At 45.6% G+C, this 230616-nt stretch overlaps 11 protein-coding genes and 1 non-coding gene across 13 annotated transcripts; 6 read left to right on the forward strand and 6 right to left on the reverse strand.

The window, feature by feature from the left end:
* Positions 1–12185: 12185 nt before the first annotated feature.
* Positions 12186–30686, forward strand: ZNF598 (zinc finger protein 598, E3 ubiquitin ligase). Its single transcript, XM_033168056.1, has 12 exons — positions 12186–12486; positions 19165–19277; positions 20371–20500; positions 20601–20812; positions 21924–22141; positions 23010–23127; positions 24229–24407; positions 24531–24615; positions 25070–25833; positions 26005–26140; positions 27937–28081; positions 29525–30686. Exons 1-12 carry the CDS (start codon positions 12298–12300, stop codon positions 29882–29884), a joined length of 2649 nt encoding a protein of 882 aa, XP_033023947.1. The 5' UTR covers positions 12186–12297; the 3' UTR covers positions 29885–30686.
* Positions 30687–38351: 7665 nt separating this feature from the next.
* SYNGR3 (synaptogyrin 3) lies at positions 38352–62306 on the reverse strand. Its single transcript, XM_033167171.1, has 4 exons — positions 61941–62306; positions 44232–44469; positions 41279–41421; positions 38352–39015 (listed from the first exon to the last, which is right to left on the reverse strand). Exons 1-4 carry the CDS (start codon positions 62037–62039, stop codon positions 38806–38808), a joined length of 690 nt encoding a protein of 229 aa, XP_033023062.1. The 5' UTR covers positions 62040–62306; the 3' UTR covers positions 38352–38805.
* A 7895-nt stretch (positions 62307–70201) lies between these two features.
* GFER (growth factor, augmenter of liver regeneration) lies at positions 70202–75108 on the reverse strand. Its single transcript, XM_033167394.1, has 3 exons — positions 74881–75108; positions 71619–71827; positions 70202–71190 (listed from the first exon to the last, which is right to left on the reverse strand). The coding sequence occupies exons 1-3, from the start codon at positions 75076–75078 to the stop codon at positions 71028–71030; spliced, it is 570 nt and encodes a 189-aa protein (XP_033023285.1). The 5' UTR covers positions 75079–75108; the 3' UTR covers positions 70202–71027.
* A 9543-nt stretch (positions 75109–84651) lies between these two features.
* On the forward strand, positions 84652–92398 carry NOXO1 (NADPH oxidase organizer 1). The gene is made up of 8 exons (XM_033167982.1): positions 84652–84900; positions 85407–85487; positions 85625–85700; positions 86769–86949; positions 89434–89627; positions 90364–90468; positions 90933–91050; positions 91704–92398. The coding sequence occupies exons 1-8, from the start codon at positions 84811–84813 to the stop codon at positions 92383–92385; spliced, it is 1527 nt and encodes a 508-aa protein (XP_033023873.1). The 5' UTR covers positions 84652–84810; the 3' UTR covers positions 92386–92398.
* Positions 92399–94617: 2219 nt separating this feature from the next.
* TBL3 (transducin beta like 3) lies at positions 94618–120199 on the reverse strand. The gene is made up of 22 exons (XM_033167087.1): positions 120058–120199; positions 119425–119476; positions 119225–119320; positions 118701–118748; positions 118060–118201; positions 117778–117862; positions 116054–116224; positions 115191–115266; positions 114297–114393; positions 112157–112365; positions 110749–110890; positions 110496–110554; positions 109364–109467; positions 106656–106749; positions 104620–104934; positions 103059–103129; positions 102239–102395; positions 98189–98247; positions 96543–96646; positions 95816–95887; positions 95270–95428; positions 94618–94828 (listed from the first exon to the last, which is right to left on the reverse strand). The coding sequence occupies exons 1-22, from the start codon at positions 120093–120095 to the stop codon at positions 94713–94715; spliced, it is 2466 nt and encodes an 821-aa protein (XP_033022978.1). The 5' UTR covers positions 120096–120199; the 3' UTR covers positions 94618–94712.
* A 2067-nt stretch (positions 120200–122266) lies between these two features.
* LOC117057236 lies at positions 122267–122398 on the reverse strand. The gene has a single exon (XR_004427820.1). It is a non-coding gene; the product is annotated as a small nucleolar RNA ACA64 (small nucleolar RNA).
* A 1274-nt stretch (positions 122399–123672) lies between these two features.
* RPS2 (ribosomal protein S2) lies at positions 123673–128848 on the forward strand. Its single transcript, XM_033167390.1, is given in 10 exon segments — positions 123673–123782; positions 124744–124844; positions 124847–124929; positions 125549–125610; positions 125612–125636; positions 126585–126692; positions 127352–127525; positions 127634–127793; positions 128349–128440; positions 128721–128848. Coding segments are annotated over 10 exon segments (1014 nt in total). The 3' UTR covers positions 128820–128848.
* A 2737-nt stretch (positions 128849–131585) lies between these two features.
* NDUFB10 (NADH:ubiquinone oxidoreductase subunit B10) lies at positions 131586–136000 on the reverse strand. Its single transcript, XM_033167692.1, has 4 exons — positions 135781–136000; positions 134347–134479; positions 132649–132788; positions 131586–131879 (listed from the first exon to the last, which is right to left on the reverse strand). Exons 1-4 carry the CDS (start codon positions 135914–135916, stop codon positions 131773–131775), a joined length of 516 nt encoding a protein of 171 aa, XP_033023583.1. The 5' UTR covers positions 135917–136000; the 3' UTR covers positions 131586–131772.
* A 5130-nt stretch (positions 136001–141130) lies between these two features.
* Positions 141131–149439, forward strand: RPL3L (ribosomal protein L3 like). Of its 2 annotated transcripts, XM_033167542.1 has the most exons (10): positions 141131–141245; positions 141743–141933; positions 143090–143258; positions 144213–144348; positions 144474–144660; positions 145557–145717; positions 146509–146610; positions 146823–146918; positions 148127–148246; positions 149296–149439. In XM_033167542.1, exons 2-10 carry the CDS (start codon positions 141894–141896, stop codon positions 149350–149352), a joined length of 1068 nt encoding a protein of 355 aa, XP_033023433.1. In that variant the 5' UTR covers positions 141131–141245; positions 141743–141893; the 3' UTR covers positions 149353–149439. The 2 variants fall into 2 exon arrangements, with proteins under 2 accessions (XP_033023433.1, XP_033023434.1); XM_033167543.1 differs by lacking the exon at positions 141743–141933 and having other exon boundaries at positions 141227–141245.
* A 1765-nt stretch (positions 149440–151204) lies between these two features.
* LOC117056594 (testis-expressed protein 2-like) lies at positions 151205–180385 on the reverse strand. Its single transcript, XM_033167091.1, is given in 15 exon segments — positions 151205–152090; positions 152093–152150; positions 153613–153733; positions 154081–154293; positions 155331–155353; positions 155355–155469; positions 156687–156819; positions 157730–157829; positions 158120–158172; positions 158175–158265; positions 159654–159925; positions 161261–161549; positions 162772–162972; positions 166268–167637; positions 180302–180385. Coding segments are annotated over 14 exon segments (3078 nt in total). The 5' UTR covers positions 167612–167637; positions 180302–180385; the 3' UTR covers positions 151205–152025.
* Positions 180386–183433: 3048 nt separating this feature from the next.
* On the forward strand, positions 183434–191224 carry MSRB1 (methionine sulfoxide reductase B1). Its single transcript, XM_033166527.1, has 4 exons — positions 183434–183618; positions 187439–187581; positions 188324–188438; positions 188544–191224. The coding sequence occupies exons 1-4, from the start codon at positions 183564–183566 to the stop codon at positions 188570–188572; spliced, it is 342 nt and encodes a 113-aa protein (XP_033022418.1). The 5' UTR covers positions 183434–183563; the 3' UTR covers positions 188573–191224.
* Positions 191225–197030: 5806 nt separating this feature from the next.
* Positions 197031–225709, forward strand: LOC117056981. Its single transcript, XM_033167693.1, has 20 exons — positions 197031–197107; positions 198220–198368; positions 199545–199668; positions 200420–200513; positions 201299–201449; positions 207348–207510; positions 208223–208348; positions 208864–208926; positions 210152–210274; positions 212217–212372; positions 214128–214181; positions 214888–215140; positions 216731–216904; positions 217557–217667; positions 218610–218699; positions 219548–219655; positions 219917–220038; positions 221120–221242; positions 223922–223964; positions 225401–225709. The coding sequence occupies exons 2-20, from the start codon at positions 198272–198274 to the stop codon at positions 225536–225538; spliced, it is 2313 nt and encodes a 770-aa protein (XP_033023584.1). The 5' UTR covers positions 197031–197107; positions 198220–198271; the 3' UTR covers positions 225539–225709.
* The last annotated feature ends 4907 nt before the right edge of the window (positions 225710–230616 follow it).

A 230616-nucleotide genomic window follows, 5' to 3' on the forward strand; every position in this document is an offset into this window, starting at 1 on the left:
CCGTCACTGCAGCTGTGCCAAGAAAGGATGATGGATCAGTTGGATTTCTGCCTGTCGTCAGCCCAAGCTCCTAAACATCATGACTTGGAACTCTCAGCAGCAAGGGACGTCTGGGGCCCTCCCTCCCGAGGAGGAATATTTGCAGCATGCTTAGATAGCTGGATGCAAACTCCCGGTAGAGCTTATAGAGCTGGGGGGAGGTAAGGAGGGGATTTATCAGGGGAATAACAAATTTAAATGTGGCTTCGCTTTCTGCAAAGAGCAGGAGGCTCACGGGATGGGAGGTTGTTGCAACTTTGGAGCAGAAACAGGAATTGGCCTTGGTCACATCATCTCCCTCTCTGTGTGGTGGATGGCCCTTGCTCCGAAAAGCGTGGTCAAAATGAAAGGGTTCAGGAACAATTACCAGACCAAATTTCATAAAATCATACACAGACTTTACTAAAACAAAACTCTACAAGGGAGGAAAAACTCCAAATAATTACACAGATTAAAATAGCTCAAAAGGTAAGAAAACAACCAACGCTAATTTATCCAGCTAATGAACATCAACGCTTACACTTAAATCTCAGTAGGCTGAGCAACAGAAGAAGATGCTGTCAAAAGCCCAAATAGACACTGACCTCGGATTAGCTGGCTGCTGAGAACTCCTGCCAATCCAGGTTTTATGGGAACTTAGACCATGGGCATTCACCTCTTCCACTCAATTACCTTGTGACACCGGCCTGGAAGCCTTAATGGAAGATAGCTGTATGGAAGCTCATTATTTCTGAGGTGCTAACCCATTCCCATAAACCAATCCTAAAGGGGTGATATCACCACACTCTCTCTCTCTCACAAACACACACCCTGCCCCATGTTGATGAGTCCCCCACAATGGGGAGGAGGGTGAATGCACTTGTGGGCTCACCAGCTTCACTAAGGGAAACAGGGGGAGAAATAAGATAAGTGAACATCTGTTAAGAAGACCATCCATGCCCAAGATCCATCTTGGCCCAGTTTGTGGTGTGTGTGTGTGTGTGTGTGTGTTTGTGTGTGTGTGTGTGTGAGAGAGAGAGAGGGAGAGGGTGCTCAGCACAAGTCTGCCTTTGCTCTTGCCCCGGAGGAATTGGGGAAACGGGGATAAATTGCAGTGATTCAAAGCAAAATGAGCCCTGAGTGAGATCTAAAACGAGCTTCGGAGTTTGTTCCATGGAGCTGTGTTCCCTCTCATCTTTCTGCTGAGAAATGATGCTAGCAGAAGCCACAGAGATTTTCCTTTCCCAGCTCCCACATTTCCCTTTGCTCCTCAGTATTAGAATCATAGAATAGTAGAGTTGGAAGGGACCACAAGGGTCTTCTTGTCCAAATCTTTGCCTGATAAACAAAGCAATTGAGGGGTGTAGCCTGGGAGAGTTCTAAGGGCCAGACGGGGAGCCCACAGGGCCACATTCAGCCCCACCTGCTGTTCCACCCAATTAATAAATGCTCTGTAATTTCTCAGAACTAAAAACCCCTAAATGTTAGCCTATCTATGTAGTGAAGATGCTCTGACCCTCTCAACCATTCGGGTCATAAGAATGCTGGATCAGGCCAATGGCCCATCTAGTCTAGCATCCTGTTCTCACAGTGGTCAAACAGATGCCCCATTGGGAAGCCCACAAGCCAGACCAGAGCGCAAGAGCCCTCTCCTTTCTTGTGGTTTCCAGCAACTGGCATTCAGAAGCATTGCTGCCTCCGACCGTGACTGGTAGGCATTGATAGCTTCCTCTTTCCTCCATGAATTTGTCCGATCCTCTTTTAAAGCCATCAAGTTGGTGTCCATCACTCTTTCCTGTGGGAGCGAGTTCCTTAATTTAACTACGCACTGTTTCCCTGTGCTGTTTTCACCTTTGTGACATCTGTGTTGATGGAGACAAGGTTACTCTAAGGATCCTGCTTCTAAGGAAATGAGTGGCAACCACCAAGAAGTTCAAACATGAAGCCTCCTATGTCTTTCCTCAGCTCAAATCTAATTCTGAGTTGCTTCCCCCCCCCCAAGTGAGAACTCAGTTGCAGCCCCTAAAGGCTGGAAAGTAGCTATAGGCTGTTCATCACCCACAGGATAATAATCCCGAAAATTAAACTGCATTTTTCTCCAACACAGACAACAGCTTTTGCAAACATAGACAGGCGGGAGAAACATCTCACAGCCTGTTGGGTTTGATGCCTGACGATCGAGCAGCCTCATTAGCTGAACCTTGCCAGGCGTGTGGAAGAGATTTGCTGTTGTGATTTTAATTCATGTGTGATTAAACAAGGGCAGATGACTAGGGTCTGGCGCACGCTGTGTGACAAGAGTGCCCATCACTTTCCCATTCATTAGGAATAGGGAAGACAGCAGAGCAAGTTACGTACTAGAGTACAAACCTAACAATATGAATGGGAATCGGTTGGCTGGAACCAAAAGGGAAAGAGGCAGAGCAGATCAAATGCAAAATCTTGTTGGATCTATTAGGCTGGTGCAGAAGCTGCCTGATATCAAGTTGCAACTTTGGTCCTCCTACTTCATTATTGTCCTGGGTTTCAGGCGGCGGGGCAGGAGGGTCTGTCCCAATACTACCAGGAGATGCCAAGGAATGGACCTGGGACCTTCTGCGTGCAAAGCAGGAGCTATGCTCCTTCCCCTAAAAAGAAAGTAAGTTTCTAGTCCTCATGGTTCTGAATAAAGGGCTGATTTAAATAGGAATGTAGAAAGCTCTGACTTGTATTTAATCAGGTCACTGATCCATCTTGTTGAGTGCTGTGTAAAGGTAAGCTAATGGTAAAGGACCCCTGGATGGATAAGTCCAGTCAAAGGTGACTATGGAGTTGTGGCGCTCATCTCACTTTCAGGCCAAGGGAACAAGTGTTTGTCCACAGACAGCTTTCCAGGTTATGTGGCCAGCATGACTAAACCACTTCTGGCGCAACAGAACACTGTGGTGCAAACCAGAGTACATTTACCTTCCTGCTGCAGTGGTACCTATTTATCTACAGTACTTGCACTAGCATGCTTTCAAACTGCTAGGTTGGCAGGAGATGGGACAGAGTAACAGGAGCTAACTCGGCACAGGAATTTGAACCGCCAACCTTCTGATCAGCAAGCCCAAGAGGCTCAGTGGTTTAGACCACAATGCCACCCATGTCCCAATAAGTACTGTACTGTGTACAGTGACTTAGAAAGTATAGTTGTTTAATTGCACACTAAAATGGAAAATGCCTGTAAGTATATTAGACATTTATTGCTGAAAGGATTTAACACTGGAAAATTCCACTGGGCCATACTGAAGTTCTCTAAGCTTCTGAGTTAATGATTAACATTTGATGCTCTCTGCTAGCACTCGTGTGAGTGTTTAACCTTAGTTCACATGAGGGTATTCCATTGCAAATCTCCATCTTTAATGGAGTTCCCTGTTAGTCTTTCTCTGGATGCCACAGAGACAACAAAGGATGTGATAATAAAGCCTTTCCAGGAGCTGCATAGCCTTAGGCTGAATGCAGGCTAATGCAAGCTATGGAAGAGACAGATTAGATTTTTACTCTGATCATAATTATGTTATATATTTTTAAGAAAAGCTTATGCTTGAATAAGCATATGCTTTATGGTATTATCTCAATGTATGACTGATGTTTTTGGACCTGTTTTGAAGAAGTCCTGGTTAGCAATGCTTTGAATTATAATTATGGGTCTGGATCATTTTTATTCCAAAAGGAGCCAGCCTTTATGCACCCAAATGCTTCACGATGCACAATATTAATATCTGCAATATGGCTGGCAGTAGCTGTCCAGGATTTCAGACTAAGGTTGCACCAAGCCCTACCTGCAGATGCCAGGGAATGGACCTGGGATCTTCTGCATGCAAAGCAGGTGTTATCCCACATTCCCAGCGAGCAATGGCCCTTCTCCCACTTCAGCCCAATGTCTGAAAGGTGTGTGTGCATGGATGGGGTGGCAGGGCCCCCTGTACTTCCCCCCAGTGCTCACCCACCCTATGGCTTCCTGTGGCCACAGCAAAAAGGAGAGGGAAGTTCAGATGACCCGCTGCCACCAGTAATCCCAGGGATTCCAGCACACAGAACCCTGCCCATCCTTGCAACACCATGTATATTTGATGCAAATATGATAAATGAATTGCTTTGACTCATGGGAAGAGATTCATAAATGAAACAAAATGGATATGGAATAAATAATAAATGGCTGGCACAAGCACGGCAGCATTTCATTTCATATTTACACCACTCACTTTCATTTCCCAAAAGAAACCTAGAAAAGTTAATGAGAAAGGAAAATAAAGACAGCAATTTAGTTATACAACATATCATATTTATACGTGCATTTCATTTTCCTATAGCATGACAGCATACATTTAAAGCAAGTTCCTTCCCCCAAGGAATCCTGAGAACTATAGTTTACCACTACTACAATTCCCAGCACTCTTACACTAGAGTTGTCAAGATTCTCTGGGGGAAGCAATGTGCTTTAAATGTACAGTGTGTATGTGTCCACAGAAAATCTAAAAGCATAACATGTGGAATTGGCTGTCTTGCATTGGCTCAAACCAATGACGGGGGATGATGGGAGTTGTAGTCCAAAATTTCTAGAGGGCACCAGGTTGGCAAAAGCTGCTTTAGCCTGACAAAGGGAAGAGATATTCCTTGGAGTTCAATAAATGCCTTTTTCCATGACATACTTATGAATGTTCCCTTGCTCTGGAATTGCGTTTTATCTCTGAGCTGCAGCATGGAGATGAGGAATAAATATCTAGGGTGCCTGCCTACACACACACCAATCCCACTGCCCCACCCCAGAACAGGCCCTGACTCAGCAAGAGCCAAAAAGGGGTGATTCAGCATCTGAGATAAGAGTTGACATCAGAGGGGGACCTCCCCATGGAGAGATCCAGGCTTTCAGCCCCCTCTGCTGCATAATTCCCACTTGCTCTCTACTAACAGCTTTGTGTAAATGCTATGTTGCCTGACAAATGCCTTGTTTAAAGGAAATGAGCCAGAAACGCTGGCAGAGCAGGCCATGAGATGATGGTGGGTGGTTTTCTGCCTCTTAAAAATGCTATTGTCATAGAGTTCAGAAAAGCTGCATAAAGTCATCACTTCCTTTTCACAAACGCCACCCATTTGGATGTGAAGACATAATTGTGTTGGAAATGGATGAATGAGGGGCTTGCTTGTTCCTTAACCTTCAAACATCCTTTCTTTTAATGCATTTTCAGGTCACCTCTGCTTTCTTCAGAAGAGTAGTTATGTCAAGCTCATGGTGCCCAAAGCTTTTAGCAATAAATTGTAATTATTAGGTCTTTCTGGGATTTTTCCTCTTCCTCAGGGCTGTTGCCAGACAAAATACATTCTTAACTTTTAGATTAAGGGTGCTGATGGTCCTCATTAAAAAAAAACAAGAAGCAGTCCTCCAGCTCATCTTGGTCTGTGTGTTGACTTCTAAGAGTCCTGCTAAGATTATTCCGACAACTTGTGGTTCCTTCAAATGTTCTGGTTCCTTCAGCATTCTGATTTGCTTGCCCAAAGTTTATGCAACAGTTAGACTGTGTCCAGCCTTTATGCAGCATTTGTTCTGATTTTATTGTGAGACAATTATTCTGCATTCATTCTGATTTGCTTGTGAGGTGTTTATCTGTCCTCCTGTTGAGTCATTCATTTACCCCCACACTTTTAAATATGTTTCTCTGCCCCTTTCAAACCACAAAAGTCTGGTATGGTGCGTTTTTTTAAAGTGGATTGTTGGTTGTTGTTTTTTTTTTTTTAAAGGAGACAGAGCACTTTGATCCACTTCAACTTTGCATACCTTAAGTTCTGGTATTTATTTTTTGCTTGTTATCCATGCCAAAGGTCTCCAAGTAACTTACAACAATATTAAAAGAAGTCACACAAAACACCTATAACTTATACAAGCAGCAGCAACAACTGAATACCCCTTCACAACCAAAAGACACTTTGGTTTGACATGCTCAGGCAAAATACTGACAGTGTGGAGGAAATATTGACTGTTCTCAAATAATGGCTGATCTATTTTAAGGGAAAGATTTAATTGCCTTCTTTCCACTTTGGGGATATATTTCTTGCAACGAACAGTTCTTTCCCTGTGAGGACAGAGCAACAGAAAGACTAATTCATGTTCTTTCTGCACGCACCTTTTTCAGAGATGAGCAAAAGGGATAATTTGCTCCTGTTTTACTAAAATACCCATGAAATTATTTATTGTTGTACCTACTTATTAGCCAATATGAGTAAAGCAACAATGAAAACAATAGGCTCCCCCCTTTTTGCTGCAAAGTTTTGTAAAGGATACGGTCAGCTTTTTTAATATATATTTATTAATTGTATTATTACAGTTACCTTTACACCCCCAAGGAGCTCAAGGTGGCATATATGGGTCCCCCACCTCTCCACTACAACCCTGTGAGGTAGGTTAGGTTGAGACACTCTAAGTGGGGATTTGAACCCTGGTCTCGCAGGTCCCAGTCAAACCCCCTAACCACTACAGCATGCACGATACAGCTTAGCTTGTTTTATATTAGAAACTGAACAGTCACTTTGGTGTTTTATCTTGTTTTTAAGTGGCCACCTCATAAAAAATGTGATTCACTGATTGAGAAAACTAGGTGGTAAGAGGAAGGAAATTGGGTTTTCTGGAGGAGGGCATGGCTACTCAGGAGCACTCATGTTAAGCAGTGAGGAAATGTGCTGCAACACTCGGTTGTGGTTCCCACTTGTACATAATTGCAACTCGCTGTTTTCCTCTCCTCACCCCACACCCCACTCAATGCTTCTTAGAAAGGGCTATATAGACACAGATGCCCCAGGTTATGAATGAAGAATGAAGTGAGTCAGCCCTCAAAGAGGATGGCACAGGACAATCCTCTTTGGCTTTTAAACTGTGAACAACACCAAGTCTAAATTTGGGGTGATTCATTCAGGCAGTTGATGGCTTGGGGGAATGAGAGGGAAGGAGGAAGAGAGATTAGCTATCATCAGCCAATGTAGGCTCCCCCCCCCCCCCGCGCAATGTTCTTTCCAGGCTACCTGCCACTCTACTTTCTGCCCCTCCTTCACATCTCTCCTCAAACCGTAGTTGCCAGGAGGAATAAACAAATCAAAAAGTGAAATGCTTCTATGGGCCTTTCTTAGCACTGCTGCTAGGGAGTCAGCCAGCTGACTCGCTGCATTGAGCACAGGTTGATCAATCAGTCAATTTCCTCCATTCTGGAGATGCTGCAGAATTGTCCACCCTTCAAGGAGACTGCCTGCTGTTTCTCTGTATGAGTCACTGCTTTGCCTTTGCCTTCTTCCAATCAGTCAGCACTGCAAGTAGGTACCTCTGCATGGATTGGAGCAGTCACTCATTGCCAAAGCAGAGAGGCTGAAGAATTACCTGATTGCAGAGGAGGGTGCCTGTTGCACTTCGGCATATGTCGCTGCCCTGGCCTTGCATCCTTCTGGACAAAAGGGAAGTTCAGATCAGCAGCGTGTGCAGAAACCCAAGGGGGGGGGTGGAGCAAGGTCCTCTGAGGGCAGGTAATTATTAATCTTTTACACTCTAAAAGTAGTAAACTGGGGGTGGGGGTGGGGTGGAGATGTAAGAAAAAAGTGTACCTCTATTTTAATGCAGAAAAGGTGTGCTTTGGTTATCTGGAATCTGGGAAATCTAGAGCAGCATTTGTCAGCTTTTAGAAAAAAAATTATTTTCAGAAAACATAATTTGCTTAAAAACAAACCATCATATTTTGCATACCAGAAAACCTGAAACTAGCCTTTCTTACTGGCACCAATAGTTGCTACTATCAAAATATACCATCAGGAAGTGCTGCTGTTACAAAGTGACAGCCTACTACATTGATATCAAATGGATACATAATTAAGGATAGAACAAAAACACAGCTTGTATATATGTAAGCAAAGGTAATCTTTATAATTTCAAAGACAAATTGCATTTGGAAACGTTTTTAATAAGAGATTTGTGCCTGCCTTTCAGGTAAGATCTTATCTTAAAAGTCTGGCAGTCACAAAAGACTCATTGCCAGCAAGAAATCTGGATCTAACTACAGAGAGTTTTCCTGTATTTACGTGTTAAATCTGCTGCAGCAAAAACAAGCAAGGGGTGTATCCAACACTGGTTGTGCTCAAGAGTAGCCCCATTGCCCCGTTCCATTTTTCTTTTTCATTTTTTACTCTGAGTAAAACTTACTCCCATACAACCCAGAAAGTCTTGTGGCATCTGAAAGCAGGGGGGTGGGGGAAGACTGAAGGTTGCTATTGCTCACCACCCCAATCCCCGAGTTCTGCGAGATTCCAGGGAATCAATAAACTGTAGGCCACAGCCCTCACTGCAGGCTTTGCCAGCTTGGGGGCCTCCATATCTTTTGGACTACGATTCCCATCAGTGCCAGCCAGCATGCACTGGCTGTGGCTGATGGGAATCAGAGTCGCAAACATCCGGAGGGCCCTAGGCTGGCACAGCCTGCCTTACTGAGACAGCATAATGTCACCAAGTCAGTGTCTAGCTGGAGGTGGCGGCAGTCTGTAGTTCTGCTCAATTTGCTTGTTGGAGTGACTGAGACAAGTAGCATTGCTTGTGTGTGTGTGTGTGAAGCTTCATTATGATGGCATATTTACAATGCCCCGTTCGGCAGGATACATCACTCGAGTCCTTGTGCAGTTTCACAGACAAGTGACACTTAAGATGGCCTATTACAGTCAGCCGCTGCCGTCTCATTTCGCACTAATTGCTTTCCCAAATTGGATGGGCGCTTCTCTGACATGGAAAACAGTGGCAGAAGTATCATTAATCTGGGACAGAGGCTGGGGGCAGGGGAAGGAGGGGATAATTGCTAGCATGGAGTGCTTTATGGAGTAATTACAACTCTCATGCAGGCAGTCATTCCTAATCATCTCTCCGCCCCCTAACACTTTCCTTTACACTCCAGTTGCCCCACGCTCAGAGCCCTGTACGCCTGCGAGCCTCTGAAAGCATTTTCAAAAAGGGCAAATATTATTCTGCATTTTGAAATGGTTTTTGAGGTGCTAAAACATTTCCACTTTGCACTGCTCACGGTTCTTAATGCGGTAATTTATTGGTTTTCACTGACTTGGTGTTGTCGTTGTTGTTCTTGTGGGTTTTTGGGGTGTGTCTGGATGAGGCCATGAGGCCCTTCCCATTCTTGGGGTCCTGCACCCAGTGAAGGTTAGAACCTGACAAAGGAAGTTGCGGAATTAGTCAGACAAGCTTCTCTGTAGGACAGTGGCCTTAGCCAGGCTTCCTCAACCTCGGCCCTCCAGATGTTTTGAGACTACAATTCCCATCATCCCTGGCCACTGGTCCTGCTAGCTAGGGATCATGGGAGTTGTAGGCCAAAAATATCTGGAGGGGCGAGGTTGAGGAAGCCTGGCCTTAGCTGTCCACTGAAGTGTCCTCATTGGCATCCCAAGAGCTAAATGGCAAAAGCTACAAATAAGTGGCAGGGCCCTCCAGGCTTTCACCACCACCTCTCCTAGCTGCTAGGTAGGAAAACAATGGGAGAATGTATGTGAGCTGAGTTTTGTAAGCAAGCTGGAAGAGGGACACAGAGATGTGCTTGCTCTGTGCTACATCCCAAGCTGTGACTAATGAAGAAGCAAGATCAGTTGGGATGTTATTACTGTGAGACCCTCCATCTTATGCTCAGGTTGTCTCTATGTGTAAGTAATGCCATATATCCTAAAGACTCCACAATCTCTGTTGACCTTCATTCCAAGGAAACTGAACCAGGTATAAGCACCTAGAATCAGGTGCAGAGGAAGCCTCCTCACTACCCGGGGCGGCGAACGGAGGCACCCCCTGGGGGCGGGGCATCCTGATGTTGCATCGTGATGTCACGACGCAACATCTGGACGGAGTGAGCATGCACCAAATCTGGCGCAAGCTCACTCCGCCGCCGGGCCAATCGCTCAGCGGCTCACACAGTCACCGCAGGAGCAGATTTCAAGGTAGTGCTATGAATTTTGCCTACCTGAAACCCTGCAGAACTGCTGCCAGTCAGTGCAGACAATGCTGGTCTAGATAGACGAATGATCTGGCTTAGCAAAAGGCAGCTTCCTCTGTTCCTATTATTAAAAATGAGACAAAAGTGAAATGCAAACAAATTTATAGTGATAATGATGCTTATTATGCCACACTAGCTGAAATGATAGAAATGCCCTAAAGCAGAATTTGCATGGGAAAAATGAGGACACAATCTCATACATGTACATTTCATGTCAGTGACACACCCCAAACGATGATGCAACTTCATACCAGGTCAGAGGCTAATGTGCAATAAAAATAAGCTTTGGGCCAGCACAAATGTCCTCTACAAAATGGCAGTTCAAACCCAGGCCTAGTAATGTACAACCATCCTTTCTTTCACCTTGCTTGAACTTTACAGATGATTCATTCTTATTCTTATTTAGAAAAATAATATTTTTGCCTTTACTCCCAGACAATATTCCATGTAATCCTCAGAACAATTCTGTGAGAATAAGCTAGGCAGTGAAGTAGTGACTGTTTCAAGGCCACCCAGTGAGCTTCATGGACAAGCATGGATTTGAACCCAAGTCCCACTGCAACATTCTAACCACAATACATTCGTAAACCTTGCAATACATTCATAAACCTTGATAACTGTGGAGTTATATATTCTTCACTTTAGATCAATTTAACTGCCATGACCATTTCCCAAAGACTCTTGGGAAATGTAGCTTTGAGTGAGTGTGCCCGTAGATTTCTCTGTTAAATAGCCATACCTTCCTCTCATCAAACTACAGTTCCCACAGCTCCTTAGGAGGAGAAAATAGCCGCAAAACGAATCGTAGTCTGTGAAGCAAATACAGTTGAGTGCCTGAAGGGGGCGTTCTACAATATTTTGATATAGCGGCCGGCCTGAATACTGTATACAGCTCTATGGGTGGGGACGCTCCAAACTAGAGAGAAAGAGAAAGAAGCTCGCCGTGCTAGAGCGTCCTTTTAGGTGGAGGACATGGTGCACGAAGTATAGAGATAAGAAATAGGGACTAATCCATCGATCGAGAACTTCCTGGTTTACACTGAAAGACATTTCAAAATTTGCAATGGAAGGTTGTCCAATATTTAATTCAATGTTAAAATTATGATTCTAGTGTACCCGTGTTTAGCCTAAAAAAAAAAAAAGATAGCGGCCAAGATGGGTGTTTGCCTTAATTTTTAAAACGACCTGCTAGCCAGATCAAATGCACATGTCAATATTGTGCGTTATCCCCATTTTGCTGCTTCTCCTTGAACTGTTCCACCCCAGCTAATCATTAGTGAGCTCCTGTTGCTCGGTCTCAGCTCCTGCCCACCTAGCAGTTCGAAAGCACGTCAAAAGTGCAAGTACAGTAGATAAATAGGTATAGCTCTGGCGGGAAGGTAAATGGCGTTTCCGTGTGCTGCTCTGATTGACCAGAAGCGGCTTAGTCATGCTGGCCACATGACCCGGAAGCTGTACGCCGGCTCCCTCTGCCAGTAATGCGAGATGAGCGCCACAACCTCAGAGTCGGACACGACTGGACCTAATGGTCAGGGGTCCCTTTACCTTTTTTACCTGAGTTTTATGTTTCTCCTCCTTCCTCCCAATCACTTTTCCTTTTGTGCCTTGTCTTTTTAAGAGCATATACCTGAGAGCAGGGACTCTGACAGCTTCTTTTGACCAAAGACCTGACAAAAAAATTATTTATGTAAATAAGCGCAGAACGAGCCTTGTGTTTCACGGACTTACAGACATCTGCCCTTTTAAATTTTGTGCATGTGTTTTCAAGGCCCGAATTAGAAAATTTCCAGAAGGAATTAGAAAGAAGAGCATCCGCTCCAGTCTTATTAAAGTTACTGGTGGTGGGAGGATGAAACACAAACCGCTGTAAAGTTGCACCTGTGCTGAAACCCTTTATCCATTGGTTCCTATGGGAAGCTCGCAGTGTCGTCGTCCCCGGGAAAAGGGAAGCGGAGAAGATAAATTTAGAAAGGCGGGAGTTGCTCCCCGTGTGTCAGTCTACACATTCATTAAGTCTATGCGATGCAGGCGACGGCGCCGCTTTCCGTCAAAAGACCTCGGCGGTGACGTGGAGCGTGTGTGTGCGCGCGCGCGCGCTCGCTGATAGGCGGCGCTGCCGCCGACGCTCTAGGCCGACGTCTCTGTGCGGGCGAGGGGGGCGGTTGCTAGGCTGCGGTCCGGGCCTAGTAGGCCGCAGGGGCGGCGTGGCCGGCCAGGCAGGCAGCCGAAAGGACGGCGAGGGAACGCCATGGCGGCTTCGCCTCGGCCGGAGCCGCGCGGCTCGGAGACACCCAGCAGCTGCGTGCTGTGTTGCGGAGAGCTGGAGGTGGTGGCGCTGGGCCGGTGCGAGCACCCCATCTGCTACCGCTGCTCCGTGCGGATGCGGGCGCTCTGCGGGGTGCGCTACTGCGCCGTCTGCCGGGAGGAGCTCGCCCAGGTGAGCGTGGCCGGGGAGCCGGTGCTGGGAGGGAGGGAGGCTCCCTCTTCTTCGGAGGGCCGCGGCCGGCTCTGGCTTTCAGTTTTACTTCTTGTATCTGTTACCTGCCCTTCCCCGACCCCCGCCCAAGGGTCCCAAGGCAGGTTACACAAAAAGACAAATAATACTATATATACATACAGCCCACTACGCAAATGCTTCTGAGATACCTCTAAAAGGGGGAAATATATAGATATCTGTATCTCTCTCTCACTCACACACACACAGAATAAGATCTAAAGAGATCTGAAAAAGAGAAAATGCCTTTATTTTCAGAACTGCTAAACTGATAATAATGTAAATATGTTTGTGTTATGAGCACTCATTATAAATATATCCATATATTTCTACTTTAATTCATATATTCTAGGCATTTGTTACTTCAGTTTTGTACTATTGAGTGTATTATAAGTAAGTGTAGAATATATATAAGCACTGTGGATGGTATCCAGCATTAGTCATACCCAGAGTAGACTCGTTTAAATTAATGGACATAAAGTACCGGTAACTGGTTAATTGGTTTTACTGGGTCTGCCCAGTGTAGAACTTAGTTTGGTACGGCCCAGTATCTGACATTACGGGTGGGGGTGGGGGTGAAATCAACCCATCATTATTGCAAACAGACCCCACAAAATCAGTGGGCAGTATTAATAATTAGGCCTACCAATTTCATTGGGCCTGATCTGTTGTTTATCACCAAAGTGAAAAAATGAACAGTGGACTTTTGTTAATGTTACCTTTATTTGAAAAAGTAATATTATTATCATCAGTTGCTGGGGATCAACAGTGAGAGAAGGCTCTTTGATCCAGCAGGTCTCTTCTTATGTTCTTAGCTGTTAACCATAATAGGTTGATAAAACCTCCAAGCTCAGAGGCAGTCAACCTCTGAGTATCAGTATCTTAGGTGATGAACAGCAGGCCTGTGTTGTTTATGTGAGGGATCTGTTCTATGGCACTTGCTGTTTCATTTATGCTCCAAAGGGTTGAGTTGCCACCTCTTAACCTACCAAAGAGTATTTGTTGAGCCACAAGCCCCTTCTGTGTATGGGATGAGTTTGAAGTGCATGGACAGCTGCTGAAATCTGTAACTGGGTGGCCGGTCACTTACACATCTCTTCTGTTTAAATGTTCATACAACTGTCTTGTGCAGTCCTCTGGTTTGGAATACTGTACTGTATATAAACAGCATGTTCTTGTAAGAGCCTTGTGACCTTCACAAAGTATTTTCCTTTTATTGTTTTGGAAGGAGAAGCTATGAAGGTCAGTTATTTCAACAGAATAGGATACTTGTGAGCTCTGCATGGGATGTATAACAAACACGTATACACACAGGGGTGGAGTTGCAGACTCACCCTTTTTTGCTTATTTAACACCTCCTAATTCAAGACAAGCCAAACTTTGCAGTAAAGCCTGTTTGGCTTCTCATTCTTCTGGTGCTGCTAACATCATAATTTGGGCATTTAAATGCGTCCAGGCCACAGAAGGCTATGGAGACATGTTGTCTCCTCCTTGCCAACTGATAGGAGTTTTTAATAGGGAGAGTTGCATTCAACCCTGAGGCTGGCCTTGGGTATCTACATACCCTTTGACTTTGAATTACTGTGCTTCTGCCTGTGTAGCTTTCCCTCAAAGAAAGCTTGTATCTGGTTCTCAGGTGGTCTCCAGTATTTCTCTGCCATTTGCTGCGCTTTCGACACTACTTTAAAGCTCCAATTCTGTAGGATTCATGCAATTTAACTGAGATTTGTCCCTAGTTGTGCTCTCTAATGGACAGTTCATACTTTGATGGATGTTGTGGCATCTTGTGCTGGGTAGTACTAGTGTGTTATCGTCGCTTCTCAGCCTATTGGCTAAGATCAAATATAATTGTGGTCCATCTGATTCAAAATCTTTGTACAGTTTCCTGGAATTCTGCTAAAACTGGTTTGACACCATTTTCTTTGTTTCTACTCGCCAGTACCTAAAGCTTCTAATGCAGGGTTAGCCAACAATATGACCTCCAGAATGCTGGACTAAAATTCCTCATTGACCAGCATGGCAAATTGTCAACAGTGATTGGAGATCTGTTGTGGGAGGGGATATGTTTACATGTTCTTTTTTACTGAAAATCAATTAAAAGTATGTTTGTTTTCTTATAAAAAGAGGGTGGTCCAACAACACCTGGAGGGCACCTTTGCTCTTCCTGCTCTCTTGGGTAGTTCTACTAGCCCAGTTTTAACAAATTTCCAGTCCTCCCTTGCTCCTTGCCGCTCCCCTTTCTTGCCAGGTTACATTCAGAGAATCCAGGCTGCCTGAGAGTTGTTTTGAGGTTTCTCTCTGCTCATCTGGCAAAATTGTGAGACAGAAGAGATTCAGTGTGTACATTCTGCTATTGCTCCCTGACCATTGCTGTGCCTCACTGTTCTTACTGATCCTGTTGCTTCAATGCTCCCCTGAATGCTACCAGTGAGGAATAGACTTCATTAGTATCAGGTGCCACATCTTGATTAATCAAATTCTGTATTGGTTATGTACTTAACAATGTGTAGTGAGCCTTTGGGAACCAGCAGTCTCCCTATGGGGATGAACACTAAAATGGGACAGACCTTTAGTCTGGAGGGTGCTGGGTGGGCAATGGCTGCTCTAGTGCAAAGGTGGGAAAGCCATTGACTTCCCTAATCATTGGCTATGCTGGCTGGGGCCGATGGTAGGATTCAACAACACCTGGGAGACCACAAGCTCCCCAACCCTGCTCTAGTGATAAGCAAGTGAATATTCAGGATCCTCCATAAGGAAAAATCCAAAAAATGTTTTAATCTAGGTGTATCTGGTGCATTTGGGGACGTAAGTGAATCTCCCAGTAACAGAACACCACTGGGTGTTCCAGCAGGGAGCTTATTTTGTAGATATGCCCATAAGGTGCCTACTGTTTTACATTCAAGAACGAATGGCTGCTCTCTTTGTCCTCCTTGGCTTCAGTCCAGCAGCAAGTGATATCATTTTTGTTCCAGTTGCAGGAACAGTGTGTTTGCTTAAGGATCAAGGTTCAGTGAGATCATTCTTCTTGGGAGTACCGGTAAATCTGTTGTAGGCATTAGCATTTCCAGCTTATTCAGGTCCTGTACTTTGGGAATGTTTGGGGGGGCAAGGGGAAATGGGACATGCAGTAGTCCAAAAGATACTGACATGGGGTAATAAGCAGGCAGGGGAGAGAGAGAGAGAGTATACCTTGCCCAGGAGGTCATTGCATGACATTGTTGACTTCCTTGTGATCACCCTATTCCATGTGCCCATTCATAAGTTCAGTGGCAGGGAGCTTCAGGGTGTGCCTGTGTCTGTCATAGTTACTTACAGAATGAGAGTATAATACAAAGTACAGTGCTCACTCTGCCATATTATTTCCATGTCTCAGGCAGGTTATTGGTAGTAGAGCCCCTGCTTTGCATGCAGAGAGACCCCGGTTCAATCCCTGATGGCATCTTTAGGTAGGGGCTTGGAATGTCCCAAGTCTCCCTTGGAGAGATGCTGCCTTTCAGTGTGGACATTACTGAGTTAGATGGGCCTGTGTCTCAGGATAAGGCAGCTTTCTGTGGACCTCTCTGCTTGCTTATATGGCATCTTGTGCTAAGTTTCACTTTACATAAAAAGGCTATACCTCTGCCTCTGCTAAAACTAATTTCCCCCAAGAGAGTTGGCAGGTGTGAGAGAGAGTTAACAAGTAAACAGAGGACAAAAATGTCACTGGGCACTTTGTAAAAAGTGAGACGGAAGGAACAGGGGCATGTGGATGGTTATTCCGAGGGCACTAGTACCATACTGAGGAACCCACCATAGCAAACGACCCAGACTTCCTTCTGTGTTTGCCTCTGCAGTGCTGGCAATCTGCCTTGTTCTTTTTTCCTCATCACACCCTATTTTGCCTTCCTCCATGTTCTTAGCAGTGCAGCATCCTGTTACAGCTGCTGCCAAGTACTGGAGTAGATCACTGTGATTCTTTTACCTCGTCAAGCTGTCTGTGCACTGAAAGTGGCTCTTTTGGGCTTGGAATAGAGGGAACCAGAGTGAGATGGCAGGCAGGGTTAGATTGGTAGACTTGGGAGCAGGGGGACCTCTCTCTGTTGCACATTGGCAGCCAGTCCTACCTTGGACATTGGGCAGTATCTATAAAGCTCTGGAATGCTCAGGCCTCACATGTGGGAAAGGCAGCTCCTCCAGTCTCTTCTGCTGAAGACTTTGAGGTTCTCTGTAGATGGTCCCCTGGTGATGACATCAGTGGCAGCCTCTCCTTTATTCAGGAATATTGTTTTGCATCCTGTCCTTTCTCTAGAGAGCTAAGAATAATATTGATAATGATAATTTTATTTTTTATACCCTACCCATCTGACTGGGTTTCCCCAGCCACTCTGAGCGGCTCCCAGCAGAATAGTAAAAACATGATCAAACATTAAAAACTTCCCTAAACAGGCTGCCGTCAGATGTCTTCTAAAAGTCAGGTAGTACCGTAGTTTATTTCCTTGGCATCTGAAAGGAGGGTGTTCCACAGGGAGTTCCTTGTAACTTCACTTCTCGCAGTAAGGGAACTAGCAGAAGACCCTCAGAGGATGATGGGGGTGGAGACGTTCCTTCAGGTATACAGGGCTGAGGCCCTTTAGGGCCAACACTTTGAATTGTGCTTGGAAAGCAACTGGGAGCCAATCCTTTAGGACTGTTGTTATATGGTCCCAGCGGCCACGCCCAGCCCAGTATAATTCAGAACAACCATTGGTGTTTAAGAAGCTTCCTCATACCAGGTCAGACTATTGGGAGCACATGGAGCCCTCTAGCGGTTTTGGACTACAACTCTAGCCAGCGTGGCTGCTTGTCAAGAATGATGGGAGTTGTAGTCTGCAATGTCTGAAATTGACACTGACTTGCAGTGGTTCTCCAGAGTCTCTCCCATCATCTCCTACTTCAACTTTTTAACTGCTAAGGACTGAACTGGGAACCTTTTGCATGCCTAACATGTACTCTGTCACAGAACTATGGTCAGATGGAATCATGGTGGTTAGGTTAAGCTGACAAATAAGGAGTGGCTGAGAAGTATGGACCAAGCCATAGAATTCAGTAACTACATAGACATAGGAGATATTGAAGATTCAGCATTTCGAAAGAGGCATTTCTGTCCCTTGTGGCCACAAAGAAAAACCTGTGGGCAGTTTCTCTTAGTGACAGTGTCTCAGTGGTGCGGTGTAGCTGGCCAGAATCTTGGGACTTGCCCTTGAGTTGGCTCTCCCCCTCAGTAACTTGGTTTGTTCATGAGAACAACCCCCCCCCCCAAAAAAAGCGTTTTCAACAACAATCCTGGTTTATGACTTGCTTGCTTGGATTTTTCTCATGCCCAGTGGAGATGATGCATTCCATTTATTCTTGGAATGGTGTATCACCAGCCAGAGGCACTTCCTCTTACATAATGTTTAAATTGCGAGGAAATGAAAGCTCAGCCGACCGCGCCAGTCCCTGAGGGAGGGGTGAGCAACACACCAATAATCTTTGAAACTGTTTTTTTAAAAGTTCAACTGGAACTGCTGGATAGTAAACTTGACTTATATCATGTGAGCATTTTAGTCCTTCAGAATGGTGGAAGTACCTATGTGATTGGTCAAGTCCTTCGGCAACTGCCTAGTGCCCCCCCACACCCAGTTCTGGGTATTCCTACAAGGAAGTGGTTGCTTAAGTTCTTGGTTTTTGCTACCCACAAATGCAGGACCAGGCAATGAGTTTAGAGAGAAGACTCCCCCCCCCAGCCCCACAATGGCAATGTACCCTCATGGGCATTGTTCTGGGGGCTGCACGCCAGTGGTGGGCAGCGCCCAAGTCAAAGATGGACGTGGTAACTGTTGACTCTTATCATTGTGTAGTGGGCTACTTCTCAGCCATTGAAAAGCCATTGAAAAGGTTTGCCTGTGTGTGCCACACACCTGTGTGTATATACATGTTGTATGTGTAAAGAATATACCCACCCATCCCTCTTCATTCTTATTCTAGTCAAGCAAGCAGCATAGTCACAGTTCAAGGACACATTCCAGCCAGGCAAAAGTCCTTGAGGCAGACACAGAGCAGAACCAATGAAATATGTGAGCTGAATGGAGTCTGCGGTCTGCAAACTACTCACCCCTTTTAAAGGCTGTAATAAATTTGGGACTTGTTTTGGCTTGTGACTTCGTTGAAGCTTTTTTCACACATCACAGCCCCATGTCCAGCCCCTCTTGTTGTACACATGAGGGATTAGCAACCTACATGTTTTGAAAGCGGCAGCTAAATTTCTCAAGGAGCTCATATAGCTTAACTAGCTCATCTGGGTAAAACTATTGATATATTCTCTTCTTTCCTGCTGTGTTCCACTGGCTCATGGGCAGCGATGGTTAATCCTTGTTTAATGTCTCTCATGTGAAAGAGTTTAGAATGTGAGTGCATTCAGCTAAGATTCAAATCTGTGTCTTCCTCATCAAGACTCCACACTTTATCCACTGGGTGTTATCTGCATCCACTGATCACCACTCCAAAATCCACCCTATGGATATCAGCTTTTAGGACTGGGCCGACGGAACAACATCGCTCTGTATGTATCATCAGTCATGGGGACAGCAAGCCCTCTAACTCTCCTCCTTGTGTTCTCTGTAGGTGGTCTTTGGGAAGAAGTTGGCATCCTTTTCAACTATTGCACTCAACCAGTTGCAGCATGAGAAGAAATATGACATCTATTTTACTGATGGAAAAGTTTATGCTCTCTATAGGTAAATCTTCTGCAGTTTACTCCCCTTAGGTAAATTGGGCAAAGTGTCCCATCCCAAAAAGGAGCACCTAGAACAGGGGTCAGCAAACTTTTTCAGCAGGGGGCCGGTCCACTGTCCCTCAGACCTTGTGGGGAGCAGGACTATATATTTTTTTGGGGGGGGGGAATGAACTCCTATGCCCCACAAATATCCCAGAGATACATTTTAAATAAAAGGACACATTCTACTCATGTAAAAACACGCTGATTCCTGGACCATCCATGGGCTGGATTTAGAAGGCAATTGGGCTGGATCCGGCCCCTGGGCCTTAGTTTGCCTACCCATGACCTAGAAAATAGCCATCTATATACATTGGTTTCCTCTTGAGGAATCTCTGTGGCAAATCCTGATTCATGGCACCATGGGGTTTATTCATGTTTCTCTTGCTTGGAAACATTGGCCTATGTGGTGGATGATTCAAGATAGTATTTAAAAGTGCATCTTGGTCAGCCTTAGTCAAGTGGACACCTAGCAGATATTTTGGACTAGAGCTTCCATCTGCCCTAGCCTCTTGGAGTTATAGCCCCAGACCCCTGAAGGGGACCAGGTTGGTGAAGTCTGCCCTACCTGAGAGACTGAGGGCAATATCTGATGAAATCTCAAGAAACCAGAATGGGAGCTCAGTTGGATTTCCATGGCCAGGGGGTGGGTTTTCAATTCCTAAACAAGAAGGGCAAACTATGCAAAACAAGCATTTTAGATTTTCTTGATGCTGAGTCTCTGTGTGTGTGTGTCTGTGTGTTCGTAAGTGATTTATATTGAACATTGCAGAAGTATGCACTAAGCTATTTTGGATGCAGGGAACCTTTGGCCCTCCTGATATTGCCCAGAATCCCTGCCCATTACCCAGAATCCCTGCCCATTACCCATTCTTGCTGGGGCTGATGGGATTTTTACATCAGCCGCATCTGGAGGGGTTCTCCACACCTGATGTATACAGTGCCTTTCTCCTCCTGCTGGTGCATTAATTAAAAGGACAATGTGCAAAAGGGGAAACTAGGGAATAGCTCCTGGAGGAGCTAAATTGTGTCCTCTTGCCTTTTTTTTCTTTTAGAAAGCTTCTGCAGCACGAATGCCCACTGTGCCCAGAGGCCAAGCCATTCGCCACCATTGTCGACTTGGAGCAGCACATGAGGAAGCAGCACGAGCTCTTCTGCTGCAGACTGTGTGTGAAACACCTGAAGGCAAGTAGTTGAGAGTCCTCCAGGGTCTTGGCCTTCCCAGTGACATTGCTCTTATTTGAGGTCAAGGAGTTAACAACAAACATGTTTCCTTGCATTCTAGATCTTTACCTATGAGCGCAAGTGGTATTCACGTAAGGACCTTGCCCGGCACAGAATCCACGGGGACCCCGATGACACGTCTCACCGCGGCCACCCCCTGTGCAAATTCTGTGATGAGCGCTACTTGGATAATGATGAGTTATTGAAGCACCTGAGAAGAGACCACTATTTTTGCCACTTCTGTGACTCTGACGGGGCACAGGAATACTACAGGTTCGTGGGCACAGCTAGAGCGGAGCCCCAGATGGGAGTTTGCCTGTGGCTAATCAGTCTTAAGGTTCTTGATGCAGCTGGCCAACTCAGAACCAGGTGCTTGTGCCCAGGTTCATAAGAAGAGACAGTGGTCAGGTTTGGAGGGCTAGCAGCTGCCGTGAATTGTAGATTCTTTTGACAGATGACTGCTCCTGAGGCAGCAGGAGAGGTTGGGGATGAAACTAGCCTACCCTGCACTTCAGTTACAGAACCCTTGACTGAATAAAATGGGTGAGGGTTTACATGTTCTCTGCTTCATAAGGAGTCAGGTTGAATCAAGCTTGGGAGTCAAGCCAGCTTCCACCTCCCCTGGTGAAAATGCAGCTAGAGACAGCTGGAAAAGTTCCTTCCTTCCTTCCTTTCATGAATCACTTCCAAGAGAGCACCCTAAAAATAAGCATTTACTCTCTCCTCATCACTGTTGAAGGTTGACCACAGTGCTGGTTCTTTCCTTACCACACTGCGGTCACCTTCAAAGGACACAACTAGCTTTGCTCACAAGCAGTGTAGATAGCAGTCAAGTTGTCATTCTTGAGGTTCAGAGCTGGCTTTCTAACGTGCTGGAAATTTACAAAGCTGGGGCACACAAGGAGAACTCTTAACACTTTAGGCCTGGCTGTTGACTGATCATGCATATGTATCCTTTGAAAAGTCTTGCCCTGTTAGAGCAATGTTCTCTTCACTCAGCATTCTCTGCAGGAATCCCAGTAACCAGTTCAGTGCAATGTCGTCCTCCTAGAAATTGCCCAGGGGTATAAATCCTGCCCAGCCCAATTTAGAGTGTTTCCATTTTCTCATCTGTATTTGTCACCACAGACTTGGGTCACATCCACACCATACATTTGAAACACAGGGCTTCTTTACACACACACACGCACACAGCAAATAATCCTGGGAGCTGTAGATTACCCCTTACAGAGCTACAATTCCCAGCATCCCTATACTATAGTTCCCATTATTTTTTTAGAGGAAGCAATGTGCTTCAAATCTGTTATGGTATGGACTTTCCAGGTACTGAACGGAGTCCACAGATAAGCTCACAGTGCATGCCTCTCCTCTGCCCTTTTTGCAGCGATTATGAGTACCTCCGGGAACACTTCCGCGAGAAGCACTTCCTCTGCGAAGAAGGCCGGTGCAGCACCGAGCAGTTCACTCATGCCTTCCGGACTGAGATAGACTACAAAGCCCACAAGACGGCCTGTCACAGCAAGAACCGGGCAGAGGCCAGGCAGAACCGGCAGATTGACCTCCAGTTCAACTATGCGCTGAGACATCAGCGGAGAAATGAGGGTACGCTGGACTGGCCAGGCAGGGAAGGGCTGGCTGTTTCAAAGGACAGAGGCAAATCGCTTTGGTGTTTTTCAGCTGTGTAATTATCATGGGGTGTTTGCATATTCTCTTCTAGCCTAGAAAGAAGCACTGGAGGCAAAAATCATGTTGGTTTTTTTGGCTGTGATTTTGTAGGAAAACGGCATTCCATTGCAGAGGTGTCCCTAGCAGTGAACTAACCGGCCAAATTTTGGAGGCATCCAAGATGAAGGGGGGGGGGGTGGAGGCTGGCTTTAGGCTTGTGTTCTCTGTTTCTGTCAGCTTTTGGGCTAATTAAGTGCAGAGCTGATCTGATAGAGGTGGATGTGTGGCCATGCAGCAGAGGCAGAAGCATATCCACCACTGGCATTTTCCAAGCAAGTGCCACTAGCAGGACTAGGACAGAGCACAGAACAGGCAAGAAGTATAACACTTCAGCATCCCTTGCCCAAAGCATGGTGATTGGAAGAGCCCTGGTAGTATCATTGCCTCCGATTAGAAACTAGACCTGTAAGTCACAAAATACCTCTCCCTACATTGACATGTCAAGCCTAAGGAGCACCATTTCAGTTGCAGCAGACACATGGCCTGGATTTATAAAACTAAAACAAAAACCCCCCAAATCTCCCCAAATTGGTTTGAATGTCCCTAATTTGGCTGGGGGCAATTAGCAAGGCTTTGGCTGAGACAAGCCTATGATCTATCTGATGCTTGTTCCTAGCACATCACCTCCATTGTAGCCTATCCTATTCTATCCTGTCCACACACACATTCACACTGGTGACTGATCCCATACAAGGTGGAAAATAGCAGTTTGAAGCTGACTGGCCCCGTATCTTCCTTGTCCTAGGTGTCGTGGGTGGCGAGGACTATGAAGAGGTTGACCGATACAACAGGCAAGTGAGGGGAGGCCGGTCAGGGCCACGAGGAGGGCAGCAAAACCGGAGAGGCAGCTGGAGATACAAGAGGTGAGTGACCTTCAGCCGGCCTTTGGGTGTCATCTCAGGGTGAACAGGGGTGTAAATCAGGATGTGACATGTACTGTCCCCTTAGTTTAAGGATGCAGTCAGAGCTTGCTGCCAGAATTGGACCACTGTCACGCTTAGCAAAAACCAAAGACTCAGGCCCAGGCAGGAAAGGTCAGTGCAAAGGAGGGTGTGTTGCAAAACCCTTTTTTCCTATTTATAAAATCCACGTTCTGCTTTTTCTGTTTTAAGATACCCCACATGCAGCTTACGATGAAAGCAGTGGAACATTGCAACAACCTATTGTACTTCTATAACACACCTTCTATACATAAAACAACTTATAAAAATGCCTGTCTAAGAAAAAGAAAAACCAATAGAAACCATGTGGGTTTGTTTAGGTGTTAAGGACAATGAGCTGTGCTGAGCATTCTATTTGCGTGAGGCTTTGGAGATGTGTTGCTTTTGCCAGCAGGTGGCAGCACCAAGCTGCCTCTGGCTTTTATCTCCCCTGGAGAAAGCCCAGATTCTGCCAGTCCTTCCGTTTTTCCAGACTTCAGTATGTTATCTCAAAATCTAGCATAACTTGTACACCATCTTCTACGAGAACAGTATAGCATGATAACCTTTGCAGCAGCCTTCACCAGCCAATGAGGCAGTTCTCTCCCCTGCTCCTGTATGGACCAAGCTTGTTGGGTGGGCGGGGCCAGCTTGCCAGTTGCCATTTGTCACTATGACAAGTGACTCATTTCCATCCATGTGGTTTGGAATTAAACTCTCCAGGTGCAGCACTTGAAGCGTGGACAGTCAGCTGGTTGTTGGGTATGCAAAGCAGTGCATGGAGCTGTAGGCAAGCACCAGCAATCAGTGCATGGGTCTTTGCAAGTGCCACTAATCAGCTGATTGGCAGTGCCTGCAAAGCCCTTTTAACTCAGCCTGAATGGCAGGTGGGCATGGCTTGGCTTCATGGGCCAAGAGGGGAGGCTCTGTTGGCCTGATTAGCCCCATGGGCTGGAGGTTCCCAACCACCTGGTTTATAGAGGCAGGAGACATGCCCCTTTAACTCTGGCCTTTCTTGCGCTGCACTGTTCAAAACCCTTGCAGGGAGGAAGAAGACAGAGACATTGCAGCAGCTGTCAGGGCATCCGTAGCCGCCAAAAGGCAAGAAGAGAAGAAGCGGGGGGAGGACAAAGAGGACGGCTCCCGTGCCAAAAAGGAAGATGCAAAAGATCTGGACATGAGCACCTCCAAGCGGGGACCAAAACCTCCAGCCGATGTGCCAGGTGAGAGCGGCCTCTGAGGGCCGGGGTGGGCTCAACACCAGGCAGAAGAGGGGCCATATCTCAGGTTGCTTGCTAGAATACAGTCTCTTAAGTTAGGCCTGCCTTTCTGTTTTTCCTCCCAAGCTCCCAAGGAAACTGCTGCAAAGGCTGTTTTGAGCCAAGATGACTTTCCTGCCATTAACTCGACAGCAGTGGGCTCTGTGCAGAGGTGAGTTTTTGATGTAGTTGGATGACAGAGTTGGAAAGGGCCAAAAGGTCAGGCATATCACCTAGTTTAAGAGGGCAGGGGGTCTCCATCCAAAGCAAATCCCTTTTCCTCATTCACCAGTTACAGAATCATGGAATTGTAGAGTTGGAAGGGACTACGAGTGACATGTAGTCCAACCCCCTGCAATGTAGGAATCTTTTGCCCTAGGTTGGCCTCTGCCTCTATGTCTTGTTTCAGCTTGATCTGCAGGCTGAAGAGAGTCTCACTCCCCTGTTAGCATCCAAGGCTCCCAAATAAGTTTCCCATTCTATCCTTGGGGCTCCCCATATCCTTCATATATCAAATTCTGTGTGGTTTCAATGAAAACAGTTCAGTAGACCACCTCTTTCTTGGTGGGTTTTTTGCTGCATGACGGGGGAGGTTTGCTTTTCTATACGTGGCTTTCTTCTTGCAGCTCGGCCCAGCCAGCCTCGGTGAAACTAGACGAAGAGGACTTCCCAAGTCTCTCTGCCTCCTCCTCGACTGCCCCCACGGTCTCATCGGCCATGTCCTTGACCTACACGGCCACAGCCAGGAGGTCGGCCTTTCAGGAGGAGGACTTCCCGGCCTTGGTGTCCAAAGTGCAGCCAAACATCAAGGCGGCCTCGACCCTCACCTCCGCCTGGAACTGTAGCTCAGGCAAGAGCATGGTGAAAGCTGTGCCGACCAGCAACTCCAGTGCCAGCCAACCGACCAGGAAGGCAGTCCCCAGCAGCAGCGGCAAAGCCAGCAAAAAGAACAAGGCTGCCCTTTGCAGTGACGACCAGGAGAGCGGCAGTGGCCTGACTAGCCAGGAGATCCGCAGCGCTCCGACCATGGTCGACGTCTCCTCTCTGCTGGTGGCCTCAAACTCTCAGACTTTTGTCAAAGTGGGCAAGAAGAAGAAAGTTGGGGCCGAGAAGCTGAGGGTGGCCTCTCCCTCCATCTTGCAGGAAGCACCACCTCCTATCCCTTCTGCGGAGAAGGCACTGGAAGCTGAGCAGGTGCCAAACTTGCCTGCCAGCGCTGATGTATCAGCTATTGTGAACGGTCACTCGGAGAAGTGTGTGGGCACTTGCAATGCTTCTAAAGAGCCCCCTGGTTTGAATAAGCCCCCAGCAGCCAGCCAGACCCTGCTGCCTCAGGAAGACTTCCCAGCCCTCGGAAACTCTGGACCACCCCGAATGCCTCCACCCCCAGGTAAAAGGCTGCAGGCTTCATTCTCAGGTTTTGAGAAGAATTGTTCCTGGGGTGGGTGAGTGTACTGGGTGTGTGGGTGTGTGAACAATCTGTGTACTACAAAAGAGCTGGCTATGTATGCCATTGGTACAGGATCTGACTTGTTGTTGTCTCCCCCACTCCCCTTTCCAGGCTTCAACTCTGTGGTGCTGCTTAATAGCCCCCCACCACCTCCGGGACTGTCAGTGCCTCTTAGCAAACCACCCCCTGGCTTCACTCCTATTCCACCCACTAGCATCTCGGAGTCTGCCCCTGTTCCTGTGAAAGAGTAAGTAGTTGGCTCTTGTGTGTTGTGGTGTTGCTGACTTTCATCTTTATGGAGTGGCTGTTACATAGGTCTTCAGGTGTCCCCACCCACCCTCTGGTATAGGATGAGGCCTGCAAAAGAAGAGGGCCTTCTCTGATGTCACCTCCATTATGGGAAGCTCTCCCCGCAGAGGACTTCCTGCCACCTTTAGTTTTTCCAGGCTTTGTAGATATAGGCTTGGTTTGCACATAACATTAAACCACAGTTTAAGTAAATATTGGTTAATAAAACATGGTATGGTGTTCTGTGCAAATCCAGTCTAGTGCCTTAAATATAGTTTATCATTGTTGTTTTATTTATATGCCACTTAATACCATCGTTTCTAGTTATATTAACTATAAACTATAAGCCATGGCTCGTTGTTAGCTTACTGTTGTTGCCTCTGAATCTGGGCAGTATTTTAGTTTCATACACTTGAAAAAATCTGGCTTTTAAGTCCTTGTTGCCTTTTTATTTATTATGTTCTTATTATGGTTCTTTAGACTTCTGTTATTCCTTTTTTTAGTTGTGTTTCGGGGTGGAGGTGGCATGTTCTTATGCAAACTGTCCTTGGAGTTTTTATGGAACGACACTAAAAATATTTTGCCATAAATAAATATCCAAGGTGGCGGTTCCATAGAGGTTAGGGACTCTTTCTCAAACTTTTGATAGTTGAGGCACATGCTTTTCAAATTCAGAATGAGGGCGTGGGTAGGGTTCTTCCTCTTCTTGCATTTGAAAAGTGTTACTGTCTAGAGCCATCTGTCCAAAACTGATGCGCTAGCAGATGGGGCTGTTGAATCTTATAGTCCAAAAGGGGACCAGGTTGGGGGATACTGTTCTGTTGTGTGTAAGGTAACAGCCACACCATAAAGCAGTATTACACTATTTGAAGAGTCATGGCTTCTGTCATCTTGGGAACTGTAGTTACCCCTCACCATTCCCTGCAGCAGCCTTAACAAACTACAGTTCCCAGCATTCTGTGGGGGAAGCCATGTGCTTTAAATGTATGGTGTTGATGTGACCTTAGAGTTGGAATTGGCCCTCTCCCCCTGTGCTTCTGCTGCCTCTCAGGAAAGTGGGATTGTGTGATTCAGGCACACCTGATGCTCCTCAGCACAGGCAGCTGAGAAAGGTATGTGTGCCGGAAGAGGGAGAATCAGACCAAGAAGAGACAAACTCCAGTGCTTACGGATGAAAGCTATCTATCCTTGTTCCTCTATGCATTTCGGAGTACAAAACTCCAGGAGCTTTAAAAGCTTGCAAATCCTTTAGAACCAGAAACAATTTTTTTCCTCCCTGTGTTCATTGCAAAGATGCAAGGAAAAATGTGTTTACAGCTGTTTTTTTTAGTTCCGGTTTACAAACAGGGTGTTTCTGGTTCTAGGGAATTTGCAAGTGTTTCAGGCTCCCTCCTGAAAAAAGAGTTTTGTGCTCTAAAATGCATAGAGTAACAGCAATATTTCATCCGTAAGCACTGGAGCAGAAAGTCACACAGGGCTGCAGCTGGCAGCTTTCTCTATGGGTTGATAATTTAGTCCTGTTTTTCACAGTAGAGCAGCAATTTTGCCATGTTTCAGGAATTTGCTGTGGCACACCATTTAGGAATTACTGTGGGGAGAGGGAAGCCTCAAAGGGGGTTTGTGGTGTCATCAGAGCAGTAACCATAAAGGAGTGTGAAGAGCTTCTCCAGGGAGCATCCTCAACAAGACATGTTTGCCTGTTAACATCCAAGGATCCAGCTCAGATCTTGCATTTTTCCTCCCCTCTCAAAACAGGCCAAAACCTTGTCAGGGACCCTATTTGATCCTGGATAACTTCCAGCAGCGGAACATCCATCTAATCCAGTCAATCAAGGAATTTCTGCAAGAAGATGAATCCCAGTTCAACAAATTCAAGACATATTCTGGGCAGTTCAGGCAGGTGAGCAGCTGGGAGACCCCCTTAGATACACTTGCAAGACGATTCTACTGGAACATCCAGTGGCACATAGTTCTTCCCATGAGTGGGCCTGGGCTTGATGTTAAGCTTCTGCATGTTTTCTAGCACTGTTTGGTGAAGTCATTGGTGGCTTTTTGTGGCTTATGGTGGGGTAGTGAGGTCAGAAAGCAGTGTCTTGTATCCACTGGAATCTGAAGGCTGCTCAGTGACATTGCCCTGGGCTCCTTTGGGAGGAAGGGTGGGATATACATGTATCATTCATAATAATGATAGTGCCAGCACTTTGCTATCCCTAGGAAACCTGGATTCTGTGGTGAATCCCATAGCAAAACTACAGGGAACCAGGCAGAGGGCCTTCTCGGTAGTGGCGCCCGCCCTGTGGAACGCCCTCCCGTCAGAAGTCAAGGGAATAAACAACTACCTGACATTCAGAAAACACCTAAAGGCAGCCCTGTTTAGGGAAGTTTTTAATTTGTGACTCTGTATTGTATTTTGATATTTGTTGGAGGCCGCCCAGAATGGCTGGGGAGACCCGGCCAGATGGGCGGGGTATAAATAATAAATTATTATTATTATTATTATTATTATTAGATCACTTACCTCTTGGTCACCCTACCCAGGTTGTGGAGTAAGTTAGCCTAGTCCAGGCATAGGCAACCTTCGGCTCTCCAGATGTTTCGGACTACAATTCCCATCATCCCTGACCACTGGTCCTGTTAGCTAGGGATCATGGGAGTTGTAGGCCAAAACATCTGGAGAGCCGAAGGTTGCCTATGCCTGGCCTAGTCAAACATGGGGAGACACTCCCTCATCACCTGAAAAACAAGACCAATGTACTTTTGGTGTACCAAAAGCAGGCCTGGAGAGCTGTTCTGGACCTGCTGCTTTTGAGCAAGTTTGTTTATATTAATCTCCCAGGGCAGTGGTGGAGGCTCTCCAGCAAGGGAGCTTCCTGTGGTTCTCTAGGAAATGTACTTTCATGTTCCCAGATACTGGAAGCACTGCCAATAAGATCTGCTTATAGGAGCAGTCGCTGTCAACGTTGCATCTTCTTTCATGCTCCAAGGGGTCCCTATGAAGCTGGGGTTGGGGAAGATCTCCCTAGTGATTTATGTGGTATCTGCAGGGGATTAACTATTTGCACAAACATTTTGCTCAGTCACCTTTTCAGCAGGGACTTCAAGGGATCTAGGTGACTCTGCAATGTCTTGATGAGCATGGGGTTCTAGTAAATCATGAGCAGACTTGGGCTTGTGATTTAGTACATTTTTATAAATGTTCGCGGGGGGGGGGGCGGGCGGCAGGATTTGATAACTTTTTTGCCTCCATTCCACACATCATTTGCATGAGGGCTGTTTTCCCAGCCTCCTCTTGTTTTCTGATTGTCCAATGTCCTTCCCTCCTTCCCCGCCTTTCCAATCCAAGGGTCTGATTTCTGCAGCTCAGTATTACAAGAGTTGCCAGGAGCTGCTGGGCGAGAACTTCAAGAAGATCTTCAACGAGCTCCTTGTGCTGTTGCCGGATACGGCCAAGCAGCAGGAACTGCTTGCCGCTCACAATGACTTGAAGGCCAGGCTGGGCTCCTCCACTTCCCCCATTGGTAGATCCAGGAAGAACCGGAAGAGCGCCTGGCAGACAGACTTGGGCTCCGACCTCGACTGTTGCGTCTGCCCCACATGCCAGCAGGTGCTGACCCAACAGGACCTCCTTTCCCACAAAGCCTTGCATATGGAGGAGGAGGAGGAATTCCCCTCCTTGCAGGCTATCAGCAGGATCATCAGCTAGCTGTTCCAGGCAACTAAATAAAGCCAGTCTCCATCTTTTAAAAATGGCATTTCTTGGAAGGCAGGCTCTCAGAAGAGTGTAAAGCAGCCGGCTCTGTGGGCAGGCAGAGGGAGTTTGTGGAAGGTACTGGCAAGCTAAGGGGGTTCCTGGGTGACAACGGGCCTCCTGCCACAAAAATGGGCTGGAATTGCAAGTTCCCAGTGGGTGGAGCCTAGTTTGCCACCACTGTTGATGAATTAGCTAGTTTCTGACCTTGGCACAATACGGAAATATGGGCAGGGAGGGGTTGTCTTCATTTGTAAAAAATAAAAAAATGGGAAGGTTACCATTTTGGTTGCAGAAAGCCATTGAGAATGGCTCAGAAGCAGTCACACATAAGATGTAAGTTGTGTAGGCCACACAGGATGGGTGTTGGGAATGTAGAGCTGGGCAAAAGTGCCATGGCAAGTATGGATTTGGGCCTCTCTCTGGCCCACTCTTGTCTCCCACCCCAATTCAGCTCTTTGGATGAGTTTCTTCCATCGACAGGGATGGAACTTCTTAAGAAAATATCTGCATCTAGACTTCAAAGCATTTTTTCTGTCAAGCTTAAATGTTTCTCTCCAAGGAAACCCAGATTTGTTCTGTTAAAACTGCATGTAGGTTTAAAAAATGGTATTCAATGCTTTTTCTTCTCTGTGTAAAATGTGCATTTCTGCCTTTGTGATGCGAGTTCAGTTATTTCCATTGTCTTTGAGGAATCTGTGCTGGCTTAGATCAGCCAGTGGTTGGCTCATTAAATGCTGCTCCACATTGACCACCATCCTATGTTGCCATCTGATGCCTTGAAATGCAAGCTTCCTATGAGTTTACCTAGAAGCAGGTAGGAGAGCGCTGGCCAGGATCTAAATTCCACCCTGTTGCCAGGGAGAGCTTCCTCCTTTACATTATCTCCACAGGGTAAGCAACCTCAACAGCTCCTTGCAGAGACCTTTCCTAGTGGGCTACCTTGTAAGTGAAATACACTCACCAAGACCAGAGAAAGACCAGCTGAGAGTGTGCAACCTCTTGTTCAAGTCCAGGAAGAGAAATTGCAAATACCGGTACTTTGGCAGCAGGTAAAATCTATCCCACCAAAAAACAACCCTTCACATAGGAATCGGTACATGAGGACAGCTAGTTTAGAACTTTCTCCCAAATCCAGGTTTGCAGGAACATTAATTTTGCATTGTGGGTGGGAGAGGTTGCAAATCAGTCATGCCATTTCCACCAGCCTGTGGTATGAAATGGAAGAGTCCGACCACCTGCTGAACTGCTTTTCCAAACAGAGATGTTTTTTCTAGTTTATCTGCCACCTTGTTGTAATTGCTCAAGGCTTGATGTAAGCAGCCTTTCACTTCAGTATTTTCAAGTAATTATTGTTTTAAAGATCTTGTGTCAGTATGTCTTTACTGAATCCACCTGGCTCTTGAATAAAAAAAATGCTTGGCACAATTTAGCAGCAGTTCTGCACAAGCACTGCTGAAATGGGGGGTGTTACAAGAACTCTGTTTGCTTTAGAGGGGTGGAAGAGATCTAAACCAGGCTTCCTCACTCGACCCTCCAGATGTTTTGAGACTACAATTCCCATCATCCCTGACCACTGGTCCTGCTAGCTAGCAATCATGAGAGTTGTAGGCCAAAAACATCTGGAGGGCCGAGTTTGAGGAAGCCTGATCTAAACCTTGGATCATTCCAACAGTTTTAAGAGAAAGTTGCCTAACTGTTACACATCCAGGCATGGCCCCAGAGATCATCGTTAAGTCCTGCATGACTGAGTCAAGATTATCTTGAGGTGGTTTTGTTAAGTACTACTTGACTAAAACTAAGAATATAGGGTACTTTGGACCTTTCCACCACATGTACAGTGTACGTTGGAAAGGAAGGCAGGGTCATGTTTCCTGTGGCCCCAGCAAACACAGGAAACAAATACACACACTTCCCACAAACATGGGAAACCTGCAGAGTTAAGACTCCTCCTGGTTATGTGGGAGACCTATGGCCCCTTTTGGACGAAACCAGAACGGCTCACCAAATGTTCTCACTGATCCTTTGATACATCTAGCTGTATGTCTGTGCTCATTGTGCCCATCAAGAAGAAGTTTGGGAAGCCCCATGTAGCAGGTAGAGTGCTCTCCCCCAGAGCAGTTCTGTCTGCACTGGCTTATTGAGGGCAACCACAGGCATCCCACCTGAGTCCCATTGGAAAGAGTGAAATAAAATCAGGCAGCTGTTCTTGGCAATTGTCTTCCCCTCTTTTTCTGTTTTAAAGTGCAGAAATAGTGTGAAATTGAACATACAACTGGCTCAGACTCACAAATAAGTTTCCAGCTCATGATAGATTTTGCTAGCTGGTCTGCTGTGCTTAAAACTTCTCAACTGTTGGTGGCTTTAAAAAGCCAATGTCTGCCATGTGTCACCCTGCCTGGTTTAGATTCTTACTATTTCTATCAGCTATTTATAAGCATCCTTTAGCTGTTTCAGTCACCCACGGGTCTCTCTCTCCCTTCCCCCTTTACACTTGATCCAGCAGAATGTCAAGAGGTCTAGAGCTGTTCATTTTTTAAATGTTTATTGAAAAATAAGTTGCAGTTGGTATACAGACAATTAAAATAACACAGTCACAGAGTGATGCTTTGTCTTTCCAAAATGTTGTATCTATCTATCGTTATATATACAGACAAAAATAGAACTGTAAACATTGAAAGCCCCTATGTTCACACAGTTCACTTTTCTACCACAGTGCACGTTGGGTCACTAACAACTGCAACTTTTTGTTGTGTGTTTTGAAGCAGTCTGCTTTTGAAGGGAGGTATCTGTATGTTTGGTATCCTATTAAAAACGATGAAAACAATGTGAGGTCAAACTGCATACTTGCAGCAAAATGAAAGGAAGGCTTCTTTCTCTCTCTCTCTGTACTCAAAAGGTATTATTGGGCCTTGTTCACCCTGAAAGGCTTTCTCTCTGTGTGGTGGCCTCTACAGTCTATTAAAGGCAAATGAGTGAACCTTTGAGCAAAATGAGTTCCCCTGCCTGTATATTGCAGGACGTCAAAAGAGGCGAAGGGGTTTTCATAAAGATGCTCTGTATTGGAATGGAAGGAGCAAAGGGCTTATAGGTAGCTGGAGTTAGCCTGATGAGAGTTAACCTGTTTCTACTCCTGCAGCATATAAAGACTTGGCAAACATTAAGTGATCGACTTTGCCATTCTGTGAAGCACTTGGAGGATTAGGTGATGGTGTTTCCTCATGGGAAGAAGGGAGGGGAAAGGGTGTCTGAGACTGTAGTAAGGCTTATGACAGCCACACAGGAGAAAGGACAGAACTGGGTTAAGCCACACCATGATTATTTCCTTAAGAATACGATGGAAGAGGTTGCTGCGCTCATCTTGACAAGCATGGTTTAGAAGATGTGAGATGGTTTTCTACGGCCGCAACCAAGCGTGACAACTCTGCTCCCGGCGTAATTAGAAACTTGGGGCATGTTACTCATATTTTGCTCTAGCATGCTGGTTGCAGGATGCTCAACCAGGTGACTGCAAAGCCAGTGTGGTGAGCGGTTAGATTGTCACACTAAGATATGAGAGGCCAGGGTTCAAATCCCCACTCAGTTACACAGCTCACTGGGCGACCTTGGGCCAATCACTGTCTCTCAACCTAGGGGGAGGACTATGTATGCCACCTTGAGCTCCTTGGAGAAAAAGGCAGACTATAAACGTAATCAGTCAATCACCTGTGGGTAGCACCACATTGCGGTCTTTCAGCAGACTGATGTGGGCCTCTTCTAGCCTGAAGCAACTGCATGTTGGGCTTGCAGCGGTCAGGACCAGAGCTCTGGCTCTATCTGGATTTCAGAGAAGGATGAGGTCAGCCTGCCTTCCTCCAATTGCACTTAGCAGGCATGTGCCATAAAGCATGGAACCCGTTCCCAAAGCCTGCTTTCTTTGCCTGTGTGCAGTAGGGCTGGCATGTCATTAAATGTATTTCCTGCACTTCACCCGCAGTGCTGGGTTACAACAATTTCCATACTCTGAGCCAGTGTTTTTCAACCACTGTTCCGCGGCACACTAGTGTGCCGTGGGAAAATTACTTTATATATAGTCAATATAGGCACAGAGTTAATTTTTTTAACATTTTCTAATGGTGGTGTGCCTCGTGATTTTTTTCATGAAACAAGTGTGCCTTTGCCCAAAAAAGGTTGAAAAACACTGCTCTGAGCTGTTGTGCATGAAGAGCACTGATGGCAGTGCAAGGCAGGCATTTCCAAGTTGCAACCAACCCATTTGGGCACACCAGAAAGTTATTTTGACACATTTTGAATGCCTGGATGAGCATCACAAAAGCAGCACAGGTGCCGAGGACTGATGGAGTTTGACCAGCTCCACACACCTTTGCGAAAGTGCCCCCCCCCTTTTAAGCCGTGGGTTAATGGTCTCTTCCAGAATGTTGGAAGAAAGATGGATGGGGGAGAAACACTGAGCACTGATCTCAAAAAAACAAACAAACAGGAATGAGGCAGGGGAAACTAGCAGGACAACTTATCAACAGCTCCTACTCATTACCATGTAATCTGTAAGAATGTATTTTGGTTAGAGCTGTGCACACAGTTCCTCTGACAAGTCCCTGTTACATGACTTGAGTTGCAAAACACTGGCTGAGTGCTGATAGGAGCACATGGAAACAGGGAGAGCGAATGCTTTTAATGCCTCTGGCAGCGGCTTTCTGCTTTAATTGCAGAGTGGTGGCAACAGGCCAAAGTCTCATTGGCTGGTTTACTTAACTTGGCAAACCTACACAAAGGTTCAGCACGATCATTTGAAAGACTTAAGGATTTTGAAGCCCAATCACACCCAACTAGTCAGCTCCCTGCCTTTTCTCCAGTGGTAGGAAACAAAGCAAGTTATTTCTGGATGTGCAGTTTATGAGCCTCACCTTGATTCGACAGATCCTTGCTAACCAATTCACCAAGTGGATGCCATTTTCACCACCCATTTAGGGGCCCCTCAGCTTTCTCTACTGGCTTGTGGCAACTATTTCCCCTTTACAATGCCAGGCAGGAAGACCATTTGGGTGCTGGGCTTGGGTACCAGCAACTGCCATCCGCGATAAATGCATGCATGCCACCTGATCTCTTGCAAGGTATCGACAGGTTTGCCTATCCCATCATCTACCTAGCACTGCCTTTAAAGCAGAGGCTGTCCTGGTTGGTGCAAATAGAATGTGTCATCCCAAAACATCCAGGTTGAGGAAGCTAGAGCTACAGTTACAAGAGAAGCACCATTTGCATTCAGGGGATAAATTTAAGTAGTTGCTACACCTTTTTACAAGCAGGGGGTGGGGAGAGAATAAGTCTATTAGAATTACGGTAGTGGCAAAAGAATTCAAAGGAGAAGCACAACTTGCCAGCAATATTTTTCCTGGCAAAAGCAGGTGAGATCAGCTCATTGATCTATTACTTCTTGGCTTGGATAATTTGCCCACACAATAAAAAACGGACTGGCCAATATATAACTTTAGCCAAGTATATATTATTTTCATGCTCATCTATCCCTCCCCCAAAAAGATGAGCTTGTAGACTATCTAAATTTACCCCAAATGCTAGTCCCCTCAAGAGTCCTTCCTGTTGGCCCAAGCAGCAAGTACCTTTGCCACTCCAAACTGAGAACCCCAAATCAGCTTTCAGATAGATGGAGCCTGAGCTTCACCAACCCTGCTGACTTCTGCACACCTTTTTCCAAAGTATGCAGGTGAACATGCAAACATAAGAAGAGCCTGCTGGATTAGGCCAATGGCCCATCTAGTCCAGCACCCTGCAGCCTCTTCTCACAGTAGCCAACCAGATGCCTCTTCTGGGAACCCTGCAAACGGGACCTGAGCACAACGGCAGCAGCTCTCCCCTCCTGCAGTTTCCAGCAACGGCCATTCAGAAGCGTTGCTGTCTTGCAACCATGAAGGCAGAGCTTAGCCATCATGGCTAGGAGCCATTGATAGCCCTCTCCTCCGTGAAATTGTCCAATCCTCTTTTAAAAGCCATCCAAGTTGGTGGATGGCCATCACTGCCTCCTGTGAAAGGAAGTTCTATAGTTTAACTATGTGCTGGATGAAGAACGTAGGCATTTGTCTTTAACCTAAAGCAGAGTTAATGGAAGCAGTGGCCCTGCAGATGCTGTTGGACTCCAACCCTCATCAGCCCCAGCATGACAGTGGTTAGGGCCTTAACGTTAGCCTTCTCCAACCTGGTGCCCTCCAGGTGTTCTGAACTACAACTCAGCCAGACAAGAATGGGCAATGGGTATTAAGGTTTTTGAAGAATCTACTCCACAGTGATGCTGGGCCTATATCTTACCCAGAGCTTCCCAAATACAGGAGAAGGTGGGGGGGGGAGTATTTTGTATGTTCCATCAATGGCCCCAAAGTCTCTTGCGCTTGTCGTTAGTCCTGTCTGAGTGACACAGCTTTGTATAAACCGCAGTGCTAATCGTGGGGAGGTCAGGAATGGGTTGGAAAGGAAGAGAATACAGATGTAGGCATTGAGGTGCATACATTCAAAATTGTAATATATAACATTAACACTACTGACCAAGGCAGTTCTACTAGTCAGACAGAACGTAATCTCTTTCTTTCTCTTTACAATTAATACAAGGATACTCTGAATGAATTTCTTTATAGTTAGAAAAAATACACTTTACTGAACAGACATTTATTTCACATATACAATCGATTTAAAGAAACATTTAAATGTATTATACTTTTGTGACTTTGAGTGTGTGTGTGTGTGTGTGTGTGTGTGTGTTTGTCTGTCTGCCCGCCCTCCCTCCCCCTACCCCGAAAAAATATTTAGACACAATTTTGTATACTGCTAAAATGCCAGTGTTCTCTCTAAGGAAAATATTGCTACAGTTCTATGTGTACCCTGTATTAATAGCATTCTCTGTATCAGTGTAAACCCTATATAGGTCTTTGTCCACAAGACTGATGGCCTTCCATTGTAAAATCTGAAAGACTGAAATGGGACACTCTTAGTTCCAGCCAATTTGGCCACCTCCACGGAAATGTTGTGTATCAAACTGTTAAGGGCATATGTCCACAAAAGCTTCCTTGCACATGCAGCTCTCTTACATGGTGGGATTTCAGAGATCAGATTTCTCCAGAATTACAGCTGAATGAGAACGGCAGATTATCGGGATCCACCTTAATATAAAATAATTTACATCTTGCTGCTGAAATCACTTTAAAAGGCAGTGTCATTATATTTCAGTTCACTTACCCATCTTCGCATAGTTTAAATTTCATTTAAGCCCACTTTCTTTGTAACCCTTAAGCATTACTACATCTTCATGGGAATTTAGCCTTCTCTCTCTTGTTTCCAACTTTCAACTGTCTTTTTGTTTTCTCTTGTCTGCCACAGTGAAACTTTTTGCCCAAACTTTCTTTACAGAATAAGGCTGGAGCTATTCCCAACAAATACTGTGATGCATGTTATTCCACTCTGTGTTCAAAATAAAATGGCCTCTACCAGACACAACCATTTTAAAGGGATAGAGTGGATAATTTTTGGTACTGAAGGGGCTGCCAAAATGGCTGCATACTGATGGCGGTGGAATTTTTATTTAAAAAAACGAATTAATGGATGCCATCTTGAGGCCAAACATGTCGAAAACGGTCTGTCACAAAAGCCTCCACTCTTGCTCCTATTCCCTCAACAGACATATTTCTTCCTTTCTGCTTCCATATTTTTCCAGGCTGCTTGAAATGTGTCCTCCATCTCTGAGGCAGAATTGGTGGGCTGGATCACACTCCTCATGAGGAAACGATGAGGACCCTAGCAGTTAGCAAGCCCTATTTTTAGATGACAGCTGAGCTACTGAATGCTACATTTTCCCACTGCTAGGAGACTCTTGAAGGCAGATGGCCTGACAGTGTGACTGTTTCCCCACCCTCACCCCAGAGGAATAATTTTTGTGTAAAAGGTGTACAAAAAAGATCCTTGCATCAAAGCCATTTGGAAAAGAAAGAAAAAAACTACCTGTGGTACTAGAATCACAAAGCTAACACAGCTAATACAAAAGGTTTTTCACTCATTTAGCACAGGAAATATGCCAAGTACATACATACAAACACACACAAGTGAAATCAACACAACCATTATTTTTGGTTTTAAATTTGGCACATTCCTTTTAAAAACAGTCTTCCCCAACTGGGTTCCCTCCAGATGTTTTGGACCACCACCACCCCCAACTCCCATCAGCTCCCATGGAATTATGAGAGTTGGAATCCAAAACAACGGGAGGGCAAGAAGGCTGCTTTAAAACTACTTTTTTTTCTAGGGCTATAGAGCAAGGGAATAAAAAAAATAGGAGAGGATGTTCTGGAAGGTTCCTAGGATGAAGGCAGTGGGAGCAATTTTCTGGATTAAGCCCTGGAAGCACAAAATAAAGCATCTACTTATCTGTGTAAGGAGTGGGACGTCTCTTAACAGGCTGCGCTATTGCCAGCTTCTGTGTGCGAATTGAGAAAAAATGCCACAACGAGCCAAGATCGCAGGGATGGCTCACAAAGATGGGAGTTGGTAGCAACCATCCTAACGTTTCATGCTTAGAGGGAACACTGTTGTTGTTGTTTTAAAAAATAAATCAAAAAATATCCTCAGACAGGTAAGACAAGAACCAATACCACTGTAGAGAATTCACTGCACCATTAGCTAAGAGTAAGTTGAACCCAGTTACGTTAACTTGCCACATCAATTTTTTTTTGTTTTTAAAAAAGAAAAGGTACTTTAGAATACACTTGCAACCAACCAGCTGACTATACTGCACCATGAAAGGGAAAGTTGGCCCATTTCTGTGGGCCGGGTTCCCATTTGCTATACAACCTTGAGGGAGGGAGAGGACTCCTTCCTGCCCTTCAGTAAGCCGGCACCTGGTAGCCCTTTGGACTGGTGTCTAGGGTCTCCGAGAAGGGGGGGCTCTGGTAGGTTTCTGTGCTCTCCACACCACTGCCGGTAGGGTAGCCTGGGTAGGCCGCGCTGGGGTCGGTGGGGAACTGGTCCGTGGCGAACAGCGACATGTCGGTTCCCAGCCGGTATCTTTGGAGCGCCTTGAGGGCCAGGGCAACCTTTCACAGGGAAGACAAAGGTTTACGTCAGCAGCTCCCAAAACGTTCCCTCAACTCATCCCTAGTAACCCTCAACCCTGTAATATATATATAAAAAGGGTTGTTCGGATTGGTGGTTTGCACAACCCACTAAGGAAGATAAGGACACAATAAGGTTCAAAAACAGTAACAAGCACACATCTATTCAAAATCCAATTAAAATTATTTAGTGCCATCAATTCAGCAAAACTGACAAACTTGACCCAGCAACACCAGCTTTTCAAACTTGGATAGTCGTTTATGTTGTGAACCGCTGTGGGATCTATGGATGAAGGGTGGTATACAACTTGTTTATACAAGTTGTTGTTATTATTTTATACCTCTGGTGCCCCCCTGCCTCTTAGTGCCTCCTTAAGTAATCCCACTGCTACCACCCGCTTTGGGAAGCACTGAGTGAGTTTTCTCAAAGGCAAGGGGGCTGTTGACTCGATATATTTATTGAAACATTTATAGACCACACTTTTCATTTAAAATAGAGCAGTGTGGACTACAGAAAGCAAAATCCCAGAAACTTGTAATATAACGTCAATAAAAACTGGTCATTGCCTCCATCATGCCCTCCCTTGCTGGCCTCTTCTCTCAACTTAAAAACAAACCAACCCAGACGTAACATTTGGGCCAGATGCGGAGAAACTTTGGACCTCTGGATGTCACCAAACTACGTAAGGACCTAAGAACCTGCTGGATCAGGCCAATGGCCCATCTACTCCATCATCCTGTGATCTCACAGTGACTGCCTCTGAAAATGGAGGCAAAACATAGCCAACTATGACAACTCCCATCAGCCCTAGCTGGTATGACCAACGGTCAGTGATGGTGGGAGTTGTAGCTCAGAAACATCTGGAGGGCCCAAGGTTCTCCCCACACACCAGTTTTAGGCAAAAACTGACACAACATGGACATGGGGGGGCAGTGTGATGTATCTAGGAGGCTCTGCTTAGCCAGGAAGGCAGAATCCCATCGCGTAATCTGCAAGGTGGGGTCTAGCACAGGGCAGACTGGAAGGACCTTTGCCAAGAATGTTCCGCATCTTTTTCTTTTTGAAAGGATGCATGTTTAAAACGCAAACCGTGCGAGACACAAATGCTGCAATGCTTCCTTTCAGATCAGAGCATTCTGTTAACATCTCCCTTAGTAGCTCCTGACAGTATGAAAGGGGAACAAATCTGAGAGCGTTTGCTGTTAACTGTCAACACCCCCTTGGAGTGGCTTGAAAAGGCAGGCAAAAGCGGGAAGAGGATCTTGAAAGGCTACATGCCACATCAGATCAAAACATGGACTTCTGCACCGCATTTGGCACCTCCTGTGGAATCCGGAACATTTTAGGACAGAGGAAGCCATGCACTCTGAAGGTGCTTGAATGTCTGGTATGGATGTGACCCATGTCTGCTTGGCCTGGAGAAGAGAGGATTGGCTTATGGAGGGAGGGGGACCACTAGTCCCTGACCACTAGTCCTATTAGCTAGGGATGATGGGAGTTGTAGTCCCAAAACAGCTGGAAGGTTGAGTTTGCCTATGCCTGCCCTAAACAGCCTCGGCCTAGTACAGGCATAGGCAACCTTCGGCTCTCCAGATGTTTTGGCCTACAACTCCCATGAACCCTAGCTAACAGGACCAGTGGCCATGGATGATGGGAAATGTAGTCCAAAACATCTGGAGAGCCGAAGGTTGCCTATGCCTGGCCTAGTATACCTGAAGGAGCATCTCCGCCTCCATCATTCAGCCCAGACACTGAGGTCCAGCGCCAAGGGCATTCTGGCAGTTCCCGTACTGCGAGAAGTGAGGTTACAGGGAACCAAGCAGAGGGCCTTCTCGGTAGTGGTGCTCGCCCTGTGGAACGTCCTACCGTCAGATGTCACAGAGATAAACAGCTACCTGACGTTTAGAAGACATCTGAAAGCAGCCATGTTTAGGGAATTTAATGTTTGAAGTTTTATTCTGTTTTTAGTCCTATGTTGGGAGCTGCCCAGAGTGGCTGGGGTATAAAAAAAATTAAAATTAAAATTAAAATTAAAATTAAAATTAAAATTAAAATTAAAATTAAAATTAAAATTAAAATTAAAATTAAAATTAAAATTAAAATTAAAATTAAAATTAAAATTAAAATTAAAATTAAAATTAAAATTAAAATTAAAATTAAAATTAAAATTAAAATTAAAATTAAATAAAAATAAATAAAAATATTACGCACATCACAGGGTCGCCACTCGACACCAAAGCTTACCCAGGAGATGATGGAGAAGAACGAGAAGGCAATGGCCGCCCTGGCCGCATCAGCTGCGTAGTGTGCCGCATTGCTCCATGGTGTCCTCTGCCACTGGTTGGCCAGGAAGCAGAAGCCCACAAACCACAGGAAGGACCAGAACCCTTTTTTGGGGGTGGGGGGGGGGAAGCAAAATAACACATCAGGTCACCCCAGTACCACCAGAGCAACAAGAGTCACTGTTCTCTCCCTCACATGCACAATACACCATTGGCACATACCCTTGCCAAATGTTAAGCATTATTATAGTTCATGTATCTCCACCTTTGGTGGTGTACGTGCTTATTCCCTTCCTCGCAACGACCCTGCGAGATAGGAAAGCTAAAGCCAAGTAAAGTAAGTAACTAAGGCTGAGGGACGAGGACAGGGTTGAGGTTCATGGCTGAGCAGAAATTTGAACCGGGTCTCCCAAGTCCCAGTTTCGGCATCTTTAACCGTTACACCTCTCCACAGGCTCTCCTCATCCCTGTCTGGGTCTTCAAGCACAGTGCCTTTTATTCGCATTTTGATTATTCCATTATGCTGTCTGTATCCTTATGCTATAAGCTTCTCTGGGTACACAATCACAGAATGACATACACATAATAAATTATCGCAGTTAACAGCTGCAGGACAAGGAGCTTTCCACAGCATGGAAGTTATGCAATTTGTAAAAGGCATAGGAGCTCCCTGAGGAAAAATAAGTTGGCTAAAGCACAGTGGTAATGCATGCTGGATGTCCTGCTCGAATCCTGGCCATCTCCTGTGAAAGGATCGGTTGGCAAGCCCTAGGAATGGGCAAATCTGTCAATTTCAGCTTCTCAATTTTCCAGCCTTAACTTCAGTTCTTCACATTTCCATATCCATTTGCAGTTTTCCCTGAACTCCTCCAGTATTTAAGTATCCTAATATACACATGTTTATGTGTGATTTTCCCTAAAACCCTCTTGTTTGCATTGCAACGTTCCCTAGTATAATGCATTTCTGCATGTTACCTGCTCTAATATATGCATTTTCAGGCACACTTTCCCCAACCTAGTACAAGCACTTTTGTACACAACGCTTAGCAGGAGAACTGCACTGCAAAATTTGGAGAAGTATGAATTTCAAAGGATGGCTGGGCTTCCGTTTATTGTTTCAGGAAGTGAGAATCAGGTAGGTTTGTCTTTTTCTTTATTTATTTCCTAAAACTTGCATAGTGCTCAATTAAATAAAAAAAAAGACATCGAAGTGGTTTATGAAAAGAACAATGTAATTATAAGTGAAAAAAGAAAAGCAACTATTTAAATCATTCAAAAAACACTAAGCTAAAACCAGCTAAAAACACCTGCCAACGTTCTACACACCTGGATGGGATTGCTGAAACAAAAATGTTTTTAGCAGGCGCCGAGAAGAGTATAATGAAGGCCATTGCTTGATGACAACAGGCAGAGAGTTCCAAAGTTCGGGTGCTGCCTCGCTAAAAGATGGATTTCTTACGAATGCGGAACGAGTGTTTCACAGCGCTTCAAATGCGAACTGAATTGAAATACTCCCCCCATGCCTAGTGAGTAATGTTGCCCCTTTCTCCCTGAGCCACCGGGAAGCTGCTTCCGAACAGATCAGACGATACTCTGCTGGAGACGTCCGTGGTGTGATAACCGTATGGCCATTTCATAATACCTTACTTGTACGTTACAGCATCACCCTCCTGGGTACAGTTAGCTGTGAAAGCGACGTCTCTGTTGGAAACACCGACACTTAAGCTTGATTTAAGGAACAGCAGAGTCAGTTAAAGAGCACCAGGCTGCGTGCGTATGCTCCACCTTCACTACAACTGGCTTTGTGCTGTGGATTCAGCACTGTGAAGCCACCACAGTTAGGAGGAGTTTTTAAAGACCTGCACCTCAAAAATCAGGCTGCAGCTGCCCCTGCAAGGGAATCTGGAGGGAGGGAGGCGGGGGTGTTGACTTGCCTTGTGCTTTAGGGTATTACGAGGCTTCCGTAAGCTGGTGCCCTCCAGATGTTAAAGACCACAACTAGAGATTGGGGGGGGGGGGAGAGAATTTGATTTGCGTCACTGAGCCTCTTGGGCTTGTCGATCAGAAGGCCAGCTGTTTGAATCCCCGCAACGGGGTGTGCTCCCGTTGCTCGGTCCCTGCTCCTGCCAACCTAGCAGTTCGAAATACGCCCCAAAGTGCAACTAGATAAATGTGTTTCCGTGCGCTGCTCTGGTGTCAGTGTTCCTTTGCGCCAGAAGCGGCTTAGTCTTGCTGGCCACATGACCAGGAAAACCTGTCTGTGGAGCGGACAAACGCCGGCTCCCTCGGCCTGTAAAGTGGGATGAGCGCCGCAACCCCAGAGTTGTTCGCGACTGGACTTAACTGTCAGGGGTCCTTTACCTTTTTTATATATATAATTCGTAGTTTCTGAAACAAGGTGAGAACCACAACAGAGCCACCCTTTGAAATTCGCACTTCTCCAAATTTTGCAATGCAGTTCTCTAGCCAATTAGATGTGCACAAAGAGTCAAATACTAGGGGAAAACATGCGTCAAAATGCTTGTTTTAGAGAAGATAACATGCAGAAATGCATTTAGAGAAGGTAACATGCATCAAAATTCTTATTTTAGAGAAGATAACATGCAGAAACTGCTTTGCAAAAGAGGCGAGTTTTAGGCAAAATTGCATGCAAGCAAGTATAAAATGTACCCTGCTTTCAGCTCCTTGGAGCAAGGAGGGATATAGATCAAATAAAGGAATAAAGAATCAAGCAATAAGCAATAATAATAATAATAAAAGCAATCAACAATTGTGCTGGTAAGAGCTGATAGAAGATGGAGTCCAAAGTGGCCGTGCTAGGTGGGGACTGATGGGAGTTGTACTCCAAGACATCTGGAGGAGGGGCTCAGATTGGGGAAGACTGTCCTCAACAAATCCCACCCCACAGGTCCTACCTGAGAAGCCAAGGTCAAAGAGGACAACACGCTTCCTGTCCTTCACGCTGCTGATCTGCTGGAAGTAGAGGTCCACTACCAAGAAGAAACTGCAGGCTAAGAAGGCAATGAGGCCAATGGCGATTCCATAGTAGCAGGCGTCATCGTTGTTGTTGTAGACGCAGTGCAGCACCGAAGTGCTGCCATCGTTGACGTAACCCTCGTTGATGATGGAGCCAAAGACAACGATGGAGAAAACCTGAATGGAAGATTATTATTTTGTTGTGGGGGAGGAAAAGGAGGAACGCTATTCAACTGAAAGCTCACCTCTCCCAAGATCAACCATTTCAGGCCCCTACAGTTGGGAGGGGAAACCTGTTGGTGACACCGCTGGGTGTGATCCATGAAAGGGACTACTTGGTGGTGGTTCCCTGTTCACAGAATGCCCTCCCTGGAGGGCTGCACCTGTCCCCTTTCCTTTGGGCCCTCTGATTTTCGGTACTTTCCCCACTCAGCATTCCGGCTCTTGGCCTGCATTGGCCGAGCAGCTGCAGTGTCATGGAATGCCCACAAATATTCTAACTTCTGAGTGGCACACAGACAGTTACAAAACAATGCAGCTTCTGTGACAATGAGAACAAAAAAGGCTGGTTTATTTCATCCAAAGCCCCCAGGCCTGCAGCGGTGGGGGGCGGAATATGCTTTTCCAGTGGGATGGAAGAGTGAGGGCTTGAAAGCTGCATAGGAAAGGGGCCTTAAAGGGTAGGTAGTCAAGAAACTGAGGAAAGTTCCTCAGGGGGAAAAGGGCCAATGAGAAAAATGGGAGGTGGGTTTAGGGGGAGGAAACACACAGGCGCTGAGGACAGGAGTAACAAAAGTTGTTGGCAGGAAGGAAGAAGAGGATGGGAAACTATAGAGAGCAAAGAGACCATAGTGTGCATGCAACTGGGGTGCAAAACACTGGTGTGCATGATGTTCATGAGAACACCAGAAGAGCCTGCTGGATCAGGCCAAAGGGGCCCATCTAGTCCAGCATCCTGTTCTCACAGTGGCCAACCAGATGCCTGTGGGAAACCTGCAAGCAGAATTCAGTTATCAGAGCCCTCTCCCCTCCTGTGGTTTCCAGGAACTGGGTTTCAGAAGCATTGCTGCCTTTGACTGTGGTGGCAGAGCATAGCCATTTTGACTAGTAGCTGCCGACAATCCTCTTTTAAAGCCACATGACTGGCTCCTCCGGAAGCAAGTTCCACAGTTTAACTACGCGCTGTGTGCAGAAGGACTTTCTTTCAAGCTACAGTTAGCGAGGAAGGGGTCCTTTTTTCCTGTATGGCAAAGTAAGTCAAGCCCCTGAGTCTGACACTTCCTGCGCTTTATCATTTCCTGCTATCATGCTCTCTGCCTGCGCGCAGTCAGTCTGGTTCGAGCAACGTTATCAGATCCATCATTGCAAGATGCCGCTGTCCCGACCTGCAAAGTACTTCCATCTGAACAGAGCCCAGCAGAGACAACAGCAGCCTTGGTCAACCTGGGGTCCTCCAGATGTTTTGGACTACAACTCCCATCTGACATGTTGGCTGGGGCTGATGGGAGTTGTAGTCCCAAACCTCTGGAGGGCCCCAGGACAGCGAAGGCTGCAATAAAGCACAACCGAAGACTTACAACTGCAGCACCAGCGAGAGCAAGGAGGATCTCGCCAAAGCTGTGAGGCTGCCAGAAGGTGTAATCTCAGCACTTTGTGTTGATGGGTTTTTTCTTTTTCTTTCTTTCTTTCTTTCTCATTTATAAATAATGCAGGAACATATCCCCCCCCCTCCTTTTTCGCTGCTGGAAATACTGACAGCCACTTAAGGGAAACATGCGCAGCGTGCCAAAAAGGAGGGCATGTTTGTGCGGCCTGAATAATGGAGAAGGTTCAGTGCCACGCGGGGTTTCACGGCCAGTGGGTCAGTGGGTGGAGGGCACCCTTCCCACCTGCCACCCCATTGGCTCTAAATATCCTTGCCACTCTCTTGCTTTGCCGGAGGGACCATAAGCAAGAGTTCTCTGTATCTGCAAAATGCCAGCTTAACAATTTATTTATTTCTATTTCTTTTTTAAAAAAAAAAAATGCATGATTTTGGTAAAGCAAAGCAAACATAAGGTTGAATGCTGTTATTTCAAAACGTCGCAAATATAACCCATCTTTCTATAAACACAGAATCAGAGTTGGAAGAGATGACCCCAAGGGTCATCTAGCCCAATTGCCTGCAATGCCACCCAGCCTCTATTTAAAGGACAGTCCATCACCTTCCAAAGGAATCTGTTCCACTGTCAAATGGCTCTTACTGTCAGAAGGATTAGTAGGAATCGCCCTTCTTGTCATTCCAATCCACTGTTGTTCATTACTCCTTCTACAACATTGCTATTTTAGATAGCATTATTACTCTGATCCATTAGAGACCTGGCGGCAGTTAAGGAACTGAATGACCATTTCCAAGCCAACAGCAGTAATTAAACCCTTTAGTAAACCCAACAGTAATTGTAATGGAGAGCTGAGAGTTCGCCATCCCTCTCACAGCACAGAGACCAGGTAGAGATCTGGTCTCCCCAGAACTGAAATTCGCTTCCCCTCATCCTCCTATCTCTAGCCTTGAAGGGAGGACCATTCTCAGTGCTTTGGGTGCTGAATCTTACTTCCCATCTACACTATAAAGCACTCTCATACCCCTCTCAACCGTCCCGATTTGAGTGGGATATCCTGGAATTACAGAACCCATCTCTGCTTCTGACTGGATCCAGGGGTGTCCCGTTTTGGCTCCCACACTCTGGTGTAGAACAACCGGCACCCGCCAGGGCATGGCCTTTGTTGAGGTTGTCCAGTGGGAAAGGGGGGGCACCGAGAAGGGGCAGGGAGGCGTTGACGGGATGATTTTAAGTGTGTTGAGGGGCCGAGTCGTGTCCCAACTTTCAGCAGCGGGACGTTAGAGGGTATGCACTGGCATACCACAGTTAATGAATCCTGAGAGGTGCAGTTTGTTAAGTGTGCTGGCAGTGGTTAGGAGACCCCTCACAGGACTACAATTCCCAGAGGGAAGAGGGATTGAATCCTAAACCGCTCTGAGATTTGCAGGTCAGTGAGGGGGACTAGGGGTCTCCTACTAATCCTCAGCACCTTGAACAAGCTACAGTCATCAGGACTGTTTTGAGGAAGCTAAAGCTAAAGGTATATATATGGCAGCTTCCTAAGTTCTTATTTAATATAGCCTTTATTTAGCTAGGAGGACTAGAATCTTACTTTATTTTTACACCGCATGCAGAAGGTCACTTACTCAATTCCTCACATCTCCAGGTAGGGGGTACCCCCTGCCTGGAACCCTGCAAATCCGGTGACAGTCAGTGCAGACAAAACTGAATTAGATGTAGCAATGGCATGGTTCAGTATATGCAAGGATGTTTCCTCTGTTCCACAGAAAAGCCGGAAACTGAGTGCACGCAGATCTTTCCCCCCTCCTAGTGCTTCCTCCTCCCCAAGGGAAGCAGAGTGAGCCATGAAGACCAAGAGTTAAGAAGCATTTGAATGGGTGGCAGGATGAGCGGTAGAAGTGTGTTTTCATCCTCTTACCAGCCTTTCAAAATTTCAATAGCACTTTTCAACACACTGAGTGCTTACAACTCTTTATCTCCAGGAGAGGGAAGACTCCCAGGTGATCTTGTTTAAAAACCTTTGGTGCAATACCTAGAAAACTGACGTTATTTGTTTGCTTGCTTTGGTTAGCCCTGCAAAAGGGCTGGTGCATCCAGATTTGATGCTGCATCCTTTTAAAATATATTTTTTAAAAAGTTTACATATAAAAACTGGATTTTACAACCATCAAGCTTTTTTTAAAAAAAGAAATATGTGTATTTATATTGCAATTCCGATAACCATCAGATAAAGAATGGAGTTTCTAGGACAACTGGTGGACAAAGGGTAGATCAAAATCAGGCCTGAGTGGTCTATAATAGATCTCCCAATAGTACAGTGTATCATATAGTTTTTGCACAGCTCTACCCAATCCCTTCTACCGAATCCCCGCGACGGGGTGAGCTCCCGTTGCTCGGTCCCTGATCCTGCCAACCTAGCAGTTCAAAAGCACGTTAAAGTGCAAGTAGATAAATAGGTACCGCTCTGGCAGGAAGGTTAACAGCGTTTCTGTGCACTGCTCTGGTTCCCCAGAAGCAGCTTAGTCATGATGGCCACATGACCTGGAAGCTGTACGCCAGCTCCCTCGGCCAGTAAAGTGAGATGAGCACGGAGTATGTAACCTGAAGCGTATGTAACCTGAGGTACCACTGTATATTACAACCTGAGCCAGGGGCGTAGCAAGGGGGGTCCTTGTTCCATAATGGAGGGGGTGACAAATTATCAAGGAACAATTATTGCCCTACTAGGGCGGTTCATAAAAAAAACTTTTAAAAATAAAATAAAATGCCTGCTCCAAAGGTCTATACTAGGGATTATATAGCTATATATGAAATTTCATGCATATCAGTTAATATCTTGACCCTCCTCCACCAAAATAGCTGTTTACTTGGCTGTTTTCCTATGTCGTGAAGGCTGAAATTTCAGTTCAGTGGAGCACTTACTGTTCCCAACCCTAACCCTGTGGAAAGCCATCTAATTAAACTTTAATTTGATTTTGAGATGTTTTTAGGAGGTAATTTAATTATTGTTTGATTTTATACCAATGTTATGTATCTGATGTTAGCCACCCTGAGCCCGACTTCGGCCAGGAAGGGCGGGATATAAATAAAAGTTTTTAATTATTATTACTTGTAAGAAAATATGAAATAACGTAAAACCATTTTTGCGGGGGGGGGGGAATCAATGGGGGTGGTGGTGACAAGAACTTTTTCTGCACCAGGTACCACCTGGCCTGCCTACGCCTCGGGGGGGGGGGGTTGACAAAAATTTTTTTGCCTCCAGGTACCAATTTACCTTGCTACACCCCTGACCTGAGCATATAATGGACTCACAGCATTAACACCCCAGAAGGTCTTGCTTCTCCCATAGCCACAGCCCTGGATTACAACAGAAATCAGGCATGGCTCTCACTCTCTGGCTTCTGTCTGCTTCTAGCCCAGCTCTCCCTCACACAGACTCATCTCTGGCTTTTGTCCCTCTAATCACCAGCCAGGCGAGGGAGGGCACCCACCCATTTGCCCTCTGGAACAAAGCCACTTTCTTGGTTATACTAACGACCATGCTTAGGCGATTAACCCAGGAACAAAATGGGCTGGCTAGTTCAACAACCGAATCCTCCATTATATTTGAACCCTTGCTGGAGCCAGGACCCCAAGAACTGCAATGGATTCGGACATTATGCTGGCTAACCACACCCCCACAACATTATATCACTGTTTTATTTGATTTTATTTTTTTACCCATCCTTTCACCCTAAGGTCCCGGGGGCAGCTTACAGCTATTTGAAATTCAATATTTAAAACACTGAAACAAACAACAATCGCAAGAATAAGGAGGTTGCACACACACGTATAAGTTCTAGGAATTCAGCAGTCATTGCCTACCCTCCTTTCAAGTTTATTTTCACCGCCGTTGTGAGTACTAGAAGTTTGCTTTTAAAATAAATAAAAGTGCGGATTCTCGGGAAGCTGGCTTCTGCATCCAGCGACACATCGTGTGCTTCTACAGAATTGCAGCACTGCTTATGAGTGAGAATCAGAAGGTTAATGAGGATTCTAGTCCGCATGACACATCCATGACTTCAATATGGAGCCGTTACCCTTGCAAAAGGAATTGGGGCTATGATGAAAACTAGTGGGCTGTTATTTCAACAGAATGGAAAAAGGAAGAGGTAGCTTGCAAAGGGAGGAATAGCGGTGGCAGGGTAAGCCTCTCAACAACAACACTCTGATGCCATGATAAATAAATGAATGAATGCTGTAACGTTTAGGGGGAAAAGTACAATAAAACAACAACAACAACAACTTAGTTATACCCCACCCATCTGGCTGGGCCTCCCTAGCCACTCTGGGCGGCTCCCAACAGAATATTAAAAACACGATAAAACGTCAAACATTAAAAACTTCCCTAAACAGGGCTGCCTTCAGATGTTTTCAAAAAGTCAGATACAGTGGTACCTTCGTACTCGAATGGCTTGGCTCCCAAACAAATCGGCTCCCGAACGCCGCAAACCCAGAAGTAAATGTCCTGGTTTGCAAACGTTTTTCGGAAGCCGAACGTCCGATGCAGCTTCCGATTGAGTGCAGGAAGCTCCTGCAGCCAATCGGAAGCCACGCCTTGGTTTTCGAACCGTTTAAGGAGTCGAACGGACTCCCAGAATGGATTAAGTTTGAGAACCAAGGTACCACTTTATTTCCTTGACATATGATGGGAGGGTGTTCCACAAACTAAAACTACCACCAGGATGAAGTCCAGAAAGGTAGTAAACCATAGAAAAAGGCAAAGTATTATCAGCACAAGCATCGATTCATCAACAGAGACTTTTAAGAGCAATTGAACATTAAAGGGCCTGCCAGTTGGCTCTTGGGGATGAGCCATAGCTCAGAGGCAGTGTGTGCGCTTTGGACGCAGAAGGTCCCAGGTTCAATCCCCAGCCTCTCCAAGTAGGGCTGGGAGAGACTACTGTCGGAAATCCTGGAGAGCCACTGCCAGTCAGTGTAGACCAGGTGTCCCCAAACGTTTTAAACAGGGGGCCGGTTCACTGTCCCTCAGACACTGTTGGGGGCCGGACTATAATTAGAAAAAAAATATGAAAAAATTCCTATGCACACTGCACATATTTTATTTGTAGTGCACACAAAAACAGGAAAAACAATACAATATTTTAAATGATTAAAACGATTTTTATCAACATAAACCTATAAGTATTTCAATTTTAAAAGCTATAGAGAGCTTTTAGAGAGTACAGTAATTCTACACACCAGTCATGCACTGGTGTGTGTGGGGGGGGTAGATATGCTGCTGCATATGTATGTAGCCCAGGGAGATCAGCAAATGCAGAAACTAAAAATGGAATACACCCACCCCCAATCTCCTTGAAAACCACCAACTGGACAGCACCACTGGAAGTCCAGCAATCCAATTGAACTCATGACCACAGGGGCGGAATCCCAATACACACCCCTGCACCACCTCATTCTGCCAACCCCTTCAGGAAGGGGTTCAAATGCCCTTATCTGTTCACAGCCACGGTTTTGTAGCACAGGATTCTTAAGGGAGGGAGGCAACTTATCTCAGCATAAGGCCTCTTAGCACATAGGTATCTGAGCAGAATGCCTGCAAAGACCATAAGCAGCCCTCCTGGATGAGGGTTCAAGACACACCCAGGAGGGGTCAGTAGTAAAAAGGAAGGGGCCAGACAAAGGAAGCCAGAGACACAGCAGAAGATGAGTTTGAGCCCTGGAATAGGGTAACATGTTCACATTCACAGAACAGATGCCTAGCAAAAACAGTGGATGAATGGGACAGAAGAGCCTGTGGGACTTGCACAGGTCAATGAGCTCTTTCTGCCCCCAGCTCCCACCTCTGGGAACCAATGGGACCAATCCTTCCCTTTTATGTAGCCTAAACAACAGGGGCATACCCAGGGATTGGCCCCAGTAGAAGGTCCAGACCCACAGGAGCGCAAAAATTGCACCTCTCTATTCTGGCTCAGCTCCTCTGGCAAGGATGCAAGGGACCTGTACATCTCCTTGCCATGGGTGCAAGGGAGCCTAAGTACAGCCTGCATAAAGCGACTGACAACTGTAATAACAGAAATAATAATAACAATGCTGTGAGTCACAGCTCAGGTGTCAGCCCAGTCCCACCCCATCAGCTCCAGTGGGTAAGCAGCATTGAAATGCCAATTTTGCATGCAGAAAATCCATCATCCTAACATGGTAACATGATCCAAATCATGTTCAATAAGAAGCACATGAGCATGTTAATATAACTCTGTTATCCACTTTTAAGTTAGAAAATCTAGGAAGCAGCTGAAAACATTTAAAGAGGGACAAGAGATTAATTTTCTGTGCCAAGATGACCACATGAGAACTTTTAATGGCACATGAACACAGTGGGGTGGGTGCTCTGTCCATCCAGGAATCTGCAAAGCCTATTTTTTATCCTAAATTCTGCATTAAAAAACAACAAACTACCACCTGTGTAAGTAGTTCTGATATTCTAAGACAAAAATATTGCATTTTCTGGGATGAATCACTTTCCCTTGGAATTTTAACTATTCTGGGGAGAACTTGGCCACAATCACAGCACACATTTAAAGCACTATGATACCACTTTCAACAGTCATAACTTCACCCAAAGAATTCTGGGAGCTGTAGTTTGTTAAGGGTGCAGAGTTGTTAGGTGCTCCTTCCCCAATTCCTTTCCATGAGCTACAAATCCCAGAGTTCCCTGCAAAGAGGGATTGATTGTTAAACCACTCTGGAAATTGTAGCTCTAGGAAGGAAATTGGGGGCTTCCTAACAACTCTTGGCACCCTTAAAAAACTGCAACTCCCAGGATTCTTTAGGTGAAGAAGAGACTGTGCATCCCAGTGTTTTCAATGCAGGGTGTGAATGTGGCCTTAGTGGGAACAATTCATGTTAAGTCAGTGGCCGCTGCACATGATCTGTGGCAGTAAGGTGTCAAAACACCCTTTGAGCACCCTATGAGAAGAATACTCAATAAACTACTATCAGCAGGTGAGGCTATTTCGGTTTAAGAACGGACTTCCGGAACAGATTAAATTTGTAAACTGAGGTACCACTGTACTTGTAATTGCTTTAAAAAAAGAAAGCCTTTACATTTTTCAATTAAAAAAAAAGCTTTTGAAGGTAATTGTAATTCCTTTCTAACTGCAACTGCTTTTAGATGTTTTTAACTGTAATTGTTGCTGGAATGCTTTATTCCGTTTTAGAACGTCCCTGCTTTGTTTTTAAACTGCCTATCTGTTTGCCACCCTGAGTTCCTTGGGGGGCGGGGGATATAAATTCAATAAATAAAATAGATAGATAGATAAACAAATAACACCCCATGAGCAAATTGGAATAAATGCTCAGATAACCTTCCTGCAATCAAATCAGCAGAAACGCTCAGTAAAACTGGAGACAACTCTGAGCCTCCATGTAAGTTTTCTACCAATGCATCAGGAACTCAATAAGCCAGTCATCTGGAAGAGCTCTAGGGAAGGCAGGGCTCCTTCCTAGAGGACTGTGCTGCCTGTACTGTACTTGCTCCTCTTTCTCAGCCTGAAAAAATAGCAAAATAAACGAAAGCTGACGAAGTCATCCTGACGGTTCACTGCTAGAAAAATTCAACCCTGGTTTCCTGAAGCGCAAAGCCAGTCCCTCAAACAGGAACACACAAATCCAATTTGCAGCCACTTCTTAGGAATCTCTGCCTTATCCCGAGTCAGACCACTGGTCCAGCTGGCTCACTGTTGTCTGCACTAACTGGCAGCAGGCCTGCAGGTTTCAGACTGGAAACATTCCTAGCCCTACTCGGATATCTTAGGGATCGAACCTAGGGCCTTCCACATGCACAGCAGATGCTCTGACACTGAGATGCAGCCTTCTCCAAGTTCCTCAAGTGCCCTTCCTTCAATGCCTCATTTCCCGCCACCCCACACTATTCCCTTATTCTCTCTCTCACGACCGACTTGATTTCCACCCATTTTCTAACCTGCATCACAAGCAAAGACGACGACTAGAGGCCTGTTCCTTTAAAATCAAAGTTCTCAGCAGTTCAAATACGTGCCCCCGATTCAAGGCACAATTCAGGACGGAAAAACTTTGCTTGGATATAAGGCACCAGTGCCGGATCACCTCATTTGCCTCCTGAGAAATCTCTATGTGGGACAAGAAGCTACAGTTAGAACTGGATATGGAACAACTGATTGGTTCAAAATTGGGAAAGGAGTACGACAAGGCTGTATATTGTCTCCCTGCCTATTTAACTTATATGCAGAATATATCATGCGAAAGGCTGGACTGGATGAATCCCCAACCGGAATTAAGATTGCCGGAAAAAATATCAACAACCTCAGATATGCTGATGATACTACCTTGATGGCAGAAAGTGAGGAAGAATTGAAGAACCTTTTAATGAGGGTGAAAGAAGAGAGCGCAAAATATGGTCTGAAGCTCAACATCAAAAAAACTAAGATCATGGCCACTGGTCCCATCACCTCCTGGCAAATAGAAGGGGAAGAAATGGAGGCAGTGAGAGATTTCACTTTCTTGGGTTCCATGATCACTGCAGATGGTGACAGCAGTCACGAAATCAGAAGACGCCTGCTTCTTGGGAGAAAAGCAATGACAAACCTAGACAGCATCTTAAAAAGCAAAGACATCACCTTGCCAACAAAAGTCCGTATAGTTAAAGCTATGGTTTTCCCAGTAGTAATGTACGGAAGTGAGAGCTGGACCATAAAGAAGGCTGATCGCCGTAGAATTGATGCTTTTGAATTATGGTGCTGGAGGAGACTCTTGAGAGTCCCGTGGACTGCAAGAAGATCAAACCTATCCATTCTCAAAGAAATCAGCCCTGAGTACTCACTAGAAGGACAGATCCTGAAGTTGAGGCTCCAGTACTTTGGCCACCTCATGAGAAGAGAAGAATCCCTAGAAAAGACCCTGATGTTGGGAAAGATGGAGGGCACAAGGAGAAGGGGACGACAGAGGATGAGATGGTTGGACAGTGTTCTTGAAGCTACTAACATGAGTTTGGCCAAACTGCGAGAGGCAGTGAAGGATAGGCGTGCCTGGCGTACTCTGGTCCATGGGGTCACGAAGAGTCGGACACGACTGAACGACTGAACAACAACAACAAGGCACCAGTGCGGATTGGAAACAACTTTCCCACCCCTCTCTCCTCAAAATGAAGAAGAGGAAAATTGTTTTCTGCTGCTCCAGAGGGTAAGACCCAAACCAATGGATTCAAAGGACTAAACACGAGGAAGAACTTTCTGAGGGTTAGGAGCTGCTCAACAGTGGAACAGACTCCCTAGGAAGGTGGTGGACTCTCCTTCCTTGGAGGCTTTTGAACATAAATTGGATGGTCATTTGTGAGGGATTCTTTAGCTGCGATTCCTGCATTGCAGCGGGTTGGGCTAAATGACCCTTTGGGGTCCCTTCCAACTCTGCAGCTCCATGATTCTATGACCATGTGGCTGGCTGGCTGTAGATGCCTGGTTTTGCTGCCCATCTGTTCAAGCTCCAGCCCTGCTTCTCCCCACCCCCAGCCCACCACCCCCGCCACCTAGAAACATCTTGTACTGAACACAACCCCCAGGGAGATAAAACACCCTCAATCATACTTAAAACACAAAACAAACTCACGCTGACAGCAGCGGGGGAAGGAAAAGCAATTCTCCTAATGGGTGGAACTGTCTGTTTTCCTTTATTGTCAAGTATCAGAGGACAAATAAGGGAGCAACTTCCCGCCTGGCCAGGCTCCTCGGTTGCTGCCTGTTATTTGCTGCTGGTTGGCAAATAAAGGTGCCGGTCCTAAGAACATGAGAGTCTGCTAGATCAGGCCAAGGGCCCAGCATTCTGTTCTCACAGTGGCCAACCAGATGCCCGAGGGAAGCATGCAAGTACTGTAAGACCTGAGCATTCTCCCATCCTGCCATTTAAAGCAACTAGTATTCAGAAGCATGGCTGCCTTTGACAAGGGAGGGAGAGCAAGCCATAGGAACACCAGAAGAGCCCTGCAGTGCTGGATCAGGCCAAACGGGGAAACATCTAGTCCAGGAACCTGTTCCCATAGTGGTAAACCCACAAGCAGGATTCAAGCACAAGAGCCCCCTCCCCCTCCTTTGGTTTCCAGAAACTGGGATTCAGGAGTGTTGCTGTCTCCATCTGTGGAGAAGGAGCCACTATCATGGGCAGTAGCTGTCAATCACCATCTCCTCCGTCTTTTAAAGCCATCTAGGTACGTGGCCATCATTTCCTCCTGTGGAAGGGAGTTCCATAGGTTAACTATGCGCTGCCGGGCTTTCTTTCTTTCCAACATTCAGCTTCATTGGATACCCATGTATTCCAGTGTTAGGAGAGAAGGAGAAAAACCTTTCTCGACCCACCTTCTCCACACTGTGCTCAAAGCTTAAATGGTGGTTAGACTACGGATGTGTTCACATGACTGCCTTTGAGCACAGATAAGTTCAGGGGGGGGGTGCATTTCGCAGCTCCCTCAGACCAGCCGTTCACATCAGCACAGCTTCATTAGTGTTAGATTCATTTGTACACAGAGCGGGTGGCTGTTCACAGCTTGGCTGGAGATTAGGAATAGATTAAGGACTCTTAGTAGGTGTGAAGCTAGTCTGAGAAACAATGCATCAAATAGTAGTATTTCATAATGAAGTACAAGGCACGTATGCATTCTGGATAATGTCAGGTGAACAAGGATGGAAAAAACAGCCGTGGAAACACGGTGAATACACAGTGTAAAGTGAGTGTGGACACAGCCTGAGAATTCATACCGATTTCATAGAATTGTAGAGTTGGAAAGGGACCCAAAGGGTTATTTAGTCCAACCCCTGTCATGCAGAAATCCCCAATTTGTTTGCAGGGTAGCTGTATGACAATCAATATTGTCTAATTTCCCGGCAAACAACCTGGTGCCATCCAAATTCTGCAAAGCAAAAAAACCAAAAGTTCGGAAGCTAACAACAAACCATGGCTTCACATCACATAGCAGACAAACCATAGCTCAGCCACTGAGAAGAACAATCCCAGTGTTTCTCAATCTTGGGTCCCCAGCTGTTGCTGGACTACAACTCCCATCATCCTCAGCTAGCAGGACCAGTAGCCAGGGGTGATGGGAGTTGTAGTCCAGCAACAGCGGGGGTCTGAAGTTTGAGACACACTGCACTACCATGACGCTAACAAACATGTGTATGGAAAACTGGAGAGTCGAAGATTGGAAAAATGAGAGAGAAAACGAAACTGAGAGATTCACCCCACCATACTACTGGCAGTATGAAGTACCATGCAAGAGGATACTGAGAGGTCAGGGGGTGGACAAGCAGTAGAAGAGAGGGCCAGATTCTATGGGTGCTATCCCACTAAGTCATAGAACAGACTGATTAATATCACCAACCTCAAGATATCTTATTTCATTGATTGCACTGGGTCTTTTCTGAGTACAACTAACATTTGGTATCACCCTCTAAGTATCAAACACCCCTATCAATGTTTGACTAGAGTTCACGTGGTTTCAACCACATTGCTTCCTCCAGTCGTGTAAAAAACGGCCATACTTGTATTTTATTTCAGTTGGTAAAAAGCCCCCTACTTTTTTTTCTAAGTGAAAGGTTTATTTTCACATTGCAAACCAGGACTTCAGGAAAAGCAGAATGCAAACTGTCACCACAAAGCAAACTGGGCTGAAACCAGGAAACATCTCAGGACTTTCCAGCTCTTACGAGATTTCAGGAAGCCTCACTATATCGAAAGAACAACACATTCAAGAGAGCTGCCATTCCTTCCAATGAAAGTGAAACCCATTAGTGGTTTAAGCTAATGCTCAGGGAAGACAGTTCTTGCTCCAAGGCAGGGTCTGAGGATCTCAACCTCCTATCCAAAAACAGGGTGAAAAGCACCTTGGGATTATTTCACTGCAACCCGGACACAGAATTACAGCAAAATCCTTCTGGGACTCATAGAATCATAGAGTTGGAAGAGACCACAAGGGCCATCCAGTCCAACCCCCTGCCAAGCAGGACTCCCTCGGGTGGCTTAACCTGTTGCCCTCTGGACATTGTTGGGACTCCAACTCCCAGAAGCCCACATTGCCAGAGATCAGGTATGATAGGAGTTGTAGTCCAGCCAACATATGAAGGCTCACAGGTTAGCAACCCCTCTTTGAGGACATCAGCCACATTTGGCACCATACATATAAAGCACTGTGCTGTCACTTTGAACAGTCATGGCTTCCCACAAAGAATTCTGGGAGCTGTAGTTCGCTAAGAGTTGTTAGGGGACCTCTATATTCCCTTCACAGAGCTCCAGTTCCCAGATTTGGGAAGAGAGATCGGTTGTTAAACCACTTTGGGAATAGTAGCTGCAGGAGGGGAACAGGAGCCTCCTTCAGCTGTCACTTCCACACACTGTATCTGCATGAATGAATGAATGAGTAAATGTCTCGGAGCAAACTTTGTCAGCCTGGTCTGCAATTCCCACCAGCTCCATTCAGCATGGCCATTTGAGGCTACAACTCCCAACAGCACATCTGCTTTGCACGCAGAGCATCCCAGGTTCCATCTCTGGCATCTCCAGGTAAGGGCTAAGAGGGAATCATGCCGAGCTGCTGCCAGTCAGTGTAGACAATACACTAGAGGGACCAATGGTCTGACTTGGTATCAAAGCAGCTTCCTGTGTTCCTATCTGGAGGGCACCAGTTTTCAGACGGGTTTCTGAAAGGATTGTGAATCTGTGTTAAGTGGTATTATGAACATTTCCATGCACTGATGTGTGTCAAGGCTTTCCTGAAACAGAACTGCAGTCAAGGAGGTGATTCACGTTTCCCCCCTGTTAACAACGTAGATAGACATATATACCTGCCAACACTTTGTGCATCTGATGAAGGTGATGCCACAAAAACTCAGGCCGTAATAAACCATTTTTAGTCTTTAAGGTGCCACGAGCTTATATCTTGCTGCTACAGACTAATTTGGCTACCTAGCTGGAAATCAGGCTAATGCAGATACCTAGGGAAGGCATTCTGGGGGTGCTCATATCGTAGTTTCAATGTTTATTATTGTCTTACATGGGCAAAGGCTTCCTCCAGATCAGTGTTTGCTGATCTGGTGCCTTCCAGATGTTTGGGCCTTTGGTTGCCATCAGTCCCAGTACCATAAGGCCGTGCCAGCTGGGGGTGATGGGAGTTGTAGTCCAAAATGTCTGGAGAGTGCCAGCTTGGCAAAGGCTGCCTGATGCCAAAAACGTCCTTGTTTTGGTGGATGCTTGCTCTATTGGTTTTTTTTTATTTTATCTGTTGTGTTTGTCTCTGGTTTTATTAAACTGCTGTTGCTTGATTTGGAATTCCACTGCATTTTAGGGTTGGATTGTTGTTAACTGCCCTGAGTGGGGTGTTGCACAACAGGAGAGCAGAATCTAAATCCCCCCCATCTATATAAATGATAAATAAATCTAATTCTGTAGTACTGATGCGTCCTAAATTGGGAGAATCACAATTCAATAGGCTGGAGAGTGAAACACCCCATACGGAAGGTACTCAATAGCCACCTACAAAGTTATAAATATCATAAACTCTTCTAGCCAGAGTCAGTCTGTTCTACTCCTCTGCATTGGGGGCAGAGGGGGGAGCAAAAAGACAGCACCCTTGAGCAGTCCCAAAGCTAGTTATAATAATAATAATAATTTATTATTTATACCCCGCCCATCTGGCCGGGTCTCCCCAGCCACTCTGGGCGGCCTCCAACAAATACCAAAATACAATACAAAGTCACAATTTAAAAACTTCCCTAAACAGGGCTGCCTTTAGGTATTTTCTGAATGTCAGGTAGTTGTTTATTCCCTTGACTTCTGCTGGGAGGGCGTTCCACAGGGCGGGCGCCACTACCGAGAAGGCCCTCTTGCCTGGTTCCCTGTAGTTTTGCTTCTCGCAGTGAGGGAACCGACAGAAGGCCCTCGGCGCTGGATCTCAGTGTCCGGGCTGAATGATGGGGGTGGAGACGCTCCTTCAGGTATACAGGACCTAGTTACACAGAAGCCTGATCACCTCCATATTCCTTTGAAAGGGGCTGCCCCTGCTGCTGCCTGCCCATCAAGGCCTAGCTTTCTGGGGTCACGTGGCTGCTTCCAGTGAGATCTCACAGAACTCTGGTAGCAGCGGCAGGGGTGGGTCATGGGATTCCACCGCCTTAGGCAGCTGCCTCAGTCCACCACATGAGCAGGCTGGCCCTGGCTGTACCTCAGTGGCTGAGCATCTGCTTTGCATGCAGAAGGTCCCCGGTTCAATCCCCAGTGGCATCTCCAGGTATAGCTTTCATAGACACCCTGTTGGAAACCCTGGACAGAAGCTGATGGTCAATCAAGGCAATGCTTCCTGTGTTGCTATTCAAATCAGCCCTTTATTCGGATCAAGAGGACTGGAAACTTTACTTTTGGGGGAAAGGACTACTGATCAGTAGTTGCATACAGAAACATCAATGGTACACCACCTGCTTTGCATACAGAAAGTTCAATCTCCAGAATCACTGGGGAAGTCTGGGTAATTTTTGTTTTTTCTATATTCAACTTTTTCTCTAAGGAGCTCTAGGTGGTGTAAATGCTTATCTCCCTCCTCATCTAATCCTCACAACAACCCTGCAAAGTAGGTTAAGCTGAGAGTCAGCAACTGCCCCAAAATCACCAAGTGAGCTTCATGGCCAAGTGGGGATCCAAACCCAGGTCTCCCAGGCCCTAGTCCGACACTCTAACCACTATGCCATACTGGCTTTCTAGTCTGAAACCCCCAGAGAGCTTCTGCTGGTTAGTGTAGATAATACTGACCTAAGAGAGTTAGCCTCAATGTAGGGCGGTTTCCTGTCTTACATTTAATCATTTGTGAGCAGCATTATCGAGGTAGCACTGAGAACCCTCCAAAAGCCAGACAAGGCCCCTGATATTATAATACCAACAAAATAACAACACACCCATTGTATACACACATACACCAAAAAAATGAGAGCATCATTGCCTTCCACACCACCAAGCCACAAGGCTCGGCCACACCAAAAAGCAGCTGTGAGCAAGGGATAATTCTGCCCCTCCTTTGAACCGAGCCCATCTTGCTGTCGCCTTCCAGGAGAGCAGCCAGAACGGTCACCCAGCAGCCATCAAAGTGGGCAGCCTTGGTGCTGCTGCCGTCATCTCTCACTTCCAAGAAGGGAGAGAGAGAAAAAGAAAAACACAGCAGAAGGAAGCGTGAAATCATTCCACCCGTCCCTCCAACAAGGCGAGGCCTTGCAGGTGGATTCAGCCATGCTTGCTTTTTTTCCACCAAGGCAGGTGGCGGATTGGGGGGGGGGGGAGAGAGAAAATGTCTCCAGGCAGAACGGTGTTTCAGTCCCAGACACACACACCCCTTCGGCTGTGGGTTTCAGATCCAGAAAAGAGCAGAGAGAAGTCTATCCACACCTTCTGTTGCAAAGACAGATAGCAAAAGAGCAGATTGGCAGCATGGGGAGGAGGTAGATCTATATCTCCTAGAGGGGCTGTAAAGAGATACCTTAACCTGACCAGAGCGGGAGGTGGGGTAGGAGAAAATTAGGTGGGGGAGCAGACTTTTCCTTCAAGGCACACATGCATTCCCCCCTCCCTCCCCATTATCCCTGCTGGGCGGGGGGGGGGGAATTAATGACATTTAAAGAGGTAGGGGTTCTTTAGGCACTCCAGAAATAAACCGAGAAGCTGCCACACCACACGACCATTAACCCACAAACACGCCAGGCGATGCAGAGTCATCTTTCTTTTCTTCAAACCGACACGCCAAAAATAAAAAGGTCATTCCTCCCACCGCACCTGAGCGTTGCCCGCGCCCCTCCCTCCCTCCCTTCTCCTGCACGCACAGCGTCTGCAATATCAAACAATAAATTGGAATACCCCCCCCCTCCTAATATGGTGGAGGGGCGCAGCAGACGACGCCAAGGCTTGTTGACCTTTGGAGAGCTCTGAAAGGCCACGCGAGGCGTGGGTCTGGTGGCGAAGGGAGGGGGTGGCTTGGGGTGCGAGGCTTACCCCCGAAATGATCCTCAGGATCGTCTGAGGCCGTCGGAGGAACTCCAAGGGATCCACCTCCGCGCCTGCCCTGCCGGCTCCAAAGGAGGCACCTTCCATGATTCCTCTCCAGGCGCCCTCTCTGCGGATCCCTCTCCTCGCTCGCGCGCCCTCCTTTCGCTTCCAAGCGGAGGAGAGAACAGAAAGGGAAAGCGGCGGCGCCTGCCTGGGGGGCGGGCGGGCGGCGGCAGAGGCTGGCAGGCAGCAAAGCGAGCCAGGCAGCAGGCGCGGGCGGGCGGAGACCCGGGAAGCTCTCGCCACCACCTGCCCGCTCTCCCGTCCGGGTTCAGCTTCTCAGCGCGCGCAGGCTCTGCTTCTGCTGCAGCGACCCACCTAATGGGTGGGGTGGGTGTGGGTGTTGGGGCGGGATGGGGGAAGTGATCCTAATAATAGGTGGGGTGGGGTTGGGGGTTGGAAGGGTAATCAGAATATTAGGAGGGGAGGGGGATAATCATAATATTAAAACTGGAAGCCCTGCAGCAGAAACAAGCAGTAGCATCTTCAGGGGGTTGTGGCATCAGAAGCTTTTCTGGACTGCAGCCCTCCTCATTAGAGGCAGGAAACGTCCAGACTAGTATGCTGGTGCACTTACTATTATTATTATTATTATTATTATTATTATTATTATTATTATTATTATTATTTGAATTTATATACCACCCTATACCCAAAGGTCTCAGGGCGGTTCACAGAACAAAATCAGAATATGAAACCACAAAATATATAATCAAAATAAAAAACAACCACCTAATAAGCCCCACATTTTAAAAGGGCATAATTGTTGTTGTAAATTCATTGGGTGTCTTTCTCCAGCCAATAGAAAGTTCTTGCTGGTAGCCCATAGGCAAGGAGAGCAAAATCCCTCTTAAAACACGATTGAATGGATCCTCTGTTTAAAATGCAATCTACATTGAAATAACCCTAAATAGCCCTTCCTGGGGTCACTCTTTTAAGATTTAGCTTCCTCAAATTAGCCAGTTACCATTAGAGACCCACTGGCCATTCAGTTCGAGATTATGACTTGTAAATATTGATATGATATCAACAGGCATGAGTAGCAAATATATAAGAATTAAAATCATCATTATCATCATCATCGTGTTTTGAAATTTTATTTAATTGCAATTAAAAAAAAAATACAGAAAGAGCAGCCAGGCTCTTCCTATGCCCTTATATTCAGAACAGGCAAAAGAAAAAACTTCTTCGTGGTCACGCAGTCCATAGTTAAACCATGGAACTCTCTCCTGCAGGAGGCAGTGGTGGCAACCAACTTGGATGTCTTTAAAAAGGATTGGACAAATTCAAGGAGAAGGCCATCCATGGCTACTGTCAAGAATTTACTTTGCCCAGGTTAAAGTAACCTTGTGCTGATTTGTTTAATTAGTAAAGCCCAGGTGCTGTTAGTTAGGTTCTTTGTAGATAAGCTTGTGATTGGGCTGGCTGACGGCCATAATTTCTGCAGCTGCAAAAATATCCCCATGGTAACTCCTCTTCTTTTGTATGTATTAACGGGTAATTGGAATTTAGTTATTAGCTTTTCTTGTTTTTACACTCTCGGCTAAGAGTTTGTGCAATTGAGAAGCTTGCCTTATTTATTTAAATAAATAAAGATAGATAGATAGATAGATAGATAGATAGAGTAGTTGGCTTGGGTTGTCATTTCAAAGTTGCTCCATGCTAGATTCAGTTGCCTGTATTTGTTTTCTACTATAAATTGCTATTTTTTCTTATCTCCTGGGCTGGAGAGGGTTCTCCCCCCTCCTTGATAGCTACTAGCCAGGATGGCTATGCTCTGGCTCCACAGCAAGAGGCATCCATGCTTCTGGGTACCAGCTGCTGGAAACTGCAGAAGGGGAATTCTTCTTATGGGTTTCCCACTGAGATATGAAGGGCCACTGTGAGAAAAGGATACTGGACTAGATGGACCATTGGCCTGATCTAGCTGCAGGGCTTTTCTTACGCTCCTAACATGTGTTGAAGTGCACACACATAAACCACACCTTTAAAGGATGTATTTATATTCTTCAGATGCTTCCTTTTTCCTTCCGCTCCTCCCCCGCCCTGTTTGGTGCACGCTTCATTTCTTGCCTACTGTTGCAAATCTGATTCCCACCCAAGACAGCTCTCCCCCCCCCCCTTATTATTTTGCATTTCTGCTTATCGGTGCTCCTAATTTTATTTTATGTTTTATTCTGCACACCCCTTCATCAGTTGCCTCCTGCAGCTCGCAGTACTGCTTGCACCCTCAGAAAAGTGGGTGTGTGACAAAAAGGTTCCTCCCAAGTATTTCATTATCTATCTATATATCATTCCTCCAAGGAGCTCATGGCCTTCCCATCCCCCCTGTTATCCTCACAACAAACTTTTTAAGGTAGTTTATGCTGAGAGGTCATGACTGGCCCAAGATCACCCACTGAACTTTGTATGGCTGAGTGGGGATTTGAACCTGGGTCACCCAAGTCTTAGGTCAGCACTCTGAACACTACACCCCACAGGCTGTGTTTTACTTTGGTTACTGGCATTGCATGCCTTTTGTACACCAATTTGAGGTTTTAGGTTGTTAGACAGTCCATAAGTATTTTGATAAGAATAACAGAAGTATTAGAATTTTTGTTATATATGTGAGATATAGAGTACTGTGCCCAAGGTTCATCTTGCCCAACAGCCTCTGAATCTGGATGTTCCATTTGGAGACCTTGGGTGATAGCCATGGATGGAAGACCTCTTCAATGAGTATGTCTAAAAACTAGGTAGGGCTGGGGAACCCTTTAAAACCCTCTTGGGCAATCTTCCAGAGACATTCCAAAGGTTCCGTTCCAACTTTATGCAAAGTCCCTTTTGCACACTTTGAAAGCACTGTATCTATAGCTAAGAATTAATGTTCAATATTTACATGCCACAGTATCTGCTGTTCTCACAGCACTCAAAGCAGCTGACAAAACATTTCAAACACCAACCTAGAACCACATTGAAAACCGTGACACATTTATAAAAAAAAAACACGAGACTGGGTTTGTTTGGATTTTTTAAAATTTCTAAAAAGATCCAATCAAAGACAGCATAAACCATCAAAAACAACTCAAATCAGCCTGTTGGGAAAGCTTTCTGGGAAAGCCGGGTTTTGTTGATGGGACTCTGAGGGGAGATCGGATGCATCCCATGAAGGAGGGAAAGTACTGAGCAGAGAGTTACAGTGGGAGCTGGATGGACAGGAAGAAGGGAGAGCTTGTTCCATGATGTGGTAGCTAACAGATTTGACTAGGCTGTGGGAGAGCTGGGTTCAAATCTCCACACAGCCACGAAGCTCACTTGGACCTGCCACTCAGCCACAGAATGAAACATGAGATGCAAGAAAACACAAGGGATCTAAATCACACCCACCTCAAAATGTCACGGGTTCGTGGAGAGCCCCTCGCTGTCCACGGGGACTTTGCACTGGGCCTGTGGTGTGTGTGATGTCACCGCTGAAGAAATGAGAATACCAAGAAATGAGATGGGAGTTTTGCTTTGCTTTCAGAGGAAGCAGTGACTGGCCCCCTGTGGGCGATAGGTTCCCCTTTTCCCATACCCCAAAGAAAGATAAGAAAGCCAGCATGGTGCAGTGCTTAAGAGTGCTGGACTAGGACCTAGGAGACCAGGAGCCATTAAGCTCACTGGGTGACCTTCGGCCAGTCACTGCCTCTCAGCCTAGCCTACCTCACAGAGTTGTTGTGAGGATAAAATGTGGATGGGTAAGAACTGTGTATGCTGCCACTATAATTTCTATATTGAGGCGGGCAGAATATAAATACTACAACAGCCGCAGCTCAGTGGTAAGGCATCTGCTTTGCATGCAGAAGGTTTGAGACTGGAGAGCAGCTGCCAGTCAGTGCAGACAGCACTGAGCTAGATGGTCCAATGGTCTGACTCAGTAGAAGGCAACATTGAAGGGCTGCAACTCGGTGGTAGAGCACCTGTTTTGCATGCAGAAGGTTTAATCCCCAATGGCATCTCCCGTTTGGGCTGGGAAAGACTCCTTATCTGCAACGTTGGAGAGCCACTGCCAGTCAGTGCAGCAGGATAGATGGACTGAATGTCTGACTCAGGGTAAGGCCACTTCCTATGTCTCCGAATAAAAAAAGATCTGTAGCAGCAGTTGCCTAGAGGCAGAGCTATGAATTGGAAAGTCCCCAAAGTTTGAATCTTGTCTCTACCATCAACACAGCAAGTGGCCTCTGGTGAGCCTTTCCCTGCAATTTGGAGAAATGCTGGCCTACCTGACAGGACTGTCGTTCTGGATTATAATGACATGTGACATGTTCTCAGGAAACAGCTGGATTTTCCTTCCACCCCAACTTGCTTCAATGCATGTTTATAGGATTCTAGCAGTCCCGAATACAGAATGAAGAAGTGGTAACTGTTCTAGATAATTTGTAAACGAGGGGTGCAGGACGTGACAATGTGGATGTTATCGCAAAATGCTAAAAGGAATCCTCCCCTCTTTCCAGGCTGCTGTCCTAAACCCTCCTTTTCTCAATCCCTCCCTCCCTGACATCATATCGATGATTTTCATGCCATAGATACTGATACCATGACAACTTTGACATCATTTCTCTGCTCTGGACTGGGAAGAGAGAAAAAGAGGGAGGGGAATTACACCCAGAATTACCATTGGCATCTGGATTCTTTCAAAGCTTGCCTCCTGTTGTAACTCCCCACCTCCCCGTACCTTGGTTTACCCTTTTGCAACAGACACATGCACAGCTTATAAATAGCACATATTTGAAGACAAGTCAATGAACAAGATGCCCATCTCTGGGGAGAAAGGAATAAAAATTATTCAAAATTAGTCCTTCCTTCTGATCTGCCCCTTCTGGGGTGGGGAGAGCTCTGGTGATTTCCTACTGGGGGCGGGGGGAGAGGGGAATCTGAAAAAAACCTCACTTGTAGGATTCATTATTATGCCTTTAGGATTTCTCTCTCTCTCTCAATTACAGGTGAGTCATCATCTCTCTGCATTTTTCCAACTGCCAGAGGGAAAGGCAACATTCAGAGTTCCCTTCCTGAATGTCACCCACTGGCATAACACTTCCTTAAAAAAAAAAAATGTAACATGCAATGGTGGCAAAGTGGCAACCCTCAGGCTGAATCAGGGCACTGCTAAATGAAGGAATAGTGAAAATAACGAACAGTGCCTGATGTTGGAATATTATTGAAATGAGCTGATAATGTGAATAAACCAAATGTGAAGCTTAAAAGTGTGTCCATTATTCCACCAGTAATGATGCCGAGACTTAAAATTAAGGTGTTAATTCAGAAAACACATTACCCCCCCTCTCACCCACCCATTGATGACTTCTTGTACCTGAGCACAAGTGCTTTCAACCCACCTTCAGAGCCCTTGGTCTGCCCCACACCACACCCCGGATTAGGGTCTGGAAATTAGCACAGCTTTTGAGAATGTAGACAATGCCTACTTGGCTCTGAAGGGGCAGTTATTAGCTAACCCCATGAAACTTGTGCAAGAAAGAAATGCTGTGCTGAGGTATTATTTAGCGCACTTTGTTGGGAGGGGGGTTGCTATTAATTCTTTGTAGCTTTATTTTTGATCTTGGGATCTATGTGGAAATTGTCTAATCTGGTTGTATACTTTTTGATGTTTTGTTTATTGTTTTCAACTACGGTACTTTTGTTGTGCTTTTAGTTATGTAATTTTTACATGTTGTAAGTTGCTTTGAGCACGGTTTTAGCTTTAGAAAGGCAACATACAAATAAAATGATTGACTGACTGATTGATTGATTGATTGAAGGCTATCCCAACCTCTGATGAGGCACAAGATGAGAACAAGAGGCCTTCAATTTGTAGGGTTCTAGGTTAGATTTGAATTTATCCTTCAATACAGCAGAATCCTAGAAGAGGCTGTTGATGTTTTTAAGTGGCTGTGCTTATGTGAGAAGATTCTATGATAATTAGTGGAGAAAAATGACATTGGTGAACTGTCTGCTTCTAGGTCACTGCAATGAAAGATTAAGAGCTCGGTGGAAAGGAGAATTTGAGCAGGCACCGTTTTCCCCATCTGTTTCACTGTGATGCAAGAAGCTGCATCTGTTAAAATTCTCCCTTCTAGACAACTGTTAAAGGCACAAAGAAACCACATGCTTTACAGCATCAGATGATCACCCTTCCTTGTAAAACTGCTCCTTCCCCATCCAACACCAAAACATAAACAGAAGAATAGCTCTGTTGGATTGGGCCCATTAAAGACCCAATACCTTCTTAGCCATTGTTTGAGGAATTATGGAATGTTATACTATTTTCCTACAAACTATTCTGTGTTTTAATATGATACCTCACTTATGTCTCTTTATGTAATTTATTACCTGAATCTGGCTTGTGAATAGAAAATAAAACCACCACCAACTCTCTCTCTGTGTCCCTCCTTCCCAAGATACTAAGGCCCTACAACGTGGACAATGTTTTTTAAAAATTAAAATGGAAGGGAGGAATAAAGGAAATACTTAACTTTATTGTTTGGTCACCAGCCAGGAAATAAATACGTTTTTGAGATACACTTTACCAACTGCCTTCATCAAGTGCATTTGGATAATTGACATTCTTTACCGATAAACAGAAATGCCTCAAAATAAATTATACAGAGCAGCTCAACTTTTAAGTCAAGATATAAAACATCACTTTTCCTTCAACAAAACCTTTAGCCATACGACCACCACATGGGATTGCCACCTTTTTGCCTAGGTACCGTGAAAGTGCTTTAAAATGCACCAAGCCAGGCTGGAGTCTATTAACCTTACATGCCATTCTCCCTGGTCCACCTGCTATAAATTGCAGGGTTCTAGTTTGGGTCGCAGTGAAGGTGAAAGACTGTCAGTTTAGGGGCTGCCATTTCACTGGCTTCTTAGAAGTGTTTCAAAGCTCCAGGCCAGAACCTTGCACCCCTTTGCCCAGCTGTCACAAACCTGGTGCCTTCCTGATGTTTTTGACAGCTCCCATCAGCCCCAGCCAGCACAGCCATTTTGGACTACAACTCCCATCATCTTAGAAATGATGGGAGTTGTAATTTCAAAACATCAGGAGGAAACCAGATTGGCGAAGGCTGCCAAAGCCCAGAAGTCTCTTGATCTATACTGTGATGTTAGCCTGAAAGTAGGAGACCAGGAAATCTAGTAGAAACAAGGCAACCTATATGTAGATCAAGGTATTACTAGACTCTTTTCATATAAAATGGCCTGGACATAAAATAGATTTACTGGGGCGGGGTGGGGCATATGCAGCCATATAAACGCAGGTTTTGTTAATAAAGTGCCCAAGAACTACTTGTTTGTTTCCAGTGATGAAACTCACTCATAGATGTTTCTATATACATGGCTATTAAAGTTGCTCATTATGTATGAGGAGGCAAGTGTACGTATCCAGAACCACAAGTAACATGATATAAAAACTATTATTTGATAGTTAACAAACCAGGAACACTGAACCATGGTTTCTTCAAACCACTTTCCCATATTTGGATAAAATGAGAAAATGGAAGGCTCAAACATCTTCCTGTTGTGCTTGAAGGAAGAAGAGGTGGATCACACAAGCTCACAGCTTGACCCAGCTTGTATATATAAACAAACCATGGTTACATCTAAATCAGGCCAACAGCTTCACATAATTGTTGCTTAAGTGCAAGTTATCTAAATTTCACTTGTGAGTAAAAAGCTAAAATCTACCCTAAATCAGATGAAGTACAATTCACATCTCAGGACTTTCTGCAGCGCAAAAGCAGTAATGCCACCCATGTAAAATGTTTGCAAGGGCCAATAATCTCTTCAAATACTCACTGCCAGGTCTTCATCCCACTGCCAATGCCACTGTGGACAACAGGCTGTTCACACAAGGATTCCTACAACATGTAATGGTCCATCTCTACCTTTGTATGCTCAGTGTACAACTATTTCATATTATAATTTCATAGAATGCCTGACTTCCCGCACACAAAGTTATGATGAGTTAATAAAACCTTCCTTGAAAAAGGAAGCTCAGTGACTCTTCCCAGTGCTGTGGGGCTAATATGACCTTCATGAACCCCACCTCTCACGAGTTATATTTCAATACATGACATACATAATCCTAATTTCCCTGTGCTTAATCATTCCTTTCATTTATATTACCCTCTTGCCAGACAGAGAGAAATCAAAGAACAGTATCTGTTGACAAAGCTGAAATGTGAGACCTAGACTTGCACTCAGAAATTACTTTATTTTCCCTGCTTTAGGACTTCAGCAAAATAGAAGTTACTGGGATTCTACAACTCTTAAGTTTCTTTGTACCTTAATTAACCTGTGGAAAACTTAAGGCAGCCTTCCCCAACCTGGTGCTCTTCAGTTGTTTTGCATTACAATTCCCACTGGCACCAGTCAGCATGGCTGTGCTGAGGACACTGGAAGTTGTAGTCCTAAACAGCTGAAGGGCACCAAGTTGGGAAAGGCTGGTTTTATTATCCCTTGAAGGAAGAGAGCCCTGCAGCTCCACAGTGGTTAAATTACTGTTGTACTCTCTTTAAAATGATTTCTAAACCATTCTAGATTACAAGGATAAGGGAAGAAAAAAGACACAACGTAAAATCTGATCATAGAGACAAACAAAATGAAGGCAGATTGCAGATCTGGGGGTGGCAAAAAAAAGTCCTAAAACGTTTTCCCACCAGCCTAATTCAGTGGCTGGAGAAATGTTTTTCCCTACCATGAAGAAAGTACTGATAAGAAATTTAAGGAGCATTTGCTAGTAAATATGTGGTCTGGAAAAGGAGACAACCAGCAGGTAGAAAATTGCCATAAGACTAGCTTACTTCAGGACCTTCTTGTTACTTTTTCCAGAATCAGAAACAATCAGGCAGGGCATCTATTCTAATACCTGCACCTTCTCCTCCTCCTGTATCACCACAACCTCAATACCAAAGCACAATTGTACACTTCAGCAAAAGTCCATACAAGGCTTGATTTCATAGTTCTTTCTTTCTAGCTTCTTTTAATCAAGGTGGACCAATCTTGCATCTGCCAGGATATCTAATCGCAGGACCCGTCCTTCCAGCCATCTCGCCAACGCTCATCTATAAGGGAACAGTCAAATTCGGGCTTCCCCAGCTTCTTATTGACCTCGTTGTGAAGCCGGCAGAACCACTGCGTCAAATTACGCCGGTTGCTGGCATCAGGTTGGTTTCTTCGTATTCTGTGTATGAGGGAAAACCAAACAGAGTCCAATGGCATTTTGTTGAATTTCCCATTCACCAGTAGTGGCTGGTGCCCCCTAGGACTGGTGGGGTGCAAGTCAAGGAGCCCAACAGTAAGTGAAGCCAGAACCTATAATAGGTACAACCAACTCCTTCTGGTTCTGTCCCCATCCTCCTCTCTATGAAGTTTTGCAAGGGACAACACTGAAACTAAGGAGAAGGAGGAAGATGGCAAGCAGTGCCACTTCCCAGACTGGTTGTAAGTAAGGAGGTAGGCAGGTGGAGATTGGCAGAGGGCAGACTGAGGTTAGCAGGGCAGTTCCTCTCTTCCCTGATGGACCAGCCTCTACTACAATCCACCTCATACCAAGGCTAAATGCTACCTCTTGCAGGTGAGGCATGGGACCTACTTGGCTGGTTCACTCACCTGCTTCTCAGGTCCTCCGCACATTCATCACAAGGGAAAAACTTGGAAAATAAGCGGATGAACTGAACCATGTCTTTCTGCTCAGTTTTAGTGGGCCGATCTGGGTAAAACGCTGCCATCGTGTGAAGAAACGACCACGAACTTCTCCCCAGTTGTTCTTTATCTAAAGGGCAATCAGGAGGTACCTCCTTCTCTGTGGCTCCTGTTTCCTAGGTTTGGAAAAACATTTACTCATCAGCAATAAGCCAGAGAAAACACAGAACAGTCCTGTCATGGAACAGTCAGTGCCAAGCGGGGCGGTGCAGGGGCTGTCAAAGGATGGAGAGCCACAGCACTGCGGGGATAGCAGGGGGATTTCCAGCAGGAGCGACAGGAAGGAAAGCAGCCCAGCGGAGAGAGGGCTGGGGGATGCTTCAGAGACCCAACACCCCCTCAGCGGACCCAGCCAAGAGGGAGCAATGACAGTTCCGTCACCCCAATTATGCAGGGATGTGAAACGTAAGGAGGGAAGGAGGAGACTAGGGGTGCCCAAGTTCGTATGTTGGGGGCGCTCCAGAAAAGCGCCACTTCTGGGATCTGAAAGTGACTAAGCTGGTCATGGACTTTTGAGCTCTGCACTGTACATATCTGCACAATAAAACCTGTAAATATACAGGACTTGAGTCGAGCCTCTTTACTCGCGAGGAACCATAGCAGAACCCTTACAAGTCCTGCACACTGTGACTCTAAAGCAGATTTGTAAGTCACAGCTGCATCAAAGGCCCTGCTCACTTCCCCTTCCACTGCCTATGCAAACTGTCCTGTCAGTTTGGGGATTAAGTCAGGTTGGGCAAAGCATACTATGCCAAGTCACACTGTGATGTCAGCACAGCAGTTATGCATTTTTGAAGAGACACAACACCTCACCAATATTTGTATGCATAGTTTTCAGCTGTAATTAGTAAAACTACAGAAGCTATGTCCAAATCTTCCATATCTCTCCCAAGAATCTCTCCCAAGCTGAGCCAAAGCATCAATAAGCGGAACTACAATGGCAAGAATATCCCACCACAAAGCTTTATGGGACTCCAGAGACAGAGCAGTGTTAGAAAATGGGATAGAAAAGCTAAGAGCCAAATGGCTTCTGGGACTTGGGTTGTGGGTCCAAAACAGAATGTCTAGGCACCCGGGGTGGGGGGTTGGTTGGTTATCGGCAACACTTATTTTGATAAGCATGAACTAATACGCAATTCACATAAGTGAAACGTTGTTAATATCACATTTTTAGCAGACATTGTTAATACATGTTTAGTTTGGTATTTACAATAAAAATATTGGTACATACTTTAGTTTTCAAAACACTCTACTGTTAAATTCCTTTTCATATTATCTATTCTTAACATATACTTTGAGGCTTCAAAGCACATACATTTCAGTAATCCTTGAGTGTCAGCCAGGCACAAAAAAATGGCACCCAGACTTTTTGAGGTACTCACAAATGGAGAATCTTTAGGTGCAAAATACGCCTGTTGCCCTGCTAATTTTGAACCCTGAGACAGAGCCACTGCATCCTCAGGGCAGAAAGGCATTGGATCCACTACTTCCTAGAGCTCTGAAGAGAGTTCCACAGGTTTAAAGAGCTTCTGGGGACAGGCCTTTGAACAAACCCATGGTCCCACTGGACCCTGTAAAAAAGCTGGATAGAGGGTTGTAGCAAATGCTACACAGAGGTAAAGGTAAAGGGACCACTGACCAGGGGTCCAGTCGCAGACAACTTTGGGTTTGCAGCGCTCATCTCGCTTTACTAGCCGAGGAAGCCAGTGTACAGCTTCCAGGTCATGTGGCCAGCATGACTAAGCTGCTTCTGGCGAACCAGAGCAGTGCACAGAAACGCCGTTTACCTTCCTGCCGGAGCAATATCTATTTATCTACTTGCACTCTGACGTGCTTTCAAACTGCTAGGTAGGCAGGAGCAGGGACCGAACAATGGGAGCTCACCCCATCGCAGGATTCGAACCGCCAACATTCTGATCGGCAAGCCCCAGGCTCTGTGGTTTAACCCACAGCGCCACCTGCGTCCTTGCTACACAGAGGATACCTGTTGAAATTAATGGGCATGCCTAACTCAGGTTCTTTAATTCCAGTGGGTCTTATCTGAGTAGAGCTTAGTTGGATATACCTCAGGGAATTAAACTCTTGGTACTGAATCAGAAATATTTTAGTTATTTACTTTCAGCAGTAATACCTAACGTTTTTAGTGCTCAAGACAGTTTATAGTCAAGTATAAGGCAGCTTCTCATGTCTCTATAAATTCAACAAGGAAGGAGAATATCTCTGCCCCACATGATTCATTCCATAATGATCAGGAAAAGGCGGGTCATATATATACTTTTTACAACACTCTCTCCATGTCCAAAGGGCAAGTTCAACCCTGTGACACCCCTCTCCTTACATCCCACAATGCCCCATGAGCCACCTTCCAGAAACAACTGAAGATGTTTTTGTTCCAACAGGCTTTCCCAGCTGGATCAATGGGTCTTTACTGCAAGTGCCCACTTGCTAGGGTTTTAGTCTTGTGCTAAATGTATCTGTTGGTTTGGTATTTTTAATTACTTTTTGTGTGTCTCACCTTGAGATGGTTGTTAAGGAGTTGTTGAAGTTGTGTAGCGGTTAGTGTTGGACTAAGATGTGGCAGCCCAGGGTTCGAATCCCCACTCAACTATGAAGCTCAGTGGGTGACCTTAGGCTAGTCACTGTCTCTCAACCTAGCCTTTACAGTTGTTGCGAGGATAAAATGGGGAGACAGAGAGCCATGTACACCACCTTGCACTTCTTAGGGAAAGGTGGGATATACACAGTGCTTTTTTCTGGGGGAATGCAGGGGTACGCATACCCCTAAACATTTTGTGAATCTTTGTACTTTTGTCCATTTACTGTATCTATTTTTCCCGATTTGAACTATAAAATGGTGAATTTCTTGAGTCAAAATGAGAGTACCCCTAAACATTTTTTAAAGAAAAAAACCCCAATGGATATACATGTAATAAGTAAATATGATCGCGCCATCGTCTACGAGCTTCTCCCTCACCCTCCACTCCACAGAAGCAGAGATAACGCCTTAGTCCCAAGGCAAGCAGGGGACCGACTGCTCTCGCCCCCTCCCAAAGTGAACTCGCACAGCTCCGCCCGCTCCCGCCTTGCGTCCTCGCTGGGCTCCCAACGGCCACGGCTCCCTCCTCCCGCCCTCCCTGCGGCCTTCCGGAGCCCCACTGCCAGCCCTCACCAGGTCCGACTGCTTCCTCTGATCCCGTATCCAACTCCTGAAGTCCGTGCAGGCCCGACAGGGCGGCTTCTTCTTCTTCGGTTCGGCGGCCGGCAGAGGCTGCCCCTCCGCGGGTTTTTCAGCCCCGGCCGTCGAGGAGGGGAAGGGGAAAGGGAAAGCGGGCTCCGGCCGGGACGTGCTGGGGCTGGGCGCCGCCATGTTGGGTGCGCGCAAAGCATGCTGGGCCAGAAGGGGCCCGCCCGTTCGTGGGGGGAGAAAAAGGAGGCTGAGAGTGGTTGTCATGGCAACTCCCGTAGGCCGCTTCCTCGGAAGGGAGGGGCGTTGTTGTTATTTTTGCAGCCTATGAAGAAGACCTCGGTATTAATAACACTAATATTCGTATTAAGAATAATATTATTCTTATTAATAGACTGCAGTAATAACAGTAGATGAAAACTAAGGGAGGAGGTTTCAATTATTATTAATAATATTAATAATGCAGTCTAATTAACAGACCAATAATAATAATAATAGATGGAAATTAAGGTGTGGTGAATATATTTTTGTTTAAAAAGCAATACAATGTTAGCAAATAAATAATACAATTTACAATTTTTGCTTTTTATGTCTCTCACATTCCATTTTATCCAGACATCCACTGCTATCTGCTGGGCCTTCCAGTGCCTTCAGCTAGAACAACTGTAACACCAGCAATTATTTTTTAACTCTTGTTTACTTTATGACCATATAATTATCAAATGTCAAGCCTAATTAGCACTTAGTGTAATGCCATAAACTGCAGTTTTCTTCATTCTGGAGTAGCTCTATTAAAATTAATGAACTCTATTTGCATGTAAGAACTGCTGTGACTACAATTAATGATGGGAGGGGTGACTGAGTTTATTCCAGACTACATGGCTTGTAGGAATGGGTTTTATAATATTTATAAAAGTACAACAACAACAATATGCATTATAATCTTTGCTCTAGTATTGCAGAGCTGGCGTAGCTAATTTAAGGCTGTACACACCAGACATTAAAAGCAGAATCCTGGGAACTGTAGATTACCCTTCTACCGCATAGCTACAATTTGTAGCACCCTTTACAAACTGCAGTTCCCAGGATTCTTTGGGAGAAATCATGTGCTTTTAATGCATGTTTTTGCTGCAGCAGGCATGCTCAGCTACCCCTCTGGAAGCTCAATCCCACAGAAAGCTGTGACGGCCACCAATTTGGATGGTTTTATGCAGGAGAAGGCTATCAATGGCCACTATTGCATGATGGCTATGCTCTACCTCCACAGTCAGTGGCAGTAACGTTTGTGAATAGTAGTTGCTGGAAATTTCAGGAAGGGAATACAGAATGCTCTTGTTTCCACAGGCCTCTGGATGGCCACTGTGAGAACAGGATGCTGAACTAGACAGGCCAATGTGGCCTGATCCAACAGACTCTTCTTATGTCCTTACATGGTTCAAGGGTAGAGATTCTGAGAAGGCATCTTCCAAAGCAATCCCACCCCGCAAATAGCTTTGGAGCCTTTCTTGCCTCTAGCCTAGTCCTTACCCCTTTTCCTGTTTCCGCTGGAGTCTTCTTTTGCTTGCCACGCCTGCGGGCTCTCTTCTGGCCGACGCTGCCAAAGGCAGATCTTAAAAACATGGGGTCGGTGAGATTTGGCAGTCGCAGCAACTTGCGCCTGCTGGACCTCCTGAGCGGAGCGGCTTGTGTCTTGCTCCTCGTGAAGTAGGGTGAAATGTGAGGAGTGTTCCAAGCTGGCGCTGACGCAGAAGGTTTGGCCGAGATGGTAGGGCATGGCTTCTCTGTCAGGGGCTTCTTCCTAACCCAGTAGAACACCAGCATCAAATGCCTCTTAGATGGCTTGGACATGCTGAAGAAGGTGCTGGAGGCCCAAACACCAGGGTGACTTCAAAGCGGAGGACACAGCAGGCAGTTCCCTATCAATGGTGCCAAATCCAAGCAAATGTTAGCTCCAGTCCTGGGATGTTAAATCGATCCAGCAATTATGAACATCAAATAAGGGATTAATTTCTCAGGCAGTATGAAAAGACTTTATGTGGCTTTTTAACAGCTGGGAGCCCCCAACTCCTGCCACTGTTGACAGCCTATTGCCCCTTCACTCTGCTTGAATGGGTTATGTCACAATGGTTCCTTAAGCCTTCATCAGGAGTTTGTGAGCATGAAAATGCTGTTGGGAGTTTCAGCAATGAAGGCTCAGGCATAACATACTGTTTGAAAGTCTGAATATTTCATCTCTTTTTTATTTAACAAAATTTATATACCACTTTTATAATTTACAAATTATTAGGAAAGTAAGTTAAAAATATACTGTAGTTTATTCACTTATAGGCTAGTTTAGATACTTTATTTCTTTTTATACTTCTATCCCACTTTTCCTCCACAGAGCATACACACTTCAGCCTCCACCTTCTCCATTTTATCCTGACAGCAACCTTGTGAGCTAGGCCCATAGCTCAGTGGTAGAACAACTGCTTAGCATGCAGAAGGCATCAGGTTCAGTCCCCAGCATCTCTTGGTGGGACTGGGAGAGACCCTGCCTGAAATCTTGGAGAGCTGCTGCCAATCAGTGCAAACCAGGTATATTCAGCCTTTGAAGACCCAGGCCCTACTTTTAATCATACATGCATTTGGGGACCCATTTCTTAATCTTTTCCCATATATTTTCAGGGTGGTAGCGCTCCTCATGCAATCCACTTTGGATCAGGCTGTAGCATGTTAGTGGGTGCCGACCCACCAGCTGAAGACCAGTGGTGTAGACAATACAGTGGTACCTCGGGTTGAGAACTTAATTCGTTCTGGAGGTCCGTTCTTAACCTGACTCTGTTCTTAACCTGAGGTACCACTTTAGCTAATGGGGCCTCCCACTGCTGCCACACCGCCCCCCCACGATTTCTGTTCTCATCCTGAAGCAAAGTTTTTAACCCAAGGTAATATTTCTGGGTTAGCGGAGTCTGTAACCTGAAGCATCTGTAACCTGAAGTGTCTGTAACCCGAGGTACCACTGTACTGAACTGAATGGACCGGTTTCATGTGTGTTGGGCTGAGAGAGAGAGAGAGAGAGAGAGAGAGGAATTGGCCCAAGGTGACCCAGTGGACTTCATGGCTGAGTTGGGATTTGAACCCTGCTTTCGCAGGTCCTAGTCTAACACAGCCAAAACATCTGGAGCATTCCAACTAGGAAAGGCTGCTGTGGAATTGCTTACTGCTTACCTGATGCAGATGGTAGGTCTGAGTACCTGCAATTGCAATTTCCATGCTTTTTAGTGCATGAGCAAAACTGTGCAGAGGTTCTGAAAAGTTCAGAATTGCCTTGATGCTCTGCCACTGAGCTATGCAAATTGACTCAGTAAACCACACTAGGATTGCTCTGTTAGCTGCATATGTTGGTTGTATCTGGGTGCTAGGCAGGGGTGACCCATGCAGTTTAGCCACCTGAGGCAAAATGGTCATTGCCGCCTTCTGGCCCCACCCACTGCATTCTGAATCTCCTGCTGCTGTGCCCCAGCACTTGCCAAACTTGGCAGGAGGCAGGGTTTTCCTTGTTGCTGCTTGCTTGGCTTCTCTGTCCAGGTGGAAGCAGTGGAACAGGTGGGTGAAGCGCTGCCTCTTGCATTCTGCTATTCTGCTGCCAGATACGCAACTTGGGTTGGCTGGCTGTGTTGCTAGGTAGCAATGGAAGAGCAAATTCAAGAATCTCCAAATTTCAGATCCATGTTTTCTGTTCATATTTATTTTCTTCTACATTCAACTGCTACCTCATAGCACTTCGCCTACTTTTGTGTGTGTGCACACTTAATTTGCAGGTGCTGCTGATATTTGCAATGGACACAGTAGAAATGTAAGGGTCTTGTAAAGTCCAGAGTTACCATAAGGTTGATCTGCTTTTAGGGTGGGGATCATTCGCATGGTCTCTCATCTGAGCCTTGTGAATGGGGCTGAGCCTTTGCTTCCTGGTTCTAAAATGTTTTGGCAAGTGCAGGGTTTCTTTGATTTTTTTCCCTCCAGAAGCCAAGCAGAAGAACAAAGCTGACATGTTAGAGCCTCACTGAATGTGACTTTGGGTGTGGGGGGTGGTGTTACTTTTCCAAATAAAGAGGAAATGCATCACCCACAAAAAAGACATAGATGTGCATCAACTTTTCATATGCTAATTAATATATATATATATATATATATATATATATATATATATATATACATACATATATATATATATATATATATATATATATATATATTTTCCCATTGCATGTACGCCGGAAACCTATGTTTTCCGTAACCACTGCACCAAACAGCATCAAATTAGGACAAAGCGTAACTTGACCATCAAGGAAGGATCTGGCATAATAAAAATTTAAAAAACCCACACCTGTCATACCTAAAATAAAGGATAAAGGGGGGGAGTGGCGCACCTATTATACCTCACCAGCAAAAGGAATGAAGACTCCAACAGCATCCAATAGAAAGGCGGGTTGCCTGCTGACATCATCAGACCTGTGCCGACAAATAATGCCCCATCCACCATTTTATAACTGCCATCTGTAAGTACCCAAGGACTTTCTGACATAAACTGCTTAGTGGAAATGTGGAAAAAAGACAGAGCAGGAGGCAGGGCAGTTGCGGAAGAGAGGGGGGAGAGAAAAAATGTGGGAGCGAAATAAGCCCAAGGCTGCCTGAGAGGTTGCAGTGAGTAAGACCGGCTCTGAGGGGATTTTGTCGCTGGGGTGCGTAATTTTGGTACTGGGGTGGGGGAGAATGCTCTTTTTAATGGCGTAGAGCATGGGGCCAGTTAATTGTGAGGAGGAGGGTCTTTGTGGGGGGTGTGCGCTTTTACAGTAAAAAAAACACAGCAAGGCCCGCAGTAGGCCTCCATAAGGTGCCCAGTGCCCTCAATTAAAATGGCCTCTGCACACTCACAGGCATTTTAAAATTTCCCAAGTGCCCTCACCTAAAATGGCCACCGCAGCTTCGCATGTTCCACACACACACAGTCCCAAGTGATCAATACCACCGACCAATGTGTTCTTTTATGTAAAATGCATCTCTGGGTTATTTGTGGGGCATAAGAATTCATTCATTTACATGGTCTGAGGGATAGTGGACCAGCCTACGGCTGAAAAAGGTTGCTGACTACTGCTCTAGAGGGACAGGGAAGAATGAAAACTGGAGCTTCCAGAATACTTTCAGGGTCAGAATTTAAAAAAGCAAAAAAAACCACAGCAATGCGTGGCTGGGCCAGCTAGTTTATTATTAATAATAATTGAATTTATATACAACTCTTTCTTCCCAAGGAGCTGAGAATGGCAGATGCACAGTTTAAAAGCCAAGCCAAGCCAAGCCATTCTAAAATAGTTTAAAAAACCAATTATAATTAAAAACATGTAAAAGCAGTTACAGTTTAACATTCTTCTATCCAACTATCTTAGGCAAGAGGCATAACTAGGCTCCTGTGTGTTCCTGGCATGGAGCCATATTGGTGCCCGCCTCCATCTCTTGCACCCTTGGCAGGAAGCTGTATTAGCACCTCTGGATCTAGAGAGACCATGGACCAGAAACTCAAAAAGTCACACTTGGGCTGCTGCAATGGCTTTGGAACTGCCCATCAGCAATAGGGCAGAGGCTCCAGGCTTGGACCTCATGCTGAATTTCTGCTTTGACCTCCACAAACATGGCACATGTAGCAAGCCAATGTTGGAACTGCCCTGTCAACCTCTCTAAGCTATATAGGAAGGTTTTTTGACACTGATGTTCTCCCATTCCCCCAAATGACCAGGACAGCAATAGCTAGCAAATGTTTAGGTTGGGCGTCTGAGTCAGAAAGGTGTTTTCCCAAGGAAATAAGTTACCGGTAATGAATTGTGCCTGACAAGCAGAACATTTTTACTTTTACTTTGTTTTCATATATGCGGAAATCAGAGCATGCAAATTCACACTCCAGGTTGCTGTAGGTACAGTATTTACAATCTTTGGCCGACATTGAGCAGGACTTTTGACCACAGATGTTTCTGCAATCCTTTCTTTATAGTGTGGCGTACCAACTTCCTCAAGGGATCAATTCTCTTCTCCATCAGCTTCCAGTGAATCCCAAAGGCTACTTGAGGTCTGGGTTGGGATATATTTTTTGATTCAGAAAAGATCTAAGAATATTAGAAGAGACCCACTGGATCAGATCAAAGCCCACTGTTGCACAAGACTTCCCAATCAATGATGGTCACATTCACACCATGCATTTAAAGTGCCATGATACCACTTTAGCATGGAATGCTAAAATAACTTTTATATAGCTTCCCCCAAAGAATGCTGGGAGGTGTAGTTTGTTAAGGGTGCTTGTTGTTCAGTCGTTCAGTCGTGTCCGACTCTTCGTGACCCCATGGACCAGAGCATGCCAGGCACACCTATCCTTCACTGCCTCTCGCAGTTTGGCCAAACTCATGTTAGTAGCTTCGAGAACACTGTCCAACCATCTCATCCTCTGTCGTCCCCTTCTCCTTGTGCCCTCCATCTTTCCCAACATCAGGGTCTTTTCTAGGGAGTCTTCTCTTCTTATGAGGTGGCCAAAGTACTGGAGCCTCAACTTCAGGATCTGTCCTTCTAGTGAGCACTCAGGGCTGATTTCTTTGAGAATGGATAGGTTTGATCTTCTTGCAGTCCATGGGACTCTCAAGAGTCTCCTCCAGCACCATAATTCAAAAGCATCAATTCTACGGCGATCAGCCTTCTTTATGGTCCAGCTCTCACTTCCGTACATTACTACTGGGAAAACCATAGGAGACCCTTAATTCCCTCAAGGAGATGTTTATCAATCATATTCCCAGAGAACTCTTTCCAGGAATTTTTGGGAACTGTAGTGTACCCCCTCACAGAGCTACAATTCCAAGCAACCTTAACAAACTACAGTCCCCAGGATTTGGAGGGGCGGAGAAAGAAGCTGTGTGCTTGAAATGTACATTAATTGTGCCCTAAATGTATGGTGCAAATGTGACCTATGTCTGTGTACTTCTCACTATGTGTATTCATGTTCATGGGGATCATAGAATCACAGAATTGTAGAGGGAGAATTTATGAGGGATTCTGTTCAACTGTCAAGCAGCTCTTACCCTCATGAAGTTCTTCCTGAATACTTAGTCATTCACAATCACCTTTCTTGTAATTTGAAACCATTGGTTCAGATCCTTGCCCAGGAGTAGAAGAAGCCTGTTTTGTCAGATAAATTATAATGGATTATTTCTCAATATTGATAGAGCACCAGAGAATTCCTGGGTTTGCAACCCTTAAGGTGGCCCTTTAGGATGCCTTGTCTGAGAGCAGGTGCATGCACACCATAGTTTTAAAGCACATTCTCTGCCAATTAATGCTGGGAACTGTAGTATTCCCAGTATTTGTTAATTGTAAACCACAGTTCCCAGGATTCTTTGGGGTGGGAAGGGGAATGTGATTTAAACATATGGTGTGTATGCAGCCTTAGACTTTGGAACAAATGGTTTATTTTTATTTTTTATGTATTTCATTTATATCCCACCTTTCCTCCAAGGAGCTCAAGGTGGCTTATATGGTTCTCCCCTTCTTCTTCATCACAACAACCCTGCGATGTAGGTTAGGCTGAGAGGGAGGGACTGGCCCAAGGTCATCCGGTGAGCTTCATGGCCAAGCTGGGATTTGAACCCTGGTCTCCCAGATGTTGGTCTGGCACTCTAACCACATTGGCTCATGGGGGCTTTCCCCGTTTTGATGGAAATGTGCACCCCTTCCCTTACTTTAAAATGTGGTACACCAGTCTAGTTAAGTTGGGGGGAGCCTCCTGGTCATTGTGCCAAGTGGGGCCCATGGACATTTGCCCCAGATTCCAGCCCTGATGGCTCCACTGCCTGAGAGGACCACCAGATCCTGGAGCTGGCCTGGCCCCACAAGAACCCTAAAAGGCAGAGTGTTGGTGCAGCCGAGTCAGCATTTTACCCTTGCCAGATAGACCTATTTTGTGAGCAGATCCCACTGTGGCTAACTTGCTCTCTTTGCCCAGCCAAGAATTATTCAAAGTTTTGCTCACAGTTTGTACCACTTCCTGATGCTCTGTCCGTTCATCAGTCTCTCCCCCCCCATGTGCTGCAACAATATACTTCAACCCCTTAATAATTAACAGCACTTGTCCATCAACATTGTCTTCTGGCTATCTCAAGGAAATAATGTTGACTTTGCAAATACAGCCGTACTTATCTGTTTCTTTGGGGGAATTTATTTAATTTTAGTGTTTCCTTGTCACAGTCAAAGACATGACAAGGGTACTTTGCGCAATGCATTCCTTGGTGAGGAAGAGGAGAGAAAGAAAGGAATGTAAATTTGGGAGGGGAGGAGCAAATAGCTGAATAATTGGGCAGTGCTTTTGTTGTTTAAAAAAACAGGTGTCTTGATCAAAGTGCCCCATGGGTGCCAGCACAAAATGGCTGCCATGGGCATAAAAAAGGGGAGTGGGTACATACCAAAACCACTGAACAGACCTTGTGAACAATCACCACCAAACACAGTGCAAAGTTCACTGTGATTTGTACACCATCCTTGGGACTCTCCACATTTCTCAGCCTAACCTACTCCATAGGGTTATTATGCAGATTAAATGAGAAAGGGGGAAACCATCCTTTGAGGGGAAATGTGACATATAAATGCAATAGAATCATAGAATTGCAGAGTTGGAAGGGGTCCTAAGGGTCATCTAGTCCAACCACCTGCAATGCACAAATCACACCGAAATCATCATCATTGCAATAGTAATGTTTTGGGCTACTGTACATTATTTGTCTCTCTGTCTGCTATGTAACTATTTACAAAATTAATGTAACTTAAATTCATTTCAATGTGAAGGAAATGTCAAACTGATATATAAAAAAGTCACTAACTACGTATCATTTGCATACTTAAACAAATAACAAAGTTGTGAATGAATATTTATTGTATTCACCTGTTAGATTTCCTTTCCTGACCACAGATGAACACACAAGCTGCAGCAATCTCTGTTTCCGATTTTGTTTTTGTCTGAATTCTCTAAAATTCCTACTCATTATAAAGTAACTCCCACAGATTGGAGGTTCAGAGCATTGGGAGTCAGCTGGCTTGGTTCATATGAATGAAGTAGGGGGGGGGATATTTATTAGAATGCTTCTTCCTTGAGTTTGGATTGGTGGAACAAATTCTGCTCCCTCCCCCTCCATTATCCCTGTGTGTCTCTCTTTCCACATATGGAAGGCTGGGCAGGGTTGGGGGGCAATCCTCATCAGCAGAGGCACTAGGGCCAACTTGTGCATTTGTTTCTCACAAACATTTCTGCCCGTGATATATCTTATTATTATTATATATGAACAATGATGCTTAAAAAAAACCTCTTTCTTCTATTTTATCTGTTTATTTTTAAGTAAAGCTGGGTTTTTAACCTAGTTAAGATTGACCGTTAACTTTGCAGAGTAATTCAGTCTTTGAAACCGCCACAAAGGGAACAAGGGATGGTACAAAAAAAATATGCAAAAATGAAACCAAAAGAAGTAACCCTTTCAGCTTGCGATAGGCAGTGCAGGTAAACCTCTCCCTTTAATATCCTGGTCAAGATGGGTCAAGAGTCTGACTCATAAATATAAAGCAGCTTCCTATGAGATGTGAGCCTGTGTCTCCCTGCTCCTGACACTGTATGCCACCCTTTTGAATGGGCCAAGGGCTCCAAAATGTATTGGGGTAGCAACAAACAAGTTTGGGCTCGATACCTGCCTCCTTTCCCCAAAGAATCTTGCCAGGGTTGCCAGAACTTGGAACTTCTGGGCGGAGGAGGAAACCTGAGTTTTAGAGCCAGCTGGGAAAAGCTGGCCCCTCCTCCCTGGGTGCTCCTAAATACCTGGCCGCAGGAAGCAGGTGCTTCAAAGAGATCTTGCAAGACAGATGGAGCATCGTCCTCTGGGGGAGATGAGCAGCGGCAGGTTTCCCGTGGAGGTGAAAGCAGTGGGCTTGCTGAAGCACAGAAAACAAAAGGTATTTCAGTTGCCCCTCTGCGACTCCCACAATTAATGCATGTGTGTTGGGTCTGAAAATATTTTTAGGTGTGGAATTGATTTCAATTTGTTTTTATATAGAGAGTTGATTTGAATTGTTTATAGGTTTTTTTTTTTTTTTACTGTGAAATAACTATAAAAAAATCATAGAATCATAAAACTGTAGAGTTGAAAGGAGACAAAGGATCATCTAGTCTAACCCCCTCCAATGCAGGAATCACAGGTAATGATTTCCTGACAGATGGGCACCCAACCACTGCTTAAAAACCTAAAATGAAGGAGAATCCACCACCTTTTGTGGTAGTCCATTCCACTGTCGCATAGTTGCTACCACCAGAAAGTTCTCCCTAATGTTTCATCAGAATCTCCTTTCTTGTGATTTGAACCCATTGGTTCTGGATACTACGCTCCAGAGCGGCAGGAAACGCTGGCTGGGAGGCACCCAGGGCCTGTAGGAACCATCTGCTCTATTCCCCCCCCCCCCAGGTCTGGATGCTTTTCGTCTCCTGGTCAGATCAAAACAACATTCTCATCTACCGGGAGTTTGAAGAATTTAAGAAACTCCATGTAAGTTTGCTTTTGAACTTAAAGGGAGCAAGATTTGAAACTGGGGAGGCCAGTTTCCCCTGCTTGTGCACAATGATTTCTCCTCTTGAGAAGTTTGATAGTACTCATTTTCCCTTCTTGTTTCTCCCATCGCTTAGAAAGACTTGAAGAAAAAGTTCCCTATTGAAAGTGGTCTCTTGAAGAAGTCTGACCGGACCATCCCCAGGTTTCAAGGTAAAGGAGGAACAAGGGAGGCCTTTCATTAGATTTTAATTTTAATTGGATGGGGGACACCTGCTGTTTGCATATGTTGCCTCTCCCATCAACAGAGAAAACTTTTACTTTCTCCTCCTTGTAGTGGGGGAAATGCTGTATTCCCACTTCACTGAAGTTGGGTTTTACAACAAGCTCAGTGACCATGGCTCAGGGCTAGACCATCCACCTTGCATGGAGATTGGAGAAGATCCCAGGTTCAGTCCCCAAGGTTCAATCCTTTGTACAAGGCAACTTTCAGTGTTTATTCCCCACTCACAGCAGCTGTATCACTGCCATGGAAAAGGCTCTGTTCCATGGCACTCAAGGGGTTGTGAGCCAGATGGATCAGTGATCCAACTCACTGTAAGGCAGCTTCCTTTGTTCCTTGCACTGTTCCATAGCTCACTGTTGACAACAATGAACTACATTAGGAGTGGGGAACTCTTGGACCTCCAGATGCTGCTGAACTACAATCCCACCAGGCCTACCAAGCATGGCCAGGGACAATGGAGTTGTAGTTCAGCAATATTTGGGTGGAACAAAGGTCCACCGTACCTGAGGTAGGTAGACCCATGATCTGAATCAGTATAAGACAGCTTCCAATGTTTTATATTTATCTCCTCAGTACTTGTAGCCTGAAGGCAGGAAGTATAAACAGGGCCGTCTTACCCATAGGCGCTAGGGGTGCGGGGCTCTCAGGGGCGCCAGGCCGAGAGTCCAGGGCCCAAGAGTTGAGTCCAGGGAAGAGCCCACCCATCAGTCTGAGCATTGTGACGGGCTCTTCTGCTGCGGGCGGCTCTGCACTGTGAGTTCAGGGGCGACTGAGCCAGCAAGACGCTGAGGTGGCCAGCTAGCTCCGTCCTCCTGCACACCTGGGACTGGGCAACCCGGGGGGGGGGGAGTGCCGGGCAGATCTTTGCACCCTGGCGCTGCATATGCTGAAGACAGCCCTGAGTATAAAGGATGGGGGTTGGGGGAGGAGGTGCTGCCAAGAGCTACCACAGCATCCCTTGATGGCTTTCTCCCTTCTGTTGGGTCCCCTCCAAGATGTAAATGCGATGCTGAAGAAGAACCAGAAGTTGAGCAGGTGCCGGGAGAGTCTGATGTTGCTGGAGATTTACTGTCAGGAGCTCCTGAAGACAAAAGCCAGGATCTCCCAGGGAGAGGATGTCATCCATTTTTTTGAAGCACAAAGCCGAGATATGGACCCTTCTTTTCCAGAGAACAGGTACCGTTGTTTTTTAAGAAATAAAATTATATATATCTATGTATTTAGAGGGGCTGGTGTCTCCGTGTGCATTTTATATATCTAAAGGTGGGGGGTTTAGGGGGGGTTGCAATAATTACCGGTAATTATAATATGGAACTTGCCCTCGGGTTTACAATCTAAATGACACAACAGAAAAAGAAAAGGGATGGGGAAGGAGGAGAGTAAAAAGCAAACTTAGGCAACAGGGCAACCTCTTTGGATATGTTAATGGTTGTCCTTAACTGGCCAGCTAAGGCCCTTAACTTAAAAAAAGGTTTGGCTGGCTCTGCAAGTTTTCACGTATAGATTTTAACCTCACAGATACAGGATCATAGGTTTGGAAGGGATCTGTGGGTATCATTCCAGAATGACCCCCAAAACCTATAAAAATTATGGCTGGGCTTTGTCACTCCTTGGCCTGGTGACCAGCCTTCTGTGACAACAGTCAATTCATGGGTCAGAGCTGCTTGCCAACTTTCATCTCCCATCTTCACAGCACTCCTGTGTGTGTGGTCCAGAACAAAGCAACACCCTTCACTGTGGCTTGTCTGTTCAGACCAACCCTAAAGCCAAGTCAAACCGCTGTTTGCAAACCCACTTCACATGTGGTTTCCAACTTTGGCTTGCCAGCCCCTAGCAAGCCACTGGCTTGCCACTTCCAATATTATGCCAAAATACAACGAAGCTTCCCAAACGTTGGAAGTGATTCTGTGTCTGAATTTAGCTTTATTCATTGTACTGGTTTTAATTCTCAGGGTTGCACACATGGGAGTGTTGTTGTGGCAAGGATGAGGAGAAAGGGTGGCAAATGGATTAAGCTGAAATAAAAACCTTTTAGTTATGACCCTCAGAGCTGCCTTCGTGAGCTGCTGACTGTCATTTGCAAACAAACTCTGACAGATGCAAGAGTGGTCATTACAGATCGGCTCCTGAAAGCTTCTCTCACCCCTTCCCTTTTTTTGGTAGCTGAAACTGACAAATTAACTTTTGTATGTTTTCAAAATGGAAAATGACATGTACTACTGCAGAGATGTGCACATTTCAGAGTATGTTGAAATAATAATTGCAGCAAAATGCCATGTTGAAGGAAACTGCTAAGGATCATTGTGCATGTGGGTTTTTATAGAACTGATCTGTCAAATTAATTGCTTGAGATACTTCGAAGATTCCTAACTGACAAATACCTCACTGGCCTGCAGCCAACATGGCACCAGTTTTATTTATGGTTATATGAGTTTTAAGCATTTGTCTTAATTCTAAGCTATTGAGCTACTGCTATTGATAGGCCATGTTTTCATAGAATCATAGAATTGTTGGTTCGAAGGAACCCCAAGGTTTAACTCCCTGCACTGCAGGAATATGCAGGTGTTCCATAAGGGAATCAAACCCGTGACATTGTTGTTATCAGCACCACACTATTTTGTTTATATGCTTTCCTACTTTTTTGCATGCTTTTATGTACAGGGAAGTGCCCTAACTCATGAGGGAGCATTTTATTTTTTATTTTTTTTGCATGCAGAAGATCCCAGGCTTGATTCTCAGTGACATTTCTAGGTAGGGTTAGGGAAAAGCCCTTGCCTTACACCCTGAACAGCTTCTGCCAGTCAGTGGCAGATGGACCATAGGTCTGAGTCATTGCTTCCTATGTTGCAGTCTGCTGCTTTTCTGATGAGATGTTTTCCAGGATTCCAGCCTTGAAAGACACAAAGTCTGCAGGAGAGTTTCTCCTGCAAGTTCCAAAGATCTCAGAAGCCCACTCTGGAGTGACTCGGAGCAGGGCTTTAGTAAAGCTGCCTCTGTTCTGTGGAGTAGCATTCGTGTTGAAATACAACAGACAGCTACTGTCTCTACACTTCCCAGAAACAGCTGAGGCATTTTTTGTTCCAACAGACTTTCCCAGCTGGGTAAACAAGTCTTCACCCCGTGTGCTCACTTGTTAGGGTTTTAGTTCTGTTTCAATTGTATTTGTTGTTTTTTTCTGGGGTGGGGGGTATATAAAAATACTGTTTTAAATTATCTTATGTGTAAAATGACAGAGGATGAGATGGTTGGACAGTGTTCTTGAAGCGACTAGCATGAGTTTGGCCAAACTGTGGGAGGCAGTGAAAGATAGGCGTGCCTGGTGTGCTCTGGTCCATGAGGTCACGAAGAGTCGGACATGACTGAACGACTGAACAAAAATGTGTAAAACGCCCAGAGACACCGATTCTGAAGGGAGTTAATAAATAAATGCAATAGTAGCAATAAATTGTGTCACCACGGATGAAATTAGACTGGAGACCGAGCTCAGTGAGAAGACAAGTTTTCCTGATCTGCTGTGATTTATGTGGAATTTATTCCAGTCCAAGAAAGACATAGAATCATAGGACTGGAGTTGGGAGGGATCCCCCGCAAGGGTCATCTAGTCCAACCCCCTGCAGTGCAGGAATCACAGCTGACAAATCATTCCTTCCACTTTTGCAGCATTGTGATTTTGCCTTCTGAAATGGGCCCAGGGAAGAAAGAGACACCTTTGCCACCCAGCACGACCATCACACAGCCGGTCATCTCCCAGAGTTACAGGTGCATTGAAGCCTATGAGACCAAAGACACAAGCAACAGGCTCTTCAGAGCCACCAAGGGGGAAATGCTTGAAGTCCTCACAAAAGACAGGACAGGTATGCTTATTTACTCCATTTCTGTATGCATAGGAAGCCCTGTTTAGGGAAGTTTTTAATGTTTGAAGTTTTATTCTGTTTTTAATGTTCTGTTGAAAGCCGCTGAGTGGCTGGGGAAACCCAGCCAGATGGGTGGGGTAGAAATAATAATAATAGAATTGTAGAGTTGGAAGGGACCTCAATGGTCATCTGATCCAACCTCCAAACAATGTGCAGGAACCACAGCTATTTTCTGCTCTTCATCAAAATAAAAATCGCAGAGTGGTTCACATATAATAGCACAAAATACACAATAGAACAGCTTTTGCCAGCAAACCTCCCGCTGTCCCATGTCCGCTGCTGATGCCGCATTCTGGAAAACAGGTACAGCACCATGGCTGTGAGATTTGAGCCACAAACCAGGAGGTCCCAGATTCAAATCTCATTTCTGCCATGAACTCACTGGCTGGCTTTGAACAAGCAGGCTTCTCTCAGCCACCTCCCCTTTTCTTTATGAGAAGAAACATAACTCGTTTTTAAGGTTGTTGTAAGGATTATTGACGGAGGTGGGAAACCTGTGGCCCCTCAGATGTTGCTGACTACAACTCCCATCATCCACGCTCTCACAAAATTGGGATTAAGGGGTGGAGTTGACCCCACACTCATCAGGTTCTGTCTTTAAAAAAAGAAAAAAAGACATACTGGGGGAAACTTGCAGATGGCCTCAGCTTTCTTTCAGTGTCATTATTTTCTGCAGGATGGTGGCTGGTGGAAAACTACTGGAAACAAATTGCCTGGTTCCCAGCCCCGTACCTGGAGGAGACAGAAGAGGCAGCTGCCACCGAAGAGACCGAGGAGACAGGTGAGTCTGGACAAGTCTCTCAAGTGACTCTGATGCTTTCTCATAGATGGGAACATCAGGCAGGTGTCTTAGGTGCAGAGTCAGGTCATTTGGCACATCTACCTCAGGGTTGTCTATGCCAACCTCCATCAACCTGGTGCCTTCCAGCTGCTTTGGGCTACAGCTCTCCCATCAGCCCCAGCTTCATACAGCTATGCTGGCTGGGGCTAATGGGAGAGAGACGGTCCAAAACATCTGGAAGCAAATCCCCTAATGTATGGCTCTTTATACACATTTTTGGGTTGAAAAACTGCACTGCAAGATCCAGAAAAGCATTATGGAGGACAGCTGTGCTTCGGTTTACATATTGGTTTGGGAAGTTGCCTTTTCCTATCCCAGTTGCCTTTCTTCTTCCTTGCTCATGTGGTATATTGTTTAAGAGAACAAGTAGTGAGCTGGAAACAATTCCTCCTCTTTTCTTTCAGGGATGCTGTATTATGTCACACAGGCTTATGAAGCCAAGAAGTCAGATGAGCTGTCTGTGAAGATTGGGGTTGTGGTGAAAGTGCTGGAGAAATCAGATGATGGATGGTGGCTTGTTTGGTAAGCCAATGGGGCTGGGGCTGTTCATGGATAAAGATAACTTGTCTGCTAGTGGTCCAAGCATTGGTAACTGCAAAGTTTGATTACTGTAATGCACTCTGTATGGAGCTACCCTTGAGGTTGGTTTGGAAGCTGCAGCTGGTACAGAACTCAGCAGCTAAACTGTTGATGGGCACCAAACATTGTTGGCATATTATTATCATCATTATCACTGATTTATTAACTGCCTTCCAATCACCATCACAGTGCATTTTACACTAATTAAAAGCAAGTAAACCCTCCCCACCCAATCCCATACATTTAAAACAAGACTGGAGAAGACTGAGAAGTGATGTGACAGCCATCTTCAAATATCTGAAAGGCCGTCACATGGAAGATGGAGCCACCATCAGGGATGCCTTTTAATAACCCAAAGCTTGGAGATGCTTGGCACAGATATAATCTGTGCCATACAAAATAAACTAAAAACAGTAGAATGAAAGGTAGTTCAGCCCTGAGAGGTAGCCTGCTGTTCCAGGCTGCACAGCAACATTTCCCACCCCCACCCCACCTGCAAAAAATGAAAATGAAAAAACAAACAAAGCCATTTTTGTCATCCTGAAACGTTATTTTGCTTTTAACATGACATGTTTTTTGCATTTTTGGTCTTTCAGGTATAATGGGACTACAGGCTATGTCCCTTCCATGTTCCTCCAGCCATACAGAAACCCTCACAGCAAATTCTTGGCTCTCGTCAATAGCAGCCTGTGTTACTCTATGCCAAACCTATCTCAAGCTACTAGTCCCTTGAGTAAGAGATCTCCAAGCCAACAGAGAGGCTCCTGTGGGGGTGCTGCCCAGGTTCATTCAACCAATAGGATGATGGAAATGCAAGAAGACGACACCCCCCCAAATAGAATGAGATCCCACTCTCTGAGTGTGTCTGTGGCCATAGCCACGTCCAGGCTGGCAAGCGGGGTGGACTGCTTGTCTGACAGCTCAGGAAACGTGAGTGGACAGGGATATGACTGGCCCCAGAATCCTGAGGTGAATAGGGTGAGGAACAGCACCCCTATGGAGCCCCTCCTCCTCTGTTCCTCAAGGAGTCATGGCTGTCTCTCCCTGCCCCTAGAGAGCAAGCATCGAAGCGACTCTGGCTTTGAGGAGCAACCATTGGGCTCGTCTGATACTTTGCTCCACTCCTCAGATTCTGAACCCGCTTCTGGTCATCCAGCGATACCCCCACGCCCTCAGGCCCATGAAATCCTCCAGAGGTGCACCACCATCACCAGAAGAGCCCTGCGAGGGGCTCTGGCCAGGGCCAGCCCCAATGCATCCTCTCAATCCTGCCATTGAAATGGCAACATAGATGGTGCAAAATAAGGGGGGTTGCAGGAGCTGGTTCAAAACACAAGTGGGGGGGGGGAAGTGCCAGTACTGAGCAAGGCAACACATGCAGCACTACACGTGTGCATTTAGAACTCGGAGCCTTAATGCTTGGAGAGTGGGTAAAATGGAAGCGACTCTTGCAGGCCTCTCTGACTGATAAACAGGCTCATTTAGCTCTTGATATAGGAGCCTTCCCCAACCTGGGGTCCTCCAGATGCTTAGAACTATAACTCTCACATCAGCCATACTTTCTGGGGCTGATGGGTTATAGTCCCCCCTCCAAAACAAAAAACCCAACGGCTGCCTGATTAAGTAGGGCTGAAAGTATCACCCCATTAAATGTGTGGTTCCCCATACTTTGCCTTTGGACTAGGGCTGGAGAGCCTGTTGCCATCCAGATGCTGAAATAAAACTCCCAGAATTTCTTGGTCATGCTGACTGGGGTTAATGGGAGTTGGGAGTAATCCACCACTGCCTTAGGGTGACCCCCACAGTGATTGTTAATGCTAAGAAGGCAATGGATTAATTTGAATGGAGTTGTGTTTTCTCAAACCTCCAATGACTGAAATTCCTCTACACTGTAGTGTGCAATTTGACTTGCTTGCTTGAGCAATCTCAACATCTCTTATCTGCAGGCACTTGCGGCAGAGTGCTAGATGAGTTTTTGATCTCTTCCCAATCCTCATAAAGTTTCTTTTGGTGGCTAATTGTTTAGTTGAATTTAATGGGCTCATCTTACACATTAAATTAATGCTATCTTTTAAGGATGTTTGGGATGGAGCTGGGTATCTAACTCTGATCCAACAAAACTCTTACAGTGCTCTTAAAACATCTGGGGGGGCAGTAGATTGGGGAAGGGTGTGGTAGGTTCTTTTTGAGTTAATATGTATAGATTGCAGAACTAAGTCTGTAAATACATTTTGATTTATCATACAAGCACTGTATGCTTTCCCCCCTAATTCACTTGGTACGTTATTCTCTTTAGATTCATTTCTAAATATGTATTTAAAAATATTTAAATTGATTATTTTTAAGTATTTAAATTGGTTGTGTTATGTTTCAAGCACTTGGTGTAATAGGGTGCATTTAAATAAAAAAAATTAGTCAATCCTTTCATATCCTTTTGATTCATGAGGTGTATATTTTTTAGGACCCACGTTATTTCTGAGATTTTAAGATGCTTTAAACTGCTTTTAAAATTGTGCTTTAATTGTTGTAACCCCCCCCCCACACACACACCTCAGGGGCTCAGAACAACAACAACAACACTGAACACCAAGCCACTGGATACCTTGTAATGGAACTGGGTGGGGAATCTGTGTCACTGCAAGTGTTATGTGGTGGGCTGGGCTGTTTACAAACCCTTCTTTCACCTCCTCTCTCTTTTTTTTTTTTTTTTGCTGCCCATGACAGCCATTTTGTGCTGGTCAAGATACACGTACTCACACCTCATTTTATTACCCCTTGCAAAAGCACTGCCCACTCCACTGTGATGTGGGGAGTGAATGGCCTGAAAGCCAAATGTGACCCACAGTTTGCCTCACGCAGAGCCAAGGGCACAGTCACCACAGAACTGTTTATCACCTTTGCTTAAGGCTCTTTGTGAAGCCAACTGAACTTCAACTCTTCACAGACTCCTCATAATCGCCAGACCGTCCCACCCAGTGTTGGGCTGCCTCTTTTATAGCCATAATGTCATCCTCTGGGCAATCCCCACTTGCTTTCCCATCTTCTGATATAGCCTCTGGTGGTCAGGGCCGTTGCTTATTTTCACGGTGAAGCTAAAGAGGGAAGGTGGCTTCTCTTGCCTATCCCTTACCACCACCAGCACGGCAATTTTGAACTATGGCCCCCCCTCAGCCTCAACTGGCTTGGCCATTTTAGGCCATAGCTCCCCCTCACCCCCAGGCAGCATAACTGTGGTGGGTGGGGCTTATGGGAGTCATAGTCCAAAACATCAGGAAGGCAGCGAGTTGGGGAAGGCCAATGCAACGTCATCCAAGCTCCCAAAAGAAGAAGAAATGAGGACATTCATCTAAGGAACACAAACCCAGGGACACACTCACACAGCTAAGAATGGAGTATTATTTCATTCTGAAAACTCAGTATGCTAAATAATTTTATTTCATTTTTAAAGGGGATGGGGAAGGGATATATGTGGGAAGACACTCTCTGGAGATTTATGCCTTTACAAAATGAAAAATGTAGTATTTGTGGGGGTTTTTACAAACCAATTCAACTTGGCAGGAGTGTCCAGCTCTTCTGCCCCGCGTGCCACTGGCACCCAAAGCTCATCACATGTCCATCTCCTCATCCCACTTGGCAGTGTCAGGCAGCTTCATGTTTTGCCACATGAAATCGAGGAACATGGAGGCCTGCAGTAACCGGCCCAACCTCTGGAAGTGCCGTTCTGCAGAAAGAGAGGGGCAGGGGAGGAATGAAAGTTGCCTGTTCCAAGTTCATGGCATTCAAACTGCGTTCTGAGCTCATCAAGGGATCTCTCATAAGAAGATCAGTAACGGTGGACCAGAGAAGGGCCTTGGTTCAGTGGCAGAGCATCTGTGTTGTATGCAGAAGGTCCCAGGTCTAATCCTTTGCAATCCCACCTGGAAGCCCTGCTGCACCCACTCAATCTCCGTTTTAGGATCAGTCATGGTGTAGTGCAGTGGCTGGAACACTGGATTACAACTGCAGGGACCCAGGGAAAAATCCCTAGCTCAGACGTTTAGCTCACTGGGTGACCTTGGGCCAGTCACTCTCTCTCTCCCTCACTCTCTCTCTCACACCTGAAGATACAAACATGGATGAAGCCTGGGCTGGACTGGGGATAAGTATTCAAAAGGTCACTTGCCTGTGTATGGTAGGAGAGACTCCACAGCTGCTTTGATCCCTTCGTATTGCAAGAGGCTCTCTGGCGTCTCATGCTTGAGGAGGGTTTCCACCACTGCCTGAGCCTCGAGGTAGTTCCGCGAGTTTGTGTTCCATGTGATGGAAAACTTCAGCACGGCCTCTGGAAGGAGGGGTTTGGGGAAGACATGTCAGGAAGGAATGCAAGTTGCAGGCAGCGTGGCCACCTTGAACCAACACACCTCTCTTGCGAAGCGTGGCCAGGTCTGGGCATGCATCTCCAACACCGCTCCCCACCCCGGTAGAAAAGCAGCCTGTGGTGTTGGTGGGAGGTTTTGAATCAGAAAAATGCCAGGAGGGCACAGGGTCAAGCAACCTCTACTCTTACCCGTCTTTCTTCTTAAACTCACAACTTTCCCATGGCTGTTGTTCAAAAGGACAAAAAAAGACTTTGCAAAAGGGCACCTGCTGGGTAATTGTTAAGTTCAGTACACACACACACACACACACACACACCTTTAGAGGTCGTCCCTGCACCATACCAACTAACCTTTCTGGTCTTTCCGAAGCTTCAGGAGGTTCTTTTCCAAGTCTTCTTTTCCATTAGCCTCCTTAAGAATAGCTTAAAAAAACAACAAACAGCCAATCACTAATAAATCCTGGTGTGTGTGTGTGTGTGTGTGTGTGTGTGTGTAGAAGAGGGGTTAAGGAGTCGTTTCACAATCAGTCCCACTTTCCCAGGGAACTCTGGGAAATGTAGCTCTGGGAGTGGAATGGGGATCTTCTAACAGTGAAAGGCCAACGTGGTTTGGTTGCCAGAGTGTCAGCACAGGACCTGGGAGAGACCAGGGTTCAAATCTCCCATTTGGCCATGAAGCTCACTGGATGGGCCAGTCAATGCCGCTAAGCCTAGCCTACCTCGCAGGATTGTTGTGGGGATTAAAGGAGGAGAATGATGCGTGTGCCACCTTGAGTTCCTTGGGAGGAAGGCGGAGAATAAATGTAATAATACAACAACTCTCAGCACTCTTAACAAAACTGCAGTTCCCAGGATTCTTTGGGGAAAGAAGCCACGGCTGTTTAAAGAGGTATGATATTGCTTTAAATGTATAGGGGAGACGGGGCCTTAGAAGTAAGCCCCATGGAACTCCCTGTGAACAGAATCATGTTGCGAGGCCCAGTGAAAGCAACAGAGTGGGGTTCAACAGGTTTCTTCTGGGCTCAGCCAAGACTTAAGGAAAATCTCCCTTAATGTTCTCTGTTATCAAGAGCCTTACCCTTGACCACCGACAACACCGTGTGTGGCCGGTCCAAGGAGATTGCCAAGCCCAGTGCTTTCAGGTACCTCTTCTTATGCAGCAAGTTAGACAGCTTCTGCTCTCTGTAAACACAAAGCAAGAAAGAGAGGGTGCTGGATCACAGCTGGCATTTGACAAGAGCATGTTTCTAGCTGCCGTGATGACAGAGAAAAGCTAAAATGGCCAATGCTGTATTTGATGAAGACGGACCAGGAGGTGAAGGCCTCATGGTGGATCCCTTCCATTCCCAGGCATGCCTCTTTCTTTTGCTCCATGGGCCACCCGGATGGACCCTACCCTGTTACTATCCTGTTTTGCAATCTGGGTGGAGCCTGGAACACAACGCAGGTGGAAATCTCATTCTTCGACAGCCTTCTTGGCAAGCAGCCGACCCCCTACTGTAAAGCCCTCATGGGAAGGATGGCCAGGGCCATCTTGGGTCCTATCTAGTATCTGGCATGCTATCAAGTGCCTGTGACATCCCCAGGGTGCCTTGCAAGGGACTGTCTCCAGGTGGTCATTGAGGTCAGTCTCTCAACTAGCCCAGACTTCCTACTTTCAAATACCGTATTTTTCGCTCCATAGAACGCACCGGACCATAGGGCGCACCTCATTTTTAGAGGAGGAAACAAGGGGAAAAAAAATATTTTTCTGATTTTCCTCCTCTAAAAGCCTTTGTGTGTGTGTGTGTGTGTGTGTGTGTGTGTGTTTGAGGATCAGCTAAAAGTTTTGCAGCTTTTTTTTGCAAAGGGAAAAGCCCTGGCTTTTTTGAGGATCAGCTAAAAGTTTTGCAGCTGTTTTTGCAAAGGCAAAAGGCTTTTTTTAGGATCAGCTAAAAGTTTTGCAGCTTTTTTTGCAAAGGGAAAAGCCCTGGGGTTTTTTTTTTCGAGGATCAGCTAAAGGTTTTGCAGCTTTTTTTGCAAAGGGGGAAAAGCAAAGCTCCTTTTGCAAAGGGGGAAAAGCAAAGAGGAAAAGCCCCATTTTTATGAGGTTTAACTCACATTTCTGAAAAATCTTAAGGAAAGGGAGCCATTTCTACAGTTTCCAGACAGATAATCTAATCAGCCAGTCACATGTCCTGGGGAAACAAACAACCTCCCTCTGCAGCACATTCAACAAAGGAGGGCGGGGCTGAAAGGGAGCCGGGACTCTTATCTCTCTCCCGATCTCTTGCTGATCAGCTGCTGAGCGGGGTCCTTTCAACACTCCCTTTTCCTTTGTAAAATAAAAAGCATGATCCTCTTTTGGCCCCTGGGCAATTCAGCTCCAGGGACCACCATTCGCTCCATAAGACGCACAGGCATTTCCCCTTACTTTTTAGGAGGAAAAAAGTGCGTCTTATGGAGCAAAAAATACGGTACTTGATGCCACCACTTATAGTGTCTCACCCAGCAATAACATCCCACTATCAGCATTGATGCTGGGAAGGACAAGGCAGCTGGGGCTGATGGGAGTTGTAGTCCAAAACATTTGGAGGGCAGCAGGAAAGGCTGCTGCAACCACTAGCTACTTCAGCTCTCTTATTTATATGTGTGCACTTTTATGGGACAGGTGGCAATCTTTGGGGAGCCTCCCCCCAGAATCAATCCCCAGCCCAACTGCGGAAGTTGCCCCGAGATACTCACTTCAGAATCTGCTCTTCCTGCTTCACTTGTTCCTCTTCAAGCTCAATTTGAGTGACATCCTATTAACATACAGAAACACAAAAAAGGGAAGGAACAGAAGAAGAAGAAAAAATGGCAAAATGGAATGGCTGATACCTCGGAAAATGCAACTTCTGAAACTCCTGTGGGATTCCCCTCAATTTTAGAACTCAAACAGCCACCCATCTCGGAACGCAGTCATGTTTTCAGGTGTTACCCTCGTCCCACCAGGCAATGGAAAAGTATGCTGTCAAACTGACTCTTGAAAATTAAACATACATACTCAAGTCCTTTACAGAATTTGCGTAGTTTTTTAAAGAGAGAGATATTTTAGATTTTAAATGTAGAACCTGGCTATTACCAAAAAGATAACCCACAAAATTTGTGTGATGAAAGACATAGAACCAGTAGAACAATTTGATGCAATCTGGTGGGACTTTATATTTTACATTTCAAACAGTGACCTGTACGACTCCTTACCTCCACCTAAGCAAGAAATATGACTCTCCTAATTTAGGGGTTAGTTTCATATTCATACGTACAGTTGCATTTACCACCATTGTATAAGCATCTCCTTTAATGACTTTTTTGTCCTCTTGTGGTGAAAAATAAAATAATTTAAAAAGAAAACGTAATTGTTGCTTTTTACCAAAATAGGGCCATATCCAGTTAAGTTATACTCAGGGCAGACCTACTGAAAGCAATGGACAAGCCCCTTAAATCCATTGATTTTTCAAGGGATCTACTCATGTTGACTATCACTGGCAACAGGGAATCAGAAAGATGAATTATCTCCAATCTCTTTGGGGGGGGTGATGTCAGTCGATGGGAGAATTGACTATGACATTGCTCCCTCCACCCTGGGGAGCCCTCTTCCCTCACCATCTTCTGCAGTGGGAGGTTAAGTATCAAGAACTCCGAAGTGTGGGCACATCAGTCCCCACCAAGAAGTGAAAGCTTGCTGCTGGAACCAGGCACCAGCCTTAAGGAGAAATCTTGGGCAAGTGGAACAAAACTCCTAAAGGAGAATGTTGCAAACTTCAGGCTGTACATGGTTTAATTTAGGCCTGATTAAATTTCTATTGATGTTACCCTGCATCCATTTCATACGGATTTGTAGTTCCCTTTGTTAAACTCTTGTTTAGTCAGATGACTAGATTCAAAGAAACGAATCTGAATCACATTGTTTGCAAAAAGCAAAATGAAACAAAGTTGTTTGATCATGCAGGTTGTTCAAGGGATGTAAGTTTTCACCAGGCAAAGAGAATTTGCCTGCACCCAGAAGGCTTCCTCCACCTGCTACACCAAAAGGTGAAAGTGTCCATTAAGAACCACCTTACAGAACCTTGTGCACTTAACAGAAAGCAGCGCCCACCATCATGGCTGGCATTTGCATTTGTACCAGAGCCCTAGGCGACAGCTTTCAGAGCAAAACTGTTCTGTTAAAAAGCAAGGTTTGGGAAACCCCTGCCTACTGGGTCAAATTTGACCTGGATCGAGTTCTAGTCTGGCCTGTTATGTCGTCCCTCACAAGTCATGCTCACCAGCCCCCTTTTGCCACCAGGTGCAGGGCAAGTACAGCCAAAGCTACCCTGGAACAATTGGGAGGTTAAAGGGAGCTCCTGATTGTTCCGTTGCTGGGGCAAGATGCTGATGGGTTTCATTAAAACCATGACTAAAAATGAAGGGAAAAGCTCTGTTTTAGCAGCTGCTTCAATGCAAAATTTGGCAGGCAGGTTATGCCACCCACCCATCAAAGCTGCCCTGCAGAGGCAGGGACAGTTGAATATCTGCTAAAAAGCTTCCCTAACTCTGTGTTAAAGGCACCAGGGCAGAAATTGACAAAGATTTCTCTTTGTAGTGGCCTTACTCCAACCTGTTTTGGACTATAACTTTCACCAGCCCCAGCCACACAGGAAACGCAAGCTGATATTTTTGAAGGCAACGATACCAAAGAAACATGGATCATTACAAATCCATCTGTTAGGTACCCAAGTGTGAAAATGTTGGTCAGTTTTCAATGGCTGGCAAAAACTAAGTCACGACAGCTTTGCTGAACACAAAAGAGGATCTGTATGGATGGTTCCATCTAAAGAGAGCACGGCTTGAAACATCAGTGTTACCCAAACACAGTTGATATACTTGTCTTTACCAGCACTGGTGTGCTGTAGGGAGGTGAGGAGCTTAAAGAAACTATGAAAGTTCCTTTTGGGAAAACAAATCAGAGTTATGCTCCTCTTAAAAGGAGCCTCGTGGGCTTATTGGATTGCAAGACCATCATTTGGGATTGAGGTTTGCAACCAGTTTTACTGGTTACGCTCCCTCTGTAAAATAAGGCACACATATTGTGGGAACTCCTGGACCCAGTAAGGTTTCTTTAAAAAAAAATATGATGCTTTTATTATACTTGTTCCAAGCACAAAAGAAAGGCCTGCTAGATCTGGCCAATGGTCAGCATCCTGTTCTCAAAGTGGCTGCCCAGGTGCCCCAATAGGAAACCTGAGAGCAGAAACTGAGCCCAAGAACCCTCTCCCCTCCTGCAGTTTCCAGAAACTGGCATTCAGAAGCATTACTGCTTCCAACCATGGAGGCAGAGCGCAGCCATTGTGGACAGTAGTCACATGACAGCCTTATCTACCGTGAATTTGTCCAGTTCTCTCTCTTTTAGGCTTGCCGTAAAATAAAGTCAGAAATGTATGTTAAAAAATAAATAAATGAATAGCTGCATGCAGTTATTGTATGATAATGGTTTCTGAAGGATAACTGGAATACAGTATATATTTACTAGAACAAGAACCAATATCAGCATCACTGCACACCTTACCTTGAAAGGAAGGAAGGAAGTTTTAAGAAATTATGAAAGCAGGAAGCTGAAAGACAGAACCGCTCCCTGGCAAGGCAGGCAAAGGAACTGAAGTGGAGCTAGAGGAACAAGTTTACGTTTTCTAGGTCACATGATCTATCCCTGGCAGTGGGGGCATTAACACATGGCTGCCTTGGAGGCCTGAATCTTAGCTTAAACTTAGAAGCACGACTAAGGCAACGTCCGCACTACACATTTAAAGCACTATGGCACCACCTTAAACAGTCATTGTTTTTCTCAAAGGATCCTGGGAGCTGTAGTCTGTTAAGGGTGCTGAGACCCCATTCCCTTCAAGGAGCTACAATTCCCAGAGTTCCCTGAAAAGAGGGATGGGTGGTTAAAGACCCTTCTCTGCCCAAAGCCCTGGACAGCTGTTGCCCATCAGTGCAGGCAACATTGGGCTGGTTGTACTGATGACCAGACTGTGTATAAGGCAGATTCCAATGCTCGCATTAACTTGGATGTTTTCACCACTCCTAAATTATTCAGTGAGACCCTCAAGGAGCATATAGGATAATAATTCTGAATCGTCTCGCCACCACACAATGACAGATGCCCGTAGCTACTCTAATCAAATGGTACTCAAAATGGATATGAAATGGCACAAACCAGGGGTGGCTGGTATCCACTGAGACTGACGGAGCAGAAAGCACAGGGACCAATATTAAGTGGTGCCAGAGGCCAACTAATACTAGTTGTGTCCTCCTCCTCCTCCTCCTCCTCCTCCTCCTCCTCACTGACTTCAGCAAGGGCAACACTGAGACTAAGGAGGGAAAAGCTGACAGCCAGGGCCACTTGCTGGAATGGTTGTAAGAAGACAGGCAGGTGGAAGCTGGCTGAGGATAGACTGAGGTTGGTGGAGCAGCAGCTTATTTGCCATCACGGACCAGCTTCCACTGGCACGAACTCGTAAACTGATGGACCTGGTTCACTGAAGAAATGGACAAGCCGTATTGACTGACTCTGTTCAAAAATGGTACCCGTTTATTACAGATCGGAATCAATACCAGGCCACAGGAAAGGTGGATCATTCTGTGTTTCCACGAAGGGCACTAGCGAATTTTGATCAAGACGACGAGGTAGAGGGTGAAGAAGAAGAAAAAGAACATGAAGCAAACAAGCCAGATTATAATGGTGGTCTTTAGGTCAGGCATTGGTGATGGTTGTACCTTCCACAGCAAGACCCTGGAATCGGCGGAGCCGGTCACCAGTGCGTTGTCTCTCCTATTGGCGTGAAGGCCCAACACCCTATCATCGTGAGCATCGAAGGTCTTCACACAACTGTTGTTGTTGATCGTCCAAAGTTTCATAAGGCCATCTGCTCCACTTTGGGGGAAGGAGGAGAAGCAAGGAGAGACTAATCTTAGACGTCATTTATTGGGGTCCACCAGGAGGAAGGGCAGGATATAAACTCAATAAACAAAGCAAATTATTGTGCTTAGAGATTTATATTAAATACTAGGGGCTGTGCCCCTGCTTGCTCTGCTCTGCGATTCCCTCCACAATCCAGAGTTGTGATGAGGCACTACAAATCCTTCAACGAGGACTACGCGATGACACCCTTACATTTTTATTATATAGAGCTATATACAGTGGAACCTCGAGTTACAAATGCCTCAGGTTACAAACACTTCAGGATACAAACTTCGCTAACCTGGAAGAGTTATCTCGAGTTGAGAACTTTGCCCCAGGATGAGAACGGAAATCGTGTGCCGGCAGCGCAGCGGCAGCAAGAGGCCCCATTAGTGAAAGCACGCCTCTAGTTAAGAACAGTTTCAAGTTAAGAATGGACCTCCGGAACGAATTAAGTTTGTAACTAGAAGTACCACTGTATATATATTAATATGAGGCACCGCTGGGGAACAAGCAGGGGAATTGGGGGATCCGCCTACCTCTAGTAACAGGTAACCATTTTGTTATCCTCAGAGGGTGACCATCTAGCTCATCATCCTGAGCAAAATGCCACCACCATTTCCACAGAAGACATACCTGCTCAGCACTTGTCCCCCTCCACTCACGAAAATGACCCTATGCACAGGGGCTTCGTGACCTTCGAAAGTCTGGAAAGGGAAGGAAGAAGGAGAAGCAAGCATGAGCAGGTAGAAAGAATGTTATGACAGCAATGAAGTTGCTCCTGCTATTATTTATACATTTATTTGTTAAGTTTATACACCTTCCTTCCTGTTAAGGAGCCTAGGGTGGCAACTATGTCAATACTAAAACAATACAATTAAAACTTCTAAAAACAGTTTTAAAAACTCCTAAATGCAATCACCAATTCTCAAAACTAATAATTTCAGGGATGCCAGAGACATGTCTTTCAGCCATTAAATGCCGGGGGGGGGGGAGGAATGTTTTTAAATTTTTCCAAAACGTTAATGATGGAGACTGATGCACTTCACCAGGGAAGGCATTCCACAAATGGGATGGGGACCCACCACCCAGAAGGCTCTGTCACGAGTTACTGCCAACCAGGCAGCCCCCAGATTACATATCCACTCAAATGTCTACATATTTGATTCGGAAAACGTTTGTCTACTGAATAGCTTGATAAGATGCTACGTAATCATTCCTGAACAGGAGGGGGAAGTACATGGGATAAAAAAAATCTACCCAGTTTATTCTGAATCCTGAACAACCTGTTTTCATCAAGAATGGAGCCTACTATTCCAGTCACTGGGAGTCTAGCTACTGACTTGACCAGAATGGAGACTGCTCCCCAAGAAAGCTGTTCATTAAAACAAGAGAGGGGGCTGAATGGGGTTTCTGGTGGTCAACACATCTTATTTGTTTTATTTTTTATTGATACACACATTTCAGTACTCCTAAATCAAAGAGGAAAAACTTGCATAAGTATCAGAAGAGAAGCAAACATAGAACTGGGCCATATGGCAGGAAGCTGCTGTGTAAAACTAAACACAGAAGACATCTGCTTAGCATGCAAAGGATCATGCACGTGGTGATGCTACACCAAATGCCCCAGTCCTTGCGGCTGCCAAACGGAGGTCCTATGGGACAGTTTGTAACGCTTCTCCACCAGATCTCAAAGAACAGGAAGGTACTGCATGCAGAAAGGCTGACCCCAAGTCATTTGGGGCTTTATACACTACCAGGAACACCTTCAATTTGGCATACCGGCAGCCAGTGCAGTTTTCCTCTTCTTTTCTGCACAGAGGCAATACCTCTTCTCACAGTACCCAATCAGATGCCCCAATGGGAAACCCTGAAGCACGACCCAAGCACAACAGCCCACTCCCTGCCTGAAGTTTCCAGCAACTAATATTCAGAAGCATCACTGCCTCCAACAGTGGAGATAGAACATAGCCATTGTGACTCGTAGCTAACTATCCTCCCATGAAAATTAATGGCCCTATTTATCCTCCAGATCCTTTTGCCATTCCTTAAACCTCTTACACGTGCCCTCCCACAGATGCAGTTAGCCATATATTATTTCTAACCATTTAATCTAAATTACAGGAAGTTCAAGGCTCCTAAACATCTGGCCAATGAAAAATAATGGCTAGGGGTTAAAGATGGCCCCAGAGGGTACCTTTAGACAGCTGAAATCCTGCAGATTCCAGAGTTTCACAGTGCCATCCGCAGAAGAGGTGGCTAGGACCCGATCCACAGGTGAGAACTGCACACACCAGACGGCTCGTTTGTGTCCGACAAAGGTTCCCAATTGCTCGCAATTGTCGGAGGTCCACAGCTTGGCCGTCTTGTCCTGGGATGCTGTAGCTATCAGCTTGTCATTCGGAGAAACCGCCACGCTATTTACATCCTGAACAAAAAACAGAGAGCAGTCTTCTGGTGCTGCATTCTCTTGGAAGCTGAGGAATTGCAAGTTATTCAGAATTCCAGACTTCTTAACAGCCAGGAGCACCAACAAGACATATTACTGGTTTTTACATGTTAAAAATAAGTATTTTTTGGTAAGTTGGGTAACTGCTCCGCAACACATCACAACACTATTTGTATGGCAGCCTGATTCTGACCCGATGCAGGCGTGATTTCGCCAAACTCATACTCGTGAGTTTGCCATGGGACCTGTGTGCTTCCTCCCCACCCCCTCTTGTACATGAATTTGGACTAGCCATAGCTAGCATTATGGCCATTCCAATGTTAATAATAACCATGGTTTGCAAACCCAGCCCCTACTGTGTTGGTGATGTTTTCCCAGTAGCACAATAGGTCAGTGCATGTGGCTGTTAACCAGAAGGTTGGTGGTTCAAGCCCACCCAGGGATGATTGTGGGCAGGATTCCTGCATTGCAGGGGGTTGGACTAGATGACCCTCGGGGTCCCTTCCAACTCTACAATTCTATTTAAATGTGGTCCCCCCTGCTACAAGCACAGAAGGTTCATAAACCTCCCCACTCACCCAAAATGAAGCTAACTATGGTTGGAGTCAACATGAGCACCAACATGGCACTGCATGATGGTCAGTGCCAGAAAAGGGATAAGGAAAATTCATGGACAAGAGGAATGGGGTGAGAAAAAATTATTACATTTTCTCCAGGCCTGAGTGGCTGCATTCTCCACTTTGCAACAATTATTCTTCAGACAAGACAACAACTGGAAGAAACCTCAAGAAGTGGTCTAACCCCACTTTTTTGTGTTTGCGTAAAACCCAGCCCAACATATTTTTAGATCAGGCTTCCTCCTACAACTCCCATGATCCCTAGCTAGTAGGACCAGTGGTCAGGGATGGTGGGAATTGTGGTCTCAAAACATCTGGAGAGCCTGTTTTAGATGTTCTAAATATATTTTAATTTTGTTTTTTGTTGTGTATTGCTGTTTGTTGCCTTGGGCTCCATTAGGAGGAAGGTCAGAACAGGAATGACAACAACAACAACAACAACAACAACAGAAGTTCACCTCACATTTTTAAACAACTGGTATTATCTATTAGATAAGCATTTCCAGAGCTGTGAAGGGAGAAGGTCATCTCACTCTCCAAGCTCCAAAGGACCACCAAACTCCGCCACTGCCTGACCTTGTGGTGGGGTGTCGTCGTCACTGTGGCTTCAAGAGCTACGGGTTCTTCAGGAGTCGTGGGAGATTCATTAATTTTGACATTTTTGGAACTTTTTGAGATGGCACTCTTAAAGGGGAAAGTTTTGGCAGCAGGTGTGGTAGCAGTTGTGGCGGCAGTTGTAGCAGTTGTGGCTGCAGTTGTAGCAGTTGTGGCGGCAGCTGTAGCAGTTGTGGCGGCAGTTGTAGCAGTTGTGGCGGCAGCTGTAGCAGTTGTGGCGGCAGTTGTAGCAGTTGTGGCTGCAGTTGTAGCAGTTGTGGTGGCAGTTGTAGCAGTTGTGGCTGCAGTTGTGGTTGCAGCAGTAGCAGCAGTTGTGGTTGCAGCAGTAGTAGCAGTTGTGGTGGCAGCTGTAGCAGCAGTTGTGGTGGCAGCTGTAGCAGCCGTTGTGGTGGCAGCTGTAGCAGCAGTTGTGGTGGCAGGGACAGCAGGAGGGGGAGCAGGATTTGTGACTGGAGGGGCAGTGGGAGGGGCGGCGGGAGGGGGAGCAGGATTTGTGACTGGAGGGTCGGCAGGAGGGGCAGTGGGTTGGGGGTCAGGATTTGTGGTGGGAGCGGCTGTAGGTTCCCTGGCAGTGATGTGCTCGGGAATACTCCACACTTTCATCGTATTGTCTTTGCTGGCTGTGACCACAAAGTTCTCTTTCAACCTGGAAAGAAGTGGAGTGGGGGGAGAGAGTGCAGGGTGAATGAGATTAAAAGGAAGGTAGGTTAGAAGCAACAGACCCACCACTAATTGCTGCACCTGTGCAGAGAAGGAACCTGCCTTGAGCCCCTCAACATAAACTCATTGTAAACTCACATGTAATTCATGTGACAGCTGTTTAGCCTAAACAGCGCTACTGAAAAGCAAGAGAGAAGGGCACCAGCTTCCTTAGGGGAAATCCAGGATTTGCAGAAGGGGGGGGGGGGCTAAAAAGGAAGCCAGGAAGAAACATAGGGAGCTGCCCTATACTAATACCCAGCTTAGTATTGTCCACACTGACTGGCAGCACTTCTATACAGCCAGGAACTATGCCCACCCCCCTTGAAGACTGGTAGTGCATTTTCTGTCATGTGTGGGAACACCAGACGTTTCTTTATATAGAGACAGATCCTTGGTCCATCTAGCTCATTATTGCCTGCACTGACTGGCAGCAGCTTTTCAAGGTTCTCTCCCTCCCCTACCTGGAGATGCCATTAGGAGCCTGGGACCTTCTGCATGCAAAGCAGATGTCCTACCACTCAGCTATGCTTAACCACAACAGATAAACACCAACGTAGAGTTGGAAGGGACCGCCAGCGTCATCCAGTACAACTCCCTGCAATGCAGGAAACTTTTCCCCCCAACGTAGGACTCAAAAGCACAACCCTGAGATTAAGAGTCTCATGCTCTACTGAGTGAGCTATCTCATACGGATCATGGACTGTTGAGTGGGATGGAGGGCAAACACACACAAAAAGAGAAGGGAAAATCTCTTGGTTTTTTTGTTTTTTAAAGAACCATGTATTCAAATATTTCTGTTCATTTAATTTGGGAGTCGATTCTGCTAGCCGTAGTGTAGCCACAACTACGGCTCTTCAAATGAGATGCTTAAAAAAAAAAAAAAGCAACAGATTTTGGACATCAAAGTGGAACCTCAGCAACAAAGTAATTTCTAAGGCTTTCCAGCACCGCTCGTTATCTCTGACCCGACAACCAGTTCAAAGCTGCGTCAATGTGAAATTAAGGAATCCGCTCCTCTTGATCTCTGCTCTTTCATCTGCCTTGAGAAATGGCAGGGTGCAAACTGATGCTTTAGACAGGGAGATCTAAGGTGAAGTGCTTCTGCACACACACACAGGTCGGCAGACCATTGCTGCCCCCTCCTCCCTGCCTATTTGCAGCTCTGGAGTGGGGTGGGGGGTGGGGATGCCTTTTGGAATGCCTAAGGCCCACCCAAAGCAAACCCTGGGATGGAGAATGCTTGCAGCACTGGGCCTGCATTGACCACCCTCTCTTGGGATTCAGAGGCGTGCAGTGGAATCGGTAACACCTGCAGGCAGCCACCTGCGCTGCTCAGCTCACCTGTATCACCCCATTGTTTGAGCTGCTGGGAAGGTGAACACTGGGTGCTGGAAAGTGCAACAAAGAGGAGAATGAAAAAGAGGAAGAAAAGGAAAAAGGAAGTGAAGAGTGACCAGAAGAGATGGGGACGGTGGTGCAGGAAAAATAGCATGTTTAAGGACTTGGGCAATGAATGTTATGCTCTTGTTTGGGATAGCAGTCACCTAGAACATCACTTCAGCAGAGGGACACACAAAGAGGGGTGGTGAGGGAAGGGAACAGCCAGATAAGTCAACTAAACTTCCAATCAATAGGATGGCGGGTGTCTCATAAGAGAACCTTTGTTAGCCTTTTCCAAGCAGCTGTCTAATCCTCTTTTAAAGTCGCACGGGTCACATCCGCTTCATATATTATTTTAAAGCACACTGCTCCCCCCCCAAGTATCCTAGGAACTATAATTTATCTCTCAATGATGCTGCACTTTCCAGAACCCTTATTTATATATATAAAAAAATTATGTACGCTATTTATGTACCATGGTTTAAAACAATTATAAATAAAACCATACCATAAAAACCATTTGAAAATGTCAAAATCAGAAATCAGCTAACTGTTATAGAAAGGTGCCTTCTTAAGTGCCTGCACCAGCTTGACAGTATAGAAAAGTTTCCAGCAGGCATTTAGAAGTTGAAATGGCACCTGTTGAATCTCTACTGGCAGAGCAGCCCTTGGCAAACTACAGTTCCCAGGATTCTTTAATGTGCTTTCAATGCAAGTTGCGGATTTGACATAGAGCCCCCTCACATCTCAGGGCAGCGTGAACTTTTTTCATACCTTTCCCAAACATTTTAGGAACTGGGTGTCTGCATGAAGTGTTTGGGTGCACATGATGATGGCAGAGGATGCAGCTGTTCCACATTTCCGACCCTGAACAGTCGAAAGGGAGAGGTGGCAAATGCTTGCATAGCAAGCAAGCTTCACGCCAGGTCTTTGGAGGCCCTGGAAACCAACACTGAAGGAGAGAAAACCCCAAACACAGCAGCTGGAGGATATTTTCTACTCAGAGCAGAAAAGAGCCCCAACCTGCCGCTGGAGAAGAAAAAGCTCTGCTACGAAACAGCCACAGTCAAGGTTTGCAGACAAGAGGACTCTTTAAAAAAGTAAAAATCAACAACAACACATCAAGAAACTCAAGAGAGGCTAGGGAGGAGGCAGGGAATGGATTCTGTTGTTGTTACCTGGAGCAAGAGAGAGTACCCACTCCTTGAGTATGGCCCAGGCCCTGGGCGACGCAGAAGACATTACCGTGGTCATTCATTCGCCAAATCCTGATGCTTTTATCCTGGAAGTGGAAGAGGTGGAGGATGGGTTACAGGAGGATAGGGGAAGCTTTCTCAGCCTGGGGGCCACAATCCTTTCTGGGCAACCTGCTAGGGGCCACATGCCAGTGGTGGATGGGGCCAGAGGCAAAAGTGGGCAGACCAACAACTGAATGCTACTTTTTGTACAACAGGCTAGTACCCACATGAGCCCCCTTCTCTGTATCCTTCAACATGAGACATCATCAGAGCTCAAGGACACATTCCAGTCAGGCAAAAACACTCAGGAGAGTACAAAGCAGGGTTGGTGCAAGATGTGGCATGGAAGGGGCTGTGGCCCGGGAATGGGGTGCTGTATGCATGGGCTGGGCCTTGCAAAAGCAAGATGTACTAATCCAGAGACACAGGAAGTTCCTTAAGAAGGAAAACAATTCCCTGCAGAAACCACAACACAAGCAATTTGCTGAAACTGTCCTGTTATGTGGAAAACCAAGAGGGAGGCCCTGCATGAGACCAGCAATTCCAGTGCTAAGGCGGCAGGGGGAGGGGAGCAGAGGAGAGAAAAGGAGGACACAAAGTTGGGGAATGCATCCGTTCGGAGACCCTACGGAGCTCCTTCAAAGCCGAGTCTATGCATAGCGGCCTTTAAACAATGCCCCCATTTATCCAGCGTTTAGATTGTCCACATATTTCAGATGCTTCCTGAGCTAAAATTGACCTTAAATGTCACGCCAGCATCAGAACAGCAGCAGTAGGATAATTAAGCTAAATGGTGATTACAGAGCAGGAAGCGCTTGAGCCAGTTTCCTTATTACGGAAAGGTCTCTTTAGCACTGACTTAGCCAATCCAAAGGCCCGCATCCTGTGCATCAACCACACATGGAAAAGTTCCTTTCTGTGCTTGAAGAGGGCTCTGAAGCATAAGTAACACAGAGACCCAGGCTGTTTAGGGATGAGCCTCGGGCCTGGAGACCCCCCCCCCAAAAAAAAACACCCACTTGAATTAATGCACAATGAATTAAAAATAAATGAATCCCAACTGGGAAATTACCTTTGCACAACTGGCAAACAACCTCCCCCTTCGGAAGACATCCAAGGCAAGAACGATATCTGCAAGAAAGAAGGCCGGCGTGATGTGCTGTTGCCACACTGAACTGGCAAACAATTAACAGGACAAGGCAGCGCTGGGACCAAACGCCCTATACAATATTTAGCAGCCAAATTTTGCATCAACCGCAGGCCCTGAGAAAGGCATCCCTGCAGCTATCCCACACGGAAAACTGGAGGAGCTTCTTGCCACCTACCTGTGTGGCCGTGCAGGATCTGGCAGTTAGATGACACCAACTCAAAGACCTTCAGCTGGGGGCTGTTGGTGGCCACAACCACATGAGAGTCTTTGGGGCCCAGGAACCTGACATCCAAAACCTCTCCATTGTAACCTGCAAACTGAAGAGCAAGAGTCAAGCCGGATGGGTTAGTGTACCTGTTTTGCATGCAGAGGGTCCCAGTTCCAGTCCCTTGCAGGGACAGGAGCCTGAAACTCTGCCCTTACCAGTCAGCAGATTCGGAACAGTGGGGGGCGGGGGGGGGCGGGTTTACATTCCAGGGGTTTGAAAACAAAGGAAGATGCCCCTGAAACTACTCCAATGAAGGAGGGACCACCACCTTCCGAGGTTGACCAATAACTTATGTTACGGCAACTCTGAAATACTGTAAATCTTAAAAATCAATCATCATTAAGAAGCGGATTACTTTGAGATTCCAAAGAGAGGTGGTAGAGAGGAAGGTGGAATTGCTGAAAAAAGCTTATAGTATTTTGTTAGAACGGGAAACGAAAGATGAGGAGTTTAAATCAGTGATGATTAAATGGGCACAAGATCTTGGACATAATATACAATTTGAAGATTGGGAAAGATTGTGGAAAGTAAATTTGAAGTTTACAGATTGTTCTTTACTGAAGGAGAATTATATGAAAATGATGTATAGATGGTACATTTCGCCAGTCAAAATGGTAAAAATGTATAAAATTGGGACAAGTATATGTTGGAAGCGTAAAGAAAAAGAATGGACTTTTTATCATATATGGTGGGAATGTAAAGAGGTGAAAAAATATTGGATAATGATTTATAATGAATTGAAAAAAATGTTTAAAAATACTTTTGTTAAAAGGCCAGAAGCATTCCTACTAGGGATTTTAGGACAAGATATTCCAAAGAAATTAAAGAACTTATTTATGTACGCCACAACCACGGCAAGAGTTTTGCTAGCACAAGGATGGAACAAGGAAGAATTACCAACAAAGGAACAATGGCAAGAAAAATTGATGAGTTATGCGGAACTGGCAAAATTAACAAATAAATTGTGTGAAAAGGATAATCAGGATTTTAAAGAAGATTGGGAATTATTTACAAATCATTTGAAACAACAACAAACAGATTTAGATTCGCTGGCAGGATTTGAATAAACATACACAAATTTTATTAATAATTAAGACTTGGAATAACATGAAAACAAAATTTTGAATGGACAAGATGCAGAAAGAATATTGAATTAACAAAGCAGTAATGGAAGCTGGGGAAAGTCTGGGGGGGGAGGTAGGGGAGGGGGGAGGGAGGAAAAGGGGAAATTGTATGGAATTGTATTGTTTGATAATTTGTGTAGAAGTTAAAAGTTTTCAATAAAAAATATCAAAAAAAGAGAGAAGCGGATTACCTGCTTCCTGAGCTCGAGGGTCTGTGCATCATACATGCAGATGTTGCGTTCCGAGTTCACGGTGACAATTTGGCTCTTCATGGGCACCAGGATGCAATGCATGAAGCTCTGCAGCCCGTCCTCCTGATGCATGCATGCTGCCGGGAGGCAGGGCAAGGACTGGCTGTGAACGCAGGTGGCTGATGCGGCATCCCAGACTCGGAGGATCCCTAACGCACAGCACACAACACATCAGCATCATCAAATAACTTGCAAAGATGGGCAAGGTTTGAGGCAAATGGGGGCCTCTTGTAATGGGTGGGGGGAGAGGTAGCCCAAGCAGCTGTGGCCAACCTGGTGACCCTCCATATGTTTTGAACTACAATTCCCATTAGCACCTGGGCAGCTTGGCCAGACTGTTTTAAGAAGCTGAACTGAACTGGGGTTGGTTATTTGTTTCTTCTTTGTTAGTCACCTTGAATTTGTTTGGGGAAAGTAGGTGGGGTAGATTTCTAAAAAAGGAAATTGTTACAGAAAAAAATATTGTGTAGGCGAGGAAAGGCTTTGCAACCCACACCTTGGTTAACATCCTGAGCAGTTCTGTGAGCTCTGGCATGGACTGCAGCTGGCTGGGAACCTTGGCTTCTGTTTACAAAATATAGCTGGGTGGGCAAGTTTCCAGACCTTATGAGAAAACCTTCTAAGATATATCGCTTTTTGCTGCAGGTCAAGTGCCCCAAATAACTCATTTCTCCAATCCTATGGATACCATTCCCTTGTCCCAGTAATTGGCTTTAGGCAACCTCTGTCCTCTCCACACACACACACACACACACACACACACACCCTCTGCACTTGGTAACATTCCAACTATCTGGATGCAGAGTGGTAGAATGGCGAGAATGCTGCACTACATCCTTGGAGATCCAAGTTTAAATTCCCACTTAATCATGAAGCTCATGGGTGACCTTGGGCTGGTCATGGTCTTTCAGCCTAATCTACCTCACAGGGTTGTTGTGAGGGTAAAAATGGAGTGTGCGTGTTAGGAGAGCTATTCCTAATACAGTGGTGCCTCGCAAGACGAAATTAATTCGTTCCGCAAGACTTTTCGTCTTGCGGAAATTTCGTCTTGCGAGGCACCGTTTCCCATAGGAATGCATTAAAATTTTATTAATGCGTTCCTATGGGGGAAAAAGTCTGGGGGCGCCGGTCGGAAGGGGCGCCGGCCGATCGCGCCCGCCATCTTGGGTGGACTGCGCATGTCTGTACATGCGCATGTCCACCCAAGATGGTGGGCGCGATCGGCCAGTGCCCCTTCCGACCGGCACCGGACCGCGCCGCGTTTTAAGGCTGCAGCGGGCGAACAGCAATGTTGCTGTTCGCCCGCTGCAGCTTTAAAACGCGGCGCAGCTCCGGTCGGAAGGGGTGCCGGCCGATTGCCTCCGCCATCTTGGGTTGACTGCGCATGTACAGACATGCGCAGTCCACCCAAGATGGCGGGCGCGATCGGCCAGCGCCCCTTCCAACCGGCACTGGACCGCGCTGCGGTTTAAGGCTGCAGCGGGCGAACAGCAGCGCTGCTGTTCGCTTGCTGCAGCTTTAAAACGCGGTGCGGCGCGGCTCCAGCCGGCTTACAGTGGTACTGCGCAAGACAAATTCGTCTTGCGAAGCATGGCCATAGAAGAATTCGTCTCGCGAGTCAACTAAAAAATCGCAAAACCCTTTCGTTTTGCGAGATTTTCGTTGTGCGAGGCATTCGTCTTGCGGGGTACCACTGTATATTGGAACACAAATTATAAGAAAAAGTCCTGCTTTTACTCTCTATTTTCTTCCTTAGTTCTCCACTGACACATTAAAAAAGAAAAGTTTGGATTTGATATCCCGCTTTATCACTACCCAAAGGAATCTCAAAGCGGCTAACATTCTCCTTTCCCTTCCTCCCCCCACAACAAACACTCTGTGAGGTGAGTGGGGCTGAGAGACTTCGAAAAGTGTGACTAGCCCAAGGTCACCCAGCAGCTGCATGTGGAGGAACAGGGACACAAACCCGGTTCCCCATTTTACTAGTCTAACACTCTTAACCACTACACCACACTGGCTCTCAAAAATTGTTTACTGTTTTCTCTGATAAAAACAAGTAAGAAAAAGGTCTTCTACCCACCTTTGCTGCCTGCTGTTACAAAGTGAAGACTCTCTTTGTTCACGCCTACACACGAGAAATCCCCTTGTTCTGGCAACATGACCACAGATTCAATGCTCTAAGGTGGAGAAAGAAGTCAGCAGGAGTCATGAACAGGAAAAGAGTGAGAGACATCCACACACACACCCCAATGCCAGACAGCTCCAGAGGGATTTATTGGGCTGCGAAGTTACTTTTCACACCAGTGTGGCCAAGTGTGGCTCTGGAAAAATTCAGCAACATGCAATGCACCTAAGACAGATGATGGCCTAATCATACTCAAGGAGACACGTGGAATTAGGCTGCATCTCTAGGGCAGCTTTTGCCAAACTGGAACTTGGACTACAATTCCCAGTGGTGGGCTGACTGGGTCAGTCTAACAGCTTGCCAGAACATGGCCAAGTTTTAAGGTTGAAACAAAATTAGGAATGGTGAGCAGTTCAAAATATAAAACAAAACCCTGGCAGTGTGCATGTCATGGTAAACCATGGTTTAACAAGCAAAGTGATTGTTCCTCCCCTAGTGCAAGAAGGAGCAGCAAGCCACAGTCACTGGGTTCAAACTGGGGATTTTGGCTTTGCTCAAGTAAACCATGATAGGTAAGCCAGGGTTTTAACTTCATGGTTTGTTTGGAGTGCAGCAAACCATAATCCCCAGGTCAGATCTTACACTATGGCAGGAATTATGGTTTGTTGCTCCTGGTGGCTAGAGGGGAGGGGTGAAGCGAGAGCCACCTGTGTATTCACTGTAAACCTTGATGTGTGAATACGGCCAACTCTCTTCTCCCAACACATCACAGAAAAGAAGAATTCGAGACCAGATCGCCCCTTCCAAGTAAGCAAAGTAACGAAGGCGGGGGTGGGGGGAGAACTTCACCTCATAGACAGGGATAGTGCCCTTGGCTTCTCCCTTGTTCAGGTCCCACACAGTGCAGATTTTATCACGGCCGGAGCTGAAATCAAACACAGTGTCACTTTCAGCCCTTTGGAACTAGATAACTGGAGTTGCAGACACAGCACAAAGGTTTCCATGAGACTTGTTTGAAAGGCATTGCAATGAGGCTCAGAACTGCCCATTTACAGGTGAGGAAACTGAGGCACAGAAGATTTTACACAACTCCTCCGAGGCTGAGACTTGTGAGTATCTGAGCCTCACACATGGCTTTCTTTGGGCAAGAGGTTTTGTACTGGCTTCAGTTTCCCACAGAGGTGTTCAATGGGGAAAAACTTTCATTTCACCTCACAGTTTTCCCACTGATTTCAATGGAGACCCACCCAGTCTTTTTTTACTGTTAACTTTATGTGGTTTTCCACCCAAATAGTGGGAAATGTGCAGGTTTTGTTCTCAAGACATCATCTTTGCAAAATATCAGGTAGAGGGGACAAACAAAAACAATGAAAAACCAAATGTGCCAAATTCATGTTTGTTCACCCTTTTGTTTTTAAAAAATGGGGTTATATTTACATTACAGTACATTTGTATTACAAACAAGTGCACACTCCTAGTTTATACACACACACACACACACACACAAAATGAAATAAAGTTACATGTTAAAATTACATGTCTGGGTAGCCTTGCCTAAGCAAAGACATTTTAGCAGACACCGATATAATACAGTTAAGTGCTTGCTTAACATACTTTACTTAGAATTGTAAATAGTATAATGAAACTTAAATGGATTCTGATTTGCAGAACAGAAAGAAAGCACAGAGGGAGCTCCCCTTCCAGGTTCTCACCTGATGAGTGTCTCATTGTCAGGAGAGAAAGCGAGGGAGGTGACAGAGCTGTAATGGTTTTCTAGCTGAGCGATGCACTCGCTGGACTTCAGGTCCCAAACCCGGATGGTGTTGTCCATGGAAGAAGAGAAGAGCTGTAGCTTAGAGGTTTCTGGGTGGAACTTGACAAGGCTGGGGAAAGAGACAGGCAGGTTAGCGGTTGAGCATATGATGGGTGTGCAGGAAGCTCCCTCTGGCATATCCAGGTAGGGCTGGAGAGAGAGAAAGAGAGACACTTCTGCCTGCAAACCTGGACAGCTGCTGCTAGTAAGTATGGACAATGCTGAGCTAGATGGACTGAAGGTCTGACTCAATATAAGGCAGTGTCCTATGTTTCTAAAGGGAAGGAGGTAAAACATCTGCTTTGCATGCAAAAAGTCCCAGGTTCAGTCTCCAAGTAGGTCTGGAAATGCCCCCTGCTTGAAACCCTGGAGAGTTACTACCACTGTGTTTCCCAAACTTGGGTCTCCATCTGTTGTTGCACTATAACTACCATGATCCCTAGCTAGCAGGACCAATGGTCAGGGTTTATGGGAATTGTAGTCCAAAAATAGCTGGAGGCCCAAGTTTGGGAAACTCTGATGTAGGCAATACTGAGCTAGATGAAGTGGCAGTTTGACTCAGTATAAAGCACCTTTCTATGTTCCACAGCTCAGTGGCAGAGCACCTGCTCAGCATGCAGAGGGTCCAAAATTTAATCCCCAATGGTGTCTCCAAGTAAGGCTGGAAAAAGACCCCTGCCTGAAACCCTGCAGAGCCACTACCAGTCAGCACTGCTAACCTGTGGCCCTTCAGATGTTGTTGGACTACAACTCCATCAGCTCTACCCAGCACGGCTAATGTTCAGAGATCATGGGATGTAGTCTAACATATCTGAAATACACACGTTTCCCGTCAATGAAGATGATACTGACCGAGATGGGCCATTGGTCTAATGCACTATAAGGATTCTTTCCTATGTTCATACAGAAGCACAGATGGCGTTATAAAAAAAAAAAAAAGGATAGTGCAAACTATCTGTCTGTGTTTATTTGTTAACTTGGCTTAACAGAGGGGGAAACAACAAGGTTCAATTGCTGGGATGGAGAGTAATCTCAGTTGATGAATCCTATTATACAGTGGTACCTCAGTCTATGAACAGCCTTGTTAACGAACTGGAAGTAGGTGTTCCGGTTAGCGAACTTTACCTTGGTCTACAAATGGAAGCTGAATGGTGGAAGGGCACCATTGGTGGGAGACCTCATTAGGGAAAGCGCGCCTCGGTTTAAGAACGGCTTTGGTTTAAGAACGGACTTCCGGAATGGATTAGGTTGGTAAACTGAGGTACCACTGTATTCTATTGAACAACATGGGCTTTATTATGGGTGTTGAAAAGGAGACTGACTATCCTGCACCAACCAAAGTTGTTCTGTTAATTAGTAACTGGGAAATGAAGGAAACTCTAATCCAACTTTCACCAACCTGGTGACTTTCAGACACTTTGGACTACAAGTCCCACCAGCCCCAGCCACCGTGGCCATACGTCAGAACGACATCTATGATTCTATGAGGTTAATACAGATTTAAGGCATAACACGCTTTGGTTTTTTTAAGTCTTTGCCACCCTCCTGTAGAAAGCCACAGATTGTTTGAGCTAGTTTTTTCATATTGCAAAAGAGCACATGGAAAAAGAAATGTTTCCTTACTGGACAACCCCCGTTGAGCCTTTCAAGTTGTGTGTGCAGTACTGCCTGGGAACATCCCAGACCTTAATAGTGCTGTCACAGCTACCTGGAAGAACAAAAGGGAGAAATGAAGCAGGCACAAAAAGTCAGCCAAATAGGGAGGTCTCAGCTTCTAGGCCAGCTCTAGCTGCAGAGGAATCAACACTGGGGTGGGGTGAGAGGCGTATTTCTTCCTTCTTCCTCAGTCCCATGGAGACTACCTATTCCCTCTGGACAGATGCAACTCAGAGTTGCAGGTCGTACCTGTAGCCAACAACGTGGAGCTTGAGTCAAAGGCCATGCTGGCCATGGAGGCTGTGTGCATAGCCTTCCATGTGCGTGTGCATTTATTTTCTGGCCAGTCCCATTGCTTCAGCATCAGCGATCGGCTTCCAGTCACAAGGATCTAACATGGGGGGAAATAACAAGAGGAAATGGTGGAAACAGGATGGCTAGTAAAGAGAACCACACAGGGTTTAAAAATCTGGGCATCACAAATGTATTACATGGGGCACTCTATTCAGGGGCTACTAAACTGTAGCCCTCCAGATGTTGCTGGACTCCAATTCCCATCAGTCCTAGCAAGCCTGATCAGGGATGATGGTACTTGTGGTCCAACATCATCATGAGGGCCACAGCTTCTCTATCCCCCCTCTATATATTGGTCTAGATTCTAGGCACTTTTGACACATAAACTGAGCCCCTTCAGAGTTGTGAGGCTCCAAAATAAAGAAACTGAGTTTGCACAGCTACCATTAATTTAGAGGTGGTATGTGCAGGAGAATAAAGGTCTACACTGAAAAATGTACAGCTTAATAGGATGCTTGATTCCATCCATCATCTCACTCTGCCCCCATGTGACCCTCTGCTCTGAATTCTTGCTATGCAATTCTATGATCACTTACTTCATCATCTTTGCTGAGAGCAAATGCTGTAATTTCCTCTTCTTCATCCTTGGGAGAGAAAAAAGACAGAAAGAAAAAACTTTATCATTCAGTAGCAATAACCTTGATATACCTAGTAAGTTTGCTTGCTTTTTGTTGTTTGTTAATGAAAATCAGGTTGTTTTGCTAATTTCTTTATTTGAAAAGCCCGCCAGGAAATAAAAGCTGAATTTGTGGCTTATCTAAAAATGTGTTTGTTTTTTTGCTCTGTCTTGTTATGGCTCAGAACTAAACAAACAATTTTTACATGCCTATCTACAAGGGAAAGAATGATGTCAAGAAAGAGGAAATGTCACCAGGCAGTGCCACCCCCTGGACTGACTACTCAGAAGGCAGACAGGTGGAGGGTGGTTGAGGGCAGACTGAGGTTAGTGGGGAGTGTGTCTCAGAAAGCTTCAAAGGAAGCAGAGGTATGACATCCTTTGAAGATCACCAAGTACACATATTCAGGGATCAATTAAGGTGGTTGCTGTTGTCCTTATTACCTCTTCAATACAGTTAACGACAGTTCCTGATGCAACGTCCACCACATTCACCTTGTTTTCACAAGCACAGAACATATATTCCCCATCTTGGGTCATCTAGAAAACAAACAGATGAGAGTGGAGGAGACTTTTCTGCACATGATCACAGCAGCGTGTGGTAAGCACAGCCAGCATGGTCAAAACCTGGACTCTGGCATTACCTGAACCGGTCCGCCTTTGTAGAATGGCTCGATTCTCTTGGAAATTGCATAGCTGTGAAAGGACAGAAGGAAAATACCAATTCAGCAAGTTGAATTTGCTTCAGCTCAGCCATAACAATGGCTCCAAAGCACGGGAGACAGAGTAGAACACTCAGGCACCACAGTAACACCAGGTCTTCTCCCAGGGTGCCTAATCCTCAAGCGATAAATGTGCAGAGAAGCTATGCAGATCCTAGGCTCACAGGGGAACTGACTGGAAGCCCCACATATTATGCCCAAATGTGTAGGGGCCACTTGTGGATACTTGGTGGAGAAGCACAGGATACTATTCAGGGTCGCATCCAATAAAATAAAATTGAAACAGGATTATTCAAACAGCCCCAGCTGGAAGCGACTCAGTGAGGAAATGAAAATGAAAGGCACTCTGCACATGCTCTGAGAAACCCTTTCCCTTCGATTATGACGTCAGGCATCCCAAGGATGGACCACGAAAAGCGGGGAGAGTCTAGCGCATCCAAACAACCGCCCCGTCCGCCCAGTAAGGGACTGCGTTGCCATGACGATAGCACAAGGGCACCCCACCCGAGAGGAAACAGGAAGCATTCTCCATGGCAACCGCTCCCCTTTTCTTACTTGGTTTTGAAGGTTACTGAGGAGCTCCGGCTTGCCATGTTCTAACCCCAGGCTGACTTCTTTACCGGTTCGATTCCCTCGCCGCTGCCCCCATGCCGACAAACATGTGCTTCCGGTAAGAAACACTTACTTCCGGCGTGTAATAGTGACATAGACAAACATAGAAGTAGGAAAAGTGTAAAGTAGCGACACCGGCTCGGTGGAGACGTAACTTCCTGGTTAATTTTGAAGCTTTCTCAAGGCGGTAGTGCGTTTGCCTACAGAAGGAGTGTGCCTGCAGCTCTCTTAATGGCACGTGCTTGATGAACTGGAGGCCTCCTTAGTCACTTTAGGACATGAAGGCTTCTGCTAAGATACTACCAACCATATTATTGTCCTTGATTTTATTTAGTTAGCATTTTAAAAATAAAAATTTTCTTACATAAACACAGTATCTTTAGAAACAAGGAATTTCCAAACAACTCCCTCCCATTCCTGAAGTACAGAACCAGTCTCCCTAAATAAACAACATCATGAAAGATGGTTTGTTTTAAATGTCATTCCAAATGCTTATGTGCTTAGTCTGTAACCATGCTCAGTAACTGCCCCGTATACATGGTAAGTCATTCTACATTGTAGTAAATGGTTGTTTAGCCTGCCTATTTCTTTAAAATTTGTTAACTTGCCCATCAGTACAAGATCCCGTATCTGCAAGTCACATTCCAACTAAGAGTCTGCCAACAGTGAGCTTTGTTACTATTAATAGGTTGGCGCAGTCTCTTAGTGTAGTTAAGTGTTTGATTTTTACTATGTAAATGGCACAGGGAACTTCTACTTATTGCGTGGTATTATAATTATTTTATCATTTGCATTATGGTAAGTCTGCAATACATATTTCTGCCACATGTTAAATTTTATTGCTTATTGCATGAAGACTTATACTACAGGCTATATCCAATTAACTTTTACTCATAGGACATTGAAATTAATAGATCCAAGTTAGCTATGTCCATTCATAGCATGGGTTTACTCTTAGGAGGACCAACATTAGAAAATAGCACCAAGGCTCATTCTAGTCAGGCAGCTGAAGGTAGGAGGAAAGCCATCAGAAATTCTGTGATCATCCCCCAGGGTGCACAATACCTTGTAAACGTCAAGGCTCAAAACCTTTCATAGAATTACAATGATGTAGATTGCTAAACTTCTCTTTATCTAGCTCTTGGACTTCCTCCAGGCCACACACCTTGCCAGCCGTGTTTTGCATCATCCCTGAGTGTTTTCACCTGGCTGGAATGTGTCCTTGAACTCTGATGCTGCCTCTTGCTTGTCTGGAGGAGAGGGGTGTGTGTGTGTATAAATGAAGGGAATGCCATCTTCAGCCTAAAATGGTTCCCCACTTGATCAGGCAGCACAATCTGGAAGTGTTCCCTTTAAAATGCTAGAGTTGTATTATCTAACAGCTCCAAACCCAAGAAGTGTATTCATAGTTTAGCTGCATTTTATTTAGAGAAAGTTCACTCTGCTTCTCTCTCCTATTCAGGACACTCACAAGTGATCAAGAAGTACACGCAATATGTATAAAAAACAATGTTTATTATGTGTATCGTGACCTAAAGCCCCAAGCTAACATTTTCACTCTCTGGGCAAACAAAAAAGCACATACATATTCCAACATCACTCCAAGCAGGGTCAGTAAAAAATGACTTTGTAAACAAGAAATGGCTCATCTTCTTCACTTTGAAGCCTGCCACCATCACTGTTGGCAACTGTAGGCCACACACCAACCATCTTCTTTCTAAGTGCAGGTGTATAGACTTCTAAGTTTCTGCTGCAGGCAGTCAAAATAGGACCCTAAGCATTGTACAAGTATAAGAACTTATGACCCCCAATATTAACATATAAAACATTCAAAATTAAAATATGCAAAAAAAAAAAAAAACCCATTCCATTAAAATGAAGCAATTAAACAGGAGCCTTGGGTTGTGAGATGAAGGGAAACACTTGTGCATAAAAGGTGCATCTTCAGAAACCAGTGGCACGCCAATGCAGATGGGCCTGTAGAAAAAGAAGACAAGTTAGCACTCTGGTTTGGTTTGTAGTATTGTATGCCTTCCTTCCACATAGCATATTTTTATTGGTTTCATTTACGGATCACATGCTATGAATAATCTCAAAGCAATTTCACAATACAACAAAAAACATCTATTGCATGGATTCTTCTGCTCATGGGACATATGGGAGCATGGGTTTCATTGCCCAACACGTTGAGCTGATGGGCAATAAGCTTAATGCTCCCTTTGCTTAGGCACCCGATATCTCACCCAAGGCCACTGAAGGAGGCCAGGGATGATTTTCAGACAGTGCCCTAACAACCTGTAGGCACAATACAGAACCAAAGTAATGCAAACACCTACTGATTTTTCTAGCACTTAGAACTAAACTGTTTCAAGCTGGGAATGTGGAATGGGACAGCCATGCAGTGCTAAGGAATTATTGGGTCTTCCTTCAAAGCAAGCTCACACAGGGCTTCCAACCTATCAACTGCCCTGGTGCATCCATCCTCCTAGTTTCAATTTAAGTAATCGCCCCAACTAGGTTCAGATTAGTGCGTGAAATGGCACCCGAATTAATGCAAGTCCCTCCCTACATCTAGGGAGGTGCAAAATTTCAATAAAAGCATTTTTAATGGTACTTTTCAACATTTAGATGTTGCCGCCCTGAGAGTTGATCACAAAGTTGCTTGTGAGTTTTCATTTTAGCTTCCACAATTTTTTTAAATTTTTTTTTAACTGGAGACAGAAAATATGAAGGGTCTGCTGGTCTCGCGGCAGACGTTCCACTTTTCACGTGTGCACCGGTCGGAAAGCTGCATAGTCCGACGTGCAACAGTGCAAATGTACCCGCATTAGCTCGGAGAATAAATTTCGGGCCTCAATTCCCTGGTGGAGGGAAAGAGCCTCCAGAGCCTGCAGCGAGGAAAAAGGCGCGAGCCAATCAACTACACATCCCAGCATTCCCCGCGTCCAGGCCTAGCTGCCCCAACGGCCAACTGACGAGGAGCATGCTGGGAGATTAGTACTAAAAGCAGCAACATAACTTTCTTAGGGCAATTTTTTAGCTAAATAAATGTAACCAACAACTGCTCTTTCCATACACTTTGAAACAACCACATGCCCCCCCCCCACTTCTCCCGTTCCCACACATGCCCTCAACCTACCTTGTGCCTGCGAGACTGCAACTTCCTTCCTCCCGTCTGAACTTTTATAACTTGGGTTTTTTAATCCTGCTCATTCCGGGGCTCCCTCCTCCAGCATAACACATAACAAGCCTCTTACGGCTGCGCATTAGCTCTAGTTAAGGGCGGGGCGGAGGAACATGTATGTATCGCTCGAGGAAGTAGTTCTCGCGAGATGCGCGGCATATAAATAGCCCTCGCCGCGCGCTTTCGGCCTTCTAGTCGAAAACACGTAAGTAGGGGGCATGTTACCTTTGGGGCTGGGGAGGTTGCTGAATCCGTCGCCATCGGGGGTCTAGAAGCCCGGAGTTTGGGCCAGCCCAGCACGAGGGGGATTAGAACTAGTCCCTACTCATGAGGAGGAAAGGGATTTGGTTTTTTTTTTTCTTCCTCAAATAGTGATGGAGTTAAGGGCAAGTCAGAGGCCCCAGTTCAACATGGATCAGAACCTTTTATTAGACTTTAGCATCTCAGAATGTACCTTGAGATTGAGCCTCTCCAGAAGCAATAATTATATAAATTTATTGCATTTAGAAGTACAGTATATCAAGGGGGAAATGATATAGCCATTGAAATGTGCGACCTGAAGGGGTACTGGCAATCTGTATCTGGCCCCCTTGATGCTGCTGCTTGATGAATGAGTGAAAAGTTTCATTGTAGCTGATCTGAAAGGAACTAGTTGTGTAGGAGGTGGGAGTTAGACTAGAAGAATGACAAAATTCATCCCAGTTGCAATTTGGGAATGGCCTAATTAGAGAAGGGTTTGGGGTTTCTCCCTAATGGGAGTGAAGTTTGCTATGGAATGTTGATCCATTAGAAGACAGCAAGACTTTGTTTTAAAGGGTCTGTAGTATCCATCATACTTGCTACTTATTTTTGTTTGTTTTTTTGATTGTGCAAAACTGCTTTATGGACTCTATTACAGGTAGGTAGCCGTGTGGTCTGGCCATAGTCCAAAAAAACCCAAAAACTTCCAGTAGCACCTTAGAGACAACTAAGTTTGTTCTTGGTATGAGCTTCGTGTGCATGCACACTTATTCAGATATGGACTGTGTTGGTGGATTCGGTGGGTTTAACTTGGGATCAAGAAGATGGGATTTAAGTTCTTAACAGGTGTAGATCTCCCTTCCCCCTTAAATGGTTCTTATATTAGTGATTAATTTAACATTTTGAAAAGAAACCATGAAATGGGAGCTACCTAGGAAAATCTGGGCATCTTAATTTCTTTGCATTGGTGCTTGTGATTTTGACATATTCTGTCAATGCCTAGGGCTGCTGATTCCTAAAATGTGCTTGGGCCATCACCCTGTATCAACTTTGAATGTGACCACATCTATATGGTTCCATTGCTACTTGAGGGGAGAGAAAACATTTTTCCTACTGTTTTTGTTGCTGTTGCAGCACAAATCTGTCACTGTCATTATGTCATGAGCTTTAATACACTAAAGGTTTGATGTGCTTTGTTTCTACAGCAAATGGCGGACGACGGCCGGTGCTGCGGGAGGGGCAGGAGGAGCTGGAGCAGCTGCAGGTGGAGGAGACTGCTGCAGGGGAGGCTTCCGAGGAGGCTTTGGCATGGAGGCGAGGGCCGTGGGAGAGGCCGTGGCAGGGGACGTGGCCGAGGCCGTGGAGCTCGGGGCAAAGCTGAAGACAAAGAAGTGAGTTCAATTCACTTTTTGGTCTGTTTTAGAGAGCCTTCAGCACCTGGTGCCTCCAGGTGTTTTGGACTACAACTCCTAGCCGCCTCTTTTCTGCATGGGATGCTCAAGTTTTTTGAGGTAAACTTTTAAGAAATGGAAACTTTACTTAGATGGGTTTGGTTCTAGCGTTGCTAGGGTTTCAACCATGCCCAGCGTCATGACCAAATTATCTTACTAAATCTGCTTCCTTTGTTTTTCAAAGAAGCTCTGGCAAACATGGGCTCAGCTCTTAAGTATGCAGAAGAAAATTATGGTGGGGCAGACTACTCCTAGAAAGCAGATGAGAGGTGCAATTTTTGAATGAACTGCATTTTTAAAAAACAAATCCTTGCAAATAGAAAATTAGCAGAGCCAATAAGTACTGTATGTTCAAATAGACGAAAACATTCTTCTGTATACCCATTTTTTAAACGGCAAATCCTACCCTTAGCTTTTATGTGGAAAGGATCAACATTGTAGTTACTTTTCTGTTAGGGTGGCTAAGGCTGCAGTCAGTGTTTCTTGTATATATGGACTAGAGATCAATGTACAATGTTTGAGCAGTTTGAACTGATCGCCTTTCATTCCCCCCCCCCAGTGGATTCCAGTCACCAAACTTGGTCGCCTAGTAAAGGACATGAAATCAAGTCTCTGGAGGAGATTACCTTTTCTCTCTTCCAATCAAGGTATTTGCTCTAGGCTAGGGGCTCTGTGGGGTTTCTCCGGGCTGTGAATGATTCACAGTGCTTTTCCATTGGTAAAGTTTACCAAGAGGAGGGGTTTGGGGTAATTGTTGTCCAATGGATCTGATTAACAGAAAAATCCATGCAGGGAAAAGAAAAAGACTTTCTCACAGTGTATGTATAATTGATGGAATTCACTTTCACAAGGTGGTGTGATTAGATTTAAGTCAGATCATTGGTCTATCTAGTTCAGTATTGTCTCTACACTGAGTGGCAGCAACCATCCAAGATGAATGCAAGACGCATTCTCAGACATATCTGGACATTCTGAGGAATGAATTCACGACCTTCTGCCTAAAAGGCAGGTGCTGTCTCTTTTCCCCTAACGAGAAGAGGTCAGTTGGTGGTGGCTCTCCATGATGGCTGTCTGAAGTCATCTTGTGTTCAGAGCTACTGCTATGCCATTGAATATCAGCAGCTGGGGAACAGTAACAGGAGAGGTCTGTTGCCTTAATGCTCTGCTTGTAAGTCTCTCTGGGGACATCATACGTGACAGGGCTTCAAAGGAACTATTGGAGCTTTAAAAGTATGCTCCCATTACTTTTTTAAAAAAGCATGCTCCCAATTGTTCCTTGGTAAGCACGGCTTGCTACTGTTGCCAATCAGCTGCTCAGCACCGATCAACTGTTGGGCACTTAAAGCAAAAAGCAAGCACTGTAGGGAAATCTTTCCTTTCGGATCACACGGGCAAAGGAAAATACTGCACTTTGTGTCAGGTGCTTGACAGGTGAACCTTGCCTACTTGTCACAGTGGGGTATGGAAGAAGTCTGGATCTGGCCAACAAGCCAGATCCAGTTCTCCTGAGACATGCCCTTGTTTTAACACAGCAAACTTTGTGATTAATTTATGCTTACTGCTAGAGAACTGATCAGTTAACGTTGCCTTCACAGGAGTCTGAAATCATTGACTTTTTCCTGGGCTCATCCCTGAAGGATGAGGTTTTGAAGATTATGCCTGTTCAGAAACAAACGCGGGCTGGTCAGCGCACCAGGTTCAAGGTAACATTTTGCATCCATATGAATTCCAGAAATTTGATGTCTATTTTCGGTTGGCCTCAGGCAATCTTTACAGCAGAAATTCACAAAAAATAGGTTTTCTTGGAGACACATTCAGTCTGGCCCTGAAGTGTGTTAGTTTTGGAGTGTGTCAGGGTAGGAGCACACTTAGCGTTGGCAGACCTTGCTCTTTTACATTTATGAATGAACTACTTACCTGTTTGCTCTGCCTTGCCAAATCTCTGAGCCAATCACATGATGTAGAGATGCTAAAGAATTGACAGCCAACGGCAGAGGCTGATTGGTAAGAGGCAAAGCTAGAGCAATTAATCCTGCAAAGGGCAGCCTCCTCGGACCATCTCACGGGGTTGGCTAAAATTGGGCTCCCAATTTGTTGCTGGACTAAAACTCCCATAAATGCCACTGTTTGGCCTGATGTGAGTTGTAGTCAAAAACATTTGGAGGGCACCAAGTTGAGGAAGGCAGATACAGAGTAGTGGATTCTAAACAGAGGAATTGACATGAACATCCTGCTTTTAGTTGGCATGATCAAGATGCCTGTTTAACGCTGGCATGTTCTGTTGAGGCTTCTGTGCTATGGTTAAGGGATGTGTGGATTTTAGCTGCACCCCTGATTAGGCTTCTCTTGTTTTCCTTTTTAGGCCTTTGTGGCTATTGGTGACTACAATGGTCACGTTGGTCTTGGGGTCAAGTGCTCCAAGGAAGTTGCCACTGCAATCCGTGGGGCCATCATTCTTGCAAAGCTGTCCATTGTGCCCGTGAGGAGAGGCTACTGGGGGAACAAGATCGGCAAGCCGCACACTGTACCTTGCAAGGTAACATTTGACACTTTGCCAAACCAGGGCTTGGGACTTCAAATTAGGCTTATTCACACTAAAATATCCATGCCAGTTTCTTACTGTGTGGAACTTGTGTTTGTTTAGGTAACAGGTCGGTGTGGCTCCGTACTTGTGCGTCTCATCCCTGCGCCACGTGGTACTGGAATTGTGTCTGCCCCAGTTCCCAAGAAATTGCTGATGATGGCTGGTATTGACGACTGTTACACATCAGCAAGGGGCTGCACTGCCACCTTGGGCAACTTTGGTACGTTTCTATACTTCTCAACTTACTTGGTCCTGTCTTGAGAAATGACAGTGCAGTGCCATAAGACTGTGTCACTGTTACAAATAATTCATGTAAAGGGCAGCAGTAGGCATGGGCCATAAGGGGGGAAAAGTGGCAAGCTGCCAATTTCTCTAGGACTTTTGGTTAAGGGAGGCGAGAAATACTTCAGCCTTTGCCAACTTTGTGCCTTCCTGTTGGGACTGATAGGAGCTGTAGTCTGAAACATCTGGAGGGCACCAGGTTGAGGTGCAGCTATACTGTGTGTGTACATTTACAGAACCTTTTGGGATGTGCTTTGGTAAAACTCTCTCCGCTCTGCTCAGTTGTACCTGGCCCAAGTGGTGCGACTGTCGTTTTTCGAGAGGGAAAGCAAATGAGTTTGTTTGCACGACAGTGAGATTCAATGAAATGGTCTCCCTGTTCCTTTTCATACTCAACAAGACAATTATTTTCCAGTAACAGCAATTGGTTTTGGTGCTGCCAGCTCAGTCTTGTGTACATTGGTGACCGTGTATGATCTTTCTTTTTCTGTAGCCAAGGCCACCTTTGATGCCATCTCAAAGACCTATAGTTACCTTACCCCTGATCTGTGGAAAGAGACTGTGTTCACCAAGTCACCTTATCAGGTAAGAGCAGCCTTGAGAGCTTTAGCATGCATTTAAGATGTCTTTGGGAATTAGCTTTATTTCATAAATCTGCTCATAGGCAGGGGTTGGGGGTACATTAATAATGAATCCGTATAAGAACCAGCATATCGGTTCTTTTGAAGACTGATTTAACAGAATATAGCTGCTGTCGTTGGGTCAAGCTGCAGTTAGCAAGTTTGACCATTTCAAAAGATTACCTGGGGTGAATGAGGTTCAGAAACAATTCGTATGTTCATGGTCTTTTTGCTTTTCCCTGCAGGAATTCACTGATCATCTTGCAAAGACTCATGCTACCAGAGTGTCTGTGCAGAGGACCCAAGCAGCTGCTGTGGCAACTAAAAGATCTACTTCAAAATAAAGTGACCAAGAGTGATTTTTAAACCAGTCTCGCAAATTGTGTGTAGTGTTTGTTGTTGGATGGGTTATAGCAGTGTTTTTCAACCTTTTTTGGGCAAGGGCACACTTGTTTTATGAAAAAAATCACGAGGCACACCACCATTAGAAAATGTTAAAAAATTTAACTCTGTGCCTATATTGACTCTTGAAAAGTAATTCTCTTGAATAGGAATCAAATAAACACAATTTTCCCCACGGCACACCAGGCAACATCTCGCGGCACACTAGTGTGCCACGGAACAGTGGTTGAAAAAAACTGAGTTATAGGACATCAGTGCCTCCAGAACATAAAAGTGTGGCTGCTGGATCAGGCCAAAGGAGCTCATCTAGTCCAGCAACCTGTTCTTATAGAAGCCAACCACAAGCCATAATGGCAAGCCTCCCAAGCAGAACCTGGGCACAATAACACTTCTACTAAGAAGTGGCATTCAGAGGCATCCTGTCTTTTGTCAGTGGAGATACAACATTGCCATTAGTATCTTTATCTTCCTTGAATGTCTGATCTTTTAATTATAGTGCTACCAAGTGCCCAGTATAGGTTGGACCTAGCATATGACATTGATATTTTAGGAGCTCTTGAGCAGCATTAAAGGGGATTTACTGCCCAGGATTGTATCCCAGCATTAGTCATGCTCCGAGGAGACTGTTGAAATTAATGGACATGACTAGCCGGTCCATTCATTTCAGTGGCTGAGCTAAGACTGTTCAGTAACCCCCAGCTTTTCTGGGGGTGGGATTTCCCCATGTAGCTGTAGCCATTGGAAAAAGGGTATTGCCACCCTTTGTAAGACACAGGCCCATTTGGATTTTTGAACAAGTGCTGTGTGCATATTCTTCCCCATAAGATCTGGGTAATAGTCACATCCAGTAGAGTTGCATTGAACAGCATGTGTGTGTGTGCGCGTGCGCGCATGCATGCTCAGAAACATCAGTTGGCTCCATCTGTCTCGAGAGAATGGAGTGCGCCTGTGGGGATGAAGTCAAACCACTGGGGAATCACAGTGCCTGCTGTGGCTGTAGAGAAACTACTGCCTACCACATTTTTGCTGTGTTAGCACACAAGTGATCTCTGCAGGCTGCAAGCCTGGGTAGGGTTTATGGAGGTCCTGGGCTGCACAGATGACAATACTCCCCATCAGCCTCACTGATGTGGTCAAAAGGGAAAGCAGAGCAATACAGGAGTTTTTGGAAGGTGGGTGTCCAACCAGCTTTTAAATTCCAGTCTTTAGTGTAGGGTTTAATGCTCAGTCTTCTCAAGGCCATGGGTATGGGTTTTCTTTAGGGTTTATTCCTGAAGCCTTTCTCGAAGAGTGAAATTTCAGGAATTACCCTGAGCTGTGAACACTGTTTATATTTTCAAGCTAGATTCACATTACAGGGTGCACCTTCGAGACCAACTAAGTTTGTTTTTGGTATGAGCTTTCGTGTGCATGCACACAAAAGCTCATACCAAGAACAAACTTAGTTGGTCTCGAAGGTGCTACTGGAAGGAATTTATTTTATTTTGTTTTGACTATGGCAGACCAACATGGCTACCTACCTATTACAGGGTGCGTTAGGGCAGAATTTTGCTTCAACAGAGCAGGGACAAATGCTCCTTTCAGATTTATAGGCTGTGCATGATGACAGTAACCACCTGTTCTACCCAAAGCATTTGGTAGTTAATATATCGTGGTGGTGGAGGAATGTCTCTTTCTAGATCAACATTTACTAACTGGAGTTTGAAGAATTATGCACAGGATATTAAAAGCCAGAGTGTTAACCTGCACAGAGCTATGAACTCCAGAGCAGTAATCTAATAGCCTACCTGGTACCTTGCTGGTGTTTGGACCACAACTCCCATAACCCCCACCCCGAAGGCTTTTTGTAAAGGCTGCAAATGGCTGACTTTTTAATCAATTGCATCAAAGCTGGATCCAGTGATTTACCTTACCCATTTTACTCTGCCATTTGTAATTTTTTAAAACTAAAATAATTTCCATCATTCCTAACCTACAAGAGCAGTCCAGTGCTCTTGACCATTTGGATACCAGAACTACACTGCCCAATAAATTTATTATTATTTTGTTCTTTATACCCCGCCCATCTGGCTGGGTTTCCCCAGCCACTCTGGGCAGCTACCAACAAAACATTTAAAATACATTAAAACATCAGTCATTAAAAACTTTCCTAAACAGGGCTGCCTTCTAAAAATCAGTTGTTTATTTCCTTGACATCTGATGGGAGGGCGTTCCACAGGGCGAGTGCCACAACCAAGAACACCCTCTGCCTGGTTCCCATGGTTGGGTTTACTAAGAAAAAACAAATTGCAGTTACTGGGACACAGGCCTAGAGCAAAGTTATGTGCCATTTATATTCTGAAATTTAGAGTTACAGGATTAGATTTTTTACAGAAGATGCTTTACCCTTCCACTCATTAAAAGAAGTAACTCTCTTGAAAGAAAGTAACAGATCTAAGTTGGTGCTTTCACAGCAGACTACATAAAATTCTCTTGAAGTGCGTGCTGTGGAAGAACACATCTTAAACCCTTTACATACAGTATGTGGTTAGCCAGGCACCTAGAAAAGCAATTTATGTACCAGCCACTTGCGTCAGTGACTTGTAAAGGCAATTTTAGTTTCTAGCCATAATTCAAGAAGGCAAACCCTGCCGTTTTTCAACCCTCTCCACTAGTTTCTGCTTAATCCCATTTCTCCTTCCTGTTGTGTTTACAAAGTAAAGACAACCTTAGCATTTGCAGCTTTATTTTCTTCCCACTATACATTCTGAGTCTGCCTTGTATATGTTTACAGTAGTTCTGAGAGAACAGCACAGATACTGCTTGATTTACCATCCATACAGTGTCTAATCTGCAGACACGCACACTAGTTTGTTTGTTTGGAGCGCAAATCCCAGGCCAAAGCGACCAGAACATTTAATGTTCCTTAGCTGCTGCCTTGGCCTCCTTCCTTTCTTTAATCATCCGGTGCTTCTGCTTCATTAAGCATTTGCGAGCAGTTCCCAGGCCGCCAAGTTCGCCATCTAGGATGACAGTGGAGAACAATCATGATCTGAGAGAAAAGGGGAGACTTCCACTGCAGAATTACATACTAAGCATGCTAACCTGCCATCAAAAAAGTAAACTGTTCATTTATTTGTATACCATTTTTCTGCAAAATAAATAAATAAATCACATTCAAAGCAACTTAACAACAAAGAAAACAAGAATGCATTTTGAAACCAAACAGTGCAAAACAACATAGCAAAATAAAATGCTGTACTGAATGCTAGTCTAGTATCAAACATTAGGCCTGCTGCCCCGAGCAAGTTCCACTTTCATTTACTCACAGAGGATTGGTGCTTTCCTTGTCTCTTTCTGCCTCTGCCTTTCTCTGTCCTGCACAGAGATGAATGCAGGGGTCTTGACTACTGTCATGCTGAGCTTTGGGATATTTTGTATGTGCGCACACATAGCCAAAACACGACTCATAAGGCAAGGACCTTTGCTCCTCTGCAAGACAGTAGCTCATCCAGGTCTCCTTAGGTCTTGAAGTCACTTGGAAAGCAGCAAAATATGCCTCCTACCAGAAGCTGAACTCTCAATTCTATCAACATGGCCAATGTGAATTGTAGTCTAAGCACATCTGGGAGGAACCAGGCAGGCAAGGCTGCCCCAAGTGCTGATGTGGACTTCCATATCAGCTTCCCAATTCCACCTGTGTGAGTTCAGGATGGAGCATAGCCTTTAAGTCAGATTGTTTTCACAGTGGGATGTAAATTTGAAATAATCCCAATATACTACTAGACTCACATTTGTCGTCATAGGCCTTGGACACCTCTTTGAAGTGCTGTAACTCTGCTGCACAGTTCTCCAAATAACTGGGTCCTTCCCGCTGCTTGCAAGCACCCATTCTCTCCTGAATAATCCTCACAATATTTCTATCAACTAGCCTGTGGGGTGGAAAGAGAAAGATACAAACACTTGAAGAATGAAACAATACAGACTTTACCTAAATCCCTGGACTGAAATTCTGTACAGAAAATTACACCAAGTCCACATGGCACATCAAAACAAAATGCAAGCAGTCCAACAAGATTATTTTATTTTAATTGTCCCACAAACCCTCAATAGTCCGCCCCACTTCCCAGCCTTACCTCCCAATCTAATATGCAGCCACATTCCTCCTTCCAACTTTCATTTTTTAAAATTCTATTGCTTTCAAGTCTCCTCCTCTCTGAAACAAGCCCACTCTTGCTCCCTTCCTACCCCTTATGCCCAGAACTGCCTCCCTGTTCTTTGGCAGGGCTTACCCTGTAATTTATTTCAAGCTCCTCTTCACAACTCACATTTTCCATGTGGACTTTAGAACCAACAGGCAGAGGTGGACTTAGGGCAGCACAATTGGTTTCCCTGAACAGAGAGCAGGGGCCAAGGGGCTGCCTTCCTGCTTCCTTCCCATAGCCTAGTGAATGCTGAGCTTTGGGAAGGAGGCATGAGGGCTCTGACAGGGTCCTATAGTCCTTCCTACTTCTCAGAAACTAGTTCGCATTTGCATAGCTTTGAGAAGTTGGAAGGAGGGACTCTAGAATCCTGCGAGAGCCTCACACCTCCTTCTCAAAGCCTGGCACCTCCCTTACCCAGCTTTGTGAAGGAGGATTTAGGTTGGGGGTATGGCAGCGTCAAATTTTGGCCCTGCACAGGGCACCATATTACCAAGGTCCACCCCTGCACTAGGCCAGACTTTGTTAACATGGTGCCCTCCAGATGTTTTGGACTTCAAAGATAATGGATGGTGGGAGTTGGTTAGGATGTCTGGGCTTGTTGGAAGTTGAAGTACAATCAAATCTGGTGGGCCACAAATTAGCCTCCTCTGATCTAGGGAAAGCAAAAACATCAGTCTTGAGGGGAATAGTTTCTCAGCCTATTCCTACACAGCCTCCACAACTGTCTACTGCAGGAGTGGAGAATCTTTTCAGGATGAAGGCTGCGTTCTCTTCTGGGCAAACATATAAGGGCCACATGCTGATAGTCTGTGGGGCCAGAGATAAAAATGGGCACAGCAATAAATGCAATTTTTTACTTTTGTATGGTAGACTAGTTTCTACACAAAATCATAAACCTCTCTAGCTAGGAAAGCAGGAGGCATTAACAGAGGTCAAGAACACTGTCCAGCCAAGCAGAAACTCTGAGAGAGTGTGGCCAGGGGAGAGAGTCCTGAGGGCCAGAAAGAGAAGATTGGACAGTTGCATTTGGCCTCTGGGTCCAAGATTTCCTACTCCTGGCCTACTGCAAGCTGCTTATGGCAGGGACCCAAGCACTACATTCACTGATGATACTGTCTAACCAACAATCCTTACTTCTATCCTGAAAGTCAAATAACAATACTGCAAACCATTCAATCATTAGAAGACTGTAGACAACAACCTCCCAACTCTGCATAGAACAAAAGATTTGGCAGGCGAGCCAAACTGCAATACCCACCCTCCAAAAAAGAGAAGACATACTTATCTCCTCCACTGCATCTCTGCTTCATAGTAACACACGTAGTCGTCCTGAAAGCACTCTGTATAGTCCGGCACACGGCGGAAGTTCCGGTGATAGTAATAAAACTTGTTCTTTGCATGCTGGCGCTCTATAAATTCTGCAGGAGTGAAATGTCCAGAGATGCTTTTCAAGATTCAAACTAAAGACGTCTTTTAAGCAATGTGAAGCCAAGACAGAGTCAACTCGTGGGAAATTATGTCTTGCAGGGAGCTCTCATAAGAGCAGTCTTCCTGCTGAACTACAAATCCCATAATCCTTGACCACTGACAGTGCTGGCTGAGGATGATGGAGGGTGCTTTTCCGAAAACATTTAGGCCAGGACTCAAGGCTGGGGAGGATGAATTGAAGAAAATCTACCCCTATTCCAACCCACAATCCACTTATCCAAGAGCTGGGGAAGATAAGCCTCTCCAGGATGCTGACTGAAGCTAATGGGTGTCCAGCAACATCCGGAGGACCACTGGTTCCCCCCCAGGCTTCAACATCATCCAGCCTCCTTCCCTACTCCTTCTACTGAACTCAGCCCATCTCCACTTGCAAAACCTCCCCTAGCATTTGGCTTCTCTCCTGTTCCAGCCCTGCAGCTTTCTCTTGGTCCCTCGCCCATCCCAAACTTATAAACCAGTGTTTTTCAGACTGGGGCCTCTAGCATATTTGGACTACAATTCCCATCATCCCTGACCACTGGTCCTGCTAGCTAGGGATGATGGGAGTTGTAGTCCAAAATCAGATGGAGACCCAAGTTTGGGAAACCCTGTTCTAGGCCATCACCAGGGCTTCTAGCATCTCCTGTTGTAGGCTTTCGCTGTACCCCAGGTCCAACCCTGCAGTGCACACACTCATATAGAGCCAGTGTGGTGTAGTGGTTAAGAGCGGTAGACTCGTAATCTGGTGAACCGGGTTTGTGTCTCCGCTCCTCCACATGCAGCTGCTGGGTGACCTTGGGCTAGTCACGCTTCTCTGAAGTCTCTCAGCCCCACTCACCTCACAGAGTGTTTGTTGGGGGAGGAAGGGAAAGGAGAATGTTAGCCGCTTTGAGACTCCTTCGGGTAGTGAAAAGCAGGATATCAAATCCAAACTCTTCTTCTTCTTCATAGAACCCCCCCCCCCCGCACCCCTAACTCTTTTCTCCTGCCTTGTAGACACCCCCCAGGTTTGGAGCCCACATCTTTGTAGCCCTTCCTATGCATTCTAGCCCCCAACCCTTACCTCATAGCCACACCCCTTGGTTCATGGCCCCGCCCCAGCCCTTCACTCCATTCCTGATTGTAGTCCCCGCCCCACTCTAACTCCACCCCCAAGTTCCTAGCCCCGTCCCACATCCACTCCCTTTGTGCTTATAGCCCCGCCCCCTGTTCCAATCCCCGCCCCTTGACTCCTGGCCCCGCCCCTTCTCACCCCTCCAGGCTGTGACCGGCGCGTCGACCACGACTCGAAAGATCTGGTCTACCAGGTAGAGCGGGTTGGTGAGCTCCGTCTTAGGGGTGCGAGGAGGCGGCTCGCGGTACACATCCCGGTCCGGCTCTTCGGGCATCGCTGCAGCCTTTGCGCGAGCAGAGCGATGCGGACAAAATGGCGGCCTCCTTGGCAGAGGGACCGGGTCAGGTTAAGGAAAAGAAGAGCGCATGCGCAGCCACTCGTGCCGCGCGCGCTGCGTGATGGGAGGCGCAGTTTGTAAATATTGGTGTTAAGAGGGTCGAAAGGGTGCAGTGCGCATGCGCCTACTAATGGTTTATTTTAAAAAATCTTCCGATGACTGCTGGGATATGTAGTTTTCTGTCTGCAAGGTCTTGTTCTGAAGTTTTCTTACCCACTGTGGGTCTCATTAGCCCGATAGGAGCTGCACCCGTTGAATTTCCAGTTGTTCAGAAGCTGATGGGCATAAGAGACAGCTAAAATAAATTGGCAACCTTATGGTTAGGTAGTTAGTGGCAGAAAAGGAAGCGGCAGACCAGGTTTCAAATCCACACGCAACCATGAAAGGCACTGGATGACCTTGAGCCAAGCTGCGTTGCACCTCCCCAACTTCCCACCTCACAGGGTTGTTGTGATGATTAAATAGAGGGGGAGAACCACATATGCCACCTTGAATTCCTTTTACAAGAAAGCTGGATACACATGTAATAATTGATTATAATAAATTTAATAATAGTGCCTTTGTCATTTATACGCCACCTACAAAAAGCTTAACTTTGTAAAGCAGCTCTAAAGAGACAACATGTTAAATAGGCTGGATGAAGAACCTGAGAGATTAGGGTTCAAATTCCTTACTGTGTCACTTTCAGCCAGTCAACGGCCCCTCCTTTGCTCACAGGGTTGCAAATAGAGAGCTCTTTGGATGAAATAAAGCAGGATTCAAGTATAATAATAGAGGGGGGAATAACACCCCCCAAGAATCCTGAGAACTGTAGTTTGCTCCTCACTGAGCTACAGTTCCCAGCACCCTTAACAAAATACAGTTCCCACGATTTTTGGGTGGAAACCATGTGGTTCAAACATAGGGTTAAACCACATGGTTTAAGGGTTGCCACCTTTTCCATGGCTCTGATTCTGTGCTTTAATATTAATTCAGTTATCACAAATTTAAGCAAATGAAGTTTTCTCTACCACTTTTATCATCATACTAGGAAAAACTCCAGCTAAATCTTTGCATAACAGGCTGTTGCTAAAAACATTGGGGGATGGGGAGGGCAACCCTACATTGGTCTAAAAATCTTTTATTTATGAATAACAAAAAAAATGCTGCTTCACTCTGGCTTACAATCTAAAAAAATGTGACAGAAAAGGGAATGGATTGGAAGGGAAGGGCGGGAAAGTATTGTTACACGCCACCCCAATCTCTGAACAGTGCAAGATTCTAGAGGTATCAGGCATGCTTACTAGGGTTTGTGTTCCCTTTTGGGACAAGGAGGCATAGCAGAGACTGTGGTGTCCTTATGAAATATGGTTTATTTGCACATATATACAGCCTAAATGTAGATGAAGGGATAGCAGAGCCTTCTCATCCCAAGCAGGTCTGGCCTTGTCCATAAGCACATCATTGGATTTAAATAACAGGGGGGAAACATGTTCTGTGTCTCCTCTTTCATAGCCTGCCCCCATCATGTTCTGCCCCACCTTGCTCTGCTTCCCAAACTGCTTGCAAAGCTGACATTCCCTACTCCACCCTGAAATCCTAAACCCCTTTGGTCTCTACCCACCAACACAGCTGGAGGAGGGGGGCAGGGCCCCCTCCCCTCCTTGTCTGGCAGTCTATGCTCTCTCTTGATTATTTCTTGATAAGTCCTTACTCTGCTTTTTTTCCTTAATGGCTTTCACACAGCTAGCCCTCCCAGGCTAATCTGGCTTGCTAGCATAAACTAAACCCAGGAATTCCCGTGTTTGGCACAGTTTAGTCAAACCTTGATTAATCCTAAACTTTACTAATTCTAATAATTATGGGTGCCTTGTACCTACAAAACTCTGGCAACCCCAACACAGAATTATTTAGAAGATTTTGGTTAACAAAATCTAGGAGAGAAGTCACCAAAACAAACAAACAAACAGTTATAAGTAAAACAAAGAACAAAAAAAAACCACCCCACTCCTTTTCCCTTATGGTGTATCCAAGAGCCCATATAGAGTCCTTTTGTAGGTTCTCCTATCGGTAGGAGAAAATAACGAGAGACCAACCAGAGAATATTCAGAAGCAAAGCAGCTAGCAGGGGCGCAGCAAGGGGGGCGGGGGGCGGGCCGGGCCGCCCAGTGTTCCATAATAGAGGGGGTGACAAATTACCAAGGAACAATTTATTTTTATTTATTTTTTTGAAATTTTTTGATTTTTTTTTTTGAAAATGCCTGCTCCGAAGGTCTTATCTTACTATACTAGGGATTATATAGCTATATATGAAATTTCATGCATATCGGTTAATATCTTGACCCTCCCACCAAAATAGCTGTTCACTTGGCTGTTTTCCTATGTCATGAAGGCTGAAATTTCAGTTCAGAGAACACTTACTGTTCCCAACCCTAACCCTGTGGAAAGCCATCTAATTAGACTTTGATTTTGAGATGTTTTTAGGAGGTAATTTAATTATTGTTTGATTTTATACTAATGTTATGTATCTGATGTTAGCCACCCTGAGCCCGACTTCGGCCGGCGAGGGCAGGATATAAATAAAAGTTTTTTTTATTATTTCTTGTTATTATTCCTTTGTAAGAAAATATGAAATAACCACTGCACCGGGTACCACCTGACCTTCCCATGCTTGGGGGGGCGTGGCAAAAAAAATTGGCCCCCGGGTACCAATTTACCTTGCTACGCCCCTAGCAGCTAGTAAGTCTGATCTTTATTAACTGTTGCAACAGGGTGCTCCCCCACACGCAAGAGAGAGGAGGAGGACCCAGAACAAAGGTGTGCCCATCCTTATATAGACATTTTAAATTGCTCGCCCTGGAGTCCAAGACCACCCCCAGAAATATCATACCTACATTACAGAACAGGCAGTCTACAACAGAAAGAAATCTGAGTGTGTTGTTATCTCCTGTCTGGCAAATTACTGATCGCATTATCTGGGTTCTGGCCACTCTTTTGTTATTATAACTACTTAATTCCTGTTACAGGTAGGTAGCCATGTTGGTCTGCCATAGTCAAAACAAAATAAAAAATAAAAAAATTCCTTCCAGTAGCACCTTAGACACCAACCAAGTTTGTTCTTGGTATGAGCTTTCGTGTACATGCACACGAAAGCTCATACCAAGAACAAACTTGGTTGGTCTCAAAGGTGCTACTGGAAGGAATTTTTGTTTTTATTTTGTTTTTACTTAATTCCTGAATCTAGGTCACGGGTCACAGGCTCACACCCTGTTCATATCTTGAATGTGCCCTTAAAACAGGATTTGTGAGGACAGGATTTTGAAGAAAGAGACAATGGGGAGGTTTCCCACTTTGACCTTGCAGAGAAATATTGAGGTCAATTTGTTCATGACCTAATCTGTGGGGTTTCAGACATGTGGTTATATATACAGTTATGAACATTTTATATATATATATATAATATATTATATATATTATAATATATGACCTTAAAATTCTTGTAACACAACAAACAAACAAACAACAAACAAACCTTTAATTTACAACATGTGGTACATGGGCTCAACAAAATGTCCTTATAAAGCATTTTGCTTTTTCACCCAAACAGATTATGCCATAGTGTCCCACGCCTGGAAGGGTGTAACAGTTTCATTTGATCTCTTCATCCACTGAAAAGCCACTTTTCCACAAAATCGTTATCATGGTCTGGACATCTCAATTCTTAAACTGTTTTGGTCAAATTCTCTGCATTGTTTCAGACATAACAAAATAAAAAAAATCTTTCCAGTAGCACCTTAGAGACCAACTAAGTTTGTTATTGGTATGAGCTTTCGTGTGCATGCACACTTCATCAGATATACTGAAACAGAAGTCACCAGACCCTTATATATAGTGAGAGGGTTAGGAGGGGTATTACTCAGAAGGGTGGTGGAATGGTGTTCCAGACATAGTTATACCATTCTCGCATTGTAGGTCCATCATCATCCTTCCAATGTTTTGCTACTACTGTACTTGTCTTCCAGTTACTAATAAAAGGTGTACAGTATATCTATCTAAATGGTTTGGTTTTGTCAGAAATAGTCAATAATGCAGGGGTTTTTGCTGGTTTTTAAACCAGGGGTAGGCAACCTAAGGCCCGTGGGCCAGATGTGGCCCAATCACCTTCTCAATCCAGCCCACAGACAGTCCTGGAATCAGCATGTTTTTACATGAGTAGAATGTGTCCTTTTATTTAAAATGCATCTCTGGGTTATTTGTGGGGCATAGGAATTCGTTCATTTCCCCCCCCAAAAAAATATTGTCCGGCCCACCACATGGTCTGAGGGACAGTGGACCAGCCCATGGCTGAAAAAGGTTGCTGACCCCTGTTTTAAACAATAAGATGCCATTTTGCTACACTCCACCAACACCTTATTCCAACATACTTGAACATGGGTCAACTCCACCACATATGGGAGAAAATTCCCAAATAATGTTTCCCAAAGTTCTTCAGGTTAACTTTTGAGGTATACAGCACCATGTATGTAACCTGTTAAGTGTCTTTTCTGAAGCTTTACCAATACCAATTTCAGTGGACTTCTATGTCATAAGGAGTCTCAGTGTACTTGAGATATAGTTTCTCCTAAGAATGTAAGAAGTGCCCAACTACTGGACCAGACCAATGGCCCATCTAGTCCAGTATCCTGTTCTCATGGTGGCCAATCAGGTGCCTCTAAAGGGAAACTCATATAACAGAATATTATTAGCACAATGGCATTCTGCTTTTGACAGTGGATTTAGATAGAACATTGTCATTGTGCCAGTTACCATTGATAGCCATATCCTCAGAAATATTTTCCCCAAGTTTCTTTTCATCTGCTAGCTGTGCCAATCCCATGTTTATATATATTAACTGTGGGTGCTGAATGGCAAGTAGACAGCACTGTGCATACTCTGGGACACACTTCCTTATTCCTTCGCTTACCTAGGCTGATGTATGACTGACATGTTCCCCAGGTGGCAAGGCAGAATTTTGACCCTTCCCGTCTACCGTACATAGATGGTAATTGCACATGGTGGTAAACTGAGACCCCTGATTCCAAGATGACCTTTCATCTCCATTCCAATTGCTGGTGGTGTCAAGCCCCTGTCAGCTTGCCCGGGTATGAAATGAATATAGCATCAGAATGAAGCCAGCTGCTAAAATGTCTTGGGGGCCGAGAAACATCTTTGGTATTAGGCAACCAAGTCACTTGCTGGTGGCCTCTTTCACTACTGCCGACCGGGACTGAGAAGACGTCTGATCATGGTCAGTACTGACTTGCTGTGGGCTAGGCCTGCCTTTGGGGTGGGTGCGTGATCTAGGAACAAGGAGCTGGGAGTTTTGTGATGGGGAGACACCATGTGATGGTTTTACAGTTTTAATTAACTTTTGTAAATGCATTCTGATGGCTGTACCCTGAGAAGCAGCATATAAGTATTTTGAATACATAAAACTCTCCAGCATTTCCCCAGAACACAATAAACTTTCTAATGGACCTATCCTAACACCAAGGATCACCCAGCCCCACTTCAATGCATTTCTGCAGCCTCACAGACCCACCTTTGCTGTGTTAATCAGTAGCTTGTATGCACTGAGGACCACAACTGTGCTGGACTGGGACCTGGGAGACCAGGAGTTCAAATCCCAAATCATCCCACTGGGATGTTCTTGGGAATCCCACTGGAAAGTTCTTGGTCAATGACCGTTATCTTTGTGGTGTGGGTGTGCTTTACTTTCACCCCTTTTTTCATCCCCCCCCCCAGTCCCACGTAAGTTTTCAGCTCCCAGGCATGGCCACCTGGGTTCCTCCCTCACAAGAGGAGCCACCGTCACCGTGGGAAGGTGAAGACGTGGCCCAAAGATGACCCCAGCAAACCAGTTCACCTGACGGCTTTCCTGGGCTACAAAGCTGGCATGACTCACATCCTCCGGGAACACTACAGGCCAGGGCTAAGTAAGTGGAAGGACTCATGGGAGGAGTCAACGCAAGGCTGGGGAAAAGGGCTGTAGCTCAGTGATGGAGCACAGAAAGGTCCCCAAAGGCATCTCCAGCTGAAGGGTCACAAAGAGGTGGCCTGGGAAAAATCTCTCTCTTCCTGAGGCCCTGGAGAGCTGCTGCCAGTCAGAGTAAGAACAGAGGGCTAGGATGGACCAATGTTTGTATAAAGCAGATTCCTGTGTTCAAATGCAGGCATCAGCCCCCAGCATGATTGAGCATCTGCTGATGGCCTTGGGGCTTAGAAGAAACTGTCACCAACTAGCCTGACCCAACTACTGCAAGCAGTCATTTACTCATCCACCAGGACACCCAATATGTATAAGAATAAGAATTTGGAAACCAAATCTGATCTGCAGCGGTCACCCACCATATTAATCAGTCCTATACAGCACTGTGAGGGACGCAGGTGGCACTGTGGGTTAAACCACAGAGCCTAGAGCTTGCCGATCAAAAGGTTGGCAGTTTGAATCCCCGTGACGGGGTGGGCTCCCGTTGCTCGGTCCCTGCTCCTGCCAACCTAGCAGTTCGAAAGCATGCCAAAGTGCAAGTAGATAAATAGTACCGCTCTGGTGGGAATGTAAATGGCATTTCCGTGTGCTGCTCTGGTTCGCCAGAAACAGCTTAGTCATGCTGGCCACATGACCCGCAAGCTGTACACCGGCTCCCTCGGCCAGTAAAGCGAGATGAACACCGCAACCCCACAGTTGCCTGCGACTGGACCTAATTGTCAGGGGTCCCTTTACCTTTACCTTTATACAACACTGTGAGGAAGGGTGTTGCATTTTGGGTAATTTAATATTGCTGGTGCTGATGGGAGTTGTTGTTCTGCACAGTGCTTTTTTTTAATAGAAAAATAAGCGTCAGTACTCACCATGAATTTTTACAGTTAAATGCCACACTTTTTAACATCAACAAAAAGAGGTGGCTGTACTGTGTACCCTTGAGTACCCTTTGGGGAAAAAAAACACTGTTCCTGCAGCATCCGGTGGGCCAAAGGTTCCCATTCCAGCAGAATACTGAGCTAGACGGACCAGCAATCTACCGGTAACTCTGCACCAAGCCGTTTCCTGTGATTCTAAGCCTGTTTCTTCTGTGTTCCTTTAATTTTCAGAGGTCTCAAAGAGGGAGGAGGTGGAAGCTGTCACCATCATAGAGACACCACCTTTGGTGGTCGTTGGACTGGTGGGCTACATCGAGACGCCCAGGGGGCTGAGGAATTTCAAGACCATCTTTGCAGAGCATATCAGTGATGAATGTAGAAGACGTTTCTACAAGAACTGGTGAGCGGTTTTCTGTGTGGCAGTCAGAGGGCATGGGCAGACAAAATGGTCCACAGGTGCCACATGGCAAATGTCCAATCAGCACATACGTGTGGAGGAAACATCTCTAACTGCTTGTTACAGACAGGGCTGGCCCTACCATTGGGCAGCGTGAGGTGTGTCATGAAAAGGCTTCCTCTTGTAAATGACTTAGAGCAGCATCTGCTGGCTGATGAGCTGTGCTAAGTTGGTTTCTTGTGCCTCCTTCAAAGGTGCCGGTAGTGGTCACCCCCCCCCAGGAGTTTTGGACTACAAATCCCATCAGACTCAGCATCATGTGGCTGTGCTGGCTAGGAGTAATGGGAGTTGTAGTCCAAAACACCTACGGGGCCCCAGGTTGCAGAGAGGCTGGGACTAAGCAGGCAGGTCGTTTTGCAAATTCCTTGGTGGAAATGTGCAGTAAGAACATAACATAAGAACATCAGAGGATCCTGCAGGATCAGGCCAATGGCCCATTTAGTCCAACACTCTGTTCTCACAGTGGCCAACCAGTTGCCCGTGGGAAAGCTGCAAGCAGGATTTGAACACAAGAGCACTCTTCCCTCCTGTGGTTTCCAACAAGTGACATTCAGAAGCATTGCTGCCTCCAACTGTGGCAGACCCTCAAAGTGTTCCTATTTTCCAGGGACGGTCCTGGATTTACAGAAGCTGTACTGGTTTCTGATTTGATCCCGGAATGTCCCACTTTCCCTTAGGACGTCCCTGTTTTCATTGAGGAAATGCTGAAAGGTATGGTAGGGATGTCCCTATTCCAAACACGGTCACAGCATAGATTTGTATAACAGCATTATGAAATAGGCAGCTTTATTTTCAGTTCATTTCCTAACGATCTCTAGCACTCTAGCATCTCTAAGTTGCCTTTTTCACACCCTAAACCCTGTGGCCGATGGTTCATGATGCGTCTCTCCTTTTCAGGCACAAGAGCAAGAAGAAAGCATTTACCAAGTACTGCAAGAAATGGCAGGATGAGGCCGGGAAGAAGCAGCTGGAGAAGGATTTTGCAGCCATGAAGAAGTACTGCAAGGTCATCCGTATCATCGTGCACACCCAGGTGAAGCCTTCCCATAATCCTTTGGGGCAGCCCTAGGGAAAACGTGCTTTGCAAAGCGGTGGCACTCTCTCTCTCTCTCTCTCTCTCTGTTGCATTGTGTTAACGCTGAGCTTCTTTGGCTGCAGATGAAGCTCCTGCCACTGAGGCAGAAGAAGGCTCACATCATGGAGATCCAGCTGAACGGGGGCACCGTGGCAGAGAAGGTGGACTGGGCTCACGAGAAGCTGGAGAAGCAAGTGCCCGTCAACACTGTCTTCTCCCAGAACGAGATGATTGACGTCATTGGTGTCACTAAGGGGCATGGGATGAAAGGTAGGAAGGAGGAGCAGTGGTGAGCCTTGGCATAGAGATGTTTTCTTTATTACTTTACTGATTTATTGGATTGATATCCCACCTTTTTCTCCCAGGAGCTTAAGGGGACATACATGGTTCTCCCCCACTTTCAATCCCCACAACAACCATGAGAGGCAGTTATTGACCTAAGGTCACCCAGGTCTTCACTGGTTTTGGACTACAGCTCCCATCAGCCCCAGCCTAATACGGCCTTGTTGATGGGAGCTGATGGGAATTGTAGTCCAAAACATTATGAGGGCACCAGGTTGGGGAAGGCTGGCATAGATTGTGACCAGATTGACTTTGGGAAGTTGCTATCATAGCCAGAAGAAAATGGTTGATTCCAGGAGTACCCAGGGTTTTGGGAAAACAAGTTTCTAGACCTCATTGCTGCTGAGAACATCTAGGCCTTTTTTCTGTTTCATGGCTTAGAGCACCTTCCCCCAGCCTGGTGCTGTGCAAAGGCTTTGGACTACCAGCCCTAGACATGGTGACGGGAGCTAATGTGAGTTGTAGCCCAAAAAGGAAGGGGCTGTAGCTTGGTGGTAGAACATTTGGTCTGAATGCAAAAGGTTCCAGGGTATCTCTCTGGTATCTCCAGCTAGGACTGGAAGAAACCCTGAAGAGCCTTTCATCAGTGTAGACAGCTGATGAACCAAAGGCTTGATCAGTATAAAGAAGCTTCCTATGTTTCTATTTCAATCAGCCCTTTATTCAAAACTAAGATGACTAGAATCTTGATTTATTTTTAAGGGGAAATAGCGTAGTTGAGGTAGGCTGAACTTTGCATGGATCCCTGGCATCTCTAGGTCTGTCTGAGAAAAACGCGGGGAGACTTAAACAACCTCTATAACAACATGACCTTTTTCATTTAGGTGTGACAAGTCGGTGGCATGCTAAGAAACTCCCGAGGAAAACTCACAAAGGACTGCGTAAGGTCGCATGCATTGGAGCCTGGCATCCTGCCCGGGTGGGCTACTCCATTGCCCGGGCTGGCCAGAAAGGCTACCATCACCGCACAGAACTTAACAAGAAGGTACAGTGCCTGTCTTCCTTCACCTTCCTTCCTTCCTGTTCTTTTTGCCTCGTTCACAATGGACTTGTCTGCTGGCAGTTGGCCCCAGGCTGAAGTCACCATTCCATACCCGCCCGCTCACCCAATCTCTTGGGAGTCTGGGAAATGCTGATGGCAATAGCTCCCTAGCACCTAAACTCTTTCTTTTGTTGTTAATTTCTTTTTTAAAAAGAAACAAAGACTAAAAATGTAAACCTAAAGTGTCACAGCCCGCCCTAGAAGGACAAAGATATAATGCAGATCCAAAGGGATTATAAAGTATTTACTCGTACAAAGATTCCAAGTAATAAAGATTTATAAAAATAAAAGTATTCTCCACCTGTGAGTTCCATCATTATTGAGAATAAAGATTCTATATAGTCTTAAAGGAGCCAGCTATTGGCATACATTGGTGGCGCCTATTTCAATAAGAAATAAAATCATGCCATATATGAATAAAACCCGGTCATTCAAGCTTTGCCCTTTAAATACTTTTGGTTTGTGACAAATCTTTTCAAGAAGGGCAATTTGCGAAACCCTTGAATGCCATAAATCGTATTAAGATTAAAGGTCTTCCAGGATTTGACAATGCAGTTCCAGGCTGCTGGTACTTTTCAAATTCCGTTCTGTTTCCATATACAGGTTCAAAAGTGCCAGGTGGAAAGATGGAGTAATAGTTTATTTTGGTTTTTTTTTTCTTTTTTAATATTAATTTGTTAACAACAACAACAACAGTGCAAACATAACTGAGCCTCATCTCTTCTTCACCTTAGGTTTACCGCATTGGGCGCGGGGTTCACATAGAAGATGGCAAAGTGGTGAAGAACAACGCCTCCACCAATTACGACACGACCGAGAAAACAATTACCCCGCTGGTAAAATAGAATCATAGAGTTGGAAGGGACCACGAGGGTCATTTAGTCCAACCCCCCTGCAATGCAGGAATCTTTTGACCAATGTGGGACTTGAACCTGTGACTCTGACAATGGTCCTTCCCCTTATGTACTTGTGCCCAGATTTGTGGTGGGCACTCTGTCGCTGGACCTAAGGCTTCCTGCTCTACATTAACTCACCTTTCTGCCCCCAGGGTGGATTCCCTAAGTACGGAGAAGTCAACAATGATTTCGTGATGGTGAAGGGTTGCGTGGTGGGCACCAAGAAGCGGGTGCTCACCCTCAGGAAGGTGAGGCCTGTATCAGAGACATGGACTGTGAGGGAGATGTGATCTCCTGTGAGGGTGGGTGGGGCCCAAAGGAGACTGGTTGGATTTGGACCCAAGCAATGAGCGGGTGGCCAGTTCATTTCCATGTCCAATTCAAGGCACTTGTGTTAGTGTTTAAAGCCCTAAATGACATAGGCCCCAAATATCTGAAAGACTGTCTCCTTCCCTACAGGCACACTCTCAGGTGTTAAGGTCAGCAGAAGGGGCCCTCTTGGTAGCTGCACCACCCTCAGGCATTTGGGGTGGCAGTAGTCCGAGAGAGAGCGATCTCTGGAGCAACCCCAAAGTTGTGCACCTTTGCTAGACAGTGTCTGTTGTATGCTCAATATACCTCTCTTGACACATCATATATCTGTCTTTGGGAGTCACCTTATTCCTGGGGCTTTAATTTGTTTAAAACTGTTTTTAATATTGAATATTAAATTGTCATAACCCACCTGGGACCTGATGGTGAAGGGTAGGAAATGAATTGAACTAATAATCAACAGTAGAACTAATAATGACACGAGAGGTGCTTTGTTCCTGAGGGAGCAGGGAAGTTGGGGCTACAGCTAAGCGTCCATTCTCTGAAGGGCTCTGGGAGCTGATGCGGGGACAATAACATCGACCTGCCTTACAGGAGTGTTGTGAGCACCACAAGAAGTTAAGAAACATGAAATACAATGAGCAGCCTTTGTAAACGCCTCTTAAGAAAGGCAGGAAATCATTCTTGTTCTTATGATTTAAGACTATTTATTATTGTTAATCTTGACCTAGCAAGGTTACCTTTCGACAGACCAGGGATTGACCTGTGCACGGGTTTTGCACCTTAATTGCTTGTCACCTGTGCAAACTAACATTGGGTTGAGGCAGCAGTTACAAGTTACCGGTCTCTGCAGCCACAGCGATTCTCCAGCAGTTCGACTTCACCCCTGGAGGTGCATTCCATTGTCTCTCGAGACAGACAAATGCCAACAAATGATGTAAGACCAATGTATGGAGGAACAGTCAAGGGGCTGCCTCACCCCCATATCTTCCACCTGAGGTGGTTGTCACACCTCGCCTAATGGTAGGGTTGTCCCCCATGTCACTCAGCTAAGTTGTCCATGTTCAACAAGTGATTCCCCACAGAAAACCCTGCCCCCTCACCCTTGCACTTTCATTTAATGGACACCTTTCCCTTCTTCCAGTCCCTTCTGGTCCATACAAGCAGGAAGGCCCTGGAACCCGTGGAGCTGAAATTCATTGACACAACCTCCAAGTTTGGTCATGGACACTTCCAGACGGCTCAAGAAAAGCGTGCTTTCATGGTGAGTCTTAGCCGCAAAACATGAAGCAGAGAAGAAAAAACCCTTTGAGAAGGATATGTGACCAAATATGATGGGGGAAGCAGCGCTGCCAACCAGTACTTGGATAAGGGTCCTAAAACTTCTTCCTACCTGGGGCATATCTAAGAAGCACAACCCCATTGTGCCATTTCTTTTCTCTGTCTGAAACTTATAGAATCATAGAACTGTAGTGTTGGAATGCAAGAATCACAGCTCCCCAACCTTCGGCTTGTGTCCACTGGGTTCTAGTATTATGCCGGGGGGGGGGGAGATATCTCCACACCATACAAAATTCTGCCATGTCCTAATTTCCTCCCCGCAACACTTAAGAAGCCCCCAATATTGTAGCCTTTCTGCATAGGGAAGTTGCTGTATCACCCCTGATAATTTTGATTAACCTTTCTTGTACCTTATCTAGCTGTGCAATATCCTCTTTGAGATTTACACATCGCCCAAGAACAGATTTTTTTTTAATCCAAAGTATCTTTTCCATTTCAATTCAGACAAAAAAAAAGTGAGAAATTTTAGGGAAAGCATTAGGTGCATGACCAGCCTTCCCCAATCTGGTGCCCTCCAGATGTTTTGGACTTCAACTCCCATCAGCCACAGCGCTGCATGGCTGTGCTGGATGAGGTTGGTAATTGTAGTTCAAAGCATCTGGAAGGCCACAGCTTGGGGAATGTGGCCAAATGCCAGCCAAAGATACTCCATTAGGTATTGTCCTGCTCTCTTTTGCACCTGAAGGATAGGAGTGATGAGATTTGTTAGTCCAGAACACCTGGAGAGGAGGCACCATGTTGCATACCCCTGCTAGCCACATTTGTTGGAAATGAAGGGCAGTTTTGCATCAGTCAGGAAAACAGGCTGCCCTGCAACATCTCCAGTACCTCTCATTCCCCGTAGAGACAAAACAGCAAAAAGAACAGAAAGGTACAAAAGTCCCCTTTTGCCCCTGATGCAAATTATTGCCTTTTGTCTTGCAAGCATAGTTTTTAAGATTCTATGGCCATTTTTGTCTGCTTCCGTTCCAGGGCCCACAGAAGAAGCACCTGGTGAAGGGGAAGGTAGAAACCCAGGAGGAATTGTGAAAAGGGCTTCTCCTAAGTTGTTTCCGGACTCCAGTCCAACTTTGTCTCTGCTTTGAATAGTTGCAAACATGAATACGCTGAAACAAACTGGTGCTTAGTGTTATGTTCTCAAAAAGGTATATGCCCCCCACATCTGTCTCAAAAGTCTTTCAGGGCCATGCATTTATAGCATCATGGACTTAGAATCATAGAATCGTAGAGTTGTAGAGTTGGAATAGACCCAGAGGGTCATCTAATCCAACTCCCTGCAATGCAGAAATCTCAACTAAAGCATCCATGACAGACGACTATCCAACCTTTGCTTCAAAACCTCTAAGGAAGAAGAGTCCACCACCTGAGGAAGTCCATTCCATTGTTGTACAGCTTTTACCATCAGAACGAGCAGCTCTGCCTCTTTGGGTACTTTGACAGAGACCAAATGCAAGAGACACAAGGAATAACAAAAGCAAACACCCCCCCAGGGATCGATGCAAACCTTTATTTCCCTTCACCTTCCCCGCCATTTCTAGTTGCCTCTGGCTCGCATGTCATCCGTTTGTAAAGCCCTTTGATTAGATGCGACCATTTCATTGCCGTGAATTTCCAAAGCTATTGCTCTGTTAAAATGTTTTATTGCATGGGAAACGGAAACAGTACCTCTAAAACCTACTTCATGCTGCCGGGTGAACTGTCACGGCTGGCTCGTCTTCCTTTGCATTGCTAAATGTCCCTGATGTGAAATCTCCTGGGACATGACATGGGTTTAGAGCATCTTTCCTAAACCTGGTTCCCTTAGGCTGCTTTGGACTGCAACTCTTATCAGCTCCCACCAATTTAGCCATGCTGGCTGGGGCTGATGGGGATTGTAGTCCATAGTGGCTATGCTAGCTGGGGTTGATGGGAACTGTAGTCCAACATTGTGGGAGGGTACTAGGAAGGTTGGTTTAGAGTAGGCTTCCTCAATCTCGGCCCTCCAGATGTTTTGAGACTACAATTCCCATCATCCCTGACCACTGCTAGCTAGGGATCATGGGAGTTGTAGGCCAAAAACATCTGGAGGGCCGAGGTTGAGGAAGCCTGGTTTAGAGGCAGGGTTGCAAAGGTGGGCTGGGGTGCTCTAGACAGGCAAAGGGTTTATATAACTATTGAGAAAGTAGAGCCATCTCTCCCTTCTGCCTCACTTGCAGCACAGCATGGAAAGGTTTCAGGAATTAACACAATATGCTTCTCTTTCTAACATAGGCAGTCCATATCTTTAGCACTCAGATAACAGGGCTAAGCCTCCAGAAGCCACGCTTGCCTTGTTCCTCCGCTCGTGGTTCCTTGGTTGCCTCTTTTGATAGTCTCTAATCTCACAGCAGTAAATAGCACACCTCCAAGAAGGACATTGTGGAGGTTTGAAAACCTCCTCCCCACTCCCACCAAAGACTGTCATGAAATTGGCCACAGCCTCCAGCCCTGGAGTGTCCCAGCTGCAGAGTCCACATGCTCAGGCATCCTAAGTATTAGTCTAGATGCATTTGTGAGTGTGTTTGTAAATCCCTGTGGTCAGCAGCACCAGCTCCCTCTCTTCGCAATCAGCCACCAGCCGTGGAAGGGGATGGATGGTGCTGTTCTGGATCACAATTGGGGCATAGCCGGGGTGAGGGGAGGTTGATCCTTTCCCCCACATTGTTTTCCTGCCAAAAAAACCTCAGAATTTGTGATTTGAATTTTAAAAAGCCATGTAATTAATGACATAAATTGTGCTGTCAATATGTTATTCCACCCCATTCACTGAGGGTGCCTTAGGAGACCTATTCCCTGCCCGGAGCTGCAATTCTCAACAGCTTTAACAAACTAAAGTTCCCAGGATTCCCTTCTATTTTTTGGGGGGGGAGCCTTGACTGTTAAAGTGGTGATACATTCTCGCTTGGTCTCAACCTGCACTCCACACTTTCCTCATCAATTTGGAGGCTTGAAATCCCTTAAACCTCCCCTCATCAGGAGAAGGGAGAGTTTTCACAGAGTAGAGTTGTGTGATGTTCTTCACATGTTCCTTGCATGCCTTCCCAGGGAAATACAAACACTTCTACTGTTAACTCTCTCAGTTTCCTTTCCTCTGGCCTGTGAGTAGCAAGGAGGTCAGAGAGATGATTCACTCAGAGGCTCGATGTTCAGATTTTGGGATTTCTCTCCCCACCATTGCAAACCTGGGTGGAAATAGGAGGATTTCAGACTGCTTACAGAAAGAGCCCTTTCTTTCCTTGTCATCCCCTCCTTTCTTTGGCCTCTTCAGTTTTAATGACTGTTCTGACATTTAAAAGATGCTTAACATGGCTGTTATTTGCAAAGACAGGACCTAGGTGGAAGTGGGCTTAGAATCTCCCCTACTTTTTTTTTCCTCTTTGAAAAGCTAATGACCGCACTACAGAAATTCTTCCTTGCACTGGTAGGAATCTGGTGCTTGTTAAGGGAGAATCTTGGAGTATCTCCTCCTCATTGAGAAATGTATCCTGTGAAATATCCGAGGATGGATGGGGGAACCTCTTTTGCTGGAGAGAAGCCCCTGAACGACAAGCTGAAGAGATGAGCCAACGGAGATGAGACCAAGCAGTATGGCTCAAGGGTGATGCTGGGTTCACAGGCCCTGATAATCCTGGAGGACCCCATCAAGCATCTTGAGCCAGCCAAACCCACCAGTGGGCAGTTCCTTCAAAATTTTGCTGCACCCTCTCCTGGGAATTCCTTCTGGAGTCCTTCTGTAGGCAGCTGGGATTCCAACCAGAATGCATGAGGGGTAAGATGAGATCGTCCATATTTGGCATCACTAAAATTTTCTAAGGGGTTGAAGGGATGGGAGGGAGAGAAAAGAAATCAGGTTAGAAACATGCCACCAGTTTTCTGCAAGCAAAAATGCCTCTAGAAGGCTTGGTGCATCCAAGGGGTCTCTATAATGGAGGTGGTCTGCTGAGAACTGTGCTCTCTATGGGCCCCTCCAGAGTCTGTTTATTGAGCATTCTCTTGATATACTTCCACAAAGCTAACACTGAGGTTTGATGAGATCCAGACTTATTGAGCACTGCTTCTCATTTGCTTTTGGGATGTTTATATGTCTTCTCATTAGATCATCCGCCCGTTCCCATGCTCTCCAGTTGCATTTCTCTGCCACTTTCAAAACCACAAGAAGTATGTCTGTTTGCTTTTAAAGTGGGTTCGTTGCACTTTGATCCACTTTCAATGTAGAAGCCTAGAGCTCCAGTATGTGCTTCAAACCCTCCTGCGAGGCGGTAACAGTCTGGAGGCAAACAATGGTGGAAATGCGCTTAGGAGGAAACTCATGGATGCGTCCTGAACAGGGCAGCTCCATCTCCTCTCTCTAATGGGGTGCCATAGCTTAGTTCACCTCTTGATGTCATTACACCAAGGATGGGCAGCCTTCAGGTTTGCAAGCTCTGCTTTGCTGTGGTGTTTTTTTTACTGGAACCCCAGGACACACCAGCCAGGTGCACAGAGTGGCTGGGTGGACACTGTATTCTCAGAATTAAGGAACAATGTGCCTCTGAATGCTCAGCTCATAAGTTTTCAGTGCCAGAACAGAGTTTGCACTCTTTGTGCAAAACCCACTTCTGGTTCCACTACCACCACCAACATCTACCCCCAGCAGGCTTTTTTCATCACATGGCAGATTCAACAGGAAGGCTCCATTCAGGGGAACTGTAAAAGCCCACTGATAAGAGAACACCTGTGTTGCATGCAGAAGTCCCCAGGTTCAATCCCTGCAGCACCTTCAGGTAGTGCTGGGAATATGCCCTGCATAAAACACTTGAAAGTCCCTGCCAGTCAGTGTAAAGAATACTAGGCTAGAAGGACCGATGGTCTGACTTGGACGAAGGCTGTTTTCTATGCCCCAAGGACTGTAGCTCAGTGGTAGAGAATCTTGTTTCCACACAGCACGTCCCACTGGCATCTTTGGGTAGGGCTGGGAGGGACTCCTTGTCTGAGACCCTGGAGAGCTGCTGCCTGTCAGTGTAGACAATACTGAGCTAGATGGACCACTGGTGTGACTCAGTACAAGGCGGCTTCCTGTGCTTACAGCTGTTTTAGTAAATAGCCTTGGCCAGAGCTATCCTTCAGCAATCTGTCTCATCACTTTCAGAAAAGTTGGCTAACCAAGTGGCCATCATGATTCTATAAACCAAATCTTGTGGTAACGAATGACTTAAGTTATTAGACTCCATTCCTTGCTTTGAGCCCAGCTGGCCTATTTCAGGAACCTGGCCTATTTCCAGAGACAGGTACCTGGAATTCATGCTGAAGCTTCTTCTCGATCCATTCCGTGACATGGATGAAGGTGACCTCTCGTTCCCCCAGCTTTGGGCGGACCTTCAGATCCAGCTGTGGTGGAGTCCGGAAGCTGTACCTGGAGCAGGGAGGCAGAAAAGACTCATGTAGACTCTCCTTTTCCCTCTGCAACCATTGCAATGAGCCCATCCTTACATTCTTGCGTGCCCCCGCCCCGCCAGTGATTATTTTTTGCTGAGAGATGAAGCACTGAAGTAGCCTGGAATATATGCAGCCCAGTTCTGCAACACATCTTGTGGACTTCTCTGGGCTACCCGGACTGCCATTGTTTGAGAGCCTGCTCTGCTGAGCTAGATGGACAAGGGTTTTCTCCCTTGACTTCCCTTTGCCCCAGTCTGGTCACACAGTACAGGCCCCAGCAAACCCTTTGAGGCTTGTTCCCCTCTCTGCCTTCTAGCTCCCTACCAGATTCGGTCAGTTGGGGGCGGTGGGATGTTCACAGCCAGTGTGCCTGTCAGCTCTTGGACCTCCACCGTCAAGAGCAAGGGGGTGTTGGAGACCTCCTCTATCTTCTTCTTAATAAACTCATTCTCGGTGGCCTTCTGGAAGTACTTGGACTTGGCAATCTTGTCCACAAAGCGCAGGATCTTCCGGCTGGTACTGTTTCCGCTGACGGGGCTGAGAGAAAACAAAGTCTGGGTCAGCCTTGGCCCCGAAACATAGAGTCTTGGGCAGGGGATATATCCCAAGTCAAGGAACATTGAGCATGTGACCCTCAAGTTGCTGAAAGTGGCAATTTGGTCAGTGTAGAATTGAGTTGTTTGTTTATTGCTTATTACATTAATATCCTGCCTTTCTTCCAAGAAGCTCAAGGTGGGGTCAGAGGCACCAGCTTGCGAGGGCGATGGGGGGCGGGCACCGCATGTGTGGCATCATGCGTCTGACACCGCATGTCATGCGTCATGACACCGCATCATGCGTCATGACAGCTGGGCACCGCATGTGTGGCATCATTGATGCTCATGACATTGATGCGCATGATGTCAGGATATTGGGAGGAGGTGGGTGGGTGTGGCAGCCACGCAGCTTCAATGGCAGGTGGCTTCTCCTTCGCCTCCTCCTGGTGCCACCACTGGCAGGAGGCTGCATCAACCCTCCTCCTCCTCCATGGCAACAGGAGGAGAAGGAGCCGGCCACTGGAGCACAACCTGCTTGGCCCCAGGTTTTGCCTCTGCACTTCTTTGGACTTCTTTGAAGGTGCCTAGCCCCGGCTACCCCCAAAATATTGATGGGTCCAAAAGGGCTTGGCCCCAGGAGCTGGCACCCCTGGTGGGGTACATGGCTCTCCCCTCCCCATTTTTGCCCTATAGCTGCAGGGGCTGATGGGAGTTGTAGTCCCAAATGGCTGTGCTTGGCTGGGGCTGATGGGAGTTGTCTTCTAAAGCAGTGTTTTTCAACCTTTTTTAGGCAAAGGCCACTTGTTTCATGAAAAAAAATCACGAGGCACCCACCATTAGAAAATGTGAAAAAATTTAACTCTGTGCCTATATTGACTATATATAAAGTAATTTTTCAATTTTTCCCACGGCACACCAGGCAACATCTCGCGGCACACTAGTGTGCCGCGGAACAGTGGTTGAAAAACACTGTTCTAAAGCATCTGGAGGGCAACAGGTTGTTGAGGGTTGTTCTGTGCTGTCTCTAGTTGGTTTAACCCTTCAGCCCCAGGAGGGGTACCCCCTTTCTCCTGGGACCCCTGAGGGCTCCATGTTGGGGATGTCTTCCTCGTCAGAGGACCCAGCGCTGGAGGACTCTGCATCGCTGTCAGCCAGAAGGACTAAGCGGGGCTTCACACTGCAAGGGGAGAGAGAGAGAGGACCCTAAGCAACGTAAGCCATTTGCAAGGGCCAAGGAAGGTCTGCCCTTGTGCAACGCTGTGTGCGTCAGGAACTGTCTGCGCTATTTATTTAATTCCTTCCCCCTGGGGATTAAGAAGGTGCATCCTGGTGACTGCGACCTACATAAGAGGATGAGGTCCAGAAGGGAGTTTCTCAACAGTCGGGAGGAAACAGCTGGGGAGCTTTCAAGTCAACCAGCATCTCTGTCTGTGGAGTAGCATTCCCGCCTAGCAAAACACCCTCGGCCACTGAGTCTGAGCAAGGGAACATCTGGCTTTCTTCCTACCATCCTCCTAGGTTCATTTTCTCAGGTTCATTGTGTTTGTACTTTCTGCATTAGCTGCTGGAGAGAGAAATGGGTGCGGAAATTGCTTGTATCGTCTTGTTTGTCCCACGTTATAAAAATATAATCATGAGGTACGTCACACACCCAAATTCAGCTGCCTGTGGCAGCTGCCTCACTCGATCTAATGAAAGCACCAGTCCTGCCTAATGATTTCCAGCTCCTGTTCTTATTCTTAGCACCTTGAAACTGAGCTCCTTAGTAAAACCAGAGAAGGAAAAGGTGCATTTGGTGCAAAAATGTGTTATTTTGTAACAACATTTGCCAAACCACAAAAAGGCAAAAATAAAATAAAAGCCTGCAGGTGTTGATGCCATTAAGTAATATCTCTGAAGCCCCCTCCTCTCTTCCTTCCAGCTATTTACTCACCAAAAGTTACTAATGCTAAATACATACCAGAGAACCTAAGCAAACAGTCCTCACCACCCTGTAAAATCAGATCTCCATTTTGATTAAACGATGGACACTTTCCTAGAACCAATAATTCTCCAGCTGTCCTGCCTCCTGTTGTGGCAGATGAGGACAGATGGTTGATGATCCCATCAAACAGATGGTTCAGCACAATCTCTCAGAGAGAGCACAAGTTGCTTCTCATTCCAGCCGTCCCCTGGCCTGCTTTTATCTGGTTGAAATGTAACCTTCGCTTGGCTTGCCAGGCCTGTAAATAGATCCTTTGCCCCCATTAGTGGAGTCGCCTAATCCTAACTTTTCCTAAGAGGCTATTACGGCATATCACAATTTTCCAGGCTCTTGTAATTAAAGCCCAGATTTGTTGGTAACGGGGAGCTAACACTCTTCGGACTGGTGCTGGGTTGGTGGGCTGGCCTCACCCTTCCCTGCCATCGTCTGCCTTTCCACTCTCCTCTCCCAGGGCTTCTTTGCCTAGTTTGTACAAGTTCATCTTTGTTTCCAGGGTCATCTGCAGGGATCCGCTGTAGGTCACTTCCATGTCCACCCAAAGCCCTGCAGAGTGGAGAAGAGGACAGAGGTGTTGTTTGTTGTTGTTGTTCAATCGTTCAGTCGTGTCCGACTCTTCGTGACCCCATAGACCAGAGCAGGCCAGGCACCCCTATCCTCCACTGCCTCCCACAGTTTGGCCAAACTCATACCAGTCGCTTCGAGAACACTGTCCAACCATCTCATCCTCTGTCGTCCCCTTCTCCTTTTGCCCTCCATCTTTCCCAACATCAGGGTCTTTTCTAGGGAGTCTTCTCTTCTGTCAATGTGGGTTTCTCTCAGTTTCTCATTCCCCCCCCCCACCAGTCTTGAGCATTGTTTAGAGAACTTCATTGTTTCATATATAGTGGCTATATATTTCGTACACACATATACTCACATACATGCATACTTGCTTACATGTTTAAATTCATTGTAATTTGGGTTCCTGATTACTTATTTAATCTTTTTTTATTTCATAACATTTATACATTGCTTGACTGTAAAGGAAACCTCAAAGCAGTTTGCAAAGAGAATAAAACAATAAAACCATCAGTTAAAAAAAAAAAAGTAAAAAACAACTCTTCAAAAGCGATATAAAATCGGCAATCACCTAAAACCAGATTAAAACATACATCAATATTCTATATGTCTGGGTAGGCTGTCTAAACAAAGCAAGGTTTTAGAAGATGCTGAAAAGAGCACGACTGCGACACTTGCCTGATGTAAATAGACAGAGAGTTTCAGAATGCAGATGCCGCCACACTAAAAGATTGATTTCTCACAAATGTGAAACAGGTATTATGTTCCTGTGGCTTTGTCTTTTTGTCATTCATATTTGGGGAAACACTCCTTTGCGGGGAAACATATACAGCCCCATCACTAGAGTGAGGCAGTGCAGATCTGTTCCGCCCCCCTGCATTTTGCTACAGCTCACCTCGGTTATCAATGGTCGGGCTTGACGTGCTGAGGATTTGTGGGATGGAAGTCCCCATGTCCAGTTCAGTGAGTGTGAGTTCGTTCATGAAGTACGGCAGCTGAGTTGGACCAAAAGAGAGGAAGGAGAAACAACAACAATCTGGCAGAATGGAAGTCAAAGAAAGGCAGAAACAAAGACTACTTTCCAGTGAAATGCCAGCATGTGGGACCAACCCACCTTGAAAACTTGGAGAGCTGCTTCTAGTCAGTGTAGACAATACTGAGCTAGATGGGTCTCACTCAGTATGAGAAAGAGTCCTATGTTCCTAAAGGGTCCATAGCTCAGTGGTAAAGCATCTGCTTTGGACACAGAAAAAGAGGCGAAGAGAAAACAGGCAAATTTCATTACCTTGATTCTGCCTAGTTTCTTCTGAATCTTGTTTGAAACTAGGTCTGCCCAAATTTTTCCCGTAGGAAGTCCCAAAACATTCTCCCAAGCACCGCGTTGGCCCAAGCCGTGTGTGTGTCACTCGTGACATTCGTATCCCCAAAGAACTGAAAAGAAGGAAAAAGGGAGTCACAGTACTACGATGTGTCTTAAATTTCACCCAAGAGCAAAACATGCTAAACACCTGTAAGTTGTATAACATGCTTTATTGTTCTAAAACATTTCTGACAATAGATTGAGATTGGGCAGATGCCTTCACTATATTGTTTTAGATGCCTGCTGAAAACATTTATGTTTCTGTAAGCCCACCTAGCCATATAATTCAGCTACCTATGTTTGTACGTCTTATCAATTTATCTGTGTTTTTAATGGCAATGGTTTCATGCATATTTGCTTTTCAATTAATTTGTGGGTTTTGGCTGTGTTCTGAGCTCTTTAATCACATGGTTTATGTCAGGGGATCATCCGGAGGCAGCGGAGAGCAGGCTGAAGTGGAGGGAGGCACCCCTGATGTTGAAAGTACCCTAGCATCGCCAGAGAAGCCCTGAGACTTCCTGTGGGAGCGATAGGCAGGGAGGGAGTTCCGTGGCGGAAGGGCAGTCAGATGTTGCCAGGTCCTGACACCAATTCAGCAGTTCAGGTACGGAGGGGGAATCAGTAGTTCCATCGCCCCAATTACATAGGGGGCTCAAACAGAAAGAGGAAAGGAGGAGACTGGGGGTCCCCAGGTTGTTTTGTTGGAGGTGCTCTCGCAAAGTGCAACTTCTGGAATCTGAGAGTGACTGAGACGGTCATGGAATTTGAGCTCTGACTTGTACATATCTGTATAATAAACTGATGTAAATATACAGATCCTGCGTCATTGCCTTTTACTCGTGAGGAGCACTACTGGACCCTTACAGTTTATAAATCTTCTAATTAAGTAAGTAAATGCTGTTGTTGATCCTCTTTGGTCTCCTCCAAAAGCTGAACAGTTTGTCTCCAAAGCATTCTCCCTCCTCTGTTAATTTTGTTGAGTGTTCACTAGAGAGTCACTGAAGCTTTGCCAAAGATCTGCCGCATATTTGTAATCTGCATTTGGCATTGAATGCTGCTTGATTTAACAAAAGCCATTGTATGTGCTAAGGCTTACCTTTGATTTAGGGCAGGCTTCCTCAGACTTGGCCCTCCAGATGTTTCTGGCCTACAACTCCCATGATCCCTAGCTAGCAGGACCAGTGGTCAGGGATGATGGGAATTGTAGTCTCAAAACATCTGGAGGGCTGTGTTTGAGGAAGCCTGATTTAGGGTGAGGACTTAAGGGCTTAACTAGACAGTATACAAAAATGTGCAATGACCTCCTTTTATTTCTTTTTAATCAATGCAAGCAGTTTTGGGGACAAGTGACTCACAGGAGGGAGTGTTTAACCCCTTTGCCTTCCTTCCCCCTGGGGGATGATATTGAAAGCAACCCCCTCTTTCTGGATTACCTGGTAATCTCAGTGGTTTTTCTCACCTTTTTGGGTGTTGGGCTGCCTACCGTACTGTGGGAGGGGCTCTCGGGTGGGCTGGAGTATGTCCCTGTTGGGACTATTCGGGACATGTACATGTTGTAATCCAAAAGGAGCTTCTCCCGGACATTAACAACCAGGTCCTTGGGCTTGATGAGAGAAAGGAGGTCATCAGTGCTGCCCCTGCTGCTGCCACTGCTGCACGTCCCCTTTCCTGATGGGCTGAGCTGGTTTAAACCTGGCAAAGAGAAAGAGGGGGAGATTAGAGCCTTGCTGCCTTTGGTTAAAGCAGGAAACATGGTTTTAGCCTCAAATTTCTGAAAATCTTTATCTCTGTTTCTTGGCAAATGACTTGTTCTTATGAATTACAAGGTAGTCTTATGAGTGTGTGGGCAATATCTGATCAATTTCCAATGCCAAAGGGAACGCTGAAGCATTTCCATTGCTCATACTCTCCTTCCTCTCCCGTCTTTAGCGCTTGCACTACAATTTGTCCATTCCCATGCCTGGCAAAAGCTGAAGGAAATGATGCAAAAATTGAGGATTTGGGGACTAGGGTGTAATGTCTCCTGCCTCAGGAACCCAGTCCTGGCTAGAGGAGGATGCACCAGTCATCCCACCTGAGGAATAGCCCTTCTACACTGCACCAGCCTGAGGACATGACTCTCCCACAATGTCTGAAAATGGTTTCCTAGCCAGGCTCTCCTGCTCTGCCACCTTGCAGGAACCATTGACTATTCCGCAGGCCCTTTAAATGCCACAATCAGGGTCAAGCAGGGGCGTTCCTAGCCCCTTGGCTGCCCAGGGCGGGAAGCCAAGAGGCACCCCTGGGGTGCTACAGCAGCAGCTTCGGGACTCTTTGCAGCCCCAAAGGCTCCCAAAGCCCCCACCCGGCACCCCCGGGGGCGGGGCATCGCGGCGTGTGCGTCATGACGCACACACACACGGCGACGCCCCGCCCCCGGGGGATGCCGGGCGGGGGCTTTTGGAGCCTCTGCAGCCCGCGAAAAGCCGCTGGAGGGCGGGGGCTATTTTTGGCGCTGCCAGGGCAGAGCCGCAGGGGCGGCCAGCGAGGGGGGTGACACCCCAACTCGCTGGCGGCCCCTGCGGCTCCACCCCGGCAGTGCCGAAAATAGCCTAAAAAGAATAATAATAAAATAGTAGAAAAAAGCCCAGTGGGCGGGGCGACCCCCCGATGTGTCACCCCCAGCAGGGGCACTGCCCGGGCCCCCCCGCCCCCTCCGCCCCCCCTGCGACGCCCCTGGGGTCAAGCCCTTCTCAGATGACTCGAAGCTTTCGCTGAGGCAACATCTTCCCAGACGCAGCTAGCAGGACTCACTGGTTTTGTGAACAGCATCTCAGGAGTGTCCTCCCCCCCCCAAAAAAACCCAAGTTAAAATGAATCTGAAAGAAAAGCTTGTGCCAAGTACATTTTTGTGTGTGGTTGGAGCAGACCCTCCAAGTGTCCCTATTTCCCAGGGACAGCCCCAGATTTACAGAAGCTGTCCCAGTTTCTGATTTGATCTCAGAATGCCCCACTTTTCCTTAGGACGTCCTTATTGTCATCAGAGAAATGTTGGAGCTCACCTGTGACGGCGTTACGCAGGCTCACAGTTTTCTGCCCGGGAGGCCCTTGCAAGATGCTGGAACCATTCCTCCTTGTCTCTCCCCGTTCTGCCAAAGAGGTAAAGAGTCTTTTCCTGGGGCTCAGCTGGATGCATCGGAGGGGTCTCTTGGACTGGTGACAGCCTTCTCTTCACAGCCTTCTCTCTTGAGTGCTCCAAGTCATGCTCACTGGAGCCTTTGCTACTCAAGTCGTCTTGCTCTGGGAGGAGAATGCAGATGGGGTATTTCTTGTTCCACATCCTCTTGCGAGCCAGCCCAGGTGGGAAGAGGAAGACCTAGAACACCAAGGGAAGGTGTAAACCCCCAGGAGACTGCAAATCATACTAGCAATTGTTCAGTATATGCTGCAGCAGTAGTACCAAGCTGCACTGATATCGCTTCAGGCAGAGGTAGCCAATATGGTTCCCTCCAAATGTTCTGGACTAAAATTCCCATCAGCCCCAGCCAACACAACCTATGGTCATGAGTGGGGGAGCTGTGTAGGATTTAGAAGGCATGACATTGGCTCCCAATGTCCTAGGCTAGGGGATCAACTGTTTTTATATTCCTGCATTGCAGACAGTTGAACTAGATGACCCTTTGGGACTCTTCCAACTCTACAATTCGATGACTACAATTTTATTCAAAATATTATTTCATGGAGAACTTTTGAAACAACAATGGAACACTAGCTCCACCCAAGGCATTGTGGAAAACAGCAACGACTGACAAAAGATAGACATAATATACTACAAGGACAAGAAGAAACATCATAGACAGAATAATTGCCACACACAAGAAGAACAAAGAGAGTGTCTGAATGCTTCACCTGTAGGACTATAAATCATTTAATGTGTTAATGCGAATGGAAGTCGTTAAAACTGCAGTTGTGGTATAAGGGTTTGTTATTCTGACTGGAGTGTAATCGAAATTTATTTGGAACGCAGAAATATAGTAAATCATCAAACCATCAATTCTAGCACGTGGGGTGGGGGGCACCTACATTGTATAATTTGGCTTTTGAATGATTGGCATTATTAATGGTATTATCATTTGGCATTGTTATAATGAGGCTTTTCTTGGATTATTGTAACTGAAAACTAATTAATTTTTTAAAAATATTCATATTATTATTTCTTTTTTGCCTGGGTACCTCCAGAGAGTACCCAAGCGGTTCACAACCAAAAACAATATACCGTAACAATAAATAATGAAACATCAATCAAATGCATCCGTAAAATTTTACAGTAATCATGAAGCTAACAACTGGCATGAATAGGCTGGCAGTGCTGGAGCAAATCTGAATGCCAGTTGCTGGAAACCACAGGAAAGGAGAATGCTCTTGTGCTCAGGTCCTGCTTGCCTATTTTCCCACAGGCATCTTGTCAGCGACTGTCAGAACAAGATGCTGAACTAGTTGGGCCATTGGCCTGATCCTGCAGGCTCCTCTTCATGAAATGTTTGTGAGCTAGCCCCCCCCCCCCAGTAGTTTCAACTCCTTGCCCATCCGTGTCTCACCTTTGCGCCAATCATTTCATAATGGCGGTGACTAACCAAAGTCACCTTGAAGTCCTCTTCCTCAAAGGTGGCTCGCCGGGGGATGTTGCTCTTGGGGTAGGAGATCGTCATGCTGGTGTCTTCCAAGGTCACGAACACAGAGTGGGTAAGTGACGGGTGGTAGATCTCCGGATCGTAGAAATACATTTCGTTCATCCACCCCTGGAAAGAAACAACTCTGTTTAAAGAGTGGGGGAGGTAGCCAGTCCACACAGTATAAAACAGCGGTAGCAAACGTGAGGCCCTCCAGATGTTTTTGGATGGACTCCACTTCCATCATCCCTGACAATTGGTCTTTGCTGGCTGGGGCTGATGGGAGTTGGAGTCCAACAACAGCTGGAGGGCACCACATTGGAAACTCCTGGTATAAAATTGTGGGTTTTTTTCCCCTTAGGGTTGCCTTCTTAAAATTGTTGCAACAATTACAGTAATTAGATGATGATGATGATGATGATTTGAGTTTATATACCGCCCTATACTCGAAGGTCTCAGGGCAGTTCACAGAAAAGATAACATATATAATCAGAATAAAAACAACAACCCAATATCTCCCCATAGATAAAAGTACTACTACTACTAATAATAATAATAATGAGCAGCAGCAACAACTACTACTTACTCACCAGGATGGCTTTTAAGCAATTAATATTTTTTTAATATGTTAAGTCTGCATGAATGTGCTTGCATCTGACTAAATAGTTTTGGAATGGGGTTGGGAAACATACTTCTTTTGGCTTTAGATAAGTGTGTGCGTACAGGGGAAGTCTCACAACTTAGCAGTAAATATTATGAATGCTGAAGGAGGTCCTGGATAAAGAAAGGAGCAGGTGGCAGGTGATGCAAATGCCCTGAGACCCTGGAGGGCCACGGACAGTCCTGTAGACCAGGAATGGGGAACCCCCAGCCATTTCTGTCTGACTTGTGGGACGCTCCCCAGGACATGCTCCTCACTGGCCCTGCATCCAAAGCCTCAAGAGCTTTTTTCCTGGATGGAATGCAGTCTCCTATACAAAGGTATCGGAGTTACAGCCATTGCTCCATCCACTTTTGCCTCTAGTCCCGCCCATTACCAGTGTACGGCCCCCGGAAGGTCACCCGCGATGGAATGTGGCCCTTGGGCTGAAAAAGGTTTCCCATCCCTACTGTAGACAATACTGGTGTAAACAAGGAAAAAACCCAGGAAGGTTTCCTATGTCCCTGAAGACACCGTCTTAAAAAGAGGCATTCTCACCTGTATGAAAATGAAGAGAGTAAAGAATATCTCTCTTAAGATGCTGTTTTGAAAGAAATGAGGGCCGTATCCAGTGTTTGTCCTACTCAGAAAACACCCACTGAGATTAATAGATATGACAAACTTCACTAATTTTCATAGGTCTACTCTGAATAATCAGAGGTGCAGACAACCCTTAGCCTTTGGTACTGTCTTTCTAAGAATGCATTGATTTGCATTTTAAAAATTATTATTAATAACAATAGGCTACTGTTGTGTTGTGAGCTACTTTTGGAAAAGCAGCATACAAATAACAAGAAATGAATAAATAGCTTTAATAATAAGGCATAATAATATAAATAAATGAACAACAGCCTTAACATCAAAATAAGAATAAATGATCATAATAATGTGTTGCCGGATTAATTGAGGGTGCCTTTTTAGTTGATTAAAAAGGTTTCCTAATCAATTAATCTAATTTATTAAAGTGGATAGTCCTAATTTTGCTTCTCAGTAGAAGGAGGATTATCTCTCCTAGTGGTGCTGTGAGTGAGAATTGTTTCAGTGTCGAACAAATCCATGTTGAGAGGGGAGCATGGGAACATTGGGGTTGTTTCTTTACTACCAGCCCTAAGTTCCCAAGTCAGGTTACGGCACTAAAACAGAATATTATAAACAGCTTAAAGCAACTCCTTAACTTCTTCCTCATTGCCTCTAATGGAGACTGTACAGCAACAGGATGGGAGATGAAAGCCTCCGCCTTTGTTGCTTGGCAACCATTATTTGTGCCGTTAAGTAGGCCGACACCTCCTTGAAGCTAAAGATGGGTGTACTCTCCCAAGTTGTTATCAGGCTAACTTGGACATTAAGGATGGAAAACCTGTCAGGGTTGTTGTATTCTAGGGCTGATCCTACTCAGAGTAGACCCATTGAAGTTATTGGAAATCACTACCGGTAATTTATTAATTTCAAGAGGTCTGTTCTGAGTGGGACTAGCATAGGCCTACAACTCTGTATTTCATCGCCACTCCCATCATTTCGTGAAGAAAAAATATACTGTATACAGTATTTTAAGTACTCTGTGAAAATTCTCTGAGTATAACATTGTTGTAACTAAATTTCCCTAATATTTTATGTATTTTTTCACCAAAAATTGCATTTTTATGGACACCTTACCCTAGCATACTGCATTTTTGCACACGTTATTAGACTGGAGTGCAGTCTAATTCAGAGGGGTGCAAATTTCAAAGGGTGGCTGTGTTTCGGTTTGCTTTGGAAAGTAGAAATTAGGTTGGTTTGCCTTTAAATGCAAACTTAAATGAATTCCCTACCCTACCTCTACCTGACATAGCCTACTGGCTATGCAGGTTGGGCTAGGATCTAGGAGAGCAGGGTTCAAATCCCCACTCAGCTGTATGAACCTCCCTGGGTCACCTTGGGCGAACTACTGTCTCTCAGCCCAACCTCCCTCACAGGGCTGTTGTGAGGATAAATTGGAATGGAGAAGAACATTAAACAGCAGCTTGAGCTTATTAGAGGAAAGGTGGGTTATAAATGTAATAAATAAATATATGAATGAATGCTGGGGCAACTGTAGAGAACAGCTGCCCCTTCACTGAGGGATCTTGGCCAACCCCACCACCAAGGGCTCCTCGTTAAGAGTGGGCAATGTCTGGCCTAGGACTGACTGATTGATTGATTCCATTTATAACCTGCTCTTTAACCCAAAAGTTCTCAAGGTGGTACAAAAACTAATTCATTAAAAAAAAATTGTATGAAACCTTTCAACCAACTGGACTCCCAGGGGGGAAAAGGCACCCCAGTGTTTTTCTTTTCTTTTTGTTTTTAATGAGCTCTGGGTTATTCTGGTTACTATAGTTTCTTGTGCAAATGTCAGAATCTTAGGTTGTTGTTGAAATGTCAACCTTCCCTGTACACTACAGCTAGCTATGTATAATTTCATTAAAAATTTAAAAATATCAGTTGAGATGTCTGGAAACAAATGACGGTGACAGGATTCTTGTTTCAGCAGTCTGCCTCAGATTGGTTCCACTGGGCAATTTGTTTAGGATGGGCTGTAGCTCAGAGGCAGAGCATATACTTTGCATGCAGATGGTCCTGGGTTCAATCCCCAAGTAGGACTGAGAGTTCCCCTGGCTAAAAGATTAGAAAGCCACTGCCAGTCAGTGCAGACATTATGAGGCTATATGGGACCAATGGCCAACTTCCAACATCCCTATCTCCTACCTTAAGGATGTTGGGATCCTGGGGCTGCTGATTCAGCGTCTCTGATGGCAGCTGGTCTAGAGATGTCCGCCTTTTCCGTGGAGACAAGGAACGCTTTGGCATCATCAGAAGAATAATGAGGAAGCCCAGCATGAACCCACATGCCAAGCCAAGGCAGAGGCCTGAGAAGTAAGGAGGCAGTGGCAGCACAAAATAGTGGTAGGCCAAGATGGCAACGCAGGCAAGGGCTTTGCATGGCACTCTGCTACAAGGCTTGGTGGGGCGGAGGATATCCAGAGGTGGAAGCATCCGCACTTCCTCTGTGCCACTACTTTTGTCCGCAGCAACCTCCACCACTTGGATGACATCTCCATAGGAGCAGAATTCATACTGGCAGTTTAAGGAGGGACCCCATTTCTGTTCATTGGGGCAACAGTCCTCCACTTGACTCCTCCCAGATGGCTGTCCTGGAACAGCCCCGTGCAGATTGGTCTCCTGGGTTGGGCTCTCCTCGTCTTCCAAAATGGTCTTGCTGTGGCTAGAAGGGGAATCGTGGGCATGGTTGCCAGAAAGTGAGGACCTGTGTTTTGGTGAAACGTTATTCTCATCCCCCATGATTTTGCTGAGTCTGCTAAGGGGTTCATGCATGGCCTCTGAAAACCGCCTTTTCGTGTCCTCAAATTTGGCTTCCTGAGCCTTGAAGAAGCTGCTTTTGCTCTCTGAGGGGGAAATGTTGGGGGAGGAGGGAGCCGTCCTAGAATCCCCAGTTTTGCCCTTGGGATGGGTGATCTGCCGCCATCGATGAACATTGAGCTTGGAGTCGGACTTTGACTGTGTCACCTCTGGCTCCAGGCGGGAAATCTCGGTTGAAATGGATTTGACCAAGCTCAGCAAAGGTTGGGGCTTGAGGGAAGAGGCGTCCCGGGGCTCAATTTCAGTTGAGAGGGATTTCACTAAGTTTATTAATGGCTTGGGGCCTTGAGGGTTTACAAGGCCTGTTGATCTCTGGGGTGATAAACTGGGTGAACTGGAAATGGGGAGGGCGGGCAAGAAATCCAGTTCAGGAGGAGACGGCAGAGGGGATGGCATGTGGAATGTGGACTCTTCCTGATGTTCATCCTGTTTCCCAATATCTTCACACATAGAAAAGTGGTCGGGTGAGTCAGGAGTTGCATCTTCCTCATCATCTAAGGCAAAGATCAGTTCATTTCCATCTACGCCTTCCCAGTCATCTTCTTTGCTGGGAGAAGCAAGGTGGTTGGCTAACTGTTGGGAACTAGCAGGTTCGCCTCCCTGCTGAGGGTACGGTTGGGAAGAAAACTTTGCAGTCAAAGGACCAAAAGTGATTTGAGAGTGGTCATCCATCTTTCACATCCTCCCCGACACTGAGCCTGCAAAAGTGACAGGAGACATTCAGAGACATGCGAACCTCCAGATTAAGCCTCATGAAATAGAAATATACCACCAGCCCCAAATAATTTCATCATGTAAGGCATTATTCAGTTCCATAGTTTTACAAACTACGGTATTGTCAGCCCCTGTGCTCCTGGGCATACAAAGCCTGAAGAAACTCAGGGCAAGGTAGCCTGAAGGCACATTTCCCCACAGCTAGACTCATTCCAACATCAAGATCTTCTAAGGAGGCCCTCCTAGCCTCCTCAGTGGTGTAAAGCTGGTGCCCTCCAGTTATTTCGGACTACAACTCCCACCAGCCACGTACATTCATACCTTGGTTTTCGAACAGCTTAGTTCTTGAACATTTTGGCTCCCGAACACCACAAACCTGGAAGTGACTTTCTGGTTTGCAAACTAGTTTTGGAACCTGAATGTCCGACGGGGCTTCTGTGGCTTCTGATTGGCTGCAGGAAGCTCCTGCAGCCAATCGGAAGCCGTGCTTTGGTTTCCGAACGTTTGGGAAGTCGAATAGACTACCAGAATGGATTCCGTTCGACTTCCAAGGTATGACTGTAGTTGTAGTCCAAAATAGCTGGAGAGCAGCAGTTTTGCAAAGGCTGTCCTGCCCTTGAAGTGCCCTCCCATAGGTGATACAGCAGGCAATAGTGGTAGCACACTTTCGCTGTCTAATGAAAACACATCTCTGACCAGGCATCTCCAACAGATGCTTGTGGGTTGTTGTTTTTTATTGCCTCTAGAGCATGTTGCTAAGTTTTAAGGAGTTTTTCCACTGGTTTTATTGCTGCGTTATTTCCTTGCTATAAACCACTTTGAGATATTGTATTGAAATGAAAAGCAGTTGAGAGATTAGGTAAAGGTAAAAGGGACCCCTGACTGTTAAGTCCAGTCGCGGACAACTCTGGGGTTGCAGCACTCATATTTGAAATAAATAAAAACCATTGTCTGGGCTACATACTTAGCTTTGTTTTGCATAATTTTCATGACCATTGTTTCTGCCTAAGAATGCTGGGAATTGTAATCTGGTGAAATGGTTCTAAGCATTATCTGTAGGAAACCCCAAACTTCCTCACCAACTCTCTGAGTGGAAGGGGGTCGGGCGGGGAGAACGACGAAGCCGTGATACAGATCTGCCTGTAAAGTGGAACTCCACAATCTTCTTCCTTTTTGAAATGATAGGGTTTTTAAATTCAACAACACAACAAGATGTGATGGCAATTCAGAACCTATTCAGTGGTCTTTTTTCCCCTTTTCTTCCCTATCTGCATTATTTAATCAATGCAAAATAAGAAGAAAAAGAAGCTAGATATCAAAATAAAACTTTTAGCCTTGACTCCATCTAAGGCATACTCAGGGTAAATTCCCTGAAAGTAATAGATTTAAGTCAGTTATGCCTATTTATTTCAATAGGTTTACTCTGATTATGACATAGTTTCAACTCTTTGTCTTTTGGGACCATTGATCTTTATAATAACATCATCTGTATTGCCAGCGTTTGGCTTTACTAGGAACTTTTACCGGGTATTCCCATTTTTTTAAAATGACCTAACGGAATCACAGTTTACCAAGCTGTGTTCTGGGTTGTCACTGGGTTTTCAGATTTTTTGTATATATTTTTTAGCTTTCTAAACTTGTATTTTTAACTGACTTTAGCTTTCAGCAAGAGTGACTCATGCATTGTCACATTAATCTTAAATCCCTCAGGGAGTTTTAAAAAGCAATGAATTAAAAATAGGTTGTGCTGCAAGGGAGATTCTCTGCTGAGAGTTCTATTGGTAAAAAGTTGTTTAAAAAAAATAGGTCAGGGATTCTGATGTTCTGACCTTTAGGAGTGTTACCAGGGTTGTGTGTATGTTTGAGATTCTACGTTAGAATAAATACTGAATGTTTCCCGAGTGCAAAATTCATTGTCCTCAGAATCTCTGCTTCCATTAAATTTTTTTTTTTAAATCAAGTTTCTATAGATCAAATTGTGGTCAGAGCTGTAGCAGGCCCAGGTGGTAAGCAGTGCAGAATTTTTTTTTTGTCAACCCCCCCCCCCCCACACCGACAGCTGGGGTAGGCTTGGGAGTCGCGGGCGGGCACTGAATGTCCACCCCCCCTTCCTACACCTCTGACCCCCAACTCTCTTACAAGTGCTTCCAGTCTTCAGACGCCCCACACGCTTTTGCAAATAAGAAAATGAAAGAAAAATGAGAACTCCAAAGTTATGCCGAGCAAAAAGAAAGAGAGGTGGTGGGAGGAGGGAGCTGCACGGCTTTGCCAGCAAAGCCGAGCAGCTCATCCTCTTCCCACCTCCTGCCTCCTCCTCCAGGCTCCAGCCAGGACTTGGGAGCAGAGGTAACGGCGTGCCGCCCCGCCCCCAACGCGACTCCCAAATATTCAGAGCGGGGGGGGGGGGAGGCGGGGAGAGGACGAGCTGCTCGCGGACAGCAGAGGTGCAGCCACGAGAGAGACAAGGTGCTCTGCTCATTTCTTCTGCCCTGACAGCAGGAGGATCCTTCACCCGCGGCTGCGGGCAGGGGTGCGATGACATCCCTTCAGAAATGGAACCTGGGCGCTCTGCCCCCCCCACCCCCTTCCTACGCCACTGGTTGTGGTTTTCCTTTTTTGCACATAAATTGGTTAACTTGGTGCAGAAATTGATAGGGTTCCTCCAGATGACAGATATATAGAGCATTCATCTGGATTGGCCTATGAGGTGTTTATACGTCTTCCCATTAAGGCACCCTCCCATCCATCTCATGCTTTCTAGTGTATTTCCTTGTCATTTTTCTAAACTGCAGAAAGCCCAATTCAATTTAAGAGGTTTTGTTACACTGTGGCAACTGAGTAACCCACTTTATGATTACACTTAACCATGTAACCCATATGTTGGTAACTTAATGTTGGATTTGTTGTAAGAGAAAATTTTAACAGTTTTTCTGTTACAACAGATTACTGCAATGTTCTCTACCTGGGGCTGCCCTTGGACCTGGTTCAGAAGTTGCAGCTGATGCAGAATGCAGTGGCATCTGGCTGACCCTGGCTGCCCATCTAGGGCTACTACTGAGTCAGGTTAAGAGTATTTGTCTTAATTTGCAAAGCCCTGAACAACATAGGTCTAGGGTACATCAGTGACCACCCAAAGCCTTATATCTCAGCTTGATCACTGAGATAATCTGCAGGAGCATCTCTGATCATTCCCCGAACTGGGGAGGCTCATCTGATAACAAGAAGAAATTAAGCCTTTAGCGTCATCTGCCCAGTCCTGTGGAACACCCTGCCAACGGAGATTCAGCAGGTGTCTTCTGTTTCAACTTTTAAAGGCCTGCTGAAAACTTTCCTATTCCACTATGCAGGCAATTAAGATGCATCCTTCTACAGTAGCTGGCTGATTTCTGATTTTAACTTTTTAAATACTGTATATATTTTCATTGCATGGTTTTATGTACAATTGTTGTAAACTGCTCTGACTTTTTTAATAGCAGTATATCAATATTTTTTAATCAAAACAATTGTGCAAACCTAAATTACCTGGTATAACCTCTCAACGACCCCCCAATGAATGCTTAATAAAGACCGGATGTAGTCAAACCTCTGTGTAAACTCTGCAAAAGCAAAGCTGGATGAAATGGTCAATTAACAGGTCACTTGGATGAGCTTCTGGATAGATGCCAAGAAGCAAAGAGGTGCGTATGGAGGCTGGGGCAATTCACACTCTGATATTTCACGGGGACAGGCTTTGCAATGCCCAGGATCACTGCCTAGTGCACTTTCCCATCTGTTGTTGTTGTTGTTGTTTGTTTGTTTGTTTGTTGTTGTTGTTGTTGTTTGTATACTGCCCTATACCTGCAGGTCTCAGGGCAGTTCACAACATAAAATCAAAATATAAAAACACAAAATACATAATAAAAACAAGAACAACCCAGTACTTTGCTACCACACAACAAGGAAATGTTTGCTTCACCTTCAGAGCATTCTTTGCATTTACTCTGCCAGGGCCCATCCTCCCTTGATTTTCAAGCTGGAAGCCTGCTTGCTCCTTTGTTTAAATGCTCACTATTTCTGGCGAGCTCTTTTAAGCACTTTACTGGCATGAATTAATCAGAGGCTGCAATGCTGTCACCCCAGCTGCCTTTCTCAGCCTGCACATTGTAGGGCCTCCATGTTCCTTACATTTCCTCAATCCCTCTTCTTCATTAACAAAATGAACCTGAAATAATGGCTCCAGTTTATCTGGGGATCTATGAAGAGGCAACAGATGGGGAATGGCATAAGTGGACTGTAGGTTTAGGAACACAAGAACCCAAAAAGCTGCCTTATACCAACTCAGACCTTTGGTCCCTTTAGCTCAATACAGTACTATCAACACTGACTGGCAGCAGCTCTGCAGGGTTTCAGATGAGTCTTTCCCATTCCAGCCCTACCTGGAGATGCCAGAAATCGAACCCAGGACCTTTGTGTTGCAAAGCAGGTGCTCTGCTCTCCCCTCCCTCTCCCTGCAAACCAGTTTCAGTCAGCTTTGTTCGTCTATTTCCATCGCAGCAAGAGAAATACAGTTTGATGAATCTGTGGTCCTGGCAATAGCAATAATTAGCATAGATATTTCTTGGCACTAATTGTTTTATAATGAACAAAATGCCCACCAGCTGGTTGGCACAGAGATGGTGTAGCTGTTTTGGCTATTGCTCACATTTGCATGGTCACAATATATTTTTGACCCATTGTAGAATTCTGTGTTAAGCAGAACAGTCCCTCCAACAATAATACTGTAGGTGTGTTTGTTGCTTGTTATGCAAACAGGTTTAAGATGAGGGTTGGGATTGGAGAAATGGCTGCTGTGATGTCACAGGGGAACTAATGGCTCTTGAAGGTAAGGAGAGGTTGTAATATCCCCCTATATACGCCACAAGGAGAGGTGACATTTGGAGGGTCTGTCTCCCAAGTGAAAGATCCTACCCCCTTCAACTCTCTAGGGGGGTAAAGAAAGAAAGTGCAAAACTATTGATTGGTCTCCAGCCTACATCTCATTCAACGGGTCAGCATTTCTCTCTGCTGTCAGTCACTGAGTCCTGCCTTGAGTGGTTTCTGAGTATGCAAAAGACAGTCCCCATTTCCTGAGAGGTTATTAACTTGCTGAAAGCACAATCGATAGAACAATAAAGATGATCCAGATTTAGAAAGCTCATTTTCTTGAGAAGGAACTTGGGAGTACACAGCAATTTGTAGAAACCACTGAAAAAGACTGCCTGGGGAGGGAATTTAAAACTGTTTTTAGAAGGTTGCTTTAAAGTTTTAATTACATTAGTATTGATACCTTTGCTGCCCTGGGCTCCTTTGGAAGACAGTGTTTGTTATAACAACAACAGGCTATTGTGGCAAGATGGGAAGGAAAATCAATTACCGGTAGTGTAGGACAGCAAAGTCTCCTAGAGATGATCCTGGCTGTAAATATTGCTGGTTTTGTAGATTTTGAAGCTAGATGTGTCTGTCCAGATTCCTTAGTCTAAACCTGCTTGGTAGCAGATCAGGTCCTAGAATTCAACCTGCTCCTTCCTGCACCAGTTCCTAGGAAGGGTGAGCCTCATAAGTCTATATCTATCCTGCTCGCTTTAGAAATCCTTGCTCTTTAAAGTACAGAACATAGGACGGTGTCTTACGGAGAGTCAGACCTTTGGCCTACCAAGCTTAGTATGATCCACAATAACTTGTGGCGAATCTTCAGGACTTCAGAGGGGAGAAATTCCTAGCCCTATGTGGAGATGCCGTCAGGGATTGAACCTGTGAGCCTTCTGCATGCAAAAGAGATGCTCTACCACGGAGAGATGGCCCTTTCACCCAAACGTTTAATATCCATCTAATAGCTCATTCAGGGTCAGTTCTAGGCCATGAGAAGCAATAAAAACAGAGCATTGTAATCACTGACGTTTCTCCCACAGTGTGTTGGAGAGCGTTAAATGTTGGAGAGCATTCTATAGCATCACAATAGCTAATACCTGGCTAGGCAGAGGGGCAAGGGCTCTTGGGATAACAACAGGCTTAGGACCTGTGAGGATGGGGGAACATCTGACTCTCCAGGTGTTGTTGGACTCCAACTCACATCAGCTTAATCATGGCCACCGGTCAAGGATAATGGAGCTGAAGGGGCCCTATCCCTGGCTTAAAATGTAGCTGACTCCTTTCCCCACCATTCCTGGCTTTTTGCTCTTTCTTGTTGCCTTGCAGGAAACAGGCAAAATGGCACTTCTGGGTGCTCTCATCCTCATTCATGCCAATCAAGTGGTTTGGCTGCAAGTTGTTCCCATCAAGTATGGCTTGTCCTGCCCCCTTTGAAGAGACGTATCAATTATAGAGTCAGGAATTCCCTCGTCTAATTATCTCTGATTGAGCATCCTCGCCAAAAGCTAATTGCTGCCGTTATTAGTTCTGCAGTTGAAACGCTTTCCTCAGCTGCAGGACTCAGCCCTCATTTGCTCCTCGGTTAAAGCCACACCTGCACTTCAAGCTAGCGTAACTGGCGGAACCTCTCCTCCCTATGGAATGCTGGGAGATGTAGTCTTGTGAAATAGCTTGGGGCACAATCCTGCCCTTGACCAGACCTACTGGAGAGGTCCTACAGCCCTAAATCTCATAGGAAATTCCTGGCTGACCTTCAAGGCGAGGGCAGAGAGAGAAGCACCCTGGGACTTTAAGGCTTTCTGGGTTACCCTTGCACTTGATCCAGAGGCTGCAGTTAGTGCCAAATGCTGCAGCATGATTGCTGACAGAAGTGAGGCCCTGTCATCGTATCACACCTGTGCTCAGAGATCTGCACTGGCTGCCAATTTGCTACTAGGCCATGTTCAAGGTCTTACTTTCAGTATATAAAACCCTTAATGACTTGGGACCAGAGTTCACCTCCAAGATTGCCTTACCCCATATACGCCCATTCAGCCACTTTAGTCGGCAGAACTGACACTGTCACAGGTGTGACATAATACCCATTCTACATTTGTAAGAATTCAATCTTTTAGTGTGGCAGCACCTATACTTTGGAACTCCCCGCCTATTGATATAAAGAAGGCGTGTTCACCGTACTCTTCTCGGCGCCTGCTAAAAACATTTTTGTTAAGACAAGTCCAGGGCTCTTTTTCTGCCTAGAGCAAATCACCTTCCTCGCTTTGTATTTAACATTTTGCTGTTCTTACCGCTTTCAAAGCCATTTCCTGTGGTCACACTTGTTTGTATTCACAATTCTGAGTCGTCACATGTCACAAGATGTCGTCACAAGTTATAGGTAAAGCTGGTATCAGCTAGATCAAGTTCATGCATTTGAATTAATTAGTTTGAACTGGATTTTGAATAAATGTGCAATTCATTGTTACCGTTTTGAATATTCTTGTGGTATTATCTCCCTTAGTGGGTCATGCAGACCGCTATTCTAAATAATTTTTTTACAGGGCAGGGCTCACTGGGGATGAGTTTATGGGAACAAGGGGGCAGTGGCCCCAAACAGTTTGGGAACCACGAGTGTAGACAATACTGCCAATGGTCTGACTCAGGAGAAGGCAGCTTCCTGTGTTCTAGGATGTTGAGTGATACAAACAAATAGTCCGACCTGACATGAGGCTGTTTCACTGGGGCCTAATTTCTCAATTGTTGCAGAAGGTGTTGATGACAAGTATATCAAGCCCCACTTATGGAAGCTGAAATGCTCATAGTGTAATAGAAGCCAGTAACTCCCTTTGTACTCCATAAGGGTGAGAACAGCATGGGGTACATTTACATACATTTCTTGGCCAAAGGTGAATTTAATAGCTCACCCAAGCTAAAAATAAAGGGTTGTACCAGCACCTTCTAAATCTCAATCTTCTCAGCTTTGAGCAATATGCACAAAAGTGAAGATTGCAAAGCTAAATGGAATTTTAAAAAACAACAACCAGGCTCGAAAAGCTCCCCACCTCTGCTGGAGGAGTAAGCAAAGGCAGCAGAGGATGCTGCAATTGCAAGGTTCTGCACTGCAGATCCAGCACTGAGAGGGGGTTGGGATAGATGAACTCTGAGGTTCCTCTTTCAACTCTACGATTCTATGAAGTGAGAGTACTATGGAATGTTGCCGGAGAACTCTGTGAATCTTGAGAGTTTGCAGTTGCAGGGATTTTCGTGCTGCTGCCGAGGATTATTATGGGCAGTCCAGAAAAGGAAAAAACAAAATGAGCAAGCAGAAGGAGCGACTCTCATACGAAGAAAGACTGTGGCATTTGGGACTTAAGAGAAAAGGCAAGTAAGAGTTGACACAATGGAAGTTTATAAAATTATGCATGTTGTGGAGAAAGGGGATAGAGAAAAAATTTTCTCCCTCTGTCTCCGAACAGTAGGACTCATGGACATCCAATGAAGCTGAATGTTGGATGTTTCAGGACAGATAAAAGAAAGCACTTTTGTCATGTAGTGCAGAGTTCATCTATGGAACTCACTTCCACAGGAGGCAGCTATGGCCATCGACTTGGATGCCTTTAAAAGAGGCAGTAATGCTTCTGAATACCAGTTACTGGAACCTGCAGAAGGGCAGAGGGCTCTTGCACTTAGCTACTTCTTGTGGGATTTCCACAATGGGCATCGGGTTGGCAACTATGAAAACAGGTTGCTGGACTAGATGGGCCATTGACCTTTTTATTTTAAAAAAGGTAATAGAGAAGCTAAAATCCTGCATCAAGAAACACGGGATTCTATATGACCTGAATGACAGCTATCGTAGCACAACTACATAACCTATTCGTTCTCTGCTAATTATAAGAAAGTGACGCGGGTGGCGCTGTGGTCTAAACCACAGAGCCTAGGGTTTGCCGATCGGAAGGTCGGCAGTTTGAATCCCCGTGATGGGGTGATCTCCCGTTGTTCGGTCCCAGCTCTTGCCCACGTAGTTCAAAAGCACATCAAGTGCAAGTAGATAAATAGGTACCACTCTGGCGGGAAGGTAAATGGCGTTTCCGTGCGCTGCTCTGGTTTCGGTGTTCCATTCCGCCAGAAGCGACTTAGTCATGCTAGCCACATGACCCGGAAAAACTGTCTGCGGACAAACGCCAGCTCCCTGAGCAAATAGAGCGAGATGAGCGCGCAACCCCAGAGTTGTCCACAACTGGACTTAACAGTCAGGGGTACCTTTACCTTTAATTATAAGGAACTGATCTCTGCGGTGCCAACAAGCTTCCTCACCTTCTGATCTTTGCATGCCCATCCAGTTTCTGACTGGTTACTGCCTGCCTGTTTCAAGTTTATCTCTGCAACAATAAGGACTACAAGAAGAAAGAAAGAAAGACAGAAAGAAAGAAAGAAAGAAAGAAAGAAAGAAAGAAAGAAAGAAAGAAAAGAAAAGCTGCTATCCAGGACCATGAATTCTTAGGCAGAAATCAAATTAGGTGTTTGCATGGTAGGAAAGTTACTTTCAAAGTCAGGTTTTTATTACAGAGATATCATCTCTGTGCATGAGACTTCATAAAACAGAAGGAAATATTTCAAGCATAGGCAAAGTGCCTATTAAGCATTACTTTGATCTGTCCTACAAATATGGAATTAGGGGTCAGATTTGGGCAGGAGAGAGAAGGCACTGTCTGCATTTATTTATTTAAAGAACTTTCATCCTGCTCTTCAGCCAAAAAAGGTTCCCAGAAAAATCAATAGTAACAGCACAGGCCCTGCTCTCAACCTTAGTCTAAAAAGATGCAGCAGAAAAGCAAAACAGATAGGGAGGGAGGAGGAAATAAGTAAACTCAGGTACAAGTTGATAATTTCTTATAAGAAAGCATGAACTCCCAGTATTATTGCTTTAAAAAAAAAAAAGCCCAGGCAGTTTCTCTTTTTCAGACTGCAGCATTGGACAGAGATGTTGTTAAACAGAGTGATTTCAGATTTTAATGCACTGATCCCTCCAAAACTAAAAAAAAAGTCTAAGCACCCCCCATCATAGGTGAGGCAACAGCCATATCAAAGGAAGATAAATTTCCACCCTCTTTCCATCATAGGCTAGGAGGAAGCAGAGCTGTACATAAAGATAAGTTAATTTATTTGGAAGTTTACAGCACCTTTGAAAGGAAGGGGAAGATAAAAAATCTCATAAAATAAATCAGGGGTTGGGAACCTCAGCCGGGGGGGGGGCCAAATGTGGCCCTCCAGACCTTTCTGTCTGGCCCTCAGGACTGTCCCCAGGTCGCACCCTGTTTTGCACTATCCTTGAGTGTTTTTGCCCAGCTGGCATGTTTTTCTTGAACTCTGATCATTCCTCTTTTGCATGCCAAGATACAGAGGTGGGTGGGCAGAAACTAGCGTTCCGTACAAAGGGGAAAAAATGCATTTATGGCTCCACCCACCACAGGCTCCCCAAAGGTTGTTCAGAAGGTTGTTTAGAAAGGGATCCAGCCCACAGGCTGAAACAGGCTCCCCACCCCCTTAAATAAACATATAAAATAGGCTGGTGCAGAAGAGCAGACTCTGCAGCTATTATTAAATAAGTTGACCCTCTTGATTCCTTGCAACCTCTCAGACTCTCTGGGATAATCTGTTGCTCTTTCCTTTTGTCAGCCGGATGCACAGACACCCAGCGAGGCAGAGGGGGAGGCCCTCACTCACGAAATGTTCTCTAGGCACCTGACACTGACAATAAATTCCGCTCTGCAAAGAAGGAGGGGGTGTGCTGCAGAAATCTATCCAGGATGAACGACTGACCTAATTTAAAATGGCAGCATCCAGAGGGGGACGGTGGCTTTGATCAACCTGCTTTGCCACACAGATCTCAAACCTCTGCCTTTGCTTGTCTCCTTTGGCCAACCTTGTTCTCTCAGTAGTCACCTAGAGAGATGAATATTTAGCTGTGGGTCTGCCCTCAGATCTGAAAAGGGGTGTGTGTGTCAAGATTTACAGCCTTCAAGTAGAAGCTGTTTGCAAAGCTGGGCTCATTGATCGCGGAGGGTTGGGGCTGCAGCTTAGTGGCAGAACATCTGCCCTCCATGCAGGAGATCCCAAGTTCAATCCCCGGCATCTCCAGGTAGGAGACTCTGGTGTAAGACCCTGGAAGGCCTTTGCCAGCCAGTGTACACAAAACTGGGCTAGATGGACCAATGGTCTGATTCAGGCCATGGCAACTTGCTGTGTTCCTATTTAAATCATCCCTTTATTCCAAACCACGAGGCCAGGAATATCAGTGGTGGAGTATCTGCCTCACAGGCAGAAGGTCTCAGATTCAGTTTCTGGTATCTCTGGGTGTTGTTGTTGTTCAGTCATTCAGTCGTGTCCGACTCTTCGTGACCCCATGGACCAGAGCATGCCAGGCATGCCTATCTTTCACTGCCTCCTGCAGTTTGGCCAAACTCATGCTAGTTGCTTCGAGAACACTGTCCAACCATCTCATCTGGGTAAGATTCCTGCCTGAAACCCTGGAGAGCTGCTGCAAATCATTGCAAACAATCTGCTGAGTTAGACACACCAGTGGTCTTGGTGCAAAGCAACTACCTTAAGGGCAAGGCCATTGCACAGTGCCAGAGCACATGTTTTGCATGCAGAAGGTCCCAGGTTCAATCCCTGACATCTCCCAAGTAGACCTGAGAATGCCCCCTGGAGAGCTGCTGCCAGTCAGAGTAGATGCTACAGAGCTAGATGGACCAATGGTTCAGCTCAGGTGCAGCATGCTGTGGTGGAGTTACTTGCCAGGCTCCTCTACCTTCCAAAAAAGTTGCTTAAGAATCACACATTTTGGGTTATTTGAGGCTGCCTGGTATCTTACAAGAAGAAGAAGACTTTGTTGAGATTTTATGTGTCATCTTCTGGCCGGCCAGATATTTTGAACATAAAGACAAGTCGCAGTCCAGCATTTTGGCTGGTGGTGCTAGTCTTGGCCACTGAAAATGTAAAATAGAACAGCCTTCCCCCAAATTTCCCTCCAGTTGTTTTGGACCACAGCTCCCATCAGCCCCCAATCAGCATACAATCATTCCCAATCACAGGCCAAATTGGATTCCAAAATAGCTGGAGGGCACTTCCAGGTTGACAAAGTCCAACATAGATCTTGTTCACACTTCATTATAAGCAGCACAGCATTTCATAATAAGGCAAGAATGGGGCATTAAAAAAAATGTACAGCTTGCTGGGTGCCAAAGGATGTCCCAATCTCTTGTCAAGTATTGTATACAAGGGGGTGACTTACCTATAAGACTCGGGAACTTGTGGCTCTCCAGGTGTTGTTGGATCACAACTCCCATCATCCTTGACCACTAGCCATTCTGGCTGCTGGGCCTGCTGGGAGTTAGAGTCCAGCAACATTCTGCAGGGCCCCAAGTTCCCTAGCTCTGCACTACAGTAAACAGCGGTTACCACATCTCATTGGCTTCCTTGCAAATTGGCTACCACAGCTGACTGCAGCACTGAGGCCACAAGCAGAAAGGGCCAGGGGCCAAAATTATATGGACAGCCATTCCACGAAGCTCATCATAAAATAAATAAAATTTTAATACACGTATTCATAATTGCCAGGAGCACCCAAAACACGATTACTGTTCCATTTTGAATCCTTGATGCAATGAGGGGAAAAACAAGGTCTAGTACTGCTTATCATTCTTTTCTGCCAAGTTTGAGAAGGAGTATCTTAGGGACCAAAGCCTCTCCCAGCTCTGAAGTCTCCATAAAACTCACCTGATCAGATTGGGAGGATGCCAGCAAAGAGGGAAATCCAATGGTGCCAGGTCACTTGCTGGTTCCTCATCGGGAGAGAAATACTGTACTTTTTCATCCACCTTGTGCCTGTGGCACCTCTGACATCTTCCTCACTGACATCTTTCCCGCTTCAAAATGCTGGCACCACTTGGGCTGAACTGCTTGAGCCTGTCTAAAAAGGCTCCTTCTCCTCCTCACCTGGCTTCCGAGTCCTGGATGGCATTGGTGCGTCGAGAGCCAAATGCGGCGGGCATAGCAGACAACCTTGCAATGACGAGAGAGTGAAGACTGCAGACAGGAGTCAGGGCAACAAACCTTTCCCGCAACAGAGCCAAGGCAGGTTAGGTCCAAGGCAGAGTCCTCCAGAGCTAGAGGGATTTGCCTCTCTGCCAAAAAGAGACCATTGTAAAACACTTGCAGGAAAAGGAAACTCTCCGATTCTCCCTTTCGTACTCCACAACTTTTCGTTCTGTGGGATGAGCACTGTAGCTACCTGCCCACCAATTTAGATATCTCAGCTAGATGCTCTTCAAATTGATCTCTCCTTACGTGAGATACAAACTGGGTATCTTCCTAGTGAATAGATCTATTTATGTCAATTCCACATCTGTCTATAATCTAGACAGCCTGCATCCCTTGCTACATGTTCACCTGCACAGCATTAGTCCAGCAAAAAGTTATTTCCCTTCCGTATATTTTGCCTCCAGAGTGCACCCCCAAACCACAACCCTTGCTCGTAGCGTTCGACACAAAAATGAAAGAACCCAAAATTGCCATGCTCTCTATCAAGCTCACCTTTTTTGGGGGGGGGGTGCCTTCCTCCTTATACCTTCAGTGGGCCAAGATCTGGACTTTCCTGCTGCCCCTTGGGACCGGAACGTGGGTCATGGATGGTGAGCCTTTTCACGCGGCCCCGCAGCTGCTAGTACAGGATTATCCATCTACCAGTCTGGACAGGAGCATTGCAGCTTGCGCGGCTGCCTGCTTGCATCACCACCTGATCTGATCCAGATTTAAGCTGAAGTGCAGTGGCTAAGGCCGCCGCTACAGCCATCCTGGCCATGGCAGAAGCAGGGCTCTGAGGAGGGGGAGGGGAAGGGGGGGAGAACTGCAGGTTTGGGCCAGAGAGCAGAGTGCCAGGGATGGAGGAATGCGGGGAGCACAGCATCCTCAGCTCATTCTGGTGGTGGTGCTGTTGCTGCTGCTGCTGCAGCCTCCCGCTGTGCGGTCCAATCACAGGGGGGGCAGGGGAGGGAAGGGATGCTTTTGAGAAACACGCCATGCCTAGCCAGTCTCGAGGAAGGGTGACAAATCCACTTGACGGATGGGGGATTCATAGCCACCACTGTGCTGCCGGCGTTTGCAATCTCTAGGAGAGCAAAGGATAACACAGTGAGATGAAGAAATGCAATTTCACAGGGGCTGAACAAAAACCTTGTTCTGAATTCTAGTAGCATCCTACAGATCCATATGCCACTGGATCAAAGAGTCTAAAAATAGAATCCTTCTCCCCCCCCTTCTCAAAAGCCCCCCCTCCACTGAATGCTGGAGCCCCATGCCCCCACCCCATCCTCCCACAGCCAATGACTGCACACAGAGGTACCGTATAGCAGAGCTGGCCAATCACAATGTGGGGGTGTGGCTTCTTTCCCTTTCCCCTCCCCTTGCAATGAGGTGGGGGTCAGTTCAGGACATGCCATGAGCATTCTCCTCTTGGCAATTCTGTCCTTGGGAAAACAAAAACTCCCCAATAAACTGTGGAAATAGGGACCCCTTGCAAAGTTTTCATTTGCTGCTGCTGCTGCTGTTCTAGTGCGCAAAAACTAAAGCAGTTTTATTTGCCTTTTCCCCTCTACATAAGAAGAACCTGCTGGATCGGGCCAGTGGCATCCTGTTCTCACAGTGGCCAACCAGATGCCCCCAAAGGGAAACCTGCAAGTGGGACCTAAGCACAAGAACAACCCTCCCCTCCTGTGGTTTCCAACAACTGGTATTCAGAACCATTGCTGCCTCTAACACTGAAGGCAGAGCATAGTCATCATAGGTAGTCACCATCAATAACCTCCTATTTTAAAGGCATTCAAGTTGGAGACTTTTATTCTCTCCTGCGGGAGCAAGTTTCATAGTTTCCTACACTATGTAGCCAAACACAAACCTTGTGTTAAGCAGGAGATAACTGGGGAGAGTCCTGGGGGCCAGATGGAGAGTCCCTGAGGGCCTTAAGCTTCTCACATTGCTTTAGGGGGAGGGTAAGGGACACGGGTGGCGCCGTGGGTTAAACCACAGAGCCTAGGGCTTGCTGATCAGGAGGTCGGCGGTTCAAATCCCCACAACGGGGTGAGCTCCCGTTGCTTGGTCCCTGCTCCTGCCAACCTAGCAGTTCGAAAACACATCAAAGTGCAAGTACATAAATAGGTATCGTTCCGGTGGGAAGGTAAACGGCGTTTCCCGTTTCCGTGTGCTGCTCTGGTTCGCCAGAAGCAGCTTAGTCATGCTGGCCACATGACCTGAAAGCTGTACGCCGGCTCCCTTGGCCAGTAAAGTGAGATGAGTGCCGCAACCCCAGAGTCGTCCGCTACTGGACCTAATGGTCAGGGGTCCCTTTACTTTTAAGGGACATTCAGTGCTCCACCTCTAAAATGTCTGTGTCTGCCCCTTACAAAGAGAGAGAGAGAGAGAGAGAGAGAGAGAGAGAAGTCTCTCCATGCCCATCTCCACTCTCCCATCAGTGTGAGCCAGCAGGGATTTGAAAGTGGTGGCCCCACTACAGATCACATCCTTCCTTCAAAATGCGGCATTGCCAGCCCTGTTTCATTGTGTGTGTGAGGGGCTCCAACTCCTTCTGGTGACTGGGGCCCTGGACGCCACCTCCCACAAAAGGACACAACTGCCCTCTGCATCTGGTCGGCCACTAGGAGGAACGGAAACCGGAACTAAAGAGGCCCGTTTTGACTTGCTCCAACGAGGCAGTTAAGCCTGATCTAGGCCTGATCCTACGCCAGCTCTTCCGGGACTTCTCTGAGCGCCCCTTCTCCTCCACCCCCCCGCCCCGTGCCTCTCCGCGCGTGGGCTTCCGCGGGCGGCGGAGCGTTGCCCGACAGCGCCCCCTGGCGCCGCTCCCGCTGGAACTGCAGGCGTCGGAGCACACAGAGCCAGGAGGGGGAGGGACGGAGGGCGGCCGCTTATATAACCGGGAAGCGGCCGGAGCGGCGTCAGGGGCTGGGAGAGAGCGATAGCTGCCATGTCCTTCTGCGTCTTTAGAGGAGGCGAGATCTATCAGGACCACTTCGAACCCGGTAAGGGGAAATCATCTCACGGGGAAAGATCGGGTCCACCCGGCGCGGGGCTGGATCTAGCCCGCAGAATCTCCACCCCACTAACTACCCGCGGCAGGCGCCGGCAAGCGGGGAACTGATTTCCCCTCCACGCCCCCGGGATCGGTGGATGGATGGACCGGGAGGAGGATCCACGATATGGGCCACCCGGCGCGGGGATTGCAATCTCTGGGGTGGCGGCGCAGTCAATAAAACTCTGGTCATGGTGGTCTTCTTACATCAGCCTTCGCCAACCTTGTGCCTTCCAGATACAGTTGGACTACAATTCCCATCAGCCCCCGGAGGGCACCAGGTTGGAGACGCCTGTCTCAAAGGGACACCCCATTCTTCAGTTGTTTTTTTGTTTGGTCACATATTCATAGAACATCTGGGTGGGACAACTAACCTGGAGAAAGCTGGTTGCCCCCATGATTATGCACCCACCTCTCATAGAGGGTAGATTGGTGGGGCACAGACTCAGCTGGCCGCCACAACTGTACAAAGAAAAATGCTTGTATGAGCACAAACTGAGAAGAATCTTAAGTGCCCTCCCTGTTATTTATGGAGATTTATATTCTCAGAATATATTCCCTTGGCCAGTAATGCAAGATGAGCGCTGCAACCCAAGAGTCAGACACGACTGGACCTAATGATCAGGGGTCCCTTTTATCTTTTATATTCCCAGAAATGTAGATAAATGGCACAGCATCAGAGTGAGAAAAGGGACTGTTGTTAAAATTTATATACCACTCTTCATCCAAAGATATCAGGATGGTTTAAAAGATAAACAGTATTTGGTACCTGTTGGGGTTATAATGGTGCTAATCAATTAATTCTATCGTCTTAAAATTATTTATAAGATTTCTTACTAACCTTTCACAATAAGGTCCCAGGGTGGGTTAAAATAATAGAATATACAGTTATAAAAAAGATGATAATATTATGAGGATAAAATGAAATGAGTGACAGTGTGGTTAGAGTGTCTGGCTACGACCTGGGAGACCAGGGTTCGAATCCCCACTCTGTCATGAAGCTCACTCACTATGTGTGATCTTGGCCAGTCACGGCTTCTCAGCCTAACCTACCTCACAGGATTATTGTGAGGATTAAATGAGGACGGGGAGAACCATGTACACCCACTTTGGAGCTCCCTGGAGAAAAAGGTGGGGTATAAATGCAAATAAATAAATAAATAAATGAAAATAAAACCATTCCAAGTGGAACGGTAGTGTGTAAATTGTGCAAAAGGGGTGAGTTCCTCAAAACAGAAGTCCTTAGCTGTCAAAGGCTGAGGCAAAAAGAGGTGTATGTTCTGCGTATGGTGAAAGTCATACAATGAGGGTTCTTAGATATACAGGTACCTCTGTAGGGTGGTAAAGGTAAAGGGACCCCTGACCATTAGGTCCAGTCGCGGACGACTCTGGGGTTGCGGCGCTCATCTCGCTTTATTGGCTGAGGGAGCCGGCGTACAGCTTCCGGGTCATGTGGCCAGCATGACTAAGCTGTTTCTGGCGAATCAGACCAGCGCACGGAAACGCTGTTTACCTTCCCGCCGGAACGGTACCTATTTATCTACTTGCACTTTGATATGTTTTTGAACTGCTAGGTTGGCAGGAGCAGGGACCGAGCAACGGGAGCTCACCCCGTTGTGGGGATTCAAACCGCCAACCTTCTGATCAGCAAGCCCTAGGCTCTGTGGTTTAACCCACAGTGCCCCCCACGTTGTAGGGAGAGAATCCTGCAAATTGGTGGCTGCTACCACAGAGAAAATTTTCTCTGGGACCACCATTGCACCAAACACTTTTACCCCACCATTTTTCAAGGTCACATTTGGCTTCCCCATCCCCTTTAAGAATAAAACTGCCACAGTGATGAAACTTATTGCTGTGGTTTCAAAAGCATCCTGTGGATGGGATTAATTTCTCCTCCATTACCCAATGCAATTGTGTTAGGTGGATCACACAAGCCAGCCGACAGAGGTTTACTGGCCCATGAAAATAATAATTAGCTGTCTCACAATTTAGGGACCCTTCCAGACTGGTGTTTTATGGTCGGTGTTTTGTGTGACGTGTAATGGACATGATAATCTTGCATTAGTGGTAGATTTATTCTGCTTGATTGGCTGTTCTGCAAGGCTTCCCTTTTGCGATTGCATTATTGTCATCTATTGGCACTACAGTGCAGCAAAAATGGGAAACTTATGGAAAATGTTCAGAAAAGGGCAACCAAAATGATCAAGGGGACAGAGCGACTCTCTAATGAGGAAAAGTTGCAGCATTTTGAACTTTTTAGTTTAGAGAAAAATTGAGTAAGAGCTGCATGATAGGGAGTTTATAAAATTATGCAAGGCACAGAGAAAGCGAAAGTCTAGAACTTGTGGATATCTAATGAAAGTGGATGTTGGAAGATTCAGGGTGGAGAAAAGGAAGCCTTTATTTACAAAGCATATATTTAAACTACGGAACTTGCTTTCAAAGAGGATTGGACAAATTCATGGAGGAGAGGGCTATCAGTGGCTACTAACCATGGGGGCTATGCTCTGCCTCCACAATCAGAGACGGTATACTTTGAAATCTCAGTTGCTGGAAACCGGAGGAGGGGAGAGGGCTCTTGTGCTCAGATTCTGTTTGAGGGTTTCCCCACGGGCATGTGGTTGGCCACTGTGAGAACAGGATGCTGGACTCGATGGGCCACTAGTCTCATCCATCAAACTCTTCTTGTGTTTCTAAGCAATTCTCACTTGCTCCAGGCCTGTAGGTGAGCGGCTATTTGCAATCCTATAGAATCACATCTTGCCACCCTTCCAGTGCCTGCTGAGTTGTGAAAGAATTTTGTTCAGTGTTAGCAATTGTAAAGATGGAATTGGCACAGAAGTGGATAATGTCTATTCATTAACACAGTAAAAAAATGATTTGTTTAGCTGTAAGCCATGACAAAATATTAAAAGGCATTCAGAGTTGAGGCACAAATTGGGCTCAATTTCTTGGCTCCAATTAGGAGACGTGCAGTGTAACATAATTTTCCTTGTCTAATAGCCAAAAGCACACAAACACACTGGTGTAATAAAATGCCTCTGGTGGTTATGCTCACACATATATTTTCCACGGGGATCTTTATGATACAGGACACTGGGTAAGATAGTGAACAATGTCGTCTTATAGCTTTTTTACAAAACACTCAGAAAGGCTGTTTCAAAAGTAATTTCTTACACCAGCCATCCAGAAGAGGCAGAGGCCATAACGTTAAGTCTTAATTCTGGAAAAGCAATTCTCTGTGGAGCTCTGGTAATTACCTCTGATCCATTATGATGAAAACAGAGAATTGGGGTTGAGGTAACTCCTAGGGATGCAGGAAGCGGCCTTACACTGAGACAGACACAGTGGTCCTTCCAGCGCAGTACTGTTGACACTGACTAAAAGTGGCTCTCCTTTTAGGCAGGAGATATTCTCTAGTTCTACCTGCAGGTGCCATTGAGGATTGAACCTGGGACCACTCAGCTACTACCCTTCCCACAAGTTTGATTGCCTATGAAGGTAGCATTATGGGGAGAAAGCACCTCTGCCCCATAAGTGACCGATACTCCAATCCTATTTCAAACATGAGGGGAAGGGGTTTGGCATGGAGAGATGCTTGCATAGTTTGGACTGGACGCTGCATTGAGATGAGCGCAGCTTCTGTAAGCACTCTTGCTTCCAGTCAACTGGGTATGGCTTCGTCCAGCAGATAAACCACTACCAGTTTGAATGTGTATCTTCCAGGGACCTCATTCCCTTCTTCTTCCTGCTCCCATCTTTGTGCACAGGTATATACGCTTGCTCCAAATGTGGCTACGAGCTGTTCTCGAGCAGGTCCAAGTATGCTCACTCATCTCCATGGCCGGCTTTCACTGAAACTATCCATGATGATAGCATCTCCAAGTACTTAGAACGGCCGGGAGCCTTCAAGGTGAGTACTGAGGAACTGTTGCTGAGTTGAAATGGAGCCCAAGCTGAGCAAAGGGTCCAGCCCTTGAATCTGCTTTCAGTGCCCAAGACAGGAGTGTTCCTTAACGTCTTCCAGAGAAGTCAGCCAACATGGTTGTCAGTGAATTGCGTTCTAGTAGGTTTCTTTTGTCCTACCATCCTTTTTTATATCTAATCTATGGCACTGCCTCCTCCAAACCCCCCACCCCACCCCAAACCAAAAATATCAGCTGCAGCAACAGCCTGTCCAAAGTGAACTGGCAAAGCACTATTGAGGCATTGGGGGGCTACTGTGCATCTAATTAGAAGTTTCCTTGCGACAGCTATTTTGCAGTTTTAAAAACAAACACATTTTAAAAGCAAACAGGAACTGATTGGTTAAGAAGCTATTTATGAGGGAAACTACGTAGCATGCACTACCCAGAAAGGCGTTAAGGAAAGAAGACACCGAGAAAGCTTCTAATTAAAGTTGCAAGGGGGCTGTGCTGAGAGGGGCTTCTTAGTGAATGTTAGAGAAGGGTCTTCACTGTGGGGAGGGTGAGTGCTAGGTAAATAATGTGCTCTATTAAGTCACATGTGTGACCACCATTATAATTCTGCTTTCAACCGGTTGTGGAAAAGCAGTGCTAAGGCCCTAGTGTGCAAGCAGCTACGTACAGGGGGGTGCTGAGGGCTCTGGAGTTTTTGTCTCTCTATTCCCTTTGCTTCATATGCTTCCCTTCTAGGTCTCATGTGGCAAGTGCGGCAACGGTCTGGGCCACGAGTTCATCAACGACGGCCCAAAAAGGGGTCAATCTCGCTTCTGAATATTTAGCAGCTCTCTCAAGTTCATCCCTAAAGGTGAGCTTAATTAACTGTGCATCTATTTGCAACTATGCCCATTGACGAAAAGCCCTTTTGAAATGGCAGCTGTTGGATCCGGATTTCTCTTTCTGTGTTTTCTAGACAAGAAGGACAAGGACCTGAGGGAGTAAATAGGCTGGAACACCCAGCTAATCAAATCCTGCTTCTAGCTGTCCAATCCAACTCCACACCAACCATCTAGGAGCTGTTGAGCGCAACCCTTCTCTGTCGGCTGGGAATCTTTTTCCTTTGGACTGGCAGGATGGACACTGGCAAATTCGGAGAGAGAAATGAAGACTCTTTTCTTTTGGCTTTCATTTCCAATTGATACCCTCTGCATTTGCTACCTCCTGCTTTGAGGTCTTCCATTTCAACCTGTATCTTGGTTCGGGTCTAGTTTAGAATGTTCTTCCCATCACCCAGATGCTTTTCTCCTCCTCCTCCTCTTCTTTTTGCTCAGGTGTGACCACCTTGCACCTGTGTCCCCCTACCAAAGTCTGGGTTTTTCCTCCATTCAAAGCAGAGTGCTTGTCTGGCTCTGGAGTGAGTTGCCCCAGAAGATGGCATGATTTTGAGCTGGACTCATATCAATCCAGATTCACTCTGCCCAAACTAGCGTTGGATCCAAGGTGCATTTCAGATGCTCCAAACCCCAGGGTAGCTATGACCCTGCTAAAAAAAACCAACCATTTTGAGATGGGAGTAAAGAGTGGTGATAGAAGCCTCCACTTCCCCCAAGCAGCCTGCTGGCAAGTTCTGTTGCCACAGCTGCTGTTTTGACTTCACTGCAGGGGCTTCTAGAAGCCCAGGTTTGGCTTACTGGCCTCCAGTTCCTAACCCCTCCTACAGGCTGTTGTAAATGTTAAGTTGTAACAGCTCATAGCCAGGGCTCCGAAGGGCCTTACAAAGCCCTATTTGGCTTAGCTGCGACTTTACCTGCCTCACACCTGACGTGGTATATGGCGCCAAGTGTTGGGCAAGTAAGCATCTTTTGGCCAAACTGACTGGTGGAGGAAATGGGGAGGCCTGAGCTTACCCACCCTTAATGTAAACAGTTATCCAACAGCCCAGGATCTTTTGAAACAGCAACGACAGTTCAGTAGCTGTGTTCTCCGGTATGACAGCCTTCTTCAACCTTGGGTCCTCAGCTGCTGCAGCACTACAACTCCCATCATTGATCATTTGTTAAGGTGGTTGGAGATGATGGGAGTTGTAGTCCAACACTACCTCAGAATCCAAGGTTGGAGAATTTGGACCTAGGACATGGTCTCCTGGAGCAAACCTTTCAGCATCACAATTTTGCTTTGTTTATACCCCATGGAACTGCTAGGGTTGCTTCCGTGATTGGGTCACTGTGACCACATCCTCAGAAATGTCCTCACACTGTCATGTGCCCCAGGTTTCTTTTGTCCATTCTTGCCCTTCCCTTGGATCAAACTCTACCATTTCCTGGCCTCTTCAGAAGTAAGTCTTTGTTGCATCTGAAACCATAGTCTAGCTTTGGGTTGTGCCCTGCCCCACATTGCTTTGGGGCATTTTCTGGCGTGGTGTCATTGTATGAATTGCCCCATGTAAACCCGTCTTGGAGAGCAGGGGTGAGGACGGTTTTATCTGAGCTACCCAGAAAATGCCCCAGGTAATTCGTATTGGATTCCCAATATTTCCTCCCCTTGTGCTTTTAATGCTGCCATTAAACTCAACCACCCACCCGAGTTATTTTCATGGCCACAAAAGTTTCGCCTGCTAAATTTACCTCTTTGCAGTCACTGTTAAAGCAGGTGAGGGGAATGTGGTCCTCAAGATTTGCTGGGAATCATCCCCAGCCAGCATGGCCAGTGGTCAGGGAAAATGAGAGCAACATTGGGAGGGCCACAGTGTTCCCACCCCTGTGCTAAAGGCACAAGAGCTCTCTCAGGAAATGGAAGCTGGCAACCTAGTTATCATCTAATTTTTGCATATACTGTAATAGAAGTGATTCTCTCTCTAGCAGAGAAATAGATCAATTGAGCATCATTCTGACACAAGTTTGCATCTTTGCTGTTGCGCTAAGATTTTGTATGTTTGTTATTTAAGCTAAGGCCAGAGAAGGGCTAAGGAGTCATATTTCCGAGTGCTTCATTTTTGAAGAGATGGATGGATTTGTCCAAATTTTTGGTGGTGCCATCTAAATGCAAGAGGTAATCTGTAGTCCCTGAATTGCATTTCAGGTGAGACCTAGGAACCTCCAGTTTGGAAATACGAAGCTAATATGTTCCTTGCTCTTTTGAAGCCCTTGTTTGTTGTAAACATACAAACAATTTTATGCCTTGACACCTGAATTTCTCTGGGTCCCTCCAGAAGTCAGAATGAAGCCCCTTGCCTAACACTGCATATCACTCAGGCTTTAGAAACAAACATTAGAAACCGAGATTACCTCTCAGTGCTCAAAGGGCTAATGCATAAGATTCATCTGAATCAGCACATTTTCTTCTTCCTCTTTGCCTTGTATCACAACAAGAAGCTTCCTTCCTGCGCTGGGAAGGAGGCCTTTCAAAACTTGCACCTCTTTGATTGGCTATTCAGCTGGAAACAGAAACTATGAATGTCCATCCAAGGCAAGAATGGGGGACCTGTGGCCCTCCTGAAGCTGCTGGGCTCCAGCTCCCATCATCCCCAGGCAGCATGGCGAATGGTCAGCGATGGTAGAAGCTGAACTTCAGCAGTATCTGGAGGGCCACTCCTTCCTCACCCCTGACTTCAGACCACTTCTACAGACTTAGGTTAGAGGCGGACAAAAAGTATTTTTTAAAAAGAGCTCAAAGTGAGTAAGTGAGGGTGTAGACCAGCGCTTCCCAAAGTTGGGTCTCCATATGTTTTTGGACTACAATTCCCACCATCCCTGTCCACTGGTCCTACTAGCTGATGGGAGTTGTAGTCCAAAAGCAGCTGGAGAAATCCCAGGGTTTGCTTTAGGGAAACAGTGACAGTACAGTTTAAGTTTAGATGGTATATGGTGCCATTTGTATCAGTTGGTTTCTGCTTAATCTTCTGTTGTTAACATGAATAGGGAGTTGCGCTGCTGCTGGACATGCAGTTCAAGCAGGATGGCACTCATCCATATGTGCATTGGTTGCTTGGCCTGATGATGGTTCCTTGCTTGCCTACATCCAGAGCTGAAAACTTCAGAGCAGGTGGTCCATTGTGTCTTGATGAAGCATAAAAGGGGTCTCCTTTATGAGGCGATCTGTCGAGCAAATGCTTCATGTGCTTTGCATATCATGGTCAAACTGGGAGTGTGACAATTCACCGCCTGGATGTACCCTTAGAACCATTTTGCACACTCCACAGTGGAGAAGCTTTTCCTGGTTTCTGAAACGGCATAAGAGGTTTATGGAGGAAAGTGGCAAAGGTTGTTTTAGCTGAGGCAAAAGTGGGCTGAATGTACATACTGTGAACAATGACCTCCCAAACCTCACGTATTTCCACACAGCAGTTTGGAACGCACACAAGTTAAAATGCAGTTCATATCTCCCCCCCCCCCTTCAATAAAGATTTACTCTTTCTGTGGAAAATCCACTAAGTAAAAAAAACAAGCGGTACAACAGAAACAGTAAAATTGTTGGGGGGAAATTAAGGGATAGCATTTTGATGACAATGACTCTGTGTGGACACTGTATTCAACTTGCAAGTGTGATCAGCACAAATATCACAATTGCCTGCTGTTTATTGGAAGTGTTTCTCAACTCTCTGAAAAGAACCACCTGATGTCTGCCTTCAGCCTGGTCTTATGAGCCTCAGGTGCAGAATCACACCCTGTATGTTTTCAAGACGGTTATGCAAGCTGCACTGTAGAAGTGAAGCTTTCCACTTCAATGGTATCAAAATCAATGTCCAAGAAGACAAAGTTTCATGTGGAGCCCCGTGAATATTTGCAGGGAACGACCACCTCTCTCTCTCTCTGTGTGTGTGTGTGTATGCACACACACGCACACTCATACTCAAAAGTAGCAGTATTATTGGGTAATCTGCCCTCAAAGAGCACTTGATCAACGTTTCTGTGCCTGTTTTGCCTCCCCTGGGAGACACAAGAGGGTGTATTAGTGATTTTGCAAAAAATCAACTCTGAATGTAATGTTCCAGCTTAGCAACTTGGCTAGGCTGCTGTTCACCTGTATAAATATGGATTAGATGATGTTAATAAAAATATATTTCTTGGAGACAAGAATGTGTTTTGTTCAGTTTCGTGCTATGATAAGTGAAATTTGCTTAATTACTGGTAGTTGAAAGGCTGTGCCGGACTTGGAAAGGCTTGCCACACCTTGTATTGGAGCAAAAGAGAGTCTGGGTCATTTGAGGGGTAGGGGATCTGTTGGATTCTCTCTCTCTCTCTCTTGTCGTTGTAAACAAAATCTGCCCTTATTCCCTTTGTAGGTTCTCCATCGGTAGGAGAAAATAACAGAGGCCAACCAGAGAATATTGAGAAACAAAGCAGCTAGTATTAACGCTGTTGCAACAGGGTGCTCCCTTCACACACAGGAAAGCAGAGGAGGACCCAGAGCCAGGCATGCAAGCCCTTATATAGACATTAAAATTGCCTGCCCTGGAGTCCAAGACCACCCCCAGAAACATCATACATGCATCACTGAAGGGGTGTAGCCCAAGACCACCCCCCTAGATACATCACACCTACGTCACAGAAGAGTCTACAACAGAAATCTTAGTGCGTTGTTTATCTCCTGTCTGCCAGGTTATCTTGATAATGCCTTATCAGATTGCCTTTTCTGGGTAACCTGACCATTCCTTTGAGATGGTAAATAGTTCCTGAATCTCTTAGGCGTGTTGATAGTGTGCTCAGCTTAACAGATACTTGCCAGACTGTATTTACAGGGAGGTGTAAGTCCCTACAGTCCAAAGAGAATTGGAAAGCTTTTCCTATTGTCTTCCTCCTTGCAGAGATGTCAGCTGTTTGCTTGGTACACTTATGAACATTTATTATATATCTAAGACCTTAAAATTCCTATAACAATTTCATTCACTCCAGAAACAGAAGAAGAATCTAGAAAATTCAAGAAGTGGCAGAAAGCTGAGATTGCTTTGACTATGCAGAATATGCAATGAAACTTTCTGTGGGAACTGCTCTTTAGACATGTGCAGTTTCTACAGGAAGAAGACCGCTAACAGCGTTCCATGTACTGTAACTTGTTTTTTCTCTTGCTTGTGACCTGCTGCAGAAAGAGAGGCTTGAACTCTTGTTGCACTCTTTAAGTATGCCTTTCCACAGCTTGTGGAATTTGCTACCAATTATGCTTTTATAACCTGTCAAGTAAAACTCTGCACTTGATTGAATCTTTTATGGTGTTCATGAGTGTTTATTGTTTTCTGTGTGTAACTTCTGATAATGTTTTAGACTGCATTTCCTGGTCATTCTGAACCATTCTTTTGAAATGGTAAATACCTTAGTTCTTGAATCCAGGTCAAAGGCCTACCCAATTCACACATAATACATGCCCTTAAGACTGGATTTTAAGGATTTGCAAGTGTCTTTCTGCAGAGGAAATATTTGGGGTCATTAAGATGGCTTCAGGATTGCTCTCCTCTACTATTTCAGATATGTGGTTTATGCACTTATGTTTGTATGTTTACCTTCTGCACTTATGAACATTCATTCTATTTATGGTGACTTAGAATTCTTATAACAATTGGAAATGAAATTGTCAATGAGGCAACTGAGGAATTTGTTGGACCTTACATTCTTGGCAGAGTTTTAGTTCCAACAGATATCGGAGTACTGTAGCGAAGTTTCCCATGACTACCATAGTGCTCCTTTTTGAATGTTTGGTAATCCATATACGTACTTTTAATCTGCCTTCAATGTTCCAAATCATGGACCACTTCACAGGTACAAACTAAAACATGGGTAAAACTGTCTGTAATGTTTCTGTATCCAACAACAGACATCAACAATGAGTAGTTTTATAAAACAAGCTTTATTCATAGGAGTCTCTTCTAGAACTGAAACTCAAGGCCTAAAAAACTACCAGATCATGTGACTGTAAGACCAGCCCTCAAATATCCAAATCCTTAACATTAAGGGAGTGTCAAAAAATTACAGGCGCTATCATTACACTGTCTCTACAGTGTTTTAAGAAATTACGGATATATATATATATATACACACACACACACACACACACACACACACACACACAATGTTCATAAGTGTTCCAAGCAAACAAGGCCACATGTTTGAAGCAGCACAGGAAGACAGGGTTGACACCATTTTAACTCTCAAAACTGACCAAATGTTTACCAAATGGGTCTCTGCAAGGAAGGAGGGGGTGAGGGATTTAATTGTTCCAGGAATTACAGAAGATTACCATCTCAAAGGAATGGCCAGGCTACTGAGAAGAGGCATCAGATAACGCCTTTTGTGTGATGTAGGTGTGATGTATCTGGGGGCTGCAGCTCTTCTGTGATGTATGTGTGAGGTTTCTGGGGGTGGGGCGGACTCCAAGGGGGGATTTTTTGAAATGTCTTTAAGGACAGGCAGCCCTTGGTTTGGGGTTCTTCTTCCCTGCTCACCTGTGTGTGAGGAAGGGACCCTGTTGCAACGGAACAATAAAGATCAAGCTTACTAGCTGCTTTGCTTCTAATGATTCTCTGGTTGGCCCCTGTTTTTCACTCCTACTGATGGAGAACCTGCAAAGGACTTTACAAGGGCTCTTGTGTACCCCATAAGGGAATAAGGGCAGATTTTTTTCTTACAACAACAGGTACAAGTGCTTATGTGAATCAGTGCACACCAGTTGGTTTTTACAGCTCAGTTTTGTATACACATGACGTATCTAATCTGAAGGCTGCTTTTCTTCCGTCTGCAATTGGAGATGCTGCACTTAGAGGACAGTCACAGAATCGCTGAGTTGAAAGGGATCCCAAGGGTCATCTAGCCCAGCCCCCTAAAATGCAACAATCACAGTTCAAGAATCCCTGACAGACGGTCAGCCAGCCTCTGTTTAAAAACCTCCAAAGGAGAGTACAACGTCTTCCAAGAGAGTCTGTTCTACTGTAGAACAGCTCTTCCCATCAGAAAGGTTGGAACATCCTATACATGTCCTATACATGTGGACATACTATACATGTCCACTCAGAAGGATTTACCTGGGAGTAAGCCCCACTGTTTGGCCAAATTGCGGGAGGCAGTGGAGGATAGGGGTGCCTGGCGTGCTCTGGTCCATGGGGTCACAAAGAGTCTGACACGACTGAACGACTGAACAACAAAAGCCCCACTGAATACAAATAGGCTTACTTCTGAGTAGTGTTGTAAGAAAAAAATCTGCCCTTATTCCCTTATGGGGTACACAAGAGCCCTTGTAAAGTCCTTTGCAGGTTCTCCATTGGTACCGGTAGGAGTAAAAAAACAGAGGCCAACCAGAGAAGATTGAGAAGCAAAGCAGCTAGTAAGCTTGATCCTTATTGAAGCTGTTGCAACAACGGTGTTTCTCAGGGGAAAAGACTCAGAACAATGCAGCCATGCTCTTATAAAGACATTTCAAAATCCCTCCTGGAGTCTAGCCCACCCCCAGAAACATAATCCAATCACAGAAGAGGTGTAACCCAAGACCACCATTCCTCCAGATACATCAGAGCTACATCACAAAATGGGAAGGTCAGAGGAGGTAACTTGGGAATTTTCCACACCTGTGCCATCTCTCCTTGACCCCTCCCAGACACACATTTCTGCAAAACAAAACAGGTTTCCTGCCCTGGCCGGTAGGGCTAATGGCTGTCCTTTGTGAGGGAAATGGCCCATCATCTGGCACTCAGGATGCCAGAGAACCACTCAGGCAGAGACATCTCACCTCCTCTCTGCAGATGAAAACACTTGGCCAGCTAGGAGTCAAAATGGAGTGAGCCTGTCTTCCTGTGCTGTTTTCAGACATGTGGCCTTATTTGTTTGGTACATTAATAACAATTATTATATATATATGAAAGACCTTAAAATTCTTACAACAGTGTCAGGAAGAGTCGGACACGACTGAACGACTGAACAACAAAAGCCCCACTGAATACAAAGAGGCTTACTTCTGAGTAGACAAGTATAGCCTTGCACCTTCAGTTAAAAATGAACGCCACCACTAGCCAGAATTATTTATGGGCCCCAACAAACTTAACTAAAAAAAACTGTATCTGAAGAAGTGTGCATGCACACGAAAGCTCATACCAAGAACAAACTTAGTTGGTCTCTATAAGTGCTACTGGAAGGATTTTTTTAATTTTTAATTTTGTTTTTAAAAAAACAATCTCTCCCCCCCCCCGCCCCAGTTCTGTGTGCGTTTAGAAAGAAAGGCATGAAATCATCTTTTGGCTGCAGCCTTTTTTTTTTTTTTTTTTGCTTACGAGTGCTCTCCTCTGCCGCCCAACCAAAACCTGAACGCCTGCATCTATTTCCAAAGGCAGCTCCGCCTTCTGCCAATCTCCGGTCCTTTGCCACGCCGCATCCAGCGATTCCTAAAATACACCCGGAAACACCCTCTCCAGGTGGCGAGATGTGACGCTCTACCATTCATATCTCTGTGTGTCTTCCCAGGCTGAAATCCTGGAGACGGGGGTTGTCGCTGGGTGGGCCGGAAGTGAACGCCAATTGAAACTCTGGGCGCGGGAATCGAAGCGAGCGGAGGCCGCTGCAGGTGGGCGAAAGCGGAGGAAAGCGAGTCTTGTTGCTGTGTGTTTGTGGCTTGTTTTGTCTTGCAGTTCTAGCTCGGCGGTGGTTTCGGGATGTGCAGAAAGAATGGGGGTGGGGTGGGGGGACAATAGGAAGGAGCAAGCAAATGGGAGGGAGCTGAAGACTCACCCAGTTTGCGCAATGGCAGCGAAATGTGTGCGTGTGTTTGATGAGACTGAATTGTTTCGCGGGGGTTTGGAGTTTCAGGCACAAGGTGAGGGGAAAGAGGGTTGGGGGCATGACAAGATGGGGGCTTTAGTCGGGGGCGGTTGAGGCGCGAAAACAAACGGCTCGGGTGAAGGGTTGGGGGCAATTGCATCATGGCAAAGTGGGGGGGGGGTGCTCCAGAGTAAAGTTTGGGGTCACTTTAATTGTTGGTGAAGTCAGCAATGTACTAAAAATGTTCTAAATGTACTAAAAACTAAAGTAAAAATGGTTTATTTAAGAAAAGTAGAGAAAATAGTGAAGCAGTTGAAAAAGATTGAAAATGGTAACCATTTAAGGGTGGAGGGGAGTCTAAGGATTCATGGAATCCTAAATATAATAATAATTAATAATAATAATAAATAATTAAAGTTATTATTTATACCCTGCCCATCTGGCTGGGTTTCCCCAGCCCAGCCAATCTGGGTGGCTTCCAGCAAAATACTCAAATACAATAATTCATAAAATACAATAATAAATGATGATCATGATGATCTTCTTTAATTTTTGAATTTAAATGTGCAATGTAAAATTCAATTTAAAAAATTGTTGGTGAAGTCATGTCTTCCCTGAGTTTCCACCCCCTCCCCCATGCATGTTAGGAACATAGGAAGTGCACTGCCGTATACTGCGCCGGACCCTTTGTCCATCTAGAACAATATTGTCTACAGGGTTTTAGGCAGGAGTCCCATCCCCCCCAACTCTGCCTGGTGATGCAAAGGACTGAACATGGAATTTTCTGCATGCAAAGCAGATGTGCTACTGCTGAGTTAGAACACATGATGACTGAAACTGGTTTAAAATGGGCAGGTCGTTTTCGTAGAGGCATCAATGGCAAATGCCCTCTCCCCTCCCCCCTTTTCCTCTTTCTAGCCTTTGCCAGCCTTCACAAGTTGCACGCTTTGGGAGTTACCCTTCAACAGGCATGGAGTCCACTGAAAAAGAGGAGAGTGTCATCTTGATTGATGACGATGAAACTCAGAGTTCCATGGCGAGTTGTATTTTGTTGGATGAGGATGCAGGTAACTGGTTTTTATATATAGATATAATTATTTCAGTAGGGTCTCTGGAAACTTTATTGTTTTGTCCTTTTGAACTGTGGGTGGGCTCCTTGTTCTTTGTATTGCTGTACAGTACATTGCTTGGAATAAAAGGAAGCAGAATAAGAAAGTGAGTGTTCATTTTAAAAACAAACAAACAAACTGTCCTCTTAAAGCCCCATGTCTAGGTGCTTGTGGCAGGCCAGGAAGATTTGGACTATTTGGAAAGAATTTGTGATTTTTGTCTTATTGTTACTTTTCTTTTGGTGCACCGTCAATAACTTGAAAAGGGAAACAAAACACACCAGGAGCATTTGTGGTCTTATTTGCAAAGCTGTGTAAAACACTAAGAAGGTAGGGTCAGTGTAGAGTAGTGGATTGTACCTGTAACGGATTCTTATATCCCCCAAGCAAGTAGGTAACTACCGGTAACTAACTACAAGCCTATGTTGTTTTCTGAAATATTTTGGGCACCATCTAGTTCTTAGCTGTTGCAAAATTTAACTGTCAAATAATCAAATATTTATTACCAACTGCTAAAGAAAGTACAAAATATATAAAAAATACAAAATCAGATCCTCAGAAGAACACAGGTAATAAGAGCTAACAGTCATAGCAGCTCTAAGAGTGATTACATATTTGATATTGGTCACCTGATCTCTGTTAATGAATCGTTGCTATTTTACTATTGGGGCCACTGGTGAAAAGCTAAACAGAGCTGCAAAGGAAGATGTATTTTAAATATAAAGTGATTCTTATTGAAATATAGTCCTGACATTCTTTGTTGATGTACAAAAAATAAATACATTCAAGCAACCTGAAGAAACAATGGATAAGGCATAGAAACAACAATCTAGAAGACGGAAGTAATTTATACATTTTTAAGCTAAAGACCAAAACGAAGATGCCTTAAAAGAATGATGCTTCTACAGATTCTATATATTGCTACTACTACTACTACTACTACTATTAATATTATTATTTCCAGTGAATGAATCAGTCTTTTTGGATCAGCCTGTTTTATAACTGACCAAAATGTGGTTTATGAATTTGCCCTAACCCTCAACGCACTCTCGTTTTCCTTTTAAAGCCTGAGGTCTGGGCAGTGCCTTTCTAGAATTGCAGTGAAATGGTATTCAGTATTTTTTCCTTTTACAGAAGAGATTCCCTTGAAAGGAGAGAATACAGAAGAAGCTGTGGATGAGGAAGTGATAGTTACTTTCTGCAAGAGAGCAAAAGTGATGCCCCATGCGAGATATGACTGCCCGACCCACCCCTTTGAGTATGTATCATGCCACAGAGGAGAACAAAAGGGAATTCCACAAACGCACCTTCCACTGGGGGAAAAACACATTGTGCTTAAGCACAGTTGCATCGGTACAGTTGCACTGGTACAGATCTAGTGGCAATATTTGCAGCTGAGAAGAGGGGATAGGGAACTTTTGGTGCTTCAAAAGTTGCTGGACAAGAGATCCCGTTGCCCTAAGAAAGTATGACCAGTCGTCTGGGGGTGATGGGAGTTGTAGTCTAGCAACATCTGAAGGGTCAAAGGTCCCTGCACTTGGTCCAGAAGTCTGATGGTTCTTGACTCCCAAGCATTCATTATGTCCCTCCTTCAAATAGCTCCTGTAGCAAAGGGGCCCGATGTAGTCCTCCATAGATCTCTGGCCCGGGGGCCTTTCTTAGTCCAGCTCTGCTCCGTGCTCTTCTTGAGTGCTTTTGCCCGGTTCAAGATGTTGCTTAACTGGAAGTGTGGGTGAGTGAGTGTGTAGAATTTTTTTTTTTAAACTTTTGTGGGGCCAGAATCTATTGCAAAGAGTCACTTTTGGCTATGGCCACTGCCACCAATGGCATGCAGCCCCCAGGAGCTTGCCCATGAGGAAATGCAGGCTTTGGCCTGAAAAAAGATTCCCGAATCCCTCTCATAGGGACATTTTATAACGAGGGACGTAACAGAAGTTGAAAGTGCAGTGCATTGAAACCCATTTATGATCTGCTATCACAACTTGGAGCTGTTTCTTGTCTGCTTTTAGGCAAGTGGAATGTGAAACATCGTGCCCCCTTGGGAGAAACGCAGAGACATGCAGCGAGTGCTACTGCTACATTTGTGATAAGGTTGCTGCAGAGGTAAGAAGGGCTTTTGGGGTGCAGGACTCCTATTTCTGCAGAGACCTTTGTCTCCCTAGAGTGGTTGGGTTACACCATACCTGCAGACTCCTTCCTGGTGCCCACAGGATCCTGCCCCCTTGCTGCTGAAACTGGCTTGAAAGCAGCCTTCTATTCCAGCTGATAAAAGTTATTTTCATGCCTAATTGCAGTGCAGGTGGACAGTTTCAGTGTGTATGTGTTACACACTGATAGTGGTTAATTCCTCCCTCCAGCTGTGACTTGCCTCTCACACCCTGAAAACGCCCCTGTATCACAATTAGGTTTGGGGGTGGGGGAGGGAAGAGCCTTCTGTTGGCTCCATCTAAAGCAGGGCTAACATTTGGATGTTGCTGGACTACAGCTTTGGCCATCCCTGACCATTGGTCATTTGGACTGAGTTGATGGTTGTTGAAGTCCCACAACATTGGAAAGCCACATGGTCTCCACCCCTGATCTAAAGAGTTGCCAAGTATTAAAAGCTAGAGACGAACACGAGAGACGAGCAATTTCCTTCTGTTCTGGATGTCAATATCCAGGGGCATCTATACGGCTGCTTCTGGAAGTAGATGCTGGCTTTTGCTTTTCCCCCAGCAGGGTAGCACCTCCATTCTCTGCGGTTTCCTGTCTCTGCTTTTGTCGTTCCTTATTTGCTGAGGAAATGGTAGGGGCCCTCAGAGTGGGAACCATTTGCAGGCTGCAAGGAACTTACAGATATTGTGGATTTGATAAACTCTAACCTTCCTTTCTCCTTTTCCTCCCTCCAGTGTAAAGATTGGGTGACGCCTTCGTTTTGCCATTGCAATGCACACAACAAAAGCAAATTCTGGAAGGATCAGTGGAATTCTGCTCTCACTGGCAGCCTCTCTGAGTTCAACTTGGAGCTCTCAGAAATTGATGCAGATGTCCAGCATGGGGGTGAGTGGAGGCGCATCAGTGCCACCAGGAATTTGTTGTGTTAAGAATAGGGGCAGTTTGTTGATTACATTTCTACCCCATCCTCGCAAGGACCACAAGAAAGTGTAGGTAAGATTCCCAGGTGTTCTCCACCTGGGCAGTGACCAGATCCAAAGGCCCAACATCACAACATTTGCAGGAGAGGGTGGAGATGCCCTCCACAGTTAAAAAGCGAGTTGTAAAGATGTTTTATGTTTACTCAGTTACTTAATGCCGGTGTGGAGAGCCTTTGGCCCTGTGAATGTTGCTGAACAACAACTCCCAACATCTCTTGCCATTGGCCTTGGTTGCCAATGTTGTTTGGAGCTGTAGTTCCCCCAAGCTTGACTTACGAAAGAGAAATGTCTCAGTTCAGAAAATCTGAAGGTGAATAAACAAACAATGATTTCCTTGTGGGGCCATATACCATTATATAGAGCAGGGATTGCCAGATTTTGAATAGCTGAGGAACTTCTCTGCACTGTGGGATGGAGGCATCCAGATAATGGCTTATGTCCACCTGCTACCTGGGACAGGCAGGGTCATACTAGATTTGTAGATTGTTGCTGGTTGAAGATGCTCCTCGGTTCCTTCCCTGTGTACCTCTCTCAGCTCTCTGAATAGCATCGCCATCTATCGTGGATCCTTTTCTGGTTGCTGTGCTCTATTTCCAAGTGTCTTCTTCCACTTCACAGCTTCTGTCGATCAAGGGCCCTTACGGAACAACGCAATGCAGGAACTTGCTGAGCTTTTTTATGTTTATTACCGCCCGAATTGCGGAACACCGTCCTCTGGGTATGAGGCCAGCACTGCCACCAGCCATGACCACCAGGGGGCAAGCACACCCCGCATTAGGGGCAGGGAGTCTGAATATAATGCATTTCCAAGCACTTCTGCATCTTGGTCCTCCCAAGCCTCTAATGCATCTGCCACTCACCGAGTTCCCACTTCCACGGCAGCCTCTATCTCAGTTCTGGCTCCAGGCATCGCTCAGGATCTCTACCAAAGCATTAAACAGCCAGTGATGGGAGTGATCGAGCAGGTGAGGGCTGCAGTGGGTCGCATGCACCACATGTCAGCAAATGGCGCGAGGTCAAGCAGATGGCACTCTTCTTCTGAGCCGTCTTCAGAATCCTCACCCAGAAACCACAAAAGGGCTAAGAGGAAGGCAACTGACGAGGCATTCGGGAAGGTTGCTGAGCAAAGGGACACCAGACATTGCCATAAAATTCTGGGAAAAGACAAGAGGAATAGTTGTAAGCCTGCAGGCAATTTGGAGAAGGGATCAGAGGGAGGACATTCGGACCAAAGTCCTTCAGCACTCTAAGCTTTTCAATCCCAGTGACTATGAACCTCTTTTGGACAGAGTACTTTCCACCTTAGATCTTCAGGATCCATTTCCAGTGCCTCCGCAGCAGCCCAAGGGAAGCTCACCATCAGAGAAATTCCTTTACTTCCTGAATTTAAGGAAATGGGTAGCGCCTTCACAGCGGAAGAGAAACACAAGTGTGGCAGAGCATTTATATCCTTTCCCACCAGCGTTCATGGAGATGTTGAAGGTGCCCCTGGTAAATACTCCAGCAGGGGTGCTTCTCCCAGGTGCCATTGTTCATCGGGACGGAAAGATGACCCTTCAAGACCGATTTCACGGCTTGTCTGACAAAGCTTTGTGTAAGGCCCACAATTCAAAGGCATTGGCCCTTCAAGCTGCCATGGCTGCCTCCATTATGGCTCGGACTTCCTTGGTTTGGCTGATGAAGAATTGGAAAGTGCTACCCTTAAAAGTTCTCTCGGTTGACAATACAAAGCAGCTGCCTTCATTGCAGATGCAACTTGAGATGCCATTCAGTGTTTGTCCAGGGCCATCGCAGATGCAGTTGTGGCACGCAGGTATCTCTGGGTGGTGCATTCTTCAGTGGACTTGGCTTTTTGGGACACCTTTCAGTGGCATCCACCTCTTTGAAGAAGAGTTGCCGAAAGATGTATTGAGGAAAACCAAAGACAAGAAAACAGCCGTGCCTTCAGTTCAAAAGAAGCAGAAGTCGAGGCAACCTTGCAGGGGTGCCTCTCCCTCCTCCTCCTCTCATTCTAACACACTTCTGTCCTGTACTGAAGAGTTCAAATCGGGCAAGCCCATCTGGTCTGGGTCTAGGTTTCAAACAAAAGCGCAAGGCTCAGCATCCTCCTGGGGGAATTTGTCCCACACCTCTAGGAGAAATGGAGAGTAGTTTTGATTCCACCTCTCCTGCACTGGGAGGTCAGCCTCAGCTGTTTTCTCCCATGTGGGAAAGGTGAGCAAAGAATCTCTCTGTATTGAGGACAATAAACACCATATAATTTTCCTCAATACCCAGAGATACATTCCCGCCATCTCCCGCGTCAAAAGTCTCCCTTAAAACGGTGACCTGCCATCTCCTTGACATCCATGCAACTGAGTTCATTCCCCAGGGGGAGAGAAGCTAGGGGGTTCTGTCATCTTTGCAGTGTTGAAGAAGTGGTGTGTGGCAAACCATAGTGGACCTGAAGTATATCAGGTTTAGAATACAGTAGAGACCCAGTTTTGGCAGGGGAAACCCTTTGTCTTGGAGACTTCCCAGGTTCCGTCGACTTAACTGAAACCTCTTCATAATCTGATAACAGAACCATGCAAGAAGTTTGTCCACTTCTGTTATCAGAATAAGCATTAGCAGTATCCCCTGTTTCCCTCCCCTCCCCCTGGAGAATTCTCAAAACTCAAGGTCTCAGTGGTGGTCTCCTTGTGCCTTCAAAGGATACATGAGTACCCCTACCTTGGCTGGTCGTCTTGTCAGCAGGCATCTCTGGGCTAAGCAGGCCATCATCAACACCTTCCAGTCCCAGGGATTTTTAAATTGAGCCCTCTCCAGCCTTCCCAGTCCATCAAGTACTTAAGAACTCAGACTGATGCTGCCATTAGTCAGCTGAGAAGAAACAGATGCTGAGGCAGGATTTCACTAGTATCTGTTCCAAAAAGTCAAGACAATGTCATTATTATTATTATTTCCCCCCATAAACCTGGCCTGTTAGGCTTCATTATATCCTGCACCATGGTTGTTGCATGAACCAGATTTTACATGCATCCCTTTCAGTGGCCCCTGTTACTATTTCTGTTCACAGCAGTGGCAGGAAATTTTTCCTGTGGTGGCTCAGGCTGCAAAACCTCAATGGGGAGGTGTTGGTGATGATGACAGTCGATGCCATGTTGGATGGGAAAGCACAGTGTCGGGGACAAGTATTCCCAGGATCCTGTTCTCTGGCAGAGGCCCTTCACAGCGTAAACTGGCTGGAACGCAGAGCTGTAGGCTTGTAGCTGCAGTCCTTCTCCAGCCTGGTCCATCAAGCCTACAGGCTTGTAAAGACTAATAACATGGTGGTGAACGATGACGGAGGCGGTGTGAGATCAAGAGCCCTCCAACCTCAAGTGGAAGTTGCCCTGGTGTGTGCAGGGCACCATCTGCAAAGGCTCTTGGTGGGACACATCAAGGGGTCTTTGAAATCAGACAGCAGATTTTCTGAGACCAGAAGAGTGGAGCCTGTCGGTCTCTGCGTTCAAGACTGACATGAAGGTTTGAACTACTTTGTAACCTTAGTGTTTTCACTCTCTCATGTCACGCTTATTGCATGGCATAGAAGACATCAGTGTTGTCAACAGTCTTGGCTTCTGGGCTGCTATAAATTACATATTTATGCCAATGCCAATCCTAATCAGGTTTCTACCAAAAGAAGAAATCCAGGTGGCACAAGCAACAGTGAGATTGGTAGTCCTTTTTTGGCCATGGAGGCTGTGGTTTTTGTTTTTGTTTGTTTTGTTTGTTTTTTTAAGCTTGAGGTCCTTGGTTCCTGCTTCCATTCAGGATTCCTCTGTTGCAAGCGACCTCATTTTATCTGAAACCAGAGTGGCTCTGGTTAGCTAGCTGGCACCTGAGCAGGCGACCCTTGCAAAATTAGACTACTATAAGTTGGTCATCCAGAACACACTCTTCACCCTTTTACAATTAGAATCCATGAGTCTTTGCAGGGAGCATTTCCTGCACTGGTCCAAGCGCAGCGGCAGAGGAGACAGGTCAGCAGGCATTAGAAGTGTGACTCTGAGAGGGTCTGGACCTTGCACTCAGGCCAGCAATGTGCGTAGGCATGAGGTGCCCCCTTTCCTTGATACTGTTGCAGCCAGGTTGTCATCAGATCAACACTCATCTGCATATCAAGAGGATACTCGAGGGGGCATCACTGAACACCCTGACCCCTGTCTACACGCTCCCACTTTGGAGCTTGCCTGTAGTTCTCGGGGCGCTTATGAATGAGTCATTTCAGCCACTACGTTTGTCTCAACATCATTGAGGTGTGTCTCTGAACTGCAGGCTTTCTCCATCAAGGACCATTTTGTGCATTTATGAAGAGGGTGTAGTAATCCTAAGGTAAATATCTGCCCTGTAATTCCCAAGTTACTTCTTTGTTTCGGGGTTCACAATAGGCCAGAACATTCAGAGACACAGTGGGCATACTCTGGGTAAATGCAGAAGCAAATAGGAGTTTTTAAAAATATTTTATTTCTTGTGCCCCACATTTTGGGAATTGCTGTGTGAGACTCTTTGAGACTCCTACTGGGGTGGGTAGCAGCAGGTTCTTTAATCTGTGATCTCTAACTCAGGGGTGGCTCATCTGTGCCCCCCCCCCAATTTTGCTGGACTCCCAAGTGCCCACTATCCCCAGCTATCATGGCCAGTGGTCAAGGATAATGGGAGCTAGAGTGCAGCAATGCCTAACAGGACTGCAGGTAAAACACTCCTGTATTATTTTAATCTAATTTTTATTTAATGTTAATTGCATTTGATTGGTCCTCCTCCCAAAATGCTCAGGGCAGGTCACAGGGTGGATTTGATTTAAATCAAACTGATTTAAATCACTAGTCAGTAAGGCTTGATTTAAATCACAGTTTTCTACATAAAGACTAATTCTTGCTGGTATAACTTTAATATGCAAGTAGATGAAGATTTTTAGAATAACAACTTTTCATATTAGTTTTTTTATCCCCAGTTTAATAGGTTAATCATTCATATTTGGACAACTTTTCTGTTGTACTTAGGAAGGAGAAAAATAATCATTACCTTAATAATAACAATTTAAATAGATTTATTAGATCCATTCCACTCCAAACAATCAGAAAAATATTGTTTCTATTCTATTCACTGAACTTCTTGAAACTTAACACTGAAGGGGTTGATTCTGTATTCATAGGTTTGTAGAACAATAGGATTAAGGTCTTTTTCTCAACTCTGTTCATGTTATAACATTTTTGCTGTGAAGAAGAGGCATGTGATCTCTGCTGAGTCAAATTCAGTTTTGAGAACTGCAAAAGTAAACCAAGCATCTGTGATAATATCCTGTAGGCAGAGAAACTGCCCAATAATCATACAAAAACATCTGGAAGAGCATAAATGACATTGTGAATGGATTAATGGAATTTATTTACCAAAAAAAATCAAACATATACAGCCTTATTCTACATAATTAAAAAACTAATCTTTATTTCATGATTGAATAACCTTTGGATGGTAATATATTTCTCCCAAAAAGCATTTTATTTTTTAAAAAAATCTGATTTAAATAAAAAAAATCCATTTTTTTGTTTTTTTTTTTTAAAAAAATCATAGATTTTTATCCACCCTGGCAGGTCACAAGAGTTTAAAGTGGTTTAAAACAAATTACAATTGCAACAGTTGGGTGGGCCCTATCCATATTGCATTGCCAGAAGCACAGGAGAACGGTGTGGGATAGCAGCCTCTTTCTGAGTGACACAGCATGTATTGGGAAGAAATAAGCATTTTTGTTTTCTGCCACCCCCACCCCAATTCTCTGCTGTAGGGGTACTCCTGCAGAAATTCGTGCATGATGTTTCTGTGGAATATAACGAGTATCTGTCCAGAAATAGAATTGCTTCAGACTTCCCCAAATGCCTTTGCCATCAGAATTTGGGTCCTGGGCAGTGTGAAAAATGCCGCTCCTACCCTCTGTATACTGTGCACAGGTAATGTAGGAAACACTGTCTGTACATGTTTACAAATGTATACCTTTGTGTCTGTTGTGGATATCAAGGCTGTTGCCCTATAGCAGTGTTAGAAACTCAGATATGTAAGCTAATCACCAAATGGCACCTTAAACCTAGGTTACTGTTGGCACAACGGATTGTCTAGGTGCCTTTTTTTTTAAGCAATGAAATTTATTATCATCCATTTCATTTCTATGCTGCTTTATATTTCAAAGAAAAAGAATATCAAAGTGGTTTACAGCACATTAAAACATCCAATAAAACATTCTAAAATAAAACAAATTCAAGCTTCAAGGAAAATATTTCAAATCCTCTAAGCGACATTTTGACCTATTTGTTTACCTACTTACTGGTAATTTATGTAGCTGCCCCATAGTAGAAGTACTCTAGGAAGCCAGTGTGGTGTAGTGGTTAGAGTGTCAGACTAGGACCTGGGAGATCAGGGTTCAAATCCCCATTCAGCCATGAAACCCAATGGGTCACCTTGGGCCGTTCCTGGATGATGCATGGATACATTGCATAGGCCTAGTCTACAGGCAGATTTGCCTACATTTGCCCGTAAAGTGTGTTGATTTGTCAGTTTAAGATTTCCAATGGTAATAGTCCCCCCCCCCCTCCATGATCAAGTGACAAATGTTGCAAATACATGCTCCATCTGCGACTCAGAAGCTTTTTGGTTTCATTTTTCTAGTTATGCTTCTGTTTCTGAACTCGTAACAGCCTTTCTAAATCTGGCTGAGAAGGAGAGACCCAAAACAGAGGTCATCATGCTTATGGGAGCAGCCAGGGAAATCGCACTCCACAAGGACCTCATTCCGTAAGTAACCTAGGCAGATTTGCCTGGCGACCCTGGCTTGTATCTCACTGCTGTTGCAACTCTTGCCTTAACACACGTGGAAGATTGTTGGCTGAAGAGGTGGAACTGGAGTAAAGGGATAGGTGATGCTGCTCCCTTGGGTTTCTTTAGAGGGGAGATTCACAAACTGGTCTGCGAGCTTCATTCAAGTGGTTGAAGATGGGAGACCTCACATGCATTGCATTTACTATTCATGCTGGTTGTTAAATTGTATTTTAATTGCCACTTTTATTTCTTAGATGTTTCGTTGTATTTGTTTGAACTCTATGGAGGGAAAACTCTGCAGAGGACAGAGACATGTTGGGAAGGGCTGGGGCCAGCTCTACTCTTGGGCAAAGGTGCTCGCTTCGGCAGCACATATACTCTTGGGCAAAGCAAAGAACCGAACTTTTTCAAAGGAAAATACCTATTTCACAGAAATGCTGGCAAAAACTGAGTAATGGAATTTGGTGTTCCTGTCTTCCTTTCTTGGTCAGGTTTTCGCAAAACGTTGGTCACTTGGTGTCGCTGAGCCAGGCTGTGCCTTGTCTAATGTCCAGGTAAGGCAATCAGGGTGCTAAGTGCCTGGCTGCTGCAAAAAGCTCTAAATCAGCCACCCCCTAACCTGGGGCCCTGCAACTCCCATCAGCTCCAGCGAGCACAGGCAATGGTGAAGGCTGAAGAGAGTTGCTGTCCCAAACAACTGGAGGCCATCCAGGTTGGGGGGAAAGGAGTAGATGTTAGAAGGAATCAGGGAGGGGTGGGGAACAGAATTAAATCCATGTCAAACTTTTCACAACTCTGTAGAATAAAAGCCTTGCCACACTTGACCTTGGCTTTGCTTTAATTTCTGCAATTTTGGGTGGTGGTGGTGGTGGAAATTATCTCCTCTTTCCTCACTCCCTGGAGTCTCATTAATGAGGGCATTGAAGTATGTGATGCCTCATGCGAACTCTTTTCCATTCACTTTCTTAACACCAAATGGAATTAGTAGCAAAGGTTAATGAAGAACAGACACAAACCCCTTTTGGGGAAACCTGTTCCCTTTCCCCCCTTGCTTTTAAATTAACTATCACTTTCACCTATCCTTATTTTAAGCGATTCTACCCTCCAGGAACAGTGTATAGGGCATTTCACTGCGTAAAGCTACTCTTGTCATTACTGAATAGAATTATTCAGAATGTGAGATCTTCATCCCAGTGGTCTGTCTGACTCTGGTGCAAAAAAAAAAAAAAGGTTGGGGTGCAGTGGTTAGTCCCACATTTGGAAAGGGTCTCCTGTGGCAGAGATCCCCTTCTCCTGCAGAAAAATAGTGGGAGAGCCAGCTCATGCCCTGTCAGCACCCCTTAGGGTAAATTCAAATAAATGTGTTAGCTGCAGACACACCCCAGGCACTAGCCATGAGCTGGTTTTGCACATGGTGTGTGTGTGTGTGTGTGTGTGTGTGTGTGTGAGTGAATGAATGAATGGATGTCTGGTGTGCAACCAGTCCCCTTTATCGCTGAGTTTTCCTGCTGTACGGAAAAGGAATTCTGAAAAGCTGTCGTGCCTAGAAATCTTTCCAAAGTCAGTGGCCCCGCAACAGCAGATGTTGGGTCATCCTGCTCCGCTAGCTGATACTAAGAGAGTTTGCAGGCTGTCCCTTTATCTCAGTCTCAGCAGAGCATCTGCCTTGCATACAGGATGGGGGCTGGTGGGAGTTGTCCAAAACTTCTGAAGGGCAGCAGGCTGGGGACAGCTGCTTCAAAGGTGCTTCTTTTGTTCTAATTAGTCATTACCTTTCAGGATCACGAGGCGACTTCAGAGGCTGCTGGTGCTGAATGACTTTCCGAAACCTTTGTATAACAAGCTTACCAAGTTTTACCACTCCATTCCTTTCCCGGTTCACTGCCTTACCTTCTCAAATAGGTATGCTTCCTTGCTTGAACTATGCGTTTGGATCTGAGGAATACTCAAGATTTTTGGTTTCCCACCATGCATCTTTATTTATTTCACAAAATGTATATACCGCATGATTGGAAAAAGCCAAACAAACCTCAAAGCGGTGTACAAAAAGAATAAAACAATAACTCTATCAATAAAAACAGTTTAAAACAGCTATTTAAAACATTTTTCATTTAAAAAAAATCAGTGATAAGCTAAAAACAGATGAAAACACATTTCAGCATTCCTCATACTTGGGTAGGCTCGCCTGAATAAGAAAGCTTGTAGGTGCCGAAAAGAGCACAGAGATGGCACTTGCCTGGTGTCAACAGGCAGGGGCTTCCAAAGTGTAGGAACACGTATTGTGTGGCACCAGTAAATAGTGTCAGTTCTGCAGATCAAAGCAGTTGAGTGGGCATTTATAGATAAGGCAATCTTGCAGGTAAATAGCTCCTAAGCTGTTAAAAACTTTATATACTAATCATAACACCTTGACCTTGGCTCAGTATCAAATTAGAAGCCAGTGCAAGTCTATGAGCAAAGTTTTTATATCGCCCCCCCGGCAAAAAAACCCGTCATTGCTACAGTATTTTTTTAAAATAATTATTAAATTTCCCAATACAAATCACAGGAAATCACATTGAAATTATTCCCAATTACATATCAAATTACAATCCAAATTATACTATTCCCTATTAAAAAAGAAAAAAGCATTCCAATTGTGCCTAATTATTATAATAAAATTTCCCATGCCTTGGACGCTGGAGCTTCCCTGATCACCTCCATCAATTGCTTTTAAAAATTCTTTCCAATATTTCCACAGCCACTGATATATGCCAGCAAGCAGACTAAATTATAATAAACAGTGTCTCTGTGTAGATAAGGTCAATCCTCTTGATTCCAAATGCCACATTCCGACCGCCGCCATCTTCTCGTCCTGTTGTTCATCAAACTTCTCCGCACTGCTACTGTCCCCCGCTTGCATTGCACATTCCAGGAGTGCCAGTCTCTTAATATAAATCAAATTTCAATAAAGAACCCAAACTGGCTTCTCCCTATGGAGTAGTGCTCTGCCTCATGGGCTCCCCACTTCGATTCAATTCTTGCAGCGTCATTACTTGTGAAGTTGAAAGTTGAAGATCCTCCATTACTAATAAATCTTTCAGAGTCTTATTTTTAATTCCACACAGTTTATAAATATAAGCTTAGATCTTTTCTGCCAAAATCAATCTCAGTCTTTAAAGTCCGCTTGCTTTTTCCAAGTGAAAGTGGTTTTTCTGGGGAGGGGGTTTCGCCCGTGTTAAGTATAATATTGAGGCAAAACAAGCATAGGGTCCAGGGCTCCCCCCCCCTTTTCTTCCCTGCCTTCACATACCATTATAAAATCCATCTCTTCTTCCAGTTTTCTTCTTAGCTGCTCAGGGCTGGATCCATTAGCAATATTCTCTTTACTCCTTTGTCTGAGGCATGCCCAAAACTTTTTGCCTAATTAAAATTCCAAGTTCTGGGACTCATGCACGAACAGGGTGGCCTCAAGGAGTTCTGGCCCCCACGGATGCTATCAGCCCAGGCTCCCCCACTCCCCCCGAAGGGTCGGAACAGGTTAAGGGGCATCTGCGGGCCAGCAGCCCCTCCCGTCATCCCGGGAGGGTTAGGGAGGCTGCATACTCCCAAAGCAGCCACCAATTTTCCCCGCGGGGGTCGGGAGCGATGTTACAAATCAGCCATTCTCCCGACGTGCAGGAGCGGAAGTCCGTCATTGCCACAGTATTGGCTGCCATTGCCCTATTGCCAGTGTGATCTCTCGGGAGCGCACTCTCACGGCAGTTAGCCTGTGACTTGAAGCAAGGGTTTCAAGATTCCTGGCACGCTGCTCTCTGTGATTTGATCCCGAACCCGCATAAACACGGCCTCCTTTTCATTTCAGCCTGAATTTTGCTCCTTGGGATGACTGGTTGCTGATCTCCGTCTTGAAAGGACAAAATGTTACTGGCCAACGGATGCTGAAAGGGAAGAAAGAATGCCTTTGTGAAGCAGTTCCCATAGTAGAGGCACGAATCGAAAGGATGGAAGGCTGCAGGCAGTAAGCGCCTATGGAACAGCGGGAGCATAAGAAATGACGCCGAAAAGCAAGACTAGCCCAGCGTTTGATCTCCAACTGCAGTTGTTCAGATCCCCCTGAGAAAAGCTCACAGGCAGATAAAATAACCTAGCAAAACTGCCTTGCACCAAGTTAGACCCTTGGTCCATATAGCTTAATATTGCCTGCAGTGGCTGTCAGTGGCTCTCCAGGGTTTTATTGTTATTTATAAAATTTGTACACCGCCCTTCATCTGAAGATCGCAGTGCAGTAAAGGGGACAGTCCCATTCCAACCTGAATATGCTGTTGGGGATCAAGCTCAGGATCCTCTGCATGCAAAGCAGTTGCTCTATCACTGAGCCATGGCCCTTTCCCTTGATGGATATCGCCCTCCCCGGTTACCTGTGCATGCCATCTGCTTGTTTCCAGTTTCTGCAGGCTCTTGTCTCAAAGGTGTTTGCCACCTTTCATAAACTTGCCTGATGTTGGTGGGCTCTTGCTAAATCATCCATAGTAATAAATCTTGTTGTGAGTGGAAATTTGCTCTCAGATTGAATATTTAGTATTGTAACCACAAGTGCTAGCAATATTTTCTCTTAAATAAAACCCCAGATATTATAAAAACAGCCAATAAAAAGGAGTAAAAAACAAACTTCAGGAAAGGAGGTGTGGAAAGTCAAGAAGAAACTATGTATGATGATAAATGCTTTGGAATATCTTTGGAGAATTAAAAATAATATTTTAAAATATAAAGCCCCAGAGGAACATGACCATCTTGCGGGAGGGGATCTCTTTGGGCCTGTGTGTTGAAAACACTATTCCTTTTGCTAGTGTGGCCTGATTCAGACATCATGGTAAGCCAAAGTATGATTTTCTAGGACCATGCAGACGTGTTGACTGCCATAGAGGAGCTCCCTCTTCCTTTTAGCTCAATGCAGCAGGTTAGCTAAACCAAGATTTGGCTTAGTCTTCTCTGAACCCAGGTATCTCATAAGAACATTAAGAAGAACCTACTGGATTAGGCCAATGGCCTATCTAGCATCTAGTCCGGCATCCTGTTCTTACAGTGTCCACCTGGATGACTGTGGCAAACCCTTAAGCAGGACCTGAGCCAAGAGCCTTCTTCCCAGCGCCACCGTGGATGGCTCAGTTGGTAGAGCATGAGACTCTTAATCTGAGGGTTGTGGGCTTGAGCCCCATGTTGGGCAAAAGATTCTTGCATTGCAGGTTGTTGGCCTAGATGACCCTCATGGTCCCTTCCAGCTCTACCTTCCCTTACTGCCACTGGCTCTGGAGGAAGAGCAGAGTCATGATGGCCGGCAGCCATTACCCTCCACAAATTTGTCCTGTCTTTTTTTTGAAGCCATTTATGTTGGCAGCTGTCACTGCCTCATGCGGGAGCAGGTTCCACAGTTTCCTTCTTAACCACAACATGTAGCCAAGAACAAATCTTGACTATTGATCATGTTTAAGGAGGAGGGAGCTTAAGGATTTCAGGTTCGGATGACACACTCAGCCAAGCCTCAGCTTGGCTTAGCTACACCACACTGAGCCATGGTTTTGCACTAAGCCATGGTTTTGCACTAAGCTATGGTTTGGCTTTCCTGACATGCAAATGCAGCCTGTATCAAATCTTCCTATGGCATTACCCCATGCCCTTTGGAGTAGTCTGTTGCAACCACTTGGGGAGCCTTCATCACTGGGTCCACGGGTCATCGCCCTCCATTCCTGTCCTAACACCTTTCATTCTTCCCCAGATACAAGGAGCTGATCCGTTATTTGAAGGTGGTGAAATGCCATGATTCCTTGTGGTAAGTGATTTGAAATTGCTCACAACTCTCCATGGAGGGCTTATTTTAATCTTCTGTTTACTGGTGGGATTTTGTTTAAAGCTTGCACACCTACAATCTTTAAAACCAGGGGAATCATAGCTTGGGGCTCTCAATAAACAACAGTGGCCCTGTCTTTACTCAATTAAGAAGTGAGGAGATCAGGTTTTAGTGAGTCCCAAGAGTTTCTAGCCCTTTGAATGTAGGGCTGGGACATTGCCCACTGACACGCTCTACTGAAACAGAAAAGGGTGTGCAAAATGGACTCTTCGCTAATTTGAAAGGCTCTTGGCTGCTTACATTTCCTTTTTCTTTGCCGTTACATGTTTCCACCTGGCAGTTTAGGACACCTCTTTAGGTGGACTGTAGTCTTAAAGGAACGTAGGAAGCTGCTTTGTACAGAGTCAGACTGTTGCTCCATCTAACTCAGTGTTGTCTATGCTGACTGGCAGTAGCTCTCCAAGGTTTCAGGCAGGAGTCTCTCTCGGCCCTACCTGGAGATGGCATCAGGGATCAAACCTGGGATTTTCTGTACACCAGGCAGATGCTCTGTTGTTTGGCTATGATTTTTCCCCATAATGCAACAATAAATATTGTTCATATGCCACCGGACCCCTCTCTCTGTGTGCATTTTGCTGCAGTCAGTTTGCCTGTAGTGTTTGCTGCCTCTCATTTGCCCAACTTATAGGTTACAGAGGTGGCAGGACAAGGTCCCCTTCTACCTGTGCAAAAGTGGAGATTTTGTGGGCGCTGCGCAGGCACTGTTTATCGTCTACCCCAGAAGCTGCTGTGCGGCCTGCCGCCTTTCACTGCTCCAGTTCGAGGTCTATCTGAAGATGTTCCGATCAGGACAGGCTCCCTTGGGAAATGACATGGAGGGCTCTATGCAGTGGGGTCCAGTGGGCAAGTATCCTTCAATCTTGTTATTGCTTCTGCTGGCTGTCTATGGAGCATCTCGCTGAGTGTTGTTCATGAAGGGTGGCCAGTGTTTTTGGGACGGTGATCACATTTTATTAGGTTTTTATTTATGCTGGAAGCCACCCAGAATGGCTGAGGCAACCCAGTCAGATGGGTGGGGTACTCCTCCTCCTCCTCCTGCATCTTCGGGGCAGAGGAGATAACACAAAATGTCTGACACATCTAAAAGAGCAGAAAAGTAGACAGGACTACCAAATAGTTCCCCACCAGCCTCTCACCCGCATTACTGGGGGGGGGGGCAGGAAGCACCTACCGCCACAATCTCCCTTACTGAAGCTTTTTGCATCCTTCCTCTGCCCAGAAGAGATGGGAGGATGAGGATCCAGTCCATCTAGTGAAATGTGGGCTTGTTTTAGGGTGGTGGTGGTTTTTCAGTGTAGGAGAGGTTGAGCCAGGGAAAACATGTTTTATGGAGATGTGAGTTGGTATTTACATCCATGGATGTCATAAGAATAAAATGGTAGAACTGGAAGGGACCCAATGGAGCTCCTTTGAAGGTGGTGGGACAGAAGTCTGGTGGCCATCTGTCAGGGGTCCTTTAGCTGTGATTCCTGCATTACAGGGGGTTGGACTGGATTACCCTTGCGGTCCCTTCTGACCCTACATTTCTGTTGTTATAATAATGTTAAGGTGCACACACTTAGTGGATGACACTCCACAGAAAACAAACCCTTCTAAATTGGGGAATATTTCCCTGAAAAGTAGATATTCTACTTTTGCATACAGAACAATCCCAAAACCATCTTGCCACTCCTAATGACCCCAAATATTTTCTCTGCAGAAGGAAATGTCTTGGAAAAAACCTTCCCCAGTATTTTCCTTTGCAAATCCTTCAGATCCTGCCTTAAGGGCATATTTTGTGTGTGAATTGGGTAGAGGACCCATGGACCCCTGCCACCCGCTCGGTCGTCTCCCGTGCGCTGCACTAAACTGGTGCGGAGCAGAGTGGGGACCGCCTTCTGCAACGCTGGCTGGCTTCCCACTGGCTGCAGGAAACTCCTGCAGCCAATGGGAAGCTGTGCATGCATTCTCCATGCCGGAAGGAGCGCTGGAAATAGCATTTGTGCATGCGTGTGCGCACTCTGGCCCACCATGGCGTCTGCAGGACCATGAATCGGCTCAAGCCACAAAAACTTTGCTGACCCCTAGTCCAGACAATGCAAACAGTAAAACATTATCAGGTATCTTGACAGACAGGAGACAAGCCACGCTTCCAAACTTCTTTTGTGGTCTGCTTCTTCCTGTGATATGTGTATGATGCTTTTTTTGGATGGTTTTTGGCTAAGGGGCTGTGCAACCTCTAAAGTTTTTAAAAGCTGTTAATCACCTTTGTTCTGGGTCCCTACCTCCTACCAAAGGCTGGATGGGGGACTTCAGTTGCAAATAAAGGAAAATAAAGATCTGCCTTACTTTCACTGGATCCTGCCTCCATCCATTAAGCTCTGACTAATAATGGACTTAGGGGACACTGAATCCCTTGTTGGGGAGTTGGGCTTCAAAAGCCAACCCCAATTCTTTCTATAACTCTATGATTCTGTGATCATCTAATCTAATCCCTGCAATGTAGGGGAGGTAGCCATAAGCATGCTGGCACCAAGTTGGCAGCTGTTGCTTTACAGGGTGTGATTTTTAGCTGTTCCCTCTTTCTAGGCACTCCCGTGAAACTACCTGTTCTACTCAGACACATGTTCAAGCTGTTCTACTGCAACATATCGTTGTATACAAGTGTGAGTACCAGTTTTATTAGCTTTGTGGCAGTTAACCTTTTCCCTCCCCAAACACCTTGGTCCAATATTGAGGCTGTTGGCGAAGGTGGCCTATGGGTCTCTTCTAGAGCTGGGTGATATATTGACAGATTGCCCCAAGCTGGTTTGAAACCCATATCGTGAAAGTGAAGAAAGAAGTCTGGCCGTAGAGAGGTCATCAGGGTTAGCTGCAGCTCCTTGCTCCTAAGGGGACCTGGACGCAGCCTCTCAACAACCCTGTGTAGTTGAGGTTAGGCTGAGAGAGTGGAGAATTGGCAAACCTGTGAATTAGCCCACTTAATTCGCCATCCAGCAACCAAGAGGGGAGGAGGGGATCGCCAGTTGCCTACCTCAATTCCTTGGAGGAAGGGGAGGGATTTTAAAGGAGGGCAATAAGGCTTTGGAAAGAGTACGGCAGAGATGCCTGCATGGTCAATTGGCAGGGAGTTCCCAAGTGTAGGCCCTGCCGTGCTAAAAGGTATATTCATTACAAATAAATAAACTAGCTGTGAAATAAATGCCATTGCTCAACCCTGTGCTCTTCTGTCTTAAAAGAGTGATTACTTTTGAATAACTTCTGGGAAATCCTATTTTGATTTCTGGTACCAAACCAGCCCCAATTTGTGTTTTTCAGTCCAAATGCTGGAGTTCTGTGATCAGAATTTTTGCCAGCCACCCTGTTGTGGGAGCAGATGGCAACCTGACAGCCATCACTTTAAAAGAACCATCCCAGGAATTCCAACAGGTAACACCATTGACTCGGGGATATTATTCCTAGATGGGAGGGCATGTCAGAGGTGATGATTCCTGGACTACCATAAACTCACCAGGTACCTTTAATGACCCACCCTTTCTAGTCCTCAGTACCCCAACAAAACATTCCAATTATTGTTATTACAGTCATACCTCGGGTTGCGTTCGCTGTGGGTTGCGTTCGCTACAGGTTACGAACGTGCCAAACCCGGAAGTACCGGAACAGGTTACTTCTGGGTTTCGGCATGTGCAGAAGCGCAAAATGATGTCATGCGCAGAAGTGCTGAATCGTGCCACGCACATGCGCAGATGCGGCGCTTCAGGTTGTGGACCTTTCAGGTTGCGAATGGGGCTCCGGAACGGATCCCGTTCGCAACCACAGGTACCACTGTATTATCTTACATGTAAGTAAATATAAACGCTGTAGAAAATATGCTCTGGATCAGTGCTCATATGATACTGTAGTCACTGATGCTGGTAACATTATAAAGAACATAATATAGTTAGCCACAGGTGAAACTAATATACAGTAAGGGAAATTAAAAACACAGCACAGCCCCACCTGGAGTGCATTGCCGTAATCCAGTCTTGGAAGTCACCAGTGCCTGAACTAATGTGGTCAAACTCTGCCAGTCCAGGAATGGCTGTAGGTGTCACACTAGTTGCAGATGGTAAAAGGCAATTCTAGCCACCTAGGCTACCAGAGTCTGCAGGAAGAAATCTGGATGTTAGAAGCACCTGCAGACTGCGTGCCTACTTGTTTGGTAGAAGTACAGCCCCATGCAGGGCAGACAAATTGCCGGACATTATTGCATGTTGAAAGTGCACATGGCTGCTTGTTGCAGCTGTTGTCCTCTGGCACGCAGGAGGGAAAGACTGAGAGCTGCTCTGGGTATCAAGGCTCTTTTGATTATTGTGGTGACTTCACTTGCAGGTGGTCTCTGGGGAGTCATGCTACGTTGTTGAACAACTCACCAAAAATCCCTACTCTAATGTTACCTTCTCAAAACACTTTGGCCAAGATGTAAGTATACGCTTGGTATGCTCCTTTTGGGGAGCCCAGATTCTGGACTTCTTTAAGCCAAAGGGTGTGACCCAACCTTCATGCCTGTCAAATCTACTTTGTTTTGTGGTAAGACCCTGATTTGCCAGCCAGAACCAGCTGCGAAAGGCATATAATTTGAATTAAAGACCAGGGCGTCCCTGAGTCTGGGAATTCTAAACTCTCTGTCCTTCACACAGATCTTCCCTGCTTAGTTCTTTTTACTTCAGCAGCCTCCTTTAGGTGGAGAAAGGTCATTTTGTAGTCAGAAACCCTGGTCAGTCTATTGCAATTCCCCATCCACACCTGGCCCAAGGCAATCTACAAAATGCAATAACAGCAGTACATCCGATAAATTTTAAAAAGCCATACAAAGTGTAGACACCGCTGGCAGATACTTGTTCATGCTGCTGGGAAAGCTTGTCAGAACAGAAATGTATTCAATTGTACCTCTCATAGCATGATGGAGATGCTGTTCTACGGAACAGGGGCAGCCACGCTGAAAGCCCTCTTCTGAGTTATTGCAGAGCGGCTTCTGGTTTGGGGAACCGCTTGTTTAGCTCTTGCTGGGGAAGGCCTTGTCTTATAATGAAGTATGCTCTTCCAGGTGGTAGAGAAGGAGAGATGCTTCTTCTAAAATGGCAGCTGCAATCTGCAGTTTTTTAAATTGAAAAATTCATTAAAAAAATAAGTATGCTGCCCGGTTTAATCATCAGACATCTTTTTAGTCAAAAGGATTTTGATTGTCTCATCTAGCAAATTAATCCATTCAACAGTTCATCCTTGTTTCTGACTGTTTCCTTTCTACCCTTCTATTTGTCTCCTTCCAGTCACCCTTGGAAGCTGGGCTCATTTTTGTGGTCCAGGCAGTTCGGCATATGATCCTGATGGAACACAGCTCCCTGCGCTCCTTCCTAGAAATTGTGCTGGCTTTCGGGGTAAGCTATTTTTGTGTTCATTATGTTCCATCTTGAGTTATTCTGCATATTTCTTACATAGCAGAGTTTCTGTGGGCTTGTTTGTGTGTGTATGTATATTTGTGTGTGTGTGTGTGTGTGTGTGTGTGTGTGTGTGTAATTCTTAAATTTTACAGCTCAAGAAAGCTTCCTTTTAAAATGAAACCTGGGGTGTTCAGCCTCAGTTATGTGCTGTCAAGTTGCTGTGTTGCCCCTGCATTTCTCTCTCCTCCCTTTCTGCAGAATAACCTCTGGGCTCTGAAACTTCTGCTGGAGTCTCTGGCTTATCATGAGAAGGCTGTCCGTAACATCGTTTCCTTGCTTCTTGCAGACCTCTGTTGTCACAAAGCAGAAATGTTGGGATTGTAAGTTGGCATTTATTAAGCCTCCTCTGTTTTCAGGATCCACCCTGAAAGGCCGAGCCACATCAAGAGCAGACGTAGATGAGAAATCACTGCATCCCCTCCCCTCTCCCACCTGCCTGCTTTCTTAGTTCTAGGTCAGCAGCTTTTGAGATTTGAGGCAGACCTCAGCAAGGCCTCATTGACTGTCTAGGCAGACCCTGTGCTGCTTTTTGATGGCCTCCGGACACCTGTTTATAGAGCATCCAAGCTGATCTGCTTTCTCAAAGCTTACATGGAAATCAGACTGTCCGGTCCTTACTGAGCATCCTTTCAGGCCTTTTTTGCAGCAAACTCATATAATATTGAGCATCCATCCTGATTGGCATGTGAGATGTTCATGTGTCTTCCTGTGGATCATTCGTTCATGCCAAACATTTCAGTGCATTTCCCTGTTCCTCTCCTTGCCTCTAAAAAGTCTGTGTGGAAAGATGGATTTGCTTAGCACTTTCATCCGCTTCTATTACCCAAGGCCAGCTTTTTGGTCTGCACTTGATTGCTCACTATAGGGGTGGTCTAGAGGCAACTTCAGAGTTGTTTTGCTGGGCCAGCAGAAAAAGTGCTCAAAGCTTCAGGGCAAGAAAGGAAATGGTGGATTCATCCCTTCTCATCAGCCATTGCTGACTTATGTGAGCTGCGCTTGCTGACCACATAGGGGAGTGTTTTTTTATCAAAAGAGTTGGGTCTTTTTTCTCTCTCTGTCAGCCTTCGCCAACCTGGTGCCCTCCAAGTGTAGAACTCCCATCAACGCCAGCCAAAATGGTTGCACTGGCTGAGGCTGATGGAAATGGTAGTCCAAAACATGGCTGTGCTGGCTGGGATCTGTAGTCCCAAACACCTGGAGGGCATGAGTTGGTGAAGGCTGCTCTGTGCCACTCGCTCTGCAACGATGTGTGAGCTGGCATGCTCAGGACCTGTTGCGAGACCAGCACACGTCACCTGTGGAGCTCTGGTACAATTTGAAAAATGGCTTTGGCTAAGCTGCCAGTTTGGCAAATGCTGCCAGGGACCTTCATTTTCTCTGATTCCTTTCCTTTCTCCTTAGGTGGCAACGCTGGGGTGCTCAGTATGTCGGGGAGCTGCTGTGCCTATTCCTGACGTTCAGGGATAGAAACTTGCCATCAGTCGGCATCTCCATCATCAATATTATTGTGGAAAACCTGTCAATGTGAGTGTATGAGGGTCACAGCTACATTTCTCCCATCCCAGCAACCCAGTTTTCCAAGAGGAAAATTCAGAGTGCCAATTACAAAAGCCCTGAATCAGGAGTGGGGAATCGTTTTTCAACCTGAATGCCACATTCCCTCCTGGGGGCTGCATGTCAGTGGTAGGCAGGGCCAGAGGCAATGCTTATGCACAGGAATGAATGTAAATGTTATCTTTGTATGGGAGCCTAGTTTCTACACACAAACGTACCTCTATTTTCCATGTAGGTAGGTGTATTGATTATACATGTATAGAAATGTTTTTATTGTTATTAGAGTTTGTAGGTGTTGTTTTTAGAGCTTTTGGGGGCATTTCATCTAATTTTTTACTTTGCTTCATTTTTTTAAAAAAAATTAATTCATTTTATAAGAAAAACAAACAAATACAGAGACAAACAACACACAAATAAATCTTATACTATCGTAACATTTTTTCACTAACATCTTAAGGTGACTTCCCCCGATCCTTCCTTCTGAATTTCATTTAAAATGTTCTTTGGCAATTTCATACATTAACAAATCAATTATTATCTTCTGAATTACTTCTAATTCATCCATTCTTATTTATTTAAAACATTTTAATTTATATTTTACCTATGCTCTAATTATACCAACAACCTATATCTTCTTCCCTTAGGCACATAGAAATTAAACATTATACTCAATTTTCAAATGTCTTTTAATTTTCTTCCAATTTTCTGGACCGCTTCCTCTCCTTGGTTGCGTAGTCTCGCCATCAGCTCGACAAGTTCCCTAAATTCAATCGTTCATTTACCATCTTGCTGCTGTCGTGTCATCCTGAAAGAAAATAATAGTCTCTTTGGGAATTTCTTCCCTGGGGCACATCCCCAACGTGTGGTAAATGGTTCTTTCTTCCTCCTACCTTTCCAGCATTTATTGTCCAGTCTAAAATACATTTTTGCGAATTTAGCTGAAGTTAAACACCGTTCTTGCATCAGTTTGCTCATGTTTTCCAACAATGCTGTACCTACCCTAAACTTGTGACCTTTTCCCAATAGTCTCTCCCCTTCTTTAAACATAATGTTGTGTCCCAGATCCAAAATGTCCCAATTTCACTCGATCCTCTTTCATGTACCACAGCAGCAATGAATTATATCCTGTTTTAAAGTTTTTGCTCTTTATATCTAACTGTTCCGTTTCCAATCTGGACTCAATTCCTACGTCGATTCCCTTAGCCGATGCATTTGTTGCATGATTCTCCTTCTTCCGAATATCAGAGCCCTTATTTAACTCATCCAAATTTGCGCTTACTTTTGCAATTTCTTTGCTGTTTCTCCTAACCTTCTGTTTAATTTCCTTAAGCAAGTCCAGCACTGTATCCTCAAAAGAAGCTGGTTTTGACATAGCTAAGAAACAGGAGATAACAGAACGCACAGTTCCAAAACAGACACTAGTTGAAACAATTTCTCAAGCCAGACAGCTGCAGCAAACATGTACCCTTGTTGAGTTCAGACAGTGGAAATGAAAGTAAAATGTATCCAGTTTGATGTTGCTTAACCATTAATGTCTCACCGTTGCTGTCTAGCGAGTCCGCTTCCGCGGGAGGAACGGGATTCTAAATCACAGTTCAATTTCTTCGCAGGGAATCAAATTTATGTCAAATGCCACTCCCCTTAACCCTGCCAAGGGGGAGGCTTGCCGGGATACCTTAGGGAAGTTTAAAGGAAACCGCTCAGTCTTTTGGTTTTGGCTTGATGGCAACTGCCTTCCAATTCATTCATTAGAAGAGACCGACTTCCGTTTTTAAATCTCTTCCGTGTTCCAATTAACCAGATCAAAGTCAAAAATTTTATTACTCATGATTTCAGAGCAATTTTCTTTGTTTCGGAGAATTGGCTGCTAGCCTCCCAAGGACATGAAGCTTTGGGTGATGAAGGAAGTGTTGAATCCTTTGTTCCCATGTCTCCAACCCCTCTCGCTCTCAGCGCGCTCAAAAGAGCTTTACCGGGGAGAGGGGGAGTCGCAACAGGAATCTGCTGGATCTCCAAGCCCCCAAAACGCTCGATTTGGGGGGTTTTCGGGGGGCCGCAGCACTCTTGCGGTCACCCCTGCCTTCAAAACGCTGGATTTCCTTCAGCTGAAGGAATCCCCGTCTTTAATAACAGGCGCGACCAACCAGAAGTAATTTTGTACTTTGCTTCAATGGCTTAAATAACTTCGTAAAACAAGTAAATAAACAGGAGTCATCATCAGGGTTCAAGAATGCATTCCAGGCAGGCAGAAACACTCCAGGAGGTATGGAGCTGAAGAGGGGGTGTGGCTTGGGATTGAGTCCTGCAGGCTAAATAAAGAGGCTTGAAGGGGCTGGCTATGGCCAAAGGTTTTCCACCCCTGCCCTCAGTGGCTTGGGACCCAGACACGGGATCTCTCCCTATATCAGCTGCCCTGTGTGTTAAGATCCTCTCCTCGAGGTCCTGCTGTTGGGGTAAGCACCCTGGGCACTGACACAGGACCTGGACTTATCTGTGGTGGCACTTGTGGGCATCTTTGAGACTCCCATGTGTTGAGTTGTTGGTACGCAGCATCTTTGGGTGATGCAAATGGAAAGCTAAAAATGAGAAGGTGGTTTGCCTCAAGAGGAGGGGGACCCGCATCTTACCTTCCCCTTCTCTTTCTTTCAGGTGTCCGTGGGCAAAGCAGGTTAGCAAATTCCTTCAAAAATCAGTAAGTATGTGATTCTTTTTCTGCAGTGGAGGTTATTTAATTAATTTTTATTTATTTATTTATCTAATTTCTATTCTGTTTATCTAATTTCATCAGAGGATCACAGGGCGGTTTACAATATGGAAACACAAAAATACACGACATAGTATCAAACAAAAACAATAACTCCCCGCCCCCAGTTTAAAAGGCCATAGGTTGTTTAATTAGCCAGGGGCCTCGGAGAAGAGAGATGCAACGAAGGCACCAGGCGAGTCTCCCTGGGGGAGAGCATTTGATAAATGGGGAGCCATCACAGAAAAGGCCCGTTCTCGTGTTGCCACCCTCCAGACCTCTCATGGAGGAGGCACATGAAAAAGGTTATCCAGGAATTGGTTGCACCTCCCACTGGAGGCAGTGCAGTGCAAATATTAGCTCTGCTTCTAACAGCTGGCTCTTGTAAGACAGTTGCAAGAGATGCTGTTGCAGTTAACAGAGAGGGAGTTGCTGGGCAGTTAAGAGCAAAAGCAGCAAGAGTGTAGTGCGACTTGGCATCTAGTTCGAAGCTAAAACCAGGGATGGTGAACTGTATTCTTTGGTGGGGGGGGCACCCACTTTTATTTTTGTGGGACTAGATGTGTGCATTGCCACACGATGAGGCGGTCAAACTGTTGGTAACAGAGGATTTCCCAGTTATGGATAGTATAACTTGGAGTGGTTTCAAGGACACTGGTGATGCAGAAGAGGCAGTGAGGAATGAGCAGGCATCCCAAAAGTTCCTCCCAGCCAGAAGGCAGGTTGGACAGTTAATTTTCTGCATGAGCAGGAGTCAATACATCATTTATTTTCACAAAACGATGGCATTCCCCACATGCCCTGTGCACTGGCTGCCCATATGCTGCCAGTTCAGGCCCAAGGCTGTTGTGTTGATATACAAAGGCTCAGAGATCATCCAGAAGAGCGCTGTTAGTTCTGTGCCATCTTGCAGAATCCCTACTAGGCTCAAGTAGAAGTCTGGTGTTGAGTGTGGCTGGTCCCATGCTGTGGAAGACTCTTCCAGTGGATATTTAGCAGAGGCCTATGCAGCTGCTTAAATTTCCTTGATTCACTTTAATGATTGTTTTGTACTGGTTATATGGGGTTTTATGGTTTATTGTATGCATTGTACACCACCTTGATGCTTCACATAAGTTGGCATATGTAAATACTCTTATAATTAATTAGATTGCTTCTGAAGCACCGGATATTCCCCCGTGGCTGTGTGTTGTGAGGGAACACCAGTCGTGTCAAGAAAGTTGTATTCATTTTGGACACCTTGCCCACTCTGACTTATCTTCTTATCAAGGACCAAAGGGTGTACTTTGAAAACCACTGGCCAGAATGAGCCGCCATTCCCCTTTTATTCCTGTTCTTAAATTCCATTTTTTTTAACCCACCCCCCTTTTTCCCCTCCTGCACAGACAAAACCATTCGGCTGGGCAGATTATGAAGTTTCCACCTTTATAGCCATTTCGCAGTCTTCCTTATGCCTGAGACTCCCTAGGGTTGGCCAGCTTCCCTCACCTCTGACTACTTCTGAGCAGCAAGGCTCTGGATGACGTGCGCCACTCCGCTCCTCGATCAAGGCACCTTGAAGCTGCTTTGCGCAATGCAGTTCTGGATGTTTTTTGGAGAAAACGTGTGTTTGGGAGTCGTGGTTGAATTTCCCTGTGGAGCTCTCCAGGATCAAAAACAGGCACAGGGAACCTGTGGCCCCCCTGATGCTTTATGACCTCCAACTCCCATAATCCATGGTGGTTGCCTGTGCTCGCTGGGGCTGATGGGAGCTGGAATCCTCCAGCTGTTTTGATACTACAATTCCCATCATCCCTGACCGCTGGTCCTGTTAGCTAGGAATGATGGGAGTTGTAGTCCCAAAACAGCTGGAGGGCCAAGTTTGGCCATTACTGGTTTAGAGAATACAGAGGTTTACTGCTGAGAGGAGAAAGCAACATGAAACCTCCTCGCGCAAGAGTTGTTACAGACCTGTGCTATCTATGCCCAGCCTACATGAACTCTTCTCTGTCCGTATGTGATGAATCTCAAGAAAGTCTCACCCATGGAGAGCATATGAAGCCCAGTTTGATGCATGAGGCCTCTGCCCTGTGTTTGGCGCAGGTAGTCACACAGCACATGCATAGATTTTTGCCACGGTGTGTCTTTTCTTTCATCTGGGTTTGCTGGGTTAACCCAGAGCACAGCACCTACCCCCCATCTTATTTTTGTCAGCCCTTCTCAAGCAAATGAGGGTGAAGGTGTTGCATGATGCCTGTGGCACCAAATGTCAAAGCAGAATCTGCTTCTCCATGTCACGCTTTAAGGCCTTTTTCTGCAGTTGTGTTTTGCAAGCCAATGAAATGCACACGAGAAGAAACGTGCCCTCCCAGCTGATTGTTCTTGTTCTATGGAATCCACTTGGTTCCCTTCTGGTCTTTTCTTTTTGAAAGCAAAACTCAAATTTGGCCTGGTTGGGATAGTTGTTTTGCAAACACTGTTCTCTCTCCCCCCCCCCCTTTATTATTTTTCAAGAATTTCTAGTTATATATTTAAAACCGGGGGGCTGGGGAATCACTAAAGTTTCCTGCATTTTTTTACGCTTCTGGAGGTTTTTTGGACATGGAGAGCATATTTACACTGTGTAGAACTTTAAGGACATGTCAAACTGTTGTACCTTTGATCCAGAAATGTATATAGTAAAACCACCTGTGTTCTGTCTAATTGAAACGAATTATTATTAAAATAAGGACGTGCCTTTCTTGTTATCTAGATTTCTGGAAAAACAGCATTTCACGCTTTGATTAGGGCTCCCCTGGTGGGCTCCTGATGAGCCAAATGTTCCCCCCAAGTCCTCTCTGGTCCTTGGAACTCCCTTCAGGCCACACCCCCTCACAAGCCTTCCCTTATGCCCTCCCTGAGTGTTTTTACCTGGCTGCAATGGGTCCCTAAGCTCCAGTGATGCCTACTGCTTGCCTGGGTGGAGGATGGCTAATGAGTATAGAAACTAGCCTACTGTTCAAAGGTAAAATTTGCATTCATTGCTCTATCTTTGTTCCTGGAGCGATTCCGTGGTATGGTGCTAACCTGCTCTCTCTTCATTCATCTCTTCCATACACTACTATGACTCCTCTTCAAGAACAGACTGGACAAAACAAATGCACTCCTTTTATCCTCCTGCTCATTTTGCCTTTACAGAATCCTCTCCAACTGTGGCTAACAATATCACAGGAGCTGGTGTGGTGAAGTAGTCTCTAAACTATGCAACATCAGTTGGCAAATGCTCTTTATTTTCTGCTCCAGTTGGTGGTTTTGATTTTGCTCATCCTGGGAAGGAGGCAAAGGCCTGTACAAAATCCAGACCTTCAGGTTATGCTGCTGCAGTGTTTTGTACGTGGGGCTGCCTTTGAAGACTTTTCGGAACCAGCAGCATGTGTGAAGCGTGGCAACTAGATTTTTAACTGGACAAGAAAGTCTCTAATCCAACTGCACTGGCAGCCAGTTTGTTTCCAGGCCCAGTTCAGAATGCTGTTTTTCACTTTTAAAGTCTTTTGCGGGCATTTCACCCTTTGCTACCATGGAATCTTTCCTGGCTCTCCTTGGTGTGTCCTGGCTCTCCTTGGTGTGTCCTGGCTCTTCTTGGTGTGTCTTTAAACAGAGAATTGCTTTCTGAATGTCTTGGGAGAGAAAGGAGACTATTAAAATTGCTGAGCTTTGGCTTGTAAGAACAGGAGTCTGTGTTTGAAAAGGGCTTTTAGGATTACAGCTGCTATGTTGTTAAAGAAAGTGATGGGAAGGTTAAGCCACAATGGATGGGGACAGCAATTTGATACGATTAATCTGTTCCCAGTTTATGAGTTTATGAAGGCAGCTCTGTTGCTTTCAGCTGTTTTTTCAGTAGGATCTGAATCAACCATTTGGTCCCACATGAAGCAGCTATCAAGGAGGTTGCGTAGCCAAGCCCCTAAATGAGAGGTCATGTTTTTGTTGTTGCAAATTGTGCCTGATTAGAAAGCGCATCTTCCACTAATCCTTGATGAGTGGGAATTGGTCAGAAAGACACTTGACACATGCTCAGAGCCCATTTCTTGGTTATTATTTTCCTAAGTGCTGAGCCTCTGATCACTCTGCTTGCCAACCCCCCTGGAGTTTCCCCTTTTCCATCCCATACAACCACTCTTGAATGTGAGAAGGTACTGTGGAACATCTGAGGGCTCCACATCCTTTATCTCTGTAACATGATGCACCTGAGGAATGGAAGAGGGAGAAGTTTAGCCACCCCCTGCTTCTTCAATGTTTCTCCCTTGCTATAGTCAGACAATGGCAAGAGTCAGAGTTAAATGGGAGTGGAGAGACACTGAGATGAAAATCGTGATTTCAAATAACGGCAGAGGTTTGATTAAAGCAGGGATGGAGATACATCCCTTTTTAATGAGTTGTAATAAGGAGAAATAGTGACGCGGGTGGCGCTGTGGTCTAAACCACTGAGCCTAGGGCTTGTCGATCGGAAGGTCGGTGGTTTGAATCCCTGCCACGGGGTGAGCTCCCATTGCTCGGTCCCTGCTCCTGCCCACCTAGCAGTTCGAAAGCACGTCAAAGTGCAAGTAGATAAATAGGTACCGCTCCAGCGGGAAGGTAAACAGCGTTTCCGTGCGCTGCTCTGGTTTGCCAGAAGCGGCTTAGTCATGCTGGCCACATAACTTGGAAGCTGTACACCAGCTCCCTCGGCTAGTAAAGCGAGATGAACGCCGCAACCCCAGAGTCGTCCGCAACTGGACCTTGCAGTTAATTCCGGGTTAATAGAAGGCTGCAACGCAAGCTTTCTCAAGTCCCTTCTTTTAAACCTTGTTTTACACTGCTGCTTTCCCCACAGTGTTCCACAGGGCGGGTGCCACAGTGTCACTGCCTCCTCACTCTAGTCAAACCTGCTTGTTTAAAATTGCAACTGTTCTCCTTTCAGTTTTTCTCCATCCCTGAATCATAGACTCAGAGTTGAAAGGTACCCTGGGGATCATCTACTCCCTTACAGGGATCAAACTTGCAACCTTGGTGATATCAGCACCACACTGTAACCGACTGAGCTATCCTGCTTTCCACAAACCCCTGCTGTTATTTTAAACCACCTCTTTCCCTTCTCACTCCCATGCCATGACCACGGGTATTGTGCAGCTTGCCTCCTCTTTCGCCCCCACCCTATCCTAACCATACAAATCCAGGATTGAGATCAGGCACTGACTTCATTCAGATCCAGGGTTATGATAGCGTGCTACAAATCCTCCAGTGGGAGCTGTGTGCTGATAGCCTTACACTTCATTTGTATATAGGAAGAAATACATGTTTTAATTTTGAAGGGTTCCCCCCCCCATTCATCTTTTCCAAATAAAAATACCAAAACAAATTGTATGTATGAACTATGTTGCCAAGCAATTAAGAGCCAACTTTGCAACCGGCTGGCAAATTAACAGATGGCTGGCAGACATTGTATTGCACACACAGTGTGTATTAACGCACAAATGCAGTTCATCATTCCTTAATCTGCAAAACTAAGTGGGACAGGTAATATAGACTGCAATCTGTTATGCATAACTGGTGTATAGGAAAGCCTTTCGGGGGATAGTTCTTTGTTAATAGCGATGCTCCATCTAACAAAAGGATGATTCTGTGGATTTTTGAAGTCTCTTTTGAATTTTATTCTTACTTTCAAGTAAGTGTGTGTGTGTGTGTGTGTGTGTGTGTGTGTGTTATACTCTGATATATTAGTCATGATGGCTATGCTCTGCCTTCACGGTCAGAAGCAGCAATGCTTCTGAATACCAGTTGCTAGAAACCACAGGCATGGAGAGTTGCTCTTGTGCCCAGGCCCTGCTTTCAGGCTTACAACTGGGGCATCTGGTTGGCCACTGCCACTGGCCTGATCCTGCACTCTTTATTTTCTTGTTAGCTAGCGGTATGAGCATATTCACGGAAATGGTGAACACCCTCCCATTTAGATAAACAATTGATTCATCTAGCAGCTCATTGTTTTTGACACTGACTCACAGCAACTCTCCGGGCTTTCAGATAAATGTCCTTCCTGGAGATGCTGGGGATTGAACATGGGGCCATTTGCATGGCAAAATATGTGCTTCAGGCCCTGGAGTAGAATGCGGCCCTCCAAACACCTGTATCTGGCCCTCAGGGCTTTCCCCAAGCCACACCTCTCATGGGGTGCCTCAAGCACTTTCCTGTGGCTGGAATGTGCCCTAGAATTCCCTCAGGCATCAAAAGTCTTACACGGAAATAATCAAAGCCTTTGGGTGCCTGTGGTAGGATGTCCCGCTTTGTAAAAATAGAACACTTGACAAACATTTATCACACTTTAATGGTGGCCACAGTTTATCATCTGAAGCTGCCGCCTCTGCCTGCTACCTGTGAGACAGACCGATACTAGGTTGTTTTTCATTGTGCAGAAAATCATACTCTGGACAAACCCTCCGTGAGTGAGCAGCCCAGAGGCCATTTTGTTGATTGTCATTCCCATTTAAGAGGATGAAGACAGGGAGCCCTGTGGCAGCTGGCCCAACGAGAATGACGTCTTTCTCCAGAATGACGTCTTTCTCTGGGCAGCTACGTGGGGAGTTTGTGTGTGTTTTGTTGTCCCGCT

Source organism: Lacerta agilis, chromosome 13, assembly GCF_009819535.1.
Source record: "Lacerta agilis isolate rLacAgi1 chromosome 13, rLacAgi1.pri, whole genome shotgun sequence".
NCBI classification, from domain to species: domain Eukaryota; kingdom Metazoa; phylum Chordata; class Lepidosauria; order Squamata; family Lacertidae; genus Lacerta; species Lacerta agilis.

Bases quoted from the DNA above. Each gene is read 5' to 3' on its own strand.
- ZNF598 (XM_033168056.1), top strand. From the start codon at position 12,298: ATGGCGGCTTCGCCTCGGCCGGAGCCGCGCGGCTCGGAGACACCCAGC. The intron at 19,278-20,370 runs GTAAATCTTCTG...TTTTTCTTTTAG, and splicing joins AAAGTTTATGCTCTCTATAG to AAAGCTTCTGCAGCACGAAT. The intron at 20,501-20,600 runs GCAAGTAGTTGA...CTTGCATTCTAG, and splicing joins TGTGTGTGAAACACCTGAAG to ATCTTTACCTATGAGCGCAA.
- SYNGR3 (XM_033167171.1), bottom strand. From the start codon at position 62,039: ATGGAAGGTGCCTCCTTTGGAGCCGGCAGGGCAGGCGCGGAGGTGGAT. The intron at 44,470-61,940 runs GTAAGCCTCGCA...TCTTCCATTCAG, and splicing joins TCCTGAGGATCATTTCGGGG to GTTTTCTCCATCGTTGTCTT. The intron at 41,422-44,231 runs GTAGGACCTGTG...CCCCCAAAAAAG, and splicing joins CTTTGACCTTGGCTTCTCAG to GGTTCTGGTCCTTCCTGTGG.
- GFER (XM_033167394.1), bottom strand. From the start codon at position 75,078: ATGGCGGCGCCCAGCCCCAGCACGTCCCGGCCGGAGCCCGCTTTCCCT. The intron at 71,828-74,880 runs GTGAGGGCTGGC...TTCCAAACCTAG, and splicing joins AGAGGAAGCAGTCGGACCTG to GAAACAGGAGCCACAGAGAA. The intron at 71,191-71,618 runs GTGAGTGAACCA...CCTCATACACAG, and splicing joins GCGGAGGACCTGAGAAGCAG to AATACGAAGAAACCAACCTG.
- NOXO1 (XM_033167982.1), top strand. From the start codon at position 84,811: ATGGAGCATCGTCCTCTGGGGGAGATGAGCAGCGGCAGGTTTCCCGTG. The intron at 85,488-85,624 runs GTAAGTTTGCTT...CCCATCGCTTAG, and splicing joins AAGAATTTAAGAAACTCCAT to AAAGACTTGAAGAAAAAGTT. The intron at 89,628-90,363 runs GTATGCTTATTT...TATTTTCTGCAG, and splicing joins CCTCACAAAAGACAGGACAG to GATGGTGGCTGGTGGAAAAC.
- TBL3 (XM_033167087.1), bottom strand. From the start codon at position 120,095: ATGGCAAGCCGGAGCTCCTCAGTAACCTTCAAAACCAA. The intron at 116,225-117,777 runs GTAAGGAAACAT...CTCTTTCCCCAG, and splicing joins GGCTCAACGGGGGTTGTCCA to CCTTGTCAAGTTCCACCCAG. The intron at 115,267-116,053 runs GTGAGAACCTGG...GTTTGATTTCAG, and splicing joins GACAATGAGACACTCATCAG to CTCCGGCCGTGATAAAATCT.
- NDUFB10 (XM_033167692.1), bottom strand. From the start codon at position 135,916: ATGCCCGAAGAGCCGGACCGGGATGTGTACCGCGAGCCGCCTCCTCGC. The intron at 132,789-134,346 runs ATAAGTATGTCT...TCCACCCCACAG, and splicing joins GCAGAGATGCAGTGGAGGAG to GCTAGTTGATAGAAATATTG. The intron at 131,880-132,648 runs GTGAGTCTAGTA...CTGTCATCCTAG, and splicing joins CAAGGCCTATGACGACAAAT to ATGGCGAACTTGGCGGCCTG.
- RPL3L (XM_033167542.1), top strand. From the start codon at position 141,894: ATGACTCACATCCTCCGGGAACACTACAGGCCAGGGCTAA. The intron at 144,661-145,556 runs GTAGGAAGGAGG...TTTTTCATTTAG, and splicing joins TAAGGGGCATGGGATGAAAG to GTGTGACAAGTCGGTGGCAT. The intron at 146,611-146,822 runs GTAAAATAGAAT...TTCTGCCCCCAG, and splicing joins AGAAAACAATTACCCCGCTG to GGTGGATTCCCTAAGTACGG.
- LOC117056981 (XM_033167693.1), top strand. From the start codon at position 198,272: ATGGAGTCCACTGAAAAAGAGGAGAGTGTCATCTTGATTGATGACGAT. The intron at 214,182-214,887 runs GTAAGTGATTTG...CCCAACTTATAG, and splicing joins AAATGCCATGATTCCTTGTG to GTTACAGAGGTGGCAGGACA. The intron at 218,700-219,547 runs GTAAGTATACGC...GTCTCCTTCCAG, and splicing joins CAAAACACTTTGGCCAAGAT to TCACCCTTGGAAGCTGGGCT.